This window comes from Calonectris borealis, chromosome 27, assembly GCF_964195595.1.
Source record: "Calonectris borealis chromosome 27, bCalBor7.hap1.2, whole genome shotgun sequence".
Lineage (NCBI taxonomy): Eukaryota > Metazoa > Chordata > Aves > Procellariiformes > Procellariidae > Calonectris > Calonectris borealis.
In genome coordinates, this window is record NC_134338.1 from 4190881 (window position 1) to 4460404 (window position 269524).

Here is a 269524-nt window from a genome sequence, read left to right on the forward strand (position 1 = left end):
GAAGATTTAATACGTTTTCGCCTGGCCCGTCACTTTTCCCGTTACTGCCCCTCCGTCTGCCCAAGCAAGGGCCGAACGGGGAACGGGGGGCTCCGCCGCGGCGGGGAGCGGGCGGCGGCGGAGCGGGGCCGTGCCCGGGCCCACGGGGCCGTGGGAGGCCTGTGACGGCTCCCACGCGCGACCCAGAGTCCAGCGCAGGGGAGGCCCTTCCGTGGGTGCCTCCCGGGGCGCAAGGCCGCCGCGGGGCCGGGCGGAGCCCCCCTCCCGCTCTCCCCCCGTCCTTGGAGCGAGGACCCGGCCCTGCGGGGCGAGGGGCGCCGGCGCGGGCGGGTCTCGAACCCGCGGACCCGCGGCTCCCGCGCCTCCACCGCCCCCTGGCGGGGCGCCGCCGCGGCGGAGGGGCGGTCGCGCTGTGATGACGTCAGGGCGGCGCCGGGCCGGGGCGGCTTGAGCGGGCCGCGCCGTCCGGGAGAGCCGCCGCTGCCGAGCGCCGGGCATGGCCCAGCTGGGCGCCATCGCGGCGCTCTCCCTCAGCTTCCTCGCCGCCGCCTTCCTCTCGGCCATCCACAAGATCGAGGAGGGGCACATCGGCGTCTACTACCGGTGAGGCGGGCCCCGCGGCCTCCCCCCGCCCGGGCGGGCCGGGCCCTGAGCGGGCCGGGCCCTGAGCGGGCCGCCTCTCACGGCCCTCTGTTTCCTTCCTTCCGCAGCGGCGGGGCGTTGCTAACCTCCACCAGCGGGCCCGGCTTCCACCTCATGCTGCCCTTCATCACGTCCTACAAGTCAGTGCAGGTGCTGCTGGGCCGCTGCCCGCCCGCCGGGAACGGGGCCCTGCCGCGGGGGTGGGTCGGGCTCCGCGGGCCTCCTGCCGCCCCCGGCCCTGCGGACGCGCGGGGTGGCGAGTTGAGAGCCGCTGTGGTAAACGCCGGGGCTGGGTCGTGGTGTCGGGCTGGCGGGGGGGTCGTGGCGGCGTGTGCTTGTGCCCGGTACCGGGGGAGAAGCAGCTGTCGGGACCGTCCCGCTGAGCTTTGCACGAGGGACCGAGTGAGGCAGCTTCGGCTCTTGCTTCTGGTGGTTTCCCCGAGGGGTGCAAGGGGGAGATGGGGGCGGAAACCTGCGGCTATTCTATATGCTTATGAGCCAGTAGGATTTGTGCAGGGAAAAGCCTGTCTCTTAAGACTCTCTTCTTAAATCTCTCTTCAGACCACGCTGCAGACGGATGAGGTGAAGAATGTTCCTTGTGGTACCAGGTGAGATGTTCAGCTGTTACCCCCCACAATCCTTCATTTTTGCTGGAAACCTTTCGATCCTTTCCCTTTTCTCCCCACTGCTTGCTCCAGCGTGCTTTAAAATGCATAGATTTGTTTTCATGGACTGGATTTCCCACCACCACCCCAACTGAAATCGGCAGAAGGCTCGGAAATGTGTTGCCCAAGCTGGTGAGCTCTGCTGGGGTGGTTTATGCGCAGCCATGCTCAGGGTCTGCACTGACTTTTCCAAGCCTGGGCTCACATTTCACGATCCAATTTCTGGAGACACATGTAATTGAAACCAGGAGCCTGGTGGAAGGAGTGGGGCGTTGGGGGTTTGCAGGAGTGCAGCAGCAGTGCTGCACCTCCGGGTGTGGATGCGGCGCTCAGCCCGCTAGAGGGGAGTGTCCTCCGCTCAGAGCTGCCCGGCTGCACAGACAGAGCACTTGGCCTCCAGCAAACTTCATTTTTTTTCCTTTTTCTTTCTTTTGCAGTGGAGGAGTGATGATTTATTTTGACAGAATTGAGGTGGTGAATTTCCTCATCCAGAGTGCAGGTGAGTTCTTCCCCTGTGACCCTGCAAATCCTGAGCTGTTCGTGCTCCTGCTAGTATGAGATGAGCTGGAGAGGTTGTGCGTCGTTGTGCTTTGATTTGGAGCTGGGATGTACCATGGGTGTTCCCCTGTGTATCTTGTAAAGCCCCGTACTTCCTGGGTGGAAACTTTAAACCAGCTCTCCCAGACATTTTGTGTGTTTATTATTTCTCGCATGTACCTGCTCTATGGTGCTAGTTCCTTCACTAATACCTGAATACCATCCCTTGCTTTTATTATTTATATTATTATGGCCCCGCTGGGCTTTATGCTTCAGTGAAGAACTTCTGATTTGAATAACGAGGTGTGCAAGAGGTAGGGGAGACAAGGTATCTGTGAGCAGAAGGCTGCCTCTGAAGCCCAAGGAGAATGGCCCGTGCAGCCTTTTTTTCAAATTCTTTGATTTTTAACCTCCTGTTGGTTACAAGTGCGGTGTAACTGCCTGGCTCATCAGTGGCCTGCTTTGAGACCTCTGTTTTACACCAGCTGCAGGATGCCCTTCTCCTCATTGTGCGTAGACCACAGAGTCTCTGTATTCTGCAGCTCAGACACAAGCCATGCGTGTTTGCAGATAGTGTAGAGAGGGCTGTTATTAGTTAGACGTCCTTCTGTTTACAAAGCATGTGACAGAATATTGGTTAGGGTGTTATGAAACATTAGCAATAAATAAAACTCCCCTGAACAAAGTATGTGTTTGTGGTGCAGGCTTCTCTTGTGGGTGGATTCCTCATTTCAGATTGGCATGCGACTCTTGCTGCTGTGACTGAGCCATAAGGTTTTCACTGCGAGTGCTCAGCCCAACCCGAGACATCCCGCCATCCCAGCGGCTAACGCTGGTTTCTTCTTTTGTAGTATATGACATAGTGAAGAACTACACCGCTGACTACGACAAAGCTCTCATCTTCAACAAGATTCACCATGAGCTGAACCAGTTCTGCAGTGTCCACACACTGCAGGAGGTCTACATTGAGCTGTTCGGTGAGCTGCCCCTCTGACCTTTCGCTGTTGGATTGATGGCTCCTTCAGTGATGTTTCTGATGGCTATTTGCATGGTCTGTTGGTGCAGAAGTCGCCATCCCCAACTGATGGGCTTTTTCCCTATTAATCCAGTGTCTGCTGTGTTTGGAATCAGGATTGTGAACCAGCTACCGTCATTTACTCCTTGTTATCTTTTGGTGCCGAGTGCTTCAGTATGTTGTAACAAAAAAAATCCAAACCCAAACCTGCCAGTAGGAGCGGAGGGCTTTAGGGACGAAGGGAGCGCTAATTCTGCAGTGTTCTTTGTGTGTTCAGCAAATGTGACTTGTTGAATCAGTCGCAGGGTTTGCCAAGCCTGATGGAAAAGCCAGTCCCCTGCTCTTTGCTGTTACAAAAAGTATGAGCAAGCACTCCCTGGCCTGTGGGTTTGATTAGCTTTGTGTCATGCACGTTGCCGCAATGCCTGGGCACTGCGAGTGAGTGCTGGAAAACAGGACTGCTTGGCAAGGCCCCGCTGACCTTCCCTCCCTCGCCTCAGGCCACTGGGAAATCAGGCAGCACAGACACTGGGAGAACAAGAGAGAGTCTGAAGAAAAGTTGTGGTTTCTTGGTAGAAATAGACCACTCGCTGCCAGTGCTGAGTGTTTTCTTTATGGCTTTGGATTGACAAGAAATCCCTTCCAGTGTTTCAGCACTACAGCAGTGCTGACTGCGGGCAAAGTGTTGCTGTGAGTGGTTTTGGACCCCAAATGGACAGAATTTGTGCCTGAAAGAACACAGGGTGTTTGCAAACTCCTGTTCTCTGTTCAAACTGGGCTTTCCAAGAAGCCTGGCTATCCGCTTTCCGACAGGCCTCCGCACAAGATGCGGAACTGGGGCTCGGTTCCCCTCCAGTTCCTTTACGGGGCTGCTGGCGGGTGTACTGGTTCTTTGCTGATGGAGTCTCCAGATGTCGGCAGCTGCTGACGACAACTGCTTGAAATGGACTCAAAGCCACTGATTTGCACAGAAGGAACTTGTATAAACTCCCGTGTAACTCTTTGTTTGAGCTGAATGTTTTCTGGCTCAGGAGTTCTGAAATGGGGCACAGCCCATTTCGAGCAGACTTATGTCATTCTCTGCCCCCACATCTGCAAGCAGGTGCAGGAAACTGATAACAGCTGTTTCCTAAACTCCTGGCTGAACTTCATTATGAGTGTGAGTTCCAGATAGCTAAACTGGGACCAAAGCAAATAATCAAGGAGTGCGATGTGATCGCTTTCAAGGCCATTACATTTTTATTTTCCCTTTGCGCTTCTCAGCAGGCCCCAACTGGAAACACTGCTATCCTTAGAGCTTTTCATTGAAGCAGGGTTTTGGTTTGTATTTCCTTTTGAAATTTCTTAGCTACGCTGGAGTTAACTGTTATCCATTGAGCCAAACAGACGTTACCGATGATTTTTTTGCAGCCTATTAAAATGACTAGTGCAGCCATTTCACATTTCTGCCTTTCCATTTTCTTTGTCTCCTGCTGGCACAGATGCAGTTCCTAATCAGTCACGGTTTAGCTGGACCACTTTACTTCAGGCCCTAGTTGGGAAGACATCAATGGGGGAGTGGGTTAGAGCACAGCTTCTTTATCGTAAAGATGCTACTTCTGGCTTGGAAAGATTCCAAACTGCAGGTTATGGGAGACTGGAAAGAGTTTCATTTTATGCCTGCCATGTCCCTATAGTCTGTCCCAAGTGTTTGGTGCTGGTCAGTGCCGCCTGACGCGTTGAGGGAGATGGGAACCTGCCGTGGGGTCAGGGATGGCTTTTCTCAGCCCAGCACTTCTACATCAAATTTACATTTGTACTTACTTTCCAGGAATAAGAAATCTGCGCCATTCCAGCTAATTCTGTACGTGTTGACAGCAAGCTGCCTTGCGGGGTTTTTAGTTACCTTTGTTTTTTTCCCCAATCAGATCAGATTGATGAAAACCTTAAACTGGCCTTGCAGCAAGACCTAACTACAATGGCCCCTGGATTAATTATACAGGTAATCAGGATTCCACTTTGAGATGTCTAAGGTGCAGAACATAAGGAGGGGTAAGGGCTAAAAGGAAATAGGAAGCTGTGAAACTTTTTTAGAAAATTGCTTTATAATACAGACTTTGTTTAACTTGAGGAATGAGAACAGTATCCTTTCCATCCCCTCTTAGGTTTGATGTGTTGGCTTTCTTTGGGTGTTATTCTGGGTACTGGTTTACCCAGGTTATAATCTCCTGTCATGTCAGGGGATCATTCAGTCCTACGTTTGCTCTGTGGAGTTTGGACCTGGTCACAATTTCTGCAGCATGTGAAAGCTTTGTGTGGCAGAGCATGCCCTAAGCGTTACCTCCCCCATCCTCTGCAGCCTCAGGGGCCATTTGGCTTTTGATTGTTGGCTGCTTGCCTATGTTTTCTTCGGTCTCTCTTTCCAGGCAGTTCGAGTTACAAAGCCAAACATCCCTGAAACAATCCGGAGGAATTATGAGCTCATGTAAGTGCCTGAGAGTTACACCTTTGTGTTACCAAAAAGAATCGGTCATCCAGATTAATGTGTTTTCACAGCATGCAGTGATCGGAGTGCCCTCTGCCAGGCCTGCTCTCGTGCTGCCGCTCAGAAAGGGTCTGGTGAGGCTGCAGCAGATGAGCACGTGTCTGTCACTGTAAGTGGCTGGCAGGTCACTGCTGAGTTAGAAGGTATCTCTCCATTTTGAACACTTGAGTACAGAAATTGTTTGCCCAGGGGCTCCTTCCTCTTGACACTGGCCCTGTTTTAAAGAGGCCTCCCAGAGCGTGTGAGTGGCAGGTGGATAGATTCCACCACTAATCCTGTTGTTTGAGTAGGATGGAGAAACTGTTGATTCAACAGGCTGAACACTTGCAAAGCTTTGAAATAACTTTCTTTAATAGCACTTGACATACTGATCCCTTTTCAATGCTCTGAGCCAGCTGCCTTCTCTTGCACTTGATCATTCAGAAATGCTTATGTTCTCTAAGCGCTCTGCCAACAGAGTCTCTGTAGGCCAGAATAAGATCCCTCTCGTCCATTTTGCTTCCCTAGCATTTCATATGACCTTTTGGTATCGTGGCAAGTCACGTGCAGTATGGCCATGCTAGGCAGAATCCCAAATCAACCTGTTATCTGTTGCCATAAATACAGCAGGATATGTATTGACAGAGACTTGTTCTTGACTCTAATCTCTCTTCCCTAATTGGGAGCAGGAGCAGAGTATTTTATTTATATACACACTTTTAAAACTTCTTAGTGTATGTACAAAACAGTAAGATAGAAAAGGCTTTAGCAGGTAAAATGCACAGAGACATTTGATTGAATGAAGGGTGATTTCAAAGCTGTATACTTCCAAATGAAGAAAAATAACCGTCTGTGAGGGCAAGGCTTTTACAGGATTTTCATTTCTTACTTTGTTTAAATAATTTCCTCATTAACAGTAGCCCAAAAGACTTACAAATGCGTATGGTCTGTGACCTGCCTCTTGTAGAAGGCAGTATGGCAGAGAGTAGCAGGGAGTGTTTCACACTCGCTTGACTGAAAGGTCTTCCTGCTGTGGAGGGGAGGAAAAGACGCTTTGGTTTAGGAAGAAAGCTCTGCGTGTGCAGGTACCTGCACTCACTTTCCTGATTGCTGCCTGCCCTAAACAGTGCTCGAAGGAGGACCGAGCCAACAGCTCATCCTGGAGATGTGGTAGGCCACACCACTTCAGTAAGCTCACGTTTTGTAACTGGCTTCTTCTGGCTCACTAGGGAGAGTGAGAAGACAAAGCTGCTGATTGCAGCACAGAAGCAGAAGGTGGTGGAGAAGGAAGCGGAGACAGAAAGGAAGAAAGCCCTCATCGGTCTGTATGTCTTTGCTTGAAGGCAGTAACTATAGGGGGCTGTGGTGGGGTAGACAGTAAAAAGAACACAGACATTGGGGAGGGATGCAGCTGGTTCACTGTTGGGTGATCTCTCTGCTGCATCTGTTTGCTGCTGATCTGAAACTCTTCCAGAGGAACTCGGAGTTTTTCAGGTGGGTTCCAGCTTTGCCCACAAATGTGGACTGATGCCTTCTGAGGGCTGAAAATTCTTCCCACAATTTATTTCCACCAGAAGGAGGTGGTGAGGACTTCCATGGGCGAAGTTGCTTCTGGCATTAGGAACACTGCATGACAACAATGTGGATACGTTCTTTTTCATTTCAGAGGCAGAAAAAATTGCACAAGTTGCCGAAATAACTTACGGACAGAAAGTGATGGAAAAGGAAACGGAGAAGCGAATTTCAGAGATTGAAGGTGAGTGGTGAGCTTTCCAATAAGTAAATGTTCTGTGGTGAATTTTATCTAAAGATCCTGAAGCAGTTTACCATGGAGTTAAGTAGTTCTTGAAGTGTGTGTATTGACTCTGTTCTTCAATCCAAGCTGACACTCACAGGGGTGAAGTTTCTGGTCTGAAGTCTTTTGTTTTAGCCCAGGTATGTGGTACCTTATGTAATGCATTGCAGTTCTGAATAAATGTGTCTGAATACTCAGATTTTCCCAACATTTTCCCAGCCTACTTTGCAGTGGAGTTTTCAGGGGGGCAGATCAGTCAGGATAGTAGAAGGCATTCAGGATGCTTGGGCAATGACAAAGTTAGTGAAGCTTGACTCCAGATTCTTAGGTGATTCTTCATATAACATAAGTGCAGGAAGTATAGTTGTCACAATTACCAAGGAAGGGAATGGCAGGCTGGTGTCTTCCTAAAAGAAGTCGTGCCAGGTTTTGGACAATGGCTGCAGACTCTCACAGAAGTGGAAGCATCCTAAAATACTACTGTGCGATCTTGTGGGGGCAACCACATCTCTTGATTATCACAGTAGGGTGGGGTTGTGGAAGCTTTCTATCCTTTTCTTGCTTAGGATTCTTCCAGAACCTGTCTCTTACTTGGAGGGAAGAGGAGGTACACAAATTTAGCTTTAGTTGTTTGTGTAGTGTGAAATATTTAGAAAACAAAGCCGGCTATTACACACTGCAACAGCAGGGCTCTGTTATGTAGCTTCCAACTCCTAAACGTTGAGAGAAGGGAAGGGGGAGCTGCTTCCTTTGAAAATGTAGTATTTTGCTTTAACCAATAAATCTGTAATATCTCTGTTTAGTTTGCATTTTTGCTTTTTCATCCTCCTTTAGTTTTGCAGGTAGCTACTTTTAGGAACCAGGGCTGACCAGAGGCAGGAATAGGAATGTTTCTTTGCAGACTGTGCTTCCTGAAACTCTCTTTTTCAAGGTGATCTTTCTAGTAGGTTAAGTTAAGAAGATGTCCCCCCCCCACTTCTGATACAATGCTTTGTCAAGCAAATTCCAGAACATGAAAAGGGGTCTGCATTTCCAGCTCAGAGTGGCAAGGCCTTGTTTTCAATCACATTCATTATAGGCCCTGCCAAGCTTTGCAGAAGGCCACTGAGGAGCCAATTAAGAGTTTTACAGATCGGCAGCTTCTCATGAAGAAGTTCTTCGCGGAAATACAATGGTGTTTATTTCTTATAAATGTGTGTCACCGGGTGTCAGGCCTTCAGTTCAACTCTGGGCTGGCAGAGGATTCCTGTCTCCCTCATTCTTTCTAGTGTCTCTGACTGGGACCACTCTTTTTAGCCAAAACAGAGGAAGTCGCGGGCCAAACCATCCAATTGCTCACAGGATTCCCTGCTAGTATAGGTAAACAAATGGTTTATCCAGCTGTGCAACTCTCAAATCCAGACCAGCATGTATTAACAATCGTGTGGCTCTCTGTCATAGAAGGAATGTCAAGAGATCACATCGAACCAGCCAGATGACACTCATCTTAGCCTTTACATGGTAGCCTGATACCACATCATTGTCATTGGATAGATAAAAAGTCAGAAGGAAAAAAAGGAATGCTATACAGAAAGGGGAAGTGTTTCTTTCCCTAAATGTCTTCGTTAGGAGTCAGGGAATTTCATTATCCTGCAGGATCAGACCCCTTACGCAATTGTTGGTATTGCAGAGAAACAGCTCTCCAACATCTGCCCAAGGGGCAGAGCCTGTAAAGGTTAAAATCGCCTGCCTCTACGTGCCAGAATCTTAACCTCAATATCCCAGGCAAAATCCCATCTGGGGAATTGCATTCACAGTCACAGACTTCATCTGTAGAGCAGTCTGCTGTGCTGTTCTTGGAGTCCTGTGCAAATGTCGTGGGTAAATACCACTTTTGCAGTGGAACAGTTGCTGCGTTTTCAGCATGAGAGTTAGTGGCTGGCTAGAGAAGAAAGAGTGTTCTCAGCCCGCGTGACAGGGGTAGTAATAAAAACCTTATGTTTATAAAATGCTTTGAGGTCTTCAGTTGCAGATGCAATTTACTTATTTAATGCTATCATCCTGCAGCGTTTTAGATGTAAATTGAGATCCCATTTCTGGGTTTCCCATTTTGTTCCCTCTTCCCCTTGTTGTATCCCATACAGTTTAGATGTGGTACTGGCCACTTTAAAAAGTTTCCAGCTGCAAATGGTGCTAACATGGCTGGAAATAAAAATCTGAATATGAAAGCATGTGTTTTCTTCCAGATGCTGCGTTTCTTGCAAGAGAGAAGGCAAGAGCTGATGCTGAATGCTACACTGCTATGAAAGTAGCCGAGGCTAACAAGGTATTGTTATTTCCTTATGCTGTGCCTGGAAGCGGGGCTCCTTACATTAGGCTGTATAGAAGCATTCAGCAAAAGAGCAGTCTGTGTTTATTGTTTGCTTGTTGTGTCTCATTGTTTAAGTCAAAAAGCAAAACAAAGCCATCTCCTCTCAGAAAAGTTTTCACTGAGACTGAAACAATTAGATCCTTATTTGCAAATTCATTTTCTTCTCTGGACAGATAAATTTATGTCAGGATACATGAAATATCTGGTCATCTCTGGAGACAGCTCCGCCAGATGCTAATGGGGCCATGGCTCCCTCTGTAGATAGAATATCAGTTTCAGTGTTGCCCTTTCACGCTGTTGTAATCAGAAATGTCGATTCATCCCAATCTGCAAGCTCGCAAGCAATCAAAGCAGGGAGATCTCTAGAGTGACAGGCAGGCTTAGAGTAAACAAGCGTTCAGGTAAAAAACAAATGGAGCTGATCTTATACACCAAACTAACTAGCCTGGCAAAGCCTTGGTCCTGCAAAAGAAAAAGAAAAAAAAAATCAAAACTGGAAACAGAGAAATTATATGGATAGGACTGCCAGGCTTGTTATTGCCTCCAGCAAGTTCCCAGGACATCCCCGCAGGAAGGCGTTCTGTTTTGTAAGGGTCAGTGAGAATGGACAGAGGTCTGGGATGTTTGTGCACAAGTTTTGTCCCAGTTATTCTATCCTCTCTGTTATAATGTCATTATCTTGAACGAATGAGCTCTGCTCTCCGAAACAGACTCGTCGATCTACTCTTTGGAAAAAAGCCAGTTGTATTTTTCTTTCCAGTAGCTTGCATTGCAAGGGCTTTCAGTGAGTTATGGGCTTTCGAGCACCTCCATCTCTGGTATGTTTGGATTGAACGTTTCCCCAACTGCTTTCATTACTTTCTCATTTTGCCATTTAGTCACTGGGATTTAGAGCTTCACTTAGACATACTGAAAGAGAGCCTTCTTCTGGGCACGCCGTCTTTTCAGCTGAAGAGAGGATGAGCATGCCTGATAGTGTTGTGGAAAAGTGGATGCCTCGTATGCTCATGACAGAAATTTGCTTTTGACTGAATCAGAGCTGTTGGTGATCTGTTTTCTCTTTGTGCAGCTGAAGTTAACTCCTGAGTACTTGCAGCTGATGAAATACAAGGCCATCGCAGCAAACAGCAAGATATATTTTGGCAAAGATATTCCCAACATGTTCATGGACTATGCGGGAAGCCAGACTAAATTTGCAGAGGGACTGGCAGAAGGAATCCAAGAAGAGGATGGGGCAGGAACCAGTGAGGACACAAAACTACTTCATAACGTCAATTGAAAAGAAAGATTTCTATTTGTTTTATATCAAAAGAAACATGAACTGGGAAGTTCCTTTTTGTTTTCCCCCTTTCCTGTACTGGAAGAGATGAATCAGACTTAATCCTTTCAATCTTTTGTATGACAATTAGACACAAAGACTTTGATATTGATGGGGTGTTTTTTCTGGTAACTTCTAAGCAGCCAGCTCCAAGTATGTCCTCTAGATGCACCTCTCCCTGCTCTTGGACATACAGACCAAATTATTCTGAAGAGGCTAGCTAGACTATCTGTTCTGCAGCCAGCTTAGGTGGGTACTTAATTTTGAATTGAGGTGGTTTGTAGCAGTTGGAAGTAAAGAAATTTTGAGGTTTTGGAGGGAGGGGAATTGCTGCTACAACTTCTTGTTTTGTTTTTTTTTCTTGTTGGAAATTTCGAGTACTTTATTTCAATCCCCTTTTAAAAAAAGGTGCTAGACTTTTGTACACTACGCGTGTCTGCTTGAAGACCCAGACCTTGTCCAAACGGCAGGTTACTGCCTGTTTTATGGGGCGCTGGGACGATCTAACAGCCTGTGTCTATGCTCCAGGTCTGTCCTGAGTGCAGGGTTGTAGCAAATGCACAAAAACACCTTTTACTGAGGTCTGAGCCGACGTGTTTTGCCTTGGTAGGGCAGCCGAGACCACGTGCACAGCGAGTTACAGAAGCTCAGCTGCAATTCTGCAGGTTACCTAGTTACTGTGGGGGGATCTAAGCCTTAGACCATGTGTCACGCAGGTAGTGGCCCAAACTGTTCGTTTTCTGCATCTGAACACTGGTTTGTTTTCCATTTGTCGTATTTGGGGAGGGCAAAGGGGAGTCTGTGTTTTGAGGCTTTGGCCAGCCGTTCAGCTGCTAGGTGAGGGGCGTAGGCATGCTGACAGAGGCAGTGTCCTGCCAGTGGATAATTGGACTTGATTTGCAGTGAAACCAGACTGCAAGCACGGTACTTGTCACAGTCGTCATAGTTAGAAAAACTAGGGAGAGAAGAATTTTTGTCTCAGGGACCCTGACTTTGCAAAAAGCCTTGCTGGCAAGTAACTGCTTGAATGACTCGTCCCACGGTCATTACAGCACGTTATCTGCCTCTGCAAGACCCAACTGGATTTCAGTGTTTACAGTGTCTTATTGGAAAGAGGACATTCAGGTAAACTGAAGTGAATGGAACCGAGTTACTGTTGGTTTTGGGGTTTTTTTCTGAAGAGGCCTTGTGAAAGGAAGATTTACTAGTAGCAAAGGACACAAAACATCATACTGAAAAGTCACAGGGCAAAGAAAATAACCTCTTGTCTCTGAACTGTCCAAAGATAATTTTTCCTTTTTCACTCAGAACAATGCTATATAACGTACCTTTCACTTCAGAAAACTGATTAATTCTTCACATACCAGATGCAAAGAGGTAATAGGGTTTTGTTTTACACACATGCAAAACTTGGGGGGTGTTAAAGACAAAAGTTCAGGCCTAGAGAGAACTTTTTTTTTTCCTCTCCCTAATCCATCTGCCACTTGGCAGGAGAGCCTGTTTATTAATTGCTGTTATAATTTGCAGCCAACATGCTAATATGAGATGATGGAAGTGTAAGTGCTAACTTAGTTGTCAGAGACCAGCCTATTGCATTTGCAATCTTGTGCCCCAAACACTTGCTACCTACTACACTTGGTTTCACTCTTCAGTGTTTTAAATATGCATTAGTATTTTTAATAAGGCAATCACACTAAGATAGAAATCTGATTAATTTCAGCTGCTGGTTCCAGTATTTTTACTTCAGTTTTCTTTTCCCTGTTAGGAGAGTGACTATTGATACTTGAAAATGCAAGATAAAAGATAAGGATCAGTTTCTGCTGGAGAAAAGTCCCATCTCCTATGTGTCGTATCTGTTGGAAAATACGAGCTAAGGCAAGTTCCATCTCCAGACCTATGTACTACGTTAGAGAACACAGCAGTCAAAAAATTGCATCAATAGGTAGGCTGTAATATTACTGATTCTTATAAATAGGTCTCTGCAGGAAGATTATGAACAGGGAATAGCAGAAACTTAGGAATGAGGTAATAGTACCTAAACCTTTGAGGATGATCTCATTGGGGATTGTTCTATGTTCATGTTAGAGATTTCCACTAGTAACTAAAACCTACTTTTTACGCGAGTATTTTTCACTAATGAAAAGATCCAAATAAGCCAAAGCGGTATTATAAAGTATGTTTTTGTATGACTTCATGGTAAGACAATAGTTTGCAATAAATAGGTCTTAATGATTTTTTTAATTGAGAACATTACTGCTAAAGTATTCCTGTAATTTAGTTAAATTGTAATAAGGGTAAAAAAAGCAAAAACAAAGTTGAAATCATACCGTCTTCACATGCCAAAATCCATTGTTGCATTTTCATTCAGGTTTCTTCATTATACGTATAATTTCCTTAATTTTCCAGAGTAGATCTGTCACTACATGTAAATCTTTATTCCATCTATCTCTTTAACTGACATTTTGTCCTAATTTCCATAATCTGAAATCTTGAAATGAAGATCTGAATTTTAAAACCACTCTGTATAACAAAGAAAATACAGGTTTGTGGCACTGCTGATACCTGAGAATTGCTGGCGGGAGCATGGTAATGCTTTACCAGTAGAGTCTTTGATCTTCTTATGTATTGAATTAAAAGCCTTTTTATTTTGGTATTTGCTATGACAATAAAATGGCCTTCAATTTTAATAACGGTCTTTTTTTTTTTTTTTTTTCCCCCCATGGATAACCTTTAACACAATGTGTAGATATATTTGCAGGGGAAAAGTTACCAGGGATAACATCAAGGCTGCTGCTGCTCTAGCGGGAGAGCGTGGAGCCGTGGGGTGCTGCGGCTCGGTGCTGTGCTGGCAGACACACGCCTGTGCCGCTGCACGGTGCCAGTTCTCCCTTTCCAGTGAGCAGGAGAGAGGAAAGCGGAGCTCCGGCAGAAGAGGGGCAGAGGTGTCCGTGTCGGCTCAGCAGCCAGCCGAGGAATGCCGCAAGCGTCTTTTGGCCCCGCTTTGCTAACCAGTCTGGTAAAAAATACAGTAACAAGACTTCAGTGGCAAATACCTAGGATTTGGTAAAGTTTGCAGAAAATCATTGTCATGTTTTACCAGACAAAGGGCAGGAACCTTCTGGGTATTTTTAAACAGCTGTGTAAATACTGTCATTGCTCAGAATATGGGGAGGGAGAGTAAGTTCTGCACATTAAGGCAAATATTTTAGTTAATGGGTTCCAGCTGGCAGTTTCCCATTCTTTCCATCTGACTTGCCGCGATAAAGGCTGGCATTGTCCGCGGCCCCGCGGCGCTGGGGCCTCCCGCACCCCGTGGCTTCTCCGGCTGCGTGGCGGCCACGGGTGGCTGCGGAGCTTTGTGGCTGCGCTCCAAGCGCTCCCCACTGCCTGTCCCAGCCTTCGCAGCTCAAACGGGGCGTGCAGAACAAGCGGTGTCGCCTGCCCTGTTTTTATGATGATTTTTTCTGAAATAATTGAAATTTGCACCCTAGGGAGACTGCTCCTCGTGCAGGTGGGAAGAACATAATTTTTGGAGGGTGGGTTGTGGACTTTTTTGTTTTCGGGGTGTTTTTTCTTGTAGTATGCAAGGTATTGCGGGTCAAAGTCAGTTCCGCAGTATCGTCGCGATGGGCAGCTCTCGCCCACTGAACAAACAAGGCTGTTGGCTGCCAGATTTTCTTTCCAGTCGTGAGGGCCAAGGGTTTCTGCAGATGCCCTTCTCCTCGCCGAGGGAAGGCTCTTGCCCAGACCTCTCAAGCTGCAGCTGGTGGAAGGCGGCTCCTCTCCCCGCTGGCCTGCAGAGGGGAGGTCGGGGTGCGGCGGGGTGCCGGGGCAGCGCTGCGCCGTGCCCACACCGCTCTCGCCTGGTGCAGCCGGGACCCCCGGCTCCCCTCGCTGCCCCTGGGAGCGGCGTCGGGCCTGCGCCTCCATCCCAGCCGCGGCACGGGCAGGTAGGTGGGTCTGGGCAGCGCCGGGCGGGAGGGGCGCGGCGAGCCGCTCCCGTTACCCGCCGCACGGGTGGGTGCCTCGATTTGTCACCAATTTGGGGCAAAATCCGTGAAAGGCGTGAGGGGAGGGAGGGCGCGGCAGCGTGCGCACCGCAGGCAGGCCCGGCGGCCCAGCCTTCCCCCTCAGGAGCCCGTGGAGGCTGGCGGCCGGCCCCAAGCGGCTCGGGGAGCGGGGGCCGCCCCGGGCTGGCCCCGAGAACCGCGGCCGGGGCCTTGGCGCTGCCCTCCGCGCTGACCGCCACGGCGCTCGCCGACCTTCCCAAGATGGCGCCACCGCCCTCGGCCCCGCCCCGCTGCTGCCCATTGGTCGGCAGTGCGCGGCGGAGCGATCCCATTGGACGCGGGGCGGGGGGGAGGAGCTGCGCGCGCGCGTGTGTGTGGCGGAAGGCGGCGGGGCCGGCCGGGGATGTGGAGAGCGGGCATGGCCGCCGGGGACGGGCTGGGCCCGGCGCTGCGGGCTGTCACCGAGCAGGTGCAGCAGGCGGCAGCGCGGAGGCCGCAGGTGAGGGGCGGCGGGGCCGCCCGCCCGCCCGCCCGGGCGCGGAAGGGGCCGGGGTCGCGGCGGGCAGCCCTTACTCCGCTGGGGTAGGCCCGCTCGCCATGGCGGCAGGTCCTCCGTCACCATGGAGACGGGCCCACCATGGAGGCGGCGGTCTATTCCCCCCAGCAAAGGAGACAGGAGCCCGTCATCGTCCTTAGAGATAGGCCTCCCCCCACTAGAGCCAGGCCCACCACCCTACAGAGGGACGGGTCCCCCATCACTGTGGCGGCCGCCCTGACCCCCTCCCATGGCGGCCACAGGCTGTGGGGTGATCTGAGCTGGGGCCGGGCGGCCTGGCTGGGCGCTGCAGGACACTGGAGAGAGCATGGGGCAGGTTGGAGTCTCCCCCGCGCGTCCCCTTCACTCTCGGGTGCTTCTGCAGGGGCTCCCGGCTGTGCAGCCGCGGCTGGTGGCCGTCAGCAAGACGAAGCCGGCAGAGATGGTGATCGACGCCTACAGCCATGGGCAGCGCAGCTTCGGGGAGAACTACGTGAGTTGGCTGGACCCCACGCGTGGGGAGCTAGGCTTGGTTATAGCGTCAGGCCCCTGGCCTTGTATTTATGAGGTGCACGTTGGTGCCAGGAACACCCGTTCCAGACAGACCGTTCTTACGGTGCAGGCATGTCTGGTGTGGTTTTAACAAGAGATTTTCTTGAATTCTCCTAGGTTCAAGAGTTGCTAGAAAAGGCATCAGACTCCAGAGTAAGTATGCAGTTCCTTATATATTCTCTCTCCTTGTATAGCTGTGTCCTGAGAGCTGTTCCGCAAAAGTCTTGTTTTTTGTTAGGGAATTGGTGACGGAGGCTGTTTGATCCTTGTCTTTTCAGATAAATGGTGGGGTTATTCTTAGCTCTTTGCTTCTGCCCCGTTCCCCCTCCTTGCCTCACTGGCTCCAGAGGATTCTGTGAATACGTGCACCTTAGTCATAAAGTACTTGATTGAACAGTACTTCACCTTTTGTGCTTTCTGCTGTAGGAGGTGCGCAGCCCTCCTTTAAAAAAAAAAACGGTAACACTCAGTTTGGAGAAAACACATCATTTTATGATTGTTACAATTTTATGATTTTAGATTTTTATGATTGTTACAAAAGAGCTTTGCCTTCCCCATTCACCTTGTAAGCTCTGCAGCCACAGCCCTGTTCCTCTCCAGACTTTGAAGCAATCTCAGTATACACCACAAGCACTGCCTGAGCTGTGTCCTTCAGGGTAAACAAAAGAAGATCGGGTGTCTGGTATTTTGTTTGTGGGCAAACTAAGCCTTAAGTACTGTGTGGGGAAGAGGGAATTGTCATTCAAACCTAACTGTTCCTCTGCTTTCAGATTCTGTCATCTTGTCCGGAGATTAAGTGGCATTTTATTGGCCATCTGCAGAAACATAATGTCAACAAGTTGATCGGTAAACTCTCTTTAATTTTATGTGCAGTGACCCTGTGGTCAGTAGTCTTTCCAATGTTCAAACAGTAACAACCTCATGTGCATTAACTCACCAATGCCTGTCTCTGTGAGTGACCTGAGTTGTAGGTACAAAAATTTCCGTGCCAGCAGAATTGCCCTCAGCCTGTGTTTTCTCCCCAGCTGTCCCTAACCTGTTCATGTTGGAAACGGTAGATTCTGTGAAACTGGCAGACAGAGTCAACAGCTCATGGCAGAAAAAAGGGTTGTCTCAGAAGCTGAAGGTCATGGTGCAAGTTAACACGAGTGGAGAAGACAGTAAGTGGCTTTTTCTGATGATATGCAGGTTTGTCCTGCTGACTTGGCAGAAGCAACCTGAATGGGGTGGGTTGGTTTGCGCTCCTAAAGCGTTTCTCTAAGCTAAGATGAAACTTGATTGTCTGTTGGCTTCTGCCTGGCTGCGGGGAGGGGAGGTCTCTGGCAGAGCTTGGTGCAAATCTCCCGGCTTTTTGCCAGGTAAGCATGGCCTTCCTCCCGGAGACACCACGGCTGCTGTGGAGCATGTCATCAACAAGTGTCCAAGCCTGGAATTTGTGGGGCTGATGACGATCGGCAGCGTCGGGCATGACCTTAGTAAGGGGCCAAATCCTGACTTCCAGGTAAGATTTTCTAGAAGAAAATGTCAACTGTTGGCTGGCCTCCCGTTACAGTCTGTTGTCTGTCCCAGCCAAACCAGTACGCAGTCAAGCTGTAAGTCTGACTGTAGATTGTCAGTAGAAACACCTTGTTCAGAGTAGTACAGCCCTCTGAAGTGTCAGGTGTTAGGCTCACTTCTGCAGAGGCCAGGTACCCATATGTACGCGGTCCCATCCCTTCTCTGAAGCTGTAGCCAGGATATTGGTAGGGGCACCTTGTGCAGAAATTGCTGTCCTGGATCCTCTGGTCCTGCTTTCAGACGAGGTTTCAGCAGTGCACTGTGTGCATCAGGCAGAGGAACCGGGTCTGCGTTCCTCATCTGTCATGCTGGTGTGGTAATTGGATGTCTTCAGAAGATGTGTAGACTTGTAAGTACGTGTGTTGTCAGTAACGTAGCCTGTAACGGGAGATCTCCAGGTGCTGTTAGGATGCTGCAGAGCAAGCTTCAGTGGGAAGTGTGGGAATTTCACGTTCTGTGTGAAGGAGACTTCAAAGAAAGGCAGAAGTTGTGATCTGTGAAACTGATGAGCTGGCGTGGCTGCCAAGTGCATGACCCTCTCTAATCCTCCTCCCTTCTAGATGCTGCTATCTTTGCGGCAGGAAGTGTGTGAAAAGCTGAATCTCCCCGTTGAGAAGGTGGAGCTGAGCATGGGCATGTCCACAGACTTCCAGCACGCAGTAAGTCTGGTTTCCTTCTGCCACCCCTTCTCTCGGGAGCCCAGCGTACCAGCACCAGCAGCAGGCACCCCAAAGTCCAGCCCGGGCGTCATCCAAACGGGCCTCTTAGGCCCCCCCTTGGATGGAGATACTGATGGTGCTGTTCCATGAAAAGCAGCTCTCCTGGTCCTTGGGGTAGAGTTCTGGGGATCAAAACAGACCCTAGCTGTAGCTGCGGATGGCGAGTACGTGGGGAACCGTCCTTCTGTGGCATGGCGAGCGTCGAGGTTGGTTACGGACTGTGTTGGCAGGTGTGGGTGGCAGCCCTGCCCTGAACTCCCCCTTTCTGTCTCTTCGTAGATAGAGGTTGGATCCACAAACGTCAGGATTGGAAGCACTATTTTTGGAGAGCGAGATTATTCCAACAAAGCAGTTGGTGGCAAGGCCCCTGCTGAAACTAAAGGCAAAACGGAGACCTTGACAGCGCAGGGTCATTAGATGGAAAAAAAAGTGGCCTCGACAGAGGACAGATGATGGGAGACCTCACTATGCATTCTTACCTCCCTCCGTGTTGGCACCCTGTCATGATGGTGAGAGGGAATTCCTCCTAACAGAACAGAGGCCAGAAATGCCTCATAATTTATTGTGATTATAGAGTACCCTAGAAACTGGAAATTTTTATAACCAACAAATGATAAGAAAATTTATGGTAAAGTGACTGTGGTATCTTGGCTCCTTCAGGGTCATTAAGAACAGTGACTTTCGGATGACTAAGTTTAACAAACGAAATATTTGTCAGGATGGAGTTGCTAATGAGCAAGATGTGTCTGCAGCAGTGTCAGTGATTATGTTTTCACTGAGGACTAAATTCTTCATTAAACAGGTTATAATCTTGCCAGAGACCTATAAATGTTTCCCCAAATAAAAGTTTTGCACGTCATCACTATTGAGGGATGCTTCATAGAAACTGTGATAGAGACATACTGTGACACTGGAGAGACTATATCCATTTAAACAACGATGAGTAACAAGCACACAAGGATAAGGAACACAGTTGCCAGCATGAGTTCATGGCGTAATGTTTTGGATGCAAATTGCGAGTGTGGGAGTGTCTTTTCGGCTGAAGTTTATGTTTGTCCTTTTCAGGCTGACACTGCTAACTTTTCCTATTGGTTCCATGTCTGCTGAGATCTTCTGGGATGCTTTCAACCTTCCCCTTCCCCTCTTGTGAAGTGGTGTTGGGAGTTATTTTCATCCTGGGTAGTAGTTTTTGACGCTGTAAGTTCTTTTTGGTCAGAATGGGGCTTTTCTGCAAGGTCCCTGGTCTGCCATCAGCTTGCTGTTGCTTTCCAAGGCAAGTCACTTCCCATTTGGTGGCCTCCACCATCCCGTCTACATCTGTATGAGGATAATAATGCTTGCTTGTCTCACAGCAGGCTAGGGGTTTGCTAGAGGCCCTTCGGGAAAAGTACTTCAGAAAGTACGGTATTATTCCACTGTGTTCTAGGTTCTGGAAAAAAAATCCAGTCGCCCCTAACAGAGCTTCTAGGTGATGTCTTAATATCTTAAGCGCTGGTCTAGCCTTCGCTTCTCCTCGAAGAGGGAAACGACTCTTTCACTGCAGTAACTCTCTCATTCAGATACGAGCAGAAGCTCCTGCGTTGTCACGTGCTATTTGGCCAACGGTAGCCACAGCAAGTCTCTCTCGTAACCTGTGTTACAACTACATTTGGGGGCTCTTGTGTGCTGCTAAGAGGAGGGAGACATGGGTTGCCAGCAGAAGCATCCTTCCCAGGCTTTTCTCTGTGTGCGTGTGGTTAAATCTAGCTGTTGGTTTTACTCTCTGACTATAAATGCTGAATGTAAATGAAAAGAGTCAGCTCTAACACCAACCTGTCATAGCTACATGGTTTAGAAGCAACATGCAGTCTGAGCTGCCCTCCTCGGCACTGCGCCGTGTGTTGTTTCATAGTCTCCTAATAAAAAGTGGTGAATTTTAATACCATCTGTGCCAACTATAAAGCTATTAAAGATGTTATTTTTATGTTCCAGCGTTGTGAATAAATGCCCTGAGTTGTCGTTGAAGCTATTTCCCTAACCTGGAGCTGCTGTTGAGCAAGACTTGCTTGTCTCGGGATGGAGGGAGGAGGGTGGTTTGAAAGACAGCTGAAACAGAGCTGGCAAAGAAAGCGAAGCTTTCTTTGATCAGAAGGGAGGAAAAATAGCTGCGGAGTTGGGCGAGGTGTCAGCTGGCGTGAGCTGTTTCTGGAGAAGGCCTCTGGGTGGCACTGCTCCCCAGGTGCGGGGCAGGCCTCGGGTCCGCCGCAGGAGGGACGACGGAGGGACGGATCCATAAGGAGTCTCAAAAATAACGGTTTTTCCATCTGATGGTAGAAGCGAATCCCTTCCTCCTCCACCTCTTTCTTCCCACAATTTCAGCACCACGCACTGACGGCAGATCCCCGTGTTGGCAAGCTTCACAACATCGAAAGCCTTTCGTGTATTTTACAGAACCAAGTCAGGACACCCGTTCTCTGCCTGAATTTGGTTGAGATGTGCCAGGACTGCCGGTGTCCCTGCCGTGTGTGTGCGCTACTTGGACAACGTCGGCTAGAGCTCTCCGTAGCAAACGGGGAACAAAAGGGATCTGCTACCTGAGCTTACAGAGCTAGCCCAGCCCCGGAGCCGGCGGTTCTGAGCCTGAGGGGGAGATTGGGGACCCCCTGCTCCGCTCACCCCTCGCCGACGGCCCGATGGCCCTTTCCCACCAGCCTGCGGCTCCCAAACCAGCTGCGCTGCCCCAGTTCTTTCTGTTCAAGCACAGAACAGCAGGGTGGGTTTACGTTGAGAATTGTCTTGCGCTGTGGCTCAGGTACCCTCTCGCTTTTCCTCTCTCGGGCATTTTGTGCTTATTTCCCAAGTTGAAACTGGACGCTAGCCAAGCTTAATGAAGTAGTAAATGGTGTAAACTGGGAGGTGCCCGCGGGTGGCTGTGGGGCAGGGCAAGGCTTGTCCTGGCTTCTGTGCCCTGGAGCTCTGACTCCACAGCGGTGTTTAAGGAGCAGACCGGCTCACGAAAGCGTGTGGTCGTCTGGTTTTCTGATTTGCCTGCGTACTGCCTGCTAAAACGTTTAGGGCTCCATCAGCTTCGGTGGTGGCCTCCTGCCTGAGACCGTGGCAGAGCTGCGCGCGTCTCGGCGGTTCTGGAGAGCCGTGCCGCGTGGCGCTGGGGATGCTCTCAGCTGTGGGACGCCTCTCTCCCGTCCGCCCGGGTTGTGTCCGGGCCGCGCAGGTGGCCTGCGGGGAGCAGCTTGTGCCTGAACAGCAGCACCGGCTGCAGCTGCGGTGGCCGGTGTTGGGCTGCGGCAAGGCGCTGGAGAGGAGAGAAGAGCAGCGTGAGCTTCTGCTCCCTTCCTCTGCAGCTGTTTCTCTCACCCGTCCTGCATCCCACAGGCTTTTTTCTTCCGACTGCGTCGTGCCCGAGAGCTTTGCTGTGCTCCTGTGGCCGAGCGTCCCCGAAGCCAGTGCAGCGGGCAGTGCCTGCCGGCGCCTTCTGTTCCTCCTCGAGGCACCCAGCTCGAGCCCGAGCCCGGAGGGTGCGGAGCTGCGGTGTCGGTGATGCCGGACACCTGTCCGGGGGGAGCGGGGTGCAGACCACCCACTCCTTCCGCGGAGGTCACCCGGCAGATGGTAACTGTTGGTCACTGGAGTGGAGCCAACAAGCTGGAGATGAAAGGCTCCCTGGCCTCTTAATGAACCACTCCCCGCTCAGGCACCTCGGCCCCCTGCAACACAAGCTTTATTTACATCTATAAAAGCACTTGGCCGGTTTATTGAAGCAGCAGTGCTCTCGCTCCCCGCTCCTCGGGGCAATGTCACTGTCAATATTTGCCTTGGAGGAATGCGTCCAGCAGACGAAGGCTTGTTTTGCGGCCAGAGGGACTCCTCCTCCCCCGTGACTTGCAGCCCTTGCTGCTGGCCGATGGCGCGGGCGCCGTCACCTCCCGGAGCAAAGGCACGGCCCCGGGTTTCCCAGCAGTCCCCTGAGGTGACACTCATTTCCACGGTCCCTTGGATGGGGGGCTGGCTAGGCTGACCCCCCCAGAGCTGTGCCGGTGTGTGGAGCAGGACTTCACATGCGCTATGGGGCAAAACTCTTCCCGGGGGCTTGGGGAGCAACTTGGAGAGACTTGGCTGCCTCTAAAAGGAATAAAACTGTCGATTATGCTGGACGGGGTGATGTGCTGCTGCTTCTCCTTTCCTGGCTCCTGGGGAGGTGGGCTGGCCGCCTGAGGCCATCCTCATCCTCAGGGAAGCGCCGGTGCCGGAGCAGCAGCCTCTCCGCTTAGAGGCACTCTCTGCAGTCACTGAGCTCCGCAGGCTCCAGTTACCCGTTAGGTGAGAGTCCAGGCATCCTTCACTCCCCTTCCTCCACAAAGCCAGGCTTGATTTATTTTTTATCAGATAATATCCTTTGTGTTGCAAAGTGTCTGGAGCCGAGCTTGGCCTCCCTGCCAAATCGCAGCGCAAGCTGGGTGTGCGATGCATGCAGCAGATGTGCAGGGAGGCGGCGGGTGCCGAGCCCAGCTCTGCAAGCAGGGGGGCTCGGGGGGACACGGAAGCATCTGCTCCCCGATGCGTGGCACTCGGTGCCATAGCCAGGCTTGGTCCTGGTACCCGGCACCCCGCCGTCTGCAGGCAGGCGCAGGGTGCTCGGCTTCCATGAGAAAATCAAGAGATTTGGGTCAGTTCCCTGCTCTGCCTCAGGCTCCTGCTGCGGCCGGGGATGCTGCGGGCAGGTGAGAGCCCGGGGGCGGCCGGGAGCAGCTCGGCCCCAGGCAGAGCCCGCTGCAGCCCTTCAAAGTGGAAAGCGTGTTTATTTCTGGGATATCTGGTTTCCGGCAGGAAGGCCGGCAACTGCCAAGGTTTTTATTGGATCCCAGTGAAAGGAATTTAGAGAGTCCTGTGCTTGTTGTCTTTCCCTGTGCCTGCCGTGGTTAAGGAGCATTTTTACCTTTGAATGGGAGCAAGGGGCACGGGGATTTGGCATCCGGCACCGGCACGTCCGTGGTGATGGAGTTTCAAACAGGTTGCCTTGTTGTCTCCCGGGCAGGAGGCATCAGGAGGGATCGGGGCTGGGAAAGCACAGAGAGGGGCTTGGAAGTAGTTGAAAGAACCTGAAGCATGTGGGAAGTGTTGCTTGAGCTCCTCTCCTCGTAGCAGGGCTGGGGCCGGGTATTTCACATTTGTTACTAGTTTGGCCAAGGTTTTGACTATTCTTGGAGGTAATTTTATAGGAGATTGAAATTCTGAAGACCACGTACAGTGGCTTGATTGCTTCAACGTGTCGTGGAGACAACTCCAGAGCTCTGATTGCCCTTGGATGCTGCCAGCACTGACCAACGTCCTCCAGGGCCTGAGATCCGTGCCAGGTCCCGTTCCTGCCCACGCACGGGGAGCTCTTGGCTTAATGCTGGGGTTTCCCAGGGCCCCTTCTAGCCCAGCTGAAGAGCCGCTGCCCTGAGGAAGGGGAAGAAGAGGGGCAGCGGCTGTGGTTTGGGTCGGGGTCAGAGCTGCACTCGGTAGGAACACGAGTGCGAGCAGCTCCCTGGCTCTCCCTGCGGAGGAGAAATTAAACGGGCCATTAAGGCAACGCAGAATAACCCGGGGGTGAGACGCTCTGGGGCAGCAGGGCCACCCGCGGCGAGGAGCGAGCCCGGGCTCCGCTCGAGTTCCCTCCAGCCGCTCGGCGCCGAAGTGTTGGGCCGTTCCCTCGGGGACGAGGCGCTGAAATCTTGTGTCTTGCTCCCAACTCTTGCACTGATGGGCACAGAGGTGAGCGGTTCTGCACGGTGGCTCCGAGGGTCCTTGCAAGTGCTGGAGTTCTTGGAGACAAGGATTTCTTAATTTAGGGTTTGATCCAGCGAAAGAAGGTGGCTGAGCCCTGTGCACTGCGGCGTTTTGGGATTTCCCTGTTTGGTGCTGGGTAGGGTGTGCTGTGAGTGCCTGTCATCTAAATCAGACGTCAGGCAAGCAGTCTCTTCTCTCCCTTGCTGGGGACGCCAGGGGAGAGCGGTGGGCTCCAGCCTGCAGGCTCATCTTCTCCAGAAGAAGGAAGGAAAACCACTCTTGCTTTCTGCAGTGTTTAAAGTGGGAGGCACAGCTCACCATTTTGGTTTTTGGGAGGGGTTTCATACTGTGCAGATGCCCGCAGGATCTCTGAGCGGATACTGGACACAAGCGGTTTCCTGTTGCTCTTCCAGCTTCAGCTGCAGGATCTGGGACCAGCATCCTGCAGCGCTGAGCACGGGAGGGTAATTTCTGCAGTGGAAATTTTGCTCAGTGGAAAAAAGGAAAAAAAAAAGAAAAAGAAAAAGAAAGAGGGAAAGGTATGGGTCCACTGTTGATTGTCGTTTTTTTACTAACAAGATGATGCTGGTCTCCAGGGCTCTGGGGTCCTACAGCTGACGCCCCGGGGCCAGGGGGTGGGAGGTCTGCGGGGGTGTGACTGGCCCTTGGGGCCGCGGTCCTTGTCCCTGCCTGGGGGAGGCAGCGAGTGCCCGGGGAAGGCCTGAGTGCGGGTAGGGAAGAGCTGGAGAAATGAGGCAACCGCTGGGTAAGTGGCTAACGAGCTGTGCGGGACCCCGGGCTGCTTACGCTCCCAAACAAAAGCGCATGTGGAAACAGCTTGGGAGTGTGTGCTGATGAGTATCTCCTCTTTCCAACGCCCACCGCCGCAGCAAGATGTATTTATTTGGAGAAAGGAGTAAATTTCTTTTCCCCTCCAGGAACTATTGGTCCTGGAGAGAAACCGCATTCCCAGCGCTGTCTCTTGTCGTCCTTCCATGACCCTCTTCCTCCGCTCCCTGGCACGGGGTCCCGGAGACTTCATTGCCTTCTTTTGATCCCTTTCGATTTGAAGCTGCAGTGAGCCGTGGCCTCGGAGAAGCCAAGCCCTGGGGGGAGAGAGGGCCGAGGGCAGCGCAAGAGGCAGCGGGGACGTGGGAGGGGGGAGCGGGAAGGAAAATATTGAACTTAGCGTGAAAACCAGTGAAGCAAACAGGGAAGGCAAGAAGGGAAGAGTGTTAACTGCGGAGCAGAGGCCAGGAGGGAATGGACCAGTGCGACCATGAAGTGAACTGCATGGGTTTGTGCAAGGGGTTCCTCCATGGCACGGGGTGGGAGGCCACAGAGCCCCCACGTGCAGGAGGGCCGGTGGGGCCATGTGCACGCCACCACCCTGGACACAGCACCCTGTACTTGCTGCAGCTGGGATGCTACGGCGAGGCATCGCATCATGGCCTGTATGGACCACGTGCGCTCTGGACCACGCAGCGCTCCAGCCCTCCCTGCTGATGCCCAGGGCTCCAGCCCAGGACCAGGCAGGGCTGGAGCTTCTCGCCCTCCGGGAGGATGCTCTGGCCCACAGGGGCTGTAGCTCTTGGTCCTGTGGGACCCCACGGAGCTCCAGCCCTGTCCACGGGGCTCCAGCTCTGCGCCGTGTGGGACTCCATCTCCCTCCCACGCAGGCTCCGGCTTTCCAGGACCGCTCCGAGCTCCAGCCCCGGCCCAGGGGGGTCTCCATCTCCCTCCCACACAGGCTGCGGCTTTCCAGGACCGCTCCGAGCTCCAGCCCCGGCCCACGGGGGTCTCCATCTCCCTCCCACGCAGGCTCCGGCTTTCCAGGACTGCTCCGAGCTCCCGCCCCGGCCCACGGGGGTCTCCATCTCTCTCCCACGCAGGCTCCCGCCCGGGGAGGGGGGCGAGCCGCTGCCCTCGGCGGGGCCGTGGCCGGGGCGGGGCGGGGCGGGGCGGGCCGGGGGAGGCGCCAGGGCCGGCGGCGGAGCGCGGCGAGCGGGGGAGGCGGCGCCGCCGGAGCCGCCCCGGGGAGCGGGGCGGCGGCGGGCGCGGAGCCGAAGCCTGGACCCCGGAGCCCGTCGCCCGGGGCCGGGGCCATGCGGCGGGCGGCGGCGCTGGTGCTGCTGGCGGCGGCGCTGAGCGGCGGGGGGGCGGCGCGGAGCTGCCCCGCGCAGAGCCTGGGCTGCAAGTGCTCGGCCGAGCGGCCCAAGGCGCCCGGCGGCCCCGCCGCGCCCCGACGGCGGGTGGTCTGCAGCGGCGGGGGGCTCCCGGCGCCGCCCGAGCCGCGCCTGCTGCCCGACGGCACCGCCACGCTGTGAGTACCGCGCCCCGGGCATCGCCCCCCGCCTCCGGGCATCGCCCCCGGGCTGCTCCGGCCGGGCAGCCGCTGCGCCGAGGCGCCTTGAGAGGGACGGGAGCCCACGCGTGGGTCGCGCTGAGCCCGCTCCGTGCCGCCCGGCCGCCCCGGGGGGGGATGGAGCAGCGTGCAGTGGGGAGACCCCCGCATCGCGTCGCCCCGCGCCGGTGGGTACCGCGGGTCCTCCGCCGGAGCCACCCGCGCTGCGCTCCCGCGGGTGGGCAGGTGCTGGCGGGGACAAGGGAGCCGGCGGGCAAAGTCCCACGGTGTCGGGGAGCGCAGCGCAAACAGTTACTTTTTTCACTTATTTTTTCACTTAATAAGTGAATCAGCACCGAGAAAAGATTGCTCAGCTCTGCATAACTTTGTTGAGATTGCGTTAAAGCGGGGTGTTGCGGCTGTAGAATAACGGAAAGGACCCCGCTGTCCCCACGGCGCGGCGGCAGCACGAGTTTAAAGTGTGGACGTGAGCTGGAAATCCAGGAAACGGGCTCCTTCTCCACGCTTCCCTCCGCAGCGTTTGCTGTCTGAGTGCTGGGGGAGGATGTTTTTGTTTGAAAGTGACTGTTCTCACTGGAAATATTTGCTGAAAAGAGATCGGGAGCAGTAAGTGGGTTTTGGGTTTGTGCAAAGGGTCTGAAGCTTGCTTCCTAAAAGCTTCCTCCTGCCCTCGGTGCCGGGGAGGGTTGGGGTTTCGGCCGGCGCTGGCAGCCGGCGCGCCTGCTCGCTGCAGCAGCGGATTGCAGGGTTTATTTATAACTCTGGAGGAGACGTTTGAATTAAAATCTGGTTTGGAGGGCAGGGCCGGCAGTGCGTTGCTGGAGGGAACATCGCTTTCGCCCGCAGTGTTGTCCCACGAGGGTGGCCATGCCTGCCTGCCTGCCTGCCCACGGCCGCGGCTCTCCACCTTCTGCTCCTCGGGCGGGTTTTGTTGGACACTGCGGAGGATTGGGGCTGCGCGGGGCTGGGCTGGGGGCTGCCGCACTCCTGGTCCCGTCTGCTCTCATGTGCTTGAACCCGCTTGGCCGCCTGTCTCTCGCGCGCTGGAGTTGCTGCTATTTCTAAATCATCTCTCGGTTCCCGTGTGCCGTGCCGCTGGCTGCAAAGGCGCTTCGTTTTTGGGTGGTGATGTCCGCTTTGTGAAAATGGGGTGGCTGCGAAGGGGACCCAGCCGATGCCACCGTCCTGCCCGGCCATCGTGCACGCGGAGCACGTCGTGACACGGGCCTGTGCTGGGTGGGTGCCACAAGCAGGGTCTGAGGGCAGCGGTCGTAATAAAAGTGTAAATCATCCCGGAGCAACCACACTGAGTTTGTCCCGAGCTTCCCCTTGGTGGGGGACGCTGGGAGGCTGCAGGGCAGGTGGAGGCTGGGCTCTCCGGTCGTGCTCTCCCTCGGGTGGGCTTTGCTCTTCATTTCTTTCCTCCTACGGGCCTTTCTTATATGTCAGCCCCTTGCAAATACCCGCGGGGACGTTTGAGTCCTTTGTCAATTTGTATTGGGAAAAGGATCCGATAAGGTGCCTGTTCTGGTGCTTTCTCCAGAGCGAGCGAGTGTAACCGCAGTGTTGAGCACAAGTCGAGCCCCACTGCAGCCCCACGCTGGCGGAGTGGCCAAGGTGGGCTGTGCCCAGTGGGACAGGGGGGTTTGGAGCCGTCCGTGCCGGGGCCGGCTCCCTCGGAGGGGCCGGGATGACCGTGCAGAAGCATTAGGGCATTACACGATCCCACTAAAACGTGACATGAAACCTACAGGCGTAGGCAGAAACCTACAAATATGCGGTGACCCTGGGCTCTGCTCTCACGCAGTAAACATGATTTATTCTAAACCCTTTCCAGATGGAACAATCAAAACCAGAGGCTCCGGCTTCGGGAGCGTCTCCTGGAGCCACTGGGGTGCGGGCAGGGAGCAGAGGAGGCAGCAGGGCCCGGGCACGTGGCAAGGGCTGCACGTGCCTCGGGGGACACCCTGCTGGGGACAGCCAAGTTTTGGGCCCCGCGGGTGAGCGGGGTCCGAGCAGGGCTCCTACGCGTGCCCCAGGGGTGCTCAGGTCCCGTCTGTGCCCCAGGGGTGCTCAGCATCAGTGTTGCCCCAGTCGCAGGAAGCGCATGGTGTGTTTTGTGCAGAATAACGCTTAAAAGCAGAGCCCTGTTCCAGCCTTCGTCCGGTCTGGCCTGGAAGCAGGCGTGCGTTAGCGCTAACGAGCAGCGCTGATGCTGCGCACGGGGGGAGGCTGCCGGCACGGGATTGCGGCTGTCCCGGCCGCAGCTCCGGCTGCCCGGGCGATGGCTGGGGACGTGTGGCCGGCTGGAGGAGGTCAGGCAGCCGGAGGAGGTCTGCCACCCTGCGGGTCCCTCACCCCGGCGCTTGTTTGGCTTTTTCCCACACTCTCGGTTTACTTCTTTATTTATCTTTAATTATTAGGCCTGCGCTGAGGAATCCAAGGCTGCCTCCGTGGCAGCTGCTGCTTATTTACCCCCCACGCCTGAGAAACGCTTGCTGGCATCGCAGCCTGCGGATGGGCAGAGCAGGGGACAAGGGATGCCTGGGGACCTGCCCTGCAGCCAGCGCTGGGCTCGGCCGTGGTGGCCTGGCGTCCCGGGGGACGCGGTGGTTTCTCACGGGGAGCCGTCTGCGGAGCGGAGCCGTGGCTCCATTTCTCTTCCCTCGGCCCCTCGCAGGGATCGCTGCTTCGGGAGAGAGCAAACCAGAGCCGAGGCAGTGCCCGCAGATGTGGAGCTGCAGAAATTAACTCCGTGTGGGGAAGGGGCGGTGGCAGGGAACAGACCCGGTGCGGCCGGGGGTGCTGGTGGCCCTGCTCCATCCTGGTGGCGGGTGCGGCGCCCGGGGCCATGGCGCTGGAGCTCCTGGAGCTGTGGGATGGCGGCGGGACAGGGAAATGGGGCGCTTCGGTTCTTGCTTAAATATCCACAGCCGTCCCGGCTGTGTCCCGCCGGTCTTCGGTCCTGCCTGAGAAACTCGTGCCGTGGGGAGACCCGCGGCCGGCGGGTACGGAGCAGCCTGCCGGGAGCGGTGCAGGCAGAAGCGCTGCCTTCATCAGCTGGCAGGGGGACATGTGTGGGGTCCGGCGAGCAAGATGATGCTCACAGGGGTGTGATACCCCCGTGCAACGCCAGCAGACATTACAAGACGTGCTCTCTGATACCCGCCCCGTTTTATACCTAGAGGTTAATTCTCGCCCCCAGCTCATCGCGGGGAGGAAGGAAGGATGCCAACCTTAACAGATTGGCTCGTCACCCCTTTTTGACTCGTAGCCCTGCAGAGCTCGCCCGGCTGCGGCTGTCTCAGCAGAGCTTGCGCCGACGCAGCGTGGGGCACAGCGCTTCCCCCAGCCCCTCCGTCGTGGTCCAGCCTCCCGGGACTGTGGTCTCCCCGGGGTTGAGGATTTGGCACCTCTCGGGGACGTCCCTCCGGCACAGCCGCGAGGTGCCGGGGCTCTGCAGACGTGTATTAACAAGGCTTTAATTCCCTCCCCCTCCAGCTGACCCCTGTGCTAATCGCCTAATGGAAAAAGCACTGTATCCCTAACGAGACCCAGATAGCCGCGCCGGCCGTGGCCAGCCCTGCTGTCACCCAGGCGGGAGCCCAAACCTCTTCCAGATGTGGAATCCCAGCACAGGCCTCATTTATGTGCACAGCTTGATTGCACTGAAATTACAGATTGTCTGCAGGGAATAGAGGGCTTTGACTTATGACCAATTTCCAGTTCTACTTGAACTCCCCTCTCCGAGGCCGGTTTATCCTGGGCCCTGCAGATGGTTTCTTTCTCAAACCTTTTTCAGCTTTTTATTTGTTATTTATTGGGCTGCAGCGCCGGCAGGTTTGGTTTTTCTGGGTGCTATGGGTCGCGGTGCTGCCCGGTGCGTCGGAGCATCCCGGCCCTGCCGCCCCGCGCCGGCTCTGGAGGTTTCGCCCTCTCTCCGGGGCTTATTTTTCCTGTGCTAACAAAAGCTGAGGGTTGGAACAATAATTTTCACCATCCGAAATAGCCCGGCGTGACGTGAGGCTGGAGGCAACGCCCCGGGCATGTCGCGGGGAGGGGAAGAGCCCCCGAGCGCCCAAACAAAGTGGGGAGGGGGCAGCCCCGGCCATGTTGAGGGGCCTCTGGCCCCGTTGGACTGGGAGCTGCGGGGTCCCCCCGGGGTGCTGCTGCCTCCAGAGCCCTGCCCGGTGCCGGAGCCCTCGGCACCTCTCGCCAGCCCCGGGGCCCCTCTTTTCTCTTCCTAAAATCCCTCTGCAAACCAGCGAGCTCTGCTCGGGGCGCAGCCTGCGCCGTATCTGCTGCGAGCATATGCTTTGAATTAATGCACTTGGAGAGCAAAGCAGAGCCGGGCTCCCCGCCCCCACCGCGGCCCCCCCTTATTAACCTCCGTGCCGCTGCCTCTGCCTTTCCCCTGCCCGCCCGGGCCGGGGAGCCACCGTCTCCCCACGTCCTTTTTTGGTTGGGTCCAGAGGAAGTTTATTGTTTCAGCAGCCCAGTTTCTGGAGCCGTTATTTATCCAAGTGGATTCCAGCACGCTTGAAAAAACAATCTTGTTTTTTTCGCTTTTGGCTCCTCTTTTTGAGATGAAAAAAAGAAGAAGGAGGGATCTCTCTATCTCCCTGCCTGCAGCCTCGCGGGGTCCTGAGCGCGGGCGGGTGGGAGCGAGGATGCTGAACCCCTTCCAAGGCTGAATCCCCCCAGGACAGGAGGATGCTCCTCGGGGGGCTCCCTCCCGCCGCCCGGCCGCCCCCCTCCCTGCCTGCCGCCGCGCATCCCCCCATCGCTTCCGTTTGACTCGACGCTCCGGTCCTTAATCCCCGCATTGTCCGCAGAGACTTTTCCAGCCGTAGCTCAATTAGCCGATTATTGTCCCGGTGGCGGGGCCGTCCCCAGCGGGCGGCGGGAGCCCACCCGCCCACGCATCGCGATGCCGGAGGGTCTCGGGGCAGCCGGGTGGGCTGCAGGCACCGTGTTGGGCGGGAGGATGCGGGAGCGGCGTGAGGGCGGTCGGCCGTCGAGGGCTGGGGGATGTGCGGGGTCCCCAGCCCTTCCCGCCGCGCTGCGCCAGGGGCATCACTCCGAGCCCGGCTTGGGGGTCCCTCTTGCCGCAGCGTTGGCGGCGCTGCCGAGGTGAGGAGTCCCAGCCTGGGGCAGAGCCAAGGCGCAGCCGAGGGACGGCTCCTGGGGAGCGCGGCTGGGCTTTCGTGGCCTGCCAAGCCCGCCGACGGCTGGGACGTGGGGCACCGCGTCCCCTCTGCACCCCCGGCCCCGCGCGGACCTCGGTGAGCATCCGTGAGCCACCTTGGCCACGGCAAGCCGGGGGTACCGGGGGGCAACGGGGGCCCCCCATCCACTTCCCTCCCCAGCCGGATCGGGCGCGAGAGCGGGGGCAGCTCTTAGGGTTTGAAATCCGGCCGAGGGGCTCGGGTCCGGCCCCGGTCCCGCGTGCCGAGGGCTGGCTGCAGGCGGGGGGTCCCGCTGCGGCTCAGGGGTTGCTCGCCCGTGACCCCCATGTGCCAGGTGGGGGTGGCCTCGTGGGCACACTTATTCCATCGTATTTTGGGGTTTCTCGGGTAATCTCCTGTAAGGGGATAGTGCCGGGGACGCGCATGCGGCTCTGCCGCGTGGGGCCGGAAAGTCCTGTGGAGCCTGATGGGAACTTCCTGGGAAAAAAAAGGAAAACATTTTGGAACACAATATCCATAAAAACAGCAAAACCAAAATAAAACCGTGTTTGAGGATATGAGTTGTAATGGGGGGCCGCGACCCGGCTGGCTTCTACAGGACGGGGAAAAGAAGAGCCAGGGTCGCCACCCGGAAGAAGTTTATCTCGGGAAGAGAACTTTCAGTCAAGTCGTTACTGTGAGCGCAGTTTCTGTGTGCCAAACACTCATTTTGGTCAAGGACCTCTTTTCCTTGAGGAAGGGCAGAGCAGGCGCCGAGCAGCGGGGGCGTTGCACGGGCAGGCAGTGCTGCGGCTCGGGGTGCCCCCGCGCTCCCCGACGGCCGCTCCCGAGGGGCCGGGGGCTCCGGGGGTGGCTTCGCCCTCGGCCGAAGCGCGCCACGGGGAAGGCGTCCTGCGGCTGCTCTCCCGAGCATCGGCGGGCGGGTTGCTGGCCCGGCCGCCTGGCTGCAGATCACAGCGGAGGCCGATCCCATCGGGGCCGCCGGAGCGTTGCCTTTTAAGGCGGGGAGTTCTGGTTTTATGGCAGAGGCGCGGATGGTCCCAGGGGTCCGCGAACAAGGCGAGCATCCCCGGCGCCGGGGCTCAGCCCTGGGGGCGGCTGCGCCCCAGCTGGGCGCCGCTCTCCGGTGCACTGGCCCCCCGGCGCAGGCAGCCGGCTGCCTGTGCTCTGCCCGCCGCGCTGGCGGCACGTCCGTGCTTGTAACCCCCGGCAAAGCCCACGCCCTGGCAGCCTCTGGCACAGCCGGGTCCAGCTTGCCCGGGGTGCCCGGCTCCCCCCTGCCCAAAGGCTCCACGTGTCCTTGGCCATGCTGGGGACCCGCCAGCTGCCCCGGGCCAGGACGCGGGACCAAACACGGGAGGTCTGAGACCGGGGCCTCGTGCGCTCGTCTGGTTTCTGCATTTGCAGCTCACTCGGCCCCAAAGGGCTGTTTCAGGAGGGTCCAGCGTGCACCCCAGCTCAGCCCCCGAGAGGGGTTTCTGCTAACCCCTGCTTTAGCGGGGAGCCCCTGAGGACCCCCATGCGCACGCAGCCTGCCGAGGCTTTGCTGGGTTGTGAAATCTGCTGCTGCTGGAATTAAAACCTTCTGGAGCCGTTGGGGCCGGCACGGCCTTGAGCAACAGCCCCCGCCGACGCCGTGATGGGGAGTCGAGGCGTGCCATGGGGCTGCTGTGCCCCGGAGCCGGGGCTGCTCCGGGAGCGATGCTGCCCCGGGAACATCCCTGCTGCCCTCCGCTCCGGGCAGGGTCCCGGGGCTGAGCCTGCCGCCGGCCGGCACCGGTGCTCGCTGCTGCTGTGCTGGGGCAAGCTGAGCCCCGCGAAAGCGGGGTCCCCGTAGGGAGGAAAGGGCGAGACGTGGCCCTGGCCGCAGCGGCTCTGGCCGCCAGCGTGTGGAAGCAATTTGCCGTCCGCTTCCGCTCCCCGCCGCTGGCCGGGTCGCGGGGCCCCGCGGACACGGTGGTGCCCAGCGGTGGCTCCTCATTAGCACAGGATGCGGCCCAGGGCGGGGGGCTGCGCCGCCTGCCCCCAACCCTTCCCTCCCCACCACCCTTCGGAGGTTTGGCAGCCGCCCCTGCTGCAACGCAGCCCCCCGAGCCGGGTCCTGGTCCTGCCCTCTCCCCGGGCAGCCCCGGCACGGGAGCCCGGCCAGGGAGAGGCGAGTGCGGCCGGCGGCGGCTGCCGCAGGCTGGGTGTCCGGAGGGGCCGGAGCTCTGCAGCACACAGCCGCCATTCAGCCCGGCTGCAGAGCCTGCCCGTGTGTAAACAGCCCCGGCTCCGGCCCTCAATGAGCCCTTTTTTCCCCTCGCCTCCCCCCAGCCGGGGCTCCAGGGTGCCCTCCCGGCCCCCGCTGGCGGCTGCCCCCGCTCTGGTTGTGGATCACGTTTGCCGGCGGGAGCATCGCCGCTGCCCGGGAGCGCTGGGGAAACACCTCTGGTCCCCGAGAGCCGGCTCCCGTCCCCAGGCCGGGGACTGGCTCTGCTAATTGCCACTGATGCACTTTAATGAGCTCCTGGCTGAATTGTTGGGTGCTTGTGCCCTCCCTCCCTCTCCTGTCACCCCGCAAGGGCCCCTTTGGCCAGCAAAGCTGTTTACTTTGGGATAAAATCTCAGCGCTGGGAGGTTCCTGGGATGGCCGTGAAGCTGTGACCGGAGGGTGGTCAGGCTGGAGGGGGGCAAGAGCTGGGGGTGCTGTGGGGTCCCCTCCTGGCTGCAGGTCCTCGGGGTGCCCTCTTGGTGCAGGTGCTGGGGTGGGGATCTCGTCGCCCGCACGTGCAGCTCCTTGCACCCAGGCCCAGGTACAGGAGCGATGCCCTAAGAGCTGGCACGGCCCCGGGCACCTCCAGCCCACTGCTGCCATGCATGTGGACCACGGCACGCCATCCCGACACGGCGTTGCATCCCTTGTCCCCACCGGGCCGAGCAAGCCTGTCCCTGAGACTTCACCATCGCCGCCACCCCGGCGGCACAGCCAGGGCGGCTGCTTCTCGCGGCGGGTCTGGCCGTCCCCGCTCCCCCCCAGCCCCGCGGGTCGCCGGGGCAGGACGGGGCTGCCCGGCAGGTCGAGTAACGGGGCTGCCCCTCTCCCTCTGCTCTTCCCACAGGCTGCTGAGTAACAACAAGATCACGGTGCTGGAGAACGGCTCCTTCTTCGGGCTGCGGGCTCTGGAGAAGCTGTGAGTGCCCGATGGGCGGCTGGGGGGCCAGGGCAGGAGGGGTGGGCAGCAGCGGGCAATGGGGTGCAGGCAGGGCTGCCATGGGGTCTGAGCGGGGCGGGTGTCAGCAGCACCGTGCAGGTCCTGCTCCCAACGTTGCTCCTGCGGCGGGGCCGGCACTGGGGCGCAGGGTTTGCCGCTGACACCCACGGGCATCCCAGGGACCCCAGGAGCCACGCCGGGGTGGGAGGCACCAGGGGGGCCGCGCTCCGTGGGGCCGGTATGAAAAGCGACATTGTCCCCCCGAACAAAGTCAACTTTCTTATCTCTCCATGAAAGGCATCTCTATGGAGGGAGCTGTAATAAGGGGAGATTTATGGCCCCCATATGGGTTTGATCTGTAGGTATGCAGGAGCAGGGACCGGCGCACTGAGGGCGTTTTGTTCCCCGCCGCGGCCCCGCGAGGGTCTCGCACATTCCTGCGCCGAGCGGGGCCCGGCGGGCTCCCGCTGCGGGACGCTCACCCGGTGTGACAGTGGCCTGGCTGCCGGCGTCCGCGGGCGCTGTGCACCGCAGCGAGCCTCTGCCCTGGGCATCCTCTGCAGCACGTGGTGTCGGGGGGCTGGGGCTGCGGTTGTGGGGTCCCCTTCCGTTGGGTGGCGGGTCTCTGCCCCGCAGCGCCTGGCCCGGCGCTTTTTTGCTCTGGGTGCTGGTGGGCAGGGCGGGTGGCTGGGGCAGCAGGGCGGTGAGGGCAGCGGAGAGCGCAGGCAGGGGCAGGCAGCGTGCCCGGGGCTCGGGGACCCACCGGGCCAGGCGCTGCCTGTGCCGCTCTGCAGCCGCACCGGTGCGCTCGGCCGCCGGCGGGTTTGGGGAGGGTTACAGCCCTGCCGAGGGTTTGGCACAGCCCCGGCACGCCGGCCCTGCCAGCTGGGGCACTCGTGGGGGGAGAGGGGACTCCCCAGGGGCAGCGGGACCCGCACCGCCTGCGTTTCATTAGCCCGAACAAGGAAGCGTTTATTAACGCGGATCTTGTTCGAGTTACAGGGCGTGCACCTGCCCCGGCCCGCAGCGGAGCCCAGCTGCTCCGGCGGGCACGGGGGCTGCGGGGCCGCGCCGCGGGGCCTGGCGTGCACAGTGCCCGCTGGTGGCATTGCGCTGGGGCGTGCAGCCTCCAGTGGGTGCCAGCCCCTGGGCAGCACCCGGGGCGCAGCGCTGTGCGTGGGGTGCGCAGCGTCGGGCGGGGTGCAGGCACCCCGTGGTGCACGGTGCCTGGTGCCCGGCACTGGGGTTGGGGTGCGTAGTGCTGGGATGGGGAGCAGGCGTGACAGAGCACGCAGTACCTGGTGCACAGCCTTGGGGCTGGTTTGGGGTTTTAAAGCCGTGGAAATCCCCGCGGGACTGTTTTAGGGGTGAGCGGGCAGCAGTGACCTTGGGGACCCTGTGTCCCTGCAGCCCCATGTGGCCAAGTTCTCCCCAGCGCGGTTCCAGGCGTGGGGTCACCTCCTCCTGCCTCCTGGCACCGAGCTCTCATTAGCGGGAGGGATTAATGAGCGTGCCGGCAGGGAGCAGCCGGGGCCGCTGCGGGCGCTGCGCTCGCCAGGAAGGGCCGTGGCGGAGCTGGGGGGCAGCACCCCGGGGGGACTGTGGCTCTGCAGCCCCTGGGGTGCCTGGGGTCCCCCTAAAAGTCTCTGTGCTCTGGGAGAGCAGCCGCCCCACGTCACCTCCCGCTCACCTCTGCTGTGCCGAAACCCCGCACGGGTCGGAGCGGGAGCGCCAGCGCGGCCGGGGGGCCTGTGGGCAGCGCTCCCCCGCCCCAGGCCGGCCAGCATCGCGCCGCACCGCGCCTGATTGCTCTCGACAGGAGCCGTAATTGTTTTCATCGGGTTGGTTCGGGGCTGCGGTGCAGATGTGCCCCGTGGAGGGACCGTGCTGGCGTGGTGGGGACGTGGCGGGGGCTCCGGGGGCCCCTCACTTTGCGTACTGGGGCTCGGGGGCCCCCGCCCACCCTGGCTGCCCACCGTGGGTGCTTCGGTGTCCCAGCATGATGGGGGGAACCCGTTCCCGGGGTCTCAGCAGTGTGCAGGGTGCCCCCACGGACCACCGCCCCTCCGGACTTGCAGCTTGGCATCTCTGGTGATTTGTAGCAGCGTAATGAGATTAATGAGTCTGAGCGGGGCCGGAATGCAGCCGGGGCGGCCGCGCTCATTAGCGCAGCCCCGCTTGGGAACGTCCTGCCCTCCGCCGGGGCCAGTGCTTCCCGCTCGGGGCTTCGGGCTGCGAGGGGGCTTGGCCGGGTGACAGCAGTGACGGGGATGGAGTCCGTCCATCTGTCCATCTACGCTGGGCTGCGGCGGGTGCTGCTGCAGACAGGGAGCTGCTCGTGTGGCTGCGGGCTCAGCGCCGGGGTGCTGGGCTCCTTGCAGCTGCACCAGGCTGGATCAGGCCCTCTGTGCCAGGGTTTGCTGCGTGCATCGAGGCTCGCTGCCTCGGGGCAGGAGGCAGTTGCTTGGCAGGGTCCCCATGCATGGTGGCAGGGGGGTCCCCGTGTACACGTAGCAATGGGGGTCCTGTGCACACGTGGCACCGTGCCCTGCCGGCTCTGGTGCCTGCAGCACGTCACCCCGCGGGGGCAGGGGGAGGAGGGGGCTCGGGACCGGCGGAAACGCGAAGGCAAACAACCGCGGTGCGGAGAGAAGAGCCTTATCGTAAATCAGCAGCAGCAGCCCCGGGCCCCCAGCCAGCGGGGAGGAAGTGACTGAGCGAGGAAGGCTCCCCGCCGGGCCCTGCGCCGGGCTGGCCGTGAGCCCCCGGGGCCCAGCATGGTCCCCAGTGGGTCCCATCCCTGGCCACTGGTGCCCTGCAGCCCCCAGCCCCCGGCTGCACACCAGCCAGGGCCAGGGGCGCTGAGTTTTGGCAGCGGTTGTGTTTTGGCTGCTGCATCCCCCACCGCTGCGGGCCGTGCTGGCGGTGTGTGCTGGGTGGGTGTCCGGGGTGTGGGGGTCCCTGGGGACCTCCGGCTGGCCCCCGGCGGGGAGCGGGGCTGGCGCGGATGGTCTCCCTTGGCGTGTATGGGCGGGTGTTTGCAGGGCGGGTGTTTGCAGGGCGGGTGTTTGCAGGGCGGGTGTTGGTGCAGCGGGTGTTGGCGGTGTTGGTGCAGGTGAGCGGAGCTGTTCCTTCAGCACCGCCACTCACCTGGGCCCTGTGCACGCCTGCCTGCACGCCTGCCTGCACGCCTGCCTGCACACCCGGCCGGGCACCCGGCCGTCGGAGCTGCCAGGACTTGCTTTTGCCCGTCGGGGGAGGCCAGGGAAGGCAGGCGTGGGCAGAGTTCTTGTGTCGGCCGAGCAGGGCCGGGACGATGCCAGCCGGGAAGGCGTCACACCCCATTTCCCTTCCCCGGGGTCTGACTGCGGGGCCGTGCACCCCTGCACCGAGCCCTGCCCGTCTGGGGTCGGCTGGGGACCCGCAGAAGCCGCGTGGGTGCGTTTTCGCCTGGAAGGAAAGCGTGTCCCTGTGTTCACGGTGTGCAGGCAGCGTTGCCCGTGTCCCCTCTCCCTGCGTGGCCCCTCATGTCTTGCCGGTGGGACCCCCGCGCCCACCTGCACCCCCAGGTCTGCTGGGAGGGTTTGCACCGCTCCCCCATCCCGGGCTCCAGCTTGTGGCCTTGAAACAGGGGTGGTTCACGGGGTGCCCCCAGGGCTGCAGTTCACGGGGTGCCCCCAGGGCCACACGCGGCACAGCGGGCGACCCAGCGATGAGCACCGGGGAGCCTGCTATAAACAAACACGGCATTGCCATGTGGTTCCCATTCCCTCTCCCGGCCAGTGCCGGTGCTCGGCAGGAGCCGCCTTGCCGGTCCCCGGGGCTGGACGGAGCAGCCAAAGCCACCGGTGCTCCCCAGCTCCCCGCCGGGCCAGCAGCCCCCCCGCGCCAGCACACGCCTGGCGTGCCTCTGATTAGATATGTGCCTCCAATCAGGCTAATAAACCAAACGAGCTTCCTCCGGGCCACAAAGCCCTTTTGGCAATTGCAGCCTGCTCTTATCCCGCGTGCGGGAGGTGATAACCCACCGGGATACGGCTGCTCCGGAAGCAACGGTGCAGGAGGGGATGGCGGGCACCGCCGGCGTGCGCGTGGCCTGCGATGCTCCGCCGTGCGCGCTCGGAGCGTGCAGTGGGGCTGGCGTCCCCCCTGTGAGCGGCGGGGAGCCTCGCGCCTTCCCTGCGCCCTTTGGAGGGATAACGAGAGGGAAATGGGATGGAAAGCTGCTAATGAGGCTCCTGCGCGGGGTTTGGCAGCGCCTGGGGCTGCCGAGGAACCCGCGCGTGGGAGGCGGGGGCTAGGGGGGATCGGGGTGCGCTCATGCCCCTGTCCCCGCTGCGCTGGGTCTCCCGTGGATGGGGCAGAGGATGCGTCCCGGGCTCCCTGCTGCACGCCCTGAGGTCTGTGTCTGTCTCCCCGCAGGGACCTGAAGAACAACCTGATCAGCACGGTCCAGCCGGGCGCCTTCCTCGGCCTCCCCGAGCTGAAGCGTCTGTAAGTGGCGGCGCAGCCCCCCGGGAGCCGGCCCGGGGGGAGCGGGGACAGCGGGGCGTCCCCAGCCCTGACGGCCCCTCCGCTTGCCTTGCAGGGACCTCTCCAACAACCGCATCGGCTGCCTGAGCGCCAGCGTCTTCCAGGGGCTCCCCAACCTCCTCAGGCTGTAAGTAACTCCCTGGGGACCCCCTGGCAGCCCTGTCCCTTGGCTGCCGAGAGGAGCCCCCGGGGCTGTCCCGTGCCCCGGGGCATCGCTGGTGGTTTTGCACCCTGGGGCTGTCCCCGTGCCGCATCCCGAGGCTGGCTCCTACCCTTTGCCTCCGGCTGGCGTGGAGGCTCGTTAGGCTGCGGCCACCCCGTGCCCACCCTCGTCAGGTGCCGTGGTGGGGTGTGCGGGCCCAGCGAGGGGCTGGGAGGTGTCCCCTCTCCCGGCAGGTCCCCTCCACGCCGCCTTTCTCTCCTGTCCCGCAGGAACATGTCCGGGAACATTTTCTCCAGCCTCCCGCCCAGCGTCTTCGACGAGCTCCCCTCCCTGAAAGTCGTGTGAGTTTGAGCCCCGGGGTTTCGGCACCCAGGGGGGTCCCTGCCGGAGGGTCTCGGGGCTGGTGGCTGTCCCGGCCCCGTGGCCGCCCCGTGACACCGGCCCTTGCAGGGACTTCGCCACCGAGTACCTGACGTGCGACTGCAACCTGCGCTGGGTGCTGCCCTGGGCTCGCAACCGCTCGGCGCAGATCTCGGAGCGGACGGTGTGCGCCTACCCCCGGCACCTCCACGCCTTCCCCCTGCGCAGCGCGCGGGAGAGCCAGCTCCGCTGCGGTGAGCCGGGGCCGGGGCGGGGGCGGCGGCGGCGGGCGGGGGCGCGGGCTCACCCGGCCGGCTGTGTCCCCCGCAGCGGGCGCCCCGGAGCTGCACACCCACCACCTCATCCCGTCGCTGCGCCAGGTGGTTTTCCAGGGCGACCGGCTGCCCTTCCAGTGCACGGCCACCTACCTGGACAACAGCACCCAGATCCGGTGGTACCACAACCACGAGCCGGTGGAGGAGGACGAGCGGACGGGCGTCATCGTGGAGGAGAGCCTCATCCATGACTGCACCTTCATCACCAGGTCAGCGACGGGGACGGGGATGGGAACAGTGAGGGAGATGGGATGGAGATGGGGATGGAGGTGGGATGGAGATGGGGATGGAGATGGGATGGGGACAGGGATAGAGATGGAGACGCAGACAGTGGTGGAGATGGGACGGGGATGGGGACGGGGATGGAGATGGGGATGGAGATGGGATGGAGATGGGATGGGGACAGTGATGGAAATAGGATGGGGATGGCGATGAAGACGAGATGGGGATGGGCACAGGGATGGGGATGGGGATGGAAATGGGGATGGGGACAGGGACAGACACACGTGGCCACAGGGCTTGCTGGTTTGTGGGTACCAAGTGCCGTGGGTGGGATGCCAAGTGTGGGCACCTCCTGTGCTTCATGGTGTGTGTCCCCATGCCCCCAAGCTCGGGGGACCACTGCTGCGGGCTCACTGTGGGGCAGACCCGCCGTGCCAGCCTGTCCCCTCTGCCGCAGTGAGCTCATCCTCTCCAACATCCACGTCTCTGCCAACGGCGAGTGGGAGTGCGCCGTCTCCACCTCCCAGGGCAACGTCAGCAAGAAGGTGGAGATCGTGGTGCTGGAGACCTCCGCGTCCTACTGCCCTGCCGAGCGGGTCACCAACAACCGCGGGGACTTCAGGTAGGGACCAGCGGTGGCATGGCCGTAGGATGGGTGCCGCGGCGAGACGGGGGATGCGCGTGGTGCATGCCACATACAGCATGAGCGGTGCGTGCCGGGGCAGGGGGCTCACCGCAGGTGACCGAGCGTCTGGTAGCAATTAGCGGCCGCGGGGAACGCGAGCGCCTTTGAAGCGCTTCCCGTGCCGGCGGCGCAGCCCGGCTCCAGCAGCAGAGGTGTTGGAATTTCTCTGGCACGAGACGAAAGGCTCCGGGCACCCGCCGTAACCCCGGTGGGGCCGTTACGGAATATAAATTACTGGTACAGTCAATGTGGCTTAAATTAGCGGTGCCCCCCCTTTCGCCCGCTGCTTCCCTCTGTGCTGTGCTGAGCCGAGCGGGATACGGGACTGGGGGGGGGGGTGCAGCTTTCTGGGGAGCATCACCCTCACCCCCCCCGGAGCCAAGGGGAGGCAGGGGCTTGTTGGGGGAATTTGGGGGCTGTGGTGCCCGCAGGCCGTGGCGTGGTGCTGGGCAGGGTCCGCACGGGGGGAGCAGGCTGGGGGGAGGGCAGCAGGAGGGGGCTGTTGGTGGCGAGTGCCCCGCGGTCACCGTGTGTCTGCGCCCGCAGGTGGCCCCGCACCCTGGCAGGCATCACCGCCTACCAGCCCTGCCTGCAGTACCCCTTCGCCGCGGGGCCGGCCGGCGGGGGCTCGGCGGCGGAGAAGCAGGCGTGGCGGCGCTGCGACCGCGCCGGGCGCTGGGAGGAGGGCGACTACTCCCACTGCCTCTACACCAACGACATCACCCGCGTCCTCTACACCTTCGTGCTGGTGAGCCGGGGGCCGGGGGGGCTCGGCCGTGCCGGGGGGGCCGGGCGCAGCCGGTGACCGTGCCCCCGCGGCCGTGCCGCTCTGCAGATGCCCATCAACGCCTCCAACGCCCTGACCCTGGCTCACCAGCTCCGCGTCTACACGGCCGAGGCGGCCAACTTCTCAGACATGGTTGATGTCCTCTACGTGGCCCAGATGATAGAGAAGTTTATCGGCTACGTGGACCAGATCAAGCAGGTAACGAGCGCTTCTCCTGTCCCCTGCTTGTCCCAGCCCTGCCAATTGTTTTTGGGGTGGAAAAGCATGAATTGGGGTGTTTGCCGCTGGGGGTGGCAGTAGCTCTTTGCAGAGCCGCTTGCTGTCCTCGCAGCTGACGGACGTGATCGTGGAGATGGCCAGCAACATCATGCTGGTGGACGACCACATCCTGTGGATGTCGCAGAAGGAGGAGAAGGCTTGCACCAGCATCGTCCGCTCCCTGGAGAAGATCGCCGCCCACACGCTCAGCAGCAACTCCCAGCACATGGCGGTGGTGAGTGGGGGGCAAAGGGGGGGCTGCCTGGAGACGGGGGGCTGAGGGGGGAGGAGGAGGTGGTTGGGCTGCTGGTGCAGGGTCTCTGCCTGTGCCAGGGGGTCTCAGCCCATGCTGGGTCTCTCTGCTCGTGCCAGGGGTCTCTCTGGCTGTGCCGAGGGTCTCTGGCCGAACCGGAGGGGACTGGCCATGCTGGGGGGGTCTCTGGCCATGCTGGGGGGGTCTCTGGCCGCGCTGGAGGGGGTCTCTGGCCGTGCCGGGGCTGATGGCCACCCTGCGGTGCTGTGCCTGGCAGAACTCACGCAACATCGCCTTCGAGGCGTACGTGGTGAAGCCCGAGAGCTACGTGGGGCTGAGCTGCGTGGCGTTCCAGCGGCGGGACGGGGGTCCGGCTGGGCGTCCCCCCCCGGCCGAGCGGGGGGCCGAGCCCACGCCCGACCAGCAGCTGAGGCTGCGCTGCACCACGGGGCGTCCCAACGTCTCCCTGACCAGCTTCCACATCAAGGTACGGGTAAGCGGGGGGACGGGGGGGTGCCGGGCTGGGGGCGGCCCCTCTCACCGGCGACCCTGCGCCCGCAGAACAGCATCGCCCTGGCTTCCATCCAGCTGCCGCCCAGCCTCTTCGCCAGCCCCGTCCCGGCCACGCCGCTGGCCGACTGCAAGCTCCAGCTGCTGGTCTTCCGCAACGGCAAGCTCTTCTGCAGCACGGGCAACTCCTCCCGCCTGGCTGACGACGGCAAGCGCCGCAGCGTGGCCACGCCGGTCATCTACGCCGGGACCTGTAAGGACTGCCTGTTGGCGGGGGACTTGGGGTGCCCTAGGTGGGGCTTTTCTTGGGGGATGGAGCTCCATGGGGCTCCTTGGGGTGTGCCCTGGTGCCCCTGCAGAGCAAAGCCATCCCTGGGGTCCTCGCGGGGAGGTGGCAACGTTCCGATGGGATGCAGTGGGGCGTCCCCCATGCACAGCCTCCTTTGGGGGTGCAGGCAGCGGGGTGTCTCTTGCCCTGCTCACCGCCTTTCTCTGTTGCTGCAGATGGCTGCGGAGTGGGAAACCTCTCGGAGCCGGTGGCCGTGTCGCTGCGGCACCCCGGGGAGGGCGCGGACCCGGTGGCCGCGTACTGGAACTTCGAGGTGCTGGGGGGCATGGGGGGCTGGAGCGCCGAGGGCTGCCAGCTGGCCGCGCGGGAGCCCAACGTCACCTCCCTGCACTGCCGGCACCTCAGCAACGTGGCTGTGCTCATGGTAGGTGGGGGGTGAGCGATGGGGTTGGGAGCCTTGCTCGGGGGGTGCGGAGCCTGGGGGCTGCAGGAGGGCGGTGGGGTGGGATGGGGCATGGGGACGGGTGGCGGGGGGTCTGACGGGCTGTGCTGCGCTGCGCAGGAGCTGAGCGGTTTCCCCAGCGAGACGCGAGGCGCCGTGGAGGTGCTGCACCCCGCCATGTACACCTGCACGGCCGTGCTGCTGCTCTGCCTCTTCACCACCATCATCACCTACATCGTCAACCACGGGTGAGTGAGCGTCTTGGCACCCGCCTTGGCCGAGGCGATGGCTGGGGGGGCTCTGCGTGGGTGGAGGTCTCTGTGGGCAGCTGGAGGAGCTCCCAGGCACTGCCAACGGCCGGGAGGAAGGTGCGCGGGGATGGCCGTCCTGGAGATGACCATCCAGGAGAAGACCGTCCAGGGGATGGCCCTTCAGGAGGTGGCCCTCCAGGAGATGGGCTCTCAGGAGATGGCCCTCTAGGACATGGTACTTTAGAACGTGGGCTTTCAGGAGGTAGCCCTCCAGGAAAGTGCTGCCGGGCAAGCGGTGCTGCCGCAGGAGCCCGTCTTGGGGCGATGGCTGGATGAGTGGCCTTTATGGTGATGGGGGCCTTGGGCTGGGGGGCTATGTCTTGTCCTGCAACGCGAGGCATGGAGGAGGTGAGTGGGACTTTGAGGGTGGGTGTGAAGACCCCCTGGACCTCGTTGGGTCAGAAATGGTGAGCAGCTGGGGCTCAGGGAGGGGGTCCCCCCATACGTGGGGCCAACGAGCCCCCAGGCGAGGGGACAGTGGCTGGACAGGAGCGGGAGGGCCTGCCCTCTACAAAAGCAGCGACCCCAGGAGTGAAGAGGGCACTTAGCGAAGGGCGGAGCGGGGCCAGCCGCGCTGCCAGAGCCTCGTCCCCGGCTGGTGCTGGGCTCCTCCGGGCTCCTCCATCACCCCTGCAAGGCAGCAGCGAGCAACGCTCGGCAGCGGGTCCTGCTGAGGGCCCCGGGGCAGCAGGAGCCCTCCCTGCCCGCAGGGACACCGAGCCCCCCCGAGCCCCCCCGCGTGCGGAGGGTCCAGGGCAACAGTCGCTGCGCGAGCCGGAGTGAGACCGCCGCAGCAGGCCACTTAGCGACAAGCTGCCTTCTGTAAAGCAAAAAGAACCCAGAAATAGTTACACCTAGCACTTAACGAGTCCTTAATGAGGTGCACGGAAGGCCACAGTAAGGGCCTCCTGCTGTACGTGGAACAAACACTAACGAAGCCGAGCAACGCTCTCGGCCCACATCTGTTACCCCGTTGGAAGAACCCAACAAGAACGATTATATCTAACTCTTAACAAGCACTTAATGAGATGCACGTAAGGCCAAAACATTCCTTTTACTGTAAGTGAAACAAACACTAATAAAGTCAAGCAGCATTGTTAGCTAAATCTATTATCTGTTTCTCAGGAAGAACCCAACAATAAGTATTATATCTAACAAGCACTTAATGAGATAAACGTAAGGCCAAACCATTCCCCTTACTATAAGTGAAACAAACACTAATAAAGTCAAGCAGCATTATTAGCCCACATCTATTACCTATTTCTCAGAAATAATCCAATAACAAGTGTTACATTTAACACTTGACGAGATGCACATAGGGCCAAACCGTTCCCCTTACTGGGAGTGAAACACGCACTAACAAAAAGTCAAGCAACACTAGCCGTCCACGTGTAGCTGTAACCTGTTTGGAAGAACCCAGCAGTAATTATTATATCCAATACTTAACAGTACTTAATGAGATACATACAAGGCCAAGCCATTCAATTTACGATAAGTGAAACCAGTATTAACAGTTAAAGCCAAGCAACACTATCAGGCCACATCTAACTACTACCCACTTGGAAGAAACCAGTAATAATTATTGTATCTAACACCGAACAGGTACTTATTTAGATAAATAGGGGCCAAGCCACTCCTGTTGCTATACGCGAAGCAAACGCCAGCGGAGCGGGGCAGCGCTGTCAGCCCGCACCTCGCGATGGAAACACGACTGCCGCCCGCCAAAGCCGGGAACAGCCCGGGCCGGGGGCTCTGGAGGAGCGTCCTCGCCCCAGCCCCGCTCCTGCCTCCCCTTCTCCGCGTCCCAGCTCCGGGGGCTCCCTGCCGACAGCCTGTGGTGGAGACGTTGCCAGCAGCCCCGAGAAGTCCTTCGCACGCATGCATGCACGTCTGCGCACGGCTGCTTCATCAGCCACGCTCCATGGCGGGGCCGGGGCCCGGCGGTGCGGAGCATCCCTCCGGAGCGGCGGAGGCAGGATTTGTGCAGGCAGGAGCTGCGGTGCAGGAAAGGGCTGTCGCACACGCTGCAGATAACTGTCCTGCTGGAGGCCGGGCAGGAGCTCACGGGCGCCCGTTGTGCCTCTCTTCCAGCACCATTCTCATCCCGCGGAAGGGCTGGCACATGCTGCTTAACCTCTGCTTCCACATCGCCATGACGGCCGCCGTCTTCGCGGGAGGCATCACCCTCACCGGCTACCTGATCGTCTGCCAAGCGGTAGGTACCAGCGAGGGGACGGCCACCGCGCCGGGGCTGCTCTGCAATTTGCAGAGACCGGCAGGACAGTGACCGGCGGGGACGCAGCCACGTCTGCAGCACCCCTGCTTCCCGACCCCCGCCTCTCTCCCGCAGGTCGGCATCATCTTGCACTACTCCTCCCTCTCCACCCTGCTGTGGATGGCGGTGAAAGCCAGAGTGCTCTACAAGGAGGCGACCTGGAAGGCGCCGCGGCAGCCGGACGGGGACGCATCCCAGCCGGCCCCCAGACCCATGCTACGGTACGAACACCCCCTCCCCTCGCCCCGGCCCCGCGGGGGAGCGGAGAGCCGCCGGAGCTTCCCCTCCCCACATCCAGAGGCTGGGGCAGGGCTTGCTCTGCCGTACAAGCCCGTCCCGCCCGCAGCCGTGCCGTGCTCTCCCGAGGGCTCGCTCCGGCTGTGCGGTGACACCGTCCCCCCCGTGCAGGTTCTACCTGATCGCCGGCGGCATCCCCCTCATCATCTGCGGGATCACGGCAGCCGTCAACATCCACAACTACCACGACAACAACCCCTAGTAAGTGTCCCTGCTCGACCATGCCTTCCTCCCCAAACGGGTGGCCTCCCTCCGCCGGGGCGGGGGAACTGGCAGCACCGGGAATCCGGGCAAGCTTGGGAAAGGCCGGTGAGATTTTTCCCAAGAGCTATCCATATACTGGGAAAAAATCAGCCAGGCAGCCAGCACGCCTCCGCAGAGCCTGGGGCAGGGGTGCTGAGCGTCACAGTACCACGACACGTGGCTGCCGGCTGTGCAGGCACCCAGCTCCGCTCTCCTCCCGTACAGCTGCTGGCTGGTGTGGCGGCCCAGCCTGGGGGCTTTCTACGTCCCCGTGGCTTTCATCTTGCTCGTCACCTGGATTTACTTCCTCTGCGCCGGGCTCAGCCTCCAGTGCCGACCGTCACGCCGGAAAGACGTCCCCGAGCCGCTGGAGCCGCCGCCGCGGCTGGGGGGTGCCGGCGACCTCCTGACGGACTCCGGGTCCATCTCGGTCACGCTGAACTCGGGGCCACCCTGCCCCGAGGCGGACGGTGTCTACTCTCTGCAGGTGCAATTCTGGGCGCTGGTGACCACCCACGCCTTGTACGTCGCCCTGTGGACATTCGGTGCCATGGCCGTGTCCCAGCGCTGGTACCTGAACATCGTCTTCAGCTGCCTCTACGGCATCACCGCCGTGGCGCTGGGACTCTTCATCTTCATCCACCACTGCGTCCGGCGCTGGGACGTCCTCAACTCCTGGTTCTCCTGCTGCCCCTCCTACAGGAACGTGCTGCCCATGCAGGCGTACGTCCACCCCGGGCTGGCGCCGGAGGACGGCTCGCAGGTCTTCATCGGCTGCGACCCGGAGGCGGCTCGCTCTGGCGCCTCCTCCTCCTCCTCGCCCAGCAGCGCCGGCTCGGCCGGGGGCCGCTGCAAGCTCACCAACCTGCAGGTAGCCCAGAGCCAGGCGGACGCCCGCCCGGCCGCCTGCCTGGAGCCGGACCCCGCCGATGGCAAGACCGCCGGCGCCGGCAGGCACGCCAGCAACCTCCACGGCCGCAGGAACCACCGGGGCAGAACTAAGCAGTGCCGGGACGGGAAGCACCACCGCTTGAAAATGCTGCGGGGCCCCTCCTCGGAGCATCCCTCCAGCGAGAGCGGGAGCCTCCACAACAGCCACTCCGAGAGCTACCACAGCGGCAGGAACAGCCCCGTCAGCGGCGGCCGCGCGGGGCCGCGGGCCCCCCAGGACGGGGAGACGGCGCCCAGCCACTCGGAAGGCAGCGACGGCGGGCGGCGGGCGCCCGACTTTGCCGAGGCTCGCCGGAGGAGCGCCAGCAGGGACAACCTGCGGCAAGCCAACGCCGCCGAGAAGGAGGCGAAGCGCCGGTCCTACCCACTCAACGTGGCCAGCCACAACGGTGGCCTCAAGGGCAGCAAGTACGACATCAACCTGGCCAGCGCCGACAGCGTGGCTGGGATGAAGACCGGCCTCTGGAAGAGCGAAACCACCGTGTAAAGGTGGGGAAGGACCGGATGGCCGCAGCGCCGCAGGATTTTCCTCTGGGAGCCGCAGCCGGAGCCGCTCGGGGCGACTGTGAGGAAGCGACGCTGCGGGAATCGCCACGTGCACTAGTGGGGACGGGTGGCACGGCCGGGGGCTCCGGCGGTGCTGAGCCTGACCCGTCCCCCCCGTGAGGAGGCTCAAAGCTTCCCGCGGCGGCACCGGGGTCTCGAGGTGAAAGGCAATCCTTGCTCTTCAGCAGCCTGAATTGCAGCCGTACTTTAATCACTCCTGCATGTCACTTAAGACTGATCCTAAATGCTATTTTATAATATACAGAGGAAACAAATGTCTATTTTTCAAAGCTATATTATTGAATGTATATAATGTATAGACAGATCAGTAAGTGATGCGAGTGCCTCGTTACCGACCAGTGTTCTCCGGGAGCGGGCAAGCCCCCGGGCGCTTTGGCAATAGCCCGCTCGTGCCGCGACTGCAATATTCCTGCCAAGGGGACCACACCGGGTGCCCTTTCTGTACAGGCACCGTAGCGCCGATGCCTGTGCGACCCCAGCCTGAGCAAGCTGCTTTTGAGAGTCAGAGAGCAGCTTCTCCGTCTGAAATGTTTTTACATGCCGAAGTTTTTAATCCACGTTAGACGCCAGCGTTTAGCCCTGTGGGTTACGCAGCTGCCAAAGTAAAAGCCATATTGCCAAGCAAGCACAAGGTAAGAGGAGCCTCAGCTCCAAGGCGAGGCGATTGTCTGCACTGTTTTAATGCCAGACACTAAAATCACGGCCAAAAAGGCTCCCAAGCCCTCAGAGGCGTAAGCTATGCAATGGGGTGGGCTGGCGGAGCTGCGCTTGCTGCCAGAGCCGAGACTGACCCTCTCCGCCAGAGCACCAAAGAGCCGAGCTGTGGGCAGAGACCCAACGCAGGTCCTCAGCCTTAACCCAGGGGTGCACGCTCAGAAAATACTTGGGTTTGCTCTTAGGAAGGCAGAGGAACCCCCCCAGCTACCGGCCTCGCACTCACGTAAGGCGAGAGGAAAGTGCGGGGCAGCAGGGGCCATTCCTGGGAGAGTGGGAGAATGATGCCAACTAATGAGGGCCCTTCCTTGGACAGCGCACATGATGCATTCAAAGGGGTGGAACTTGGATAAGCACTTATTTTTCCCCATTTAAAGACAAGTTCCCCCTTTTTTCTAGCGTGCAGATAAAGAAGCCACACTGCAGGCAGCAGCAGGCTCTGGGAGCCTGCCCCTGCCAGGTCTTGAAGGTTTCCTAAAACGAGAGGAGGTTGCTCACCCCGCAGCCGGGCAGGGAGCACCCCATCCCTGTGCTGGCACGGTCCAGTGCTGCCTGCCCCTGCCCACGCTGGACCGGGGCTGTATTTCACCCCTCGTCCGGCACTGAGCCCGGCTGACGCCGACCGCAGCTGTACGAGTGATGCAGAGGAGGTGGGACGGGAGCCTGGTGCCTTCTCTGCCCCTTCCAGCCTCCCCCCGCCTCAGTTCTCTCGTGCGGACAAATGGGTTTCGTTATTTAGCTACCTCCCAAGGGGTCGCGAGGACCAGGCAGGGGCCGGCGGGGAGGGGGAGCCACGAGGCAGTGGAGGAAAAAGCACTTCGTGGAGGATTTGTCTCGCCTTCAGAAACCCTCGGGGAACCCTCACCCCCAAGGCGGGGGCACCCCGGGCTTAAGGCGGTTCTGCTGCCCCCCCCGCCTCGACTTCTCCGCCCAACCGATGGCTTAAACCACATTTCATTGGTATTTAATACAATTTAAATCCTTATTGTCGATACCGCAGCCTGCACGGTCTTGCTGATGCTGAGTTGTTATATATGCTTGCTGCACTGTGACAGTATTATATAAAAAGCTTTGTATTATTAATTACACTTTTTTTTTGTCTGTTTACATTACAAGCAAATGACATATCAACAGAGAGCTTCTTGCAATATACTGGGGGAGGGAGGGGAAAGTATGCCAAAGAAATGTCTTTAAAGGGGTCTTTTTGCATTTTTATATGAATAGAATGTTTCTAGCAGATATGTTTTGTTTAATATATTAAAGATTTGCCAATCTGCCAACATCTACTGTTGTTTCTCACAGACTTTGTGTTCAAACACAACAGGCCCCCAGGCTCGGCGAGGGCCCTGTTGTAGCGAGCGAGCAGCCAGCAGCACTATGCACACACAGTCCAACGCTGCGCCTTTGCCACAGCTTTCCAGCAGCTTCACGTCCCTTATTTAACCAAGGCTGGGGTGGTTTTCTCTCAGCAAGTTAAGGTGTCTCCTTGACCCTCACAAACCCGTTCTGCCAAAGGAGGTGAAGCACGAGAAGGTGAAACCTTCCACAGAGAAGCCGGAGCGGCGCTACGGAAAACCAGCACCAGTGAAGGTGCTGGAGACCTTCGCCGTTGTAAGTCCACGGGCTCATCAGAGTCGCTTGTGACGCCGCCCCGCAGGACTGGGACTCACAAAACACCTTTTACCAGAGGCTGCAAAGAGAGAGAATCCAGAAACCAGCCCTGGCACCTGCGCTTTTATTTACTTCTAACAGAAATGAAACAGAACCCAAAGCAGTCACTCTATAAAAAGCCCCATTTTGGCCCAGAACACGAAGAGGACATAGCCCACTCCCTCCGGCGACTGTCCCTGCAGCGTGCGGTGGCTCTGTCACTCTCGGGTGTCACGCTTTTGGCCCCAGAGTCCCTACTGCCCCGGCGTCTCTGGCAGCACCGTCCTCTGGACCACGCCGGAGACGACCATCTTCACAGCCAGGCCTTGGCCTTCCTGAAGGCCCGGATCTCCTCCGGGCCCCGCAGGTACTGCTCGATTTCGCTGTCGGAGATGGGCTCGTCGCCGGTGATGGCAGAGTCCGAAGCGCTCGGGGCTGCCGTCCGCAGTCTCTTCCTCGGATTGAGAAGGCAGGGCGGCAGCAAGGGCCTCGGGCCGCCCTCACGCTGGCGTTTCCCTTCCGAGGGACAGCCCTCCTCCTGCGCTGCCCCTCCTGCCGCCGGAGAGCCAGGGGAGCCCTCGCCCGCGGCCACGGCACGCGGCTCCTCCTCATCCTCCAGGCAGAAGGCATTTTTCAGCAGGAAAATTCGGTGTTGCAGCAGGTCCCCAATGTGCTTGATCACAGTTTTCTTGTCCATGTTAAACACCCTCAGCCAAGCGAGCTGGGAGGCCATTCTCAGGAGGATCTCGAGAAGCTCCTTCAGCCTCAGGTGCGCCGGCGCCGGCAGATCAACCCCCGCCAGCTTGCAGAACCGCGCGAAAGTGCAGGTGAGGCGGGCGGCGGGCTGCAGCGACTGCCACGACAGGAAGGCCGCAGCCGTGACGATGGGAACGGGGTGCCGGCCGGTGACCAGCCACGTCTCGCTGGCCAGCTCCACGATCTGCATCGTTCGGGCGACCATCTTCTCCTTGTCCTCCACAAAGGAGGCAGGGATGTCGGCCGCGTGCTGGAATAGCCGAAAACTGCAAGAGTACAGAGCCCATCGTTGGCACCAGGGCAGCGGGAAGCCTCACCACGCAGCGCCTCAGTAATCCAGCGCACTGGGGAGCTGGCTGCAGTAAGGTCCCTTAGGACAAACACACCCTGCTCCTGCGATGGGCTTCTGCTCATGTTAGCTAGCGAAGTGCTGCACTGCCCGCTCTCCAAACTGAGGAGAAAGGGGCAGGAAGAGAAGAATCACAGCCCAGACTGACAAGGGAGGCCGAAAAGCCATCACAGTCTGCAAAAACCCCAGCACATACATGGGCCATCGCCCCCAGCCCACCAGCAAACACCAATCCTGCTCCTTCGGCTGCTCACGTCCACCTCCGGGCTACTCTGTTGTGCTACAATCGCTGGATGGAACAACAACTCGATGAAGTTTGTCATTCCAGGGACAGCAAAGTGCACTCCCAGATCACAAATTTTAGAGGCTGCTGCACCAGTACCGCCACCCAGCCTAACGGGCTCTCGGTAAATACGCCCCCCCTTAGCACGCAGGGCTGCAAAGGGAATACTTTTCCAGATGATGTGGTTTTGCCTTAGAGCACTCAGCAACAAGGTCACCCTGTGCATGCTTGTGGGCCCCTGCCCTGGCCACGGCTGCGTTTCAGAAGCTTCTCCACCCATGGTGTCAAACGCAGGACTCTGAAATGGCTGAAAGGGGCCCCGTTACCTGTTCAGGTGCGTCTTCACCAGATCCCCCAGGCTCAGGGCCGGCACAGAGAGCCCGAGCTCTTTCTGAAGGCTCAGGTACACGCCGGCAAACAGCTCCTGCTTTGCGTAAAGGAGGGAGCAGATCGTCCCCATCGTCAGGGGCCAGTTGTGCTGTCGACAAGTCACGAAGACGCAGCAGCCCCCCAGCAGCTCCTTCTTCTCCAGACTGACCAGGTGGAAGGAGGGGTGCTGCAGAGCTCTCTGGAAGTAGGACACTGCCGTTTCCTCAAACACCGTCGGGAGGTGGAGGACTTTACAGAGATCCTGGACCCGCCTGATCCCTGTGAGAAGACACCGCCCTTAAAGATCAGCTCCAGCAGCTTCTGATACACACCTCTCCTCAATATTACACTGCAGCCAGCAATCACCCAGCCCCAGACAAAGGCGCGAGGGTTCCTGCAGCCCTGCAGACAGCATGAAAAGATCTCCCAAGTCCCTCAGTGCAGGAGAGGCAGTTTGCTGAAGGCAGGCACTGGCTGGACGCAGAACTAACTGCCGCCTTCATACTTTGCTGCCAGCTTTTGCCATGTCAAAGAGCATTAGGAACATGTTAAACAAACTACAGTAGCATGAAGAGAGAACTGGGGTGTGAAGGAAACCGAACTGCACGCTCTTACCTCGCTGCAGGCAGCGGCTCAGCTGCTCTTTCTGGCCAGTGCTCTGGGAATACGCCACCTCTGAAAAACAGTCAGTGTTAGGCCAGATAGTCTCGCAGTGACTCTGGGGGACAGTGTCATTTAGATTTTGGGCAACCAGATGCCCATGGTACTGGATTTCAACCACCAGAATTGACAGGTCTTTGAGGCCACTAAACTAGAGCTGGCAGCACAGGTTAAATAATAGTGAGGAGCAGGACCCCTTAAAGCCATCGTTTCTCTACAAACAGAACCAGCAAATGGCCTCGGGCCTACTCCAGTACACTTACAAAGGATTAAAATGCCAAAAAGCAGCACACCAGCAGTTCCAAGCCTAAAACCTGCCACAGAAGTGCTGTCGGTCTGACCCTATCATGGAAAAACCATGCTGGGCTTTTGCTTAGGGAGGGAGGGGGAAAGCGGCTGGTCTCATCCTGGCAGCACCCAGCGCTGCCCTCCACACAGAGCCCTTTCGGACACCAAGAAACCTGCAGACGCGCAGAGCGTGCAAGGACAACGGCCCCTTGCCTGACTAAAATGGCTGCTTGGGGAGAGCTTCGTTCCTCAGACCGGCTCAGAATGGTCAAAACAAGCTCTTCGCAGACAGTTTTGCACTAGGCCGAAGGCCAGCGCTCCCGGGATGCTCGCCCCGCGCCCCCCGCGGCAACCAGCAGCCCCAGAGCCGGGGCCGGCGCTGAGCTGCCGGTGGCCGGGCCCGGCCGCACCTCGCAGGTGCTCCTCCTCGGCGTAGGTGGTGGTGAGCAGCCCCTCGGCGAGGACGCAGCCGCAGGCGGCGCAGACCAGCTGCTGCTGCGCGTAGTGCGCGTCCTCCACCAGCGCCGCGGACCCGCAGCCGGGGCAGCTGCCCCGCGCCGCCATCGCCGCCGCCGCCGCGCAGGGGGAGCGCTGGGGCGGGCGCACCGCCGCCCACCAATAGCGGCGCCGCCCGCGGTCCGTCCCACCGTCCGCCCGGCCGAGGCGCCGCCCCCGCACGCCGCGTTCCGCGCACCGCGTGTTCCGCCGGGGCCGTCCCACCGTCCCCGGTCAGGAGGCGGCGGCGGCTCCCGGGCACCCGCGGAGGGGAGAGGGACCGAGGGGACAACGCGCTCCCTCGCTCAGCGGGGAACGGCGAAATCATAAAAACCTTCCCCTTGGGAGACTCATCAGCCACAGCTCATCGTCCCCGTCCTCGTCGCTGCCTGGAGCCCCGAGGTGCTGGGGGGCTCTGGGTGCCCCCCCCATTCGCCTTTCATTACCAGCAGTGGATGAGGGCGATGACAGCACTCAGGGCTCCTGCAGCGCAGACAGGTTTGGGACTAAATGGCCACAAGACAGCGGGAGGCTGATTTCCTCTCTTTTCATCCACTGCCCGCGATTTGAGGGCCATTACAATCAAAGGCTGGGGGACCAGAGCTGTGACCGGGGTGATTTAACTGGGTTCTGGCCAAGAACCTTTCAGACGTTTTTTTTTTTTTTGCTTCACAGAAACTCTCGATTCTCACAGTGCAGATGAGCTCGTCCATCAGGTTTCCCCACCCTGCGAGGTGTTTACCATGAACTTCCTGCGCAGATAGCTTGCAGGGATGGAACTAGCCCGAAAATACCTTGAGGATCAGGAGTTTCGGGCAGCAGAGCTGGTCACGAGGAGGGCATGAGGCCCTTTTGAAACTGGTGTTTCAGAAAAAAGACAAAGTGATCAGAGCACTGGATTTAACGTATTTTTATTTTAGTGTTCCATGAAACCAAAAGGCATTTAAAAACCCAGGCTAAAAGCAGACAGTATAAACAGGGAAAAATACATTCAGATCCTTCAATAATAAAACAATACATTTGATTCTTAAGGCCCTTAAAGTCAAGGTGTAGCACCTTGCTGGACATAAAATGCCAGTCCCCTTACGCCGAAGAAAGGCTTTAACTAGTATTGCCAATAAAAGACTGAGGTACAAGGTTTGTGCGATGCTTTCATGGCCACGGAAGTTGAAGTGTGGCTGGTGCAGAACCGTGACCCCGCAGCAGCACCCGTGCTGCTCTGGCAGGAGGCTCGACCCCTGCAACCCCAGGGGCAAAAGCCAGACACAACCCGGGGTCCACCTCAACGGACACGGCTGTAACTGGCACAAAAGGCTGCCAGGAGAGGATATTACAAGTTTTAAGGCATAGTACCGCTCTGTTTCTGTGCATGTAACTTCAAGATGTATGTTCGTGCCAACAGGAATGCACATGATCCAAACTTCATAAAATCCGTGCTACAAGAGCATCGCACACAGCACCGTGGTGCCTTCAGCAGCCAGCGACTCAGTAGTACCCATATTGTTTTCAAATGAGGCCAGTAAAAAGCAAGAGTCCAGTCTTGCTTCCCATGTGTCCAGTTATGACTACCGGTAATACCATTTTTGAGTTTTGAACCGTTAAGTCACCGTTCAAAGGCACAACCGGTTTTTCTGACTCTCTGACCTAGAACATCAGAAAGCTGTGGAATAAAGTCTAGAAGACAAGTTTATTAGTGAGGTATAGGCAACCGCTTCTTTCCAGAGATCCACTGAGGCACAAGGAGGAAACAAATTAATCCTTCATCTTTCTCACTATTTCAAGGCAGGAGAAGCAGCAGCAGTTTTCAGTAAGGCCAACCAGTACCACTCAAAATCAAAACCACCAGCCAAGAGCTGAAGATGCCACTAAGACCCTCTGCGTTTCAGACCCTTCGTTCACAGAAGAGGGTACAGTAGAAAAGAAAGAACCCCTTCACTGAAGACATCTGCTCACATAAAAATAAAATCAGAAAAAAGTACCCGAAGTCTTAGAAGACTCTTAACGCTTAAGGCTTGTTTCAACTCAAGCTTCCCGTGAAGGAGAGCTCTGTCAGAAAAGCTCCAGACTTTGGTAGTTAGTCAGTTTACAGTAATAAAAATGTAATTAACAGCATTTTTTGAATTTTCCAATAAATGTATACATCTCTAGGCAAATATATTAAACTACTCTTCACTACAAAAATACAGTATTTGAGAAGTCTCCAGTAGTTTTCAGTGTTTTATGAAAATAGTAAGCAGACTACTAACAGGTTGATAGTCGATCCAGCTAGTCTAGTCCCTCAATAAAGTGCTTTGCTGTAGAAAAATTGAGTTAGAAACTCGCCCCTTTCAAGCTAAGCCAGGAGCGACCCGATAGACCCTTCCAACTTCCGAAGGTAAGAGTGTTTGCTTTGGTCCTCTGCTACCCACTCTTTTGGTATTTCAACTGTCTTCTAAGCCTTTTGTGGACTCTCGCAACCCTGATAAATCCCAGAGATGCAAAGAGGCATCTGATTGTTTTTGTTCTTTTACAAGGGCTCGCCAAAAAAAAGCCACATTTAGTTTTTCAGCGGAGGAAGCCTGTTGTGGCGGCTGCTCGTAGCGCTATGCTGTTAGTTGCTGTCCGATGAGACGGGGAGGAGAACGTACCTGTCCCTACCGAGCTGCAAAGCAGCCACACATTAAGGAAGCAGACTGAGAGGTATCGATTGTCCAGCAAAACCAGCACTCTCTCTCAGCTACATAAAATTTTCATTCCATTCTGAGCAGCAAGTCACAAAGAAAACCAAATCAGATTTGAGCACTAGCGTTGCGACTGCTCCGTCCCCAGGGGAGGGCGATTTCGTTCCTCTCTTGGCTGTATAAGGAATGCATGAAAGAAAGCGTTGTAAGACTGATCACCTTTGAAAGTCGTTCCAAGGTAAGCCTCAGCTCCAAAATCCAAGGTATTTAAATTTAATAAACTGCAATGGTATAAAAGAAAAATCGTCACAGAGCTCCCACACAGCAAGAGACATGGGCCACGCACGTGTACTGTGAAATCCACACCTATTTAAAGCTATAGAACAGAAACCGGGCATACCTTTGCCTCCCTTGTTTGAACGATCTTCGAATCTGGAATTTGAAGTCTGTAAGAGAACAGCTTCTGATTTAAAATGCACCTTTGGCCCAAATTCATTACTACCATTCCTATGGTAGAAAAACGTGCCATGACATCTCAATGTTTCCTATACCAAAAAAACCTGTAAACCTTTCCCTTGGAGAACGGCATTGAAACAATATGTACTTTATGAGATTAACTAAGCTTTGCTTCTTCCTTTCCAATCTAAGATTTAACTTGCATTCAACTTTTAGGGCATTAATTACTTTTAAAATACAGCCCACACAGCCCTGGTCTGAAGCACACATCTTTGGACTTCTCCAGTGTAGTTATTAATGATTTTTTTTTAAAAGAATCAAATCCTCAAGCTCTACTGTAGAAGATTTTATATTGCACTACAACTTAAGATATGGAAAGAAGAGTAATTGATCTATCAAAGCTGCTACAGAACAAAACCATTTAAAAAAATCTTCATAAAGGATCATCAGTGCCTTGCTGGCAAACAAAACACATCAAAAACCCTTCATCCTTCCTATTGCAATCAGCCTTTGGATTAGATGCCTGAACAAGTCTTCCCAAATAATGGAAAGAAACAAAAAAATAAATATGATAAGTTGACTCCGCTCTGGTCTCCATACACAAGAGCTGATGTAACCACTAATCAAACAGAGTTGCTCAAGACAGAAACAGGAAAGAGGTCATTTTCTGTGGGCAGCACAACCGGTACCACCTACTTCACATCGTCTCCTTATTAATCAAACTCCGCTGGCGGGAATTCAGTCCTTTGTTCAACCAACGTCCCAAGAGCTTTTACATCTTGCCAGCTTTTTTGTTTCCAGACGTTGAAACACGAAGAATGTTTGGGGTTTCTTCCATGACTCTGACAAGCAAGTTATCGATGTAGTCTTCAAGCTCACGCACCTGGAGATCTTTCCTGGTAATTGTATCCTTCTGTTTCAAGACCAGCTGGATCAGCTCGTCGTGTGTAAGCTGAGCATAGGCATAGGCAGGATCTGAAGGATCGTATTTCTTCGAGAGAGAAGAAAGGCAGGGTCATTACAGACATACGGGCATTTCAGAATAGCAACAGAATGGTATCTGGTAGCTGGCTTGTGGGATTTAAAGCACACGCTTTACACTCGGCGTTTGGAGAACCACAGCCGCTCTTCAAAAGTCTTACTGTGCTTTCTATCTTTTTAAAAATAAGTTCCATCCAAACGGCATTTCGGAACATCAGTCATTAGCACTTTATGATCAAGAAAAGCAGGCTGCCCAGGGCCAAGCTGCGGAACGGCCAAGGCACTGACGACGACAGGGAGAGGCTGGCAGGCCAGGCAAGCTTTCTGCTACAAAGCACCTTTTGGGCCATTAGCAAACCCAGCCTGAAAAAATTCATACAAAACACTATCTACTCATGCACTTCCAGAATGCAGAATAGCTTTTTGGAAGTATTTGGAAGAAAAAAGAGCAACCGCCTCAGAGTAAGTGCGTGCTACTTATGGCACAGCGACACGATTTATAGAGCTTAGGCAGTCTTCTCCAGAAGAGAAGGCAGGCTCAGAGCGCGAGAGACGTTATGGACGCTAACCAGGCCATCGGTTTTAGCACAAAATCTTTGCGTAACATCAGTTCTGTAATTCAACTCTTCTCTAGTTTACGCGGAAAGAATGTCATGCTGACTCCAGGCAGCAGCCCGTCCAGCCTAGCGAAGACGCATGGAAGTTACAGCCACGCACCATCAACTACCATCGTTTATAGAAGTGCACTAGGATGGCTATTGTTTAAAAGATACCATAGACTAGGAAAGCCAAATTCAGGTTAAACAGCAAGAAACACCCACCTCGGCCTCTGGCACTTCCCTCTTATTGTAGTTATGACTGTGAAAACACATCACAACACAGCTTCTCCGAAAAGTCTGCTTTTAACCCTTAAGCAAACTTGACAGCTACTTAGCAGCTTCTGTCAATTCCTCCCACTACCTTCCCAGACGCTAAACCAGAACTCCAGAACGCCAGCCCAGGCTTTTCTTTCACAGGGAGCATGCATACAACAGGCTCGCCTGACTACATCAAGCATAACTTCTTATGTGGAATCAGAGCACCACACCAGAATACTAATTACAAGGTTTCAACTCATTCAAAATAGCAACGTGTCACTTTGAATCACTTAACTCGCATTTTCTTTTTTCCCCACTTACACCAGAAGGAGGCACTACAGTTATTGTGGTACTAACTTTTCATTTTCCCTAAAAAACCCTTAGAGACAGTAACAGTACCCAGGATTTTTCCTTGCCGACCCAGAGACGCTTCTAGCCATTCTGATCAACATGACTTTTAAGCTACGCCTCAAGCCTGGAGGTCTCTTTTGAGGCCAAGATTATGCAAAAAGCTCCTTTAAATCTGCGTGATTATGCAAGCTGCACAGCTACGCTTTTAGGAAGCAGCTGTGCTTTAAAGGCAGGCGCCTGGTCTCTCAATCTGCACAGGATGTTAATGCAATACATTACAAGGCAACAGCCACCCTGAGGTTACTTTTCCCACCTTCTCGGCTTTAAGAGCCACATACTTCTTTCGGGCGAAAATGAGCTTTGGGGACTAATCACATCGGACAATAAACAGTGACTAATTTGTCCGATCTCCGGTGCAGATCCAAGTTAGGCAGCTCCCACACGTCACCAACGGGACTATCTTCCAGGGGTAGCACCGCCCGTGAGTCACCCGCCGTTCCTGTCAGCACCACCTCATGGCTCTCACACATCCCGCTCACCTCTGGGGAGTCAGACAGCACCCCGCACTCCTCTCCACTGAGAATCCCCTCCGCAAACAAGAGGCACCAATTCTGTTATAGATCAGTTTGCAAGAAAAAAAATATTTGAAGACTGTCCCCACCTTCGGGGACTGACAAAAAAAAGTTCATGCCCCCCATGGTCTAATAACCACTGCTCTTTTTCTGCTCAGGATATATGAGATATGAGCCTAGGCAAACTATCTCGAATACACGAACTCTGTTCAATTTACTGCTTAAGCTTCGGTTTAAAGTGCCACTTTCCTCCATACCTTCACGTTCATCTCAAGCAGCTTTTCATTCATAGTGCTGATGACATTCAGGTTTTTACTTTGAGACTTGTTTGCTGTGGCATTCATTGGCTTCACAGGATGGAGCCTGCAACATTAAAAAAGGTTTATGTTATTTAGGCAGTACATATAACATCAGCACTACACAGTTTTTCAGACTAAAACCAAATATAGCAAGAAATTGGGAAAATTCCTACCCTTCTCTATCTCCAGAGAGATAAGAGATTCAGCTTCGGGAAGACAAGGCATTTCTGTCTCAGCTATAGGCTTTTTTTAAGTATACTCCAGTTCTCTTTCTACTGTCTTTATTGACTTAAGGCATTGGAGGTAAAGAAGCAGTAACAAGGGAAACACATCGTGAATGGTAGTCACAAAAGAAAAGCCAGGTCAGTCTACACGAGAAGGCAGTACACAGCGGCAGTTACTCTGATCTCTCACGCTGGTATTTGAGCCTGACTTTCCTAACGAGAACGTATTTCTGGTTCTTGCAAGATATCAAATACTTCCGCTATCCTGGGACAAGCACGTATTATGCCTTTTCCAAACTGAACTTACGCCATAAGCTGCCAAAAAGTGCTATCTTCATTTGCTCGAACAGGATTTATATTGCCAATTTTAATACAGGAAGAAAATTTTACTTGTATCTCAGCAAATGCCGGCCCAGAAGCGTCCTAGACCCCAGACGGGTTCTGCAGATAAAGTACTGAGGGCTGACAGGTCAGCGGCACTGTTCCTCGGACACCAGTACCCCAGCAGGCAGAAGCTGCAGACAGCTCCAGAAAGCAGCCACGCGTTCTTGGGAGAGAGAGGCTTTAGCTGCATCGCTTGCTGCGATTCACTTTGAGGCTCAGGAGCCCAGCTCAGCCAGGAAAGGAAGCATCCCAGTTTACCAGGCTTCCTGTGACCATTCTCCCATCTCTGAAAAATGGATGAATTGCAGTCCATTTCCCCAATTTGACGAAATGACCTATTTCTTAAACCGTGACCAAGTTTCCCTAACATTTCTCCTAAGAGGTAGCACTGTGGTGAATGGCAGGTCCCCTCGAGTGCTCTGGGCATCCTTAATAGCTATACAGATTCATCCGGAGCCAGCAATGATCCTACGCTGGCATGACAGGACCCAGGCCCAAGCAAATCCACGGCCGGAGGAAGTTAAGGCTGTACGATGCCACGTCACTGCAAAGCACAGTAAATTCCTGCAGCTGGAGAGACAGATCTGCGCTCACAGGAAGAAAAAGCAAGGCTCACATCAGCACTGAGATACTTTCTGTGTATTTCCCACGTTCTCTCACCTGTGCTTAGGAGACACGGTTTCACCACTCTGCTGAGTTTGGTTAGGATATGTTTCAGAGGGTGAAACCCATGCCTGAAGAAGCTTCTTCTTGCCAGAATTTCCTGCTTTATCTGCGAAGCCCTCGGCTGTTGGCTTTTTCGGAGACTCTGCTCTACGACTTGGGGTAACAGAGGAGAGAGAATGAGAGGAAGAGTAGGGCTGGGAAGGACTTGACAGGGAGGAAGAGGAAACAGAAGGCTCAAAGAAGTCACACTCTGCACGCTCCTCAACACCTGCACTTATTTTCAGTTCTTGTTTCTCAAAATGACTATTATGCTCCCTGGAATGAGACGTCATACCTAAGCCTGAGTCAGCTACCTGGTTATCGACACTGTGAACATCTACTCCGGCAGGCAGCACGGGTGGTTTGCTTGGCTTACAAGCACCAGGAGCACTCCCTCCTCCTCCTGGAGCGGCCGGGGTTACTTGGGCTGCAGCAGAGCTATCAGAGTGCTCTTCCAGTTCTTCACGCAAAGGCATTAAATCTAAGGACTGCTTTCCAGTCTCTGAGATGTTTTTATCACCTGCAGTGACACCACGGTTCTCCTGACAGTCACCCAGCAGCTCGTCATCGGAGCCTCCCTCCGGAATAACTGGAAGACTGGCCAGTTTCGAACCACGGTCTCCAGTAATGGGAATGGCAGACTTGAAATTTGTAAGACAGTCAAATAAATCGTTGTCACCTTCATTTTTTAAATGCCTATTACTGCCATCATCTCTGAGCGTCACTGGTGGAGTGATAGTCTCTAATGAGCCACTTTGGGGGAGGCAGCCATGAGCATCTGAGGTTTTTTCATTAGGTAATGCGAGCCCAGGCGCAGATTTTACACCATCGCCTGAAGAAGGCACATCACCACTTAACTCATCAGCCTGAGAAACCGGTGGGCACTTTTTCAGCGTTAAAGACAGCCGAGGTGCTGGCTTTGGAGTGACTAACACCTCACTGCCAGCCCTCCCTACATTGGCTTCCCACGAGGACAGTGTGCAAGCTCCCAAGGTTGGTCTGGCAGATCCTACTTGAGAAAATGAGTCATTTTTATCAAGTGGAGTTGCTTGGGCCTCTAACGTGGGTGCACATTTTTCTCGTCTCTTTTCACCGAAGATCTCATTCAGCTCGCTCTCGCGGGAAGGTGGCTGTTCAGCACCGATCTCTGGCAAGAGGCTATTACTACACTTCGAGAGAGATGCAAAGTGCTTGCCGTCCTTTGTGCACGGTTCAGTATTTACACCACCTACTTCCACACCACCCCGAACAGCAGCCTCGCTGTTTCGGATGGGACCTATGCTGTCACTAGAGAGTTCCGACGTTGGATTGCACCCTGCTTCCAGTTCGCCAGCAAACCCTGCTCGCTCTCCTGTTGCATCGGAACCTGTCAATAACATTTCACTGAAATCAGACTTTTCACATCCCTGCCCACCCAAATCCTCATCACCTGATGTAACACCCTGCAATCCATCAAGGAGAAAGGACACAGATTTCGGGTTGCCTCGCTTAGTTCTTTTCAAAGAAGTCTCAACCTGAAGCTGGGGAGAATCGCACTGCTTCTTTGGAGCCAGGCCAGGGCTGGCACAAAGGGTGCCGAGAGGGTTTGACACAGCTTTGACATTACTAGTTAAAGCCACATCCGAAGAGCTCCCTAAAGCATCGCGACCAGAGCGTTTCAGCTCAGCAGGGTGTTCTGCTGAGGAACAGTCTTCATCACAAGGAAGGCAGGAAGGGGAAGAACTAGCAACAGCTTTGAAACCTGGCGCATCTGGTTCCCACCCAAGCTTGGATACAAAGGGATTATTGTCATTAAAATGACAATCCGAGGGGAGAGAAGGTGCGGGTGGGCGAGAGAGACCCCGGGAGGCCCGAGTATCAGAGCTTTCAGGACCGTGGCCCCGTGAGCTCTGCCCCCATTCAGAAGCAAAAGGATTATTACCACTACCAGAGACCTGCACAGGAAGAGGCGTTTTGGGAACAGAGGCTGCAAGATAATGGGACGAAGGGAAACGGGCAATGCCTTCAGGATCCAGGGCTGCGGATGCCCTGCCCCACTCGGGAGTAAAGGGGTTCTTGCCATTCAAAAGCTCTGCAGCAAAAGGAGGAGGAGAAGTAATAGATGCAGGAGAACTAGTAATGTTTTCAGAGTCTGGCACTTTGACTTTTTGTCCTGTTTTAGAAGTAAAAGGATTATTGTCACTACTGATACGGTGTACAGAAAGAAAAGCAGGAAGGGAATCAGGTGCAAGAGTAGGAAGTGTGGCTTTGGTTTCCTCCTCTGAAGACACGCCCAGTCTGCAAAAAGGGACAAAAAACTCGCATGTCACTTGCAGATGCAACACGAGGCCGGAACAGACAAGCTTTAGCACCAGACTCCATCAACTCCTAACACTGGAGATGACTTGTACTTGCAAGAGACCTCAGAGCCTATCTGATAGGCTTTACGTACTTAAACGTGTCTTTACAAAGCACTCAGTTTATGTCAGAACACCTCTGCTGTAGAGTTTGCACAGGTTACTGCGCTGGCTGCTTTTAAGCACTATCTCATCTTTTGCACCCCAAGCAATTTTATTAGTATGTAAGACACTTCATATGCAAGATGTTTAAACATGAGAAGCACTGAAAATAAGGAGTTAGAGAAAGACACAAAACATAGCCTTATTAGTAGGACACACCCATATATATATATCAAAACACACACATAGAGGGTTTTTTTTTATTTTTTTATATATATATATATATGAGAAGGATAAAGGAGCAGAATTTCCGAAAAAGCCTTGTGTACCAATTCGCACAAATGTCCTTCATGTTGCTGTGAACAATGCCAAAAGCAGAAGGGCTCCAAGATTAACACTTTTAAAGACCACAGCCAAATACAGAAGAGAAAAGTAGAGATGTTAGAACTGGTATTTCAGCCCCTGCGTATGTTCAAGCCACACAGCTCAGCAGAATGTTAGTTTTTGCAAAAGATCCAGCACGAAAAATCACCCCTACAGTACGTGCAAAGATGCCTGCACTCAGAGAACCACTGTTTCGGCATCACTTATAAGGAATACCCCTATATCAATACCTTTTCATACCGAGAAAGAACTGAGAATTATTATTTGTTATCAAAGGGCCCAATGGCCAGCTTAAAACCACCAGGTACCCTCCAGAGCAACAGGCTTCTGCCGCGCGCAGGATGCCAAGTTGAGAAGCGCTGCTCTGTGGCAGGAAGCAGCCTAGTTAAAACCCACCACCTCCGCTGCACATCGCTATTTATGTCACCCTCCGAGGCAAACACGACTGACCTGGGCTTGACAGCTTTGGTCTTCGCCGGCACAGCAGCTTTTTCAGGTTTCCTTTCTTCCTCGAAAGGGTTCAGCGGCTGCTTATTTGCAAAGACGTCTTCTGCGCGGTGACTGTCTTCTGAAGGATTCCCTCTGCTTAAATCTGCTGGAAGTTCAAGACGTTTGGCCTCTTGTTCGCTCTTCTCTTCTGGCTCTTTGTTTTCCTCATCCTGCAGGGTCCTGTCGGGAATATTCTCAGCATCAATGGTCTTCACTGTTTCCTTCTTCCCTGTGACCAGAGAGAGCAAGGCAGACTTTTTGTGGTCCGTTTTTTTGGTCTCTTTAATAACCTCGACAGTTGGAGCAATGCTGGTTTCCGGGTATTCTTCACTGCTAAGCAATTTGTATGACGGCAAAGTCATAGATTTAAAGGTCTCCAAGGATGCAGACCCAGAGAAAGCATGACTAGGAGATGTTCTTCCCGTCTCTTCAGGTCCTTTAGTAGATCTGGAAGACAGGTTCTCTTCTGAAGCAAAGAGCTGCTTCCTCCTGAAGTTGAGAGGAGAGGGGGAAGAGGCTGGAGTGTTGTCCCTCATCATGCTCTCTTCCATATAAACATGACTGCCATTGATACACAGGCTAGACTTGGAAACAGGATCGCTTTTGGATTTAAGGCCACTGAATAAAGAGAGCCCTTCTTTCTTGGTGTGGCTAGTGGTTACTTGGTTTAGTTGCCTGCTGTCCAAAGTTGCTGTTTTACGAGATTTAAATACGGGAGAAGGAGAGGACTTCTCTTCCAGGGCATTTCCAAAGGCTTCTGGAAAAAATAAACGGGGAGAAATTCAAGATGCAAGAACATCCTTTCCTCTGACACTAGCTACTGACAACCTCAGTGGTTCGCAGCAACAGAAACATCGCAAGTGTGACTATACGAGCCACTTCCAAACCTTCTGGGTGCCCTACCAGCGCCAGCCCTCGCACATGCCGTCCAATGACCGAAAACCACCACAGACCACTTACTGTGAAGCTGCACCACCAACACGTGCAGACATTGCTCGCACAGCCCCACAGTTTCTATGCTATCCCAAGGTAAGCTTAGCCGTGAGTGTCTAACGTCCTACGTGCATACCCACCACCACGGACAGAAGTGACTTTCTATGGATTCGTTCAGTAAGAAGAATTTAACTAGTACTCTAAAAAGCAAGCAAAGTGCAAGCAAACCTTTGGAGAAAGGCTTTGTGCTTCATCAGTGCAGAGAGTGCCAATACTCACTTTCTGAGGTTGGAGAGGTCTCCGACTCCTCGTCGTCCCATTGCGACTGGAAGTCGCTGGGCCGAAGCCGAACCTTCTCGGTGACGGGCTGTTGCGTCGGTAGGACTGACATGGACTGGGAGAGGGAAGTCTTCTGCAGGCCAGGTTTGGAAAACAGGGTTTTGAACTTTGATTTCTTCTTTTCCTTCTCGACCGACTCGTCTTCGCTGTCAGCAGGGGAGTGAGTCGTGCTGGGAATGATCGCCGACGCCGTGTCGGAAAGGCCACTGCTCCTCTTCCCCTTGAGCTTGTCTTTGAGCTTGCCAAAGGGAGAGCGAGACTTGTCTTTCACGGACAGATCAAACATACTGGCTGTCAGGTTGCTCCTCATAAACTGGATATCCACTTCAATCTCCCCTCTCTCCTTTTCCTTCTTCCCAGGTTTGGAGCGAAGCTTGTACCACCTGCAGAAACAAGGACATTTCTTCTACAAATAAGTTCTTGAGAGGCAGAGATAATTTGGAACAACAGAGGGTGTTTATGTTTTAAAAACCAAATAAGCCTACAGTGTAGGAAAAAAAAAAGAAAACCTTTTATCTTACAACTACGTCATAATCATATGGCCCCAGGTGCCAAGAAAAACATTTCTTATCGTAAATAGAAAGTTATTAGTAAAATTTGTTTTAAAACCCAGACCAGGAAGGGTTAAAAAAAAGAAGAAAAAAAAAAAAGAAACACAACATGGAATTCCTGTATATCGGCTCAGCCGCTCTCTTCTGTGCTTTTATCTGGCTTCCCGAAAGAAATTCGCAGAGGTTAGGACTTTGAAGTGGGTGCGAAAGAAGCAGCCTCAGAGAGCTGAAACTGGTACCAGAGAGCTTGCACACACGCCCCACGCCCTCATACCTTTCATTCCAGCTTCTTTTCAGTTGCTATCTTAATGCCTCTTAAGCTAAGGAACCCCTAATCAACAGAACGGGAGCCAAACCAAGCCTTACGCACCGTCTGGGGACTTCCACTCACCTCCACGAGCGCGTGACTGGAGTGCACCAGGAAGGACATTCATGACAGACAGAACCTTATCCCTTTCTGAAATGCAGCTCCAGAATGTTATGCGCTGCATATTAAATAAGTGCTCAAGGTATCCTAAACTGCAGAAACACCATCTGCATGCCGCTATCGCACGTGCTCAATTACCACTCAACGACATTCAAACCACATTAGGGCCAGCAAAGAAAATTATCAGCACTGTGCACCAATACTTTTTTGTCTACTGCTGGAGCCACAGACTTCCCGACTCCGCAGAACCGATAGGAAAGGCCGCCTGGAAAACGCCGGCTTCTTCCTCCTCACCAGCTGGTACGTGAAAATAAAGGAAGTGAAGAGAGCATGCAAATCTGCCTCTCCATCAAATTTGCACTTCATTCCTTTGAAGGTGCACTGGAAGCAATGGAAGAGAATGGGAGAAGGCAATTTGCTTCACAGAAAATTCAAAACTAATGAGCATGAACTGAGGGAGATTAATTCAGAAATCGGCTACAGAGAAACACATTAGAGGGAAATGAATGCTCAAGCACCACGCTACAGTTAGGTGTTCAGTCCTGAAGTTACAAGACACCAGCACCAGGGAAGGGATTGTATAAGGAGATGCCAGGTTTTGTCAGGTCCCTAAAGCTGCAGTCCCCAGCGGCAGCAGCATGGGAAGCACAAATCCTTTGCCTTTAACGCAAGCCAGCACTGGGCACTTTTGTTCTAAACCGCGTGATTTCTAGGAGCATCCTGCACTTGTACAGTGCCACAACAATTCACTCGGCGCGCTCCCTGCCCCGGGGAAAGAACAGGCCTTGTTCGAACACACCCAAAATACAAACTGTGTGTTCAGCGAAAGGCAGCTTAGCACTGGAACACGGCCGTCGCTTTGAGCGGCACAGCGCTACGTCCACCCCAGAGTGGCTGGAAGTAAATAACGTACTGACAACCTCCCCCCCAAACTAAAAAATATAAAATCTTATTAATTTCATTGATTATGTTAGTGTGCACCTGTCAATCAACATGCATTTATTTTGCAAATAAAACCAGCCCTTTACAGGTATACGTCACCACAGCAGCTATGACAAAAGAAACAGGCTTCAGACAGAAAATTGAGGGCTGGGGGGACAACACTAACAATTGGAAATATCTGAAGTTTTCTCAGAAGCATCGAAGTCGGGGTTTTTTCCCTCCCCTCTATTTTCCTTTGGCCCAGACACGGCGCTCGCCTCGCCGCGCTGACTCCCTGAACTCTGCTGACTGAAGGCACATCTCGCTCCGCAGCGTAAACACATTAGAGCTTGACACAACCCTAATGACAGCCACGTTATAATTAAGGCTTTACAAGCGGCGACGGCTTTGTCAAGAAACACGACGCAGATCTCAGCTTTGGCCAAGCCGGTGTTAATACCTGGATCTGCTCAGGTGAGCGAGAAGAGGAAGGTGACTCACCGGCCACCTCAAGCCACATTACAAGGCTGCTGACTCCCAGTAAAACCCTCCCAGTAACCACCCCCGGGATTTCAGCGCGCCGTCCCAGTGTTTACGTTCAAAGGAGCAAGTATGACACAGAGCTGGCACTCGGCATTAAAGGAAAAGTCTCCCAGCTCGGTGTCCTGCTGACAACAGTGAAGCCAGCCCATATAACACTGAATTATCTACTCTTACACATGCTTAGGCTCTGCTAAGTATTTATTAAGAAAAATATATAAACAGCTGGCTGTAGCCTGCTTCATTCTCTGTCGGAAGGAGAAGGCAATTCAAATACATTAAGTTTCTCGGGTCAACCTGGCTGTTCCCAGCGTACACTGTTAGCACTCACATGTAAATATTTAAAAATCAAAGCCAAGCACGAGGCAAGACTAGCTGAACAAGCACCGGCCGCATCTCCCCTGGCAGCCGCAGGTGCCAGGACCCACAGCCCCGGAGCTATGGGGGACTCACCCACATCAGAGGGACCCTGCCCCAAGGGGTCACCCCATGGGCCCTCACCGGGGTCCCCCACCAGATCCCCACATTGAGGCTCCCCATCCCCATGGGGCACAGAGCCCCCCCACCCCTCTCCCCGGCCCCCCTGGGGCACAGAGCCCCCTTCCATCCCTCTCCCCGGCACCCCTGGGGCACAGAGCTCCCCCCCACCCCTCTCCCCGACCCCCCTGGGGCACAGAGGCCCCCTCCATCCCTCTCCCCGGCACCCCTGGGGCACAGAGCCCCCCCCCCCCCTCTCCCCGGACCCCCTGGGGCACAGAGCCCCCCCCACCCCTCTCCCCGGCACCCCTGGGGCACAGCGCTCCCCCCAACCCCTCTCCCTGGCCACCCTGGGGCACAGAGCCCCCCTCCATCCCTCTCCCCGGCCCCCCGTGGGGCACAGAGCCCCCCCCACCCCTCTCCCCGGCCCCCCTGGGGCACAGAGCCCCCCCCACCCCTCTCCCCGGCACCCCTGGGGCACAGCGCTCCCCCCAACCCCTCTCCCTGGCCACCCTGGGGCACAGAGCCCCCTCCACCCCTCTCCTCGCCCCCCCGTGGGGCACAGAGCCCCCTCCTACCCCTCTCCTCGCCCCCCCTGGGGCACAGAGCTCCCCCCCACCCCTCTCCTCGCCCCCCCTGGGGCACAGAGCCCCCTCCTACCCCTCTCCCCGGCCACCCTGGGGCACAGCGCTCCGCCCCCCGCCCCGTGTCCCCAGAGGTCCCCTCACAGCCCCCGGCCCCGGAGGCCCCCGGCCGCCCCGGGCCCACCTGCTGTGCCGCCGGCCGCCGTCGGCCCGCAGCGCCGCCAGGTCGACTTCGGCGCGTCCCAGGAACTTGTCGAGGCCGACGAGGGCGCGGTGCAGCACGGTGAGGCGGAGGGCGGCGGGCCGCGGCGGCGGCGGCAGCTCGAAGGTGGCCTCCTCCCGCCAGAGCGGCTGCCCCTGGCACCGCTCCGCCACCGAGGTGGAGAACTTCTCGCGACCCAGCGCCATCACGGTGTAGGCGTCGCTGCCGCCGCCGCCCGCCGCCGCCTTGGCCCGCAGCCCCCGCGCCCGCAGCACCGTCACCTGTACGTGGGTGGGCGCCCAGGCCGGGGCCGGGCCCGGGCCTGACATGGCGGCGGGAGCGGAGCGCGAGCCGAGCGGAGCGGAGCGGAGCGGAGCGGCCCGGTGCGCTGCCCGGTACGCGCCCGCCCCGCCCGATCGCCCCGCCCCTCTCGCGAGAGCACGGGGCGGGGCCGGGGCGCGGGGGGCGGGGCCTGGGGTGGGAGGGCCTGGGGTGGGCGGGGCCGGGGTCATATAGGTGTGTACGTGTGTGCAGGTGTGTGCAGGGGTGCGTGTACAGGTGTGTGCATGTACAGGTGTGTGTGTGTACAGGTGTGTGCATGTACAGGTGTGTGCATGTACAGGTGTGTGCGTGTACAGGTGTGTGCGTGTACAGGTGTGTGCATGTACAGGTGTGTGCGTGTACAGGTGTGTGCGTGTACAGGTGTGTGCATGTACAGGTGTGTACAGGTGTGTGCGTGTACAGGTGTGTGCGTGTACAGGTGTGTGCAGGGGTGTGTACATGTACAGGTGTGTGCGTGTACAGGTGTGTGCGTGTACAGGTGTGTGCAGGGGTGTGTGCATGTACAGGTGTGTGTGTGTACAGGTGTGTGCATGTACAGGTGTGTACAGGTGTGTGCGTGTACAGGTGTGTGCATGTACAGGTGTGTGCAGGGGTGTGTGCATGTACAGGTGTGTGCGTGTACAGGTGTGTGCATGTACAGGTGTGTGCAGGGGTGTGTGCATGTACAGGTGTGTGCGTGTACAGGTGTGTGCATGTACAGGTGTGTACAGGTGTGTGCGTGTACAGGTGTGTGCATGTACAGGTGTGTGCATGTACAGGTGTGTGCAGGGGTGTGTGCATGTACAGGTGTGTGTGTGTACAGGTGTGTGCATGTACAGGTGTGTACAGGTGTGTGCGTGTACAGGTGTGTGCATGTACAGGTGTGTGCAGGGGTGTGTGCATGTACAGGTGTGTGCGTGTACAGGTGTGTGCATGTACAGGTGTGTGCAGGGCTGTGTGCATGTACAGGTGTGTGCGTGTACAGGTGTGTGCATGTACAGGTGTGTACAGGTGTGTGCGTGTACAGGTGTGTGCATGTACAGGTGTGTGCAGGGGTGTGTGCATGTACAGGTGTGTGTGTGTACAGGTGTGTGCATGTACAGGTGTGTACAGGTGTGTGCATGTACAGGTGTGTGCGTGTACAGGTGTGTGCATGTACAGGTGTGTGCAGGGGTGTGTGTACAGGTGTGTGCATGTACAGGTGTGTGCGTGTACAGGTGTGTGCATGTACAGGTGTGTGCAGGGGTGTGTGTACAGGTGTGTGCATGTACAGGGGTGCAGGTGTGTGCAGGGGGTGTGCATGTATGTATGGGGTGTGCAAATGGGTGGGTGGGTGTGTACAGGTGTGTATGTGTGTACAGGTGTGTGTGTGTACAGGTGCGTGCATATGTACAGGGGGTATGTACAGGGGTGTGTGGTTTTGTGCACGTGTAGGGCTGTGCATGTCTGCACAGGGCAGCGCGTGCGGGTGTTTCGGGGGTATACAGGTGCCTGTGCGACAGGCGGGTGCGTGTCCAGGGGTACAGGTGTGGGGGGTGCGTGCAGTCCGGGGGGCTGTAAGGTGACCGGTGGGGTGGGGGGGGCAGGACCAAGCCGGCTGACCTGTCCTCTTATCCATCCCCTCGCCTGCTCTGAGGCTGCAGGAAAAGTACCGGTGCGTCTCCGAAAACAATCTCGCAGGAGAAATGCCATTTCCAACACCCGATGTGATGAGAGCCGTGTGACTCATTTAATGAATGCCGTCACTCCAGCAAAATGCTTTTCACCCCTTCCTCGCGCTCCCGCAGGCCCATTTCCTTCATTAATTTAGAATAATGACACCGCAAGGTCCCGAAGTGAAGCACGCAGCCTGCCGCCCCTCCCGCGGGGCTGGGTTCACATCCTCCGGGAGCTTTGCTCCCCCATCCCATCCCACCTCCTGCTCCCCGGGAGCATCCGCCCTGCACCCAGCTCTGGTCCCCCCTCGCCTCCTCCGAAGCCTGGCAGCCTCGGCCACACCAGCCCTTTGGACCGCAGCATCTCGGGGTGACCCGCCGAGCAGCACATGCCGGGGAGCAGTCAGCCCCGGGGCCACACGCGCTGCCCTGGGGGGCTGCCCGCAGCCAGGAGGGGAGAAGGCAGCCCGGGGTGGGTGCAGCCCGTGCCCCCCGGGGAGGTGCAGGTTTGCCTCCGGGACCCTCGCGGGAGGGACGGGTTTTGCTGGGGCTGGCGGGGCTGTGGGTGCGCAGCCAGTGACTTTGCAGGGAAAAGCTGTAGCAAATGCATTTTTGCTCATGCCAGCTGCTGTCCTGGAGGCCAAGGGAGCTCAGGGCACACCGGGAGGGGAGCCGAGCACCCCGACACTGGGCAGGCATAGGGAAGGATGCTGCAGCGAGTGCTGCAAACCCCCGGGCAGGCAGGAGGACCCCGTTCGCCTCTGGTCCCACGGGCAGGACGGGCATCCCTGACCCCCCGGCAGTGGGGAAAGCTCTGCCGTGCACGGGACGAAGCGCACGGCCGTGGAGGCTCCGGAGAGCGGGACCCCAGCCTCAGAGCACGCTGCCGGCAGCCCCGCAGTTCTTGGCGGGGATGATCTTCCTCTTGCAGGTGAACATCTTCCGGAGCTCCCCGCGGAAGCGGTCGTGCAGCCAGGCGTAGAGGAAGGGGTTGCAGCAGGAGGAGCTCATGGCGAACCAGTGGCAGAGCAGCTGGATGAGGAGGAAGTAGTGCTTGTTGATGAGGTTGATGTCGATGTCCCGGATGATGTTGAAGACGTGGATGGGGAGCCAGCAGACCCCAAAAGCCGCCACCAGCAGCACAATGAGGCGGAAGATCTTCCTCTTCCTCAGGCGGTCGAACTCGGCTTGGCTCTGCGTGGGGTGGCCGGGCACCACGCGGTTCCTCAGCTTCACCGAGATGCAGATGTAGGAGAGGGAGACGGCAGAGAGGGGCAGGATGTAGGTGACAATCAGGGTGCCGTAGGCGTAGGCCAGGCGCTGCGTCTCCTTCTCCATCCAGAACTCCTCGCAGATGGCGAAGCCCTCCTGCCGAAACTCCACGTGGTACGTGTGGGCGATGGCGGGGGCCACCAGCCCGCAGGAGAGCAGCCAGATGCCCCCCACCACGGAGATGCAGCTGGTGACCGAGATGCGCTGCTTCAGGGGGTGCACGGTGGCGTAGTACCTGCGGGGAGAGAAACGGGGGAGCCCGAGCCCCAGAGCATTCCCCCGGCAGCCCGGGAAACCCACGGCCACCCTGGCCACCCCCGCGGCACTTCCCAGACACTTAATGAAGGCAGAAGGGCCGGCGCGAGGGGCTGCAGGAGGCAGAGCCCCACCGGCTGCAGGAGGTGCTGGGAAAGGGCTGGCTGGGGACAGGGGGGACGACCATTGCCCTGCCATGGGGCCCACGGACGCACCAGGTCGCTTCTGCTTTTTTGGGAAGCGGGGCGCCCGGCGGGGCCGGGCACGGAGCACCCCTCCGGCAGCCTGCCTCTGAACCTGCCTCCAGCGCCGCAGGCAGCACTGCGTGAGAAACAACAAAAGGCGGCAATTCCTCTCTTACTTCCTCCTCCCCTGAGCATCTTCCACTCCTCTCCGCGCTGCCTCACCTTCTGATCAAGGGCTTGCCCTAGGTGGGCTCCCAGCGAGGGATCTTCAGTGACCGTCATTTGATTTTATGCAGCTCCTTCACATATTAAATGCTCTGCCCCCCGCGGCAGCCCGCGCTGCCTGCTGCTTGTATTGCAGCGTTTGCTATTGCAACGATCCGTACCGCAACGTTTGATATTGCAATGTTTGTAAGTGCAACGCGCAGCCCCGCTGCCCGCGCGGAGGAAAGCACCGACAGCCCTTCGGCGCGTGCTTTGCTCGAGGGCTCGTGCTGAAGTCCGAGACCAGCAGAGCCCCGGCGCGGCCGCGTGCTCCCCCCCATCGGAGCTGGAAGGTTTGGCCTGAAATCATCCGTTTGGGATAAATCCCAATGACGTTTTATGAACACGCTGAGGACAGTATAACTTGGTGGCTGCCTCTTTAGCAGGAGAAACATAAGCAAATCATTTTCGCCCAAAAAAAAAGGGCTTTGTAGAAGAGCAAAGGAACAACGCCAGCACTCCTGGGGACATCTCAAGCCCCCGGCGAGGGGGGCCCGGCTCTGCCAGCAGTCCGGGCTTCCTCAGCTATTCCGCTCAAATCTTCCCTTTTTTTTTTGCCCTGCTCTCCCTCGGGGGCAGAGGCAAACCAGCACAAGAGGTACAAGGGGCACTCCCGGTGCTGCCGTAGGCGCTGCCGGCGTCGCACTCATCCCCGCAGGGCTTGCAGCATCTTTTATGAGAGGAGATCTCTATGGAAACACGGTTTTTATAAACCACCCACCGTCAGCCCCTGCCCGCATGCCCTCGGGGAGGCACAAGAGCTCTCCACTGGAGGCCAGAGCACAGCGTGATTTGCGTGCAAATTTATCCAGCAAAGTATGACGAACTGGGTGCAAACTCCAACAACCTTTGTGCGAGAGCCACACCTGCCCGGAGCACAGACCTGGCCGCGGGCGGTCTGGATTTTGGTAGAGATGGCTTCATACAGGCAAGCATGAAACTGCACAACATCACTTCCCGATGCAAAAGAGCAGCCAGCCAAACACCCCCACTATGCTTCCTCCACCCGAGGCCAAGTCCTGATGCTGAAGAAAAGGCTGCAGAGAGACTACAAAGATTCCCTGGATTTTTTCTTTTCCAATTTTGAGGGTTCGGCACGTAACACCCTGAGCCGAGCGAGCAGCAGCCTTGGGGGGACTGGGGAGACACCCCCCACCCCACCAGCGCTTACCTGTCAACCGCGATGGCCGTGAGCGTGAAGACGGAGACGTAGACCGTCATGGGCTGCATCAGGAAGACGAAGTAGCACAAAAACTTCCCAAAAACCCAGCCCTGGGGGTTGAAGGCGTAGGCCAGGGTGAAGGGCACGCACGTGGCGCACATCAGCATGTCGGAGAAAGCCAGGTTCCCGATGAAGAAGTTGGTGACGTTGTGCATCTTCTTGGTCTTGCAGATGACGTAGAGGAGCAGGTAGTTGCCGAAGATGCCGACGAGGACGACCAGGGCATAGCAGGGGATGATGAGGGGTTTGAAGGACTGGATGAGCTGCACCCCGGTGAACTGTGCGCTGGCGTTGGAGCGGTTCTGCAGGGCGAGCTCGTAGACGGTGGCATTGGTCACGTCCCTGTCCCCATCGGGCTCCATGGCTGTGGCTGAGACCTGAGAAACCCCTCGTTTCAACCAGCCTCAGCACCCCAAAATCCGTCGGTCGCAGGTTTCAGGTGTCCGTGGGGCACATCCTGCTCCTCGTCACAGCTTTGCCGTGGCTGTCGTCCCCCGCAGCTGCGCAGGACCCTGCCCCGCACCCAGCAAGGCTCCTCGGGACGGCGGCTTCGTCCTGCAGGCTCCTGGGGAGGGAGATGGAAAATCAGGCTCAGAAAAGGGGTGATGCCGGCGAGCAGCCCTGCGTCGGGAGGGAGAGACAGCCCCGGGCTCAGCAGCAGTCACGGCTCGGGGGGGAAGAGGAGAAGGAGAAAAGCAGCGGGGCTGACCATGGGCTCAGGGGAAGCACTTACCGAAATCTGGCCTCATCAACACCCCCTTAAACGAAGCGTTTGCAGCAGTCCTGCCTCTGCCCCAGCCCAGCCGGCGCGGAGGGGCAGCTGCCGGCAGAAGGAAAAGGGAAGCGGCAGCTGAGCCAGAAAATAGCTCCTAATGTTTCTGGAAATAACAAGGGACATTAATGGATAAACGAATAAAGATGCTCTCCTACTTTTGCACTGCCTCAAAGCCCCGTGTGCCTGCACCCTGCTCATCCATCCCCCTAACGAGATTAACCAGGCTCTCCTCAAACGCTGCGTCTGGCAGCAGCCAGCCTGGGGTTCGTTGCTGCTCCAATTCGGGGGGGCTCAGCCGAGGCACGGTCCTGCCAAAAGCAATGTTTTCATGTAATCAGCTGCGAAGGGAACGGGACGGGGGGGCAAGGAGGAAATTCAGGGGCAAAAATTACATCGGTCCCGGCAGACAGGTCCCTGCCTGCCCCGGCTGCCTCCCGCGGGTGGCTGGGTCCTGCCAGGAGCCCCTCGCCGGCAGCCGGCCTCGGGGCAGCGCGGGCAGCACCTCTCCCATCCCCGGCACACAGTGCTCGCTGCCGGGTCCCCGGGACCCCCTGCCCGGTGCAGCCCTCTCTCCCGGGCTGCGCCCGCATCCCCTGCCTCCCTCCTGCCCACTGAATCATCTCACCACCCGCTGCAGTCCAACTTTAATTTCCTGGGCTATTTCCATATATTATCTCCCACTCTTCCCCGGCACAGGACTTGCCACCCTGTTTATTTCTCTCTGTACCAGTCATTATTGCACCCTTAAGCCTTCACATACCTCATCTAGTAAGACCAAAACCCACCCGGCAGATTTTGGAAGTCCCCAGGGGAACCCAATGAAGAGCTGCACCCAGCCGCAGTTTTGTAACGCACCTCAGCAGCCCCCCAAAAGCTCCACAGTCCGAATTTGCACTAATTGGGTTTTTAGATCGACTTCCATGCACCCTGCCTGCTTCACCCCACGCGTTTGCAAGGCACCCCACCTCAGAGCACGCACTTGGAGACAGAAGAGGCGTTTCAGAATAAAGTCCCTCTTATCAAACATTTGCCGCTGAATCCAAAGCCATGAAACCGCCTCCCCCCACAGCCAGCCCCGCGCTGCTCTTTGTTCTGCTCGGGGAGGGATTTTGCCAGCCGACCATCAGCAGGTAAAAATCTCCCTGTAAATAAATTACTGTCTGCAGAAGCCTCCTCCTGAGGTACATCCTCAGCCCCGCACACGTCCCCAAACCAAGGGCCACTTTTCCAAAGGAAGCACCTGCAGCAAAGAATTAAGTTGTGCCGCCCAGCAGCGTTTAAAGGCAGCCGCCTTTCCGCGGGCTGGGCAGGCTCCTGCTCGGGGGCTGCCCTGGGGGTGCAGAGGGGAGCGGACCCCCCGGTGCCCCCCTCCCACCAGCCGCCGGGGCACGGTTTCGGTCCAGCTCTGCCCGGGCGGGCGGCTCGGCCGTGCACCCCGTCTGCCTGCTGCGGCCAGCCCTGCTCCTGGAGCGTGGCCGGATCCGGCCCTTCGGACGAGGAGGGGGACTGGGGCAAAACAATCTCAACCGGGGGAAGCTTGACTTATTTTAATTTATTGCAATTAACACAAGCTTCTCATCCTTGGTATGGGTATTGAGACAGCAGAAAATGTAAATAATTACAAGGTATTTGGGGAAATGCCTCCCCCGTCCCCAGGCTCAGGTCTCCTCCTGCCCTTTCTGCCCAGCACTGGGCTCCTGAGATAACGGGGGGTCGTACCAGAGCTAGCCGGGCACGCACCCACACCAGCCGAAGGACATTAATGGGGTGCTCATGTGTGCACTCACTGGGTGTTCAGATTTGCACTATTTAACCCCTCATGCAGTGAGTTGGGTACTCCGGTGAACTGATGGGGTGCTCATGCCTCAAATAATTGGCCACTTATGCACAAAATAAACGGGCATTCCTGCATTTATTAATCAGGTGCTCGTGCAAAAAGGCAGGAGAAGCTGTGACTTGTGCCCGCTGGAGGTGTGGGACCACCCTGAGCAGGGGAAGGCACAAATGTTTCTGCACATGCAAAGCCCGGGGTGAGCCCCGGCTCCCTGGGGGGTCTCGTACAGCTCCCCTGGGCTTTAGGGTGTGAGCGTGAACATCTGGAGGACACGCACACAGCTGGAGCTGCACAGCACTGGGTACTCAGCAAAGCGGTCCCAAAAGGGCTCCCAGCCTGCGAGCGCTCGGGGCTGTGAGCGCTCGGGGCTGTCGTATTGCTGAGCCCGGACTGTCGTGCCCATGGCCCTGGGCAAAGCCCACAAAATCCCGCAAACTCCCAGGGAACAAGTTAGCCTGAAAGAAATCTCTGAAGCAGCTTTTAGCAGCATCTTCTGCACTAAAACGTCATTCTCACATCCCCCTTCTCTGCCAAAACTCCTCTCGGTTATTCCCCAAAGAAAGCCTTTAAGCCACCAGGCACTCAACTGACAGTCCTGCTTCTGGGTCGCATCCATCCCGCGTACAAGCGCTGTGAGGAGCTCGGGGCTGCCTCTTCGTGCCCGGCGCGTGCAGAGCCCTGTCCTGCCCGGGGGACGCTGGCTGCCACGTGCCACCTCGCAGCGGGGTGACGAGGGGACGTCCTTGCCATGGCGGGAACGGAGCCCATTTCAGTGCCAGCTGGGTGGGCACAGCACCAGCTGCACACAGTGTGCCCAGGGGCCGCATCCTGCACCAGGGCCCTCCAGGCCGGGCTGGGCAGGCGTGCAGCCCCGCGCCCAGCACACTCTGTTTGTGCCTGTTTTGTCTCCATGACATTGAGACTTGTCTATTAATTACCTGGTGGTTGCCATGGTTATGCCAAAGCCCTCCAGGAGATGCTGCTGTGCAGGATGCAGGACGGGGCTGCGGGAAGGGGGACAGAGCATCTCCCCAAGCACCCACCCTTCCCGCTGCTGGCTCCAGCCACGGGCCGTGGCTCTCCGGGGTCCCATGCTGCAGTCGGGGCTGTGCGTGCTGTCCTGCAGACCAGGCTCCAGCAAGGGGCTTGTGGCTCGCGTGGGGTGACAGCTCTGTCCCCACCGGCAAGCACCTGGCAGTGAGTCCTCGCACTCAGGGGGCAGCCAGGGGGGCCTCACTGCCGGGCTCCCGCCGCTCTCGGGGAGGCACCGGTAAGTCGGGCGGCACCACGGCAGCCGCTTGTGCACTTCGCTGCCGGGCGCTCCCCTGACACGCACGGGGAGTTGAAGAGGCCACTGTGCAAATTCACTGGCGCTGACCTGAATCCGCTCTGTGTTTCGTTTCTTCCTGCATTTCTTTATAGGGCTTAATCTGCACTCAGCGAGGTGTCTTAATGCAGCTGGTGGATCACGCCGAGCGGCCGGCATTCAGCAAGTTTTCCAATTAACAGCACGTTTCATTCCCGCCTGAGGAATTAGGAGCAATTTATTCCTTTATGCCTGCTCCTCCAGCCTGCGCCCAGCACCTGCAGAACACCTCTGGGACGGGGGGGCTGCACCGGCCCCAGGCTCGCGCAGGACGCTCTGGCCCCCACAAGGCGCCTTCAACCCGAGCAGCCCTGGCAGCAGGGTGCGAGGGAGAGCCCGCACCTCCCGGGCAATGCACCGTCACACTGACCGGCTCCCCCCGGAGACAGGTCCCGGAGCTGATCCGGGTGGGGAAAATAAGCCAGAGTCGCCTGTTTCAACGAGAAACGCAATGATGGCGGCTCTGATCCTCCCTCCAGAAGTAGCACACGCAGTCTTGTGTGCTGGGAGCGAGGCAAGGGCAAAGAAAAGCCAGATGAGTTAACTGCTCATTACAGTTCTGCTCTTCCCCTCCTCTCCCCCCTCTCACCTCGGGAGCTCGGGGCTGTGCACAACCGTGGCTTTCTGCTCCCCGTCCCAGGGCGTCTCGCGGTCACGCGCGGGGAAGGGGCTCGGGGCGCACACTTGCCTTGCGGGAGGCGATGCCCGAGAAACCCCCTCCCAGGGTGAAGGCTGCGTGCGATCACCCCGCGGTCCTGTCCCCGAGCCCGGGCACAGCCCACGGCAGGGGCTGACGCGCTGCCAGGCTGCAGCCCGTCAGGGCTGGCAGCTGGTTTCCCCCAGGCCCATCTCCGGCTCCTCCCAAGCCATTACAGCGTGATGGCAGCAATCTTCCCCCCACGCGTCAATCGGCTCATCACTGTGGCTTTTTCTATTATAAGTGGGGAAAATAAAAAAAAAAGACCTGTGTTCCCCCTTCCCAGCCCACCCCGCCTGCAGGTTCAGGGCTCCTCTTTAAAGTCAACCTCGCTGCCAGCTAATATCATGCATATAATGGATTTGGGCAATTTTCTCAATTAGGAGTTTTAATTATATTATTTCAGTGGCTGCTTGTTCTGGGCGGCTTTTGGCTGCGTTTCCTGTGCTGCCATGAAGACGGCAACACAACTTTGTCCTGCTGATCCAAACAGGCGATGGTCAGAGCGATTCCTACCGGAACACAAGGACCATTAGAAGGGAGTGCACAGGATAATTGGTGCCAGGGCTGGGCAGGGAGGGCACGAGCACCTTGGCCTCACAGCATCGCGTCCTCCCCCAGAAGGGGTGGCTGAGCTTATGTGGACATGCAAGCCCCGAGCCAGAGCACGGTGCAGCTGGGAGAGCCCCTGAGCCCCTGTCCAGGCAGCAGGCAGGGGAGCCGGCAGCTCCCCAGGATCCCCAGCCCCCCATGGGGTAGCAGCACAACCCGCAGCATCACGGTAATCGCACACAGGGAATAGGTCTTCCCTGAGAGGAGGCAGGGAGCCGCCGGGACGGGACAGCAGGCGAGAGCAGGCTGGCGCGGGAGCACCAGGGCACAGTCCAGACTAACTCCAGGGGATTTGCACTTTCCCGTTGTAATTGCAATAAAAGAGGGAAAAAGAGCATTTCTGGGAGCACGGTAGGAATGGAGAGGGCAGGGAGAGGAGACAAGGGATGATATCTGAAGCCCAGACAGTCTGTGTCCCCTTGCCAGCATCCGTCCCATTCAAGGATCATCCCACTGCAGGGTGTCCCCACCATCACCATCACGCCAGCTCCACTCCCAGAGCCATGAAGTCTTCTCCGAGCTGCAGCTATTCTATGATGTTCTAGCATCATCCTCATCACCTATGTCTTCCTCCGAGAGCTCTTCCTTGTGGGCTTCGTACTTGGCATCATCTTCCACTGAGAAGAGGAGATGCAGGGCTCCAGCGGGAGGGGGCAGCCCTGACCCGCTGCGGGGAGGTGAAGCCCCCCAGTTGCAAACACAGCCAGCAATCCCACCCCACACTGGGAGTGGGAACACGGACACCATCCCACCCCGCGGCAGCAGAGGCAGAGCGGAGCGCCAGCACAGACCACCCTGTCAAGCCCACAAATGCAAACAAGCACTAATCCCCGCCGCAGACCGGCAATCCCTCCATCCCCAGGGTGAAGCAGCGCTGCCGAGGACACCAGTGCCACTAAAGCCACCGCGGGACCCAGCAGCATCCCCAGTGCAGCCCCCAGCCCACGCGCTGGCCCCAGCCCTGCAGCCCGGCACACTCACGGGTGAGGTGCTGCCCGCTGAGATAGACCGGTCCAGCTCCACACTTGAGCACGAAGGTGACAGGAGGGACCAGCTCCAGACCTTTGAGGCTGATCTGCAAGGAGTCGGAGCTCAGAGCCCCCCGAGCCCAGCCCGGGTGGGCAGCAGCCCACGTTAATCCCTGTGGCATCGACACAGGGCGAGCAACTCCTCTGCGCCAGGGAGGGGTTTGCAGGCAGTCGGATGGACACGGCCAGAGCGGGAAGGAGCCCCCAGCGTTTCCCAGAGCCTCGACCATGGCTCGGTGGAGTCCAGGCTCCCGGGGTGAAGTTATCGCCCCACGGCCAGGGCTGCACGCCAAGCGTTTGGCTGCCCTTACCATGGGGAGCACCAAGGTCCGCAGCGCCGCAATGGGCACCGGCTTGTGGTCTCCATAGGTGTTTTTTGAATCAACGGCCACCACGTGCAGCTCGTCCCTGGCCTCAGCCCCCAGGCAGATCTGCAGAGCCAAGCAGAGACCCCGTGGCAGGGAGCCCGGCCGTCAGCCGGCCCCGCTGCTGGGGCACAGGCTCGCTCCGACGGGCTCTTCAGCAAGCCTCGGATCTCACCGTTCTCAGCAGGACCAGGTGCTCCAAGAAGTCATCGTCCTCCTTCACCATGCAGCTCCGGGTGCCCGTGTTCAGCTGGCACCCTGCGGGGCACGGCACCGTCTGTGCACACACGTGCTGCTCCCCCTGTGCAAGCCTCGGGCGAGCCAACAGCGAAGGGGGGGCTTTCCTGGGTGCACCCACCACGAGAAAGGGGGAAACACACCCCGTGCACACCCACCCCAGGTGCCCGCAGGTCACGGCCACTGTCCCCCCACTCACTCCTGCCACCAGGTCCCAGCAGGGCAGCCCGGGGCGTGCAGCTCCGTACCCCACAGGGCAGCAACGGGCCTCTCCTCTGGCAGCGACCTGGAGAAGGGAGAAGAGCTGCTCATCCTCCGCAGCGGATCCAACACTGGCAGCAGGAACCAGCTCCTGTGGAACGAACACCAGAGAAAATAGCATTTGGCTGCTCTGCAGAAGAAACATGACTTAGGAGCACTGAGAGCAAACTCTCCAGTCCCAAAAGCCCAGAGCCGGGACAGCAGCATGCAGGCAGCTCACAGCAGGACAGCAGCTGGACCAGCCTCCCCTGGGCAGGATGGCACTGCTAAGTGAAGAATAAAGCCACCTAGCGACTTACGCATCCCCTGGGGAAAGGAAAAGCCAGGTAAATGCATTTACAAACAAAACCAGCTCTAAGGGGACGAGCAGCCTCCCTGCAGCAGGGGAGCACCGTAAGCAAAGGTGGCACAGGACACTCGGTGCACCCTCCCAGCACGGAGCGGTTCTGGCTAACCAGAGCAGCTAAAGCCTCGGGGAAGCATTTAGTACAGAGAGAGCGCCTGGAGGCCTCCATGTGCCACACAAGCATCAAGCACTTTGCCAGCATTGGTGTTTGATCCAGCAGCACAACCCAGCACAGGAACTGGGGTGTCGGAGGCAGCTGTGGGGGTTCCCAGCCCCAGGGAACCGCAGGACACATCCCTCCCCACACGCTGCCCAGCAGCTCATAGCCAGCCAGGGAGAGCAGCACCAAGAGGGGAAGGAACACCAGCCCCTGGCGCCTGCTGCTAATAAAGAAAAGGGGAACCCTGAGGGAGGTGCAGTTTGGGGAACGCAGTACAGGTGCTTCGGGAGGGCAGGTGGCTCCCCCCAGCTGGCACCAATGCACCCACCACCCCCTCATCACCGCACACACCCCAGGAGGACCTACAGCAAACAATTACGCTTGAAGGCAGAAGCAGCTCCACTTGAGCAAACTTTATCTCGATTGGAGACAGGGACACCAGCCCTGTGAGCGGGACGTGCAGAGACCTGGGGCCCCCCGTTCCCTGGGACAGCCCCCTTTCGCCCCCTGCCCTGTGGTTTGGGAAGTTATTCATTAACACGGTGGCTCTTGGGGGGCTAAAGAGCAGCTCCTGTGCTGGTGTTGGACTGTGTCCCCTCAGTGGGTCACTGTGGATACCCTGGGGACAATGAGGCCATGGGGGGCTGGGGGACACCCAGAACCTGCTTGTGCTTGGGGTCAGCTGCAGGGATCAGAGACCAGCCCCCCCAAGAGCCATCAGAGCCACCAAACCGATATTTGAAGCTCTAAAATTGAAACAGTCACTGAGAGCTGCATTTTTCTCTTTATTTAGTGATTTCATCCTTGCTGGGTAGTAAAAGCAACATGCGCCAAAGGAGGATCCCAGCAGGGGCGACCCCCGGCACCCCGGTCCCTGGGGCTGCAGCCGGACCCCGCAGGCTCCGTGTGGGAGCTGGGACTTCCCCAGCAGCAGGAGGTGGCACTGGGCGCCTCTGCACGGGCTCTCAGGGAGGGACGGGGTGGCCGGGGCAGGTCGGGGGGCTGCAGGTGCGTGGGGTGCCCCGGAGCTCCGGGCATCATCCCGGCACAGGGCTCTCTGCCCCTCCCAAGCAAATGTTCACACGGGTGAAAAACTCCTGGTTTATGGTGGGATGGAGGTGCCTACTTTCTGGTGCATTCCTGGGCTGGCAAACCCCGGGGGGGCACAAAGCTCCCCCGCGGGGCAGAGGGCTGGCCCTGGGGAGGGACACCCCTGCCTGCCAGGGAGCCCCGGCAGCGCCAGGCTCTGCCTGCCCTTTTGGGGTGCGGGGAGATGTGGCAGGGCTGGGGGCTGGCACGGTGGCACACCCAGAGCACAGCTTTCCCCTGCCTGCCCGCTCAGTCCCTGCCGGCCACAGCCCCGGGAGGGGGACGCACCCCCGAGCCTGGGGCAGCCCCTCGGGAAGGGCGCGTGGAAGGAACATCCCTCTGCTCGGCACAGATTCGAAGGCATCGCAGAGTTTTGAAGGTTTATTTCACGCAGTGGGTGGGGGGAGACAAAACAGGACAAAAACTTTACAGTCACCGTGACATATTTACAACCAACATCATCCCCAAAAGTCGCCGTGCGGCAGCGTGGCGTGGGCACACCCCGAGCTCTGCTCGCACCGCAGCGTGCACGGAGGAGCTGGACTGGCCCTGTTGCCGCTTCCCACCACGCTGGCAGCACAAATTGGTTTTAAAGCTGAAGCGAATCACCTCCCTGCCCTCACCCCACTGCCCCACGAACCCCGACCAGCGTGCAGGGGCCTCGGGATGAAAACCGCCCTCCTACAACGCTCTCCCTGCCTGACCCTGCTTCTGCTCCTCCAGCTTCATCTAAACAACCCCCCCATCCCTGAACGGCACGGAAATATGGACATCTGCCCCAAACGGAGAGGGAGAAACAGGAGGAGGTTTGACAAGAGCATAATTCACATTTTTTGCCCCGTCCCCTCTGCTCGGAGCTCCCCTCGCTCCCCTGTGCTTTTCCTTTGCTAAAGGTATCACTGCAGCTCCTGGGATCACACCCTGCCCTGGGGATGCAGCGGCTGGGGCAGGGATGGAGTGGAGATCCTGGGAAGGGCTCGTGCCTGCAGGAGGCTCTTCTCCCCTTCCTGACGGGCTGTCCGAAGCCCAGCTGACGCCAGGACAACAGGGTCCTTTGGGAGAGCAGAGCCGCTGGCCACTGCATCCCGATGCCAGCCACGCCAGGAAGCACCCCCGGGGTGGGAGCTCGTCCCCCGTCTGCACGGGGAGCACGGACACATCTCCGAGGCTGCGCTGCCTCTTGGCAAGCGGCTCGGGAGCTTTTTCCCAGCTGGCTCCAGCTCTCCAGCACCAACAGCACGGAGGAGCCGGCTCCTCGGGTCCTGCTGTGACCGCGAGCGCTCCCAAGGGAGAGCCCCTCTCGTCTCCGGGTCGGTGCCTGCACTGGAGGGTCCTTCCAGCGCCGTCGCCCCCAGCGCCGTTCCTCCGTCCCCCTCGCAACGCCCGGCCCTGCAAGAAGAGGGTGGGATGTGATGCAGCATCACACCGGGCTCAACCCTCGCAGCTGCATGGTGCCAGGGACGGGGATCCAAAGCAACTGCCCCGGGAGCAAGGGGAGCGGCGTGCGCCGAGCGGGATCCAGGGCTGGAGCTGGGCAAAAAGCAGCACGCGTAAGGTCTGGAGCTCCCGCAGCCCGTAAGCCGACGCGGCAGAGGCAGCCGCCCCGACGGGGGTTAAAGCATCCCGGGGCAGGCGGGGAGGTGTCAGCAGATGCCGGGTTGACGCCAGGCTCACGTGCCCGAAAGCGGGCAGCTGCCTGCGGGCTGGCCAAAGGCTGCGCTCCCCCAGGGAAGGCAGCGGCCAAAGCGGGCAGAGGAGACGCTGCGAGGGACGATCGCCCCGGCCCCGCCGCAGCACCGGCCGAGGGGCAAGCAGACTCACTCTCTTCCCAGCTCTCGGCTGCTCCCAGTCAGACGGAAGGACCCACTGGCGTCTCTCTGCCGGCAAACCTTAAACAGGAGAGCACAGTGCGTGAAGAGCCCAGACCTTTCCCACGATTTACTGTCCCGTGTTCCTAGGATGGATAAATCCTTCCTCAAAACACGCGACTTCAGCAAACACTTTCTGGCACCTCTTTCTGCACATCTCTGCCAACAGCAGCTCTGCCTGGCAGGAGCCTCTCCTGCCTTCGGGCGTCAGGAGGGGTCTCGGACCAGAGAAAGCCGGTTAAAATCCACAGAAATCACAATAATTCAAATTTTGTCATACTAATAAAAAACTCAGGGGGGAAAAACCCACCCTAATTTGCAGAAGGAGGTGTAAATCCACGTAAGGGTGCAGGCAGCGGGGGGCAGGGCAGAGCCACACCAGAGGCGTCCCTGCCAGCCCTCCGCCCTGGCACGGGGCTGCGGGCTCCGGGAAGCCCTTCTCCGTCCGCAGGCTGACGGCAGCGAGGGACAGAGAGTGATGAAGTAAATTCCCGTCCCAGAATTACACTCTGTCAGAGGACAAAGCGACCCGCAGAGCCCAGACTGGCGACAGCGGCCCCCGGCTGCCTCACCGCGGAGGGGCTCCCCGCATTTTCCTTCTTTAACAGCAGAAAGTGGAGCGAGGGGGGAAGGGGGGAATCCCAGGCTTTGGGACACGTTCGTGTTCGGCTGGTTTGCTTCCCTATTTACCACCAGCATTTTCTTTACCGAGGAACAGCAGACCCCGTCCTGGCGGGCTGGGGTGTTCCCCAGGAAGGGACAAGGTGGGACTGGGCTGGGACCCCAGTTCTGCAGCCCAGGGGAGGGGCCGGGGTTTTAGGGGAACCTAAAGGCAGAGGGCAGGGGTTCCCAGCCCCGCACCCCCGTGCCTCTCCCACGCACCCTGGGCACTGCCTGCCCTCTGGCTCCGGGGTCTGCCTGCCCTCCGGCTCCGCGCTGTGCCGTCAGACCACAGCCCCGCCATCGACAGCCCCCCCGGTCGCACCCCAAGGGCTGGTCCCCTGGAGCCCCCCGAGCGAGCGCCTGCGGTACCTACTCATCGAGCTGCGAGCACAGTGTTGTCTGGGTGCCCTGCGGCCGGGACTCGCCCAGGGGCTGCTGCCGGTGGCCGCTGCCCTGGGACAGGCTGGTCTCCTCCGTCCGGCTGCTGCAGCGGCTGCTGCTGCCACTGCCCCGAGCCTCGCCGTCCTCCCCAGGGTGCCCGGGGGCCACCCCCTTGCTGTCCTCCGAGGGGCCCCCCCGGGGGCTGAAGGCACAGGGGCAGCGCTGCAGGTCCTGCGAGACAGCGTGGAGCCGGCGGTCGGCACGGCGTGGGCAGCACAGCAGCTTGCGGAAGGCGCTCCTGAAGTCGGGGCTGCGGCAGTAGATGATGGGGTTGAAGGCTGAGTTGACATAGCCCAGCCAGTTGAGGAAGAGGAAGAGCTGATCCGGCACCAGCGGCCGGCAGAAGACCTTGATGATGTTGGCCACGAAGAAGGGCAGCCAGCAGAGCGTGAAGGTGCCCATGATGATGCCCAGGGTCTTGAGCGCCTTGTGTTCCTTGATGGCCAGCAATCGGGAGGGCCGTCTCCGCCGGCCGCTCCTGGAGCTGGGGCTGGGGGGCTCCTGCAGGAACCTCACCTTGTCCTTGCCGATGAGCTGGACGTGCCGCGTAGCCACAGCGAAGACGCGGACGTAGACGAAGATCATGACGAGCAGGGGCACGTAGAAGGAGATGGTGGAGGAGATGATGGCGTAGGTCACGTTGGTGACAAAGTCGCAGCAGCGTGGGTCATTGTAGCAGCGCACCGCCTGCTCGTCGGCCCTGTCCCGCCACCAGTGATTCATGATGGGCAGGAAGGAGATGAAGGCAGAGATGGCCCACACCAGGCACACCACGGCCCGCGCCCTGCCCTTGGTCACCAGCGCCTCGTACTGCAGCGGCGACGTGATGGCGAGGTAGCGATCCACGGCGATGGCGCACAGCGTCTCGATGCTGGCCGTGACGCACAGCACGTCCAGCGAGGTCCAGAGCTCGCACACCATCGTCCCGTAGGGCCAGTGGCCGCTCAGCAGGATGGTGGCCCCTGGCGGCACCACCAGCAAGCCCATGATGAGGTCGGCGCAAGCCAGCGAGGTGATGAAGACATTGGTCATGGTCTGCAGCCGCGGCGTCTTGGCGATGGCCACGATCACCAGCAAGTTGCCGCCCACGATGACCAGCACGGTGAGGCTCAAGGCGGCCCCCACAGCCCACTGCCGGCCCAGGCTGGTGGCCCCGCTGCAGTTGCTGCCGCTGCCCAGCGCCGCCGCCCCCCAGGCGCTGCCGTTGCCCGCGGGCAGGGCGGCCATCTCGGCCGGGCGGGGGGGCTCGGGTCCCGCACCCCCGACGTGCGCACCCCGCTCCCTCCCCCAGCACCCCGCTGCCCGCAGCAGCCCTCGGGGCGGACCGGCGGGGCTGCGGCGGGGCCGGGCTCCCCTCCGCGGCGCTCCCCGGGCCGCTGCTGGGAGGAGGAGCCTTTAAAGGCGCGGGGCGGCCCCGGGCTGCCCCGCTCCGGAGATCAATGAACGAAGAGCGGGCTGCGGCACCGCCTCCCCCCCGGCCGGGCACCCCCCGGCCCGCCCCGCTCCCCCTGGCATCCCCACGGGACACCCCGGCCCCTCGCCGGGCACCCTTGCCCCTGCCTCCCAGCCCCTCACCGTGCGCTCCAGCCCCTCTCCGTGCGCCCCTCACCGTGCACTCAAGCCTCTCGCCGTGCGCCCCCGACCGTGCGCCCCCGACCGTGCGCTCCAGCCCCTCGCCGTGCGCCCCTCACCGTGCGCCCCTCACTGTGCGCTCCAGCCCCTCTCCGTGTGTTCCTCACCGTGTGCCCCAGCCATTCTCCGTGTACCCCTCACCGTGCGCTCCAGCCCCTCGCCGTGCGCTCCAGCCCCTCGCCATGCGCTGCTCACTGTGCGCCCTGGTCCCACACCATCTATCCTTGTTGTTCTCCGCGCACCCTGCGCCATGCCATGCACACACCAGTCCCTCGCCATGTGCCCTGGTCCTTGTCTGTGCACCCCTCCCCCTGCACCCCTCATTCGCTCTGTGCACCCCTCACCGTGTGCTCCAGTCCTTCTCTACACACCTCAGCATCTCGTCCTGCACCCCTTGCTCTAAAGCCCTCACCATGCACCCCAGGACTTTGCTACGTGCCCCTCACCACGTGCCCCTCACCGTGCTCAGGCCCTCCCTGGGCAGGACAGGCTGTCCCTGGTGGGGACAACGACACCCCTGTCGCCCCAACATCAACAGAGGGATGGCAAGATGACAGCCCCACTCCAAAAGAAGACATCCAGGGCATCTCACAGTCACTATTTCACTTCCACATTTATTGCCCAAATCCCCTTCCCAGCTGACGGAGGAGAGTGGGCAGACCTTTGCTGCTCCCCCTCCTGCTTTCGGGTGGGTGCTGGTGGTTCGGAGACCCCCACCCACACTTCCTTCTCCACTCACGCAGGGCGGCAGGGAGCCACCTCAGACTGGAAGGCACTGGGCTGCTCCAGAGCCCCAGCAGCCTCAGCCCCACCGCTGCCCCCAGCTCCGCTCCTCCTGAAGGCCCCTGGGCAGACTCCAGAGCGGGTAATTTTTTCACTATCAGCTATTTATACAAATACTGGAACTTCTAAGACAGGCGCTCTCCAAATATGGCATTTTGAAGTTTCAGCCAAATGGGGGAATGTTGACAAAGAGGAAAAAAATATGTGTAAAAAATTATCCAGTTGGCATTTCTTCCCATTCATGAGCTAGCAAAACAGAGCCCCATTTTTACAAGCTTGATCTTTACAAGGCTGTTTTGGTTTTTCAAAGTAGTCAGACGAGGTCTTGATGCAACCCCTTTTAGCTCCCAGCCTGGCATTAATCGCTGGCTTGGACTGAGCCCTGGTCTTGCTATTTACAGGGTGATCTGTCCCTCCACATGGCACAAACGAGATGTGTGCAGGAAAAGTCGTCGTCTTTTCAGTGTGGCTGCACGTGCAATTCCAGCGTGCATCGGCACACGGAGCCGCGCTGGATTTTGTGTCTGAAAAACAAAGCAAGAGCATCTGTGGGAATGTCCATGGATAACAAGGGCATTGGGCTTGGCTCCCCGGAGCTGGCAGAGGCTGGGCATGGGGCAGGATGCTCAGCTCTGTTCTCAGCTCTGCCATCACCCTGCTGGGTGACCAGGGGCTGGTGGCTTCCCATCCTTGCCTCCGCTTCCCATCCTCGCCTCTGCTTCCCATCCTCACCTCCGCTTCCGATCCTCGCCCCCGCTTCCCCAGCAGCCCTGGTCGCCCGGTGTGCGCCCACCCGGCAGAGCTGGGCAGTGCGCTGGCTCCTGGGCACCGAAAGGGCTGCAGGACACAGCCCCGGGGGTTTCACAGTGTATGCTCCCGCAGATGGTCCTTCACGGCATGTTCAGACCATCTCCACACCACCGTACCCGGGAGGGGAGCGCTCCCACCACGTTCAAAGCGAGCAACAGGCAGACACCGCTGCCCATGGCAGGACAAAGAGCCAGGCTTTCTCCAGGCGCTGAAGGCACCCAGAACACCACTTCTGATGTCTTCTCTCCAGCACTTAAAGGAGACTTTTCCTCCCACTCCCAGACAGGATTGCTCGGCGCCCTCCCTTCCCAGGGAGCCGATTCGACTGGGGAGAGGAAGGGAGAGTCCCGGGCATTTCATCAAGGCAGGGGAAGTAACGTGGCTCGGTATCTTTGTCCCAGTTTTACAGCTGGAAAAGCTGAAGCGCAGAGGTGCTGGGTCCGCACAGCCCTGACCCACGTGCCCGCTGCTCTAGAGCCTCGACCCAGGCCCCCGCGGTGCTGGAGACCCTACCTGCACCCTCCAGCCCAGGGCTGAGGCACCAGGGAGAGCATCCTCTCCCCTCGCCCATCCCTGCCACGGGCCAGAAACGCTGGCCCGGCTCCCTACCTGCCATGGGCAGGGGGAGGCAGAGCCGGCCCCGGAGAGACCCCACGGGGAAGTGCTGGCCAGCGGGTCAAGTGGCTGTTTAGAAGACTCTGGGAAAATATGTTTATGCCATGGATCAGAGCAGCTCCTTTGGCTGTTGCTACAGAATAAACAATGGATATTTAAAAATACTTCTTTATACATAGAGAGAGAGTCAAGATGGATTAGGAAAGATCCCTGCTTGGGGATAGATGGGATGCAGGGAATGAGCAGCACAACTCTCCTTGCACATGGAGCTTCTGGTGCCCGTGGATGTGTTTGGAGAGAGGAAGCAGATGCCCGAGCTGGTCCCAGACACATCCGAGGGGGCACAGGGTCTGCCTGGCCATGGCGTTAGGGGGGTGAGACGGCTCACGTAGCAGCTATGGAGCCCTTTGCAGAGGGTGTTTAGCAGCTCCTGGAGGACGCCTCGTCATGGGGCAATTTCACCTGCATACAGATCCTAGCACCAGAGCAAGGTCCTGGATTCCTCTGAAGGTGGTGCTGAGGGCAAGGGGCTGCATACCAGCCTGCAGCATCAGGCTCCCCCATGCCCGCTGATGCCCAGCACTGCCCTGGCAGCGAGCAGGAGCCATCCTTTAGACCAGGGGAGGATGGAGCAGGGGCTTCCTCCATGCCAGTGTTTCTCCTGCAAGGAGCTCAAATACCCTTTTGTAGATTCCTGGGGAAACAACCTGCGATCATTCAGAGACAGCTGGACACAAGCCCACCTTTCTCCAGCTGCTGCACCAGCGCAGCCCCCACACAGGGCCAGGGGAACCTGCTTTGAGCAGCCCTGGCATCCTGAGCCTGTGTCGGGTGTAAATGACCCTCGCGATCTTAAACGAAGTTTTCACACGCTGGCATTCCTGCTTAAGTGGATATAAAGTCCCTGCACTGTTTAATCCCTGTCCCACAGCCTTATCCACCCCAGCCAGGCTGCATGCACACAACATCCTAATCAAGTGTTTCAGGTTCACACGTACGGCTCTGGTTCTACTAATCCCCCTCACCGAGGGTGTAGGTGAGGCATGATCCCAGACATGTAAAGCAGATAAATCAGCGCCTGGCATTTAGCAGATAGAGGGGAGCTTGTGACGGCTGCAGGAGCTTGGCAGACACAAGCTCTGGCTCTAGCCCGCTTAGGGGAAGGGCAATGCACCCCGCGGGGTGACAAGCTGGTGTTGGTCGCAGTGTCAGCGCTGCAGCCTGCCTCGGCGCTGCAAAGTGAGCCAGAGACGTGGCGGGGCTGAACCTGTCACCTGCAAACTGGAGAGCCAGACCTTGTCCAAACCAGAGGTACCCCAGCGTGCCTGTGCGGATATGCACCGGGATGAGGCTGGCCAAGGCAGGACGGATCATTTCCATCTGCCCAAGAGATAAATCTAGCCCGGGCAAGTGGTGCTTGAGCCTGTGCACAGGCAGCTGGCAGGGAGAAGGGTACCAGCTATCAGATCCCTGCCCAAGCTCCCATGACCTGCCCCCCCAGGTATTAAGCACAATTTTAATCCTCTATCCCTCATGTTCCATTCGTAATTGCATCTGTGAGCTCCCTAAAGCTGGCTGGGTCCAGAGGGGACAGGCAGGCACTGAGGAGGGGCTGAGGCTCGATGGGAGGAGAGGAGAGACTGGGCAGCAACAGGCAAGCACCAGCTTTGCCTCCCAGCATCATTAAACGCAGCACATTCAGACTCTGCCGAGGCTGAGCCGGGCTGATGCCACACTAGGATAAAACAAAAGCTTTTTATAGCTGGGAACCCTTGCTCGCTCTCTCCCCTGGCACGCTGTTTGCATACTCGCCATTACAGAACAAGTGATAAAAAAACCCAGCACATGGCAGGAGTCACAGCAGCATTGCTGCTCGCTGCCTTCGCCGCCGCAGGCGCACCGACGGCCAGGACGGGGGCATCCCCCTCTGCCTGGGCCCTCCTGCTCTCCCTTTGGCTCAGCCTTCCTCAGCTTCCCCATCGCAGCAGAGGGTCAGAAGCAAACCCAGTGCAGCAAGTGATTGCCCTGGCACTGCCGACAGAGCCTTTGGGGGTTTTTGCCTGTCCATCCCCAGCCCTTCCCTGGAGCAGGGGTGCAGGGAGCAGCACAGGGGAGAGGCACTTCTGCACCCAGAGAGACGCAGTTCAGCTTTGCACCAGTAAAAGACTGTGCCAGAGCCCCTCTTGAGCCAGGCTTGTGTTGCAAAGCGTTGCCCATCCATGGAATTCAGATCCAGAGCCATGCTGGCACAAGTCCCCAGCCCAGAGCAAAGGGCATGGGCAGCTGGAGAAGTTCACCACCACAGCCCTGGGAGAGCTGTGAGGCCCAGCACCTCTGGGGTGGGCACCGCACCCCTACAGCCTCATCAGCACTCATTCCCCCACCATGCTTCCAAAGACGTTTTCCAAGAAACCACATATACTCTATGCCCCAGCCCCTAGCCAGGGCAACCTGAGCGGCCACTAAAGCTCAGACTCTGCAGGCAGGACTATCACTGCTGAGAGCTGCCACTCCACATCATGTCAACCCTGCCAGCCCAGGACCCCACAGCATCCCCATCTGCACAAGGGCTCTGCCCAGAGACCCCGCGGACCCACGCCACCCTGCAATGCTACGTGGGGCTGACGAGACATCCCCTCTGCAGCAAACCCACCCGGGCTCGGAGCCGCCCGCAGCACAAAGCCACGCACCATGTCCCTACCTGCACTGGAGCAAGCCGCCAGCCCCTGCAAGGCTGCCTGCCATAGTGCTGGCTGCCACCAGGGTCCCACCACCCCCCCAGCCTCTTTCATTCCTCCCTCCCTAATCCCTAAATGCCTCCCAGGTGGAGGGGGCTGCATCCCACTTCAGCATGAACCCCCTCTTGCCGGGCGGGCTGGCGTAGCAGCGGGGTGAGATGGGGCTGTCCTGGCTGCGGGGAAGACCCTGCCCACCCACCCAGGGCCACGGGGGACGCCTGGGGACAGCGCAGGAGGTCGGTGGGGACCGTGTGATGCTCTAAGCAAGAGTTGCTTAAGGAGCATCATTTTACCCCAAATCCCCTTGGCTGCCTGGTGCGGCACGGGGAGGGAGCCCGGGGTTCGGCGGGGTGGGCACGGGGCCAGGCCAGGCACTGGGCTTTTGGCAATGGGTCCTGCTCTGCCTTTAATGTCCGCAGCGGTAATTAGTCTGGGGCTCTCCGCACTGAGACTTCAGGAATAGTTTCCATATCGGATTCACGAATCTTGCTTTGAAGTTGTTTGGGATTATCTGTCATCATGTTTCCTTGTCAGCACATAAACACGCTGTGATGAAGCTTTAACCCGCTGGGTACTGCCTGTCCCAGGAAGGCTGGAGGAAGCTGTACATAAACTCTCGGCTCTATATAAACTCTCCTCCCCCGGTAAATGCAAGCACAGCTCTGGGAGCCGTAGCATCGTGTCAGCTGGGCTCAAGCACCGGCAGCGGCAGGAAGGGAAAAATTCTCTGTGTCAGAATAATAAAAAATAATAAAAGTGTTGCTGTTTCACTGACTCTCATGCAAGCTCCTGGTTTCAGAGCTTGGGTTAGCCAAGACGTGCTCAGTACCCCACCGTACCTGCGAAGGGAAACACGTTCCCTTTTGCAGGGCAGCATATATATCACTTTTATGAGGGTTTAAGCAGAGTTTGTGCTTTGCATCCCGGGCAGCTTATAACCCATCACACGTCTCGTAGCTCCTTTGGCCTGGCTGCCGCCCCGGCGCAGCCGCCCCGGCAGCCCGCGGCAGAGCACGGGGGTAATCCCGGTGCCACCCCGGTGCTGCCGTCCCGGCTCGGGGCAAGCCCTGCTTCCCGCCGCGGCGGGGACGGGAGCGTCCCGGCAGGCTCCGAGCTCCCACGCATTTGGAGGGCGAGCGGCCATCTCACACGCTCACATCCTGTTTTCCAAGCGAAGCTCCTGGGAGCAAATGCATCGATAATGATGAAAGAGGCAGCGTACCCTGGGTACCGAGGAGGTCAAAGCCTGCTGCTGGCTGCCTGCGCAGCAGGGCTGAGGTCACTCGCTTCGCTGTTTATTAGCCCGTTCCCACAGTGTTTTGCCCTACGGACACGCAGCTTCGGTGGAGGGAGCCGTGGTGCCCTCGGGGCGAAGGACGGGGCCGGGCAGGGCTGGTGGGATCCCTTCTCCTCGCCTGCAGGGCCCCAGGGTGGCTTTGGGGGGACAGACAGGGCTGGAGGGGTGGGAAACCTGGCACGGCGAATGCAGCTTGTTACCCCCCTCGGCGGTGAGCGGCATCGCTTCCACCGGAGAGGAGAGGGAGGCTTGGATCGCGCTGCTGGGGCCGATCCTGCCCTGCCCGGAGCAGGCAGCCCCGAGGCCGCTCGCCATCCTGGGGCTGCGGCTCTTCCCGAGGCTACGGCAGCGTTGTGAGAATTAGGGAAAGGGGCATGGAGATCCTGAAACCCAGCCAATGTCAAAGGCTACACTAAAGCAATCTCAGGTCCTTCTCCTGCCCCCCAAATCCCTGTGCAATTATGTTTTGAGATAAAAAAAAATCATAATAAAGCTGTTTTCTTTCCCATGTTGCTGCAGGGAGAGCCTGCGGCAGCAGCAAGAGCAATGCCTGCGGGCAGTTATTCCCCATTTCTGACATTTTTAACACACCTCACAGCAGGGTTTCGTTTCCGACATGTCCCATCTCCCCCCGGCCGCAGGTACCCAGAGAAGCGAGAGCCCTTGTGCTGCTGCCGGGACCTGCAAAGGTTTTACAGATGTTTTCACAAGTCCTTCTCCATTGTTTCTGGTTTTCCTGTGGCTATTGCTAAAGAAAAATGGGGGGTGGGGGCAGGAGGGAGAAGTTTGCAATAACATTGGTATGAATTTCACAAAAAGTGTGGAAACTGTCATGAAAATATGTCAGCAACAAAAATAACATCTGAGAGTAGCTGTGCTTTCAGGCAGAGGTTTCCGAGGAAGAGAGGAGTATCCCGACAGTGGTCTTCCCCGGCTCTGCCCCTGGCCGCAGGGCAGGAGGGTGAGGGTCCGGCCCCGCTCTGGGGAGATAAGGCTGCTTCGGGCGACGCCGGGCAGGGACGGGGCGTCCTGCGGGGAGCGAGCACCAGCAGCGCTGAGCGCAGCCGCCTGCCAGCCCGGCCACGGCCGCGGGACACCGGCCGAACCCCACGTGCCGCCTCGGTGTCAGACCCCCGGTGCTGCCCATGGCTGCCTCCCGCAGCGCACCCCCTGCCCCTCCTCTGCCCCCTTCCCTGCCCCGGGCACCATCCGCTGAAGCTCCCAGCTGGACCCCCACCGCCCACCAGCATCCCCGCTCCCCGGCACTCCGGTCCCCTCCTCGGCCTGACCCTGCACCCATCGCGCCCGGGCAAGGGCTGTGTTTGCTTCCAGTCCACGACGTTTGCAGGGTGGAAAAACAACAACAACAACAACAACAACAACAACGACAACAACAAGGAGGAGGAGGAGGCTGGGCACTTCCCCTCCGGCTCTGGCTGTGGCCGCCGTGGTGGGTCCCATGCCATGGCGGCTATTTTTAACCCGTGCATTCCTCCTGCCTCCCCGGCATTTCTCAGAAACCTCCTTCTTGAGGGAAGCAAATGGGGAAAAGGTTCCTCCCCGCAGACCGCATCCCGGCGCTCGGGTCGGGCGCTGGGAGAAGCGGCTGCCCCGGCACCCTGTCCCCTCACCCAGCCCACCGGCTCCGGCACCCACAGCACCTTCAGCCCAGTGGTTTCTCTCGGCAGGCGGGTGTTTCCATCGGTACACCGGTCACATCACACTCAGAGCTCAGCTTTTACGCTTACGCAATAAGCACTGCGAGCAGCTCGTTGTTCGGTGACTCCCGCGTGCCTTAGACGGGGAGAGACGAGAATATGAATGAGGAGGTCCTGCGGCTGCAGCGAAAGCACGGGGGGATGCGGTGGGAGCCAGGAGGAGGAGGAGGAGGAGGAGGCAGAAGCTAAGCCAGTTCCCAAACCCCGAAGACAGAACTGGCAGCTCAGCCTCACCTCCTGCAGCAGACCTGCCGGAGCATCCCGGTTCACACGGGATCCGGCACACGGGGCAGCCGGGCTGCCGAGGGCAGGTTACTCTCGGTGCAGGCAGGGAATGAAAACCTTTCCCTGTCTGGGCACTTCTGTGGTTGCGAAGGGCAGCGGTGGCGTGCCCGGGCAGGGCAGGGTGTTGTAAGAGTGGGGACCCTGCCAGCACGAGCTGCCGGGCTGGCAGAGGGACTGAGCCCCTCCGAGGTCAGGAAAGGTCCGATGAATATTTTTTTTCCTAACTGGCACATGGGCCTTTTGCCTCCCAGAAGTGACTTGAAGCGTGAACGAGGGCAGCGAGGGGACTCCGGTGCTGGGACCCCTCGGCCGAGGTGGCTGCGCGGGGAGCTGCATCTTCTCCGCAGTCTGCCCAACCGCGCTGCCTCTTGCCTGCTTCTGCCCCGGGGAAGAGCGCGGGATGCATACCAAAGGGCAGGCGGACTGCTCACGAATGCTTTCCATCTCCAGGCCAGCTTCCAGTCCCACCTACGGAGCCGGCTGGAGCCGGCCAGCACGTGCGGGAAGGGGCGAACGCAGCCACCGGCACACGGCAGGGGGATGCCGTGCAAAGGACGCAGATGTGAGCCTGCGGCCGACGGCCAAAGGCCTCCCTCCCGATCCAGAGATGCATCCCAGCTCCCGGGAGCCTGACTCGGTGACATTTGCTCTCCCTGCTCCGTTTTCCCTCCCTGCAGTCATTTCTGCCAGGCTTTTCCCCCCGCAAGCCCTGGGTGCGGGAGAGCCGCCACGGCCCCTCAGTCCGGGGCAGGGCTTGCTGCGGGCGCGAGCCGAGCCGTGGCGTGTGCGAGACGCTGGTGCCAGGCGTGTGCCCGTCCTGTGCCAGCCCGCAGGGACATCCCTGCCTCTGTCGAATTTCCTTTGCAAGAGCGTGAACCAAGCGGCATGTGCCGGGGGCGCATTTTGGGGTGCTGAGCACCCCCAGCAAGTGCCAGCCCTGACCCGTGCCCAGGGGACAGGGACACTGGGGACCACGCTCCCGCCGAGCCCTGGCGAGGGGTTTTCCTGCCCGAGGGCTGCGGGCAGGGCGGGGGTGCGCTTCCCACGGGCAGGATGGGCTTGTTTACCGGGGGCAACTTTTATCTGCACAAACAGCCCTTGGGCGGGCAAAGTGGATATGGGTTTGTCGTTATCTCCGCCGGCGATCGGAGGGGAATGTAAACACGGATGGGGTGGAAATGCCGCGGCACAGGGACATCCTTGCCGGGGGGTCGTTGCGATGGGCAGCAGCACCCGGGGACCCACCACACCCTGTCCTGCGTGGGGCTGGAGCTGGGTTTCCCAGCCACGGGAGAGCCGGGGTGCGGCGTTGGGCTGGAGAGGAGCCCTCCCACCAGGGATCCACGCAGATGGGGAGATGATGGATGGATGGGGTGAGACGAAAGCCGCCAGTCCCCGCTGCCCACCATGCAGAAGTTTATCCTCCCCGCGGTTTATTTTCTTCCTGTCTGCAGCAAACCCTCCTGTAATCAGCAGCCCAGTTAGTATTGGTGGAAGTGCCGCCGGCAATAGCCCGGGGATGGGCAGGAACTGCCCCAGGAACTGCCCCTCGCTGCCCGTCCCCGGAGGCTGCTCTCACGCCAGGGGCCGCAGGGCAGCGGAGAAGGGGGCTGTTCCCCACAACAGCCCCCGCCGTCATGCATGCAATGCAAACTTCAGTATTTCATGACTTATAAGACATGTTTTCCAAGAGCCATGAGATAGATTCCCCTCCCTGGGAGCCTGCTAGAGGAGCAAGTGTTTTACAAAAAGCCAACTCTGCTCAGCTAAAAGTGATTTAAACCAGGTCAGTAGCAAAGATGCTGCAACTGCTGGTGAGCGGGCGAAGAGACAGACACCCCTGAGAAGCACTTCTGCTCCCGATCTAGAAGGCAATAAGGCAATAACCCGGTATCACATGAGGATGACGAAGGGCTTTCCAGCCCTGTTAGCTGCCGAGGGAAAAGGCAGGTAAAATGCCCTAGAGATGAACATACTGAAACCAGCGGGTGCTGGTGGCGTGGGCAGGCGAACTCGGGGGCCCGATGCCTCCTCCCTGCCTGCTGGCACAGGGCGGGCAGCACCAGCAGGAGGGCTGGCAGAGAGGGGCATCTCACAAATCCCCCGGCCAGGAGCATCTCTGGTCCCTCGTGTGCTGCCGGGAGCACTGAGCTCTGCCAGGCGCAGAGATGGTGATGCCGTGGCGGGGCTGGGGTCCCCACGTCCCCCTTCATCCCTTTTCTCGGTGGTTGTCGGTGCCATCCCCCTGCACAGAACCGCAGAGAAATGCCGGACGTCCCAGCGACAGGCGGCACAGGGGTCCAGTGAGACATCACTGATTTATTGCCCGGGGCTGGTGGTTTCCCCTTTCTTTCTTCTTGTTTTTTTTTTTTTTGATCTCCAGCCTGTGTGGGAAACGGGAGACAGAGACAGATGAGGAGGAAAGGCTATTGTTAGGGCTCTGGGCTGTGCATCCCTGACCCGCTCGCTCAGTGCCAGCTGGTTTCTGGGGAGGTCTCTCCAGCGGTGGAGATTGTATCAGCAGAGTCCAGGAAGGACGTCGCTGCCAGCCCGGGAGAGCAGCGTGTTCTCCACGGTGGGCTGGAGCTCTGCAGAGCTCAGTGAAAGCAGCGAGAGCTGAGCATCCTCATCCTCGGTCCAGGACAGGGACTGGCTGTCTTGTGCTGCCCGGCTCTGCTGCAGTCTTTTGGGGTCTCCTGGGTACCCCAAGTGCCGTGTGGGAGCCTCCCAGATGGGGATGTGCCTGCAGGTCTCACAGCGTGGAGAAGCTGTCTCTGCAGGACAGAAAGCGTCTGCTCCCCTGAAGGGGCATCTCCAGAATCCCATTTCGTGGGATTTTGAGCGTCCTGGAGTGTTTCCCCCCACACTGACTGTTGCAGCCAGTCCTTGCCCACACCCTGACCCGGGGGTCCCCAGGCGCCGAGGGCAGATGCCCCGATGAAGCAGGGGCTCGTGGCCCCCTGCTCCGCCCCGGCCAGGATGTGCCCTTAAACCCTGACCTCCCCCCGGCTCCTTGACCCCATAATGGTCCATTCTCTGGGAGGAGGAGGAGGAAACAGCAGTGAGCCTTGTTATTCGGTGGCGGGACGCCTCGCTGGGTTGGGGGTCACTGCTGATGTCATTCGGCACAGCCGGATATGTTATTTTCCTGCCCCAGCGCTCCGTAATCGATTCAGCAGCCGGCACGGGGCGAGGGCTGCCTGCCCAGCACGGCAGCCTGCCCAGGGTCCCGGGAGTCCTTGGGGGGCACCGCAGCCTGCCCGGAGTCCTGGGCATCCTTGGGGGGCACTGCAGCCTGCCAGGGGTTCCGGGGGTCCTTGGGGGGGCACCACAGCCTGCCCGGGGTCCTGGGCATTCTTGGGGGGCAGCGCAGCCTGCCTGGAGTCCCAGGCGTCCTTGGGGGGCACCGCAGCCTGCCTGGGATCCCAGGGGTCCTTGGGGGGCAACATAGCCTGCCCAGGGTCCCGGGGGTTCTTGGGGGGCAGAGCCCTCAAAGCACCCCTCTCCATCCCCCAGCCTGCCAGGAGACCCCCGCCCTGGCCACACAGATGCTGCCCTGGAGAAAGGGCTCGGAGCCCCCCGGGGACCCACAGCGCCCAGGGCTGGACCACGGCTCCACAGGGATGAGGTTTCATCCCCCAGGGATGGGGCAGTGGTCGGGGAGCTGCGGGAGCTGGCTCAGCCCTGGCCGGCCGGGGTTGCCCGAGCCAAGCGGGGGTGGAAGCAGGCAGGGAAGGAGGGAGGGCAGCGAGGTGCTGCCGCTCTGCCCGTGCCCGGCTGCAGGCCCTGGGCCAGGGTCCGGCGCGGCGTGCGGCAGCCGAGCTCCACCTGTTGGAGCCGGGGTGGTGGCGGGGTTGGGGCAGGGGCCGGCTGCGTCCCGGGAGAGCAGCCCGAGCCCCTTCCCGGGGACCGTCATTGCTGCAGCCCCGGCCACCACCACGGTTTTCCACCGCAGGCGAAACGCTGCCGAAGTGGCGCTCGCCTCCATGCCGGCTCCCGGTTCCCCCGCCATCGGCAGGTGTCAGCACCGGGCCGGTGTCCCGGTGCGGGTCGGCAGAGCCCTGCGTTCACTGCCGGGAGAGCAAGGAAGAGCTGAAGGGCTTTTTCCAGCGAGTACCGCAGCTTGCGGTAGGAGAACACGGAGCAGAGGCAGGATCAGGCGGGGTAAACGGTGCAAAGCACCGGGCTGGGGTAGCGGGGGCACTGGTGGGGGTCTGCCCCCTTCCCACCCTCCTGGCAAGCTCGGCGAGCCCCTCTCCCCCCGTCCGGCAGGCAGGGCTGAGCTGCCGGCACTCGTCACACCCGTGAGCAGGGTGGTCGGGGGGGGGGGAGCGGGCTCTGCCCTGCCCGAGGGGGCTCGGAGAGGCTTTGTGCCAGGGCTTCATCCCCGGGCGCCCCGGCTCTGGCCCCCGCCCAGCCAGTCCAACCCCCCCGCTGTCCTCCCCCTGCGCGTCAGCTTCCCTTTAAATGGCTTATTTAATAAAGTTTTAAGAAAAAAACCTATTTTTTCTCACTGGCCCGGGCAGCCCCGAGCGGAGCGGTCCTGCTCAGGGTGCGCCCCAGCACCCCGCGGGGGCACGGCGTGGGGGTGCCGTGGGGGGTGTCGTGGGGGTCCCGGACACGTGTGCAGACGCTGGGTGGCCCCCAGCTCCTCCCGCGTTTGCCCGCCCGGAGATGGCAGAGCCATTTGGGATGGGGGTCTGCCACCCAGGCGGGCTGACATCTGTCCCCGCAGGGTTCACACCGGGACCACCCGGGACCTCCCAGAGCGGCCACCCCGGCTGCACGTCCCGCGTGGGGCAGGTGGGGTCACTAAGCGGCGGGGGGGCCACTCCGGGGGGGCGGGGGGCTGGGACCCCCGTCGGGAGGAGGCAGGGGGCAGCGCTGTCAGCATCCCCCTGCTCACCCTGAGGGGTCACTGCATGGCGCTGGGTGCACGGCACGGGGGGGGTCGAGGGGCAAAGGGGGGCACAGGCGCTGGGAGGACCGGGGGGCACAGGGACCCGCCGTGCGCCCGGGCGCGCCCCGCCCCCTGCCCCGCCTCCGCCCAGTCCCCGCCCCTGCTCGGCCTAATCCCCGCCCCGTCCCCGCCCCTGCCCCGCCCCACTCTATTTCCCGTCGCGCCCCGCGGCGGAAGGGGCGTGTCCGGGGGCGGAAGCGGCGGCAGGGCGGGCAGGGCGGCAGCAGCAGCAGCAGCAGCAGCAGCAGCGCCCCGGTCCCGGCCGCGGCGCCATGTCGGGCCGCTGCTGCCAGGGGCAGACGCCGAGTCGCGACATCCCAGGCCCCGGCAAGCGCCTCGCCCTGCCCGACGGCGCCCCGCTGCCGCCCGGCGACTACAGCACCACGCCGGGGGGCACCCTCTTCGGGACCACGCCGGGCGGTGAGCGGCGGGCCGGGGCCGGGCCTCTCCCTGCGGGGGGATGCTCGAGCGGGAGGTCCTCGGGCGCGGGGGGCGGTTTTGCGATGGGAACCGGACGGGCCCTTGCTGGGGGGGCGCTCTTACCCTGGCGCGGGGTTACGGGGGGAGGCCCTTGGCTTGGCATGGCGGCGTGTGGGGGGCTGAGGGGCTGCTGCGGCGGTGGGGGGGCTGAGGGGCTGCTGCGGCGGTGGGGGGGCTGAGGGGCTGCTGCGGCGGTGGGGGGGCTGGGGGGCTGCTGCGGCGGGGGGGGGGCTGAGGGGCTGCTGCGGCGGTGGGGGGGGCTGAGGGGCTGCTGCGGCGGTGGGGGGGGCTGAGGGGCTGCTGCGGCGGTGGGGGGGCTGAGGGGCTGCTGCGGCGGTGGGGGGGTGCTGAGGGGCTGCTGCGGCGGTGGGGGGGCTGAGGGGCTGCTGCGGCGGGTGGGAGGGCTGGGGGGCTGCTGCGGCGGTGGGGGGGTGCTGAGGGGCTGCTGCGGCGGTGGGGGGGCTGAGGGGCTGCTGCGGCGGGTGGGAGGGCTGGGGGGCTGCTGCGGCGGTGGGGGGGGCTGAGGGGCTCCTGTTGCCGTGGGGGGACTGGGGGGCTGCTGTGGCAGGGGGATCTGGGGGGGCTCCTGTTGAAGGGGGGGGCTCTCGCTTTGACCAGGGGTGCGTGCAGGGAAGGGGGAGCTCTCCTTTTGTCCGGGGGTGGGCGGGGAGCGGTGGGGGGAGCCCTTGCTTTGCCCGGGCGCTGTATGGGACCTAGGGGGCTCTTACTCAAATCGGAATATAGGGGGGTGGCTCCTACTTTGACTGGGGGTTTGGCTGGGGGGCTCTTGCTTTGACTGGGGGGCTCTCGTTCCGCAGGTGGGGTGTGGGCGTTCTCACTTCAGGGCTGACTTGGCGCTGGGGGCTCTCGTCTTGCGGGGGTGACCTGGGAGCCCTGTGTGCTGGGTGGGGTGGGTCCCCCCTCCCCGGGCCGGCGTCTGGCTTGGCAGGGCCAGGCTTCTCCCTGGGAGCTTGGCCACTGCTGTGCTGTGAGGTAGATCAAGGGAGCCAGGGGGCTTCCACCTTCCCAAGAGTGTCCCAGGGCCAGTGCAGCGAAACAGCATCCGCCTGGGTGTCCATGCTGAAAAATAAGGCTGCTGTTTGTGCTCCTGGGTAGCCTTGCAGGGAGCAAACCCATCCTCCAATTTGGGTTACTTATTAATTCTAATCTCTAATATTTGCTGTTTTCTCTGGCAGTAAGTAAACCCTGGGCCTTTCTTTTTTTTTTCCTCGTCCCAAGTTGCTCTAACTTCTAAAAGTGCGGTGCTCCTCTACCGCGAAATGACAGTGGGTTGGTTCCCTCTTTCTTTGCTGCAAGTCTCATTGTGCAGCCCCGATAGCTGTGCTGCATAAAACTACCAAGAGTGGTATCTTTTAGGGATTTGATCTTCAGATAAGAATAAACTGATTGTGAGCGTTAGCTGTGCTCACTGCCTGCTTAGAGTGGAGGCAGCTGCAAGTACACAGCCTGTAAGCTTAGTGTTTAGCTTAGCTAGGCCCAAAGTGTCTTCTGTCCCTGCATACTACAGCAGGGACATAATGTGCAAAGCTCCTTAAAGGGCTCGTCCATCTGAAAGGTTTTGCGTCCGCACTGCTTTGCTTGAGTGTCTGTTTATTTTGAGTAGTTTGGCTTTCGAGACAAGCGGCTGCTGTTCCGGATGATGACACCGGGCGCCAGATCAATTGTGTGTATTTCCAGCTACGGCAGCTGCCTGCACTCCTGCTGATCAGTGGTTTGAGATCACTTTTTCCATATCTTTAAGGATTGTTCCCTCATGCTGCTGCATAAAAGATCAATGTGAGCAGCAGGAATGATGAAACTGTACTTGAAGTTCAGCCAAAAGAACAAACTAAATGGGAGGCGGTGGATGATGTTTTGTTTGTCCCTCAGACCTACCGGTCTCTTTACAGCACAAGATTGCAGGGGTTAAAATTCAGAGAGAAGGGGAAGTCAGCATTGCTGACTCACTTGGTTTTTTTGTGTTTGTGCAGAAAAGCTTGGTTGGGGAACTGTAGTTCTTGTGTTATTTTTGCCATATGTTCTCTCTTCTCTGAAAGCGGCAAATAACTGAAGTACTTAAATAGCACTTGCAGTAATTATGCCATGGAAGACAGGAGAATGAGAATTACTTTCTCAGCGATATTCATGTGCTCTGAGTAACAGAATAGAAATGAACAATTAACAGTGCTGTGCAGCGTAATGAGCCTTCCAGGATTATCATCTCTGTTTGTCTCTGTCGGAGAGTTAATGAATGTCTAGAGTGTGGAGGAGAAACACAAATGTTGTTTATTGTTAGGGTGTGCGCACCTGGCAAAATCCACAGTGCTCTCGTGACTGCGTGGTGCTTTAGTCTGTCCCCAGCCTGTTTGAGGACAGCTCGTGCTGCCGGGGCCTGGCTGCGGGCACCGGCTGTTTGCCTTCAGGTGTTGGATTCGGGTGCTAAAAGGAGGAGTGATTTAAACTCCTGAAGGACTTGGGGGCTGTTAGCCTTGGGTTGTTGGTCTGCCTTCGTGGTCACTATTGCAAAGAATTCCTTGTCCTGTACAGTCTGGAAGAGCTCTCATGAAAACATTATCGATACATTTCACAGCAAACTCCCCAGATTAATGCACTAAAGTCACTTTAAAGAGTGCCGGGGCCAGGTCAGCTTGGACTCGGAGAGCCGCTGCTTCCTGGGCCGTGCTCTCTTCATCTGTTTTCTGCTAACCCATGTATCCACTGATTCAGGCAGAATACTTTGCATTACACCTTTGCATGTAAGCCCTGGCTGCTGTAAAAATAAATAATCTTGTGTTTCAGAAGCATTTGGTTTAGGTCCTTTTGTTGAAAATGTTCAACATATGTAGCCCACTGAAGAAAGGCTGAGATTTCCTGCAAAACAGTAGGTTAAGTCTGAAGAATCAGAAGAAAGAAGCAAATCAAGTTTGTCATGCAAAACCTCTGACTAATTTCAGAGAATAATTGAGGACTGTAATCTCTGAAGTCATCCCTTTGGCTGTAGGCAGCGCTGGGGATGTGAGTGGCGGAAAAAGGGCTCGGTGCCAGAGCTAGAAACCCGCAGCAGCAGTGCTGGGTGACTGGAGGCTTTTGAAAAGGTCGTACTCCCAGCTACAGTATGCTGAGTTATGTGCATCTAACAGCCGAGTTCATTGACTTGGAAAGAGTAGGGGAACGCTTGCTTGTCCACTCGTCAGGCACTTGTAGATAAGCTTTTTCGTTAACACCTTTACTCTGGTCTGGCTTTGCTGCTTGTGGTCAAATACACAAGCTTTTCGTCCTAAGATTTTTCACCATGCACAACTGAGATGAAGTTCTTAGGCAGGTTGCTTTTGAGTCTCCAGAAGTGTTGAAGTGACGTCCTAAAATACAGCTTGGATAAAAGGGGCCCATCCGAGGAGGACAGACAGTCATGTCTTACTGCGCTCTAAAGTGTCCTCCCTCTAATCCCAGTAGCAGGGAAGCCGCACAGCCCACTGTGGGACTGATGTGAGCGAGCAGAGTTTCGCCGTGGCTTCTGGACCTTGGTTTGGTGCCAGCAGTCAAAGAAAAGGACTTGATTTTCCTTTTTCAGCTACCTTCACAGGTCTCTCTGGGCTCTGTGATCCCCTCTGGAAGGGATGGTGGAACGCAGAAATTCCCTGTCCTCTGCCAGCAGGCAGTAGCTGTTTTTCTTACAGCAGTCAGCAGGGGTTAAAAAAAAAAAAAGCAGTATGAAGAAGCACAGAGGAGCGTGTAAGAGGTGATGTGTGACCTTTAAGCATAGTGCGTTCTCAGTATTCCCTTTGTGCCTGTCCTGGCTCCTCGCCCGCTTGCCGAGGGCACACGCACACATTGTCTTTAGTTAAAGCCCACATGCAGTCGTATCGGGGGAGTCCCAGCCGATCTCTCACGAGCCGAGATGCGCGGCGAGCTGCAGTGGTTGTGGTGCTTGCCGTGAGCAATGCCGAGCGGGTGGCGATCCACTGGTGCTCGCAGTGCCTTTTGCAGGGGGAGCTGCCTCCGGCGCTGCTGGCTCGGCCACGGAGGTGTCGGCTCTTTCAGTGGGGATGGGACGGCTCTCAGAGTGCCTGTGCTCGCAGCTCACAGCGCCTGTGCTCCATCAGGGAGCAGGAAAGGAACGAGGTGTTGTACTGGACACCTCTTCAAACCTAGTGTTTCATCCTGATGAAAATTCTCAAAGTGAGCCAAATTCTCATCTGGACTTTCCAAGTGGCACAGTGAGGCGCTGGGTGTTGAAGCCGTGGTATAACCAGGGCTTCCAGGGAGCAGAGCGGTTCCCGTGGGGTGTAGTCTTTCATACTAAATACTCTGCCTTCCAACAGGAGGAGAACTGCTGTTAGCTCAGCTTTACGTGTTGGAAGGAGCCCATTTATGGCCGCGGGCTGTGCCTGTTGACAGCCGTGGCTGGGTGTCCTCTTTGGTGTTTGCTTTCATAAGCTCTGGGCATGTGACTGTCAGAGGAACGTGAACCAGGCGTGGAAGTTCTTGTCCGCCTGAACTGTGCTCCTAATACTCGGTACATGAGCTGCGGTTCTAGGAAACCCCGTCCTCGCCTCCGTGAACCTCACGGGAATTTAACACTCAACTCGCAGATTAGTTGCCTGTCTTCTCAAATCCAGCTAACTGCTAGAGCACAGTTCTGAATTGGGTTTGATCTCCCCTTGGATCTAGTGAAGCAACTCAAATTCAAAATCTTCTAGTGAAAGGGTTTCATTAGCAGAACTTTCTTGAAACGTGATATCCAGCTACATTATTTTACAGCCATGCTTCAAAATAAAGTGAGTTTGATGTTCCCGGACAGATGTTAATGGGAGCTTGTTTCCCTGCACGTGTGTATTTTTAGTTAAAGTTTTTCAGGGAGTACACAAGGAGAAGTTGCCTTTCCCTCTTGCTGCAACAGGAGCAGAGCAATAAGGGCCTGATCTGGACAGGAGGTTTGCAGGCCTTCTCTTGGGAGGAGAAAAAACTGATTTTCAGTACTTTCTGGGTTAAGGCTGCGGTCTGTTTGGAGGGATCCCTTTTCTGTGTGTGGTTTTTGAGCTTTTTCCAATGCAATTCCTTTATAAGGCACGGGCTGTTCAGTCCAGTGGTATTCCTAGAAATCCGTGCTGCTCCCGCGGAGGCTCGCTGTACTGCGCTGGAGCTGGCTTGTTCCATGTAGGGCAGGGAGAGTAGGATGTGGTCTGGTTAACCATTAAAACAGACGGCATTAACAACTCCCTGTATTCAAGCCTTTTGAAAGGTGCATGTAACCGTGCTGGACAGCCAGCACCTGGGACGCAAAAGCAAACGCCTGTGCAGGAATTTCTGCTGGGCAATGTTCAGAGTGACATCAGGAGGCAGTGCCACGTCCTATCCCCTGGTGCGTGCACTTGTGTCTCCCACCGGTCTCAGCCCGGACAACTCAGGAAGCCTGTTATGTTTATGAGCGGAAATGAAATTCAGTTTACTGTTTCTTTGGGTTTTGCTGTGACCTTGAGTTAGATCCAGCCCCTTCTACCTATCGCACGCAGCATCAGTCTGGGCTTCGGAGTCTTGTTCTCTCTGTGCACCAGACCAGTAGCATTAGCTATTACTTGGGTACCTGACTCTTTCACACCTGTTTTTTTTTCTTTTTAGCAGATACAGTGTTGATTGTATCTGGCTTTCTTGTAAGGTAGCACAGAATGAACAGAGTGCTAAATAATAGGTATAATTTTAAACGACTCCCGTTTTACACACCTAGCTGTGAAGATGGCCCAGCTGTGTGCTAAAAACCGACAGTGTTGTTCTCTCCCTCCAGGTACCAGGATTATTTATGATCGTAAATTTTTGATGGAGTGCCGCAATTCTCCGATTGCCAAAACACCACCTTCTGACCTTCCGGACATTCCAGGTGTTACAAGCCCAAATGTGGAGGAGTTGAAGATTGAGAACAACCATGTCCAAAACTGTGATGAGAAAGTGAGCACAGGTGAGTGCACGCAAAAAACAAGTGAAGTGCACTGCTGGTTCCTAGAAATACCAAAGTTTGCACATGGGCTGGAGCCAGGAGATCCCTTTACACTATGGTCAATACTCTGATAACTTCTTGCAAAATCAAAGTGTGCTTGATGTTATGGGGTAATTAGGTTCTCATGGTTATTAGGTTCTGCTCTTGTCCCTGGTAATGTGATGTTTTTTCAATTAGTTAAATGTAATTTGTTATAATCACTTTATTCTCACTAATTTAGCACTTGGGAAACTCCTACTGGATTAATAGTCCTGTGGTGAGAGAATGGGTGCAGCTGTTGCTGCCTCTCTCTCTCCTGGACCGTTTTGCAGCTGCTTTGCATTTTTGAAAAAGATCAGATTACAGTTCGGAGTAGGATTTGTTTGGGGGTTTTAATATCAGCCTGAGTTGTAAATTCTTTCTGCCTTTTTTTGACACCGAGGCTTCTGGCGTAAAAGTGAGCTCAATTTATGTAGCTGGGATGTAATACCTGATTTGTAGATATCAATTATCCGGTGTCTATTGCTGTCTTTACTGGGTTCAGCGGAAGCTTGCAGGTGTGCATGAGGTAGCAGGGCAGAGTTAGTCCACAGGAGAACAGAGGTCCTTGGCCACTTTGTGCGCATCAACTTAGCTAAAGGCACTGTGGTAGCAAAATGAGCAAGTATTGCTCTTGAACAGGTTTTTTTTAAATTATGTGAGTTCTTGAAGCAACCTGAAACTACGAAGTATGATTATTTATCTTCTCTCTAAAAATAAAGATCTGAATGCTCATTAGCTGGCTCCCATGCTCACTCTAAGCAAAATCTTTCCAGAGTCAATATTGCTTAGTATTTTTTATTACACACTGCTATGACCTTTAGTGGCTCACTGGATTCTCTGGCAAACTGAAATGCAGGCTGCATGCTGGATGCCAGCTTGGTTGTGACTCTTCCAAAGAAGCCCCGTCCTCAGGAATAGATCATCGCTGCTCGCGTTGGCATCCTGTCAAATTGCGTGAGCTGTGGTAACAGCGGTACAGATAATAAGTTGTGAAATGTGCGTTTGTGTCTTCGGTAACAGAAGTTTATACCAGTGATTGTCATCAATGTTATTCTTTGCATTCCTTTTTACAAGGAAATCCAGGGGTAGAAATAAATGATTTAAAGGGCATCTCCTCTACCTCTGCTCTTGTCTGTCTGCAAGTAAGAGCCCCTCTATGGACAGAGCTTATGTTTTGCTTGTACAAGGTGGTTTTCGTATCAAACTTGATGCCTGAATGCAGAGTTTAAGTCCAAACTGCCACATTTGTGAAGCACAGCTGACAGTTTTCTTCAATAAAATATTTGGTATTTAATGTGAAACTTTGAGGGCTCATCTGTGGTTTTTGTCCCTCTCGACAGGTGAGGAAGAGCAGTTTGACATGGACATCTAAAGCACGTGCCCTGAGAGTGCTTATCCAGTGAAGAACCAGGACCTTGTCTTGAGGATTCCCACCAGCCAGGCTTAAAAGTAGCCCATGCCTTGAGTGCCTTCCTGCTTCCTGGGAAAGGCAGTTTCTTCCTTCCGAGCAGAGTGCGTCCTGTTACAAGGACTGAGTCTCAGCCTCTCCGTGTGGGTGCGCGTACACAAGCGCAGCCCCTGCTGATGATGGGCCTTGGAGTGCCGGAGGAGACACTCTCAATGATTGTTTTTGTTTCCAGTTTTATGCTTTTGTTAATCATTTTAATACTGTAAAAGTTACAGAAATGCAATATAAGGGAGAAATAAAAATCATTTTGAGTCTCCTGGTATGGAGAGTAATGCAATAAATATGGCTTCTGTCCTTTATTGAGTCCAGCAAGAGACTACCAACTTGTTGCAGAAAAATCGCTCAGGTGGTCCTGTGTATAGCCTCGAGATAAACACTGTGCTTTTGGGTTTCCCCTGAAAGACAAAGGCTGGGAGGCCTTAAGCCCTTTTGGCAAAACATCTGTGCGTGTCCCACATGCAACACCTGGTCACTGCAGGAGGTTTCAGCGTGCTCTGAGTCTGCTTCCAGAAATAGCAAAAGCTGTCCACTGTGTGTTTCCAGATGGTTCTTTTGCAAGGTCACGGTGCAGGTGTCTGTGAGCTCCTTTTCTCGCCTGATGAGGGGCAGGGCTGGGTCAGGCTGCAGGTGGAAGCAGCTGAAATTAGCTGGAGGAGCCACCATGGCTGAGCACTGCAGAGCGTCCCTGGCTCTGAGCTGCCTTCTGCCCTGCCGGGGAAAAACCTGAGCCTCCAGCTTCTGTGCTGCAATTCCTGCTTCCCAAAACAGCGGATCTCTGCCAGCATGCAAGTGAGTACTTTACTATGTTTTCTGCTGTTTTTTTGATCCATGCTGGAAATTTCATGCTTCTTTACGCTTGTTTCTCCTTTTCATAACTTGGTGGGCAGGGATTAAGACTTCACATTGACCTTTGGAAAAGGGAGGCATTAACTGGTAGGTTAGAAATAAGTCTGTTTGGTTTTTGAGAGGGAAATTGTCATTTGAGAAAGTAATTTTACTGTGGGAGTGTTCAACTTGAGCCCCCAGAGGAAGTATCTGTACTTCTAGTCTCCGTGCAGTTTAACAAGTATGTATTAGAGCAGTCTCAGCACACTGCTGCGTTACTGCTTCAGAGGTGCTGCTGATGGTGGCATCTTCTGGTGTTGGTGGCTGAGGCGTCTCAAAGGAGGAGAATGCATATTAGGACACGGCCTGAACCTCAGACTTCCTAAAAGACAATGAGTGTCTGTTCAAATCAGTCTTGGTAGATAGCATTTAAATATCTGCTAATTAAGCTAAATTGTGACATTATGATATGCAAGCCTTTAATAATGAGTAACAGAAGAAACAGAGACAAAGCAATTGCTGCAGATAAACTTGCATTTTTTTAAGATAAGACTTAAGTGTTTCTCTGAAACCTTAATGGGAACAAATTCAAATTTATTGCCCTCAGGTGTCACTTTATCAGTATTGCAACTCCATACCAGTTGCTGGGGTTTGTTATGATGTGCATTTAGAGAGGAGCTGCTATCGCTGCTGGAATATGTGCTGTGACCTGCAGCTGCCGCTGACTTGTCTGTCTTGCTGAATTAGTATTTTCAGATAGAAATGGCACTACAAGGTTGTTGTGTTGCTGACAGCATCGTGCAGCAGTTCAGATCCACGTGTCCTCAGAGCCCTCCTGCTCTGGTCACCGCACATCACAGCAGCCTCCAGCTTTGATTTTTGGGGGAGGCAGCAGAAGACTTGGTTTTAAGAAAGCTTACCGTGTTGATGTTAATTTGTCCAAAGCTGGTTACTCTAGGGTAGACTAAAAAAGCCTTGACAGACTTGTGGGGTGTTTGCAATAATGAATTCCATGCACTCAGCGCTGAAGCTTGTTTTCCTGCTCTGTCCTAACCAAAAAGTTTGTAATTATTGCTTGAGCATGGGTTTACAACTGAAACCTTGGCAAATAGGTTTCATTGGAAAAGGAGCTCTATGCGCAGGATGGGGTTTTACCCCTCTTGCTCTCCTGAAACACTCTTCCCCAACTCTAACACTCTTTAAAGGCAGCTTTAGCTTTAGTACTGAAAATGGTGGGGCTTTCCGTGCAGCTTCCCGGGCCCTGCGTGTGCTCGTCCTTCTGGCAGGCTGCCTGCGTGGCTTGGAGGTAGCAGCCGCGGCGCTGGGCTGGCACAGGACCGCGGGCAGGGGCCGAGGGCTGCTGTTCGCAAGGCAGCCGTGAGATCTGGCACTCGCTCTGCGCCCACTCCCTTTACCAGGCAGCGTCCCGCTGCGTGACCCGGGGGTGAGGTTTCGGTGGGGACGTGGTGCCGGTGACCCCAGCTGACCCGGGCGGCAGCGCCGTCCTGGGCCCCTCTCGGCGGTGCCCCCCCCGCGGTGCCATCCCCAGCTAAGGGCTGCAATCCAGGCAGCTCTCTGGGGAGAAACAAGCTGATTTCAGCCTTTCTGCTTTTTTTGCTGTGAGTTTCTGACCCGCCGTGGCCCAGACGTGAACGGGAGCCTCGTGGTGTTGGGTTTTATGTTGGTACGAAAGTGACTGTGTGGTTTTTTCGGAGTGAGTGTCAGCTATTGCGAGCAATGCTTTTAAATTCTGTTCCCTCCCACCCCCATACTAGAGGGTAACAAGTGTTCAAGTGTTAAGTATTTTGTCCGTGCCCGTGACAGCTTTGCATCGGTATCTGCGTGCTTATGTAGATCTGGGGAGAGCATCAAAGCGCCAGGTGCCTCCGACAGCGATTCATAGCCGATAATTCGGAGAGAGGGAGAGCACCCTGCGAAGCACCCGGCCAGGTGCGAGGGGGGGTCCGGGAGGGTCAGGGCTCCCGCTGGCTTCCCGGTGCGGGGCCCCGGGGCCATGGGCACATCAGTGCAGTCGCTGGGGGCAGAGCGAGTCGCTACCAAAGCTGTGAACGTGTGATGCAGTGACGTGGCACTTGTGTGCATCTGCTCTGGTGCAATTTGTCCCAACCGTGGGACCGTGCACTCTCAGCATCCCCTGCTGCGGTCCTTCGCAGTCCACCTCCCTCCCTCACACCCCCAGCCGGTGCTGCATCCTTCAGCTGGATTTTGGGATCTGTGTCCTGCATGCATTCGTGTTTCTGGCGCTCCAAGCTTGCTTAAGCCATGTAAGGAGCAGCTCAGCGTTTCCAGGGCAGATCCCTGCTTGACCGGGGTTTGTTCCTCGCCCAGCACTGGCACTAACAGGCGGAGGGGCTGCTTTTGCCGCGGGCTGAGCCCCCCCGGTGAGCGCGGGCTGCTGCGTGGCTGCACGGTGGGAAGGGAGGCAGCCGTGGGTGGCTGCCTCGCACAGCTGGGGTGCTCCGGGGAGGTCCGAGGGACAAGTGTTGGCTTTGTCGTTGCATTTTCTGTCCCTGCCCCTTTTCGTCTCGAGCAGAGCAGAGTGCCCACCATGCCTGCGTCCTGCTCCGTGTCCCCGTCACGGGACGAACAATACTTGCCTGACCCAGCTAATGCCTTAATCCACCGTTTGTACAAATATTACCCCGGGCCTTTGATAAGCCCTTCGGTCTGTTTGCTCTCCTCACTCACTCTTTCCTCGCGCGTCCAAAGTAAACCGTGCCTATCTTCCCTCCCTGACCGCCTGTGCTCCTCCCGAGGCGCGGGCAGCAGCTCACACGCAGGCAGGTGGTGGCTGCGACTCGCCTGCAGCCCCTGCACGTACAGCGCGGTGCAGCAGACACTGCTCTTGCTTGCGTTCGGGAGGAACCATGCAGGCTGCAGGGTCTGGCCCCGCACACGGTGGAGGAAGCGGGGAGGCAGGCAGGGTCGCAGGTCCCCGTCCCGATCCCAGCTGGACTGCGGCCGCCCCATGCTCCAGTGCTCCCTGAGTGGTCGCTGCTTGCATCCAAGCCTTGCAGCATCGGTAGGCAGCGCTCCCATTACAGCCAGGGCGCTTTTCCTGCCAGAAAACCTTCCCTGCATCAGGAAGGCTCCATCCTTCCCATGCCAATGTGTAAAGATGCTTGGCTTAAGCCAGTCCGTCCAAAAGCAGGGACCCTGCCAGCTCCCCGACACCCTCGGGAGGGTAACGAGCTGCTCCGCTGCCTCAGCACTCGCTGTAGGGTTTCTGCCCTGCAGCAAAACTCCCACTGACAAAGTGGTGCAAAAACCGGTCCCTTCTGCCCAGGTGGGGCTCACAAGAGCATCTCTGAGTGGGGAGACGAGAGCGGGGGCTGGCCGCGCGTGCCAGCCGGGCCATTCCCTGTCCGTGCAGCGGGAGTGGGGTGAAAGCCCCTGTGTCCCGTTCCTGCTCTCCCACCGCCCGAGCAGCGTCCCAGCAGCTCTGGCCCCGGGGTGCTGAAGGGTCGTGCCGGACGCTGGAAAGGTGCCGGGCGCGGGGCCTGGCGATGCCCGCAGGACCCCCGTGGCAGGGCTGGAGCTGTCCCCCCGCTTTATTGTCCTGCGTGTCTGGGCTCCCTCTGCCACGCAGCTGATGTGTATTGGGGCAGGAGAGGGGCCAGGCGGCAGAGCGCTCTCTGCTCAGAGATCAGGTCTCCGCTCACAGCCCAAGCCTTGCAAAGCCGGGCTCGCTAGCAGATACCTTGCCTAAGCGCGGCGGTGCAGCTTTATTGTCGCCGTCCGCACTTTGATGTTTTCATTACAGCCCTGGAATCTCAGCCTTTATTTTTTCACCCAGCTTTTCCCAGGGAACGGCTGCCTGCCTCTCCCTGCCCCACGACAACTTTTGAACCCGCTGCTCGATTTCAAACAGGCTTGATGGAGGGGCAGAGATCGCAAAGATACAGCTTCCAGCAAGGCTGGTGGACGCAGGGGGCCTGGGAGGGCGAGGAGCTGGTGAGCAGCGTGGGAGAGTGAAACCTCTGGCTTCGGTGCTGGTGTGACAACAGTTTTTGAGAGGGAGTAGCAAACCTGCAGAGGAAGAGGCAAAAAACCTGAATTTTATTTCATCAGGAGCCCAGATCGCCAGATTTCTGTGTGCGTCTGCCTCCTGCCAGGGGTTAGCCCCACGCCTCCCTCGCCCACCCTCGCCGGCTCCTGCAAATGACCCTCTAATGACGGGATGGTCCCAGTGTGAAACGCTGTCGGAATATGTAAGCGGCCCAGGGGAGGGTCTGCGCGGGGGAATCCAGACACGCTTTGTTTATCCGCCGGCTGGGATGTGGATTGGGGATAATCAGGCTGGGCCAGGGATGTGGAGTCGGGGCTGCTGGTCCCAGGAGGGGAGGGAAAGGGATGGCCGCACCCGCTGCCACCCCCAGCGCTTGTGGTCCCACTCGTCCCCTCTGCCGTGCTGGCCGTAGCCGGGGGCCAGCAGTGGGTCCCCATGCGTGTGCCGTGTCCCCATCCACGGCCATGGGAGGGGGCAGCCGTGAGCCCGGGGGAGCCCAGACCCACGGCCGGGGCTGCAACGGGGTGAGTTTGGCCAAACCTGGGGACCCGGCCTCCCTCGCTGCCCCAGGAGGAGCGTCCCCCCCAGCGCTGGCACGTAGGGGGGCATGGGCATCCCCGGGGGCACTTGAGACCCCAGGCATCGTCTGCGGCTGGACCTCTCCTTCCCCATCACCCCTTCAGGTGGGTGCCCCAAAGGAGAGCTGCCTGCACCGACCGCTAAAATTCATCGCTATTAGAGAATATGGCTCTTCCCCTTATCTCCGAGGGGTAAATAAAGGTGGAAAATCCCCTCAGCCCTCCTCTTCAACGCCTGCAGGTGCTTCCTCGCTTGCTCCCCATCAGGGAGGGAACAGCTTCTTCATTATCTCACGCCAACTTTCCCATTCACGGAGCTGTTGAGCATCTTTTGCACCATTCGAGGGGACCCCCTTGCTCTAGCAAGTTTCGGTAGCAGCCCACTCACTCTGAGTGTTACCGCCTGGCGTTGCCGGTTTTGCCGGGCGGTAAAGGAGCAGGCTGCAGCCGGAGACGATCCTGGGGCAGGGAGAGCCTCTGGGTGCAGCAGATCCACAGAGAGCTGGAGGGAATTGCACACTGAAAGACCGTTTGACAGCAAAAATGGGCTGTGGAAATCAGCAGAATCTACTAGGCATTTTAAAAATATATAATTTATTGATGAATTATACAACCACAACCCTTTCACTACCGCCCCACCCAGCGAGTGGTGGAAAAGCTTTGAGCAAAGCCGTGGTTTTACAGAGGAAAGCAGCACGAGCCGAGATGTTCAGGGCAGGCAGGAGGGCTGGGGGGGGCTCAGACCCACTGAGACCCACCTCGGGGCTGCCTTATTTCCAGGGGCACCTCACTTGCCCCGTGCAAACCCCCTCTGGCCCTCGGTCAGCGAATGATGCTTTGGAGAGGGATGCGGGAGCCCCAGGTCTTTTGCATCATTCCCCGCGTAGTCCTGGGCGAGGAATGTGTATGATGGAGGTCGCTGCCCCCCTGCCTGCTGCCAGCCGCCTCCTCCCGGGGCCGTCCCTCGCGGGGCCCTGCTCAGCCCCGCGGCTCGGGGCAGGAGCAGGCTGAGATGAAGCCCTGCGGCGCTGCCGGGTGGGGACTCTAAAGCTAACGCATTAACTTGGCTTAATTGGAATAGAAATCTGATAGAGGTTTAATAGAAATATAATAGAAGTCTTAAGAGAAATGCCTAAACCCTGGGGGAGATTGAAAATCCCGATGGTGCAGATGCTCAGTGTGGGCGGACACCGGTGCTGCAGCGTCCCGCCGATACCTACTGTGGGCACAAGGAGCATCGCGTGGGCAGCGTGTCGTGGCAGGGAGCGATGCTGCTGCGGCTCCAGCCCTGCGCCCCGGCTCCTGCCTCTTTGGAGCTGCACCAGCCCGCGGCTGCCCCGGCACATACCGGCTGCCAGCACCGCGGCTCCTGGCTAAATGGAGCTGTCGGGCACCCACCACCTCGGTGCTGCAGCGAGGCGTCTGATGGCCTTCCCCGCGCGTAGCCTGGATCCGTCCATGCACTGCGGCCATGCAGTGCTGCAGAGCCGCTAGCACCCTGGCACCCACTCCTTCTCCCCTGGTACAGCCGGAGCTTTGCCAACCCAGGGGCACGCAGGATTGGGAGGTGGAGGGGGCTCAGTGATGCCCCGGTCTGCGCGTTGGTCGTGGGTTGGGTGGCCAGTCCTCGGGGCCACTTTCTGGGCAGAGATGTGTCCCTTCCCAGCAGGGATCGAGCTGGCCTCAGTTGCAGCCGCACTCCTCGATGATCATGTCCTCGTGGTGGCGGACGACGATTTCACCCTTCTCGTAGTAGAGCATGGAGAGGGGACTCATCCTGACCGGGGAGCAGGCGGGGCAGGGCACCTGGTTGGGCTTGTAGAGCTGAAGCAAACTCTGTGGGGACACACGGGAAGGGCAAAGCATCACCCCCTGCTGCGGGGCTAGGGGTGCATGGGGGGAGCGGAGGCAGCAACCCCCTCTTACCTGTATGTAGGCGTGGTTGGTGGGCTTGAAGGTCTCGTCCACAGGCGACGGACACTGCCCTTCGCAGCGGTAGGCGTTGTACTTTTTGGGGTAGACGATCCAGCTGCCCCAGCCGGTCTGCTCGAAATCCACCATCATGTCCACCCTCCTGCACAAGGACCTGCCCTCCTCCCCCGGGACGGCAGCGGCAGCGTCGCTTACTTTGATTCTTTGCTTCTCCTTCCTGTTCCTGCGATGCCGGCGGGTCCCCGTGCCCTGGGAGCCACTGTCACGCATGACGTGCTTGGAGGTCTCTGCTGTCCTGATGAGGCTGTGGTCTCCTGGAGACTTGTCTCTGGAGAAGACGAGCAGCAGGACTCTGTCTGTCACGTCCTGAGGCAGGGCTGGCTCCCCATGGCCAGTGTCGCTCGAGGTGGGCAAGTGCATCGCGGTGGTGGCCAGAGCGGCTGACCCACTCACCTCCCACCGCTCCCTTCTCGTGGGACTGCGGTGCCCAGGGGCCACGGCTTGGTGGAGCCAGGACCGGAGCAGGCTGGTGACCTCAAAGACTTTCCAAGAGGCCTGGGTGGAAGAGGGGCTGCCAGCCACGGTGCCCAGGAGGAGCTGGTGGGCGCAGGTCCCGCTGCCCCGGCACCTTGTCCGCCGGCTGTGGTAGATGTCCAGGGAGACGCTGTGGGCTGGGGAGAGGCCGGGCAGGCGGACACGGAGCTCGGCCAGATTCACCTCCTGGCTGCTGGAGAGGGAGGACATGTCGAAGGAGAGCGCCCAGCGGGAGCCGTTCTGCAGGGAGCCTGAAACCCAAGGGGCATGGTGAGGGGACCGCCGGCTGTGCCAGCGCCGGAGGGGACGGTGCCCTCGCGTGCTGCAGGGGCACGGTCCCTCCGCAGGAGCCCGAGGGTCAGGGGAAAGCAGCCAGATCCACCCCGAGCCCCGAGAGGCAGCAAGAGCACCGGACAGTGCCAGCCCCGGGGAGAAGGATGCTCGGGGACCGTCTGAGTCCCTGGACAGGGATGCTTGGGGACAGTCCCGGTCCCAGGACAGGGATGCGTGGGGATGGTGCGGGTCCCGGGGACAGTGCGGGTCCTGGGAACAGGGATGCTCGGGGCCAGTGCCGGTCCCAGGACAGGCATGCCCGGGGCCGCGGCCCCACTCACCATGCGGGGAGAGGCTGAGGGCAGCGGCGGCGGAGGCGCGGAGCGGGGCGGGAGGGGAGCGGAGCAGCTGCAGCATCAGCGGGGGGCAGCGCGGCGGGGCGCGGGGCGCGGCGCGGGTCGGTGCGTGGGTCGGTGCGCGGGTGGGTGCGCAGCCCAGGCGGAGCAGGGCGAGGGCGCAGAGCGCCAGCGCGGGCGCGGAGCGGAGCGGGGCCCGCATGGCTGCAGGGGCCGCCCGCAGCCGCCCTATTTGTACAGCAGCCCCGAGCACCGCCCCGGGCGGCCCCGGCCCCCTCCCCGCGGCCCCGGCAGCCCCCTCCCGCCCGCCCTCCCCTCTTCTCCCCGTCCCTCTTTCCATCCCTCCGTCCCCGGCTCCATCCCTCCCTCCCTCCGTCCCTGTCTCCATCCTCCCTCCCCTCCACGGCCCATCTGCCCCCGACCATTCCTCCCCATTTCCATCTCCTCCGTTCCTCCCTTTCGTCCTACCTCCTTCTCCCCATCCTTCCCTCCCTGCCTCCAGCCCTATCCATCCCTGCCCCATCCCTCCATCTCTTCTTCTCCTCCTCCCCGTCCCTCCATCCCTCCTGGGCTCGTCCCCACCTCCAGCTCTCTCCGGCGCTGCCCTGCCGGGGGTGCGGCCGCCCTCTCGCTGTGTGGGGACACTGCTGTCCCCAGCACCCTGCACTGCCTGGGACCCGTGGGGACGGGTGGCCCCAGCACCTCCCACAGCAATCCTGTCCTGCTCCTTGGAGAAGGGACCAGGACCGGGGGTACCCGTGGGCATCGTCCCCGTCACTCCCCCAGCCCCGTCCAGGAGCCATCCGGAGCAGGACCAGGGCAGAGGGTGCTGAGCACCCGCCGCCCCTCCCCGCTGAGGGCTCAGGGTGCAGGACGGGATAGTGGGGATCGTCCCGCTGGGTGCGGGGCGGGGTGGGGGATGCCAGCCGGGCAGCGCAGGGGGAACGGCGCCCTGCTTGGGTGGGCTTTGCCCGAGGACCAGCCTCGGGGGGACCCGATGGGTGCTGCTGGGCCAAGCAGAGGGATGCGACGGGTGGACCCTTCTGCCTTTAACGCTGCAGAGCGAGCGGGAGCGGCAGAGCGACACTGGGCTGCGCCTCGCCCCCGGCCCCGCCGCGCCCGGCCCCCGAGGCGTGAGGAGCCGAGCGGGGGGTCCCCGCCTCCGCCGGCCCACCCAGCGAGAGGGTTTCGCTCCTCCTTTCCGGGGGGAAACGCGCTAAATCTTCACGCGGGACCCCGCGGCGTGGGGCCGGTGGCAGAGAGGAGCCCACGGGCGCTGCTGGCGGCATCCCCTCACCCTGCGGGGCACCGGGGGCCTGGCACCGGCTCCCAGCGGGGACGTGTGCTGACGTGGGCTTTACTACCCCCGAGTCAGCTCCGCACCTAGCTCCCAGGCTTTGGCTGGGTGACGTCACGGCGGAGCAGGGTGACGCCACGGCTGCCCCCTCCCCGCCGTGTCCTTCCCGGCGGCCGCCGCCAGGTGGCGCCACGGCGCCGCCCGACCGCGATGGGCCCCACCGGGGACCATTGCCCTTTAAAGCGGGGAGTCTCGCGAGAGCGACGCGCGGCGCCTTCTCGCGAGAGCGGGGCGGTGGGGGAAAATGGCGGCGGCGCCAGCGGCGGCCGTGGCCGGGATTGTTGCTCCTGCGCCCGAGGGCGCGGAGCCCGCCCCGGACCCTCCCGCCGCCGAGCCTCCGGCCCCGCCCGAACCGGGCGCTACCGACGCCGAGACCGGGTATGCGCCTCCCTGCCCGCGGGCCCGGCCCGCCGGCGCAGGCCCAAGCCCCCCCCCCCCAGCCCTGGAAACCGCGAGGGCTAAGGGGAGGCCTCTCCCCGTTACCCTGGAAACGGTGGGGTACCGGGGGGTCCCCTCCCCCGGGAAGCCACGGGGTGCCGGGTGGTCCTTCTGCCCCAGCGACTCCGGGGGGGCCCAGGGGCCGCGGCCCGTGCTGCCCAGTCCGCGGCGGGCCCCGGGGCCAGGCTGCGCTCCACCAGGGTTACGGCAGGGCCGGGGTGGGGGCCCGGCTCAGGGACTCATTTCTGCTCTCGCAGGGGGGATGCCGCCCTGGTCGATGTCAGCGCAGCTCTGGAGACAGAGTCCGCCAACGGAAAGGACCCCCTGGTAGGTGGCTGCGGGCAGCCGGGGCTGGCTGGGAGAAGCCCAGTCCACGGGGGTGAGCTCTGCGGACGGGGAGAGAACGTGGGAGCGCCCCAAGCTGAACGTGCGGCCTCCTGGTGAGGGTGCTGCCTGGCCGCCGGGCGCCACAATTTGCAGAGCAGCCCTGATGGTGGAGTCTGTGCGGGCCTGGGAGAGCTGGGGGTCCTGGACTTGGAAGTTGTCCTTCCCTCTTGTGGGTCGTTGCAGGCTGAGGTCCTTGGGATAGCCGTTCACCAGACTGCTAATCCTCTCCCTTCTCCCATTCGTGGGTTGTCTTCCCCCGCCGCCCCAGCACATTTTCCCAAAGGATTCTTATTTGGTAGTGATCTTTGCGCAGATGACAGGGGAGATGCAAAGGCATAAGATAGCCATGGGTTGTACGTGGCGCAGGAAAAGAATTTTTTTTTTTCAGAAGATAAAATATTTGTATTTAACAAATAGATGTCTGGCAATGCCTGACGTGTTAGGACTAATAAGTATCCTCAGTTTTCCAAGATTACTGAGGCAGGGGTAAGATGAAGACATAGAAGGTGAGAAGGTAGTTATTAAAAAAAAACCTGAACACATTCCTGTGGTTCAGTTGAGAAGGACTTTCCATCCTGCTAGCTTCAGTTTTAGTTCTTTAAAGAATTGTTTTGGAAATTAAATCCTTACACATCTGACAAGTTCTAACTCACTGAATCTACAAAATTCACAGCTCACTCACAGCATGGCTGTGTATTAGGGGAAGAAAAAATTTATTCCCTCTGAATTGTCCTGTCTTGACAGGTTATTGCACAAAACTTCTTTCCTGTCTGATTCAGTCAATCTTTAAGCCAGTCCAAGTTTGCCGATCTGCTCTGGTTCTAGGAAGCTGCTGGGGACAACTCCGAAGTCTTGGATGCTCAGGCAGGCTCAGTGGATGAAGAGAACGGGCGGCAGCTTGGAGAGATAGAGCTGCAGTGTGGAATTTGTACAAAGTGGTTCACAGCAGACACGTTTGGCATTGATACCACGTACGTAAGCTCTGCTTAATGCTGGGCATGAAACTTGGGTTAGCAAAAATGGAAGTATTTAGAGTGTAAATTCCCAAGGACCAGGACCCTGTCTGGGTCCTTGGACGCTTGGAAACCAGTATGTTATGTAAATAACAAAAGCTTTGCCCAACACAGCAGGAAGTGTTTATGTTCATTCATTTCAACTTTAAACAATATTTGTCCAGACCTCGGGACTGTCGGAGCCACCCTTGGACCTAGTGCCTTAGAGGCCTGTAAACGTTATTTGAAAAGCAGAGGCGGCTTCAACAGACGTTTTCAATTGGCGTGAACAAAAAGTAAAATCTTCCTGTAAGTTAAAAGTAAATTCAGCTTTCTTTCTAGAACCTGTGTGGGACTGACCTTAGACTTGTTAAAAACTTAACTTTTTTGGTTGTATTTTGTCCCTAAAAAGTACTCTAGACTTCCAATTAAAATTAATTGACTCAGATGGAGCTCCTTGTCCAGAGCTTCTGGGTTGTTGTCTTTTATTTTACTGAATGAATTTCAGGACTTCTCTAAAACAAGAAGATGACACATACCTTGCTTACATTTTTCTCAAAAGCTTTATGGCTTTTCTTGATGCCCATGATAAACCTAACTTGATGAAAATACCATTGAACCTCTAAGGTGTTTCTAGTTTTGGAGAGAGAGAGAGAAATTAATTTGTTAACTTGGAATAATTAATTTCTTAATCCGATGTAGTAAAGAATAATTGATTTCTTAACCTGCTGTAGTAAGTAAGGCGTACACCAGAACTTACAAATCAGCGTGCTCTTTTCCAGATCATGTCTGCCTTTCATGACCAACTACAGTTTCCATTGCAATGTTTGCCATCACAGTGGGAACACATACTTCTTAAGAAAACAAGCAAGTAAGTGTAAAAGCACACTCATTGAAATTTTGTGCAAGATAATCCTGGAGGCTTCCTTTTATCTAAAGTTGGTGGGAGGGTTCTGCTGAAACTTTTCAAAAATGACCAAAAGATCCCGTATTACCAACCAGCATGTGCAGCTTTTCCTAAAAATGTTTTGCCATTTTGCTACTAACTTATTAAGATGGTGAAAATCTTCTGTTTAGTGAGGGCTGCTGAGTTAGGACAGAACTTGTGAGGGTTTTACTGTTTTTCAAGATAGCATGGATGTTGTGTGGTTAGTAATCGTCGTGTACATGGGTGTATGTTTCATCTTCCCCATGAAGTGTAATTCTAGCTCTGGTGTACTTTTGTTTTTAAGATCTCAAGGAAATGTGCCTTAGTGCTCTGGCCAACTTAACGTGGCAGTCAAGGACACAAGATGAGCACCCGAAAACTATGTTCTCAAAAGATAAGGTATGGCTGTTATAAAAATCATCACGGGTTTACGTAAGCTATGATTTCAGTGAAGAGCAAGTTCAACCAAATACTGGCAGCGAGACTTTCAGACCCACACTGTTAAGACTCAATTTTTTTTTTTTTTTTTTTTTTACAGGATATTATCCCATTTATTGATAAATACTGGGAGTGCATGACAACTCGACAGAGACCTGGGAAAATGACTTGGCCTAATAATATTGTCAAAACTATGGTAAGTGTTCAGAGTTAAATTCGTGGAGGATTTTCTGCAAATGGTACAGTTGTCTGCTGTCGCGTTTGCTGAGGTCTGGACTTAGAGCTAAATGGTGAAGATTCTAAGGCTTTTTATGTAGTTGATATACATACTACATACTAATAGTAAATACTATGATTTAAACACTCCTTAATGAACTGGATATGATCTTACCCTGTGTAACTTAAACTCCTCCTCTATTTTAGTGTAAAGAAAGAGATGTATTCTTGGTGAAAGAGCACCCGGACCCAGGGAGTAAAGACCCAGAAGAAGACTACCCCAAGTTTGGACTTCTAGACCAAGTACGTAATTAGAGATGGAAGGAAAGTGTGCCGTGGGGAGTTGGGAGGAAGGGGCGGGGGTTCTTTTTGCTGAGTCAAATGAGCAAAACTTAGCCAAGTCACGCTGTGAGCCTGTGTTGTGCCAAGCACCTGGAAGAGCCGTGTTCAGGCTCTGAGTGGTAAGTTTGACCGAGTCTATACATCAGGGTTTTTTTTTTCTCTTTCAGGATCTTGCCAATATTGGTCCTGCGTATGATAACCAGAAACAGAACAATGCTGTATCCACAAGCGGAAGCTTAAATGGCAAGTTCTTTAATCAGTCGGTTTTTGAATATTTAGGACTAAGCTGTATTTTCCCAGTCCTATAGCTGGGCGCCTGTGCAGTTACATCAGTTGAGATGCTGGAGTTAAACCTGTCATGTGAACTGAGGTTACGCTTATTATGTTCAAAACGTGTTCAGCCAGTCTTACCGTGCCTTTCTGTAGAGATGGATTAATTTTACCTTCTCGTGAAGGCTCAACTTTTTTCTTCATGGCGGCCAGCTAAATCAAGATGCTTGCAAGAAAGCTGAGCTTGTCAGTTTTCTTCCATAATGATTTTAATTTACCTACTTGTATTATTCAGATTTCCTGTTTCCCTCACTCTGAGATTTGAAAGTAGTTGAGGAAAGAATGTGTTATTCCTTACAGTCACCGCTTGCATTTTACTGTTGTTCCTTTTTGCGGAATGACAGTTGTACTAACAACTTTGCCTAGCTTGCTGAGATTACTTATAGTAATCTTACTGGAGAAATATTAACTGCCGATGAGATTTCTTTGTGTGCGAGGCTACACCGTTCTATGTTAAACACATTCAAATAGTACCTAACAGGAGGTGTTTGGGGCTTTTTAAAACAGGGTTGTAGATATCTAAGGCTGCCTTGTCTCCATTTCATGCACTGGTTGTTTTTTATTTAATTTCTGGAGGATTGACAAATATGTGGTGCCACTTCTGTTCTTACAGGTGGAGCCTCTTTGGGAGGTGAATATTTACCTTTCAGCTTCTAAAACTTAAGTATTATTGTTTGCAAAGCTTTTTTGCTCAATTATCTTAGAAGCTAAAGTCAATTAAAAATCAAAAGCGTGCCCTGATGTGCTTGCAATACTTTAATACAAAACAATTTCACTTTTTAATCTTCAGCAGTTAGAAGCTTTTAATTATCATATTCTGCCCCACTTGACTGGTTTAAAGTTTTATTTTCACTTTTATATTTATTTTTACTTTGTATGATTTGACTTGATACTGTTGTAGTTTTAAATCCTAATGCTAAATAAGTGGTCTGAATCTGTGAGCTGGTATGATATTGTGATTGTTTAGGCAAATAAGTGATGACAAACTGGAGAGCCTAAATGTTTATCTGCACTAAAACTAGCAAGTGCAGTTGAGATCATGTCATGTTTGTGCAGAATATGGTATTTCTTCAATGGTTTGAATCCCTGACACCGTAAGGGGAATGCTGATAATTTAAAAGCTGACTATATTTTTAGTGACGACACAGTATGCGTTTCATAAAGGTGTTTATCTACAGTACGTAAAAATCTGTAGTTTTCCTTGTAAATCAACAGTGATCTTTTTCAAAATAGTCTAATGATAAAATGCCGATACAATTTAATGTATTAAAACGTTATGCTGTTATTAGTTTGATTACATTTGACATGTAGCTTTTCCTATACTATAGTTTTATTTATGAGTAAAAATTGGGTGCCATAATACGAAATGATACACTGTTCAATCGAGGTACTAATTTTGGTAATACTGAAGAGAAACACCTCTATTGCTTTTCATTTTTCCTCAGCTTAGGTGTATTTTATTTTATAGATGGAAATTTAATGTTAAGTGCTTATTGGTGTCAGAGTGTTCCTCCAGCATAGTGTGTCGCTGGGATGATGACTTTACTTAAAATCAGATAGTGTGTGCTGTAGGTTGGGTTTTCTGCTGCTTTTGTGGAAATAAATTTGAGCTGTGGCTGGAATCTCCATGAAAGGAAATAATAACGCTTTTGAAGTGGATCCTGATGCTGCTGTCTGTAGATCTCTTGATGACAGAAAGATTCTTAATTCTCACGTTAAAAGCTTGAGTTGAGCTCATTTTGTTAATAAATCTCACTTTGCTTCTACTCTAAATTTAGACATTTCAAAAGTTGACTAGAAGCTACATAAAAGTTACGGATTTTGCTGTGCTCATTTCCAACAAAGTCTGTTTCACATACAACTGTGGAAGAAGGTACCTGAGCTCATGAACCGATTTTGATTTGGCTGCTTCTGCCCCTTTCTGTTTGTGGAGATTCCATGCTCACGGGCTCTCTCTGATATCACCAGCTGTTTAATATGCCGCTGTTTTATGTGTTAAGGGGGAATTGCTGCCGGAGGCAGTGGGAAGGGACGGGGAGCGAAGCGCAAGCAGCAAGATGGAGGGACCACGGGAACAGCCAAGAAAACCAGAAGGTAAGAGGAAAGACGACGCGGTGGCACAGTAATGAGCATCTATAGCGAGGTGTTGTACAGAGGGACAGCTTTACTTTTGATGCCTTAAGCTGCCTCCCGCCTGTCTCTGCCCTTGGTAGATTTATGGGGAATCATGCCATAACCCTGTGATGTTATTGATAGAAACTATTTGAAATAGATGGGTATACGCTCATTTTGTAGATGAGCGTACGCTCATTTCACACAGACTCTTGGAAGCAAAGTGGCGTGCAGGCCGTGAGCACTGCAGGTGCAGCTCTGTAAGAGGTTGTCCTGGGTTGACTTGTGACTGAACCATAGCCACCGTGAGATGCCAACCTGTAGTTTTTGTGTTTCACAGTGACCCGTTGTTTTCTGCTCAGCGCTTACCACCCCACGGTTATCCTTTGGAACACCCCTTTAATAAAGATGGATATCGTTACATCTTGGCTGAGCCTGACCCCCACGCACCTGACCCAGAAAAATTGGAGCTAGACTGTTGGGCAGGAAAGCCTATTCCTGGGGACCTCTACAGAGCCTGCCTGTATGAACGAGTCCTCCTAGCACTGCACGACCGAGGTACAAAGCTTGCTAATCATATGCAAGTTGTATAGCCAGCTCCTCTTATGAGGGGCCATCTTCTGTAACCTCACGTTACCGGTTATTGACGTTCAGACGTAATTGCTTTAAGAGGTGCAAACGTTGAATCCACTTCTGTATGTTCACTTGCCTTTTGACATCGCCGCACATTAGAAATCACAAATGAACCGCTCGTATCTTCTCTCATCTACCGCAGCTCCTCAGTTAAAGATTTCTGATGACAGACTGACTGTTATCGGCGAGAAGGGCTATTCAATGGTACGAGCCTCACATGGGGTGCGGAAAGGAGCGTGGTACTTTGAAATATCCATGGATGAGATGCCTCCAGACACAGCTGCCAGATTAGGCTGGTCACAGCCATTAGGTAAATAATTTTACCAGGTATTTTTTAGCAGTGGATTCCAACCGGTTCCTCTATTTCTTTCCCCAGTAGTTTAGACCTAAGGAGGGTAAGTCATGTTCAGCTTGCCCGCTTCTTCACTACTTTTCTTAAGGGGAAACTCTTTCTGCACGTGATCTAAACTGTGGAGAACTGCAGTAGGGGTGGATCCTTTATGCTATTGCATGCTTGGCCTTGCCTAACACTCTAGTCAATGCATTTGTACTAACGGCAGTCGTATTTGTTAACAGAATGTAATTACTGTTCCAAAACTTGAGGTGGGACACACAGAGGTGCTCCTGCTACACTGCGTATGTTCATGAAGAAACGTTGGTTTCCGCAGGGAACCTCCAGGCGCCTCTGGGATATGACAAGTTCAGTTACTCCTGGCGCAGCAAAAAGGGAACAAAGTTTCACCAGTCGATAGGGAAACACTATTCATCTGGCTATGGACAGGGTGATATACTGGGATTTTACATCAGTCTTCCAGAAGATACTGAGACTGCCAAATCACTGCCTGACACTTACAAAGATAAGGTGAGGTGTGGAGTTCACTATTGGATTAAGTGTTCGCTAGGTGGACAAGTGGAAAACACGTTGCTCTAGCCTCACTTTTGCCCCCTCTGAGTGCATCCTTTCCATCCTACCTCTGGGTACCACTGTGGCTCGCAGCAGAGAGGTCCAAAGCGTTGATCGCAAGAAAACAAAATACCCAGAGCCACCCAGAGGTTCTGCAAGGGAAGGCTCTGCATGGACTCCTGAACGAGATTGCCCACATCTCGTTTTGTCTTCTCTTCCCCTCCTGGTTCTCAAATATTTGAGATGTGTGAATCACTCTTCACGGGTACTCGACACAACAGGCACGCCTATCCCAGAGCAGGGCTCCTGTAGGACTGCTGTTCTTTAATATGTCACTAAAGGTAACAGTTTTCCTGGCTTACTTATGAAGTGGTTGTTTTCTAATATTTCAGGCTTTGATCAAATTCAAAAGCTACTTGTACTTTGAAGAGAAGGACTTTGTGGACAAAGCAGAGAAGAGCCTAAAGCAAGCATCCGGAAGCCAGGTAAGTGAAGCGTTGGTAGGTGGAGGATGCAGAACTTCAGGAAGAGTGGAGAGCCTGCTGAGACTGGCTTATTGTGTGTATTAATCGCTTGCATTTAATGAGCACGAAGGGAGGCCAATCATTAGTTCTTCATCAAAAACAAGAATGCTTTTATTAAAGCAACAATAAACGTGAACTAGCAAACCAGCTGCGCCCCTTGCTTGTAATGTTATTGCTGTCACTTAAGTAATTGTCTGGCATCAGGTAAAGGGGAACAGAGCGTAGGTTAAGCTGCATCTTGAGGATTGCTTTGTAGTTCACAAGTAAGGTCATGAAAGTTAGTATCAATGGAAAAAAAACTCTTAATTTTTCTTTTCAGATAATATTCTTCAAGAATGGTGCCAGCCAAGGAGTTGCCTTTAAAGACATCTTTGAAGGAGTGTATTTTCCTGCTATTTCTTTGTACAAAGGCTGCACGGTAAGTAACATATCTTTTGAAAGATAATTCCTAAGTCCATCATAGTTTTAGTAATGCATAAGAGTGTAGGCACTCTGGGAGCATGTCAAGCAAGTGAAGAGGAAAGATGGGAAATGTTTTACTGAAGCAACTCTGGAACAATGCTGCTGTTCACTCATGTGATGTAACTTTATCAAACTGCTGAACGAACGCTCTCATGCCAAGGATGTTTGTTCATGTGGTCTTGCACAGGGTGCAGGTAGGCTCGGGAGTAGGAGGGGATGAGGACTGAAGACTAAAGAAATTTGCCTGGCTCTTTTTTGATCTAATGTGTCTTCCGCAGGTTTCTATAAACTTTGGGCCATATTTCAAGTATCCACCTAGAGATATCACTTACCGCCCGGTAAGCAATAACTGAAGCTTTTTACCCTCCACTTTGTGATAGCCTCACGGTATTTAAACAAAAGGTGTTTGAGATTTTGTTGTGGTGGTGGGAGTTGATTTATCGGAAGCCTGTATCTGTCCTCTTCAGTCTTTGTACTTGGATAGGGTAGCCAAAAGGATTGTATTTAAAAATATTTAAGGACAGATAGCCTAACAAATAACTTAGCTAAATTTTAACTAAATAGTAGATGCTGTCTTGTTGCTCTTGACAGATTATGAAGTCCCTGTTCTTGCCCGTGTTAGCCTCTTTCATCAGTAAGAGGGCTGAATTCTTGTTCAAGGAAGCACTTGGGAACTCTGTTTTCAGGAGGGAAACAGTCCTGGAACGTTGCTGTCACGCTTTGTCCCGAGCCTGTACCTCATGACTCGAGCGAACTGTCTTTCGTTCCCTTTGCAGATGAGTGACATGGGCTGGGGTGCTGTTGTAGAGCACACGCTGGCAGATGTGCTGTATCACGTCGAGACAGAAGTTGATGGAAGACGAAGTCCACCCTGGGAGCCATAAACAAAGTAGGCGGTGTGGTGTTAACAAAAATCACACAGTGGGTATCCAGTCAAGTGGTTTTATTATAGAGGAACATGCATCACTCCGAGCGATCAGCCAACGAGCAAACAAGCTGAAGCCAACGCAGCTCTTGATGGCAGGCGTTATGTATATTTGTTACCTGCTGAAGATTCACGCTCTACCACTATGCTGGAGTCTAAGTGAATGCAGTTCTGGTATGTATTGTGCTATTTGTGGGCATCTCTTGGAGTCTTCAGTAACTTTCACAGTGTAGCTAGCTGAAGAAGCAAGTCTTGTGTTGGGGTAACTTCTCATGTGATGTACCTGGGTTGTAACAGTCCCTTGTTCAATGAGAGCAGGCTGTAGCGGGACCTACCTGCTGTGTGTACACTTGCAGAAGCAACACTGACACTCCTGCTCAGCTGGGTTTGGCTAGTTGTAAACAACAGCTTCCAGCCGGGAGGATTGTGTTGTAACAAGACTACTGCATGTAAGACTGAAATTTGGGCTTCTGTCCAAACTGTATTTTTTTTTTCCCCACAAACTGGAAACCAGTTTAAAAATAAAGGCTTTAACTCTTACTTTTGCTGGTTTCTTTTTTTGTCTTGTGACTTGTTATGAATGAGATTTAAACTCAAAGTAGCTACACTTTAGAGATGTCTCAAGCTGAAGATCTGCTCACTGCATTGACAAGTTTGGCAGGAGGCCCTGTATATGATCATCATTGCAGAGCTTTGAATGAATAAATAATTTGATACTCTGTGTGTGTCTGTACAGGAAAAATAAATTAGCTGCTTCACTGGGGAGAGAGGGGAATAAAATTTTTAGGTAAGTGCGTGCTGTGTTTGTGTTTTGGGGGAAAGAGGGGAGTAAAATTTGAGGTTAAGTCCATCCTGCATTTGCCCCACAGAGCATGTGCTGGTCCTTTGCCTTTCCAGTCAGGTGTCTGGGACCTCCCTAGTAACTAATTAGCCAAGGCCTTTAATAGTAGACACCACTAATTAAAGCTTTATTTATTTATTGAAACTAACTAGTTAGGGGCCTGACTGGGCTAGCACATGCTCAGTGGAGCAAATGCAGGACTTTTTAACTCAAATTTTTGGTCCTGCATTTGCACAATGACTATGCGCTGGCCCAGTCAGGCCCCTGCGACCTCCCTAACTAATTAGTTTCAATAATAAAGCTTTATTTATTTATTAAACTGTATTAATTAGTGGCACCTCCTGTTAAAGGCCTTGGCTTATTAGCACAGGCTGCAATTAAATTGTGTCTGGCTTGCGCCATCAGAAGATTCCCTGCTCTCCCCCTGAACAAAGCACTACACCAGCAGGCTGTGCGGTCAGCAGCTGACGGCCGCCGTCCGGGCCAGGCGCTCCCGAAGGTGGTTGGCAAAGTCGACCTGCGTTTGGGACAGAACCTGGTTGATGATGGTCTTCGGCAGCCAGCCCTGGAGAGGAGCAGATACAGCCCGTGAGCGGAACGTGCCTCAAATGCAAATCCTGCTTCTCCGTCGAAATGCTTGCCGCAAAACTTACCTTCAGGTCAATGCTGAGAAGCCACGTTAGCTTGGTTTGCGAAGGACTGCCGGGCAGCGGGCGCAGGATCATACATGTGGGACCGTTCTCGGCTCTGTAAGAGGACGGGAGCGCACGTGTTGGAAAGCAACGCCTGACTTGGCCTCAAAATTACAGCTGTGCTGAAGCACTGAAGTGCAGTGCCTCTACCGAGACAAACCTAGTGACGCTGAGCCCATACTCAGTGAATCTGACTCATTAAACACCCCGTAAGTGAACGCAAAAGGCGATTACCTTATAAATCCTTCCTGTTCTGGCATAGCTCCGTATTTTGTGGACATGCCGGCCAGGACGCAGGTGGAGCCACGTCTCTTAGAGCACCGGACGCTCACGAAGTCCCGTGGTCCGACAATGTTACCAGGGGTAGTGGCTGCCTTCTCGTGGGTGATCACTGTGTCCTTTCCAATCTTCTGGAGAATCTGGACAGTTTAGAATTAAAATGTTAATGTGAGGTATTTACTGCAAACATAGTTAAAAGCTAGCTTTGATTACTGAGTGCTTATAGTGAGAAAAATTGCAAATATGTGCTTTATCCCAGAATACAGAACATTAGTTTTCAACACCTGAAAAGGGAAGGTGTTTCTCTTACTCCAGACAAGCTGTGGAATAGCTATCACGTTGGAGTACAGTGCTATTTCTCCTCTGGTAACAGTACAAATTTAACAACGGAGCTGGCCTTGCAAAGCGCATTCCCTACCGAATAAGTAACAGACAACCCTCCATCCGCTGACAAGCTGTTACAGACTCACTTCTGCTGCAGCAGCAATGTGACGACTGCAGAACGAGCTCCACCTCTGCAGTAGGAAGCGGACAAGACAAAGTCTGGCTTCTCATTTCCCGAAGAACGGGTGGAGAAATCCCCGTGCTCCTGCTGGGACGGGCAAAGTGACCCTTTGGCCCTTCCGACACCAGACAAGCAGCACGTGTGCGTGAGCCCCTGGCTGAGACAGGTCTGACATGCGCTTCCTACCTTGACTTCTCCGACGTTGGGATTCCAGTCTCCCATCTGCTCCATGTTGTCCACCAGCTCACTGTACACGGCGTCCAGGGGCTGGTCCACCACCACCTCGAGTCGGAACACCTTGCCCACGTCCGGGAGCACCTTGCTCAGCACTTTGTCTCCATTGTCCTGGGAGGGGGTAGGCAGAATTAACATCACAAATATTTACAGGAGGGCCGTGTCATTTTGCTGCAAAGCAGAGCACCTACCACCACCGTCTCTGTCTTCCAGCCGTCCTGGTCCCCGAGGATGCTGAGTGATTTCTGGAGGGCTTCCTCTCCTTGCTTGATGTAGGACATTTCCATCTCGCTGAAGGGCTTCTCCTCCAGCCTCGAGCCTGCATGGGATCAGACAAAAGCAGGAGTGACTGTAAGAACATCGCACAGTTGACTAACACATCGTAATACCAGACAAGCTTTATCTACATCAAATACACTTCTCTGTGCCCAGGGGCTGGGGAAGTAAACTCAATTCCCACTGCTTGCCTGCCTTTGCCGTTTGTTTAGCAAAAGCACAGGCGACCCCTGAGCAGGTTTTCCTCCAACCACCCTCCCGAGCCCTGACGGTGACGGTCACCACCCGGCAGAAAGGGCCAGACCCCCCCATCTGCTGGTCACTTACTGAGCAAGGAGCTTCTCCTGCGAACCTGGTTAATCCATGTGCTGGGTCCCGTGCCGCGGCAGGCGAGCTTGCTCAGCTCCTGGCTGATGGCGACAGCGGCTTGTCTTCTCAGGCCTGAGAGCAGAGAGCGCGTCACTCACCAGCTGGGCTTTGCTCTTTTTTTTTGCAATTTAAACATACAACATTGAAGAAGTCCCTGCTTGCTTCCTTTTACCTGCTACCTTCGCTGAAGTCCCTACAGGCACAGAGAGCAGCTGACTGCCATTGCACTGCTCGGGGACAGAAGCTCTCCTACACCACCCGGGCTTTGCTCCAGATCCGAGCCGCGCAGCACGCGAGGAGCAGACGGCAGTCATAAAAATACCGAGGAGCAATCATGCGGGTGCCCAGGAAAGGCCGTAGGAAATGGAGTACGAGTACAAAATCCTCGCAGCAGTGGGAATGGTACCTACAGCTACCTTCCTCGTTCAGCAATAGCGCACAGCCGTCCCCCTCGGACCCCAGAAATAGGTCTGGGGGCACAATGGGTCATGGAGGACAGTAAAACACGAAACCCAGAAAGCAACAGGGTGTGGGGTGGCGAGAGCATCCCCGGAGGCTCCAGCCTCCTCCCGCCCTGTGAGCCCTGCCAGCGCTGCCCACCGCAGGCTCCCCCAGCCCCGCGTCCCGGCCCCCCGGCCCCTCACCCGTCATGTTGCGCAGGTGCCGGTAGGAGATGGCGGCGCAGAGCTTGAACGTCGCGGGCAGCATCTCCCTGGTCGGGCAGGAGCCGTGGGCTGCGGGTGGGCGTCTCTGTGGCAAGCGCTCCTCTGCCCCGGCCCTCCGGGCGCTCGGCCTTAAATACGCCCGCCGAAGGATGCTGGCTTGTCAGCAGAGAGATAAGAGCCATCACTTACGGCAGGGCCCGCGGGGCCAAGGCCAGACCCAGCTCCTCGCGCATCTGCCGGGGGCCGCGGGTCGCCGCTGGGGCGTCCGGCGAGCAGATGCACGCACATGGGCGGGCGCGTGCTCAGACACCGCGCTGGCACGATGCTGCCCGGCCAGCCCCCCGCCGCGGTCCAGCCATGGGGGGCACAGGCAGCTCCCGAAACAAGGTGAGGGCAGGAGACCGAGGCACAGCCTCCCCGCTCGGCTGTAGGGTGCTTTGCGGGCGATCCCTGTGCCAGGGACAAACCCCGCTGCGCATGGACCTGGGGTCCATGGCACGGCTGCCCCCGCACGGATCATCGGCCATGGCTAACAACGACAACAGTCAATTATGACAGGTAACAACGGATAAAGGCGGATAACAACGGATAATAACAGATCACGATGGATAACAATGGATAACACCAGCTCACAGCACAACCATCCCGGAACACCCGGAGCCAACCTCAGCTAACGCTGGACACAAGAACCGGGGAGCCTGTCCCTGCCCCGGGGAACCGGACCCCACCGCAGACCCGCGCTGCGGCGGCACGTTAAAGCCCCAGTGCACGAGACCAAACCCGCAGGCAGAGCGGGACCTCCCGGCACCGCCGGCACCCACAAACGTGCGTGGGACCGGCGGGCGCCCGGGATGGCTGTGCACGGCAGGGCAGCACCGGGGACGCTTTATGCACGTCGCAAGGACGAGAGTGTTTCGGACGGCGCAGAGCCCTCCTTTTGCCCCACAGAGCCCTGCGCTAACACAGCCCGTCTTTCAGCCTCCATAAAGCTGAATATTAAGGATATTAAGCTGCTGAGCCTGGGGCTGGGAGCGAGGGGCAGCCCCCGCACCCTCCCCAGAGGCCGGTTTATCTGCCACAGGGCTGGGAGCGGTGGGCAACGGCCGAGCAGCGATAACACTCAAGGATGAAATGACATTTCTGGGATGAGTTACGGCCCCGGAGACCAGCGCTCCCCAGACCCCGTGAATCACCAGCTGCTTCCTTTGACGTCAGCCCCTGCACCCTCCGCGGGGAACCTGACCTTCCCCCCCGCTGTTGCAACAACTTGGCCAAGGGGGAGGTCAGCCTCTCGCTGCGCCGGCGGCCCGGCCCCGGGGAGCCCCTCGCCTCCCCCAGCCCACCCGCCGAGCCCCCGAGGGGTGATCTGGGTCCTACCTGCCATCCGGGAACGGCCCCGCTGCTCCCGGGACGGCTCCTCTCCACTGCCGGCGCTGCTGTTCTCCATCACGTGCAAGAGAAGACACCTCGTTCACATCGGCGATGCGCGGTTAGATGGAGGTGCTGGGGCCAGGAGGAAGCCAGAAGCTGCACCATCCCCTTCCCAAATGTTTACTAGGAAATCGCCGCTGCAGCCACACTCCTGCTCGCCGACCAGCGCTGCAGCCCCGCGCAGGCGTGATTCCCGGGTCCCTGCTGCAGCTCGCCCCCCGGCTGGGCTTTGTCCACCCGGTCCCCACATGCCTGCACGTGGGGGGAGGAAAAATCAGGAGGGTTTGAAATCCCTGAGCCGCTGCCGGGAGCTCCCAACCCCGCACGCCAAACGCATGCCGAGCACTGAGGGGTCTGCGGTGCCCGGGGGGAGCAGGCGAGACCCTCCGGCAAGGCGCGCAGCCCCCGGCCCCCCGCAGCTGGAGCGCCCTGGCCGGGGGACGCAGCACCGGGGAGCAGGGTGGCAGGGAGACCCCCCGGCTGCGAACCGGCCGGGACCGCTGTTATCCCAGACGGAGCAGCCGCTCCCGGGCACAAGGCCTCGGCACAAGGACGCGCTGTTGTTTGTGAGAAGAACCAAAACAGAGCCCGGGCAGAGCCACCCCTCCGGCTCCGGGCCGGGGGGGCTGCACGAGCCCCTGGGCGCCCCTCGCGAGGGGACACGCGGGGACAGGCACGCTGCGCCACGGCACACACGGCAAATGCTCCGGGCGGCCAGTCCCCAGGGCGGCACGCAGAGGGCCGCAACCTGCCGGGAAGCTGTGCCGAAAAGGCAGCCGGGACCCTCAGGGAGGTCTGGTTAACTGGGACCCCCCCGAACCTCACCGGCTCCCAACGCCACTTCAGCATCTCCTCTGGATGTCCCGTGGGGGTCCCACGCCGTCGCCGTGCTGGGCTGCCCGCTGAGCCTGCGAGGAGAAGGGACGGCAGCCCTCCCGCGGCACCGGGGAGGGCACCGCGGCACCGGGGAGGGCACCGCGGCACCGGGGAGGGCACCGCGGAGGACACCGCGGCGGGCACGGGGAGCAGCAGCACCGCGTGGTGCCACAGGCATCGGGGACGGGATTTGGGTCCCAGCACCTACCTCGGGCACCGGGAAGGTGCCTCTCCGTCGGGGCAGGCGGGAGCACGGCTGGCCTGGCTGGCTGAGTTCACACGTGCTGCGGCACCGCTCGCCTGCTCGGGGCAGGATGAGGCCCCGGCCACAGCTCGGACCTGCCCGGACCCACCTGGATCCTCGGCTGGTGATGCTGAGCCGAGCCGAGCTGAGCCAAGCTCTGCCGAGCTGAGGGTGCTGGAGGCAAGGGGGGAGCATGGCCGCATCCTGCACGCCAGCAAGGGGACGCCCGGGAAGACAGCACAGCCCCACTCCAGGACGGGCACCCAGCACCCTCCCACACATGTCCCGTGGGGACAGGAGAGAGAAAATACCGGGGGAGGCAAAACAGCCACAAAAGCGCCCGCAGCACCCGCTGAGCCCCCGTCCCCCATGAAACGTCCCCCACAAAACACCCCCCCCGCCCCCACGCAAAGTCACCACATGGCTCTGTTTGCAGCTTTTAGCTTAAAAATGTACATCCAGGCGCTCAACGTACAAATATTTACAACTGTTTACAAATGTACAAAACCGGATCGAATGTAAACCAAAGGCGCCGGAGGCAGAGATTCAGCGGGGCCCAAAGGCACAGGGGGCCCGGGCGCCCGCAGCACGGCCCCCCCAGCCCCGTGCGCTGCCCCTCGCACACCCAGGCACCGAGCCTGCCCTTCGCACGTCCGCAGGCGCCGTCCCTCGCACACCCTACCCCGCGTGCACTGCCCGCCCCTCGCACGCCCCCGCCTGCTCGCTGCCCCTTGCCCACTCAGCCCCGCGGGCGCTGTGCCCCTGTGCACCCCACCAGCGACAGGGCAAGGCTGGGGCACCCCGAGGCTGCCCTGAGCTGTCCCGTGAGGACAGAGGGAGCCCCCACCCCACGCCCACCCATGTTCGAGAAAATTCCCTTTTCTGAGCCCAATTCACATTGTGGTGGCCGAAGCAAGAGGGGGTAGGCTGTGGCCTCCCAGGGAGGGGGCTCTGTTGGGGTGACCCCATCCCTCCCACTGCGGGGACCCCGCGGCATGGCCGGGAGGAGCCAGGGGCACCCCCAGCTCCAAGGCTGCCTTTGTTTCTATTTGGAGAGCGCAGATAAACCCGCAGCCCCCCCGCGCCCGCAGAGGTCACGCATCGAGCCGGCGATAAGATAACGGGCTCAAACGCAGCAAAAATAGGTCCCTGCCCTGGCGCCTTCCCCTGCAGCGGCCGGGGGGCGGGTGGGGGTGGTCCTGCAGCAGGAGACCCCAAGAACAGGCTGGAGACGGCGTGGGGCTGGGCGAAAGGGGGCTGGGGAGCTGCCAGGGTTGGGGTCGGGCAGCCTCTGCTCCTGCCCCAGTGCCCCTCCATCACCCCCTGCCCACGCAGGGCAGCCCGCATCCACCTGCGCCAGCACCCTGCCTCGCCTCCGCGAGCTCCCCCGGAGACCCCGGCCCCAGCGCCGGTCCAAGATAACCCTGAGAGGGCACAGGGGGGCTGGGGGCTGCCCGGCCCCGGCGGCTCCCCCGGGACGGCGAGCGGGGTCAGGACGGTGCCGGTGCCGTGGCCGGGGCTCGGCAGGCGGAGTTGGCCGCGGGAGGGTGCGAGTTCACGGCGGCCGGGTTGGGGGGGTGGATGCTGGTGCCGATGGTGTAGTCGGCCGGCTGCGAGGGACAGACAGACAGACGGCAGGCAGTGAGCCAGGGGGGTCTCGGGGAGACCCCAGGGCACCCCCCCAAAAATACCCGCCCTGTCTCTTACGTGGCGTCGGAAGAGCCTCTGCAGAAGGCTCCGCTTGGGGGGCTCGGGCAGCTGCCTCCAGTCCAGGTCGGGGGAGCGGGTCCCGCTGGGTCCGAACACGTTGAGGTCCTTGAAGCACTCAGTCTCGATCATCTGGGGGGGTCGGGTCACCGGGGGGACAGGCGTGGGCAGCCCCGGCGGCGCTGCAGCAGGGCAGGACCCCCCCGCCGCCCCGTGCCCCCGTACCTCGTTCTGCCAGGGAATGGAGACGCTGCCGGTGGCGAACTTGGCGTAGAAATCGTTGTCGGTTTGGTCCAGGTTGACGCCCTTCACCGTCGAGAACTGCTCGATGTCCAGCACATCCTTGCAATAAACCGCCCGGGGCTGCGGGAGCCAGAGCGCCGTCAGCGGGGGGAGCGGGGCTCGCCCCCCCAGCGGGTGCCCACCCCTGCCCTGCCCCTTACGTCCGGCACAAAGGAGGGCGTCATGATGCCGGCCTCCAGGCGCTTGAAGTTGATGCTCCTGAAGAAGGCATGGCGCTTCACCTCGGCCGCCCCGTCAGCCCCGCAGCCCAGCCGCTGCTTGGGGTCCTTGGCCAGGAGCTGGGAGGGGGACGGGCGGTCACGGCGGGGGGATGGAGCCCGCCCCGGCCTCCGCGGGGACCAGCCGCTCCCCAGCTCACCATCTTGCAGATGGCCCGAGCATCCTCGCTGAACTTGTCCGAGTAGAGCTCCTGGTCCTCCCGCACCCGCTTCTCCACCTCCTCCCGCTTCACCCGCTCCTTGCGGGCGCGGAATGGCGACTGCCCCTCAATCATCTCGTACACCAGGCAGCCCAGACCCCACCAGTCGGGGCTGAAGGCGTAGCGCTCGTTGTTGATCACCTCCGGGGCTGCGAGGCACGGCCCCAAACCCGTCAGCGGCCAGGCACACCGCGGCACGGGGACCCCCGGGCCAGCCCCGCCGGCGCAGCCCCCCACACTCACCCATGTAGCCGACGGTGCCCACGCGGCCACGGATGGTCTCGCCCTCGGGGATCTTGATAGCCAGCCCCAGGTCGGAGATCCTGATGTGGCCTGGGGCAGGGAGGGGGTTGAGGGCAGCATCCCAGGGAAGGGCCACCCCCCATCGCTGCACGTCCTCCCCGAAACACAGCCAGAGACCCCCAGGAGGCACACGGAGACCCATCCCCAAAGCCAAGAGCATGGGCAGAGCCAGACCCAGTAGCTCCCTCCTCACCATCATCATCCAGCAGGATGTTCTCCGGCTTCAGGTCCCTGCAGGGACAGACGGATGGACGGCTCAGCACGGGGCGGTCCCACCAGCCGCCCCGCCGGCCCCGTGCCCAGGCCCCGCTCACCGGTAGACGATGCCCTCCTGGTGCAGGTGCTGGAGCCCGCAGCAGATCTCCGCCGCGTAGAAGACCACGCGCTCGTCCTCGAAGCCGGGGTTGCCCATGTTGTAGATGTGGAACTTGAGGTCGCCGCCGTTCATGATGGTCAGCACCAGGCAGAGCGCGTCCTTCGTCTCGTAGGCATACGCCAGGCTCACCTGCGCGCCCGCCCCGGCCGTCAGCACCGGCCCCGGCCCCCCCAGCTCCCCGGCCCCCCAGGAGAGCACCCCACGCACCACGAACCGGCTGTTGACCTTCTCCAGGATCTGCTTCTCGTTCAGGGCCATCGCCTCCCCTTTCCGCTTCTTGATCCGCTTCTTCTCCAGCTTCTTGCAGGCGTACATCTTCCCCGTGGCCCGCACCTGGCAGGCGCACACCTTGGGGGGAAGGTGATGGGGTGAGCCCCCGCCAGCCCGCCATCACCCCCTGCTTCTCCACCCATGGCCGTACCTCTCCGAATCCGCCCTTGCCCAGGATCCGGTACTGCCGAAACGTGTCCTTGGTGACGGACTGCCTGAAACGCACAGCCCCGGGCGCGTCAGCCCCGCCGCCCCCCAGACCCCCCCAAGACCCCCCGGGCCCCCCGCTCACCTCTCCAGGTACTTCCACTGCAGGAACCGGTCGAAATACATGCTGTCCCGGTAGTCGGCGAAGGGGTCCCCGCTCAGGTACTCGTGCAGGGGGCTGCGGGGGGAGAGGGGACGGTCGGTGTCGCCCGCAGCCCCCCCGGACGCCCGTCCCCGGGCAGGGCGCTCACCGCAGGCAGCTGCTGAAGAGGTCCTTGCAGGGGCTCTTCTGCAGGTCCTGCAGGCACCGGCTGGCGTGGGGCTGGCCGACCTCGGGCAGGAAATCCGGGGACTGCGAGGGAGCAGACGGATGCACACCCACGCCCCAGGGGCATCGCTGCCGCATCCCACCCACGATCCCGGCTGGGCAACGGGTGCCGCCGGGATGCCCGGAGAGCCGGGACGTGGCTCTGTGGCCAGCAAGGGAACCCCCGCGCTCCCCCTGCTCCCATCCCAACCTCACCCCGTCCTGCTCCGGCTGCCTGGTGGGGGGAAAGCCCCCCGGGACTCACCTCCTGCTTCAGGAACTGGCGGATGATCTCCTCCCCCATCTCCTTCCGCTTCTCATCCGGGGAGAGCTCGTAATCCGCCTGGGATGCCCGGGGAGAGGAGGGTGCTGCAGACAGCGGCACCGGGCACGGCTCTGCCCTGTGCCCCCCGCCGAGCCCCCGGCCCCCCAAAGGAGGCACATCTGCCCCGGCCGTGGGGCGAGGGAACCTGCTCACGGCAGCCCGGGGGTCCCCCCCACTGCTCCCCGCAGCAGGCAGGGGAGGGGGCCAGGGGAGCGGGCTGCCAGACCCAGGCCCGCCGCAGCCCGGGCAGCTCTAGTTGTTCAAAAGGGGGGAAAAAAATGTCCCGCAAGAGCTCCAAGAGCCGGCACAAGCAGGGGCCGTTTCACAGGCACGTGTTTCCCATTACAGCCCCCACGGCTGTCGGGTCTCTGCACGCCCGAGAGGCTCCGGCTGCTCCCCCCACGGCCCCCGGCTCCCCGGGCAGCCCTGGAAAGCCGACCCCGCTGCGCGGGGCACGCACCGCTGCTGCCACAGACCGAGCAGTAACGGGAAACACGGATCATTTTATGAGGCTCGTGCTTCCCATTCGCCAGCATCTGAAATCTCCTGGCACCGGGGTAAACCTCGCAGCAGGCGTGGATGGGTCCTCCAGCAGCGTTTTGAGCTTGCTGGGACGGAGAGCCCCTTCCTCCGGCACAACCCAGAGAGAAACCCGCAGCGCACGGGGATGGGGTGGTCTTGGCTCCCCTGCAGCCCCCCGGGTGCTGCTCCACAGCCACTGCCCTGGGGCTCACGCTGCAAACCTGCCACGGGACTCGGCAAAACCCCGACCAGCCCCATCCCGGGAAAATGCCTCTGCATGTCACCGTCCCCGAGCAGAGCCGGCGCGGTGGCATCCCGCGGGGTCCCTCACCACGGCGTCCAGGAAGCGGATGCAGCGCAGGAGCTCCGGCCGCGTCTCGCAGAACTGCCGGAAGAGCAGCCGGCCGATGGGCTGCTTCTGGCACAGGCTGCCGTAGTCCTGCTCTGCAAGGGAAGGCGGGACGTGCCACGCACCGTGCCGAGCACATGCCGCGGCCCCGTGCCTGCCGTGCCCCCAGCGCGGCCGCGACCCGGCGCCGTGCCGGGACCCGTGAGCCGGTTCTGCCGGTTCCCGGCGCCCTCCCCGGCTCACCCAGGCCCTTCCGCAGCTCATCGCACTGGCTGATGTGTGGGAACCGGAGGATCTCCTTCCACTTCTTGCTCCTGCCCTTCCGCTTGCCGCCACCTCCTGCAGCCGGGGGGAGAGGGAGAAGGGGTCACGCTGCCAGGATGGGCATCGCTGCCCCGGCCCAGCCGGCGACGGGGGGAACGGGGCGGCAGAGCCCCTGCCCAGTCCTGCAGAGCAGCCCGGTTTGGGGTTTCCCCCCATTCCACCACTGCTGGTCCCCAAAACCCATCGCTCACACACCTCTGACCCCCGAGGGGACCCTCGCCCCAAACAGCTGAGGGGGATCCCCACCCGGTCATGGCTCCCAGCCCCGCTCCAGGGCAGGAACGGGATCCCCCTCGGCATCGCTGGGGGAGGCCGAGCTCGGCGGGTGCAGGCTTCCACCCCGAACAACGCCGCAGCCCCGCGTCGCTCCCTCCCGCAAACATCTGGTTTCCGTATCTCCCCACCGAGCGCTCGTCCTGCACGCGGGGCGGCAGCAGCCCGGCCTCTGCCCCCTCGGGGACGGGGACTCTCCGGGGACGAGGAGGGGGCAGAGGCATGGCCCCACAGCAGCAGCCGCTCCTCCCGGGCTCGCGGGTGGATGCTTGGCGCGTGAAGTCATCCCTGCAGGGACCTGACATCAGCGCGGCTCTGAGCTGGTGGCCGGCCAGCACCACCCGCCGCCAGCCCCGGTGACGCCGAGGCGAGCCCGCGGGACGCCACGGTGCTGGGCTCCGGTGGGGCCAGCGTTTCGGCCGGGCAGAGCTTCCTGCCGTCATCGGCTCGCTTCCTCCGGCAGGAATAGCCCCGCGCCAGCCAGCGGAGCAGCCTCGGCGGCGAGAGGGCGCAGGCACCGGCGGCAGAGGGTCCTGAGTACCCGGTGCCCGAGGAAGAGGAGCAGCTGCTCCCCTCGCCCCGTGGTGCCCAGGGTGGAGCCCCCCGGGTGGCTGGCAAAGGGGTGATGCCCAGGCAAGGACCCTCCGCCCGCCCCAGGAGCCCTCCGACACGGGCGGCCCAAGCAGGGATGCTCGGAGGCCGCGGCTTCGTGGCCGGGCTCAGCGGCACGCTGCCCACGCAATTCCCTCCCTGCCTCTTCCACGGACTCTGCAGGTATCAGCCCCCGGCACCCCGCACCGCCCGACGCTTTACGGTGCTCCTTCCAAATTTCAACTTGTTTGCTGCAACAATAAAATCAACGCTCGTCACCCGCGTCCCAACGCATGTCCCCCGGCTGAGCCCCGGGGACGTGCTCTCGGCCGGGCTCTGCCAGACCTTGCTGCGGGCTGGGACGGTGCCGCTGGGGAAAGGCTGGGGGCCGGGCGGGAGGAGGGGAGCTGAGCGCACAGGGAGCTTCAAGTCAGAAGCGTTTTGCCTCCACACAGGCTCCTGCTGCAGCACCCTCCTTCCCGGCCCGGTCCCCCCTGCAGCGTGCCAGGCACGGCACAGCCAGGGCGAGCGGGGGAGAGCACCACGTCCCCCGCGCATGTCCTGTCCCCCGCGCGTGTCCCGGGTGAAACTGCACCAAAACCGAGCCGTGGCAGAGCCACCCCAGCTCCCACCGAGGCCCCAGGGCAAAGGGGGAGCGGGGCTCGGCGTGGGACCCACTCCTCCACCCACAGTGTGCTCGGGCAAAGCAAAACCCGCCCCGTTCCCTCCCCAGAGCCCCCAGCCACCGTCGCCTATCCCACCCCCAGCCGCGAGGGAAGCCAAGACGTGTGTCCCACCAGGACACGGAGCTAGAGCCTGTGTGAGACCCAAAGACCTCAAAGTAAAGGGGGAAAAAAAATATACACAATCCTTGTGCCGAGCCGGCACAAACCCCGCGGGCAGGCGGGAGCCCCGGCCAGTGCTCGGTCTGCTCCTGCCGCACACGGCTGCTCCCGGGGGGTTCAGCTCCCCCTTCTCATCCCAGAGCATCAGGCTGCATCCCTCGGCCCTGGTCCTGCGAAGCGGGGCCCCCCGTGCCACGGCAGCCCAGCGACTTTCCACGCCGGCCGGAAAAGGAGACATCGCTGCCATCTCTGCTGCAGGCAGCGCACGCACGGCGCAGGCAGCGCGTCTGTCTCCGCGGGCCGGGCAGCGCAGGCACTGAGCCCCAACCCCGGCCCCCGTGGGGCAGGACCACCCCAGCCCACGTCCCCCACCGCCGCCCGCACCCCCCCTGCGGAAGCGACCCTGCCCTCGCCTCGGCTTCCCAGGGTGGAGCCGGATCCCGGCAGCCGGCGGAGCCGCACCAAGGGCCGGCAGCCCTTCGCCCTTCCTGGCCCGGCGTGGGGCTGCAGACAGGGCAGGGGGCCCGGGCACAGCCACCCCCCACCAGCATGGACCCCTTGGTGCTGGGCAGCAGAGCACCGACGGGACATCCCGGAGGCGTTCAGCCCCTCTCCCGCAGCATCCTCCGCAGGTCAGGGCAGCCGGGAGAGAGGACACGCAGGGACATCCCACCGCTGCCTGCTCCCTGCCTGTACAAACGAGGGCCGTCGCCTGCCGGGCAGCAGGACGCAGCAGGGAGGATAAAATGAGAAATCGGCGCTCGCCTCGACCCTGCTCGCCCCAAGTGAACCGCACCGGGAAACTCCGCGAGGACGCTGCCGAGCCGACCGCGGCAACCAGAAAAGCTGCTGAAAGCAAAATAAAACGGTTCCTCAGCGGAAAGGAGCCCACGTACCAAACGGCACGGCACACGCAGGGAGGTGCGTTACACCAACACAGCTGCCGGCAGCGAAAGCCCCGCGGCAGGAGCGCGTCCCCCCAGGTCCCCCATCACCACCGGTGTGCGGTGAGACGGCGCAGATGCCCCGCGAGGTGCAGACCCAGCTGCCCCCACCCCGGCGAGCCATAAAGCCTTACTCACCGCCTGTTATCTCCTTTGCACCCGCACGCTCCTTTTTACCCCGGGCACTTCCGCGGGCGGACAAGCCCTTTGGGCTGCCCGAGCTTTAGGAACCCTTGGGGACATCGGCTCCCCCTCGGCAGCTCCAGCGGCCCCAGCAGAGAGCAGGGCACGAAGCTCAGGGAGTCCGGCCAGAGACCCCTGCAGCCCTTGTGGGGCCAGGCGGGGGGAGCAGCCCCCCCAGACCACCTTTTGGGGGGCACAGCCCCCGGGTGCGCAGCAGGAAGGGCCACGAGGCCAAAGCGAGGGGCCCTGAAGCACAGCAAGGCCCTTTTGAGGGGCGCAGTGGGTGGCAGCAGCTTGGGGAGCCCCTCAAACCACAGAGACCCCAAACCCTCAGCCCAGCCCGGTGCTGGCACCCACCCACACCGCATCCGAACACTGGGTGTGACACTGCCTGCGGTACGGGACCGCTGCAGCCAGCACCCCGAAAAGCACCGGGGGTGCGGGGCTGCCTGCCCAGGGCAAGCCCCCCAGCACGCCCCGAGGACGGAGGAATTTGGCCAAACGCAACTACAGGCGGAGGCGCCGGCTGTTCCGGGGTGCCGGGGCTGGACCTCACTGAGCCCCCCACACCTTCCAATGCAAGGCCGGCCCGCGACCCCCAAGTGTGGGGACGCCCCAGCCATGGCCGGAGGGGTCTCAGCTTTCCACTGAGGTGGCTCCGGTCCTCCCCATGCCACTGGGAAGGGAAGCGGCCGCGCGGCCGGGACCCAGCCCTCGTCCCGCTCCGCTTCCCGGCTTCCGGCGCCTCTCGCAGCCGTCGCACACCGACATTAACCCATTTGGCGCCCGCGGCGGCAGAGCCCCCCTTGCTCCCGAGGCCAAAACCCCCTTCTCCAGCTCCGGCTTGGACAAGGCTCCAGCTCTCGTGGGCGACCACTGTGCATCCCATGGGACAGGAGCAGGGTCCACCCCGAGCAGGGAGCATCGGTGCAAACGCCTGGCCAGCCACTCCAAGCTCCCGACGCCAAACCTCTCCCTCCCCGGTGAGGGCACCGGCACCTCTCCGGCCCCTCCACGAGCCGTCCACGCGTGTCTCCAGTGCTGCTGGAAGCGACCGCGATGGGGGCAAGGAAACCTTTAGAAGACAGGGATTTAAAAAAAAATGGGATCACCTCCGAGCTGCCCTGTCCCCCGCAGGGCTGCGCCAGCACCGCTGGCTCTTGGGGCCGTTTGCTTTTCGGTCACGAAGGTTTAGCGACGAGGGCGCCGGTTTTCCAAAGGAAACCAAAAGCAAACAAAGGCGCCCGCGCTCCCCCGGGAGCCCGTGCCAAGTCCCGCTTCTGGCGGGGCGCGGACGCCCGCAGCCTTTCACCCCCCAGGCCTCGCCCCAGCTGCCAGCAGGGCTCAAACCGGGGCGGCGGTGCCAGCACCACCCCGGCTCCGCCGGCACACCGGCAAGGCCGTGTTTTTCCTGGCAGCACCCGTTTTGCTCAGGCCTGCACCGAGCCGTCCTGGCACCAGCAAAGTTTCGCTCACGTGAGCCCCGTCCACGCCAGACACGTCCTGCTGGCACGGACAGACAGATGGACGGACAGAGCGGCTCTCGGCCGACCCGTGTCCTAAGCCTGGGGCGTCTCGGCACACGCACCGCTTGGGGAAACGGCACCTAAATTGCTTTTTAAATTCTCTGCCCCGCGTCCCAGGATCTGCAGGGTGGGTGGGACAGACGGACGGACGCGTCCCACAGCACCGGGTACGGCGGCAGGGCAGCCATCCCCTCCCGGGGGCTTGGCGATGGCCAACCGGGATAAGCCCACCCGGCCACCCACCGCCCCAGACTGAGGGGTCCCGGGGTGCCCACGGGGGGTGCGTGGGGTGACCCGGGCCGAGGGTGCCCGTTGGGAGGGGGATGTAGGGAGGGTGCGTGGGGAGGGGAGCCGGGATGCAGCGTGGGAACGGGGACCGGGATGGGACTGGGGACCAGGATGCAGCCCGGGACGGGGGGGACGCGGTACCTTCGCGGGCCTTCAGCAGGACGGTGTTGGCCACGATGTTCTCCAGCTCCATGGCGCGGCGGGGGGGGGCAGCGGGCGGCGGAGCAGCCCCCCCGCCCGCACACCATGCCCGGCGCGGCGCTGCCCCGGCCCGGCGGCGCGGGGCGGTCCGGGCGCCTCCCGCCGCAACCGGCCGCCTCCGGGGGTGCGTCACCGCCGTGACGTCACGGGCCGCCCCCTGGCGTCACGGGCTTATGTAAGGGGCAGCGCCGCGCCCCGCCGCACGGGAGCGCCCACCCCACTTTGGGGACCCCCCTTCCTCCCGGTTTGGGGGTCGGGCAGCACCAGCTCCTTGCACCCCCCACGGGGGTGGGGGCACCGACCCCTGAACCCCCGGGCAGCAGGCTGCAGCAGAGCGGCCTTCCTCCTCCTCCTCCTCCCCCCGCCCGGTCCCCCAGAAACGAGACCCCAGGCCGGCAGGGAGGGCAGCCCCGTCCCACCCGCACGGCGGGGCTGAGCCCGGGGCCGGGGCTGAGCCCGGGGCCGGGGCAGCCTCGCCTTCAGCCACCGCAGCATCGCCACCCCGATCCCCCCCTCATCCCAGAACACGCCGCTGCCCCCCCCAAAGCAACAGGGGCAGCAGAACAACGAAACCGAAAAAGCCGTTTCCTCCCGGCGGAGATTTTCCAGCTGCAGGAGCCACCCCCGGCTCTATAAAGCTTTTTTTTTTTGTTAAAGCAAGAAATTGCATTTCCTTGTTTACACCTTTTCTACCACCAAACTCACAATATCCCACTCCAGCCTACACGAGTGAACACAACAGGGAAGACGTGTTTTCTCCCCAAAAGCAAGAAGCCCACACCGCAGGGTGCAGGGAGACGCAATTCTGGGCTGCCCAGCCGGGGAGCGGGGTCCAGCCCCAACAGCGTTGGCTGTTTGCTTTCCAGGAGGGCTGCAGTCAGACCTGTTTGTACTCGCTGCGTGCACCGGCAAGCGGAGCCGGGCTCGTCCTGCAAAGAAATGAGCCACTTCGGAAAAGAAAACCCACTCGCGGGGACCCCCTTTGCCCCCCCCAGCACAGGCGCTCCCCCAAGAGAGCGTTTCACTTCGTGGGGAAATGAACCGAAAGGGGTTTCGCAGGGAGAGCCGCTCGGCTCGCCGCCCAGGTTTGCTCTTTCCTGCCTGCGCGCAGGAGGCTCCCACAGCCTGGCAGCTGCCCAAAGCCAACCCAAAACCAACCGCTGCCACCGCCGCGGCGCAGTAAAGCTCCCGCCCGCCGCCGTCACCGAACGCCCCGACAAGCATCGGCACAAGCTCAGCACGAAGGACTCTCCTACCTGCCGCAGCCGCACCAGCTCCTCCGAAGCACCGAGGCAAGGAGCCGCTGCCGGAGGGGCTGCCGGTGCCCCGGGTGCAGCCAGTGGCCCGGGTGCGGCAGGGCCAGCCCAGCTGCGGCAGCTCTTCATCAGCAGGTAATTAGTGGGCTCAGCTGCAGGGGAGCAGCCACAGCCTGGCTGGGGGGAGCCGGCGGCCCTTGTCCGGGTGCGGGGGGTACCCAGGTCCTGCTCCCCATGCCAGAGGGAGGGATCTCACTACATCCTCAAGCTTTTCCTCGGGGCAAGCCCACCCCATGGCAGGACCACGGGTCCCGTTTCCCCCCTGTGCAGCACCTGGCGGGGACAAGAGTTGGTATGACGGTGGTCATCCCGAGAGAGGGGAAAGCATCAGGACCCAAACACAGGCCAAAACCATCGTTGTTGAGATCAAGGATTTATTTACACGTCAAGGAAAACTCTCACCCAGAGTCACGTGAGGAGGAAAAGCAAACAAACCCAAAGGACCAAGCGATTTGCCTCCTGAACACAAACGCTCGCGCTCCCCAGCGCGCCTGGCCACCTCGAAGGGCAGCCGAACGCCTTCTCTCCTCCTCTGCAAGGAGAAACTAAAGGCATGACTTTTTTTTATCATCTGCACCACAGAAAACACAATCTGAAAATAAAAACCGCCTTTCCAAAGAGATCTGCCCACGCGCGGGTGGATCACGGAGCACCCCTCGCTCTGCGGCGGAGGAAAGGTCCGAGGGGCAGCACATCTAGTACTCGTCCAGGGTGTCCGCCCGCGGCACGGAGAGGCCCCGCTCCTTCAGCGCCTGCACTTTCAGCTTCTCCGACTCCTGCTTGGCCTGCTGCTCCACCCGCTGCTCCTCCAGGATCTCCTCGATGGAGACCTGCTGCAGGGGTGTGTCGCTCTCCTTCTCCAGGTCCTGCAAGAGAAACAGCCCGTTTAGCACCGCAAGGCAGCCGCCGCGGCCGAGACATGCAGCTCTGCTCATGGGATGCGCCGGGGGCAGCTCGGGGCTGGGCCGACGCCGCCTCCGCCGAGCACATCTCACCGGCCAGGGCAGCGCCCGTCTGGAGGGGCCAAAAGCCAGCGGGGACGGCAAAGGTCTGGGGCGGATCTGCACTCGCGTGTCCGCTGGGACACTGACACGCACCGCTCCCGCGTGCTCGGGCTTCGGTGACGTCCGGGCGCTTCCTACAAGCGCCTGGCCAGGCTCCGTGCTCCCGGGGAGAGCGGGCGTCGCTGCGCCACGGACGACGTGCTCCATCGCTCTTGCCAAAGTTGCTGGAGCAGGACGGTTCCCGAGGCGAGCGGCCGAGCCGCGGCAGGGTCTGCCGCCCAAGCTCCGGGCTTACCAGCTCGAAGGCAGCCCGGGGATTTGGTCTGGTGAACACTCGGGTTCCCCCGGGTCACGGTCACAGATTTGCACGTGCAGGGCAGACTCCTCCAGATGAGGGCCCCTGGACCGCGGTGCCCACGCATCTTCCAGGAGTCCCGTCAAAAGGCAGAGGCGATGCAAAACAGAGGGGTGGGGATGCGGGCAGGGACCCCCAGGACAGCTGTCCATGGGAGGGGGCTCCCGGGGAGCAGCCGGGCTGAGCTCAGCCCACAGGGCCGAAGAAAACAGCGAGCGAGACGGCATTCGACTCCTCCCGAGCCCATCCTGGATGGTGTCCCCTGGTGCCAAGCCAGCAGGGAGGTGACAGCCCCACAGGCAGCCACTGATGGCACCCTCCAGCAATGCCACACACAGGCCAGGGCTTCCCCACATCTCCCTCCGCTTGCCAGCCCGCACGTCGCTCATGTCGTCCCGGAGGAGCTGCAGCTGCGGGACGGCTCCTCTGCCCCCCTCAGATACACGGGGGCATTTTCACGATGGTTCAGCTTGAACTGGCCCCAGGAGGGGGCTCAAATTTCAGCCCCCCCAACGGGACAGCGACTGTATTTCACAGCAGACAGACAGACAGACACCCAGCTCTGGCATCTGCCTCAGCAGTGCTGCTTGGAGCCACAGCACCACAACCACCACCAGCCCAGTCCTAGACCGCAGCGGAGCCGCTGCCCTGGGCCAGCAGCAGGCAGCGAGCAGGCAGAAGGAGCCGCTTACTTACTATTTCCCCCAGCAGCACAACGTTCTCGCCTCTCACAACAAAGATGCCTCGAGGGATGTCCCCATACTTCTTTCCCACGTGGATGCGCTCCACAGTCTGGTGCAACACCAAGTTTGCTGCAGCAATCAAAAGAGAGAGAAAATAATCCATATTTTGCTGTGTTTTCTAGCTATAAAGAGTGTCTCATCCCAGCAGCGGTGCTTCCACACCTCTCGGCAGGTCCTCTGAGCCAGATCACCGAAGGCACCGACCGTCTCCCCGGCTGAAATGCAGCGGCCGCAGCGACGGCCGCAGCAGCTCGGGCGCAGCGGGGCAGCTCCCGCGCTGTGAGGCAGCCTCTGCCCTCCAGCTCCCGCAGCCGGCGCAGGCAGGACAGCGAGCTCAGACCACCGGGGCCCGAGCCCACCCAAGTACCACGCGCCAACGACAGCAAAGAAGACAACAGCGTTGTTGGTGCTGCAGGTTCTGGGCAAGGACCAAGGCACTCGGTTGTGAGCACAAACATCACCCGCACGTGTCTCAGGCTATTTCTGCCCAAAAAGGGGTGCCAGAGCATCAATGCTGGACGCAATCAGGACTGGGGGAAGTACCCAGTCTGGTAGAAGTCTCCGTGAAGCACCAAGTCCGGGGGGACAGGCAGGCGGGTGTTTAATGCACAACACAAACATGCTCTAGAAAGGCAACCAGCAATCATGTCGCTCTATGCACAACTAAACTGATTTCTTTTAAAATTCATGTTGTTTCTAGCCAAGGAAATGCGCACTCCTGCTCAGGACCGGCACGCGGTGGCGTCGTTACCGCAGGCGCTACAGCTGCTGCACTAAGCGGGGACCACGAAACGGGGAACGCTCACCAAATCCAAACTCCCTCTTTACTGTTAAGCCACCGTTTGGGAAGGGAGCTGCTCCGGTAAGCGCAGGAGCATCGCCCAGCTCATGTGAACGGGCACCGGGGGGCTCTCCTCCTCCTCCTCCTCCTCGTCCTCCTCCACACCAGCCCCTGCTCACGGCTGGCACCGGAGCGCGTCCAAAGCCCAGCCTAAGCCCTCTGCAGCCCCCCGGCGGCTTCGCCCCCGGCCGCCCGGTGCAAACGTACCGAACTGGTCGATGCTGCGCAGGTACCCGATGAGCGTCCGGCCGTCCCGCAGCAGGACCAGGTGCTTCTCTGCGGGAGAGGGAGAGTGGGAGGGTCAGCCACGGCCACGCGTGGGCATGAACACCCCCACACCCTCCCAACACACAGCGTGGGAAAACCAAGGATGTGCGGTTAACCGCCCCAGCAGCACGAAGGAGAGCGAGGACGCCTTCTGCAGCATCCCCACGCGGGACCGGTGCCCACGGGGGGCAGCTCCCCTACGGAAAGACGGGGTCCGACCGCCCCACGGGGGGCAGCACCCACGGAGAACGGGAGGTCCACCCGCCCCACGGGGGGCAGGTCCCTGGGGAGAGCAGGGAGTCCAGCCCCCCACGGGGGGCAGCACCCACGGGAACAGAGGGGCCCAGCCGCCCTACGGGGGACGGTGCCCCCGGGGAAGGGGGCCCCGGCCGCACTCACTGTCGATGTCCTGGATGAGGCTGGCCGTGCCGGGCATGTAGTTCATGGTGCCGCCGCGCCGCCCCCAGCGGAAGCGCCGCCATGCGCCGGTGCCGCCGCCGCCGCCCCGGAACCGCCCCGCCGCCGGGCGGGGCCCACCGTGGTTCTGCCCTTTTAAGCCGCGCCGGCCGTGCGCGCGGGGCGGCCACTGATTGGTCGGCGCCGGCGGAGCCTGACCGCCGATTGGCGGCGAGGCTGGCGGCGGCCATTGGCGGCGGGACGGGGCGGGGCGGCGGCCATGGAGCCCCGCGACCGCGCCGCCGAGCCGGGCCCGCCGTGGCCCCCCGGGTCCCCCCGCCCGCCGGCGGCGCAGGTAACGACGGGGGCGGCGGGGGGAAGGCGGCCGCCCCGATCGCGGCCCTTGAGCCGAGCCCACCGGGGCTGGAGTCCGCCCGCTGCTCGGTCCCGGGGTGGCCGGGCCGGGGCCGGGGCGGGGGCAGCCGCGGTCTCCGTCCCCTCGGCCCGCAGCGGGGCCGGGGCAGCGCCCCGCGGGGCGTGGGCCCTTGCCGGGCGGGCTGCCCGCCGGGGCCGTCCCGCGGAGGAGGCAGGGCAGCGCAGGGCAGGGCAGGGCGGGCAGCGCCGCAGCCCGTGTCTCTGCTCCCGCCGCTCACGGGCACCGGGTTTCCAGCCCGGGCGAGCAGCGGTGGGGGCCGGGGCGCGGTGTGCGGGTCCGGCCGTTACCTGCTCCCCCGAAACACACCCCAGCCAACCGCGGGGAGACGTCGCGAGCCGTGGCGCGCGGTCCGGATCGTCAGGCTCCTCTCCCCCCTCCTGGAGCCTGATCGATTTCTTTTTCTCGGCTCTCGTAGCTTGATTGCCAAACGGATCCGTCTGCATGAGAAATCCGCTCGCCGTCCCGCGGGGTTCGGGCAGGTGTTTAACTGGAGAAAAACACATAAAATGACGAACGTGGTAAAGCTTTACCTTCATATCCAGTTCAAGGTGACATTTCTAGGGCAGGTATTTTAACGAAGAGATCACCGGGGGAATGCCGCCGGCCTTGGCTGGTTTGCTGCCGAGGTGACTGGCGAGGGCTGGGCATCGCCGGCCGGCACGTGTCCCGGTGCCGGCAATCCAGCCCTTCGCCGACAGACGGAACTGCCTCTTCCCCGGCGGGAGTGTGGGGCTTGAGGATCCCACCCCTGCCGCGTCCCCCTCTGTCACGCACGGCAGACGTGGTGCCAGCCGCGTGAGCGGTGGCATTCGTACGACAGACCCCACCGGGGAAAGGAGCCGGCAGCGCCTGGGCGGCAGCTCGGGGCAGAGCGGGGAAAAAAGCATCACCGGTCCCGCTGTGCCCCACTCCCATGATTTGCTCTTCCCGGGATCTATTATTTATTGTTCTTATTGCAGCAATAGCTTTTTTTAGGGGCCATTGCACAAATACTGTGTGAAGGGGAAGGCTTTACTCTTTCCAAAGAGGTTGTCTGCTGTCCAGACAGAACTGTGGTTTGTTTTAATCCTATGGGACGTGTAGGTTTGATCCGGCTCTTTCATAAATCCTGGCACGCAGGTGATACAATCTCTCGTCCATGAAACAGCTCACGAGCAAAAAACTGCTTTGCCCAAAGCTACAGGGAGTCATCCGTGAGCTCCTGAAATCCTAACGCTTAATTGTCGCCTCTCTGTGGCTCACGTTGAATAGACATTGATTACTTGAATGTATTCAGCTAAATTCTCACAAATGTTCTGGACGTACAGACCTTTCGTACGACAAGTTCTCAAACCCGACTGCTCCCACGGCTGCAGCACGACCTGCGGCTCCGTGATCTGAACACCCTGCTCCTCGGGCCCCAGAACTGGTAGATCTCGTCCGCTTGCATCATTTGCAGACTGAAAGAGGAAACGAACTTTCCTGGAGTGTTTGTCATCCACCAGTCGGTGACTACATTGACATGGTTGAACCTCCTGGGAGCTGCCTGCTGTGAGGAATTGTAGGCGTATTTCTGAGCAAAGCTTAGCTAAGTGAAGCATGGATAAGCTTAGTGTGTCCCCTCTCCTCCCACCCTCCAGACAAATCTAACCCTGTAAAGCCCCCAACACCGCCTGCGAGGGCAGAGGGACCAAAGCGTGAGGCAGAGAGGCGTTTATTGACAGTGGCCAACATACAGCCACGTTAGAGCAGGAAAACCTAAAACTGGGGCAAATCAGCGTGGGGACGAGGAACCCCCTAGTTAAATGCTGCAGGAAGGGTCAGTCCTCTTTTCCCCGGCTGCTGCTGGGCCGGACCGGAGCCCCTCTGCCCCGTGTCCATGCCCATCACCTCTCCTCTGCTCTTCCCTCCTCCCCAGGCAATGGATTCTCCCTACGCAAACGGAGCCTACAGCCCCCCGTACCCTCCGGCTCCCGGCGCTGCCCCGCACTACACCAGCCTGCCACAGACACGGGGGTACTACTGCTCCGGGCCCCCACGGACCCCCTACCCTGCGGAGTCCACGGGCATGTACCGGCCCCCGTCGCCCGCTCCCCCCTGGAGCTACGCCCCGCCGGACTGCCCCCCCGAAGGGCCCTCTCTCAGGAGGCAGCAGGTTCCTGGCTACTCCCCACCGCAGGTAAGAGGCCGGGCACCGGCCACAGCAGTTTCCAGCCCCGGCAGCCCCCGGTGTCGGTGCAGCTGCTGGGCTTGCAGTTCCCGGGACACGAGAAGTTGTTTTACGGGGCCGCAGCAGAGGGAAAGCCCGCGGTGCCTCCTCTGATGGATCCGTGGGTCCTAATGGCTGTTGTGCCTTGAGCAGCTTGCCCTGCCTGGTTTTATTCTCATAAAAACTGGTGGTCACCCCACTCTGCAGAGACTCCAAGCTTGTGGGCTAGGAAAGCAGGAATCGGGCAGCAAGCCTGATGCTGCGGCTGTTCTGGAGGGAGCAGTGCTTGGAGTGACTCCAGGGGTAACGACTGTCCCCCCCTCTTCTTGCAGACCCCGGGAATGCCCATCCCACAGTATCCGTACGGAGACAACAATCCAGCGGTCACGCCGCAGGGGCCTCCGCCACAGCCCAGACCCCCGGAGGACACGTGGGCTCCCCCCACCATCTATGGGGTGCAGCCGCGTTACGCGTGGCCCGCTGCTTCGGCGCACGGGAACCCGTTTGTCTCCGAATCGCACCCATCCTGGACTGGCAGCGGAGCTCCTTCCCACCCTCCTGCCTGGGACTCAAAGGTACAGCTGATGCTTCTACAGCGCGTGCCTGTGCTGCGTCCCGGCTGCCGTCAGACCTCCTAGATTATACAGCTTTCCTCAAAGCCTGCCTCTGTCTCCTGGGAAAGCCCGTTTCTCCAAGCACAGTTAGTTTAGGTAGAAACAAAGCAGCAGGTATCCAGAGTACTGCCAGCAAAATCTCCTGTTTGCATACAGAAAACCAAAATCCATGGCTGTAATTCCAGAAAGGTACTGGAGATACCAGACGTCCCAGGGCAGGTCTTGAAATGGGTGAGACCTTGTCTCGCTTGTCCAGCTCTTTTCTCTCAAGCAGCTAACGCTGTCAGAAATCCTCCCGTAGAGTGTGGGACTAACCTGCGGGTCAGTTTGCAGACTCTGGTATTCCTCTACAAGTGCTTGGTTTGGGCACAGTGATCCTCTGATGAGGAATGTTTTAAGCAAAAAATCTAAGGAAATGATGCATTTGGTGGGGTCTGTTCATCTCAGCTTCCTCTGGGTTTGATCAAGAGTCAAATGACGCTCCAGAGGTTCGGTCCCCAGGCAGCAGCGCTGGCATGTGCAGCAGCCGCCCCGATGGGGGGATGTGTGGATTCGGGGGTGGGGGCTGCTGTTATTTGGGAACGGTTCAAAGTGTGCTACCTGCAGAGAAGTGTCTTCTCCAGAATATCCAAGTGGGACTGTGTTGAAATCTATTTAGCATCTCCCCTATTCATGGGTAACAAGGATTCAGTGGCTCACGCTGTTTCTTCTAGACGCGTGCCTCTTGCCAGGGATCTGCTCTTTAACAGCCCGGGACTGGAGCGGGGGTCCCGTGTCCCTCTTTGGGACTTCTCGCAGAAACCAGCCCGCTTGGCAAGACACAGGGTGCCAGCCCGCAGGGACGTGATGTGTTATGACATCACGGTGTGTGACAGTCTCGAAAATGCTGCCCGGATCCCTGGTAACGTCATGCCTAACCCGGGCTGCCCTGTCCTCCCAGGCATGCACACCTCAAAGCAGTCACGGTGTCACCTGCTGCCCAATTCCCTCAGCCCTGCTTGCCTGCCTTTTCAGTGCAAGATTAAAAACCTGGCTTTAAGGGAAATGCACTTAAAGGTTTTTTTTTTTTCCCTTCTGACTGTAGGATACTGCTTACGACAAACCTGAGCAAAGTGCAAACCGGCACAACTACTATTCCGATGTCAATCACCAGCACTCTGGGACAATGAATGACCACAAGCCAGCCACTCCGCTCAACGCCAGGCCACCCCCCTCAAACCCCAAGGTGCAGTACAGCGCACAGCCCCAAATGTATGACAGTGCATCTCGGAAGCTTTTGGCTGGGAACCGGGAGACTGGCTTTAAACCTGGTGGCCAGCCTTCAACAAATTCTGCAGCCATCCAGCCAGAGATTCAGAGAATCCTCCACGTTATGGGGGAGGCTGAACAGCTGGAGCAAGAGGTGGATGAATTTGTAGGAAAAAAGACAGATAAATCCTACCGGCTTCTGGAGGAGATGTTGACCAAGCTGCTGTTGGAACTGGATTCCATCGAGACTGGTGGCCAGGACGGTGTTCGGCAGGCCAGGAAAGAGTCCGTCCACAGAATTCAGGCCATACTGGAAAAACTGGAAAGAAAGGGATTGTGAAAGCACATCAGCCACAACACACAGCCTGCTGTTGAGGTTCCAAAGAGTTTTAGTTCTGTTAAATCTCAGCTCTTTCTGCTACGCACTATTGACAATGGAATAGCAATAAGCCCCGTGTTAAAGAAACAAACAAAACAAAACCACCAAAAAAAAACCCAACCCCGAAGTCCAGCCCCAACAAATAACTTGGCAATGGACACATTAAGAGAGGTCTGAAGCAGCAAACTGAATTGTTTGTTTGTTCTGGGCTTTGGAAAAGCAGAGTCATCCGAGGCACGCACTTACACTGTAGAGGTCTCCGTGGGGATCCGCAGGAATCAGCAGGAAGAAAATCACTGTACAAAGTTCCCCAAGCCAGGCCCAATCTATAGGTGCCTCCTGCAGCCACAGCAGTTCTTGAAACAGCTGGAACACTTGTCAGATGTGGTCACAACGGTACTGCAACGTGCAGCCACAAACCAAGACCCTGGGCTTGTCAGTCACTGCGTGTATTTTGAGCTTCAGCTTCCTCGCCATAAAAACCTGTGCGTCGTCGTGGGGTTTTGTTTGGTTTTAGTGCACTCAAGTAGCTACACTGAAGTGCTGCAGAAAGGGACCACGCTGGCAGCCCAGTCAGTGCAAGCGGATGTCACGTCGTGCTGTTCCTCCTCTGTCGTGAAGAGCCAGTCCGTGGTGTCCCCTGTGGACACGAGAGCACAGCCTGGAAATCTCAGTTCTCCCACTGAAAAGGGTACAAGCAGAGGAACGATGTCAGAGCCGAGCACCCCGAAATGGCAGAGTGCTTGGAAATGCTTTCCAGGTCATTTGGGTAAAAATCCACTTTTTAATTGTAACGTCCTTCCATATACTGCAAGTTTTGTATTCCACTGCCACGCCATACTCGTGGCACTGTACAATACGGAGGGGAAGGGAACGGCTCAGCCTACTGTTAACCTTCTGGTTACAACATGTTAAGTGAATCATTACTCTGTGTGACAAGATAATAAACCCTGACAACTTTTAAATGTTATTTTGTAATTAAGACATCTCAAAGTCTCTTTTCTTTAAAAAGAAGTTGTGGGCAAGGTTCTGTAATTTAGACCTGCCTGTAACCAAAACACCAGCCAGGCTGTCTCAGCAGCCGAGGTTAGGGATAAATGCAGCAAGTTACCACCGAGAATGCTTGTTTGGGGGGTGCCTGGGGTACAGTGGCCGCCATCACCTCCCAAGTGGTGCAGATGCTCCAGGAGCCTTTAGCTGTGGCTCTAGGGCCGGTGGCCGTGTTTTGGAAGGGGTCTTGGTGCACCCGAGGCTGGGAGTGCCCTGACTGTGCACTCTGCGGGCTGACAGCCAGCTGATGTCCTGAAGGCACCCGGCAGATCCCACATCATTCCCAGACGGGGCTGCATGCACGGGACTGACCTTTGCAGCTCGTTGGATGTGTCCGTGATCATGTGTGGCGGTCAGCCTGCAAAAATGACCCCGTCCAAGGTGAGCCAGGAGACAGCTGAATGTCCTGGGACGTGTAAATGCTTGGTTGCTGTTTTATTTCGTTCTCTTGTCAGGCAGAGAGAGCAGCCAGGCCAAGCTATCCGTGCTTCGGATACAGCATGAAATCTGACTTCTGAGGATGGGTGGCTACACTAGGAGACAAAGCAGATCACAATAAACAGACTGATGCCCTGTTACTATACTGCATACAGAAAGCAATGGCCCAACCCCAGTGAATGCCACTTTTCTTTCTCTGATAAAGGCAGCAGTGTCAGCAGCATCTCCGGGAATTAATCCATGCTTTCGGTTTGTTTCTTTTTGTGAAAATACTCGTGGTAGGAATGGTTTCCACACAACCAGCCTTGCTACCAGTGGCTCTTTATGGAATGAAGAGCAGCACTTGGTGTCTCTACCCTTTTCGGTTTATCTTATGGTTGAAAAGTCATGTTAAATGCTGCCTCTAATGTCCCAAAATCTTTCTCCAGAGAATGCTGCGGGTTCACTGAATTAGCTTGATACAGCAATAACTTTATTTAGTTTTTTTGAAAGGGAATATGGGCAAGAAAACCCATCAATCACTCTGAAGAAATGCTTGGTGCAGGGGCAGAAAGCTGAGTCCTTGTGCTACAGGATTGCTAGCAGACTCAAGTCCAGATTTATTGAACCCTATTCTGATCCTTTAGCATTTCCCACAAGGTTTGTCTATAAAAGGCTATGAAGGAGATGAAAAAGTAAAGAAGGAATGTAAGCACCCAAAGAGATCTAACCTGTCACTTTCTAGAAAAGTCAAGAAGTGACTTTTTCTGCCAGCCAGCAGAGCGGGACGAGGCACTGGGCTCGCAGTACACGGGTGGCAGCCCGAACCATGCTTTGCAATAGGCAAAGGCTGCAGAGGAGCCTGTACTCTCCTGAGGCAAAGGGAAGCTTGGAAGGAGAGTACTGGTGATGCAGAAGGGTAGAACAGCCTCTGCTGTGTTTCTCCTTGGTGCTCAGGGCGCTACTGAGCTCTGAAACCACCAGTACCTGGCTTGAAGGCGCTCCTTTCTGCTGGAGCCAGCCCTGATGTATGACCACCCTACTCTGCTGCTTCGCTCTCCAGCCATTTCAGGTTTGGCACCAAGTCCAGGCGACAGTCTCACCGCATTTGTGCTCTCTAAGGAATTACCAAAGAGCTCATTTCTTCCTCTGTTACCACATTTGGTTTTTTATTTGGTTGGCACGGCTGTTGAAATAAAGGTTTGCATTCCCTTCATGCAGCATCTAGCCAAAGTCTGAAACTTACTGTTGCAAGAGATGGTGTAAGTCATACTTCAGCAGAGAATGTGAAATCATTCAGCTCATCAATCAGTGCATATTGACTTCTACAGCACAGAGAGCTGCTACAGCTGTAAAGGACAGCTCGCGGTGCAGGCAGTCCTCCTTCACACCCCTCCCAATAGCAGGGTCTCCCCCTGCTTTGCTGAATCAACCCCTTTATAAAACCACACCAAGAACGGGCAGAACTGCAGCCTGGCTTTAACCCTGCACACCCCACCGAGAGCTGCCACACGAGCACAACGGCCATCAGCCCTAGGGCAGGTCTCCCTCCCCGCTGCCGATGGCTTCACAGCTCTTCCTGCTACTGTCACTTCGGTAAGGTGGCAATAGACAAACAGGGCACTGATGCGTCAGCCCTGCTGCCTTTCTGAGGACGTGGTGTTATCAGCAGAAGTGCTGCAGCAAGTCACTGCTTACAGGTACGTGAAAAGGAGCAGCCAGCAGCCAGCTTCAGTTCGTCTGGAATCCGTGGAGCTGGCTGCAACTTTACTTTCTGTATTTGTTTCAGCAGCAAGAACTGCACCAGGAACAAACCGGTATTGTTTATTGCATCCTGTTTGTTCTAACGCTCATTTCCCTCCCCTGTCAGCTGCCAGGGAAAAGGGGTAAGTAGGTTCTAGCTGTGCAGGGAGGAGTGTGGAGCAATCCTGGTACCCTGTGAACTCAGTAGCACTGCAATGCAGTCAGCTAGGAGAGAAGAGAAAACCGTAGACTCAGCTGCTGTATCACCAGTGCTCTGTGGACTGGGACAAAGGTTTCCTGCCGTGGAGACGTGGTAAGAATGATACCTTTATCTGTTCATAAGAAAAACTGCAAGTATGTGTGTGGCATACGAGCCAGACAAAATCTGGGAGGAAGGAGGGAGGTGGGTTTCTTCTTTGGTGTTTTGGTGCTGAACCTATCAAGTTAACATATTCCTTTACAATATTTCCTCTTCCGGAGTTTAAGTCCCCGCGTGTGGGAAGGACTTGGCAGAGGGTTATGTAAACCTCCAGTTAAAAGCACATGAAAGAACATTAAGAAGTGGGCTGTAATGGCAGGTTACCATTTCAGCGGGGCTGGTTATTTGAACAGCTCTGTGAGAACACGTGGCTGCGTACGACGTTTCTGAGTCCCTCGGGCAGATGGTGGGTTTTACATGTTTCCCCCAAAGCTGAGCCGAACTGCGAGCAGGGATCAGGGCATACCTTCCACACCGCAGCCTGCAGAAAACTCCTGCTGACGTAACCGCATCCATCCCCGCTGCGTCCCCGCCGCCTTCCGTCTCCTTCAAAGCAGGACCAAAGTGGGTCACGGCTCGGACGGCGATCTGAAAGGAGAAAGATGCTGCAGCAGAGGCGCGGGCAGGGGCTGTGTCAGCACTGAGCTGGCGCGGGCCCCACGCAGGCAAGGCTGCACGGACAAGGTTTGCAGCCGTTTGCTCTACAGATGCAAAACTGAGGATTTTAGCACTTCTGGCCATTCAATCTTCTTAGCCAGTAACTGCCATGGCGGAGGTGAGCACTGGGATGACAGTTCCTGGCAACTGGTTTATCTTACAGCATCCGCCCACATCACAAAACCCCAAATTAGAAAGCGTGTCTCTGTATTTATCATGAGGCTCGTCTCTACAGAAACCAAGCTCTCATTCCGGGGTTGCCTGTCGCTTCCGCAAGCAGCACCCACCATCAGAGGAGGGTTTCTCAATCTCCACTAAGACGAAAGGGGCAGGGAAGAATTAAAAAACAAACATTAAATCAGTGTCTCATGGTTTCCGCTGCAGAGCACTCTGTGCCCAAGTGTTTGTCCACGCCGCACGTGGGAGGCAACTGGCACGAAGGCACGTGCTTCTCGGCGGTGCTGCGCCGACACCACGCACCCCTGCCCGCCCGCATCCGGCTTAGGGGTGTAATGACCAGCCTGAAGTCAAGACTTAGGCCAGAGAGTCCTAATTAGCGCTGGCATCGCCTGCCTGCGATGGTGTTTGGACATGGATCCACCCGGGCTGCTGCCAGCCGCGAGGGCTGCGCAACCCTCCTGAGAGCTGCAGCTGCAGGCAGGGGCTGCAGGCAGGGGCTTTGTGCCCCAGCGGCAGCGGGCAGGGCTGCGGGCAGGGGCTGCAGGCAGGGGCTTTGTGCCCCGAAGGCAGCGGGCAGGGCTGCAAGCAGGGGTTGCAGGCAGGGGTTGCAGGCAGGGGCTTTGTGGACCGGGGGCAGCGGGCAGGGATAGTGGGCAGGGGCTTTGTGCACGGGGGCAGTGGGCAGGGCTGCAAGCAGGGGTTGCAGGCAGGGGTGGCAGGCAGGGGCTTTGTGCCCCGAGGGCAGCGGGCAGGGCTGCAGGCAGGGTAGCAGGCACGGTTGCAGGCAGGGGCTTTGTGCACGGGGGGCAGCGGGCAGGGGCTGCGGGCAGGGGTAGCAGGCAGGGCTGCGGGCAGGCGTTGCGGCCGAGGGCCCGCTCCTTTCCCGCCCGCCCCCACTCGTGACGGCAGCCGCGGCGGGGCCGGGCCGGGCGGGGAGCACCGCCCCGGGCTGGGCGGTCGCCGGGGCCGGGAGCGGGGCCTGCGCTGCGGCCCGGGCCGCGCCGCCGGAGGAGCCGCCTCGGGAGCGGGGGCCGCGCCGGCAGACAGCCGGGTTGCGGGGGGGGTTGCACGCCCACGGACACGCGTGTGCGCGAGGGGCAGCGGGGGGGCCGCCCGCCGGGTCCGCGCCCCCGCGACCCCCGGGCCCGGGCGGGCGCACCCGCCGCGGCAGGCGGTGATTTTGGGGAAGCTTTTTCCATTTGGGACGGAATAAGCATTTCTGAGGCTCTTTAAATTCACCCACTCGCGTCTCCCGTGGGCTGTGCAGGAGCATCATGTCCGCTCAGGAGCAGCAACAGGCGCAGCCCCCCGTGCCCGCCGCGGCCGCCTCCTCGGAGGCTGCGGAGCTGGACGCCGCAAACGGATACGAAGCGGTTGTTCCCCACTGGTTCTACTGCAAGGTCACGGACTCCAGAGAGCGATGGATCCCTTTCAGCACGCAGGACTCGGAGAGGCTGGAGGAGGCTCACGGCTCAGGTAGGGTGAAAACACGCTTGGGCAGGGGCTGCCCCGTCAGGAAGCGCAGATAAAACTCCATCCACCTCCACGGGTTGGGGGATTTCACAGCACTGCTTGCCTTCGGCTCCTATCATTTCTATTTTTAAATTGCCCTTTGATTTTAAATACCTAGTCCCCGCTCTTAAAATCGCTGTAAGGAACTGGCCTGATAAGGTCAACGGCAGAGCATCAGGTGTGTGCTTAACACTGTCTGGGTATCAGAGGGAAATTCCCTGAACACATACATGGCTTCCACCTGGGATGCAAAATTTTCCCTTGGGAGTTTTAAATTGGGATCCCTTTTGGCAATGTGCCTACCTCTAGAGCTGTAAATGCATGAAAAACGAAGCTGTTTGGAGGCATTGAATGGTCTGACCTCATTCATTTGATATATGCTCTAAATTATATATAATCATACTGCAAAGCACGCTTCTGGTGTGGATGGAAGAGCACTAGCAGGATGGCAGAAATTCCGCTGGGGAGGTTTCTCCCGCGCGGACGCGTGGTGCTCTGCCTGCCTGCTCCGGGAGGGTCTCCAGCGGGGAGACCCCTCCAGTGGGGTCTGCTCCGAGCAGCACCACTTGCGACAAGGCCCTCGCGCTGCCGAATATCGCCCGTCTGTGGAGCCCGCTGCCAGGACTGCTGCCAACGGCCACGGGCAGAGCACCGATTGCCCAAGGGTTGCTCCCGTCCTCCCTCTCCCAGGAAGCTTTGGATTAGAGGCCGTGCCCCGGTCCTCAGCGCCGCAGCCGAGCTGAGCACAGCCTGGCACGGGGCGCTCTGCCGGCAGCCTGGCCAGCGGGCAGACCAAAAAGGCGGCACAACGAACAGAATTTGAAGTCCTTATTGGGATCTATGCAGAGTTCTCCATTTCAGAGGGGAATGGCTTAGAGACTTGGAGACCCGCACCTCCACGGTTAAGCAATGCACTTCCCAGGGCCACAAATTCACTTTTTACCATCTAAGTGAGGCAGGAAGAGTCCATGTAAGCCTGTGCCTGAACTAGAGAGGAAGATAGTTGTAGCTTAATGCCTTCCTCTTACCTTCTGCCTCTAGGGGAGGTTTGACCTGGGGCACCTCTCCTAGGATGCCCGCCAACGCTGATCTCTGTGCTCGGGTACGGAGAACGTTGGTGTCTACTGCCGTTGCTCATACATGCTCGTGTGTGCTGCCCGCAGAAGATGCTCCAGTCTCATCACTCTGTTCTGGCGTGGTATCTTTCTGGTAGCTTGCCTTTCTGGTCCTCTCGCGATTAATTTCAGGCCTTGGTTCCTGCAGGGAGAGACAAAGAAGATCTGGTTGTCCCAACATCCGGGGGGAGGTACGATGTGCATCTGAAGAAGAGGCAGCGTGTTGCAGTGTACTGGGAGGAGGAGGTATCTGAAGTGCGTCGCTGCACCTGGTTTTACAAGGGAGACAAGGACAATAAGTATATTCCCTACTCGGAGACCTTCAGCGAAGAACTGGAGGTAAACACACCTTTCTATCTTGCCAAGCAGCATCTTGGCTTCTCATTGTCAAATACTGGCCCTGATGTCCCAAACTCCATACTGGCACCACAGTCACGCCTGAGGACATGAACTCGAAAGAGGCTTTGGCATGGCGTTTTCGCAGCTGATTAACAGAACTGTAAGCACCGCCACCGTCTCCCTCCCAGCCTGCTGTAGCTGGGCGGCCTCCCCTTCCTCCTGCCCTCGTCCAGCCGCGTCAGCACCCTTCTGCTACACATCTAAGTGCCCGGGTGCTCTCGGCATGCCGTGCGGCTCTGGCCTTGCTTGCAGCCTCGCTCTAGCAGCTTTGCTCTGGTTTCTTCTGACCCTGTCTATTCTAACTTCAGTTTGACTCTCCTTGGGAGAATCATCCTCACTACGCTCATAGTTTCACCAAAGTCAAGGAGTTGTGAATGCAAGAAAGAGAAATCATCGTTACAGGGACCCACTGAACGCTATGTAGTGTTAGAGACTTCAGTGGTCCGTACTGTTAATGGCTGGAGACTCTTCTTTGGAAAGATATATATGAAGAGATATATAGATACATGTATAAAAATATACACCTTTAGAATAATCTGTATTCTGATGTACCAAAAAATACAGTTCTAAATTGATGGGGATGTCTGCTGCTGCGATTAAAGTGGGGGCTTCTTGGAAACTCTCTAGCAGGTGATACTCAAATGATCCTGTTGCTCCTCCAGCTTGACCTGGCTGATTTCTCTGCCTCTTTCGCAAAGTGTGTTGATAAGAGATGCCGTAAAATGGGTGGGGAATGTCCCAAGTGGTTGAATATTCACAGGAATACCTTCAGCTGACTGATGGAGGGTGTTCTTTTCCTCAGGAAGCTTACATGATTGCTGTGACCCTGGATGAGTGGAAGAAGAAACTGGAGTCCCCTAGCAGGGAAATCATTATCTTGCACAACCCAAAGGTGAGGAGGGCCTGGTGTGTTGACCAGCAAGGACATCTCTTCAGTTCTCTTGAGGGCCTGTCTTTATACTGTTTCTTTTAATCATTTCTGCTGAGAAATCAATTCTGTCCAAACGGTATTCCCCTCGCCTACCTGTGCCAGAGTACAGGGCAATGCCAGCAGAGAGTCTGCTTCACACCTTGACCTTTCTTTTCAACACACCTTTCACGCTCTTTGTGCAAAGGGCTCGTACCAGCGCAGTTAAGCATCGTGGTCTGGTACCACCCCGTACCACCTACCAGCTGCTGCAGCAAAATTTCTCCTCTGCTTAACCACGGGATGCAGCGCAGCTTAATGACAGGCTCTTCTTGTTTACAAGCTGATGGTGCACTACCATCCGGTTGCCACCTCCGATGATTGGGGCTCAACTCCTACGGAACAAGGTCGACCTCGGACTGTGAAGAGAGGAGTAGAAAACATCGCTGCTGAGATCCCCAACGGTGAGCTCACTTCTCCCTCCATTCCACCCATCCAAAGCTATCTGGTCTGTTTTCCAACCTGTTTTCTCAAAAAGACTGACAGAAGCTTCCATGATCCTTTAAATGAAGGGCACATCTAAAAATTTTGTGCCAAAAGGAACGGAATGGCTTTCAGAAACCTTCCTAGCAGCAGAGAGCCCACAGCGTACACGGATGCGCAGAGGAGGCAGGCACATGGGGAGAATGCGGTGCACTTCCAGCTCCTGCGCTGAGACCAGAGCTGTTGAAAGCACTGCCGTGCCTGAAATCACCCCTGAGGTTTTGGCGTGTATGTTCGTGTCACCTACCTACATGCAGGTGACTTTCTGGCGCACGTGCTCTCCCTGTCTCTGAAGCTGTGCGTCAGCTCTGCCCCCTCCCAGCCGTCCCTGAGCTCCCGGTCAGGCCTCAGGAATTGTCCCCGTGGTGAGGACAGGCAGTTACTCCCATCTAACCCCTTCATTTTCCATGCGTGCATGCCTTCAGGAAAGTACGTATACAAACTGAAGCGTGTGGGAAGTAGAGAACAAGACGTAACCCCACCTGCTGCCTACCTGAGATGCAGTTACCCCGGGCACAGGGCAGCTGGACCGAGTCCTCCTGGTCCTGCCCTCTCCCCTGCTGAACGTGCCCCACGGCCGGGTGGGTGCGAACTGCGAGGACCATCCACTCCCGCTGAAGTGAGGATGGTGACAAAAGGGGGGACGAGCCGCCTCGCCTTTCTCTACTGTCCTGTCGATCCGGATCCATCCCAGGGTGGGCAGCTGAATTTAGCAGGACACACAGTTCAGAAACGTGAGAAATCTTACTCCCCTTTAGGCATAAAATCCAGGCGCTAAGTCAAGGCTTTTTTCCCTGGCTGAGGTGAGGATGGGAGGCTCCACTCTCCTGCAGAGCAGGAGGTTTCAGCGGGTCAGTTCCCCATTAAGTGATGTCTCCCCCAGGGCCTGTGCTCTGAACTCTTCTTTCCTCCCTAGGAGAGCCGCTGCAGATCGATCACCTGGTTTTCGTGGTGCACGGGATCGGCCCAGCGTGCGACATTCGGTTCAGGAGCATCATCCAGTGCGGTAGGTGGGGAGCCCGGCCGGGGTGCTCTTTCCATACGCTGCTTTTAGCGGAGCCAGTAAACCCTCATCTGCACGGACAATGTTAAACACTGTCAGAGTGCATTCAAACCATCCCGACACTCAGGCTGGCAAGCTGCACGGTTGAATTTGCTGACTGCAGCGGGGAGCCTGAACGCAACACTCACTAACCCATTAAGTCCTACCATCTGGAAAGGTTTGGGCAACCACTTTTCATCACTGTGTTCTGCTGCTGCTCAAAATAGTGAGTTTCCCAAATTGGATACAGATTTTCCAAGTATTTGTCTAAACCTGCTAAACTAATTAGTCACCTGCTCAGTCTATTGCTACGGGTTAATCTCACTGGGTGAAATCTAAGAGGCAACACCCCATCCAGCAGCCTCTGGAGTGATTTTGGACCAAAACCAGGGACGCTGCTTCTGACTCAGGAAATCCCCAAGCTGCAAATGCCTGGAGGTTAGGAGAGCGTGCAAGAAGTATCGCTGGTCTTACACACTCTAAGCATCTACTGTTGATCAATATTGGAGACAGGGTACTAAACCAAGTAGCTCTGGTCTGACCTGTTCATTATTATTTGCTCAGAGTGCTTCAGTTCTGTAGCAGAGGTGATCACTGACACTGCCTGGAAGCCCGACATGATTTAACTTGTAGAAATCAAGGGAGCTAAGATTTTTCACAGCAGGCTGTCTTTAGTTCCTATAAAATACACCTTTGCTTTAATGCAGTCTATTCTTCTATATGTTCATCTGATGAAACTATTTTCAAGGCTGCTGACCATTAGAAATTAAGGAAATCAGCCTTTCTCCCTCAGAACTGAGTAATGTGAAGTTCATCTCCTCCCTTAGGATTCCCTTTCTAACACGTGCATCTTTGCAACAGATTTTTTTTTTAAATTCTTGAAAGTATCCTTCTTATCCTGACTGCTGTGTTAGAGCCCTGCCCATGTGGAAAGGAGGCTTGTTACAGATGGGACAGTGAAATCCAGTAACCACACATGTAAGGACATGGAGCCTTTCCCTGATCTTGTAGTTAAAGATTCAAGGTCTTAGGGTAGCAGCAGCAGATTAAAGACCCTGGTGGGATTTCCCCTGGTAATGATCTTTTCTTTTATCTTATTAAGTGTTGTTGATGCAGCAGGCTGGCCCTGTAGCCCAGTGGATCTCGGTAAGAGTTCATGCTCTTTTCCAGTGAATGACTTCAGGAACGTTTCCCTGAGCATGCTGCAAGCGCACTTCAAGAAAGCCCAGGAGCAGCAGCAGATCGGCCGGGTGGAGTTCCTACCTGTCAACTGGCACAGCTCCCTCCACTCCACTGGGGTGGACGTGTAAGTGTCCCGGACAGCCATCGCCTCCGGTGCCGGTGTCCGTGGGAATGGCAAAGCACACAGCCAGCCTCCTCCCGCACAAACTCTGCTTTTTCTGGTGGCCGCTGCAGGCAAAGGGAAAGCTGTGAGTGTTTAGGGCTGTGAGCATGCAGGGGTAAGCAGGACAGATGGGGTCCCGTAGAGCACCTCTGTGCCAGACCCCGTCCCCACCATCCTTTTGCAGCCCTGTTTTGCAGAGCACAGCAGGTGCCTGCTCCGATCAGCATCCAGCCGGAGAGGAGAGGCTTCCGCCTCTCGCTGGCTAGTATCAGGAGGGACTGTGGGCATCCACGCCTTGCTGAAAGCCTCTGGAAACTGAGTACCCAGTGCTCTGCAGCGCCCGAGGAAGGGGAGAGAGCAGGTTAGGCTCCTGGGGATGAAAGGCCAGGCTCCTTACGCCTGCCTGGAGTGTAAGAGCCTTTCGGTCTCTACCTTCGGTCTTGGCACGAGCGGAGAGTCTGGGTTACATTACATCCTTTGAGTCGGTGGCAATCCTTCTCTGAACTTACATTTTGCTTTAGAAACGTGGTGGGGTTCACTGGCACCCCTAACTGCAATTCCCTCTCTCCTCTTTTCCCCCCATAGTGACCTGGAGCGAATCACTTTGCCGAGCATCAATCGCCTGCGTCACTTCATCAACGACACCATCCTGGACGTTTTCTTTTACAACAGCTCCACCTATTGCCAGACCATCGTGGACACGGTGGCATCGGAAATGAACCGCCTGTACCAGCTCTTCCTGCAGAGGAACCCGCTCTTCAAAGGGGGGGTCTCCATTGCGGGGCACAGCTTGGGTAAGGGGTTTCACCCGCGGGTCCCGGGAGCATCACCGTACCGTGGGAGCAGGGAGGGTGCTGGTCTTTCGTCCCAGAAAGGAGATGGCTCAGGGCTTTTCCCCGATGAGATGCTGATGCTCTGTCTGCCTGTGCCTGGCTTCTAGGGTCGCTCATTTTGTTTGATCTCCTGACGAACCAGAAGGCTGCTCCCGAGGAGGACGAGCACAGAGAAGAGGTACGCGCTCCCCGGCGGTGCACGGACGCGTGGGGTGCTCCTGCAGCCCTCGCACGGGTAGCTGTGCCGCTGCAGCGTCACACCGACCTCCTGCTTCTGCGGCTGCTTGGGGAAGGGGGGAGAGACTCCAAAACGCACAGAAGAGAATAAGTGAGCAAAAAGCATGATCCCTGGTGGCTCTATTCACAGGGGTCCAGGACAACCTCAAGCAACAGGGGTACTGAGGAAGTAAAAGAAATCCTGAAGAAGCTGGAGCTGTCTGAATATTGCGATGTTTTTGAGAAGGAGAAAATGGACAGGCAAGCACTGGTAAGGAGCTCTCCTGTTTTGCTGTCTCTTGTGTTTCTTCTTTGCTTTTCTTCCCAGTCCTCCCACCCTGCGCACATCTTCCTGGTACTGAGTCACTTGCACATGAAAAGTCTCTGAGGAGTGCAGCAGGAACAGAATTACAGAGAACAGAAATACCTCACCGCACACACCTCCCTGCTCCTGTACTAATATCTGGGTTGCTTATTTTCCAGTTCTTGTGCACAGAGAAAAACCTTAAAGAAATGGGAATTCCCTTAGGACCAAGAATGAAGATACTTCATTACATTAGCTCCAAGATGGAGATGCAGGTTTGTCTTCTGCACGGCTTGTGTTCATCCAGATCACATCCCATCGCTCTCAGACAAGGACCAGCCTTAACCACTTACGATCAGCCTGGTACCCGGGATGCGAGGCCTCAGTCCCCGAGCATTCCGACCGCCTCGTTCCTGGCCATCCTTGCTCAGGCAGCTGTCACGGGCTTGTGTTTGGCTGTGGCAACAGAGCTGCTTGCTGCTCCCGCGTGTTACGCTGGTGTTACAGGTGTTATCCTACTGCAGGATCACTTTATCCTGTAGCTTGTAAGGGCACAGAGCAGGGGGACGCGTTAATGGTGGTAGAGACTGAAGTTAGTGATGCCAGCTAGAGAGGTGGTCGGCTGGGGAAGGATGGTGCTGCCAAGAGTGCCCTGGTTCTGGAGGATACGGGATGCCGGGCAGTTCGCTGCCTCGCGTACTTGCTCACGGGTGGGTAGGACGGGCCGTGGCGTGGGCTCGCTGCAGGAGCCATGCTAGCGGGGTTTCCCGGTTGATGTTGCTGCAGGACCAGAGTGCAGGAGCTCCCGGGCAGAGTGGGGAGCGCGGAGCAGAGCCTGGGTCCCCACTGCAGCGCGACCCGGACAGCACAGAGGATGGCAGGAATTGCCAATACCGGGACATTGGCTTAGGACAGGTAACTACCGAGCTCGGCACCGTGCTCTAACTGCAACAATGAGGTGTTCGTAACACCAGCATGGAGTTTGTCTCATGAAACAAAACCGAATCTCCCTCTCTTCTAGGTCTCGGCAAACTATCCTCAGCTAAACTACAAGCCCACCATCTTCTTTGCTTTTGGATCTCCCATCGGGATGTTTCTCACGGTGCGAGGAGTGAAGCGGATCAACCCAAACTACAGCCTACCCACCTGCAAAGGCTTCTTCAACATCTTCCACCCTGTAGGTATAAGAACCAGAGCCTTCCTGCATGACAGGCGTGGAACACGAGCCCTGGCTCACTGTCCCCCTCCTCTGTACAGTTTGACCCGGTGGCGTACAGGATAGAGCCCATGATCGTCCCAGATCTGGAGTTTGAGCCCATGCTGCTGCCTCACCACAAGGGCAGGAAGAGAATGCACCTAGGTAAGGCAAAGAGCAGCCCCTCTCCCCCTGCCCCGAGCAGCTGCTGCAGCCCCCAGCCCGACACCGACCCCTCCTGCCTTTCAGAGCTGAAAGAAGGGCTGACTCGCATGAGCGTGGACCTGAAGAACAACTTGCTGGGGTCCCTGCGGGTAGCCTGGCAGTCCTTCACTCGAGCCCCGCTGCCGGCCGTGGAGGCGGCGAGTACCGACGCCGAAGCGGAGGCAGAGACCGGCGTGGAGAAGCAGCCAGGTCGGTGGTGGGGAGCTGGGGATGCAGCATTGCGACCTGCCCACGGAGCAGCGCGCTCGGGCTCCCTGCAGCCAGCGAGGTGCCCATCCTGGCGTCAAAGCCAGGCGCTGCTGCCCTCTTCTGTGCTCGGCAAAGAGATTGCTCTTGAGCTGCGGATGCAGTTGGCTCTCCAAATGCTGCGGCCTTCCCCTGTTATTGCCTGATGAAGGGGGAGAAGAGGCAACCTGCCTGGTCAGGAACGGCCTCCTGGGGGTCTCAGCACACCACATCACTTTGTAAGCCTGCCAAGCCCGTCACCCTTCTCTAGCTGTCTCTTGCAGTACTGTTTTCCAAGAAAGAGCCCTGGGTGGGGAAGAACCGAGCACTTAAGCTGCCTCTCCTCTGCAAGAGCCCACAGTGGGGCGAAGGGAGGGCACAGTGATGCTGTTGTGCTTTCATGGCTGCTGATGCCCCTTCGCTGAACCGCATTGCTCTTCTTCATTCCTTCAGACACAAAGCCAGACGAGACCCCCGCAGCAGTGAAGGAAGAGGCCTCCCTCATTAACGTGGGGAGGCTGAACGGAGGGAATCGCATAGACTACGTGCTGCAGGAGAAGCCAATAGAGAGCTTTAACGAGTATTTATTTGCACTACAAGGGCATCTCTGCTATTGGTAAGCTTCTGCATAACTGTCAAAGCTTCAAATTCATGTCTGATGTAAGCAGCATGCCATCATTTTAAAGCCAACGAAGTAAGAAAAGCCTTAACAGTAAACAAGATATGCTCCTGCCTGTAATGCAGGCACAGTGGGTGGGTAGGGACAGAGGAAGGAGACCACTGTAGTTCTGCTTGTCTAGTACTGCCTGCATTTGCTGAGCACTGCATCTATCCCACAACCATTACGGATGTCCTGACAGAGTGGAGGGAAGCATCCCCCCCTAATTCCCATGTCTTCCTCCTCCAGGGAGTCAGAAGACACCGTTCTGCTGGTTCTGAAGGAGATCTACCAGACACAAGGTATTACACTGGATCAACCTTTGCCAGGAAGCCAATGACCAACCTGTGCTGTTCTGGCCTCTTGATGTAAGTCATCTTGCCTACACCTTCCTTCTGAATTTCCTAGGACATCTCAGAGGACTTCTGGTCCATTTGAGGGAATAATATTCCTTATGTACAGCTCTGTGTCTAAGGCAGGAGTTTGTGCTGGGTTTTTCCTTTGGCCTGTCAGCATGTTTGGCTTCTTTCCTCTTACCCTGCATGTAAGCACTATCAGACATGAGGAGAGTTAATAAACTGCTGCTGCTGACGATAAGGGCAGCAGCAACTGCGCACGGTTACGATCAGTTCAATCCGCCAACGACTGGGTGCATGGCCCGTCCTCCAAGCCTCCCAGGTTAAATGTTTCTTACAGACAGGTAGCGAACCAGAGCGTGGACCCTGCGGTTCTTGCGGGGGTGCTTCCCCCCTGCTGCTAATTGCTGGCCGCGGGTAGACTAGGGGTAAGGCGCATCCTTATGTTTTCTTGCCCTCAAAGCCTAACGCTGGTAATTGCTGGGTACAGGAGGCGGGGCTGGGTGGATTTTGGTCTGCCCTAATGCAGCTATTTCTATGTTCTACTTTTGCTTTCTTAGATCCAATTCAACCGAGTACTCACCAGGAAAGTCCAGATTTCTTCGCTGCCTTCCTCTCTCCTCTGCTGCTGTGTCCCCCGCATGCTGCTTCCCCAGTACTTGCTGCTACCTGGAGATAAGGATGATTTTCCTCCATTTTGGGTAGGGGCAGGGGGGAAAGATCAAGGGAAAACACTTCTGCTCAAACACACACAGCACTTGCACTGTGACTCCCTGTGGCAACATGTACTTTTAACCCTCCACCTTGTAAGTGATCACACTGGCTCCTCTAGCACCAAAGCAGACTAGCTGTCCGGGCTAGGAACTGACATCGAGGGCCTGACTCTGCTCCTGGCATAGTGAGGGAACTCGCAGCTTGTGACCTTGAGGAATAAAAGCCTTAAACGCGCAGCGTGGAGAGAGCTATAGCAGCCTTGTCGAGCGAAGGAGATTGCTGACTTCTCCCTGCCATTACACAGAGCATCGGGCGCAAGGACTGCGGTCTTTGGGAGGCGAAGCCCACGGCACAGGTGTCTGCTGTTAAGCGAGCAGGAATGTGTCTACCAGCCATTCTCATCTCCTTGAATTGCTGCTGCATGGTTTGTGCGCCTGTGGGCCGTGCCAGACAGGACTACCCCGTAAAAGAACTCTTGAGAATGGCATGTTTGTGCATGCTTGACCCAGACGCTCCTGCCTGCTGTAGTGACTTCTCAGCATCCTCACCCAGCCCACGGCAGCCAACAAACCAAGGGCCTCCCTGAGGCGCTGCCCGCATCTTGCGTAGGACCAAGCTAGTGGCCAGGTGTAACTATAGGGGAGGAAAGCTTCACCTCCAGATCAAACTGCAGCTATACCGGGGGAAAGCAGCTGCTCCTCAGCAGCGTCCAGGCAATTCGGAGGCTTTGCAGGGGCACAGAGCCACGCTACCATCCTCCTGCAGTGTGGCTTTCAGGGCGGCTACAGGGATCTCATGCCAGCCAGGCTCCAGTCATTGTTTTTGGTTTTAAATACACAAAATGCAGCCAGCGAAGTGGGAGCCCAGATCCGCAGGGTCTGGACGCTGTGTCCCAATGACCCCACTGAAGAAACGACACCAGCTCTGCAGGCAGTTCAGTCTGCAGGTGCCTGTGGCGTGCCAGCTCTGCTCCAAGGGTACGGGGCCAGAGAGCCCCCGGTGATCCCCCTTGAGACCAAAACCACCCAGGCTGACTCACTGGCTGGGCTGAGGCTGGAGCCTCGGGCAAGGCAGAGGCAGACGCTTCAATGATGTGTAAGGTCGTTGCTGTGACAGCCTTTGGAAAGAGCCAAACCACTTTCCCTCCCACTGACTTTTGCCCTGCATGGGGTAAGGAGCCTTTTTTCCACAGCCTGTTTGTTTGTCCTCCCTTGTACTACATTATTTGCACTATTTGAAAGGTTTTGTTTGCAGCCTACAGCCCTCCTCCCATCCCAAAGGAACTGAAGCTGTTCTTTTACCTGACAGCAGAAACAGACATGCTGCTCAGTCGGCGCCTGAACTACTGATTGCTAAAGCGTCTCCTACAAGAGTAGGAAAAGGAACAGTCTTAACACGGGACACTCTCATGATCAGCTTTTGAAGTTATGCACTTTGTTAAAGTTAAATACATTTTAAATGTTATTTAATGTCTTTTCCAGTAAAAGTCAAAATAAATAAGTAGACGACTGTGGCGTGTGCATGTTTGGGGGGAGAGGGAAGGGAGGGGGTTGAAGAATTCACATGTGCACAATTTTAGGGGAAAGTAAAGCTATTTCTATAACTTCTACTGAAGTTGCAGGGTCATAGAGGGCTTATGTAGCCCAAACTGAAGATGATGGGGTGGTGTTTTCATTACTGTCATGTCCTGAGCTTGGCAGAGGGACATGTGCCTCGCTCTGCTACAGCCTCACCTTTGCTGTTCGCACGTACATACACTTGATCAAGAACACGCGTATCTGTGGAGGAGACTAGTGACAAACAACTACTTACAACAGTCCTGCCATACAGCTGTGCCTTGGATGTCTCAGCAGCACTCTACCCTTCCATTGTCTGAGAAAACAAACCACGGTGTAGAGAAACAAGCACCTCCGAAGGGATGCTTTCAGACACCATTTCATTTTCTGCCGATTGTCATCTCTTTACAACCATATTAAAGCTGCAAGGAAAGAGATACAAAATAAACACCCACCTAGAAACCCCTGCAGACACACCAAAGGAAATGGTTTATACAGCAATAAACCCAGTCCTTGAAGTAAAGTCTTTAGTACCACAGCTCATTAAAAAAATTAAACTCCTTTATTTGGCAAATTAGAAAAAATCAGGGCTAGCACAACAATACAAGTAATGATCATGTTAGTTTCATCGTCCCTCTCCCCCACTTAATCCATGGTTAAAGACTGCAACCTCATGCTAATTACTCCAAATTAGCTCAGCTGTGATTGAAAAGACGGACTTAAACCCGGCGCCAGGAGCAGGTCCTGCACTTCATTTCAGCGTACGCTTCCCATGAGAAGGGATGGGACAGCTCGGCTGGACTGAAGGGAGATGACTGATGGTGCTTTCTGGACGGGACACAGGGACACCCACCGGACGGGGCACACCAGAGTGTCACATTTTTCCAGTTCTTGCTTCAGGACCTTTCGTACCCGGGCTGTCCTGCAGGTTTGGACGCCGAGTGCCTCGCTTGCTTCGCAGTGGGCCCGAAGGGAGGGATGGCTACAAAATTCAGTTGACGAAGCAACACAGGCCCCTGAGCAGGACAACTTACCGGCACCGCAGAGAACGCCTGCTTGGGTTTCAGGTTCATCCTCATTTGAGCCACTTCTCGCAGACCAACCTCCCCAAAGCCTCCCTCTGCCCTAGCGCTCAAGGAGCAGCAGGAAAGGTGCCGGCAGGACAGAGCCCACCACTATATATCTAGGTGAAAGCTGGAAGCTGCAGGCTTTTCTTGGTGTGCTGGCCGTTGTTTGGATTTGTACAGAAATGGTTTGTGGCACATGGAGTCCATCAGAGGAGGGTAATACTGCCTGTAGCAGAGGTACGCAAGCACGAAGCCGATGGCTGAGCCAACCAACACATCTGCAGCCAAGACCAGAGGAGAGTTAACTTCCCTTTACCCTCACAATCCTTGTCAGTGAATTCTCCAGCAGGCAGCTTTTCAGCCTGCTCAGGGCTGAGCTGGATCAGCGCCTTGACCCTTAGCTATAAAACTAAGCTTGGCATATATTTCAAAAACAAAGAGAAAGGTGTCATCACCTTGCAGGCAGCAAACAAATTACCACCGGAGGAGTAATCAAAAAACCCAAGCTGCCATCATGGGCTCTGAACTCCTCTGCAGCAACACGGACCCTCCCTGCTCTCAGAGTACCCAGTCATGCCCCCCGTCCACGTCCGCAGGCAGACGCCGACCCACCTTGCCAGTGGTGCTTGTAGTCGCAGGTACGGGACACAGCGATGAGGGTGGCGAGGAACAGCGGGAGGAGGAAGGCGCAGAGCCGCAGAGCCCTGCCTCCCCGGCCGGGAGCGAAGCAGCGCAGCTTCCCGGCTATGTAGAAGGCAGAGAAGGCGAGACCAGCGAAGGCGACTGAAAGAGAAGCGTGTCGCTTCAGAAACAGCTCCGGGCTCTGCCGTGGGCCCTCAGCCAGAGCTTCACCTTCTCCCCTGCTGCAGCGGAGGGGCTGAAAGAGGACGTCTGTCTTGACCACATGAGCCAAGGGAAGCACCAGCTCGTGAGTGATGGAGGAGCCGTAGAAGCTGGTACTTGGCAAGCACCCCTCCTCCAGGAGTTACAGACAGCTTCAGATTACATTTGTCACCCCATCGCTTTGCAGAGGGAAAGCTGAGGGCCCCAAACAGGCCAACGAATGTAGCCAAAGCTGCAGGGTGCATGAAAGCAAACCCAAGCTGCCCTCCCCACAGGCTTCTGCTCACCACGGTTCACTGTCTCCGGCTGCAGCGGGTAGGGGACACGGAAAACTCACAAGAAGCGTGTCCGCTGGGGAAGCTTTTGCGTCCCTCAGTCACTATGCCAGGATCGCCTGTGCACACCAGCTCCGTGTTAGCTCGTCCGTCTGGGAAACATCGATAGAAGAAGTCTGGCCGTGGCCTAGGGCAGAAAACAAAGCACATAGCCCTCGGGCATGCAGCACTCCCAGCACGGTGCGCAGGAGACATCTGAGCACCCAGCCCTCACACGGAGCACGACGTTCGAATGCAGTCACCAGCCACCTCGCACCGCTCCCTCCGTTGTGCAAAGGGAAGGCGGCGCAACCCAGGCTACGAGAAATGCAAAACTGAGCATCGCACCCAGCTCCACTCCTGCCTGGGCAGGCAGGGCTCGGCAGACGAGAGCCAGGCTGCAGCAGCACACCCTCACCGGCCCACCGCTGCTCGGGCAGGACTCGGTTTAGCCCCTGAGGATGAGCACTGTGCTAATCCTCCCCGTCTAGCCCAGTGGAGCAAATGCCTTACAAGAACCGAATTCCCAGGCAGCCTCACGCGCCCTGGTTGCACACCCTGCAGGCACACCGGAGCAAACCCCTCGGGCTGCGGCTCGGCACAGGTAACTTTTTGCCACCCTGATCATGTGGCCCAGGGAGATGAAACCATCCCATCCGCTCCCCGTACGCGTGCCAAGGCGTTCCTCCCTGGCGCAGGCCTGAACGAGCCCATCTAAATGATGCCCAGAGACAGCAGGTCCTCACCAGTGTTTGTTCTAATATTTAATTGTCTTTACAGCTAGAAAAAACACATTCTTTCCAGGCTGAGTATGTCCAACTTCAGCTTCTGGCCCTTGCTCCTGCTATTGTAGCTCTACCACTGCGCACATGCCTCCCCTCCCCACATGGCGCAGCCAGGAATAACCCAGTTTCTCACCTCCCCACAATGAGCTTCAGGGCATTTGTGAAAACCCCGTTCAGGGCGAGAGCAAGGCTGGCAGCTAGGAGAGAGCAGAGAGGTCACATCAGCATCTGACGTCCCCACCTGAACGTGCAGCTTCGAGGCACATTCAGGCACAGGCAGTGCTCAGAATTCAGCTGGAACGACACAGCTCGGCTTTGATACCCCCGGCACAACACTTGTGCCCCAGCAAGAGCAAAGGACTCATCTGTGAGACCCCACAGCCACAGCATCAGGGCAGACCCCTCGGGGGGCTGCAGCTCCCTGGGGTAAGAAGGAGCTCACCTAGGCAGGCTTCCCGCGTGTCTTCTCGGTCAGCATTCATGAACACCCTTGCCAGGACAATGAGCAATAAGGGAGACAGAAACGCGATGAACTGCCACAAAATGAGAAGTTTGTTAGGCGTCTGTTAGCGAAGCAGATTTAAGCAGTCTCCCCAGAGCACAACAGCAATTGCTTGCAGAGACTATACACCTTCCTTCCCCAAAGCCAAGCAGCAACCTGTCCTTTCCACAGGCAATTATATTTCCATCAGAAAGCAAAAGCAACCCCGGCTGTATTTGCAGCAAACCCTGACTTAACCCTGTGCTCCCCAAAGCACGGCTATTCCTCCCGTTTGTCATCCAACGGCAGCGCCTCATGTACGAAAGCAAGCCCATGGGTCGCTGGATGTTGCCTGTACCGAAGCATGAGAAAAAAAAACCCAGGTAGTATAAATAACGCAGTGCACTAAAAAGCCCCTCTCTGCATCCCACTTTACCCACTGAGTGCACACACTCAGCAGAGCAGCGGAGCCTTCCCTCCTCTGAGAAAAGCCCAGCACGTCCTCAGGCTCTCAAATAGCACCTCCGGGACGAGTGCGCTGCTTTGGCTGGCTTCATGTCTCTCCTGCCCGCAGCTCCCCGCTCTCCTGCTTGCGGGTGTCCCTCCACAGTATCAGCCACAGCACCTCAACTCTCCCCATCCCTGCAAGCACAAGGATTAGCTCTTTGCCAGCAGCACCCATGCTGCTTGTCAGCACAAAATACAGGAGCCGCTGATTCAGAGGAAACCAGTTATCATTCACATCTCAGCGGAAACTGCTGCTGCGGGATTTCACCCTGGGGACGTCCACGGTGTGTCCGACAGGCTCCCAAGGAGTCTGCCACCACCTGAAGTCTGGCATGCGTCATGCTTTACACCGCCAAATCCAAACGCTACGCCAAGGTTTTGTCCTTTAATGTTTAGTGCCCACCTCCTGCAGAAAATCCAAAGTGCTATTTGCTAAGAAAGTGGATGTTTGCCCAGCCCAGGAGCCGCAGCATCTCACCAAATCACCCCTGCTTCAGGGGAAGGGACAAGCCCTTTAATAGACTACTGTCTACTTGAAATCCAATACTTAGTTTTATATTAAACCCTTTTAACAGAGCCTAGAGACCTAGGGAAAACATTTTCACAATAAAATTATAATAAAACTTTGCTGAAAATAGCTGCTTTCAAGCAAAACGTTCCCTGTCCTCCGTGGCCCTAGTAATCTGGACGTGAAATTGATTATGAACAACAGTGAAAAGGCCCCACTAGTTTTTATGAACTTCGTTAAAATCCCAAAGACGACCCTGGATGGTAAAGCCTAGAAAGATGACAAAAATAACTAAACGTTGTCTAGTTTGCATTAATATATTGCGCTTTCAGTAACGTGCATTAAGAACTACAGGTATTTACAAGTCTTTTAGCTAGTAGCTTTGCTTTAAAAGGATAGTTCATAATGAGAGAAAAAACTAAGTAAATGCAGGAAACCGCTGAACTCACAAACATGGGTACCGTGGGTACGTGATCCACCTCTACGTACGGGTTTTTATAAAGCCACATCTCCTCAGGCTGTACCACCCGCCGAAAGGGAGGCAAAAACTCCATGATCCTGGAGAGGAAGAAGAACAACAACAGATTTTGGGCAGGCTGCACCGCACCCTGCAACGCCGAGAGGCCGGGCGAGCACCGCGGGGACGCGGACCCGGGGAGGAGACGGGGGCAGGGGAGGGCTGAGACGCCGCGGGGTGCCGCCGCGCCGCCCCGGGCCCCGGCGAGCTCCGGCGGGGGGAGCGGGGGGAGCGGGAGGGCCGGGCCGCCCGGCCGGGCCCCGGAGCCGGCGCTGCGCGGACAAGGCCGCCCCCCGCCCGCACTCACGCGAAGGCGGCCAGCAGCAGGGCCCGCACCGCCGCCTCCGCCGCCAGCTCCGCCGCGCCGCCCGCCCGCCGCATGGCCGCCCCGCCGACGTGGCGCCGCCGCCGCCCTCCCCGGGGCGGAGCGGCCCGGCCCGGCCCTTCCCCACCGCGGGAGCGGGGAGTCCCCTCGCCCCCGCAAAGGGCCCGGCCCCCTCAGGAGCGGCCCCGGCGGCGGGAAGGGCGGCCCGCAGCCGCCACAGGCCCGGCCCCGTCTCCCCGGCCAGCGGGGTCCCGCCGCCGCCGCCCCGCGGCCCCGCGCCCCCCGCAGCGGGACCCCGGCTCGGCCGGCGAGACGGAGGGAAAGGCGCTTCGTCGTTGGAACATTCAGAACGATTTATTGAAGTCAACCTCAAGCAAAAGTTCAAATCAGTGGAATGTCATTAAAAACCTTTCCAAATTAATCCTCACGGAAGCAAAAACACATCTGAATTCCAAAGTATTTGTAAAATAAAAAAGGCAACATCTCAGTAAATATAATGTACAAAAATTATATGTTCCTACCATCACACACATTCAGTAAGAAGCTAAAATATTACAGGCAATTCTAGATACACTATAACTAGTTGACAGTAAGCTATCTATATACAGGTTAACCAAGCTTTACAGGTTTCACACTATGCAAGAGAACATAGGCCGAACAACAAAACCCCCAAAATATCGTATATCTCAAAGTCTATGCGGCAACATCAAGTCATAATACAGTAATGCCCCAGTGGAACATCGCCAGGGAAATTTAACACTACTTCGTTAGTGTCAAGAGCTTCTAGCCAACTTCCAAAAACTCTTAAGATATCGACTTCAGTGAATATTGATGCTTTGCTATTAAAGACTCGAGTGATTTCGTTAAAAGAACATTTCACAGAATCTACAAAGTTTGTTACAGATAAACAAAGTCTACAGAAATAACGACTCTACAAAGGTCATCCTTACAGATAAAGAGTACATGGGAATGGAAACGGAATCTGCAGGTATCTGTGTTGTGCAACATCACTCGCGTGGAAACAAACGGGTTTCGTTTCTCACAGCAACCCCAGGTATGTGCACACCCCTCCGCGGAACAAAACCCCTTACTACCAGACAGCCGAAACGGCAAGTTATCACCTTCTGTTCTGTGGCAACGCGATCGGTTTCTTTGAAAAGGAAAAATGACACCAGAAATGAGATACAGCTCGACCAGTGAAGAGGAAACGTTTTTTTCATCCAGCCTGTTTATAACCCAAAGGCGAGCAAGAACTGCTGGGCAGGGTCCGGCGCCCGGCTGAGCTGGGTGTCTGGGGAGGACGCCGCGCCGCCGCCGTCCCCCCTGCGCTGGGAGAGGCACTCGCTTCCCCCCGGCAGCTGGTACCTTGGGAAACAGTGAGTGAGCGAATGGCTTTGGCAAATTCATACGCATTTTCCCTTTTTGATTTCACATTAATTACGGAAGTCGTCTATGCAAAGCACAGAGAGTTTCAGCTTAACAACTCCCCTCTCTCCAGAGCAGTGAGACAGCCCCTCACAGGGGTAATAAGGACCTGAGCTTGTCACTCAGGAACAGAATATAACAGGAAACAGCTTTTTTTTTTTTTTCTTTTTTGCCCTTTTTTTTTTCTTTTTTCCTCAGAACAACATTGTGAATACATCCAAAGTGTAGGAGTGTATCGTAAGTGCAAATGTTTTTGCTACACAAAGATAAATGGTAGGGAAAGTTGATGGAAAACTGAAAGCAAAGGGACAGCATTACTCCTAGGTTGCCGTCTCTCATGCAACACACTTCTTGAACACACACAAGTCTGAGACAGCTGCTTTGAAAAACTCTCCCATTTGCCATAGATTCACTGTACAGTGGGAGCAGAAAGTAACTTCAGGGAAGTCAAAGACATTTTCAATGCAGTATACAAAAAAAGTTATGTATAAATAAAAAAGCTGTATAAGGAACCGCAGAGCTTCAAGTACATTAAACCCTGAATTCAATGAGGCAGAGGTTTCAATGTTAAAGTGACTACTTCGTACCAGCGTTGGACATCCCCCCTCCCTCCCTCCTCCCCCACCCCACCCACATATTTCTGTAAAGTTTCAATATATACAGATTTTATGCTCATTGTTAATTACGTCTAGTAATTGTGTCTTTCCCATTCTATCCTGAAATTAAGATACAAGAATTTTTTTAGAAGAAAGGCCAAAATTAAACATTCCAGCCCTATTACTCCATTTTAACAGATTCTCTAAGACCATGGTGGTGACCAGAGAAGGTAATTTGCCCACAAAATTGCCTTTAACGTTATCCTTCCTGAGCTGCAAATGCCTTCAACAGTCTATTGACAGGACAAGTCTATACTAATAATCTGAAAGCTACAATAACTAATGCTTGCACCATGTATTTAGAAAATGGTAGTAACCAGCCATTGCACCATTTGGCCATGGTCTGCAGGACATCTGCGCTGTGCTAAGGTGCAAACTGTAGAGTAAACGCTCCAGTAAACAACAAAATCCCGTTAACTTTGCAGAGCACCTGAGACACTGCATGCTATAGAGAGCGCACCGGCGACAGAGCTGGAGTCAGGTGTTCACCAGAAGCGTGCTGCTATCTCAAAGATTTAAAACAAAAGTAAGGGAAAAGTGTGATGGTGCATTCCAGTTAAGGAACAACTGACAGTCTTAAACAGCAGATTTAAGTTCTCAACTGAAATCACCAGAGTTCTGTGGATTTCTTCCAGGCCTCAGCACGAAACGACCAAACTACCCAATATTACTTATCTAATTTTAGAGACCACACAAATTTAATTCAGCAGCTGACTCCCCCTCTGCTGATGCCAATTATCAAAACACAGCTGTGAAATCTTTTCCATACAAAGGAATTGCATTATTGTTCTATTCAGTTTGCAAAAGTGTGGTTAAAACGCGTATTTTAACATTTTCTGTGGGGCATATAGAACAAACCCCCTACAATTACCAAGATACCTTGAATTAGGTATTTTCTTATCTCAGAATGTTAAAGTTTTTTGAAAGATTCACCTTCTCTCCAACAGCATGAAATCCAGTTCAGGCTTTTTGTTCATAAGTATGTACTAGCTTATAAACCAATCTCCTATTTTCCCTTCTAAGTCCAAGCCCAGCTGTTGGCTATTATTAATTTTTTTTTGGTGGAAAAAAGGAGCACCTGTAAGAAGTTTGAAAACAAAGTTAACCAAGACATCAAGTGGCATGGCACAGGAGTAGCAGCAGGCCTCAATTCACAGTATTTTACAAGTTTTTAAGCCTCCTGTGAACCTTCACATGTTCTGCGATACTTAGCACACCGGCAAGTCACAGCAGTACCTCTCACGTGGTGACTGATGGTCCACGGCTCTTGTCTGCTCCCTGCCACGCCAAATGCTCGTGAGGGCGTTCTGGTGCTACCACACCATTTCCCTCCGGTCAGGAAGTCACCATGGACACAGAATGAAAAAAGCGTGTAGGTGCACTCTCACAATAACGTATTTGCAATATTCAGAATGCTCTGACCAAGAGAAAATCATTTGAACATCACCAAGCCTAATAAATAATATAAAGTAAACACATCGGGCCTTACAGACACTGTAGCAACAGCTATGTTTGGAATTTCTGAAAAGGTTAAACACCCCCAGTAAGAGCTTAAAAAGAGACATTTATCACACAAAATGTTAAGAAAAATAAAATCCTTTTTGTAAATTTTTTTTTGTAAAAAATACCAAAATATAGCACTGCTTTCAAGCAAGAGTAGTGTTTCAGACATTCACTCTAGTACGGACCACAAGATGAAGTGCTTTATATCCATTAGCCCTCTGTACCATAAACTGACCCACGAGATATCTGCACAGTTATGCCACCCAAGACACCCACAAGTTTGTAGGGAAGGCATCTGCAGACCGTTCAGAAGACGAACTGCCAGATCAGTTAAATGGCACAGCAGCTGCTTAAAGAGATCGTAGTGTATTTTGTAATTATAATTGCACACAAAAAAATTTCCCCCCTGTACATAAATTTGAGGACGAGAAGGACATCAGCCAGAGGCAAGACATGTTCCAAAATCCCACATGTACTTTTTCAGCCTACTACTTTCTTAAACTGAGAAGTCACCATGTTCCTGTAGGTTTATGTAAGCAGTTTTCCAGAGACAAGGTTCTTAATTCTTAATTCAAAGGCTTAGTTTAGCCAGATGCCAGCAACACTTGATATCAATTCTTTTCATTCAGGATTGTTTTCAATACCCATTGGCAAAAAGCTAGCACAAAGTTAGCTAATATCAGTATACAAGTCAAAAGTACACTAACTATACCAGGGCAGGGAGAGATGCACAGTGCTTTGTAAGCCTGGGGGCTAGGGGAGAAGATTCACCACAGACTAACTTCAGCCTGGGGGAACTACTCCCCCTAGGCTCCTTGCACAAGAAATGGAGGAGGATAGGTTTTCAAAAGAAAATCTGGAGCAGGAGCCCACCTAAGCCACTTCAAAAGCCTCACTGAAGGGGCCTGTCTCTCCTCTGGTTAACAGAGGAAATCCAAGAGAGAACTGCCTCACGAGGCTAAAGTTGGCTGCTGTGAATACGGCCCGTTACTCAGACAGAAAATACCCTGTTCATTGAAGAAGAGCTGAGATTCTTCTTAGCTCCATTAACAATGAAGATTAAGTTAGAAGATCTCTCTCAGCAAAAAAATCTGAACATTCAGTCAAAAGAAACATGCACATGGGTCAGATTCCTTAGGCGCTCAAATTTCCTTTGAAGCTAATGGAAGTCTGAGAAGGCGGCAATAAAGAATCACACTAATATAATTGCCATAAAACAAGAGCAGACTTGGCAGATGACAAATACACACGCACAGAACAATCCTCCATCTACAGAAGTCAGTGGCAGAGCTCCCACTGGCAGGATTAAGACTTCAGTTCTGAGTGTGCTGCAGCATGTGACCAAGGCCGGGAGGCTCTCCTAACTACAAAGGTTTTCCAAATTAGGCGGAATAAAGAAATTACCATTGTGCAATTAAGCTCTTTCTGAATTTCCACCCGTCTGCAAACACTGGTTATAGCTCTCAAGCAAGGAACCATGATTTCTTCCCTCCTTAAACAATGCTAGATCTCGTGTTACAAGCACTTCCAAGAAGTCATACACCTGATTTCTCATAGGAAAAGCTTTACAGTAATATTCATAAGTTAACATGATATATAACCTACCTTCTCAAAATGCCCTTAAAAATAAGTACTGGAATGGAGGCATTTCAGGGTCACCTGGTCTGAAACCCACATCTGTCTTTATGGCATCTCAATGTTACACAGAGTGGGGAGGCTTTATTCTTTTCATAAACTAGACATAAAAGTTAAGTTGGCTTTGCTATTTTGTTTTTAAAGACACGTTGACTGATCAAAACCAGATCTTCAACACCCTTTAAAAATTAAATAAATAAATATGTTGCTATGCTTTGCTTTCTACACTCAAAGAACATATTTCAAACAGAACATTCTTTTCACTGTCAAAAGGTCTACTTTTTTCTTTGAAGGCCAAGACGTTTCTGGTTTCCAACAGTTAAGAGCTGCTGTAGCACATTCAAGGGTAAAAGAAAGACCAAACAATAAAAAACAAACACCACTGCCTGCTTCTGCTTGCTAAGGTTAAATGGTCCCGTTCCCAGTTCACACACGATGGCTCCGATGACAAAGACTGAATGTGTCGTAGCAGTCTCTTCAAGTTCATCGCCTGTTTGCCCCTCTTCTCCCCTCCCTTGTTTGTTTTTAACCAAATTCACTCCTTTGCTTCTTCTACAGGATTCTGTGATTCCAATTTGCACTTTATCTTGCTCCAGTACTCAGGTGCCACAGGAGATTTGGGGTCATGTGCGGAGCAGCAGAGACGGCCATCCAACGCTGATGCCACCAGGGCTCCCTTCTCGTGATCTTTACAGAACGAATGAGGGCAAAACTCACAGAATGAAACTGCAGGATTGCTACAGACGTCGCACTGATGCCACGGACATTCCCACTTTCCTGAGGATGGGAGGGGAAGGGAGAAGAGAGAGACAGGAAGCTGAAATTAGTGCATTTTGGGGACAGCACTGGCCTTTAACCCTTACTCATGTTGTAATTGTTCAGATGAATGCAAAGAAAGCAGAAAAATCAGCTCTTACTGTAGTTGCTACTTCTGCTTCTCATTTACAAGAATCTGACTGGAAACAGTTCTTAGTCATTTTGCATTTTTAAGGCCTCATTTGGCTCAAAACATTGCTGCATGCATAACCAGAGCTTAAAATAGTTAGATCAACCTCCTTTGGCATCAAGACACCCAATGTCCTTGCAAGATGGGAGGGTTTGTTTTGTACATTTTTCTGATTTGTGAGCATCTCTTATTGATCTGAACGCAGTACTCACTCAGACGGGTACCTCCAAATTAAGTTTTAGTTCAACTGCAGTGTACTTTAATGTAGAAGACTGAATGCATTAGTTTTGAAAAATAAGCGAAAAATGGCTCAGCGAAGAGTAAGTTGTGTAAAAATATGTTTGAGCATAAAAAACCCCAGATTGCCCAAACCATTCAGACATGTATTTGTGTGACCATGTGCTGAACTCTCAGACTGCAAAGGTATACTGAACATAGCAAAAAAGGAAAATCAAAAGCTTCTTGCTGCTGTGCCCAAGCCTCGCTGAAGTCCCTTTTGGCTGGGTTACTGTTGAGAAACGGAGAGCACTCTCCTTCACAGGCACGTGACCACCGCACTGACAGCGTGTGGAGACCTGTGTCCCAAAGTGTGAGAATAGCACCAAGACGGGACTCCAGACCTCCAATGACGTTGTAACTAGCCTGTCTGGGCCAGGCTAACCCCCCTCCCCTGAACTTCAAAGAAAAACAAAGCCAAACAAAAAAACCTAACTCAAGTTGCTCTTGGTGCTAAGATGCTATTGTTTCTTTCTGCAGCAAATCAGCTATTTTGAGGATAGCTTCCACGCTTCTAATATGCCGAAAAGGCATGTGAGATTCAACTTCACTCATGGCAGTCTTTTGGTTAATTTAATCATAGACTAATGTGGACTTCCAATTATTTTCACCGAAATCTTTGGAATCGGGAAGATTAAAGAGATAAGGACTTTTACAAAATCCTGCAATCGGATTAAGATGATGTATTGCTGAATAATTTGAGCCCTGGCTACAAAAACAAATGCCTTAACATGGAAAAAGTCAAATGGAAGATACGTGCCATCAGAATACAGTAGATAATTTAAACACATTTACTGATTAATCGAGCCCTACACATCATAAGCGCTGTGTCAGTGGCTTGAACTGTCATTTGAGTTGCGCTTGGTGACCTTGGGACATCAAGATGATGCTTGTATTTCAATCAAAACAAGCAGAGGAAATTTGATCCAAGGAAGAGATGCAACAAGAACAACATTAAAAAGTATTACTATTACTCTGTCCATCAGTTCTCATTTAGGAACACTGCCATCTGATGCATTTCTAAAAATGAGTGGTATTGCAAAAGCAAATACGCTGCATTTAATGTAAATGAATACTGCATTTCAGCTCAAACATTGCCTGGCTGCAGGAAGGAAAAGATGAATAGGAAGCCATACGATTGCTCTTACCAAAAGGTGGTTGAGTCAGGTTAAGGCATAGGAGGTGGTATGCTTTGGGACAGTCCTTTTTATCACACATGACTAGTTCTCCCCCATCTCCACACTGGAAACAGTTGTCTTCATGCATCTGCTTCTGTTCTGTCTTTATTTTCCGTTTCTTCTGCTTTAATTTTGCATTCTTCACCTTCTCTTCATTTGCTGTTGCAAATGCTGTCTAGCAATTACAAAGATCACAGCATACCATCACTTTATAAACCCCTTGCATTAAAATTAATTTAATCAACTTTGGGTTATTATTTGCATGAACTATGCTTAAATTAAATCCACTCAAAAAAGTTTTCAAGCGATAAAAGCCAGAAATGCCCATCCACAGGTATCTGAATTAACGCAATTTGGTAAATTAACTTCACCCTAGACACAATAGCACTACTGCACGTAACCGTAAAATCTTTAGAGACTTTCAAGGGTGGAAAGTATTACATAGACTGAAGTAAAAAGTTAAATAAACCAAAAACCTCTCTTTGCCCTACTCTCAGTAGATCTCTGAATTTGGGAAGAGAACCTTCAATTTTCATCCATGTACCTTTGGACGCACTCCTAGGAAACCACTGCAGTTTTCTGCTCCACAGTGACATTCGGTTCTACCATTGCCCAGGCAATCCAAATTGTAATTAAATGTTAACTCCATTCCTAAAATTTAAAGAAAAACAATTCACCCATACAGACACCGAGGAAAGACAGGCTCGTGACAATGACATTTCAGTAGCATTTATCTCTTCATAGTCTCTGACTTCTAGCAGCAATATGTTTTGAAACGGCAAGCTTGAAATAGCGCATTGATTTCATAAACTTTGAAAGTAGCAAATTCTGCCTAGATCAGACATAAGTAGCAGCTACACTATCATACAGACCCAGTTAAAATGACAGATCAGGTAAAACACTTAACATGGAAAGATAATACCACAGCAGACAAATATCGGTGAAAGCATCAATGCTATGGTAAGCGTTTACATGACACAGAGTTAACACTGTACTTAGCAGCAAACCCTGGAGTTAGCTTTAACAGTAGCTTTCAGCTTCAAACTATTTCTAACTGTAAGATCCCTGCTAAAACTAGAACTCAAATATTTGTCTCCACTCCAATGAATGACAAAGTTCCTATAAATGTCACTGGTATTAAGTAACTTCAGAGAAAAAAAACATGGCCAAGTTAGGAATTTAGCCATTTCAAGACAAAAGTATACATGCAAAATAGTGCCATCTTTTTACCTGCAGGAATATCACAAAGAGCAAATAGTCCAACTCTAATGTCACCATTCACTGTCCATTTCTGTGTTTCACAGTTTGGATTACAACTATGGTTCATAAAACGAGAATAATTCCCCTTTGGGCCAGCATCTATTATCCGGTCCTTCAAATAAAAAAAGACAAAGACATATTTAGTACTTACAAAGAAAAAAAGGTTTCCTGCTGACAAGTGGCTACTAATGGCTAAGGCAGCAAAAAATACGCTTATTTTAAATTAGTTAAAAGTGGTAAGTTTTCCCTGCAGAGTTAGTTTTATGAAAAAGCGTCTGAATATTTGTGCTTACAGAAGTGAAATAAGCACAGAGTGCATAACCTAAGATACAGGCTTTCTGTTTCATCTCTTCACCCATTCCATTAAAGAGAAACACCGGAGTGTCGGTAGGAGGATAACATCAAATATGGAATGATGCTTCTGCCAGCATTTTGCCCCTAGTTTCAACCCTAAACAATTTATATTGAACAAGACATAATATTTACCTTTGTTACAGTTAACATATAAAAATTGGTTACACTGTTTTCATGTGCACGTTTGATCCGCAATCTGCACTCTTCTTCATCAATTAGCTCGCCAACATATTCATTTACAAATTCACCCTGAAAAGTAAAGGAAAACAAAAATAAGAAATCCATGCTTACTACTTCTTACGATGATAAAGGGAAGCAGCACAGAAAAAAGCACTTCCTATAAAAATATACTCTAATCATCACAAAAAGCATTAAACTTTAACCACCTAGTAGGCAAGATGTGAATATATGCACCAGGTATTTGTTGCCTAAGCAATAAGCCCACTCAAAATAAAAAGGCAGCAGAGCCAAGCACTGTTTCTGTATTCACTACACAAGCCATAATTCTAGGCAAGTTCTCTAGAATCCTTTGAAGTTTCATGCTTTCTTTTAAAAAGGACAATGAGTCAATATTCATAGACCCCTAAGGAAACACGAACTATTACAATGGCAAGTATTTTCACTACATACTTCACTTTTATTATGACTTTTAAGAGTCAATAAACTCAGAACATTTGCAGTAACAAAGTTTTAAGGAAACACAGATTATACAAAAATTGTAAATTTAAAAAAATTAATCGCTAAAAACCATGTTTAAAAGTAGCCCTCCAGGCCAACAGAATGTTCCCAACTTTTACCTAAGGGAATTCCGAAGAGCTGGGATGTGATTGATACCTTGATGCAAGGGAGTCAATATGCAGCACGCTGAGCATCACTTGGTATCAAGACAGCCAGTTGCTGATGGTTTAAAACACTGTTAAAAAATAGCTATTTGAAATACTCAAATTCAAGTGTCCAACAAGCACCTGGTACTTCAAGAAAAACTCTTGTAACGTACAGGACCAACATGTTAACAAGCACATGCTCAGGGCAGACGCCTGGGCCAGTGACTCCTGAGATGCCCTGAAGGATGCGACGGGGCTCCAGGCAGCAACGCCTGTCCCTGCGTGCCCTCGCCCGCGGCTGTCACAACCCAAACATGAATGAAGAAAGTGGTAAATGAAAGGGGTAAGAGTGGAAATCAGGCAATTGGGTCACGTTTCTGAGAGGCAAGTCACCTAAGTGACTCAGAAGCCTGGCACTCATTAAGACTGATTTACAGTTTGGAATAGTCTGATTTTATCTAACCCACACATTCATTAGATAAAAATCACTTAGGTGCTTCTGAAAATTTTAGTCGAAATCAAAGGGAAAAAACCGAAGTCTCTTCACTGCCAAGTTGCTTTCAGTTCAGCCTGTGTGTTTGGGAACACCTGGACAACTCAACAGAACCACCAACAGTTTTCAGTAAAGCTCTTACAGGACTCAAATGCATTTATAAATTTTGCATATTAAATTCACAGGAACTCTACAATAAATAAACCCAAAACCTGCTATAAAAATTCACCAGGTACTTGGGACAGGAATAACTGTAGTGTATTGAAAGGTTTTTAAACACAGCTTTTCCCCCCACTATTCCTCTAGCTACTTGTTGTCAAATCAGTCAGGTGTACACAGGTTGAAAAAAGTCCCAAAGACAGTCAAGTTTCCACCTATAACCGATGGAGTGGTTAACGGCATCCTCACTAAAACCTGTCAGTTAAAACACCTCCAATACCACCTTTACATGCATGTCTGTCACAAACCGCTACATAATATTTCTTTATCTCAGGTTTCTAGAGACTGAAAACTACATTTTAAAAAGCCAAGGAGGTAGATGTCTAGTAAAAATGGAAAAGGCAAAGAATTCACAGTTGAAATTACTATACGTAAGCCCAAGGCTTTCATCTTGACATTGCAGGACCTCTTCCTGCAATTATCCTACACACTACCTGCGCATAAAGTTAAACGCCACATTGCTTAATGGTAAGAGAATCAACTCAGGATCTCTTTGCTTTTTCTATACTTTCTGATTACACTGGAAGCTAAACACATCATCCCACAGTGATCATCCAATCCAGCAGAATTTCCAGTCTGGAGCACAGCCACCTTTTCACTACACAGCAGAGCGGTGTAATCCTCACATCAAGTTCCAGCCCACCAAAACTATGGCCTGTTTCCTCGTGATGAGAAGCTCCAGGATATTGTTGTTGTTAAGATGAGGACAAATTCAAACTGAAGAAAATATGAAGGCAACCAAGAGCAAAAGAGTTCTCTAGAGCAGAGTCTTGAGACAAAAACAACTTGTCCTGAAGTCTTAAAGTGTCCAATTCCATCCATGGCCATAACTGCATCTTCTACTCTTCAGGTATGCTCAGCCATCTCCTTGTTCAGAAACAACGAAGCCTGCATGAGTAAGAGCAAAACACACATCCGTCCATCAGATCCATTCCTCTGCCTGGCAAGTTAAAGCAGAGGTGAAATCCAGGCCAATCATCCTCATGCTTCGCTCGAAGTACAGCAAGACTGCAATCCAGCTAGACGAGGATTCTCACACTTAGATATGCAGAGTAAGATTGTGTTTTTCCGCATCAACTGTTGCGTATCCCACCTGAATCCCAGACAATGCTGTATCCCCAGCAATACAGTGCGTGGCGATACAGCGTAAAGGAAAACCAAAGTGATCCACATCCAATGGCTTTCTGACAGTCAGGGAAGAATATTCCCATTCCCCCACCTCACTGACTGCACCCACCGATACTCCAAAAGACGCCAGCCATTCTAGTATTTAAGCGAAAGTCCGTAACATTTCCTGAGGCTACTCGGTCCTTGCTGCTTTTTGTTACAATAGCAGCATCGCTTCCATCAACAGAAATCTCTGTATCTTCATTATTCTTCTCTGCCTTCTGGAACTTCTAAGAATCTTTAAAGTTTGTTGTCCAATGCAGCCTGATCACCTCAAGCATTTCATTAATCCCCTGAGAATTCTTCTGAAACAAATCCAGGCTGAAGAGTTGAACGCCAGGAGGGTGAGAAAGCTGACTCGTTACCAGACGTCTGCAAGAGCAATACCGCAAACTCCCCCACTTGAAGCAACCCGCTAACGGGAAAATGCCGTCAGCATGTTGCTGTGTAACAGTGTAAAAAGATAAGGCAAAAGGAAAGACTTAAGAATAACCCCCTAGAAAAGGGGCTCACAATTCAAGCCGACTCCGCCCACCCTTCGAGCTTCTCTCATATTTTGTGATTGTCATTTGCTGGCTTATGATAAGGACGAGGGGAAGAAAAGAAAAAAAAGAGAAAAACCAGGAGACTTATTTTGCCAGCCCTCTAAGATTTCATCACCTTCAGTGGCCTTATTTAGGGAAAGAAACCAGTATTCAGACTACTTTTCCCCAGACCGCTCTCTCCCTTTTTGCCCAGCAGACAGTGAGAAAACACACACATGCTCTTTCCCTCCACCAACAGAATTCACAAAATCACAAGCACCTGGAACTAGCTTTTCTTCTGTAAGTATCAAGGTTAAGACGCTTCTGTCAAAACAGCCAAGTAGATTTCACCATTACTGCTTCACCTACAGAAGTTTCATGCCTTTTTAACACAAAGCATTTACTTGCAAGCGCTGACATTTTTGTATGCATTTGCTTAAGGTACTCAGAGTTGCAGTGTTTTCACATAAAACCACACTGACAGCTATCACAACCTTTGTCCTTTGTAATTCTACCTTTTTAATGCTCCTTTTTGTCCTGAGACCCCATCCACGTCGATCAGTTTTTATGATTTCAGCATCAGGGTAGAGTCTTTTGGTGAAACACTGGTTCTGACATCGCTCTCCCGCTGGGCACACCTGGGGATGGCACTCGTACTGCAGCATCCTGTTCAGACACTCTGACTCCAGGCCACAGGGGTTCTCGTCCGATGGCTTGCAGTTACAGCGAGGGATTTCTGACAGATCAGCTACCTGAATCTGAACCTTCCCTATCACCTTGTTGGACTGTGGAACAAAGGAAAAAAAAGAGTAAGTGAAGATGACAACGAACACAAACTTTTGTGTTCTTTTGTGAGGAACACAAACTCAACAGCTTTATTGGAGGCCAATCACCAACTGACACGAGAAGGCAAGAAAATAATGATTACGTCATTATTTTTCTTCTAGACCCTTTTGAAGGATAGCGTGTCACAACAAGTATTCTTCCTGCAATTCAGAAGCAGACGCATGCACTTTTACAGATGGCTTCTGTTGCCACTCAGTTGCCAACTTCACTGGGGACATACACGGTTCACAGAAGCCAGCAGTAAGCAATTTAAGTGAAGAACATTTAAAGTCATGACTTCAGACAGTACAGCATGAGTCTCTCCCCAGTAAAATTATTGGTTCAGGAACTCAAAGCACACAAAGTTTATCAAGTCCACTTGATAAACACTGGGCTTTCTTCCAACTAAAACTAAAAACATTAAAGAAACAACACCAAGCCCTATGTGTCCAAAATTGCTGGCAAGAGTTAGACTCTGCAGTCTGCAGTAGGCTGAGCAGTCGGTATTCCTACTAATACTGAGTTCAGTGTTAACAAAGTTTAGTAAGTTGTAATAGCCAGCATGTATCTAAGACACATGACATGAGCTTGCAGCCAGCAAAATTCTACCTTAGGTAAAACTGTTCTTCAACTGTTAACTGTCTTTCACAAATACTCTGCTACAAGAATGTTTTATGGTACTGTAAGACAGAACAAAAGATTCTTGAAAAGAACAGCAAAATGATTTATTTAAATTTCCTTAAGCTTGAATTGTTGCAAATATTGGTTTAAATACATAGCTCACCAATGCACAGAATAAAAATAGGAAAAGAAAGACAGCAACTCACTTTAATGTGTTTATAAGGTGGAGGTTTCCTTGAATTCCTTTCAATTTCTAATGCCTCTTTGCTTTCTCTTTGTGCTTTCAGCTCCTGGAAGCGCTTTGCAGCTTCTTCAAGTGCTGTGCAAGGGAGTTCAAAATAGAAAGCAATTAGCACCAGCTGCTGTTAAGCAAATATACACATGTATGTATTTAGGTTTTTTATCTCTTTTTAAAAGCTAGGAATATAAACAAAAAAACAAGCTAAAAATGAGTTATTGCAGTATATCATGAATCTATCGTCAGGTACTTTTCAGTAGGTACGGAGATACTGAACAATGATCCCATGCAGCAGAGCCCAAGCTCCATCTTAACACTTCCCAGTTTGTGGAAGAATTGAACTTGCCCACAACAATACACAATGAGTAGGCACTTAAAGAAACATATTTTTATCTGTAGTCAAGGGATCTACATAATGTTTGCAATTTTACGTGAACACAGAACACTAGTCACATAATATTCCCATGCAGCTTAAGTGGTGATGGAGACACAAACACGTGGAATTTTTGTCATAAACCACTATAAACTTTGTTTGATTTTACCTTTCTTGAAGGTCTTGTTAATACTAGTTTGCCCCTCAGCAAAGCTTTTATCTCCTTCAACATAAGGGAAAACTCTGCCCTGGTGTACCCAATAGTAGTCATGTGAACCAAAGAAAAATACTGGGAAGTCCCCGATATCATGTTTGAGGCCCTGTATGTTGAGAGGCACAGACCTGGGATTGCAGATCTCTGCTGGCCACCACCTGAAAAGTAGGGGGGGGAAAAAAAAAAAAGAATAATATAAGTTCCTTGACCTATAGCCTTAGCTTCTGAGTTTGCCTAACTGGACTGAGAAATAAAAGCCAGTTTTCCTTTCTTAAAGAAATGAATTCCTTCCTTATGCAATCAAGTCTCCCTTTAGCAACACTTGGGAAGCACCATGCAAAACACAAGAAAAGTTCTTATTCCAGATTTCTTCTAAGATCAAAGACTTCTAAGATCGCCTATAAATGTTTGTATTCCTGCAGGTGACTAACAGCAAACACAAGCTAGGACATCTATAGGACAGCCCCTGGATTTCCATATTGCTATTACACTCTACAGAGCAAATGTAAGCACAATCAAGTATCCAAAAAGCAGGAGAATTTAATTTAAAGGGCAACATCAACAACTGGCACAAAGTAGATAAATTATTGTATTTCTAGTTCTTGTTTACGAAGACTGAGCTGCTTTGAGTTATCTTCCTGTAATTCTATAATACATTAAAAACACCCAAAGCATTAAAAACCAAAAATAGCAAACTTGCCTGTAATTTCCAAGCTTGACCCAAACGATCTGCTTGTAACGTAGCTTCTTGCCAGCTTTACAGTCATTGCAATTCCAGCATCCTTCAGGCATTTCTATGTTGAGACACTCAGGGTGAAAGGAAGCTGGGCAGGATTCACAGCATAACAGTTTTCCACCTTTAAACAAAGAAACCCTGCTTGGTTTATAGAAGTAAGGATTTGATTCCTCCTGTGCATAGCAATTGATGTTCATTTTAAATCATCCATTCTACAATCTTGTTTGCCTCACAGAAAAAAAAATGGCAAAAGAAAGGGATCAAGTCAAACTTAACAACGTTGGTTAAAAAAGACTGTGCAGTGCAATCAGCTAATGTGCAAGTTGTGACTCTTAACTGCATCAAAGATTCACAAAAAGCAGCTGAGTATTTTTCAAACATGAGGTAAGTTGGCAGGAGAGGCAACATTCCCAAAGAAAGCACTGCATCTGAAAGTAGTGCCCTTAGCTTTTATTTCTTTGGTGATGGCCAAAACTTTGGTTTATTTCTTTGGTGATGGCCAAAACAATGATAAATAACCAAATTTTTAAGAAACACTTTTTCAATCAACATTGTTATGACTAAATCCCTCAGCAACCAGTTAGTGTGCATTAAAAAAACCCACAGCCTATAGGTTGATCAATGCTTTTCTGTACCAAGGACATTATAAAAGAATTGTAATAACTCTGTTTATTCCACAAAAATAAGTGTTTACCAGTATGAGCACAGTACATAATGCAGAATGAGACACCACACAAGTTGTCCCCATCCCAAAAGTTCCTTTTGCGCACAAAAGAAATCTTAGTGCAGTGGTTAACATTAATTTCTGAAGTTTATACTTATTTGGACAAAAGTTGTTTTGGCTGGCTTGTATTTTGGCAGATGTATTAAATGTGGAGAGCCACAGCACATATCTGAGCCACCCTCGGCAAACAAAGCAGCTCGTACAATAAGACTTGATACATTACACATATTGTAATATTTTATATATGTACGTATATAAAATATATATACACATTTTTATAGATATAGAAATTTTTAAAAAATTAACAAGTTTTTGTGTCCCAGATGGAAAATCTGGGAGAGACTTGAGAGTATTTAAAGTAATTTTCAAGGACAATATCCAAAGAAGTGTGAATAGTAACTTTCAAACATTTATCAGAAAATCTTGTCCACCTATAGACTTTCAAAAGTGTCATTGCATTAATTGATTGTTGCATGTCACAATAAGCATTCCTTAAACAAATCAGTTGCATGATCAATACTGTATTTCCTCTGATAAAAACAGTAAAAATCCAACCATATGGATTTTCCAGAGCTCCCCAAACCCATAATAGAATTTTAACTTTTAAAATATTTTTTTGCAAATGTTATTTCAGAGGAAATACAGACCCAGTGTAAATTACTGAAACATTATCCAACATGGTAAAATGCCAAGAGATGCAAAAATCAAACAAAATCAAACACAAAACTTTCAGTGCTAAGCAAGAAAAAAAAACCAACACTTTGCTCTCAGGATGCATTAGTAAGATATTGCTCAAGCTAAGCAGAGGGCTCAAAATAATTTTTGTTTTCAGGAATTACAGGAACTACTGAAAGCCATCAATCTAGCAACGTTCAAAATAACCTAACTTTAGAATGGTTAATTGGGCACCGTTTCTGAACACTCTCGGGAAATCAAATTTCTGTGGGGAATAAAATATTACATCTGAATATTTTATACAGACAACAGTGATCTCCCCGTAAGGTATTCTGAGATGCTACAGCACCACCCACACCAGAATAAAACGCTCGCTCTCTCCCGGAGCTGCAGGTTTTCTGCAGAGGACAGAAAGCATCTCCTGCCACTCCTTCAGGCAGCACTGCTTCAGAAAGCGAGCACCCGTCCCGCGAGGAGGGGAAGGAGCACTGGCTGTCCCACGCTGGCGGAGGTGGAACACGAGGCCCAAGGACTAGTGGACACATACGCAGGCAAAACCTCGCTGCCTTCCCCCTTTGGACATCCTCTGGATGGCAACAGGACCCACCCACGTTCAACCTGACACATCCTTTCTTCTTGCAGGCTCTGCATAAGCTACCTAAAAGATCTGAAACAGAACATCCCCCCTCTTCTTCCATATATAAAATCAATTTAAGAAGCTGTTTTACATCATCCTGGTAAGCACTGAACTGCAACAATATCAAGCTCTATTTGCCACCTCTTCACATTACTGTGTAAATAGCTTCCCTGAAGCTGGAATAGCCTAGGCCAGATAAAAAGTGATTTAACCTCTTTCAAGGAGAATTTAGTGACAGTAATTATTTTAAGCCCTTTTGTAATAAAAAAATTGCCAACAACATGAACACACGCTCACAATAATCAATGAGTGAAGTTTACTGAAAAGCAATAAGTGGTGCTTGACAAGCAGACATTTCTTGTTTGATTTAAAGAGAGAGAAATAATAGAAAAAGCGAAAGTAAATTAAAGAGAAAGAAACTATTTTGGTTACCTTTCTCACATTTCTTTTTGGAAGCTGACGAAGGAGGAGGAATCATAGGTAATTTCATCAACTCAGCACGATTTGATTCATTCAGTAGGTAGTGGGACTTATAGGCATATGAACTGAACAGGGGGTCTGAATGATCCTGCACTACCAACCCTATACGAAACAAACAGAAAGAGATGAGTTGCAATGAAACTACCCATGATTCCATAAAGGAGAAAATAAAATAAATTGAATGAACACCTCTAATGCATTTATGCGTGAATGAAAAAAAGATAAAATGAAGAAAAGGAAAAGTCTGACAGAAGGTTTCTTCACTAAGAAAGAGGTTATGTGTTTGAGAGACTAAATTAAAATGTAACTGGAAAAATCTATGATGAATAAGCTGCTTCTAAGTGGAATTTCAATTGTGCTTTTACCCTTAATTTGTGCATTTATAGAAAAGCACAAGAAAAGCAACCAATTTTATACCTGTGTGAACCACCCTCCCTCCCAAATGAAGAAAGCAAGCTAATGTGAAGAGCGGGGGGATGATGGTCACTGCATCAAAGGTCATGCTGTTAGTTGGGGCTACAAACTGAAAAAGCAGACGTTGTACATAAGAACTCACCATCCCACTTACTACAAATCTATCTCTAAGATCTTATCTATGAAAGTGTTTTGCCTTTATAATTGTATTGGATAAAAACAACAAGGGGGGTCATTGATTCTGCAAGGTACCAGAGGGGAAAGAACGGATGAAAGTTCTGCCCTATGCCATCTGTTTTTAAGTAAAGCTCCACCAACCCTGCCCTCCCACAGCTACCAAATTAAACACTTTGGAGCAGTCAAGCACTCTGTTCTCCTATATGTGTTTATTTCAAACAATGTGTTTGCATTTCTCTGACTTTCTCCACCAAGATGAGTTTTTCCTCACTGCTCCAAAGAGCCAGGCAGCCCAGGTGAGAGCCCCATAGCTACAGATCAGAAGCATGTGGCCAGTAATTCACGGGAGGAGCAGAGCAACCAAGACCCAAAGAAGCAGGAAAGATGAGCTACCAAGATAGCCCCCAATTCTTTCCTTTGTGGGACACACGCAGAGCTGACTGCTGTAGAGAAGCTTTTGAACCGGGGTGCCTAAAAAACTGGCGTAAGGAGAACGGCGTCAGCCTACCTGGAAAGCATGTCCTCAGGAGGATTCATAAAACAAGTATGACCTATGCATGCAATTATGTGAACTATAATGTGCTTAATGAAGGATATTTCAGGAAGGTGAATAAGAAGTCTTAAAATACACCATATTTCAAATACCTCATGATAAGCAAGTTTGTATATTTTATAGATTGTCTGGTATCTACTTTTTCTCACTTCAGTAATGTTTTGCACCTAAATACAAAGTTTCTCCTTCTGATATCAACTAAAACTAATTAAGTAACCATTCTCACATACAGATGCCCAAGTATTTCTAAAGCATTCAGTTCCCCATTTCTTTCTGAGCAGGTACTCTCAGTGCTCCTGCCACAGATGCTGTCCTCACCTTATGTCCCTCATGCTGACCACATATGACTAGACAGGACTCAATTCAACCCATCCGGGGGAGTTTGCTAAATGTAAACCTCGCACAATCTTTCTTCGGTGAAGCACACTGGCTCCTGATTCCAGCTACGCCTAGTAGAAACAAACCCCACAAAAATTTTCTAGAAGAACAAGTACATAGTTGCTGTTAAATACAGAGGATTCAGTCAGTGGTAGCGGTTTGTAACTTTTCAAGTTCTCATAACTAAGACTCAGTGAATATACAGGACAGGAAATTCCATCTGCTGGGGTTCAGAGGTTACTTATATTGCCAGAAGAAAATACAGACTTCTGTAGTTTCATCTCTGATGAAGCTAGATTCAGGTATAAACAGAATTACTAAAACAATGTCAAATGGGGGGGAAAGAAGGTAAAAAAAAAAGAAAAAAAAAGCATGAAAATTTTCTTCTGCACTTAATTTATTTTTTAGAAATAAATGCAGGTCTGCATCTTCAGCAAGCGTAAGACTCCCTTACTGTAATTCCATTTTGGAATCCTACTCCTAAATTCCGATTTCTGTGCCATATACATAACATGGATGCCAAATAGCAGGTATTCCTTTTCATAGAGCTTTTAAATAGGTTCAACCCAAGAGAAGTAGGCGGCCTCTATTTTACAGCTTTGTGTCACAGAGTAAGTAGCCAAAACTTGGAGAAAAAATTCCCAAGGAGATTCACCTTCATATGTATCTGTAACAAACTACTGCAGATTTATAATCTGGAGTAGGTTCTTCTATGATATTTGGACCTTAAGTCAGCTTCAAGCATCTGTAGTAGCTGACCACAGGGTTAATAAAGTACAACTTCAAACTCAGATGTTTTGTATCATGCAATGTATTTTGATACTATAGTTTAATAGTGTTTTGAAATTGGCAGAAAACAAAATATTTAGGATAAATCCAATGGCAGAAGCCTGCCGTTGCTTTCCATTCACACCTCAGGACAAACACAGCTTTCATAATCGAGATCAGCAACATTCGCATCAGTCCGGTTCTCTAATGGCTAAGATCCTATGACCTACCTCATCTAGGAGCAGAACAGCAGGACAAGACATCATCCTACCATACAAAATTCTTCACGTTAATACTTACAGGGGCAGACTAAAGCCACCGTTGGACCTTGCCAAGAGACGTTTCTAATCTGACATTCAAACCAGGGAAGATCCATAGAAACTCTCCCGTCATAAACCTATATCTGATCCTGGTACCAGACTGACCCCGGAGAACTGAGATAAAAAACATAAAACCAAAGTGCTGAAAATATTATGGAACTGCTCTATCTACCACAAAAATCGTTTTTAATGATTCTACTCTAGCTCTAGAAAAAAATTCTTTCCGCTTATTTATGTTGGGCTTTTGGATGTAACTGTTGGTTAAGTTAATAATGTTGAAGGACAGGTATTCGTTTTTCTCAGAGTTAGCATCTGATGCAGAATGCCCCAAAGCGTCTATCTGCTAACAGAATGCTACGTCACACATTTTCAGCTAGCTCTATTTCAAAGACACAGCAACTGTTTGGTTTCGTTGTTCAGACTGTGCATCTGGATGTGTAATAATACTATCAACCAAAATTAAAACACAAAACAAATATAAGGCTACCTAAAAACCTAAAATAAAAGAGTATAAAGACACATACAATGTCAAATTTGCATGTGTCCATTTATGCAATGCTGCTGTGATTTACACCACGCATATCCTGTTTTGGGGTGGCCCCAAAATGTTTAAACAAGCCTACAAAAGGAGAAACACTGACCCATGTTGTAAACATCTTTTTACACATTTGGAGGACCTTTTCTAAGGCTCATTCTAAAACTTACTGTTTCTCTCTGAGCTTCTGGATTTTTTTTTTTATTTTATTTTAAACTTGATTCTTTGTGATGGCTCCTAAATTACTTGGAAATGAGGAAAGGGGAAGAAAGGAGAGAAATAGAAAGGAAATTATTCTGGCACCATCTTTCCCTTCCTATTCAAAGGTCTTTAATTACTACTCTGCTCTTCCAAATTCAAGGCAATCTTTCCCATTCTAAACCTCCAACTGAATGAACACAAGTGAAAACAAGTAACTTCAGGATTCATCTCATTTCATTTCCTTACTAGTGACTTTCAAAGCTGCTGAAAAGAATACATCCAACATAAACTTTTGAAATACTGTATAAGATACATATTATTCTTCAAACACCTAACTGTGTCACTTTGATTAATCCGAGAGAATAATGGTATTTTTGCATTGTGCGACTAAAGCAACTGATGCACCAAAACTTTTCAACCTGCTATCTGGCAGAACACTAGTGACTTAAGAACCATAAAAGTAACAAGTGGAAAAAAAAAGAAAAAAAGGAAAAAGAGAAAAAAAAGAGAACTTTGGCATATGGAAAATCCCAGCATGAAACTTGTTTATACGGTATTGTAAATGTTTTTCTTTCAAAGTTCTCAAATGTGATGGTAGTTATAAATTAAAATGAATTTTTCTAGTTCATGAGTAAATCCTACCTTTTAGCCTTAAAAATTTAAACAGTTTTAAGTTTGTGAGTGGTGAAAGAATCCCCTTCTGCTTAACAGACAGTGAATAATAACACAGCATCCATTCTCAGCTTGCAATGGCTGGAATTGGGGGCTCGGCATCCACTTTTTCCTACTGGCAACACAAGTAGGCCTTCTGAGTACCTATCGCTGTTTCTGAGTATCAAATATTACGGACCAAAATAGCAAGTGGAAGTCTCATGAGAACTGTTGACCAAAAAAAAAAAAAAAAAAAATCACAGGCAGCATTTAAATCCCAGAGAGCCCTAAGGGAGTTTTTCTTTACGAAATACATTACTTTTATCACTAAACTGCACAAGTGACCACAGAAGAACTATAAAACAGGGGAAAAAACAAGTGTGCTCACCTCTTGCACAAACGAAACAAAAGCCTACATTTACAGCTGATGAGGAGTGATTCCTTTTGGAATGGTTACTACAGATGAGAATGTGGGATGACACAAACAAGCTTCCTGCAGCAATACAGCCATCTCCTGAGTGATAGGCAATGGGACATCTGAAACATCTCACCATGCGACCTGTTTAATATAAATGCAGAAAAATGCACCGTGTCACCCTGGAGTCAGGATATGGTAGAAGACACCACAGACAGATGCAAGGCTGATTTTTATCCCAATCAGAGTACTAAATTTAAAAGAAACATTTACATCTTTAAAAACGAAGTTTCACAAAAGTTAAGAGTTAACTTTCACTGTAAAACTGTTAAGAAAAAATACATGGTTTCAATCATTCTAGAGTCTACTTGTTTTGTTTAAATATTTTGGTTAATTTCTAAAAGGATTCTTTTTGTCTTGAAAAATAATTATTCTAAAGGCTACTACCAACTGTCTTTTAAAAAACCCCTTCCTCGGCCTTGCACTACTAACCCTTGGCTCCCATTAAACCCAGCAACAAAAGATGACTTTAGTGTTGCGGATCCAGGTATGCTTAGACAGCGGTCTCAGGCTGCTAGCTGTTTTCCCACCCACGACAGATTTAAGTTAATGACCTCATTGAGGAGGAACCCGTGTTCCTTGCTGCACACTGCATTACAGAGGGTAGAGTTATATTCGTTGTTATTGCGATGAACCCATTTGAGTTTCCTCCTGCTGTTCAAAGCCAGCTCTATTCTCACCTTTGCTTGCTTTATGAATATCCTTATCCATCGAGCAGGCAGTACAGCAATGCTGTGGGCAACGAAATCCTCGTGACTCGAACAGAGCAGTGGCAAACTTGCGAACACAGGCCTCATGATAAAATTTACCGCACGTGTTGACGGAACAGCGCTTCACGTCTTTGCCAGGAAGTTTGCATGAAAAGCACGTATGTTCTCCTTGTAAAAGAAGGAATAAGGAAGCCCAACTGTAACAGCCAATACTTTGAGATACAAGTGTTGTTAAAAAAAATTCTGAAGCAAACAGGGTTACACTGGTTTGAGCAATAAGGCTCCTTCCCTTCCAACAGGTAAACTGGTTACTATAATCCACAATAACTACGTAATTGCTGTTAACATAAAAGTCCCTTATGCTGAGTAAAACCCTAAACAGTTTATTACTTTTTCTTACCAGGTACTTGCTAAGTGGAAAATGAGAATCTGGCCTCAGAGGTTAAAAAAGTAATAGAATAACCCAAACACACTCCCAAAATCTGGAAACTTACCACCTCAGCTTATTCTGACCAGAACATAGCTCCTCAGCAAAGTGGGAAATCCCTCCCCATTTTTCAGACAGAGGAACACACTCACCGTTTTTACACTCAGTGCAGAGGAACTTCTCATCGGGCATTGACTTCAGGCCAAGACACTCCACATGAAAGACGCTGCAACACTCGCCCTCGCAGGACACCAGAGACTCGCCAGAGCTCTCGCAGATCTTAAACAAACAGACAGCTAGTCAGAGAACAAAGGGTACCTGACATACTTAAATGCAAATGACTCCCAGATGTTAACGAAGAATAGAAACTGGCTGAAATCTCTTCACAGCTAAGATAAGGCAGGAGAACTGGCCTGCATCCCACGGCAGACCTGGTAAGTCTCTGGGCTGAAGACAATCCCAGCACTTTCTGCATCTTGCTCTCGTAACAGCGCCAGCCTGGACAGAGATAGGAGAGGCACTACAGGGTCCGTCTGGACTCCTCATTTTCTCATGCACCTGAAGAGCACGAGCAGCTTGTTCCCTTACTATCGACCAGGAAAGCAGCCAGAGAATCTTCTCTCCAAAATACTGGAAAATTCTCATTCTACCCTATCCTGAAAGGCCATCTGAACTCCTTGAATGGAGCAGAAAATGGCATCTACTTTTTCTACTTATGCTAGCAGGTATGGATTGGATACCACTTTCTACCTTTTGAGCTTTCTAGCATGCAGGAGGGCTTAGGAATCATTTCCAGAGCATAAAAACTCCTAAAAGCCTTGGTATTCTATCTGAGATGTCGAATTATGAGACACAGTTAAAACAAAGTAGTGTAAGTTGGAAAGCCTGTCAGCTCAAACTAACAGAAATGGATGATACATCTTTAGTATTCATTTCTTTACAGTACAATCATTTACCTGACAAACAGTGTCTTTTTTATTTGTTCCAGTTCCTCTCCTGGATAAGCTAGAGTCTACTGACTGCACATCAGAAGCATCAGCATCGGCAGTAGCTGATGGGCTGTCTGAACGTTTTCCAAAACTACCCTACAAAGAAGAAAAATCCAAGGCACTCAAACAAGACACTTGCAAAGGACAACCACATTCTGAAAAAAATAGTTAAGTCACCACTGATTAAAAGATCATTCAATATGTCAAGAGATACAAAGGTCCTTGAAAGTTGTTGAACTTCATTAAAATGATACAAGGAGTGCTGCCTTCTTGACATATCTTTTACCCGTACAAGCAAAAAACCATAAAGATACCTATTTTACTTTTTCCAGACACCTCTCAATTTTACACCAACACACGGCGGCATTTCCCAATTCCCAAAGAATCTAACAACCTTCCAAAACCCAAACCGAGTCAGTGATCTAAACCAATGTTTTGTCAAAGAAGTAGGAAAATTTGTAAAGAAAGACTGTATCTTTTTTTAAACCAATACAATGGAGGGGATTAGAAAGAAAAAGACTAGGCTTTATTTTTTAGACAATAAAAGACATGAAGTTTGTAGAAAACACAGTGTTCACATATTTAGCAATATGCAACTGAAAAGCCTATTAGACTGACAGATTAAACGAACAAGTCCCTGTGAGAAACAATATGCCTTTACCTGTAAATCATTAAGTCCTCTTGAATCAGAGTCAGATGTATCTCTGTAAGCTGAGCTAGTCAGTTCTACATCAGTTGAGGCACGACTCCTTTTCTTTAAAGGTTTACAAGAATCTGAAATCTCGCTGGCACCTTAACACAACATACTAAAATTAGTTCTAATATATGTTCTCAACTTTTTTGCTTAAAATTATTAAAGGGAAAAAAAAAAGATGAGAGACAGCCTGAAACTGTACTTTATTTGCTAGCCTTAATTTTCAGTTGGCAACTTTAATACTAGTTTAATTCTTCCCAAAAAGCTAATTAACTGAAAACCACCTTAGGAAGACCTTTTGACAAACTTCTGAACATGCTGACATAGTGGAGGAAGCTACTAAATTGTCTATAACAGAGGACAAACCCTTAGGAAATTATCTCTTCATCATTCATCTTAAAATATGGCTAAGCAAAGACTTTTTTAATTAAGAAATGTCCAGAAGAAGGACTTATATTATGTGCTTACAGCACATTAACACTATCCTTCCAACTAGCAATGCACAAACAAACAAACAACAAAAAAAAAACCAGAAAACCCTCACAAGAGAAATTAAGATCAGCATCTGTCATGTTCATCACCAGAAAGCGTTAAGACCTCTGCAGTTACAGAACGAAAACCATTGCCGAAGTGTGACGAGTCAGGAACTTTTAATAAAGCTTATTTTCGTGTGTAACTCACCTTTCTGCAATCCTGTCTTCACTGCTGTCAATGGAACCATTTCAACCTGTTTGAATAGGAAAATCCATAGTTAAAACCAGAGGAATCTTTCTCCCTAGTATTAAAAAGAAAACATTTAAGTTTAAGCGATTAGCATCTCTGAACTCAGATGTAGTCTGTCATCCCCTTCTTAGTGCGAGCCTTCTTGTCCTGTTGGATTTAATCCTAGCTGCCTACGCTGAGTACCAGGAGACACGGCAGCCACACGTTCGCTAGCAAGGTCCTTTCCAATCACTCCCTTTGGGCATGAAGATGACAGGAAAGCGTTATCCGTGTCCAGCAGGCAGGAGCGGGGTTCGTTTTGGCAGCCAGCCCTGATGCTTTTGTAAAACCCCACACCTGTGTAAGCACAAGCTCCCCTTAACAGGTATGACACTCGGGTTAGTGAGACACTTAATGCATTGCCATTTAAGGCACTTCCACCAAGCATGCACTCTCGAGCTCCTGGGAACAGACTTTCTCTCTGTATAGAGTGCTGCAAGGCGCCCAGCGATGGCGAGACGGACTTCGCACACAGCATTGCAGAGCTCTATACAGCTGGAAACTCAATGTCAGTATACACTTAAGCAGACAAGTTTACAATCTTGCAAAAGCAGTTCAAGTTCTCCATCCTATATCAGAAGGGCAAGTTTAGAAACTGTTCTGCCAATGTACATGTAACACGTGAGAATTTGGCGACTGTATAATAATTATAGAAGAAAGTTGTTGCTAAAATCCTGTTTTTAAGGTTAAGAATTACAAGTTATTTCTTTACAATGTAGTTACATATGCATGTAGAAACACATTTAGTAAATATTTAAGGATTATTCTATAATTTTTTTAAAAAATATTTTATTTTGTTGTACAATAGGTAAAAACATACAATAGAAGGATTTGTATAGGATACATTTCGTAATACAAATATAAAATCTAAACAATCACTTTTATTTCTCCACTAGTCACTGTAACAGTAGCATTAACATTTTGTTTTTCCCATTAATTGTACTCGTTCCAGTTATAATTTTATACCAAGTTGTTGCAGACTAATTTGGGAATCAGTTGCAAGAAAACTTGACTTTGGGTAACAAATATTGTTGCATAATTGTAAGAAGTTAGTAAGTTTTTCTTTTTAATATAACTTAATACATTCAAGGTTATGCGCATTACAGTGCATCTGTGTTTAATTTTTAGTCATATACTTTTCCTGAGAAAAGCACTTTAATGTTCATAGTCTTAGTTAGCTAGATAATATAAGCAAGCAAAGCTAACTGGGATCCATGAAGTTCATATTGTTGGTTCTTATACCTTTGATAAATTAAGGAACATTTACAAACATAAAATAACTCATTTGAAAATAGGGAGGCTGCAACACCTCACGACAAGAGGCTTAAGGGACTACATCAGGTATCTTATGCCCAACATTTAAGTTGCTTTAAAGTTTCAGCAATAAACTTTCTAGAGTTAGAGCATTCGTCTGCTCAACACAGATGTAAATGCTATGGCATCAAAAGAAAAATGGGAAAAAAAACCCCAACTGGGTCCACTTTCTATCTCTGAAGTGAACGAAGTGCAAAACAAAGCGTAAAGGGCAAAGAATAAATTAAAATAAAAGAGATAAAAACAATTTTTCCCCTTCCCATATAAATCTTTAGCCTGACTGTCCCTTTTAAAAAATTCTCACTGGTAAAAGCTATCTATGAAACATTTTATATAAAATTCTCAGGTTTCAAGTGGAGAGGCCCTTGAAGAGGGAAAATCAACCATGTAAGGAAAAGAACCAACAACTTTTACAGACTTGTTAAAAAAGTGTATTCAGTTTTTAATATTAATGTCCATCCACTGAACTTTCCTACTCATTTACACACAGAATTTTTAATATTTTTTTTTTAAAGCAACAACATTTGTCTGCCTGACATCCAGATTAAAGGAATGCCCTGTACATGTTAGATCTACTTAAGGAAAAAAAAACGTATATCCCAGAAGATCTGTTTTGTTGATGTCTGCCAACATAAAAGTCTGACTATTCATCTTTAAGTTAAATCATTCTTAAAGTCCATTTTCAAAAGTGGTCAGATTAATCAGTCTAACTTCATTTGAAAAACAAAACCTCAATACAAACCAGCAGCTAAATCAAGAGCAAAAGGAAGGAACCTGGTGGCAATTCCATCAAATAGAAATTACTGAAACAAGATCATTTTGCTCATAACAGAAATCTCAAAGTAAACATGGCAGGTTCATTAGGAGTCTTGCATCATTGAGTTCCCATTTTCCATAGCCTGACTGATACTGTGAAGATGCCAGTAGCAGAGTCACAGCAATGGTATTGACAAGGGGATTTCATGAAGGATAGTCCAAAACGAAACCCGATGGGGAAAAATGGAGAAAAATAAAAAGGCACCAATATAAGCCACAACATTTATGAATACAATATATTTTAACTCTCTACATGGAGGAAGCCAACCTGCTCCTTTTTGATCTTCTTCTTTGGCACAACTTCAGTGGATTTCTCAGACTCTGAGCGGGTTCGAATCGATCTTCTCTGTTGCTTCTTTTCTACAGAACCTGAAGAAGGAAAAAGGTTTCCATTATATGATTCCCTGTATTTCTGAGGTACAGCAAGATGTTCAACACCAAATCAACAGATAAAGTAACGAAACCAAGACTCTTTCCTCTTTTGAATGTTTTATTTTTAAATTCAGTTCCAAGCTATTTGCCAACTGGTGCTGTGGTTGCAGACAACACGTTCTGATTCCATAGACACAGAGATCAGCTTCAGAAAAAGATACTAGTAACAAAGCGAAACAAAAAGCTGGAATCCAGTTTAGGGCAAACAGATTTTCATAACACACCTCCCACGCAAAGTCTTCACTTTGGTTAATTTTTAAGCAAACAGTCCATCATTGGTGTTTATGGGAAGGTATCCACAATCAACTTCTTGAACTAAAACAAGCTAGAAATTTAAGACGCAAAACACAGCTTCCAAGTTTTCACTCAAAACACCAGTTCTGTGCCCCTGCTCTGCAGGGGGATAGCCTTCTCTCAGAACTGGCTAACACAAAAACTTAAAGCAAGAACCACGCTATAACACGTGCCATCAATACAAAATCTGAACGCTCAACTAAAGATTTCGAGAGGTGGAGAAAAACTCAGCACAAACAGAAGCAGTGATCATGATGTGTTATTATAATTAAAGTGAAAAACAAGTTTTTGAAAATATTACCATGGAAAACAAACTCAGATTAATGATGGTTATTATGACATTTCAAGAGATGAAGTAGGAGCTGCTGCTTTTTTGACAACTAAGGTTGGCAAAATCAGAAGACCCTTCTATGCTGCAGTACCTCCAAAAAGGACACATTGAGAAATATGTACACAACACTTAACATCATGCGCAGCTTTTGAAACAAAGTACACACTTAAAGCTGTACTGACAGAAAACTGAAATCTGAAGATTTACAATTATCTGTTGAGAAGCGTTATTCTTGTTTTTCAGTTTTGGGTGTTTCACCTAAAGAAGACATGAATGTGAAATACTTCATATTCTTCCAAGCAAAAAGACAAACTCTTGGGACCAGGAATTAGCTTACTGTGCCAGACAGATATATTGTTAGAAGGTGTAAACCTGCGTCTTCTTGTTAGGAGATAAAATAGCTAGAGAGGTAGGCAGGCTTTCATCAGACACTGAAAGAAAGCCTTTCAAAAGGACTCCAGAAAAAAAATAAAGATTCATCTTGAGTAATTGGATGAGCATTTTTATCAAAGTTGCGTGGCTCAGGAATATCTCAGTTGAAAAAGTTGCCATTTTACAGTAATTGTGTTTCTGAGGGAAAAAAAATTAACTGTTTTTCTTCAAGGGAAAAAAGTTTTACAGCATATTAACTAATTAATAATAGCAATGAGTTATTAATAATTCAGAAATTAATAACTCAGCTCCACATCCTTCATGTTAGCACACATGTAACTTTTGGTTCCAATGAGCCGCATCCTTTGAGAGACACACACAACTATAATGGATGTCAACTAAAGCTAGGGGCCATCTTTTGTCACCTTTGTGTTCAGCCGAAATTCTCTGAAGCAGCTTAAAGTAATTTTGAGCAAGTGTGACCAAACAGTTCATTTAATCAATAATGTATTTTCTCCCTGTGCTGCCCCACTGTAGTAAGGGAAATAAGATGCAAGCCCTGTATCAGAGGAGAAACTCCAGCATCAGTGTATCTAGTATTGGCTGAAAGCAATATTGATCAATGCAACAGGCACTTTTTCCTCTTCCCGCTCTCCAAGGATCCAGTGCATCACCTCCACAATGCTCCTATTCCGTCTTCGTGCATATTTTGATCCAGAGTTTCAGGACAGATTTCAGACCAGCAATCTACCTCACTACTGGCCAGGTCAGGTCAGGTTAATCCTGTTTCAGCTGTATGTGGAGACCAGAGGCACTATGAATTCTCATAGTTGTTCTCTTATTATCAGATTTCAAGTTACAGAATTATTTTCCCGGCATTATGGAATTCTGTATATCTAACTGCAGGTTATTAATAAGGACTCCCAGAGTCATTCTGTAAAATACTTTACCGTAAAGGTATTCTGAAGTTCCGGTGACCTTAAATTTGAAAAAAGGACTTCGCAGTTATGTTCCGTGAGAGGGGACCAATAACTGTCTGGACTTTGGAAATGGCTTTGAAAGTGATTGTTTGGAGTGTATACTGAAGTAAAGCTCATGCACTCTATAGGGTGTTATCAGGTGGAGTTTTACGTATCCAAAAAACCTAAGAAAATGAAAAAAGAGAGGCTCAGAATTCTCACCCCCCCTACGTCTGAAGAGCCATTGTGAAGGTGAAGCCTTTAGTTCCCAGGTGGGAGAAACAAAACAGCGATCACCTCTCCTGCTCCAAGGCAATTAAAGTAGCAACTGTTTGAAAAAACTGAAGTAGCTACAGCAACTAAAACTGGAAAGAAGAACCACTGTCGACCACACCAGAGGAAACCCCACTCTCACCAGAATATCCGGGGTACTCAGCCTGTATTGTAAAGTCCCCAAATACAGTCCATAAAACAACGTATATAAAAAAAAGTCTACCTAAAAACTATACAAGTACTGAAACTGAAGCGTGTTTGCAGAGGACAGTGATCCCATGTATGTTGACCACTGAGGTTTTTGACCTGGAATCTCATTTTTTTTACATTTGGAAAGGGAGAAATAACCAAACAGACGGATAGTTAAAGCAGAAGTGACACGTGGCAACATTATGAGATTTTTTTCTCAAGAAGAAAAGAGGGGGTTTTAACACGTGTACTGTAATAAGTCTTCCATCTTTTTTTGCTTCCATACCATGAGCATTTGTGCACCCTACTGTGAGAGAAAAATCAAGGTGTTCTGCTGTAACCTAAAATTTACTTTTACATACCCAATGTAAAACTAAGTATGTTTGAGACTATACCAAGGATATGATTACAAGCACAGTAACAAACATGCAATAGTTAATGGATTTTACATGGTCTGTAAAAATCTGTGATTGAAAAACCGAAGTCACGGACTAGAGGAACTTGAAAAGCTCTTGGTTTAGGATGACTCAAAACTGTCTCTTTTCAGGAACCTCCATCCTTTCACCAACAGGTATCTGTCTCCTCTTGAGGATGATGAGAGGACATACTGCAGACAAATTTCTGCTGGTGGGGAAAAGCTCAATCCCTTTGGAAGAATTCCCATTAGCTATTTCTCAAAAATCAAAACATGAAAAAAATGTTTTTCTGTTCCAAGTCTAGAAAGCACTCATCCAGTTTATCTTTCTCATTCTTCTCTACTACTGTACTACAAATTAAACTTCAAATAGCTTGTTCCAGGCTTTCCCTTTTCAGTCTCAAGCTCCATTATTTGCTTTAGTGGTTCTTCTCCCTCAGACATAATACTTCAAAACTTAGGGCTTTATGATGGGGCCCCTAAAATGCCTTCAGAAAGCAAGCATTATCTCATTTTGCTGATGGAGTTAGTTGAAGCAGTTTAAAAAAATCACTATCCTTTACAAAGGTCATGCAGGAACTCAACAATAAAGTCTAGGAAAGCATCCATCCTGATTCAGAGCCACTCCTTACTGATCTATGCCACTTCCAGATTCTCTTCCTTTGATCCCAGCTGTTGCATTTTCCATTTGGTGCCAAAAGCCATTACAATACTCTGCTAAACACACATCCACTATGTTGTCTTCTAAAACAACTTGCCATCTGCTCTCCACAAGGCATCCATCCTTCTAATACGTTGAGTTAGATACTGCAAGTCGCAGACACTAAAAGTTCAGAGGCCAAACCAGCTAATCCCATCACAAAGACATCCTGTGTTTCCCAAGCATCTGGGCTCATCATGTGTTATAATAGCCATGCTTGTTACAACTATTATGTAAACAGAAAGATGTTAATAATTTTTAACTAATGAGAAAATGTCAGGTTTGATATTTGAATTTAAATGCTAGAATGCTAAAGTTCAGACAAGGATTCTGCAATTTTGCCTACCTGTTGACCCAGAAGTTGTTTCAGGAGAGGACACATTTTGCACCACTGCTTTTTCATTTCTCTGATTTGATGAAGAATTAAGTTTCTCTTGTCCTTTGACGCTTATTTCTGTTTTGTTACCAACTCCCTTAAAAAGAAAAAGAAGAAAAGATTCTCTTAACCTATTTATGCATGTGTTGTTGCTAACAGGCATATTGATCTACTCCTAAGTCTCATAACAGAAACATTCAACGCTCTTCAATGCAACGCATACACATGATGATATTTACTACTGAGCTGCTTCCTTGCAGACTTCCCATCCCTCTCAATCTCCCCTTACACACAAGGAAAAAAAAAATATTCCAGTGACTTTTCTAAACATTACCTTCTCTCTAATGCTTAGGATGAAATAAATACTCTCCAGGTAGAGAGGCAGAAGAAGGAGGCAGAGAAATAGTCCTAAACCTTTTCCTTACACTGACTGTGAGAAGCTGCTGTGCACCTGAAGGAAGCTAGGAGGCAGAACTCATTTTAAAAGTCTGTTATACAAAATGTAGTTATTACTTTTTAATACATTAACAACAGTCTTGTCATCTCATCTGTTTCCCACAAATCCATTGTTTTTAAGATTTACAGAGAATTTCTGGATTATTTCAACTAGGAAGCTGGCATTAAACAGCTTTAATATTTTGAATGTGTCATGAGCAAAAATGCGACCATCTGTAGGGAGCTCCTCTGCCACCAGTCAAAATGGTTACTGCCAGAGACACTTGGATGCACTGAAATTAAGAGTTCAGTGCACTGAAAGATTCTGTTGTCACATCTGTCTTTTGTTAGATTTAATCTCTCCAATGAAAGCAACATGTATTGTGAAAGCTTGGTGGACACAAGTTTAAGCTCCACAGTAAGACAGACTTGGGATAACTTACGAACAGGAGTCACTACACAAAGTACATACCTTAGTGGAATAAACAAACTGATCGATGAGTTTTCCATCCCCAGCAGCATTCTGAAGGGCAAAAACCTGTTCAATTTTAACAACTGGAGACATGTTACATTTTTGAAGATCCAAGTTGTGCATGGTTATTGAAGCTGGTAAGGATTTTCTAGCTGCAGCTGTTTTCCATGCGATTTTCACAGGAGGTGGCTCCTCTTCTTCCACACTTGACTGCCTCCGTTGGCTTTGTCTTCGCATCTCAGCATTTGAAGGTGATGCTGCTACCACATTGGCATGTTCTGGCTGGGTGTTCAATGCTGGCTTCGGTCGTCGGTTCTTCTTGATCTCCGATTTAGAAGCAGCAGTCTTTTTGGCTTTTGACAAAACCTCCTCTGGCTCTTTGTCTATATAAATGAAGGTGTATTGTTCTATCCTTTCTTCCCGAGTCATTTTCAATGCTTTCTCAGCATGGGCAATACCAATATCCCACTGAGCACGCTCTCTTTGTGGCCTTGGTTTGCGAATCTTAAGGAACAAAGACAAGCAGCTAATTACACTGAAGATTTTGCCATGTATAGCACTTAAAATGCAATCCTGAGGTTCTTTAAATCTCTCAGGCAGCAGATTTAAGTTTGCTCTCCATTTACAGGGTATTTTTGAAAGGTGGATAGTGAATCCCCTGCTCAGAGTACAAGCAGACACTCAAGCTGGATCATACGACTCTCACAATTAAAAGTGTCTGCCCTGAGTTACAACTTCACTAAAGACAGTAACAGGCAGTATTCAAGCCTGTAATTGTTACGAGACACAGTATTAATCCTAATTTATCTACTTTTAAAATCCTCCTTATTTCTCTATAAACACTCTTTTCCTTCCACATCAATATTTTGATTAGCATAAATACTGTGTAGATGGACTACTTCAATCAATAAGTGATTCCCGTAGCTAACAGTTCTTTTCCAATAAAGGAATGGAAAATAACGTATCCACTAGTATCAGGGGCTGGAAGAGTGTCCTTTAAAAACTGTATTTTCCAAACAACAGGTTAACAGTGAACACACAGGCACTGTTGGTATTTAATATTCTAATACAGATGTAAAATTATCTCCAATGCCCAGGATGACTACCATCATGAGGAACCGAGAAAGTAGGTTCAGCTATCAGCCTTTTCACACAGAGGTCATAAGAGTATGGAAACATTTTCGGTATCTTTGCGAAAAACACTTTTGCCAGTGAAATGCGGACAACCCTTTACAGGGTAAAGTACTACAGCATTTCAGAACTGCCTCACGAGAGTTTCACTTACACAGGCACTGCAGATAACCCTCTACACAGTTAGTGTTCATCATACCTTCTGTTTCTCGGAGTGGTTGCTGGCTTGCTTAGCAGCCTCAGCCAGCAATTGCTCATACTGTTTGTGTCCTTTGTACTCTCGAACCCGCTTCTCGTGCACCCACGCCCTCTCTGGCTGGTTGCTAAAAAACTGAACATGGTATTCACGGGCACCTGAAAATGAAAAATTCTAGTCAGCAGTTTCATTAACATCACTTTGCTGGTTTAGTTTATGCTCTCCTCCTCCACATCACTCAATTCCTGCAGGTGGAAGTACCTAGCTAAAGTTTAGAAATAACACGGGCCTAGATTTAGAACAGTTTAAGATGGGAACACTCTCACACTTGTTAGTGTCTTCTCATAAATACTTTGACTTGAGAAAAGTGGGAGCATCTGTGCACAAGCCTAGTTTGCACAGGTTCATCTGTAGAGGTAATTTAATACATAATAGTTTTATACATTTCAGGAATAGTCCTGTTTAGCATACACACAAGCAGAATTCATCCTGCAAAGGGAATGCAAAGGTAAGATTTTTAATAAAGGAACAACTACAGACACTTGATACAGTCTGGCAAAGACCTTCCTCCCTTACCTCTTGTGTTAATTTTGGTATGAACATCCAGCTGTGGATCACATGAAACCATGCAAGGCCACCACGGGTATGTTCCCACCTTGGACCAAACCAGATCGCCAACCTGAAACTTGATGTCATGGGTGACTTGTGTCGGAAGAGAAGGCAAGAACTGTTGGACCTACAAAGAAAATGCAAGCTTAAAGCCACAGAAGACAATTTAGCGCACTTAGAGATGCACACGCTATCCACAGGGACTTGTTATTTTTCTCTCAGGTATCCCTGACGTTTGATAATATAACATGAGATAAATATTTCTTAGAAACGTGACAGGAAGGAGTTACATACAGCTAGTATTTACACAAGATAGCCACTGACAAACCAAGATACACAACAGCAACCTCCACCACCACCCCAAAAAAGTTTCTGCTTCATAAGTCAATTAAGAATGTTGCTTTTGGGATAAAATAAAGCAATAAATACAGTACAACGAGAGATGTTTTGATGCAGTACTGATTAGTAAGAGTTTCAAAGAAATGGCAACTGATCTATCTGACAAATTAAAGGATCCATGTAATAATCAGTCCAAAAATAGTAACACACTAGAAGTTCAAAAAGTGTTAATTAGTATATGTACTAACCGGGGTTTCCTCCAACACTGTATCTTCTCTTGGTCTTTCTGATAGCATGCTAAGCCTCTCATTTGGTCTCTAGGAAATGGGTAACAATGAAAGAAAAAAGGAAAACAAACACAAACAAGGTAAGGGGACAGTAAAACAAAAAAAAAAAAGCATAATAATGAAACCAGGCAGAAAAAATAATTCACAGAGAGAAAGGCAACCATGAACCCAGAAAATATGAGTATGATGACTTCTTATGCCCAATTCAAAACATAGTAGCATCACAATCAAAAAATACCCTTTTTCCCTACACTATTTACATTACCATCACACCTACATACAACAATGTTCTCCTGTAACAGGTGATAGAAGAACATACACTCAGGGACAGTAAACCCAAATAACTTTTCACTAAATTAATATACAACTTCAAAGAAACAGAGAAGAACATATGAAGGATATCCATAATAATGTGATGAGTCTCACTGTATACCAGTTATTTGCAAAAACTACATTAGAAAAATCACATTAAATATACAATATGAAAATTGTAAAATTGATGTTAAATTGCATATAGTTGACAAATATATTTGGAGGATCAAAAGTCAACAACATAAAGCCTACGGTGCATTTATAAGCCAGGCTGAGGCACACATAGTCTATTCTGGCAGAGTAGGAGAGGAAAAGGTTTTGACAGAAGCGGGATCACCACTGAACAGAAGCTAACATCATTGGTGGCGTGGCCATGATAGGGAGTGTGATGACACAGCAGCTGAGAAGATAAGAGGTGGGCCGTGAGCTATCTAATGAGACAGAGACCAGACATTTTCTTTTACTACAGCAGAGGAGAAGTCATTAGTCAAAGGACTCAGAAAGCAGCACACATGCAGTGAGAAACTAATAATGCTGTTAACCCAAACTATACCTAGTCCATTTAAAACGCAGACCCCATGTTAGTCCATGCTGCATGCTTCAGCTCAAAGAAACTAGGAAACACACAAGGAAACACCATCTAGAACAATTAAGGTCAGTTTTGGCATCGGTCAGTATCTCATTTAGAGCTGTCTGTAGAAAACGATCATTTAAGACTGACCATGTTAATATTTGCTGGGCAGAAATCATTCCTCCCTGGTACAGCAGAAAGCATGGCAATGAGTCCTGCCTTTCTTTTGCTACAGTGAGTTACTGGAAACTTCACCTCTGCCAGAAGAGCCAAGCTGATTATGCAGATTGCAAACTTCCGGCTCCTCGCAGAATACAACGAGCGGAGTAACTTAGTCTTAAAACAAGTAGTCAGAGCTTAAAGTTCAACAATGTTTTCATAACATTTTCATTTCAAATCAGCCTTTCAAGTATGAACATCCCCCCACAGTCAGTGGGTTTCCACAGAGATTACAGTGTCAGAATGAGGAAACAACTGCAGATCACCCTACTTTCGAATAGCCATGCTGAGTATAAAAGTGTAAAACAACTGTTGCATCAGAAGTTTTGTTTGTTCCTGTTAAGGTGATCCTAAGTTACAAGTCTCATACCATTAATACCAAATATGACGAACGTGTACATAATGAACGCACATGAAGATGAAACCGTGTAGTGGAAAGCCAAACGGTGGGAGGATGAAACCGAGACTGCACTGGATAATTCATAACGAAAACCACTAGCACAAAATCCTGTTCATGTCAGAGTGATCTGCTGTCTGAAACAAGGGTAAATAACATGGAAGATTTTATTGCAACAACACCTTTTGAAAGGGAAATGGAAGCTACAAGGAGGACAAAAGCAAGACCAAGATTTCTGGTGAATTCTGAATGACACATAAGACTCGGAACTTGGAATTTGAGAGGCAAGGTTTTAGTTCAATCTGGATAAGACAGCGTGCTGGGAAAGACAGAAGATTATGTTCTTGTGATAACCAAGTAACACCAGCCAAACAGAGAGACAGGCACAACTGAAGCTTCAAGAGTAGAATCAGAGTCCCTAGTAAGAGGGAGGACAAAATGATAAGGCAAAACTGACAGCCTGATGTGGGGGTATGGACATCTGGAGAAGAGGCCAGAAGGCCTGGATAGAAGACCGTGTCTTTAGCTGAACTCTGAAAGAACCAAACTCACTGAGATTTAAGTGAAACTTGGGGGATAAATGCACGATTACAGCAGCAAACAAAGGACAGGTGGACAAACAACATACGAGCAGCAGAGGCATTCAGCAGAAAGCTGACTGTGAGAACAGACCCCTCTTCCTACCTCCATACGCGAGTATAATGCAGGCGCGAGGGAGATGCCGTTCGGGGCATTGCCTTCCCATTATAACTGCCTCCTGGTAGCAGTTGCCAGCTGGACACGTCAGTTGCTTCAGCCACTTGGAAGTGGCTTGAAACAGCATTTCTGACATCAAGAAAATTACGTACACATGCAGTCACGGATGGCTCATATTTTAATCGGCTAGTTCATTTCAAGTTTGGATTACAACGTTTATTAAGATCCTACTGAGCTTCATTAGAGTCAACTATGGTAATCAAATACAGTAGAAGCTCAAAATCTTGATATATCACCAACTTGACTTCTAGAAAAGGTCCGCTTACCAGAAGGGAGATATAACAGTTATAAAACTTGTAAATATTCCTGGTAAGGGGTGTGTGAAATCAGCGTGTCTTCCATTAAAAATAACAACAACAACAACACAACATCAAGCATATGAACCTGCTATACTAGATCAGCGTCCTGATCCCTACAGGACAGGATCTTCTCCCAAACCTACCAAAAGCAGCAAGTACCAAGGGGTTTCACAGGAACTTACAAGAAACTCAGCTATATACTGTAACAGCCCAGCCTGGGCTGGGCAATTTCTGTCCTGGCCTGATATGGCAACTTCCCCATTCCTGACACTCGCCACCCCTCTCTGCTACCCATTCCCTTCAAACTGGGAAATACAGAAACCACTATCTCACAGTTGGCAGGAATAAGCAAGAGAAAAGGAAACAGAAGCAATGAAGTGGCTTATAAAACTGAAGACTAAAGAACGGCTGAGAGTACCGAAGACCAGCAATTTGTGTTTCTACTTCCTGGAAGCTAAGTTAAAACACCACATATATATACACACCCTGTATACGTACAACCATATTACAAAACTCGACAGAAACGGTCATAGACATCAGTATTGAATTTTCCCGAAGTTTGCAGAGTCAACTGGTACTTCTAATTTGCCTGCTGTTTCAGAATACTAATTTCTGCTGGCTCCTACATATGCTACATAGCCCTTGGGTTTTGTATGTCATCACGATATTTAGAGTATCTTTCAAAAAAGAAATAAAAGCTGCAGTGCTGAATACTCCACGTAATCCGACCTTCCACTGAATAACCCAGCGTTATTTTGAGAGGCAACTTCAGGAATGTGTATGCTTGTATGCTTTTAGCCAAAAGCTCCACTTTCAACACTGTCCGAAGTGTAGCAAACTCTGAACATGCTAAAACACTAAATAATATTAAAAAATATTATATAACCTTTTCTAACATTTATTTTTTATATGCAGTCTTTTCACCAAAACTGTGTTGTCCTAGAAATAGAGTTCCTAGCAACCCAATATATAGTATCTGACCAGTAAATAAAGCCTCATGACTTTAAGTATGTATACAACTAAAAGTAAGGAAAAACATGGCCAAAGACGGACACTCCATCAACAATATCAGGTATACAGATGGCTGAAACTATTATTCCACTTACATTTTGCTCCTCTGGTTCTAATTTTGGAATTTTGTGTGACTTGCGCTCTTCCGATCGGGAAGAGTCATGCTTGCTACTTTTTTTCCTTTTCTCTTTTCTCCCTTCATGTTTCGCCTTAGCATACTCACTCGCTTGTACTTCATTTAAAAGGTCCCCACACAGAGAGGACTCAAACAATTCCCTGCCGTTCTGGATAGTTTTGGTTATTTTTAATTTGATCTCTGGTGAGCCAGTCTTCTTTGGAATCACCGTTTGTGAAACTGAAGGTGGTGGTGGAGGCGGCGGCTGTGGAGGGGAAGGTTTTTCCAGAACTTCGTGTGGCCTTGCGTTAGAGTTTTCCATTTGGTAATACTCTGGGGGACTAAAGTTTCTGACTGTACCAAAACCATTGGCTGAACCATTGGGATATTGACTGTACGTCTGGTATTTGGCTTGAGGTTCGTACATGTTGATTGTTGGTGGGTAGCCATTAGTGATGGGTGGAAGGTCCTCCGTCGTGGGCGTAGGGTATTGAAAGCCTTGCTGCAGAGCAGTTTCGTATGGCGTTTGTCCACCATCTTCAGCAATGTCACTGCTGGCATCAAAGGCATCCTCTTGGCGGATGTTGGCTGAGTCAATGAGTTGAGGTGGTTGCTGAATTGTGTTTCCCATGATCCCTTGCATGAAAGAGAAAGAGAAATCCATTGTTCTGCTCCAGCATCCTTAGCTTTCCCTTTTTCTCATAGGGCCTAGAGGCGGGGGAAGGGAAATAAGAAGTCAGTGTAAATCAAAAGATAGTAATTAAGCAAATTAAATTGTTGAGAGGGGGGAAAAAAAAAAAACAAAAGAGATCTAAAGACCAATTTCCCCCTCTCCATTCAGTAGCCACCCTCTCATGGATTTAGAGAGGACTGGTATTACTGAATCTTTAAAAAAGGCTTTTTACACATTTCTGCAGACCAGTTTTTTTACATGACCACTTTCTTCTTTTCCAAGACACTTAAAGAAATGTTATAAGCACCTACAAGTGCTTAAACACTATGAGCCCAAGTGTTACAAAGTCAGAATAATGGTGCTAAAATTCCAACCACTCTCTATAGCCCTTCTAGTTTGGTGCTAGGAAGTGTTATTCTAACACAAAGCAATAAGACAGCAGACTTTGACCCTCAAGCATACAGAAGATACCAGTGGTCTCTTGACACCAGAGTCACTGCAAACTGAACAAGCCAGAGAAACCACAGGATGACCACTCAAACAAGAGAGAAATCTCTTCTCTTCCTCCTCGCTAAAATTCAAGACAGATGAGCAGCCCTTAGGCCAGCAGGAGACCTAAGCCATGGGCTTTTCTGAACAATGGCACAATTAAAGGGAATAGGTCATTCCACCTCACTGCTGGGAAAACCAGTTGAGACGGTGTGACAGCCTCAGATGGGGTTTCCCAACCTCTTCCCTCACCAGAAAAGCAGAGCAGAGTTTGCACCCATTGCCTCTCAGCAGCTAGTGAGGAGGGTTATTCTCCTCACTCCTGCCCCTCCGCCTTATTTTAACATTAAGCATTTAGGGCTTAAACACTACGTGATTTTGAGGGAGAGAAAAATAGCCTCAGCACCAAAAGATCTCCAAAACCTGAGGTTATTCACAGAATCAGATTACAGCTGAGAAAGCTGTCATACACACTTTCAATTTTCCATTGCATATTAAAACACCAAAATCAGACTACATCACAGTTAGATTTCCAAAACTCAACTACTGGCTCAGAGAAGGCTTTTGCATTCACCTAATCTCGATGTTCAACAAGAAGAAATATACAGTGACCTAAACTTCAGGTAAGAAATACAAGTTTGCTTCCAAGCAAGGTCAATTTAGCCCTTCCAAAGTAAACATAGCTCTGTATTATTTATTCTGTCTCTGTGTAGGCATAAAGGAGGGTTACTGTGCCCTTTTGGTCAGGGTTTGAAATGACATTAACACATCCCACAGATACTTCTCATAATAAGAATCTACATATAACCCTGCCCACATTAAATTCTCACCCTCCCAATGCAATGCATCTCAATACCTTATCTATAGTTTTCAAAACACTAAGAACACTTCCCTCCGCCGAGACTGCAAAAAGAAACTGAAGTTATAACAGTAACAAGTAAGAACTCGACCAGAATTTTGCTCTATGTTTTGTGGACTTCATACTCAGATTATATTGATGTTTGTATTCATCTTTACTGCCCCGTGCAATCAACTAGGGGCACATTTGTCACTGTAATTAAGCGACTTAGGGAAACAACTTAATAGCACAATACTATGCAGCAAAATTCACTAATTGCAGTAACTTTTAAATCCCATGGCTGTAAAACCATCTCTTCTCTCCAGCAGCTCTCTGCACATCAGCCACAAAACCAACACAAAAATGTTACTGTCGAGGGGACGGCGTATCTGGGGGACAGCACATGGAGCAAGCAGGATTGCGTATCAAGGTCAAAAACACAAAACCACCACCCATTCTAGGAAGAGGAAGTGGGACTGTTTGTACTATTTACCAATTCATTGTTACTTTAATCTGCCAAACTGAAGAGCAAACAACAAATTTTGCACACTAGTAAGAAATTGCACCCTAGGATGCTTTTATTTGTTACTAAAGCCAGGTTCAATCTTTTCTTTCTTCTGAATACTTAAAAAAACAAATTATCTTGAGGAGCTGCAACAGTGCTTCAGTCATCCTGGCACATCCATTGCTGGATGGACAAAGTCAAGGCAGAAATAGTTTAAGAAATTTTAGAATTACTCTCGACTTCCCAGATTTTTATTGTCGCTGTTTTCTTTGAATAGTAATTAAATCACTTTCTTTTACCCAAATACTCTGAAAGTAAGACCATCCATTTAGTTTAGTAGAACTAAGCACTAGAACGTTAAATAAGGGATGTGTTAAAGTATATCACGCCAGGACCCAAACTTTGGTGTGGCCACACCAGAACTATAAAAAGCAAAAATCAACCTGCAGAAAGCAAAATTCTGTAAAACAAAAAACTACACGGCATTCTGTGCTTCGTTAAGAATATAACTTTGCTAACATAACATGGCATTTGAATAATTATGCTTTATGTTTTCCTGCTTGTAAGTCTGACTAAGAGTGGAAACTTTGTAAGTTTTGTGTCCTGCTGGAGGATGCTAATCTGATGTAGTAAGATAATTTTAACGCTTTTCACTTCTCTCTTGAGAGGGAAGAGAAAGGATGATAATTTGTTTAAAAGATATTTCTTCCCTAGGTGCAGGTTCTTTGGCCTTACTTACAATGTCAGATATCGAGGCAGACTACTCATTTCACTAGACAGTACAGCTCCTCTAACAAACAAGTATCTCATGGTGTAAGAGGGAAAAAACCTCACTGCCACTACGAGAACAACTAATCCTCCTCCAGCCAACACCATCAGACTTAGAGCCTCCACAAACCCTGGTTTTCAAATCAGCAATGGATATTAACATTGAGAAAACTGCCTTGAAACTGTATATTTGTATAACCATCTTCTAGTCTACAGCTCAGCAAGTACAGACTGAGAACTTGTGCCTCAACTGTTGCATCAGGGAGAAAAAAAAAACAAAACAACTCTCTCCTACTACTGTGACCTGTGGGTTACATGATTTAGTTTCCAGTTCATTCCTCTGGCAGCAGTTTAATGGCATGTCGCTGTGGACAACGTTACCGAAATTCTGATCTGTTGCCAGGCTGGTATGTTGAATTCACTTAAATCTTCCTTAAAGACTTCTCTAAAATTGACCCACAACATCAGGTGAGGCTGCATATAGAGCGCTAGAAAGCTGTTCATACAATCCACAGCCAAACATTTCAGTTTGAGAAGCACTGGAATTGTACAGCAGCCTAAGCAAAAGGTTTCTGCCCTAAAAAGCATTACCCTATCCCACCTCTTTGAAATAAGAACAGACCTTTTTCTATTACACTGGCAACTTCCAGTCTTTCCTTAGTCTATCCTTCTTCCTTAGTCTTCCCTTCCCTTCCCTTCTTTCCTTAGTCTTTCCTTCAGTCTATCCTTCAACCTTTAAAAAGTTGGGATATAAACCAAATTACTTTGTGCAGCATTTCACTAGGACGCTAAGGTTTATTTATTCTCTGGGATGTTACATGCATATATCTGGCCGGTTACAATGTACTGTATTAGGTTATTCATATTCACCCATTCTAAGTCCATTTATAAACATCATTCAAAAGTTGATGATCTACAGACTGCTGAGTGATTTAACAAAGACTGTTTATGAGCCTCAGCCCTGTTCCTAATAGGAAGAACTCCCTGTCACAAGGCTAGAGCACTAAGCCGTGACAACACTACAGGCTTCTCGTCACGGTCACGTCCGTCTGGGTCTACAGTAAGATGCGATACTTGATCAACACAGCCAGCAAAAGTCCTTACCCATACACAACAAAGAATGCTCTTGCCAGGACAGCTTGTTTTTCTCAGAAGGGCTGAAATAAGGTATCGCAGCAAAAATGCAGTTTTGCTGGCGTTGAGAAGCCGAAGCTCCCGGCTAATATCTTGGTATAACTATCCCACCGAAGTGGTATTATTGAGATCCAGACACGGTATTAACCGAATTCAAAAGCTGCATGACTGTGTCTGGTCCCTCTTATCTCCTCCACATCAGCCCTCCAGGTCAAAGTCTGCCCACGCTGTATCACTCTTCACAGCAGCCAGTGCCCAGCTGTGACAGTTCCCAAAGCTGTCAATGCACTCGCTTCCACAGCCACCAACTGAAGAGTCATTAGTGTACTTCATTTTGTTACGTGACAAAAGTTGTGGATTAGCGAACTTCAAAATACTCTACTTACATTGGATTTAGGAGTTACCAGTAAAAGAAAATAGTTTTGATTTTTTTTTTTTTTAAAGTAATTCCTTTGTAGAGCTCACCTGTGTAGAATAGATCTCGATGCTAGCCCATGCGTCATAGTCGGGACAATTTGTACACCGGCCGCATTATCTTCCTATACAGGCTGCAGAAGCAAGGATTATTGCTTCACTGAATTGCTACTCTCAACAGTCTTACAATACAAGAAGTTGTTCTCCTCCCACAGAGCATCATCGAGAGCTTCTTCCTCCTGAGTCTTTTGCTGTCATCGTGGTTAACACACCCAGATTTTCCCACCTTCCTTTCCAAACCTCTGGATCAGTTTGTTCATTTCTCAGTTGTTACCCAGTGAAGCGGCATCAGGGCTGCATGGTGAAAGGACAGCCCCTGGAGCTACCGAAAAAATCAAACAAAACGATGAATCCTGAATGTATAGGAATCTCAGCGTTTAAATCTAAGGAAGGGTTACTTTGTAAAAGTCACTCCCAAGTTCTAACGCAAAGAACCCCATTGCCGTTGAAATATCAACAACAGGCTCAAGAGAGTCATACACATCCTTCCTCAGCAGAGGAATGCTACCTAAAACCACAAGTGAATGTGATTTTTAGTGATACATGTCGATCTTGCAGAAAAGTGCTTCAGAATAAATTCTTCTCACTACAACAGTGATTACTCTATGACATTACAGTATCAGCCTCCTGCAAGCTGTAGAATTTAGCTTCTATATGACCTGTAACAGATACTGCACCGATACGACATTGGAACTCAACCAACAGATAAAGAAACAATTTATTATTTCAAGGTCTATAGGAAATGGATACTTTACAGCAGTTGGGAAACAACTTGAAATCAACGATACCTTCAAAACCGCAACTGAATTTCCTAATGAGAGAAAAAGAGTTTGTCCTCTAAAACTGGGTAGCCAGCATTCTGTACTTGTCCTTTCCCACGGTTGTAGGATCTTCTGACCGAGCATGAAAACAGGACTGTTTACAGACTCTGATACTCTATCCATGGACACTGTTTGAGCAAATATTTTCATGTTGCCCATGGGAGAGTCACAATTCAAAGTATCAGAGGAAAAAGTAAATGAAATAAAAATTATAAGCACTACAAGATAAGGTGGGTCAACCTAGTGGAGCTCTTACAGTGCTCTTTCTTACATTAGCACTAAGTTTGTTTCACTTCCCGTCCCAAGCCTTTTAGCTTGACCGAGTGTAACTCGAAAAAATCAGTTACACCTTCAACAGTCAGTGCCCAGTCATGGGAAAGTTTCAAAGAGATAAGGAATCCTCTGAGTTCACATTTTTCACCAACAATTGTACTTATTTAAAGCCATTTTTAGCATGAGTATTTTGCAACTTCATTCTCAGAAAACAAGACACTTACGAAGTTCTCAAATATCGCTTTCATGCTGCAGTACACTAAGTAACAACTGACCTCTCAGATTATCAAACAATTCTGAACACTGCTGATCCCATTTATTATTGATGAAAGTTTTCCCTCCTCCCAAAGAGGGAGTTTTGTAGGTTTGCACAAAATACAGCAACACAGTAGGACTTACCTATAAAAACATGCATCTATCCACTGTGTTATTGCTCAGTCAGGAAGAACTCAAAAAAGTGAGAAAAGATAAGGTAACTATGCAATGCGTAACAAAAGTTTCCTAAATGTCAGAAGCACGCACCACTATTCACCACCGAACAGGCGCCCAAGGTAAAAACTCCCAAGCACGAGGAGGGAGGACTGTCTCCAAAGCCTGCTGGATGCAGAACTCGGAGAAACTGCCCGTAGCCAGCCAGAGGCAGCCAGGAGCCAGTGCAAAACCACACGCTTTCCCCGAACGACTGAGACCCGTGGGGTTCTGTGCACCTTCTGCCACCAGCTGACGCACCCTGCTTGGACCAGCGCAGACGCCTGTTAATCTGAGGCTGGCTACCACCACAGCGATGAGCTGACACAACACCTACTGACAAAAAGGGTAGAATGCACATATTTTAAACCAACTTTCCACAAAACCTTTTTGAATTAATTTTACCCTTTTCTGCTGACAACCACCATGTGGGTGGCCCTGCCTAAAGCAGTTGGGTTAGCACTTGTCAGAGGCAAGGCATTTTACATAGATGGAAAGTATCGGCCATGAGAACAGAAACTGTCCTACTGGCTCACTGACTGAGTTGAAAAAGCAATAATTTGAGTCAGTCTTACATGTTCAGTGAACGGTGTCACTGCCTCGTCACCCTGAGGCAGACTTTCTATCAACAGTCTTGAAAGCAGAAGTTCTAGGCCATCTTTATGCAGGCCAACCCAGCTCCTGTCCACATAGACCTAAATCAGAGAGATTCAAAGATCTGTTCACATCCTACCACCCCTTCATTACCTGAGTCACCACACATACGTTTACTGCCATTTTCTGCGCGGTTTCATTCCAATGCATACCTGTATCTAACTTGCGCTGGTACTGCTCACCTCAAGGGTCTAATCCACACAGCAACTATTCTCAATAGATGTTCACTGCTACACACGTTTTACAAGCAGACAGCTGTTTGGCTGGAACAGGCTAGGCTGGTCGGGATTTTCAAGTGATGCAATCGACTTCTGTTGTGTTTCCATTCCTCCCCTCAAAACCTTAAGACTGCCCAGCTGGAACCACGTAAAACGTACAACGTGTTTTTTGTTGAAGTTCAGCATACACACCGGCCACCGAACTCCTCACCAGAACTGAACATACTCACGCTTTTTCTATAGTCATGTCAAAATCACCTGGAGGGCTGCCTTTATCAACTGTAACAGCATCCTGTTGTGTTCAAATTATATGAAATGTAGACAGAAATAAAATAATTATTGATTCCTGCATTCGGTATTTGCAGCCTGCTTTTTTCCATTTTGTTCTGGATGTCCTGAGGAAATCATGCATGGAAAGTTTTATTTACATACGTTAAGACAACGCCAAGTTTTTCAACAGCACGTAGATTCATTAGCAGGAAAACTGTAGCCTGTGGATTTCTACTGACTTCAGCCTGACTGAGCAGTCTATTCTGGCAGACACTGATGGTGAATCAGACGCCTCTTGACAAACTTTAAAGCATGTGGTAAGGCTGACTACTTCCCTGTATACCTTTTTAAAGGTGGTTTTGTTTTTTGTTTTGTTTTTGTTTTTTTTTTAAATGCCAGATAAAATAGTCATGTCTGTAATATGGTTTTGATAAGGCCACTTTTAACAAGTTTCCCATGATGACATGGAAAGAAACAGCTCGGACAGCAGCAAAGAAAATACTATGCAATAAAAAGAAAAAAAAAAGAAAAGAGAAAAGTGGTTTGTCTTGAAAATGAGCTTAGAGTACTCATTTGTTTTTCAAGCCTCAGGATTCAAACAGGAAACGTGGAGAAAAATCTTTTTTCTTCAGGGAGAGTCATGGATTGATATTCACTTAAAACCAAAAGTCAGATCTTTGGCAATACCAAATATTGTAAGAGTCATGACATGCTTTCACATATCAAAACCAGTGTAATAACTGCAACATAACTCACGTGTATCACCTCAAACCCAGGCAAACTTGCCAAACTGAAAAACGCAAAACATGGTTGTATTAAAGCAAAACATACAGTCTTTGATCACTATCCCTACTCTTAGTCTGTAACTTCATAAAGCATGTGCTCACTTTTTGGAGCAAAATCTTTTCAAGCAGTTCATTAATTTTTTTTTTTTAAACATAACTGCCAAAACATTCTCTGTGTGTCTCTACAATAAGCCACTGGAAGACTTAAACAGTCATCAAAACAGGCTACAACTTTTTCTTCAACTATGATTTCAGGCTACTTCACATTATCTTTTGGGTTGGTTGGTATATAGAGAGCTATCTTATCATTAAGATTTTCTTTTTTAAGAACAAATGGAAAGTCTTAAACCTGTATTAAAACTGTCGAGTGTATTGACAGTCAAAAGAGAGCAGAGTAAGACACAGAACAAAACAGAGTACAATGCAACAGTACCGCAAAAAAAAAAAAAAAAAAAAAATCTAAGAAACAACAAATCCTTCACTTATACGCAGTTCTTACGAGCACGCACTGAAAACCTTTTTATCTGAGAAGTTGACAAGTACGCGGTTCGGCCACGAAGACAGCTTTGCATCGGTTCAGAAGAGCGCAGTGCAGGCTCTCACCCCAAGTTTCTCCCCATCAGAAGGTTTGAGGCTCGCCCGAGACCGGCTCCCTCCGCTGGCCCCCTCCGCCACCCGGGCGCTCTCCCCAGTTACCTGCCGCGGAACCGCCCGTCGGCCGGAGCGGGGAATAAGGAGGCACAGGGGGCCGCCGCTTGCCCGCAATCCAACCGGCTGGGACAAGGAGCGGGTCCCGCTGCGTGTCACGGAGCCCTGCCCGCTCCGGCCCTCTGCGGCCCGGCTCCGCGCCTCACGGAGACGGCGGGCCGCCGCCGCCCGGCCCGGCCCGGCCCTGCCCTGCCCGCAGGACCGGCTCGGCTCGGCTCGGCTCAGGACGGCCCGGGGCCCACCGCCCCCTCCCTCCCGCCCGCCCTCCCGCCCTCCGCGGGGGCGGCCCTGGGGGCCGCGCCGCCGCCGCAGCGCCGGCAGCAAACATGGCGGCCGCGGCCCCTTTAAGCCCGGGCGGGCCGGCGCCGCCGCAGCCGCCCCCGCCGCCCGCCAGCGCGGCCGCCCGCCGCCCTCACCTTCAGTCTGTTCCATTCTAACTGCCCCCGCCGCGTCCACCCAGCCCAGCGGAGACAAAGGCCGGCGGCGGGGGCGGCGGCGGGCCTCCCCGCTCCTCCCGCAGCAGCAGGCCGCGACGGAGCCCCGGCCTCGATTTCCGCGCCCCCGCCGCTGGCGCCGGGCTCCGCCCCGGGAGGCCGCCCGCCCCCCCACCGCCCGCTCCCGGCCGGTGCGGCCAAGGGGAGGCGCTCGGCGGGGTGCGGGCGGGCGCGGGCGACCGCTGGCGGCGGGGGAAGGCGGCGCTCCGTGCCGCTCTGCCCGGGTCCCGGCCCCGCTCCCGCGCCCTCCGCCTCCGCCCCCCCGCCGCCGCCGCCGCGCACCGCGCACGCGCGCGCGCAGGCGCCGCCACCGCCCCCCGCGCCCCATTGGCAGCCCGGGCGGCGCCCGCCGCAAGGCACGACGGGGGATGTAGTCCGGCGGGCCGGGCCCGGGGCGCCGGCGGAGGCTGGGGCGGGCGGGCGCCGCCGCGGCAGCGACCCGCTCCGAGTAAACACGCGTTTAAATTCAACGTCTCGTGGGGCGCACGGCGTGCCCCGGGTACGACAAAACCCGTGCCGGGTGCCCCGGTGCCACGGAAATGCAGCCGCTGGGATGGGGACGGCGCGCTCCCGGGCTGTCCTCTGCGTCCCCCGGCCTCACGGCCGCACCTCCAAAAGAGGAGCAGCCACCGGCCAACCGGACACACGACGCGTCAACCCTCGGCGTGAACGTGGCGAGAGGACGGTGGTCCCGGCTGCGCTCAGCGCCACAACGATGGCTGCGGGTCGAGCAACGAAGGGCACTGTGCGCCGGGCACGGGCAGGCGTTGCTGCGAAGCCCGGCGCATGCCGAGGCGTTACTGGCCCCGCTGCACAGCTGAACCGCCCCACCAAACCGCGCCGTGCGTTTGCACCGCTGTTAGGAGACAAGGGCGGCACAGCCGGGACGTACCGCGCACATTTAATTACGGCCGGGCGGCACGAGGCCTGGGAAAAAACAAAATTCTGCTGGAGAGATGGTAACGTGCCTTGCAGAGTCGAGGTCTGGCTCCTGAGGTTTGGCGTCTGGGTTGGATCGAGAAAGAAAATGCTGTCATCCTCAGTAGTTTCTAATCCTATTTTGGCTGAAAAATTACGCATTGAGATGTTTGCAATTAATTCCCCTCCTCCACAACCCTCAAGTCTTTCTTTTACGGAAGAAAACACAACCAAAGTGCACACAATAAATCTTTCCTGCAGCAAGAACATTAACATGCAAGAAAAAAGAAGGAAAATGGAAAGCAAGAGAAGCACAAGAGAATGGAAAGTATACAAGATGGGAAGATAAGATGATGTCTGTTACCAGGAAAAAAAAGAAGTCGGATAATAAAAAGAGAAGAATTAGGCAGAAAGAGAGACGTGACCCAACATGAAAGAGGAAGCTGAAGAGATACGAGCTTTACGAGTCACTGAGCAAAGACTGAGCAATGATTTCCAAATTCACAGCATCTCCCACTGCCCAGAAACCAGAGCTCAGAGCCCACAACGAGGAGGTGTTTTTCTTGTTGGGGGGGGGGGGGGGGGGCAGAATTGCTGTAATAAAGTTAATTTAAAAAGCGATTCTCCTCCTCCTTAAACCCAGTAAGACACCAAAAATGGAGGTGACCTAGAAAAGGCTTTCTTTCTCTTCTCCTCCCTTTTGTAACTTCTAAATGCTTAATATTAAGCATTAATATTAAGGTTAATATTAATATATGGGGGGTCCTGATGTTCCTGCAGCTGAAGTAGTCAAGGGATGAGAACATATTTTCTTTCTGATTCCTTTTGACAACTAATGAATGTTCTCACAGGAATTACAGTTTTTCCTCCATTTTCCTCCTGTTCAGTTTTCTTCGCGTTACTTTTTCCTGCTCCTGATAGATTTTACTGGAAATGATCTGTTGGATCGGAAACTACACGCAAAGTTAAAGCTGAAGGCAGACGAGGGAAGCGCCGCGACGGCAGCTTCACCTTTTTCAGCCCCCGAGGAAGGCTGGATGATCCGTGCAGGGAAACATAAAACGCCATTTTGCTAGCCCTGTGCAGGGACTACAAGATACAACCAGCTACTCCCAGCAGAACCTTGCCAGGATCGCCACTCGCCTGCGCTGGTGAACTTGCGGGTACCTGACCCCAGCCCTCGGACAGGCACCTCGGTGGCTCTGCAGGCACTCGGGGCCTCACCGCCGGGCTCCGTGTTTGCAGCTCCAGGAGATCATCACATGCCGTTCAAGCCAGCAAGCGACCGCAGCTCCATCAGTAACAGACCCCAGCATTCCTCATACGCCACACGCTTGAGTGCTTTACAATAACCCCGAAGACATATGCAAGAGAAAACAATATTCTTGAACAATCAAAGAGGTGCTGTGTTCTCCCTGAAGAATGTTCCCCTTTAAATGCAGCATGCTAATTGCTTCCAGAAGCTGTGCCCCAAATCCTGCTGCCTGCGTGTTTCAGAACAGCTCAGAACCGATGCCTGCTCCTGGACAAACGATCTGTGCCCGGTGCTGTTCCCAGAAGGAAGGGGTGGGGTGGCTAAGGGCGCTCTGAACAGCAGGGCAGAAGCTGCAGCTCTCTAACGGGGCTTTAAGCGGGCAGTGTCGAGGAGGGGCTCTGACCCCTCACCGCTTCAGCGACCTTCCTCAAGGCCCAGCGCTTAACACAGCGAAGGAGCATCCGTATACCAGTCTCCTTTGAAACAGGAGCGTCTAGCCCTCGTTCATGCAGGAAGAACTCTTGCAGACATAGCCTAAATATGTTTAAATCACCGTTTTGAACACCATGAAAACTAGAAGGTAAAAAAGCACATCCAACAGACTCTGGTCTGCGTTGTCTTAGAAGCCATCACATGAATTCACATTGAAATACATCTCTGAGGAGACAAAACTGGCGTCTCCAAGTTCTTGAGACTGGAGCGCTAGTACAGCAACGCAGATCTCTCACTCTGGCGTGATGAACAAAGGACGTGAGCTGGGTTCAGAGGACAGGAGTTTGTGTTTGCCTACTCATCTAGTTTTAATTTCCTATTCTGTCACTTCCTCAAGCAAGAGCCTCTCCCAGGGGAAAGAAAAACAAAACAAAACCCTCTTCTGCGATCCCAGGGGCCGTGGCTTAGCAGAAACAACTCTGGCAGAATAAAGCACACAGGAACTAAATTGTACTATTACATGGTCTGCATTAACAGTGCAGGAATGTTTTTGACAGTAAAAAAGTATTTGGATTAATGGTGGGTGGGTTTTTTTCCAGAATTTAAAGGACTTGGAGACCAGCCCTTTATGGGAAACGTGCTTTCCAACCGAAGGAAAACACAGCAACGCGCCGAGAGCTCTGGTGCCAGGCCTCGGCAGCTTTCTGTCCCATTTCTTACCCATTTTTCCCAATTTTATTTTCTACTTTTTTAGATATCGTTCATCTGTTTAGGCACCCATTAGTGAAGTTGCCAAACAGTTACAAACCTTTTTCATTCTGGGCAATAAATTGTTTTTTCCCCACTAGTCTCTCAAACACAGAAAACATTTCAAGAGACCAAGCCTCCTGTCACCTACCGAGAACATTTCTCCAGCTGCCTACGTGTTTCATCAGATCCGCAGACCCACAGTATTTGTCTCAAACACGTCAGGGCTTGAAACTTCCTTCTGACACCTAATTCCATGCAAAGCTGTTCTCAGGCGATAACACACAAAAGCAGACTCTACTCTTACATGCCCCGTCGTACACGCAGCTGCTCAGAATATGTTCTGCTCTATATATAGATACAAACTGCAATCACTTAAACGGGAACCTTTCACATAAAAGGAAAGTTTTGTTCCATACAAAAAAATAAAGGGATAATATCAACGTTTTGCGGGATGGTGTGTGCTGCTGAACTACTGATGGCGTTTTCCGTTTTGAAAACCCTATAAATACACCACGTGGTGCATCCATCGTGGCCGCCGATGAAAGGACGTTGGTATGCGAGTAAACTGCTTAACAAGCTCTCCTACCTTTCGCCAGGACTCGAGACGAGGCTTCGCGGGACGCAGCAGGCGCGCGGAGCAGAACCAGAGAGTCCCTTCCGGCCAGGAGCCCGTCTTCGTGCATGGCTCCCGGTTTCTCCCCCGCTCTCCAGGCGCTACATAAATAACAATGACAAGGCGCAGGTGAAGATACGCCACCAGCAGAGCTCCTCCGGCCTCACTGCTGGGGCAGGCGCGCCCTGGACTCCCGAGAGCGCGCTGGGGCAGCCCGCAGCGAAACTAATGGGAGGCGACACAAAGGGCGGGAGAAAGAAGGGGACCCCGGGACCTGCCCCTGCCCCGAGCACTGGGCGGGGAGCAGGCCTCGCTGCAGGCCTCACCCCAGGCCTACCCCAGGCCTCACGGCTCAGGCCCCGGGGCCGCCCCGGTCGCTGTCACGGGGCTCCCGTCTCCCCAGGCCGATCCCGAGCCCGCCCACTCCTCACTCTCCCTTACGTCACGCCCAGCCCCACCGCCTCGGGATGGCGTCACGCACCGGCCCATGACATCATCCTTCAAGGCCCGCCCTCTCGCACGTCGCCGCCGCCGCCCTCGCTGCCAATGAGCGGCCCTTCCTAAGGGCACCTCGGGTCAAGCCCCGCCCCGCCCTGCTCCCATTGGGTGGCCTCCGGCAGGGCCGCAGTCCTGCCTTCTGATTGGCTCCCGCCGACGGGGCTGTGACGCAACGCGATGGCGTGATGGAGAGGGAACCATAGAGCGCCGCTCGCCGAGCTAGAGCGCCCCGGGCAGGGCGCGATGGGACAGCGCGGGAGGACTGGGGCCGCGGCGGGCGGTGAGCGGGGGGACCGGGGCCGGGGCCGGCCCTGGGGAGGGGCGGCGGGGCCGGGACGGCCCAGCCGCGGGGCGGGGAGGGAGGGACGAGGGCGCCGGGGTCCGGGCCGGCCGGGGACACGCGGGGACCCCCAGGTGCTGCCCCGCTGCGGCCCCTGCGCCCCCGCTCACGTCTCCCCTCGCACCCACGGCAGCGGCGCGGGCGGGAAGGTGATGTCCCAGAGGCCTGGCGGGGCCCCCAGGGCCCGGCCCCGCCGCACGGAGGGCCGCAGCGCTCCCCGAGGCTCCCCGGCCGCTCGCCTTCGCTGTTGGAGATGAGGGTCCCTCCGCTGCCCGCGTCCGGCCGATGACTCCGTGGCACCATGGCCTTCCGCAGCTGTAACAGGCTCCTTGCGAGAGCCAGGTCGAGGTAAGGCGTGGGGTGATTTTCCTAGGCGTGTGCAGGCGTCCCTGCTGCTCTCGGGCTGGGCCGGAGATGAAACAGGCTGGGGATGGTCGCACCTCAGGGAGCAAGGGGGCTCCCTGGCACGATAACACTTTGCTTTAGCGATTATTTACGGCGACTGGTGCTGTTCCGATGTTTGCTAGCGTACACGTTCAGTGTAATATCAATACTCTAAACTAGAATACTTCTACAAACTTCTACAAAAGATTACCTGGCTAAACATGAGAAGTACAGAGTTTGATTTATCTAAAACTAAGGGATTTTGGCAGTTGTCATAATGCATAGCAGTTTGCGAGCTCTGAGCTCTTTTATAAATAACAGATCAAGCTATCTAACCGCTTGCCTCTCTTCAGTGTGCAGCCTGGCTTTTCCAGCGGACGTTGCTGGGGGAGGGAGGGGGCAGGAAATACAGAGAACTCTGTTCTAAACGCTTGGTGAGAGGAGAAGGTTTTTCTTTGTTTGCAACTGGCAAATTGTAGCCAATGCAATTGGTAGAAGGGCTTCCGAGACGCAGTCTGAAGTCTTGAGTTATTCTCCCCCAAGAGAAAAGTTGTTAGCATGGAAAAAATTCTCAATATTTTATCCATTGCTGAAGGATCGGAATCTCAGATACTGAGGCAGCCACAAGATCAATTTCACAGGATTAATTTGGCACTAAGAACGGTAATTTGTGTGTGACGCCGAGGTACCGTAGCCACAATGTGCTATTACTTGCTTAAATACCTCTCCAGTTTCAGCGGCTCCCATCTTCTTGTGCACTCCAATTCTCCATGCTCTCCAGCAGCTGTTTTTGTCCAACTAGTGGATTCTCATTTAAACCGGACTCGCATAAGAGGCTCTGAAAACCAGCTGCACTGCGCACGGTTGGGCACTGGCCTACCTCACTCACCAGCTAAAGTTGTGCGAACGTTTCACACGTCCGCCTGCTTGCATCAGGAGCTCCGAGGTGAACCCGCGCCCCACCGAAGTACTGTAAACCAGGGTACTAAGCCTGCTAAAACTCCAACAAAACAAGTCATAGAGACTCCCGTGGGAAAAAAGTCTTTACGCCAAAAAATTGTGGATGAACTGAAACACTATTACAACGGATTCCACTTGCTTTGGATTGACACTAAGGTGGCTGCCAGGATGGTGTGGAGGCTGTTACATGGTCAGGTTCTCACTAGGAGGGAGAGACGAAGGGTAAGTGCCAGACATACAAACACCTTGCTAAAATGATGCATTAATAGGCTTGCTTAATGAAAGAAGTTTAACCACTCAGTTTCCACACTTCTTTGGAACACATATTTTTTTGTCTGGTTGAATAATAATTTCTGCTGTGCTCTTCTCTGTACAGTTGCTGAGAACTTGCGCAGATCTCTTCCGGCTGGTTCCCTTCCTGGTGTTTGTCATTGTCCCCTTCATGGAATTTCTGTTACCTGTTTTCTTGAAACTCTTTCCTGAAATGCTGCCCTCGACGTTTGAGACTGAGTCAAAAAAGGTTTGTGTCCTTTCTGAAGATGCAGACTGTGTACTCCAGCTCGTTAGAACACCTGTACAACTGCATAAAGAGCTGTTGTTTCCTGCGTGCTGCTGTAAGTGAGTGTCGGCCTCACACACACATCTCGGTCAGACATTCCTAGCTTGTTCCTAGACAGGACAGCAGAATTTGAAGATTGTACTGTAAACAGTTGATCAATAGGAAAGTGCACAGCAATTTCATTTTCTACAGTAACCAAAGCCTATTTGCTTTCAGTACCGAAGTTTTATTTTCTCTCTTTCCCAAAATCCCCTCCCTTCTGATTTTCAAGTGGGATTTCTAATTATGTTTTATTTCCTAAATGAAGGAAGAAAAGCAGAAAAAGAAATTAAATGCAAAGCTGGAGTTAGCAAAGTTCTTGCAGGAGACCATTGCAGAGATGGCCAAAAGGAACAAAGCAGATACAGGACAAGGGAAACAATTCTCTTCGTATGTACACCAGGTAAAGGTCTGTGCTGGGGATGACAGCAATAGTACTTATACCAGCTTTAGTGCTGCTGTTTTGGGCAGAGAGTATGGGTTTTCTACAAAGATTACAGAGAGATTTGGCAGCACAGAGCTGTGCTGTCAGGTGTTACCGTTAACTGGGTACCCTCTTGCCGCTAATACCCTACAGACACTAGCTTTTACCCCATCTGTCAGAGCTATCTGTACAGACAAGCATTTCCATCCTGGAACAACAGTGGAAGTTTTACTCTGTGAAATCCTTTAAGCTGCCACCCAAAAACACTCTTTCACTTTGGCCTTTTAACGATATCATTCTGTTTCCATCAAGAGATGGGAACACCAGTGTGAGAAACAGGAGGGGCTTCTTCCTTAGAGGGGGGAAGAGGATTCACAAACTGTGATTCTGTTTAGGTTTGGCTTTTGGCCCTGATGCCTCTGCTTTGTTTAGATTCGTCACACCGGCCATCAGCCCAGTACCCAGGAGATCGTACGCTTCTCCAAGCTGTTTGAGGATGAGCTGACCCTGGAACACTTGGAACGGCCGCAGTTGGTAGCTCTCTGCAAATTGCTTGAGCTGCAGCCCATTGGCACCAACAACCTGCTCCGCTTTCAACTTCTGCTGAGACTCAGAACTATCAAGGCAGATGATGAAGTAAGTTTAAAATAGCACAGATGTACTGCTTTGGTGGAATGCACGCTTTTCGCAATCTCAAGTTCTGCCCTCTGAATCACAGAGTGCCTGCTTTACATAAGGCGTGCGTCACTGCCCACACTCCACCCTCAGATGTGAGGTTTAATACTGATTCTCCCCATGATAGAGTCTGGAAAAAAACAGAATGGGAGTTCAGCTCCCTGTGCCCTTGCTGCCTTTGGTGAACCCTAACGAGTGTGGCACTGCAGATATTGTCACTGTTTAGAACACCCTTATATTTTTATTCTGGAGTCATACTAACTTGTAAAAAAGGGAGGTTCCAATTCTGGAATAAATATTGTATGGAAGTACCAGATTTTAACCAACTGAATTCAGTATGAGTTTATATTAGTTTATGAAGTGGCTGGATTTATTTAGCCTGGAAAAGGCCAAGGGAGAATCTGCTTTCTGTTTTCAGCTGCTTCATGGGGTTATTTAGAAAATGGAACCAGACTTACAGGTGCATAGTGAAAGGACAACAGGTAATGGTTATAAGTTGCAGCAAGGGAAATTCCAACTTGATAAGAAAAAAAAAATAATCAGTGAGTGGGTAAACAGTGGAACAGGTTGTCTAGAGGTTGTGAAATCCCCATCCCTAGAGAGGCTCAAAGTGTAAATGGAAAAGGCTGAGCTATGTAAAGAAACTTTTAAGTTAGCCCTCTTTTGAACAGGAGGTTGGACGGGGGACCTCCAGCAGTCCCTTCCAGCCTACATTTTATGATTGTGTTGGAACTGTAATTTGAAATGGTGTTAAGAATCTTATTACGACACAGAGGAAAGACCGGAAAACTTGCTAGTAAGAGGTGACCAGTTCTGAAAGGCATGTGCAACTAACCACAGGTTCAGCTTTAAAGCCTGCAATCTTGACAATTCTCAGGGTTACCTGTCTTTGAGTGAATTCTTCAAACCTATAGGATCACATGGAAAAGTGAAAGCCTCAGTACTTGGGGGAAAAACAAAATAATCAGGATCAAAGTTTTTCATCCTCTATAGCTGAAGACTGTCAGCTTTCAAGGACAGAATGAATTATCTACAAAGTCAGTTCTGTCTCATCTTTGTGTTGGTATGACTTCATGCACATTTACCTAAACAGACATCTCTTTGGGCTCAAGCTCATCAAGTACATCGGGGTTTTGGCTTGCTCTGTGCCTAGGTAGGAACATTCCTTTCCATTTCAGATGATTGCCAAGGAAGGAGTCAATGGCCTAAGTGTGTCTGAACTGCAGAGCGCATGCAGAGCCAGAGGAATGCGATCACTGGGTCTCTCAGAGGAGCAACTAAAGGAACAGCTCAGACAGGCAAGTACACTCTGCTCTGGTCTTGTTTGACAAGGTTTCTCCTAGGACAGAATGGCGTGCAGCGTTCAGATAGAGCAGGCACAGTTTCACTAAGGATTCGTGCAAGTGTTTCGAGATGGATCCTCACCTGCATAGCTGAGCTTTAAGGCATGAAGTATCCAGATTATGTCTTAGACTAAAGAGAAAACCAAGTAGCATCAGGGCCAGCTAGAAGCAAGATGAAACGGGGCGGGGGGGAGGCGGAATACGTTTTAAGCTTCTAAAGTAGCCAAGACTTGTAGTAGAGCCAACACCAGTCTTTTATAAGCATTCAAACAGATTACAGATCCTGCTGTAGGTGCTGTATAGATAAGCTGTAGATAATTCAAAGTACTTAGCTTTCACTGTTGGCTGTTTGTTGGTAGTGATGTTGGCACCTCACTAGTACCTGGAAACTTCTCTCTAGTGTGTATTCCATATGGTATTCTTAACTCTTCAAAACTATTTCTTCTCATTGTGGTAACTTAAAACCAAACTTAAGATAGCTTTAAGATCTTTAAGGACAAAGAGTGCTATATAAATAAGTACTGATGTAGAGCCAATATGAAATAACTTTTCCTTCTGTTTTCTTCTAACAGTGGCTGGATCTGCATTTAAAAGAGAATGTTCCACCTTCTCTGCTCCTGCTTTCCCGTGCCTTGTACTTAATAGATGTAAAGCCACAACCTGTTGCGGTTCCACAAAATAAGGTGAGTTGTTTGAATAAAACTTTCAGGTTAATAGTTTAACCATTACGCATTATAAAAATGAAACACTGTGACATGAATCTTGTTCTTTGATCCTCCAAGTGGACTGAAGTTATAACTGTACTGAACTATATGTTCTTCCGTAGACAGGTGAAACTGCTGAAATCATGACACCCGTTCCTGAAGGTCAAGAGTCCCTAGTGGATCCTGCCCCCATTGTACAGGAAAGAAAGGTTAGAAAACAGCAGTCTACAAGTAGGAAAATGAGTGTGTAGTGCTGTGATCTTTGGGAAAGAGCATGTGAACAAACTTTTCCCAAGCTAGATGAAAACCAATGTTTGACACCATTGCACAGAGCACATAAGCAATGTATATTCTTGCATTGTATACATGTTTTTGCCTGAGAGCCCCACAGTTACGGACTCTGACTTAAGAGACAATGAAAGGGTAGAGAGATCTGCTGTGGCACGTCTTGTCCAGTTGCTGGAAACAGCTGGTTATTCAATACCACGTTACTGGCTTCCAGCAGAGGAGCACTCACAAGCTTCCAAGTTGCTGTATTCACATAGAATCAGAAACGTCAATCCAGGTACATTTAGCTCAGAGAAGCCAGTTAAAGGTGACTTGTTTTCAGCTCTCCTAGTGAACTGGGGCTGAGTTGTCCAGGACAAAAAGACCCAAAACGTCTAGAGTAAGAAAGCCAGAGCATATGATTCTCAGCGTGAGGCTGAAGTGAATTCCTTAGATTAGTCCAAGCTGATAAAAGCAGCAACAGAAAGGAGAATATTGTGTCAACTGCTAGACATATTTCCAAATAGCTCTTACATTGCGTAGGGGAAATGATGGAAATGCCGACATACAGCTTTCACAAACATGCATTGCTGGGAACAGCCTTATTGAGAAAGGAGAAGGGACTGTGTGGGGTCTAGCTAGAGCTTTGTTTTCTGAGAGGGTTCTGTGACTTAAAGCTGCTTTTTCCTTAAAGAATGAAGAATTTGTATCTCAGCTAACAGAGAAATTGCCAGTCTCAGAAGTGTCAGTTAAGCCTCCCCCACAAGAGGTAAGCTTTTCAAAATTCTTGGACTTGCCAAAGGAGATTGTACTTCACACAACTTACAGACAAACTGTGGAAATTTGTGGTACAAAACGTTGTGAATGTTAAGCTCAAGGAGCGACTAGAGACATTGTGGACGAGAACTGCATTGAGGGCTGTTAAATACAAAAATACCACATGTGACTGAGAGACTGCAGTCAGACTGGGGAAGGTAGCAGAGCACTGTGGGGAATTACCAGTATGTCCTTCCCTTGTACTCTTCCTTTGGACCACTAGGATAGACCAGCCTTCCGTCAGAACCACCATAGCGTTAAGTGCCATTTTGTATCTGTAAAAATATTTCTACAGTGATTTGCCTTTCTTTTGCCCATTTTCTTTCTGTGAATATCTGATCTCAATTTAGCTGCTTATGTATACATCTAGGACACCTGCTTAAGGCAAGTTTGGGAGTCCAGGCTGACTTTTATCAGGAGAATGCTCCTTTACCCTGAAGAACTTTATTCTTAGGCAACTGTTGTTCTCCAGAGCAGCTTCCGGTATTAAATGGGAAGATACCTTCTTCAGAAAAGGTTTTGAATTTTAAGAAGCATGTGTATTGGTACTGCCTATAATCTGCACCTTTCTCTTACACCTAGACTAAAATGGAAGCATCTCAGGGCAGCAAGGCCGGCGCCAATGGAGTCTAGCCTGAAGCCAGCAAGGCCCGTCCAACACGGGGAGAGAAGAGCTTTCATCTCTGCACCTCCTTAAAAGGGAGGAGTGATTCTCCAGGAGGCTGCTTTACAGAAAAAGGTGTCAGCAGCCCTCAGGGGCCTCTCCGTCTATTCCAAGCTTATTAGCAGCTAGGCCATGCTAAGGCTATCTGGATGGCACCGGCTTTTCATTTGCACTGGATCCCCTACCCACCATTTTAACTTATGTTGTAAATATGTTAATAATGATGCTACTGCCTGTGCTGTTACTGAACAGGTGTTGTGCTCTTAAACCTTAGGAAAGGCAGCTTTTCATTGTCATAAAGGCCTGGGCACAGAATGAGCTAGGCTGGAAGTCCAGTAAAGCCTGTTCTACAGTTTGAAGTCTTCTGCAGGAACATACCCACGTATCCAGGGCTTGCAGCTTGCCCTGCTGCCGCAGCTTTACAAGCTCAAGCTCTTGATCCTTGTTAGCATAGTTTAACCAATAACTAGTGCACAGAATGACCCGTGTAGCCATTGTATTTAACTGTCACATTTGTACCAAGGAGAATAACCACAGCAAAGGGAGGACCAGCACTCTCCTCAATGGCATGGTTGAACTTAACTGTTCAGGAAGACTTAAGAACTTGCTGGACAAAAGCAGAGCAGTGAAGAGGACAGCTTCCGCTGTGTGAGCGTTTGCATTCATCAGTAAGGGCTGCAGCAGGTGCCAGACGCTCTTACAGAAGGCAGTGACTTGTGTTTTTAGGATTCCACTGGGTCATGTGAGGTAGCAACCTGGGGACCCACACACATTTCCCGAGTCCGATGTAAGACTTGGTTAAACCTTATCAGGCTCAGAACTACACATCAGCAAGTGCTCTCAGACCTACTATACTTTGCAAAATAATTCTTCACACACTCCAGTGTTGACTGTTTTTTTTGGTAGACTCAATAGGAGGATACTGAAAAGCTGTTTTTAGCATTTGTTAATTTTTTTACTTTGTCCTATGTAAATGCTCAGAAATTACGCACATTATGGATTTTAAATATGTGTATTTATACTTACTGTAAAATTAAAGTTAGACTTGGTGCTAAGTAGAACGGAATGTCTTTTCTAGAGGTCAGACAGCCTTTAGAACAATCAGACTCAAAAAAAGCCAGTCATCTCAAGGTCAGGTGTTATCAGCACTTTAAACATGTGACTCCAGGCTCTTACTAGCAATGCAGAAACAGCTTGCAGAAGACAGCTACCGTTGTACTGTGTTCTTAGTTCTGTACCTGCACCCCTGCCTTGTTAGTACACCCAGTATGCAATACTGAATATTTGTATTTAATTGGTGGTTAGTAAATGAGAACAAATGTTATTTCAATAAAATAACCCCATTGCTCAAGTGTCACTCCTACCTCTGTGTAGCACGGATGAGATGTTGCTGGTAGCCATTACATTGCTGACTGAGACAGAATGCCTTTGGCTACTTGTCTATTAACAGAAGCTTTGTCTTCTTGATAACACTGACAGTTGCTGTTATTTGAGCAGAACTGTGACCTAACATCTGCAGAGCCCGCTTCGGCTGGAAAAGCATTTCACCCCCTGAAGAGCTGAGTATGAATGTTGTTCAATGCAAGATTTCACTGGTGTTGAGCACTGAGATTGCAGAAGCAAAAGAATGCAAGTAATTTCTGTATTATGGCTAAAGCATGTAAATAGTGAGATGGAGTTCCTGAATTCAAGGTAAGTGGGAAGAGCTATGCAAGGGAAAAGTCTCCCTGTTTTAAAGCACACAAACTGGGCTTGCAGAGCCAGCCTAGTTCACTAAACCACATCAAAGCAAGAATATCGCAGACAGGAGGGAAGTTAGTCTTTTTGTAAGGTAAACAAGCTCAGCGTAACTGTGGATAGGACTTCTTGAAGTGCAAAAGAAAAGAAGTGGCAGTGAAATAAGCTTGAATAAGTTGTTGCTGTGGGGACTGAGACAACTCCAGCCCAGCAGGGCATTCAGGAGCTCCGTTACTGTCTGTCACTTACTGGAGCTGCTGTGTCCGTTCAGAAGCCAGAGTAAGTTGGTGTGCTTTCACGGAGCTACACGTGTAGCTTCAAGAGAAGTAGAAAAGCAGGTACCATCAACCAAAGGGTCGCTGCCACAGCGCCAGGGTTGGAAACCTGCTCTGATCTGTTTGCAAACGGCGTTAGATAACCGCAGCTCGAGAGCCGTCTCTGTAGGACGATCGCTTAGCTAATACTAATGCAGTCGGAGGGAATTGATCCCTGTTCCACACTAGCAGATACATACAACAATTCCATTACTATCGACATTCTTCCAGCCCTGCCTCACTGCCCCAAGCCCCCGTTCTTTGCCAGCGGTCAATAGTTTACATCACTATTACCAAGGGACGAGTTTTTCTAGTACAACGTGAAGTAATCAGTCTGTGCACGAGCCGCACAAGCAAACCTCAGCCGGTGCCTTCCCGAAGCTGGAAACCATCGCAGGTATCGGAGCAGAGGCCGCGCTGCGCCTGGCTCCTCTGGGCTCTGCCAGCTCCACATCGAGCGCTGCGGCCGGGGGCTGCACGGCCACCACAACCCCCGGCCGAGCACGCGTGGGGAGGGCTGGTCCCGCACAGCCACGGGCTGCCGGCGCGGCCAGTGCCGCTTCCCACCGGTAGATAGCAGCACCATCCAATCCTTCTACCGAAAAGGCCCAAAATGGGCTGCCCGGAGTTAAACCGCCCTGTTTGGGACCCCCCCACGCTGCTCCTAGGCCCCGTGGAGCACCCCGCTCCACCCCGGTGCCCGATGCACCCTTCCCTCCCGCTCCCGCGGGCAGCGCTGCCACCCACGGCTGCAGAGCCCAGGCCGGGCACCGGCAGCGCGTGCCGAACGTAAACCTGCAAAGCCTTTGAAAACAGATGCAAAACCTCGCACGCCCTGGGCGCTCGCACTGCTGCCTGCGAAGCCCTTTGGATTTAAGCCAGGAGCCTGCCTCCAGATACCAGTGACATTCAGCAACCAGTGTTAACAGCACTCAGGTCCTGTGGACGGGTCATATCCCAATTGCACCGAGACCTCGCCTGCTGTTCCTGCTGCCCCCCGGTATCTGGGGGTACCTGGGCCAGCTGGGAGGGGGGACAGCCCTGACTGCAGCTCTCCTCCAGCTCACGCCCAGCCAACAGCCCTGGGGGGTTCAAGCTCCAGCTCCCCAAGCAACACATAAAAGCCACATGTACAAGACGCATTGCGAGCCCTTTCTCATTTTAAAGAGCTGGCTGCAGCCCTGTAACAACAGAGCAGCACATGGAGAGTCTGGTCCTTGCACGCAACCCTACAATAACAAGCCAACGGCTGTGTCAGGGAAGGCAAAGTTTGGTTGAGAAATTGTTTTTATTTCCAGGGGCAATTAAGAGGCACAGGAGGGAGCGTTACCCAGAAATGCCCTCCCGACAGAGCCCGTCTGAAGGCACCCATCACGGCTGAGGAATTTCAAATTCCCAGAATCAGCCATTCATTAGCGCAGCGTAATGAAGTGTTTTCAGCACCAACCAGACTTCAAAGGTTTCTGTTTTCTCCGCGCCTGCAGCAGCAGCTGAGCTTCAAAGCTCAGACCCCAGCGTTGCGTCCAGACCCGCTCCAGCCAACAGAGGCAAAAAAGCCCTCTTGGACGGGCGCGCTGCAGGGCTGGCCCCACGCTTCGCAGTGCTGCCCGCGGGCAGGGCAAGGCAGTGGGGAGATGCTGCCTGCGGCCCAGCCTCCCCACCCGCTCCTGTCCCTTCCACCAAGGGCAGTGCGTCGGTGGGGCACAGGCGCCTCGGAGATGGGTTCACCAAGGCTCCCCACACGAGTGGGCATCACCGCCCGGTCGCTGCTCCTGCAGCCCCCCCCAGGAGCCGGTGCCGGAGCCGTGCCCTGCCCCAGGCCCCCCAGGTGAGCCCCTCTGCGAGCACCACTAGCACACAGACATGCTTCCTCCACTCCTAACAGCTCGCCAAGCTCGTCACTACTGTGCTTGCAGCCCGTGGAAGCAAGCCTGCCTGATGCAGCAAGGGAGCCTGGCAGGTACCCTCTACACAGCAGCAAGGGGCTTATCTTTCCCCTGCCTTAATGCTGCATCTGACACGGACCAGTATGCCAGCAACACTAACAGCTGAGCAGGATCAGGCCCTCAGCTTCTCGGGGTAAACAAATCAACAGGGAGAGGCTTGGAAAAGCTGATTTTGAACCAGCACAAACACTCTTCTTGCAAACCTGAGGAGGTCTGAGCCCACTTGGTCACAGATTGCAGGGAGGAATATTTACTGCTTCATTGCAGCAGCCTCATGGCTGCGTGCGGCCACGTGCCCGGGCAGGGTCAGCCACGCCGCCCTGACAAGGGCTGTTAGGGAGAGACCGGAGCACAGAGGAGGAGGTTTTCTGTCCTTGCTTCTGGAGCTGTAGAATCAACACTGTCCTGTTTTCTGACCTAGCTACAGGGAGGAGAGTCACTAAAGCAGAGTTCTCATCCGGGGTGTCTGAACACCTGATGCTGGGAACAAGGGTTTTGATTAATTGTACGTGCCCACAGCCCTCCAAAGAGGCAAGGGCCAAGCACTGAGTTTCTCAACAGCCAGGAATGGGAGTTAACAGCAGCAGCTCACCAGCAACATCGCCAGAGAAACCCCTGCTGCCAGCAGCGGAGCAGCTCGGGCAGAGGCAGGAGGGAGCGGCTTGGGGAGAAGACCCCTCTCGGCCCATTTCACAGCCTCGGTTATGCAACAAATAAGCCATTCCTAGAGAACAACAATAACAACCACAAGAGCCCAGCCCCAGCGCTGGGGAGCGCTTACCGGTGGTGCCCGGGATGCTCTGGCGGCTGCAGGCGCTAGGGCAGGAGCCCTTCCCCTGCTCCGGCTTTAAAGGGACCCACCGGCCCCCGCCCCAGCACAGGGCTCCCTGGGGGCGGGGGCTCCGCGGGGGTGGCCCTGCCTCCCCGGGGGCTTCTGGCAGAGCCGGGGGGCCCGGGGGTGGGCAGGGGAGCAGGGCTTTGCTTTTGGAACCGTTCCTGCTTTGCAGATGGCGGGTGAGCAGTGCCGTGCGGGGGGGCACGGCACCCTGGGGTGCTGGAGGAGACAACCCCCTTGCCAGGGGTCCTGCTCAGAGCACGGCGGTCCCGGGGGGCAGCGCGGGGCTGTGACAACGTGCAAATCACCGACAGCTCACGGGTCAGGTCACCCAGCAAAGGTGGGGGGGCTGCGCCCCGGTGCTCCTGTCCCCAGAGGAGAGGGAGAGGGGGAAATGGCTCCGTCCTGCCCACGCACACTCGGAGCGCGGGGGGGCTCGCTGGGGCAGCCCCGGGCTGATGCCCCAGTCCCTGGGGACGGGCTGCTGCAGACCTGCCCCTGCAGGTGTCTCGGGAGCGCTCCACAGGCATCCGGGGATGCTCCTTTCTGGGGATGCTGCAGCCCTCAGCCTGCTCTGCTGTGATCTGCCCCACGCAGCCGCTGGACCGGCACACCGGGAGAGCCACCCGTGGCCACTCAAAGGCTTTTCTCCCCCCTCCCGAGCGCTGCAGACCTCTCTGCCCCAGCTCCGGGCACCCAGGGAGGCTGTTTGCTCCTGCCCTGATCAGAACAAGCTCTGCCAGCGAGCCCTTTGGCTGCAGAGGGGCAAAGACATGTGCCCCCTCCCAGGGCTGCTTCGGCTCTGCCAGGCTCGTGGGAAGGGGATGCCAGCCCACATCGCCCCCGAGCCACTCTGCATCCCCGTCTCGGGCTGGGATGCTCTCCCACTGCCGGGCTCTGCGCTGCACGGCGCGATGGCAGGCCTGGCCGGGGGACAAGCACTGCGTTATTCTGGCAGCCTGGAAAGTTTTCAGGGTGTTTGGAGAATTCGGAATTGAATTTCAAATTGTCAGGGGCTTTTCCGGTCTCGGTGCAAGAGGTAGGCAGAAAATTACTGAGATAATACCCTTAATTTCCTGCAAATGGGTAATGTTCCCTTGAAAGACTGCCACTCCGATAGTCCTTAAATACATCTTAGGAGAACACCTTATACCACATAATACAGGATAATGAGGGAAGTCATCTTCTGCCGCCCGGTGTTCCAGGCCTGCGACTGCTCCAACTTCTGAACCCGACTGAACTCTTCCTGGCAGCGTTTAGCAACTGCCTAGGGAAGTTTGAGGTGAAATGATCAGATAATAGCTCCTTCGGCGGCTGCTTCGCCAGTTGGGCTCAACCAGCCCAAAGAGGAGCGGTAGCTTCGTCCAAAAGGTCCGGCAGCCCTTGAGCATCCTGCGCTGCAGGAGAGATGTCTTCTGGCCGGGGACGGGTCCGTCTGCCGGGGTCAGGCGTCCTCCCAGCCCTGCAGCCGTCTGAAACTCACGGTCCGCTGCCATCCTTAAGCAGAGGGCTTAAACACAACATATTTCCTCTGGGTAACGCAAGATCCAGGTGAGCTGCTCAGCTCGGCGGCCTTGGCAGCTCCACCGGGGTGTCAGGAGCTGCGAGTTACCCAGCCGAGGTGTAAGGAGGCCTGTTCTCTGCTGGTTTTATGGTCATTAACAGTCATTAACATGGGAAGCAGTGGTTGGCACCCAGGGCCATGGTGGGAACCCAGCCCTGGGGCTCGGCTCAGCCCCCTCCGAGCTCGCAGCAAGCGCCCTCGGGATGCTCCTGCCCCTGCTCGAGGCGGAGGGAGAGGAGGAGGCTGGCGGGGTGTCCTGGGCGGGACGAAGGCAGAGCCAGCCTGCGCCTGCCGCGGAGGGAGCAGCACATTCTTCTGCTGAGAGGTTTTGCAGATGGGGAGCGAAGAGGGGCTGGCGCGGAGCCTGCGCCATCACCTGGGCGCTGCGCTTTGGCTGCCCGGCCGTGGGCGAGCCTAGGGCGAGCGAAGGGGCTCCCCGCAGCCCTGTCCTCTCGGCTGCGCCCTGCCGTGACCACGCCACGCTGGCGTGTGTGCGAGGGATCGCTTCATGTCTGTTTTCCTCCTGTGTTTTTAATTTAGAAAGATCTGGAAGCTGGGGCTTGCTCTTCCGTGGTTTTCCGGCGGTGACCCCCAGCCGCGCGGCAGAGTCGCCAGCTTTGGTGTTTAGCCTGAAAGTGAGCACAAATTGTGAGCAAACCCACCCTTCTGCGGGGGGGGCCGGGCACCGGAGCCAGGCGGAGGTGGATGAACCCAGAGCAGTCTTGGGCCACTTACACATCTCTGAACAAACCCATTTTCAGACCAAAAATCTCCGCACCCCCCCCAGCTGCTTCCCCCCAGCCCTCACAGGTTGTTGGCTGCCGCAGGGCTTTCCGGGGGGACGGGGCTCGACCTCCTCCCCCCCGGCAGGCAGCCGGCCCCTGGGCTGGGAGAGGCAAGTCCTTCCCGGGTGGGTTTGTGCTGCAAAGCTGGGTCCCCTGTGCCCCTCGTCAGGCGCCTGCGGGCGCTGCGGGGCCGGCGGCACGTGCCCGAGTCTCGGCTCTGCCCAGCGTGCCGGGACCCCAGGCGCTTTCCTGGGACTCCCTTACCCCACAGGCACAAAAAGGGGAGAGTCGGCGGTTTTGCTACATGACCCCCCGAGCGAGCGGAGGAAACGAACCCAGCAGAGCCCCATAAATTACTGGATTCTGTTCTGCAACATCGGGCAAATTAAACGTCGCAGAGATCCAAGGCCGTGTGTGCTTTGGCGTGGGGAGAGCTTTTCCAGCCACACTGGTGCCAAACACCTTTCAGCCCTCCCCTCGGCTCGGAGAGCCGGCTCCTCCGCTGGTTTATCCTTCCCCCGGGCATCCCCGCGCTATCGCTGCTCCCGGCTCGGAGCCGGGCTTTATGGCACCCGTGTCTGCCGCCATCCTGCCAGCCGATGTCGTGCGGGCAGCGGCTTGCCCAGGAGACGAGGGATTTCTGCTGGATGCTGCTCGGAAACGTCTCCTGTGCCACAGCCAGCCCGGGTCCTTGCGTCAGCCTCTTCCGCAGAAAGCTGTTGTGGAAAGATGCACTGGTCAGCACTTTTATAGTAGATTAATATTCAGAGGGAAAAGCACTGATTTAGTGAGGCCCAAGCACAACAAAGGCTGAGATTTATAGCCTCCTGTATTCGAGCATTGCATTCCTAGCAGGCTTTCTGTCTCTGTTATAAATTTGTAACAAAGGAGACGGAGGCTTACACCAGCTTAAAGTAACGTAGAACAAGGGCTCCATGGCCAAACCTTGCGCGGAGCGTTACGGACCGCAGGCGGCAATGTCCTGGGTTGTCTGCCAGGGATGCTCCCGTCCTGCCCCTGCCCATCCTCACACGCCACGTGCCCCAGCTGCACCCGATGGAGCCCCGGCCGAGGCGCAGGGTGCTGGGGGGATGCTCGTCCCCTCCCCGTGCTGCAGGGCTTCCCCCCGCAGCCAGAGCTGAGCCGCGGTGCTGCTGCCCAGCGCAGGCGGTGCTCAGGATTTGGGAGCATCCCATCCCGGAGCCGTGCTGCGAGGCCAGCCGCGGAGCGAGGCAGCACGCAGGGGTGCGGAGGGTGCGGGATCCCTTCGGAGCCCGCCGCACAGTGGCGGGGCTTGGACAGGAGCGGGAATTGTCTGCAGCTGCCCCGGTTCATAACCGATGTTTTGTTTGGATGAAATGAAGCCGATCCGTGGTGTTTGACAGGGTCTGGTGCGCGAGCTGTCAGGGCGGTGATGTGCAGCAGGGGAGCCTCGCCGAGAGCCGTGCCAAGTTCCCGCCTCGGGAGGGCCTGAGCCGACGGTGCGACCGGACCGGGACGCGTGCCAGGACACCGACAGCCGCCGCACAGACCCCCGTCTGCGAGCGGCCCCTTCCAGACCTGCCCTCCTCTGCCCCTGCCTCGCAGCCCCCCATGCCCAGCATCCACCCCACGGCCACAGGGATGGGGCTGCCGGGGGGGGGGTGAAGGGGCATCCACTCCCGGACATCCCCGGGGTTTTGGGGAGCGCCGCCCCGAGCCCCGGGCAGATGACGGCGGCCGCAGGCTGCTGCCAGCCCTCCCCGGGGGCTGCGGCTGTGGCCCGGCTCCCGCTGAGCTTCCTGCGGTCTCCGCTCGGCAGCCCCCCGCCTCTCGGGGGGGCAGGGTTATTTCCTTGCAAGGAAGCAATTTACGGCTGGAAAGCTGCCCCGGCTTCGCCGCCTCGACCTCCCTCCCGCTCCGCTCGCCATCGGCTGCGCTGCAAGAGGGGCTGCGTGGGACCGGGCGGTGCCGGGGGCTGCCGGCACCCCTCTGCCCACCGCGCTCGCCTGCGCGGCTGGGGCTCTCCTTGCCCGTCCCGCTGCCCGCACTGCGCCGAGCAGGGTGCCACACGGCTGCTGCAGCTCCGAGGGTTTTGGGGGGAGCCCCGTGCCCCCCTTGCCCGTTGCCTCCGCCGCAGCTGCGCACATCTGGCTCCATCTCTGCTCAGCTGACACCGGCCCATCGCTGGGCTGTGGGTGGCCGGGGTGGGCTGGAGCCGGACCCCTGGGTTTTGCTGCCTCGCGGCAGCGCTGACCCCGCAGCTGGGTGGGACGTGCGGGGCAGGGGGTGGCCGGGGGGGTTTGCTCCCCACGCACCTGCTGAGCCGTGCTCCGGGAGCTGGACCGTGGGACCCCACCTCAAGGTGGAATCGCAAAGGTTTCCTGCCATGGCTGGCAGCCGGACAAAGCCCAGCTCAGCGCCGAGAGGAGCAGCCAGGTCCTGGGCCGGGGCCAAGAGATTGTCTCGGTCCTGCACAGCCGGAGGGCTTTAAAAGGAGAGAAAGAGGAAGGCGAGGAGTGGAAGAGACAAAGGATGCTGTGGGAGCCAAACATGCGGTCGTGGGCCGAGCGCTTGGCGGCCACCAACACCCAACGCCCCCGGCCACCCGTTCGGGGGCTCCCGCAGGCAGCGGCTCCACATCCCCCATTGTTTTGGGGTCATTCTGCGAGGGACCCCGTCCCACCCACCTCCTAAGTTCGATTGCAGCGGGGAGGGCTCAGTGCTGGGCTGCACTGGAGGGGCCACAGGCACCCCCCAGGCAGGGACCCAGCAGCGCTGCGCGATGGGGACGGCTTTGGTCCCGCAGGTCCCCGTGCAGCCCTGAGCGGGGCTTGCCAGGGCGTCCCGCATAGGGGTTGCAGGATGAGCTCCTGCAGCCTTGTCCTGGGCTTGCTGCCGCTCTTGGGGCTGATGGCTCAGGGTCCTGCTCTGTGCAGGGTGGGCGCTGGGTCCACCCGCGTGCTGGCTCTGCGAGTGAAGGGTGCTGACGCCAGCTTTGGGGTATCTCCATCTCCTGGAGTTGCCCACGTGAAGAGGATGCTGTACCGGGAAGAGCAGAGAGGAGCCAGATCTCCCTCTCCGGGGCCCGCGTCCAGGCAGCGCCGTCCCTGCAGCCCTCCAGGGCTCCGGCTGGATGAAAGGCAGCGCGGCGTCCCCAGGGCTCTGCGGGAGGGACCGTCCATGCCCGGGGCAAAGAGGGCACCTGGCTGTGCGTGCCCAGCCCTTCCCCAGCCCTGCAGTGTGCATTAGCAGCGCTGCTGGAGTCGCTCTGCTTATTATCATATTTAATTGCCCTCCTGGTAACCCCAGGAAATGAGCAGAAGATTGTGATAGCAGCAGTTTCTGATGATGTAAACACGAGCTCCATCTCTCCCCGCCGCCTTGCCAAGTCGGTCCCAGGGAGAGCGGTGATTTATGGAGACCCCCAGCCCGCTCCCCCCGCTCCCGGCTGCCTAGGCTGCGAGTTTAATCTAGGACTGTGAATTCAACATAAATCACTTGATTAAAAGCCCTACTTAATTTAGGAGGGGGGAGGGGGGAGGCAGAGCGCAGCTGATCGATTTAATTTACACAGGGAAATAGCAACAAGCAGATGCTTTTAAAAGGGCCAGTGAGGCTGGTGATCCTGCAGCCGTTTCATCTTAGCCATTTAAGTGCTCGGCAAAGGGGCTGGCAGCCTCTCGCCCCCCCGGTGAGCCACCACCCGGCACCCCTGCCCAGACCCCACATGCCCCAGCAGCTTGGGGGGCCATGGGGTGCAGGGCTCCCCCACGACTGAGGGTCCTCGGCAGCATCTTTAACCGCCCCGGGCTTCTTGGGCGATGAAACGCCTTTCCCAGGGCGAGCGGTTTCTGGAGGCAGCAGGTCAAGTTTAAATGCAAACAGGCTGGGGCTGGCACCGGCTCCATCCTGGGAGGAGAAAAGAAAGACAGGAAAAGTGGAGATGGAACCAGAGCCGCCAGCGGTTACGTCAGGAGGGCAGGGCTGCCCGGCCGGACCCCCACCGCCCCAGCCCCCCGGGGCTGCCTCACCCCGAGCCCGCGGGGACGGCGGCACCGTCTGCAGGTCCTCACCGGGGGGCCAGCGGGACCCGGTCCCTCGGCAGGCGCGTGGCTCGTCCCCGAGAAGGGACCCGCCAGGCAACACTTTCTGACACTGTCGCAGTCACGCACGCGGCGTTTTGGTAGCAAAAAGGAGGCGAATGGGTTTTGGTTGTTGAATGGGAGAGTATTTTTACAGGGAATTTTGAAGCTGTGAACAACAGAGCTCCCACGAAACCAGCCGCCATTCCTCGCTACTCTCTGAACGTCGCCTTCCCACACCGGTCCGATGAGCTTTAGTGCCTGGAGCCCTTACAGCCCCTTCCCCATCGCCCACCAGCCCAGAGCATCTCCCACCGCCCCCCAGGGATGGGGCCACGGCTGTAAAGTCTCGGTTAAAGTCTTTAATAATTACAAGAATTCCAGATTCATTACAGAAGAGTTTACAACAAATAATATTTCTCCATACAAAGGCAAAATAAACTTTCAAGTAATAGCATTCTGGCTCTGGAGTCTCAACGCCAGTGACGGGGAGGGATGGGGGCACGCGCAGCCCCTTCCCCGGCGAGGTGCTGCCCCCGGCCAGGGAAATGCCCCCTCCTCCCCGGCTCAGCAAACCGGCGCCCGCTCCGCGGAGCAGAGCTCGGGCAACCGGGCACCGCAACCGCCTCCGGGATGGAGACCGGCGGGCACGGACGGGCAGAGCCGGGGGGCTCGGTGCCCTGGACGAGGACGCTCCCCCGGGCGCCGGTAAGGCACTGGCGGGCATTGCCTGGGGAGCGGGGGCTGCGCGGGGCACGTGTCCCCCGGCCGGGGCACAGCGGGGCTGGGACCAGGCACGGAGCTGGGCTGGAGCCACGCAGTACCGCTCCGGTGTGCGGGGGCCGGCGGGGGACCGGCTTGACCCCAGGCCCCCTGCTCCTTCCCAAGGGAGCCAACCGCCGGGGTAGGGGCTGCAGCCCCCTCCCCAGGGCACCGTCCCGACCCCTCACCGGCACTGCCTAAAACGCAGGGCGCGCCCGCGCCCCGGCACCCCAGGCACCAATATGGTGCCGCGGGCGCTTGGCAGGCGGTGCCCGGCCCCAGCCCCGCCAGAGCCCGGAGGCGTGGGGGGGACGCGGGGGCCAGGGAAAGGCCAGGCACGTAATGACAACGTATTCCCAAAAGGCATCGACACATTATTATTATTGTTTAATACAACCCCATATAAAACTGAAGCAGCAGCAGCAATTCTTATTGAGGGACCTAAACTGAAATAGGTTTAGAACATAATTTAAAAAAATAAAAACAGCAAAAGTAGCAAAATAGATGAACTTTTTTTTTTTTATAGCAACTGATATCTACCAGCCACTAGTACCTTACTACCAAACTGGTATATCTCTGGTAACAACCCTTTTAAAAAGACATGTAAATATATATTCATATTTATACATATTTTTAGCTATGTACACAGGACGTTTGTTTTTAGCACTGGTGTGTTTGGCTGCCTCTACTATCAGTGCTGAGCAATGTATGCGCTGCGTCTCCCACTCCCGAGGTACCAGGGGTTTGGTCAGCAAAGCCCTCGGTGCTGGCGCTGCTGAGCTGCGGGACCGGCCCCAGAGCATCTCGGGCAGCGAGCGCCGCGCCGGCAGGGCTCCCGCGCCGGCCGGCCGTGCCAGCGCGGCTTCCGGCACGCCGATGCTCCCCGGCTCGCGTGGCCGCAGAAACCCAGCGCTGGCCTCAGCTTAGCGAGTTCTCCAAGTCGCAGATAAGCCCGGCTCTCCGTGCCCTGCCAGGACGTGCCGTCCCGGGAAGGGTGGCTGGCTCCCTGGCTGGGCGCTGCCCACCGGAGAGGATTTCGGCTTAACCAAGTGGAAATATTCAAGCACAGACTTCATGGAAAAGAGGTTTTAAAAAAAAAAAAGGAAACACCAAAAAGACACCGGAACAAAACCTTTGGGCTGCAGAGAGCTCACAACTAAGGCGGCAGGAGAAGCTGGCATGAGAGGTGGGTGGTTTTGGTTACGTGAGATGCTACGGTTGTGTCTCTGAACCCCTTCTGCAATAGCTCAGCACGACTGGGCTGCGCAGGCAGCGTCACCGGCAGCCCGCGGGCACGGGCACGGCATGGCAGTCCCTGCTGGCAGTGCCACCCTCAGTGTCGCTTCAGTCCGCCGTTGGTGTGCTGAGGGGGGAACTTGGGAAGGCACGGCTCGTCTGGAAGAGGGTCGTGAGAAAAAACAGAGTCCTCTCCCGAGGAGCAGGTGGAGCTGCGGGTGTCCGGGAAGCCGGGAGAATACTGATCCAGCGGCATGGAGAGGTCCAGGTACTCCTGGGAGGGACGAACCCCGAGGACGGGCTCAGGAGGGGACCGGGCACCCCGGCGGGAGCGCCCACCCCAGGCAGGGTGGGCGCAGGTGGGGGCTCGTCGGTGCTGCCTCTCCTACCTGGTTGGAGGTCATGGCCACGATCCTATCCAGGTCTTCCACCAGCTGCTTGAAGGTGGGTCTCTGGGAGGGGACGGCGTGCCAGCAATCCCGCATCATCATGTACCTGGGTGGGCAGAGGGGAGGCGAGGGCTGAGCCCGGAGCGAGCGGCTGGGGCGGGGGACCCCCCGCACGGGAGCAGAGCAGCACCCCGGGACGGCTGCCGGCACTCGGGCTGGGACCCGCGGGCAGCAAAGACGCTACTCTGGGGATTTAGGGTTAATCCCCTGCGTGGAGGGAAGGGATCTCCCTGCCCGCCCTCCCGGCCGCTGGGAAGGACGCGGGATGCACGGGGAGCTAAGCTAGTCCCTGCTCTGGGGTCATCCTGGGATTCACTCCTGCTGAGAAATAGCAAAGGGAGACGTTGATTATTGCAAACAGATTGAGCTGACGTTTTTGCAGGGCTGGGAACTGCTGGGAAAGTAACTCTGAACATCTGCCTGTCCCCCCCGTGCACCTGCCTGCGCCCCGGGCCGGGCGGTCGCACCCGGAGGCTCCCGACCCCGCGCTGCCGCTGCACCCCGGCTCCGGGGGCGCAGGGAGGGGAAGCGGTGCCGGTCCCCGGCCGGGCGGGGGGCGTTGGGGTGCCAGCGTCCCCGTCCCTCCCCGGCCCAGCGCCGCACTCACAGCTCGTTGGTGCAGTTGCTGGGCTTGTCCATCCTGTGACCTTCCTTCAGCAGCTTGAAGAGCTCCTCGACCGGCACGCCGGGGTAGGGCGAGCCGCCCAGCGTGAAGATCTCCCACAGCAGCACGCCGAAGGACCACCTGCCCGGGGCAAACACAGGGCAGACGCTGGGGCACCCGGCTCCGTGGAGCTGACACCCCCTTTTCAGAGCTTTGGGTACAGTTAGAAGTTCGTTTGCTGGCAGGGACAAGCACTAACAGCTTTGATTCGCTCTGCAAGACAAACGAGTCCCATCGCCAAATAAAATTTGGATTCAGAATATTTTGTCTGCTGACGCTAATTATATTTTCATTAAATTAAGACAAATCACATCTGGTGCACGTCGCCACGGTGCACATCGTGTTCACCAGCGGGCGCTGGGCGCTGCTACGTGAGATGCAGCAGGGCGGGACGGGACCTCAGCAAGATGCTGTGAGTTGCAGGCAGCAATGCAGGCAGCAAGAGCGTTGCTGGACGGGGTGGCCAAGAAGGGCCATGTCCCCCAGCTCACAGCAGAGCACCCGGCAGACAAGCGAGGGTTCCCCCTGTGCTGGCAGTTTTGGCTCCCCGTCTCCCCCTGACCCAGCCCATCCCTTGCGAAGCCGGGCAGGGAGCAGGCGTCCCGCGGCCGCTACTCACACGTCGCTCTGATGAGTGTATATTCGGTCGAAGAGAGCCTCTGGGGCCATCCACTTCACCGGCAGGCGACCCTGGGACACAAGAAAGCCCCACATGGGCTCCGTGCCACTGGGGAGCTGGCGGGGGGAGCGGGGGGGTATGGGGGGGACAGCCCTGCACGCCCGTGGCATCGCAGGACGGGTTGGGGCATCCCCGGCACGGAGAGCGCTGCTGCCCCTGCCCACCCCGGCGAAGGCCCTCGCCCACCACTCACGTTCGTCGTCTTCTTGTAGTAATCTATGTGGTGGATGTCACGGGCCAGACCGAAGTCAGCGATCTTCATCACGTTGTCCTCGGTCACCAGGACGTTCCTGGCCGCCAGGTCCCTGTGGATGCACTGACCGAGCGCGGGGCCGTCAGGCGGTCCCCGAAGCCCCCAGATGGTTCCCCACGATGAAACAGGCTGGGAGGGAAGGGTGCAGCTCCCCCGAGCCCAGCCGCCGGGCTCCCCATCCCACCACGGCCCCCCAGGAGCTCCTCACCTTCTTGGAGGCCAGGTACTCCATGCCGCGGGCCACCTGGTAGGCGCAGGAGACCAGGTCCTTGAAGGAGAGCTGCTCCTCGGGGACGCGGGTGGGGTTGTAGCAGTACTCCATGCCGGGGGGCCGCCGGGCTTGCAGGTACTCCCGCAGGTTGCCCTTGCTCGCGTACTCCACGATCACATAGAGGGGCCCTGTGGGGATGGCAGAATGAGCGGCCGGACCACGGAGCGGGGGTCCCGTCCCCGCGGGTGCAGGGTCAGCCCCCTCCCGGCGCGTGGACGGCAGCTGAGGGGCGGCAGAGGGGACGCCCCCTCCCCGCTCGCGCGCCCTCACCGTCCTGCGTGCAGGCCCCCAGCAGGTTGATGATGTTCTTGTGCTTGCCGATCATCTTCATCATCTCCATCTCGGAGATGAGGTCGGACAAGTCCTTCTCCGTGGCATCGGCTAAAGCGGCGGAGAAGGCAGCGGTTGGGGGGGGCCAGGCTGGGTCCCCCCGCGTTGCACACACCCAGCCCCAGCCAGGGCTGCGGCGTCGTGCCGGGACCCCCCTTCTCGCCGCCACTTACACTTGAGCATCTTCACCGCCACCTTGGTCACACGGTTTGGCTTGTCCTTGTCGAGGCCGATGGCTTCTGCCAGCACCACCTGCCCGAAGCACCCTTCTCCCAGGGGCTTGCCCAGGATCAGCCTGGCGGGAGGGGAGACCCTGACGCAGGGGCCAGCGGCCGCGGGGGGACGCAGGTCGGCTGCCGGCGTTGGCAAACGGCATCGGCGGTGCCGCCATCCTCACCCAGCTCCCACCCAGGCTGCTCCGGCAGCTCGTCCCGGGGGCAGAGCGCGCCCAGCGGGGGTGGGACCTCACCTGTCCCGGGGCAGCTCCCAGCGCGGGTCCTCGGGGAGCTCGTACTCGGAGACGCCGGCCAGCATGGGGGTGCCGCTGGAGGAGAGCCGCGAGGGCCGGACCAGCATCACGCCTGAGTTCATGGAGGAGCTGGAGTCGGCCGACACCTGCAGCGGGGACCGTGGGTTACCTTCACGCAGCGCCGGGTGCCGCGGCCGGCTGCCCCCCAGTGCTGCTTCCACGTTGGACCCGGACTCAATAATTTGTAATTGATTTCCAGCACGCTGATACCACAAAATACACAGCCTGGGAGTCCTCCTGCCTCCTCAGCGTGTAAAATACGCTCTTCTGCTCGAACATGTAAATCCTTCTGGTCCTCCTCATCACCCTCGCCGAGCCCCACCAAGCGGGGGACGAGGAGGGGCTATGCAGCCCCCTCACTCGCTGCGCTGCCGGTCCAGGGCAGAGCCCGGTGATGGTCCCCACCCTGTGCCACAGACGGGCACAAGGCTGGAGAGGGTGGCACGTGCAGCGGGACAAGATGGTCCCGGGTCTCCCCCCATCCATCCTCATCCAGAAAACTCCCCCCAAAAAGAACAGGTCCCCCAGGAGGGGCAGTAGGTGCAAACAAACCCCCTCTCTACTTTCTGTTACCTGTCTGCGCAGGGGGATGCTCTTGGCCAGCTTGTGCACGGCCAGCTGGCTGTTGAAGTCCGTCTTCTTGGTGGTGCTCTTCATCTTGTAGATGATGACGGTCACCACCATGCAGGAGATGAGGAAGGCCCCCGTGCAGTAAATGATGATCTCCAGGTAGAGGGGGGACGTCATCATGGCTGGGGTGTCTTCAATAGCTGGGTCGGTGTGAACAGGGCGTTAGCGCCCGCCAGCGCGCCCGGGGCCAAGGAGCAGAGCGGTGCTGGGGGGAGCCCCCCGGCTCCTCCCCGTGCTGGATGGGGACACGCTCTGCATCGGTGCAGCGTGTGGCAGGGACCAGGGGGGCTGCCCACCCACCCCGGCGGGGAAGGCGTGTGTGTACCCCCGGGCTCCTCACCCCCGCAGCCGGGCAACGCCTCTGCCGCATCCGCAGGGATGGGCCCTGGGCTGGGAAGGGGTCAACTGAGAAAGGCGTGAAGTGGGGGGGACAGTGCCCGTGTCCCCTCGCCAGGGCCGTGTGGGACAGCAGCGCCGGCTGCGCCGAGGCAGCGGAGCTCTCCCGTCAGGGCTGCGCTGGGGACGCTCCCCTGCATCACCCCGCAGGGATGGGGCACCGCGGGCACCCCCGGGGACGGGTCCCCTTCCCAGCTGCTGTGCTCTGCCCACACGCGGAGCTGCAAGTCCCTCGGGGTCCAGGGGTTACTCTGAGCTCGGTGGGATGGAGGGGGCCGTCCAGCAGCGCCCGGGGCTGTGGGAGTCCAGGTGTTACTGACAACGGCTGGGGAGAGCTCGGGGCAGAGCAGCCATAAGCACCTCCAGCAGCAGCGATCTGCCCTGGCACCCCCAGGTTGGTGGGGAGGAGGGTCCCATCCCCGCCGTGCCATGGGGCAGACCCCGCTTTGGTGGCCGCCCGTAGCAGAGGAGGTGGCAGTGCCAGGAACAGCTCAGAGCAGCTGCAGCCGTGTGGCACGGTCCAGTGCGGTCACAAACCGTGGTGAATCTGGCAGGGTGGAAGCTGCCATCGCACCCCCCCGCCCCCCTGCCCTGACCCCCCCAAAGAACAGAGCCTCAGAGAGAGGTGTAAGAGGGAGTCAAAGCTTTCTGTCCCACCTCCGAGCACACCCGGCTGACGAAGCAGCGGCTGATAACGGGGAAAGTTTTTGGCTGGAAAGCAACAACCATGCAGCACCCCAAAAACTTTCCCGGCTGCTGTTATCAGGCTTTGGTCCGTGCAGCATTGATGTCCGAGGAGCAGCATCAATGGGGACAGGGACAGCCGTCCCCGGCAGCGCAGCAGAAGCGACACGCGGGTCCTGTGCCGCAGGGCAAGGCCAGCTCCCCGGCAGGCAGGCGGGCAGCGCTGCCAGCGCCCCCCCGAGCCCCGCTGCCGCCCGGGCGCCCCGTGCCCCGCTGCGCGGGCAGCGCTGGCCTTGCCCCAGGGTGAGGGACCGTCCTGCTCCAGCAGAGCAGCCCCTGGTTAAGTCCCCCTGGTATGCATCGCCTGGGCCAGGGAGAGAGGGGGGGCAGACCCCAATCGGGGGGTGGGCGGGGGGCACACAGCGGGGGGACGCGTGCCCGTCTCGCTCCGGCTGCGGAGAGCAGCCCTGCAGCTCTGCTGCTGCACGCTAACCAGCACCGGGTGGGCAGGGGCCAGAAGCGCTCTCTCCCGGACCGCAATGCATACGTTGGAAAGGAGGGAGGAAAGGGAGAGGAAGAGGAGTATATACCTTCGAGAACTGTCAACCATGCAGAGTGATGGGAGATCCCAATAGAATTACCCGCCAAACATGTATACTCCCCAGCATCCTCAAATGAGACATTCCTTAAGTGAAGGACTTCCATTTCTTTGTCTGTTGTGTTAACGCCAGCCGTCTAGAAGGAAAAATGGAAGCAAAAAACGGAGAAGCAAACGACATGAGATCTTCTGGGAAGGAGGCCAGAGAGGAGGGAGAGCCCAGTCTCATTTGCCAGACCCCCGGGGAGCAGACAGAGACCACTGCAGACCTGCTAGAGAGACCCTCAGGATGACCACTCATCCAGGCGGACCTAAGGAGATGCTGGTTAAAAACCCTTCACCAAACTGAGTGTCCTGCCCATCTGAACATGCTGGCAATGGGCTACATGGAAAAATAAACCCAGGCAGAGCCGGCCGGCTGACTTGCACGACACAGGGAGGCACGAGGACGGAGACAGGAGGGCAGCACAGACGGGGGATGCAGCACCGTGTCGTCCCCAGCCACGCGCAGACAGGGCGCCCGGGCTGGGTGCGAAGGCGCGGGCGGGCCTGGTGGCAGCGCCCACGGGGACCCCGGCTCGGTGGTGCTGGACCCGGCAGGCACCGGGCAGTCCTGGCACACAGGGTCCGTGTGGCGGGGCGGGAAGCACACAGGAGAAACATCAGGACGTACACAGAGCACAAAACCTGGCCGGCCCCGCTGAGTATTTTTCCATGGCTTGTCGCACCAGAAACACAGCAGAAACAAGAGAGCCCAGAGTTTTGTGTTCCACCGCTGGGGACTGACGGTCCGAGGAAACACCCCGCCGGGCGTTCTTCCGATTACCTTTTGCCAGAGGTCTGGTGACAGTGAGCCACGCAGACTGGTTGGCCTCGCCAATATAATTGGAAACCTTACAAACATACTCCCCGCTCTCCGCCTCTGTCACATTATACAGGGTCAGCACCTCCGCATCAGAGCTATTAATCCCCGAGTGCTGGAACAGACCAACAACATGGAGTCACATTGACGCGGTCAGAAACTGCAGCGCCCGGAGCATCAGCACCGGCTCTGCTGCTCCCCCCGGTACCCGCTGCCGGGCGGGAGGGATGGGGATGCGCACGGGGGGTCACGGGAGGCAGGGGCAGTCACAGGGCTGTAATCCTGCTTCCCCCGGCAATCCGGCCACGGCTGGGGAGGGCTGTGCACCCCGGGGGCCAGGGCCACGGCTGGGGAGGGCTGTGCACCCCGGGGGCCAGGGCCACGGCTGGGGAGGGCTGTGCACCCCGGGGGCCAGGGCCACGGCTGGGGAGGGCTGTGCACTCCGGGGGTTTGCACAGCGGCTGGTTTGCTCGCTGTGAGCAGGACCACCGGCGCACAGAGGGAGCTGCTCTCGCTGGGACGGATCAGGGGCTGAGCTCCCCACCTCCAGCCCCGGGCTCGCGCCCCGGGCTAGCCCACCCAGCCCCACCACGTGTGCCTTTAGGGCTTCAAAAGGATTGCACTGCCTGTATGTGGCCAAGGAGCCGGGCAGCCGTCCCTCTCACCCCGTGCTCCACCCCGGCGTGGAGCGGGGCAGGCTGGTGACGGCTCCGGGGCTCCAGCTGCCCCGAGGCCGCTCGGTGGTCCCCAGCCCCAGGCGGCTCCTCTCGCCCCCCAGGCAGCGCGGCCGCCATCCCGCACGGCTGCCACTGCCCCCTCCTGCCCCGGGGACGGGCGAGCCTGCGGGGACGCGGGCTGGAGCAGCCCGGCGTGCGGCTTTACCTTCAGGATCTGCACGTAGGGCAGGTTGTCGGGGCCGATCTTGCTGCCATTCACCTCGATGTGCTTCAGCCACTGGATGTGGGGCTGGGGGTCGCTGTAGACCTTGCAGACAAACTCCACGTTGCTGCCCAGGGCCACCGTCTTGTTGGCAGGCAGCCCTGCCTGCAGGATGGGCCGGTGCGGGGACCGCTCTGCGGGACCGGGGAGACAGGGCACCTTACGACGGGGCTCGGGGTGCTCGGCCGCCCGCCCGTGGGGAAGCGCCTGCCTTGTGCAGGGGTGCACCCTGCAGCCCCCCCATGCACGTGGACCCCCGGCTGGGGTGGGCAGAGCCGTGGTGTCCCCTTCCCCGGGGGACTCCACAGTGGGGGGAGAGCAGCCAGGAGGGGCTGGGGACGGGGACAGGTGAAATCCCGGCGCAGGGACGGGGACCTCAGTACCTATTCGGGGGGGTCAGAGGTCAAACAAACCTAACGAGGGCCCCGGCCGTTAACAAAGCGGCTGCCACTGTGGTGAGTCAGCATTAACAAACCCCTTTGTTCACCTCGCTGACTGTTCCCTTCAGTTTGCTCAGTGTAATCAAATTAAATCACATTTTTAATGGTTCATTTACTGGCATTTAGAGCAGCTCCACATGTGGAACTGCTCAGACCAGCCTTCCCAGCTGGGAATTATGGCTAATAAGGCGATTAGAAAAAGTTTCTGTCTGGTCTATGAAATTATTTCCACCACAATTAAAAATCCCCAGAACGGGTTGAGGTGAACCTTCCGCCTCGCCTGCTCGCGGACCCGCTGTGCCGCAGAGATGCGCACCAGGGTGGGCGGCCACGGGGACGGCAAGCGCTCCCCATCCCCATCTTTGCAGGGTGCAGCACCCGTTTCTGCCTGGGGAGGGTGGGGGGGACGGGGACCCAGGCTAAGCCCTCCCAGCCCCGCGCTCCTCACCCACGACATCCAGCTGGTAGGTGTGGTTGATGCTCCCGTATTTGTTCTCCACGATGCAGGTGTAGTTGCCCTTGTCGGACGGCACCACCGAGTCCATGATGATGCTCCAGGTCGCGTAGCGGACCTGGGGGCACGGGGATGACGACAGAGCCGGTTAGGTGCAAAGCGCCGGTGGGCTGGAGCACGTGAGCCCTCGTTCCCGTTCACGTCAGAGCTGGCTCAGCCCCTCGGCCCCCGCCGTACAGGCAGGACATAAATCTCCCTTTGAGGTCACCTTTCCCCTTTCCTACAGAGGGACCGTAATTGCTCCCAGCTGTCCCAGGACAGCCTCGCCACGGAGCCAACTGCGCCGAGAAGCAGATGTTGTAAGTCGAGCGTGATGGGCTCGCCCAGCGCGCAGGGACACCCCTCTCCGGCGGCCCCAGCGTGCCGAGGGAACAGACCGGCATTGTTCCCCCGCTGCCACGGCCCGGGAAGAGCCGCTTCCCCCGGCTGGCCCCGGGGCTCGGACCCGCGCTGTTCCCCAGGGCCAGCCCTGCCAGCGAGAGGGCACCGTGCCGGTCAGCGGGCAGGGCGCAGCCTGGGCGTTTCACACCGTGCACCGGGACACCTCCGTGGGTGCTGCTCACCAGGCACGTTTCCTCTGGGACGGGTCCGGCGGCTCAGCTGGGCTCTGAGTGCTCCCCAGGTCCCTCCCGGCCTCGGGGCACGGGGACGGCTTTCCTACGCCCAGCCCTTGCTGGCTCTGGCCGCGGCTCCTCCTGGCGGGACCTCCCCAAGCCCCGCTCCCTGCCGGGGCAGCTGCATTCCTCCCTCCCAGCTGGAAACTGGTTATTTCCACAGTCCTGCATTTCAGCCCCATTAGCTATGCAGGGCACTGCGCTGTCACTGTCCGGGGAGCCGCAGCGCTGCCAGCAGCCCCTCTCCTCCCTGCCCGTGAGCCCGCGTCCCTCCCCGGGACGTGCTACACGGAGCCGAGAGCCGTGACGTGGCCGCGTTCCTGCTGCGCGTCCCTGGCACCTGGCTGGAGCCCGCGGCACGCAGGGCCACGGCCGGATCCCATTTGCACAACGCGGCGCATGACTCGGTGGCGAGCGAGCGACCGAAGCCGCAGACCCCCAGCACCCAGCCCGGCTGGCTCGGGGGTCCCGCCCCCGAGGGGCGCGAGCCCAGGACAGGCTGCAGCCCCGCTCCAGAAAACTATCTGAGAGAGATGAAAAAAGGGGACGGTGCTCCCTTGCAGGGTCACCCAGGGGGGTCCCTGGGCTGGAGCTGCCGCCAGCAGGATAGCAGCCCTGGATGCTGCAGAAGTGCAGTCCACCCTCTCCTTTGGGGAGGGGAGAAGGTCGGGGGGTCCTGGCATGCTGGTCCCACTGCTGGGGCTCCTCTGCAGCAGCAGCAACCCCACTGCGAGACTGGAGCCATGAGAAGGGGAAAGCCGAGCCCCTGTCCCACCCAGGGGGGGACCTGCAGCCTGGACCTGCTGCGGGTGCTGGGGAAGCAGAGCTGCAGCCACCCGCCCAGCTCAGGGAATGAATGTGGCCCCTGTACGCGGGCCAGGGCACCCTCCCTGCCAAGCTGGTACCCCTAGGCTGCTGGCACAGCTCCTGCCGACCACTGCTGGGCAACGGAGGGGTCTGTCCACCCCTGGAGCCCCAGGGCTGCCCAGCCACCCCCGGGGACGCCAAGACCCCCTCTCCCCGGTGGGGGGATTAGCGAAGCCGGCAAAGGCAGGCTGGCTTCGTCCTCCGCCCCCTCCCCCAGAGGTTGAGCTGGTGCAAACATGACCCAGAAGCAGGTCACTGCCGTAGGGCTATTTTGCAACAGGAATGTCAGAGGGGCCCATCTGCCCCCGCCGGGGGCTCTGCGGACAGGGGGCTCGGTGCCTCTTAAGCTGCAGAGTCCCTTCCCGATCCTCCCCTCCCCGCGCCGCCCCAGAGCCTCAGCCCCTTGAGGTGCGCAGAGCCTGCACCCGGCTGGATTGAGCCCAGAGCAGCTGCCCGCAGCATCCGCGCCGGCAGGACCAGGGGCTGCCACCCCCTTGCCTCCGCAGGGCGCTGCCCTGCACCACCCCGGCCCCCCGGCTCCAGTACCTTGTACCCCCCGATGCGGTGGTCGGGTTTGAACTCCTTGCCGTTCTTCAGCCAGCGCAGCGTGGGGTTGGGCGTCCCACTCGACGGACACTTGAATTTCACCGTTTTGGCGGCGGGGACGGCGTGGAGCTTCTTCTCCATCTTCTCGGGATAGGTCCAGTAGGGAGCGATGGCCTCTGGGGAGCAGAGCCGGGGGCTCAGCACGGCCAGCACAGGCACCCAGCGAAACCCACCAGCCAAACCAACCAGGGCTTCAGGGAGCTCCAGCATTCTGCTCCTGGTTTAACCCCGAGGATGCCCAGGGCAGGGCTGAGCCGGGAAGCCGCAGAGCTGCCGGCAGCTGAGCCTGGCTCTGGCAGGGAGGGGAGCTCCCGGACACGGGGTGTTATCCAGGAGTCACACAGTTCTGTGTGAGGTGAACACCCAGCAGCGTGGCTGCGGCAGCAGTTACCCCAATGTAGCCGTGCGGCACGTGCCCTAGCTCTGACCAGGCTGCTTCGCCCGGGTGCACCCAGACCTGCTCCCCCCACCGAGCCCTCGCCACCGCCGGCTGCCCTGGGCTGGAGCGGGAGCCCCTGCCCATCCTCGCCTGCCTTTCTCCGGCCCTGGGAGACGCCTGGAAGTGTGCCCAGCCTCCCCTCGCCCCCCCCGAAAGGCCAGGGCAGCACCAGGGGCAAACCCGTCTCGCACATACGATTTGGCTTGGTGTTATCCGCCTCCTTCTCCTCCGAAGAGGAATCATCTTCATCGTCATCATCCTCCGCGGAGGGGAGCGCGTCTGCAAGAGAAGAGGCAGCCCGGCTGAACATCCGTGCATGCACCCTCCCCGAGCGGGGCCAGGCGGGGACCGGAGCATGGTGGGCTGGTGGCGTGGGACTGTGCCCAGCGGGGCGGCCGGGGCAGGGCAGCGCTGAGGCACAGTGGGGAGGCGCGGGCGTCCCGGGTGAACGCTGTGCATGCCCACCAGCACAGCCAGGGCTGACAGTGCCTGCCGTCCCGGTGCTCACAGCCCATGGACATCGTGAAGCAATTTGCCCCCAGAAGTGATTTCCGAGCTCCACGCCATGTGTCCAAGCACGGCTCCTCGCTCCGTGCCTGGTGCCACCAGCCCCTTTGGGGCCGCAGCCGAGACCCTGCGGGCACAGAAACGCCCCAAGCCTTGGCGGACACCTCCCGACCTCAAGTGTTCATTCTTCTCCAGCCTCACGCTCCGTCAGCGCCAACCTGGACCTCGGCTCACGCCCGGGGCATGCCCACTCCTGCGGGCAGCCCGCAGCCCCCCCAGCCCCATGCAGACAAACAGGCGACAACCTCCAGCTGCTTCTCCCTGCACCGCAGCAGGCGGGAAGTCACTGCACCGCGCCGGTAACTCCTCCGGGCACCCCCAAATCGCGGGTCCGCCCCGAACTCACCGCGCAGCCAGACAGATCCGCGCGTGGCCGGTGCACGTGCCGGCGAGCATGCAAAGGCGTGCAGAGGCTGCCTGCTCCTTGCTCCGCAGCCTGGCCCCGGGGCTGCCCCTTCCCTGCGCGCCCGGGGCCACTACGAACCTGAGACATTCACGGAGAAGTAGGTGGTCTCGCTCCCCGAGGGGCTGTTGGTCATGCAGGCATAGAGCCCCGAGTCCTCGGGCACCGCGTCCCTGACCTCTACCTCCTCCCCGGTAATGCGCGTCCGGTTGTTCTCGGCCAGCTGGACGCCGTCGCGCACCCAGTTGATGCTCTGGACGTCATCCCTCAGCCGGCAGCGCAGCTGGAGGAGGTCACCGGGGTGGGCCGAGTAGGACTCCACTTCGATTTTTGCTTTGGGCAGAACTGGAGGAGTTAGGAGAGAGAAGAAGAAAAAAAAAAAAGGAGAAAAGAAATAGAGACCAAAGGAAACCATGCTGCTGCTGCCGCGGCCCTGTGTTAATGAGGCAACATGCGCTGCTGGGATGCTCCCGCGGCGGCACCGAGGACCGGCAGCCCCGGCGAGCCCAGGGGAGGGGAGCCGGCGGCGGGGGCGGCTGCAGAGCGGAGGGGAGGCAGAGGCAGAGGCTGCGAGCACCCCAAGCAGCACCAAGCACTTCACCCCCGCGGCAGGACCCGCTCGGTGGCTGGGGAGTTCAAAGGCACTCACGCACCTCTCGGTCTCTTGCTAAGCACTGCTCGGCCCAGAGGGAGCGTGCCGTGGCAGGGGCTTTGAAATGGGGGAGAAACGGGCAACTTGAGACGTCCCAGGCAGCGCCAGTTGCTTGGGCAGGATCCAGCCTCTCCCGGGAGCATCCCAAATCCCTGCTCAGCTCTGCCACTGCGCAGGGGTCCCCGGATCCCCACCACCACGAGCGGGCAGCCAGCGAAGCGGGCCAGGTCCCCATGCCTTGCCCCGGTTAGAGCTTTCGAGGCAGGGGCAGGAAGGCCGGGGGGATGAGGGGGCTGCGCCAGGACAGCAGCAGGGGAGCGAGGGTCTGCGAGAGCGGCATCGCTGGGAAAGGTCAGCCCAGGGGAGCTCCGGCAAAACAGGTGCCGGCCGCGGCGTTCCCGTTCGCAGCGACCCAGGGCAGGGAGAGCTGCAGCTGCTCCCCGATGCGACATTTGTGTGAGCAGCACAAAGATCCTTTCTCTCCATCCCGCTGCTACGTGATCTTGTCTCTCCTGGCCCTGGCAGTGCGGACACGGCTCCTCAAGCGCTGCCCTCCACCCTCCGTGGGGCGCGCGATGGCTCTCCCGGTCCTGGGCTTGGTGCGGACAACTGGGTTTCAAACCATCTCTTCAAATCTTGTGGCCTGAGGAAGGGTTCAGGCTGTTGCAGCTCCGCGGGCGCTGAGGCTCCCTGCGATGGTGCGAGGCAGATGCAGCGTGAGCATCATCCCAGGAACGAGCACCACGGGCTGGCGCGCACGGCTCCGGGTCCTGAGTGCTGCCAGGGGAGCCGCGCGAAGGGGCACACGGTGCTGCTGCAGATGCTCTCGGGGGCCAGAGCTGCTCGGCAGCATCCTGGAAGGAAGCACGGCATTCCCACTGCACCTCCGGGCCGGTGGCAGGCCAGCTGCGGGCAGGCTGAGGGCAAGAGCCGATGGTGCCGCGGGGGCACGGCCGAAGGTGCAACTGCTCTGTATCAGAGGGTCCAGAGCGGCGGCTGGAAAATCCCAACAAACCCTGCGCAGGCAGCCCAGCAGAAACGGTCTGGAAACGCTCAAACTTCAGCTGATCCGCGGCTCGAGGGCTGTCCCCACCAACGGCTCGGTGGGCACGCAGCCTGCAGGCACCGTACTCTGGCCACGGGGGCAAGACCAAAGCCACAGCTCTCCCCTGGGACTCACGCAGCCCCCAGCGAGGAGCGCGGCAATTTGCAAAATAGCAGCTAATTATGAACGCCCACAGCATGGGAGCGCACGTTGGAGGGGCTGCCTCACTGCAGAACTGACACACGATATCACCCTCACCTCCTGGTGCCCACCGAGCCAGGCAAGCGCAACCTCTTCCCCCCTCCTCTGCAGGCACCCCTGAACAGCCGGGGAGCAGCTCGTCCTGGGCCCAGCACCGCCGAAAGCCGGCACTGGGTCTCTGCCTGCACTGAACCCTCCTGGTCCAACATCCCCCCGAGCTGCGGCAGCGCAGGCAGGGAGCGCAGGCTGCGGCAGCGCGGGGCCGGGGCCGTCAGCAAGGCACCGCTCCTCCCAGGACCCACCAGCGGCTCCGTACTGCCCAAGATGAAAGCTCAGCTCTCCAGAAACTCATTTACCGCATCGTGATCTGCACTTTGCTTTCTGGCCACTTTTCTTCTCCTCGTACTGATGAGAAGCTTCAAGGGGAAAATCTCTGCGAGCAGCTCAAGAGTTTCTCCTTTTCTTTTTTTGCTCAGCACTTGAAGGAAAGCAGTGCGCTGGGGAAGAATTCACTTTCCTCAGCTGCTAGAAGACCAAAAGCCAGGGCTCCAGATTCGTCAGTAAGAGGTTACAAAGCGTTTTAACGTGGAAGGTGAAGACTGGTGGGAGTCCCTTAGGTGGTGGGGGAAGGGTCTGGCTTTTGCAATTCTGTTTTCTCCCCGGTTGTCTCTTGCAGCCTCGCAGGACGGGCACTTCTAGTAGCTCTGATTTGTGTTTCAAGTGATTAGTCACAGGCACCTTCCAACGCACACAATGCAGCAGCGATGTCCCGTCGCCGTCTGTCTGAACACCATGGGACTCGGTAACACAACATCCTCCTGTCCGTCCTGGCTCCCTTCTCAAACAGAGCAAGGTCAGCGAGCGATAAACAGCCACGAAAACCCAAACCAACATGAAACGCGGAGCTGCAGCCACAGCCGTATCTGCCCTTATCTCACTCCCTTCCCCCGCCCTGCGCTCAGGTCTGGCCCTCCCCACGCACCAGCAAACTTAATCCTTATCGAACAGAATAACCTGCAGAAGGTGGCTGGAGCTGCCGAGGACCCCCAGCGCCCACGAACGTCCCCAGCCACCCGCGCATGGTGGTGCTGAGGCGCGGTGGGAGCTGCTGGACCTGCGGGGTCCCACCACGCTGCAAACTGGTGCTGGGCCAGTGCAGGATCAGTTCTCGCCAGCAAAACCCCGCTGTGGTCCAAGAGCTCGTCCAGGTCACCTCCTCGCTGAGCTTGCCCCAGGGACCGCCACGGGCTCCGGCCCATCAGCTCGCCCAGAAAGCTCTGCAGGAAAACCTGCCCGTGCTGGCGCAGGGAGGGAAGCTCCTGCCAGCCCCACGCTCTGCAAACGCCTCCCAGCTGGACCTGCAGGCTGGGGAGGAGGTGGCCTGGGGTAGGAAATGTCTTCGGAGGGAGGGAGAACTTCGAGCCACCCCAGTCCGACGCTGGGGCTCGGGGAGGCAGCGTCCCAGGCTCAGGCAGGTCCCCTCCCACGGGCACAGCATCGCGCGGGTCCCTGGGCACCCCGGGCAAGTGCCACCGCTCCTTCAGGCCATCGAGCCGCGGGCTCTGCTGCGCCGAGGAGCCCGGGCAGGCGGGGGCCGGGGGTCCGCCGGCGTGTGGCCAGATCGCCTTTCAAAGGCAGCAGCCCCCTCCCCGAGCCCCTCTGAGTCAGAGGCTGGTTTGCATTAACAGCGTGACCGGGGAGGCGCGGAGGCGTCGAGGGTGATGGACGGGAGAGGGGAGGCAGAGGGCAAGGCAGGACCCTGCCCTCTGGTAACCCAAAGCACATCTCTGGCACTCAGGGATAAGGCGGAAAACGCGGCATGGTGGGAACGGCCTGAAAACGAATTCACAGGCTAATGAGCATGTCCAGGTTAGCTCACCCTCCGGGCGGGAGCGGGGCCGGGCAGCGCGCGCGCTTGGCCGATGCTGCTGCGGAGCGGCCCTGGCAGGCAGACAGTGCCGCGGCCGCCGGGACGGCCCCGCTGGCACCGGGGCAGCCCCGCTCGCACGGCAGCTGATGCACAGAAGTGCCCTTGGACAGGCAGCCTCTCTGTAAATCCAGGGATCACAGCCGGTGCACCAGGAGCAGTGCTGGGAGCTGCCGGCGGCGTGAGCCGTGTCACCGGCGTGCCCTCCACCTGTGTTAATTAGGGTGAGCCCGTTTGATCACTGGACTCCATCAGCCCGAAACGTCTCTTTCATAGGTTCTGCTTTTCTGTAACCTAAACCAAGGCACCAGGTGCAGCCCCTCCGCAGAGCCGCCAGCCCGGCCGGCTGCTCCCCTCGGGGCGCGAGCAAGCCCCGAGCAGGCCACGTTAGCAAAAGATTAATCAGCCAGACAAACGCTTGGCTCTCCTCCCCGGGCCCTTGCCTGCCCTCGCGCTGCACGGCGAGGCTCTGGATGCTCCCAGCATCGCACAAAGGTCGGCCGGCACTGGGCGATCCCCGGAGCGGGTGGAATTCCTCTCCCCAGCCAGGCTGCAGCAAAGCCAGGCTGCAGCAGCACCGGCCGGGAGCTGCACGGGTGCTTATAGCCCCCTTTGAGCAAAACAGGGCAATGGTGAGGAGGAGAGCAAACAAAACGCCAGCAGCGCCTGCTGCTCGCCTGCCTGGAGAAAGCAGAAAGACGCCCATTAGATCTGGCACATCTAAGCTATCTGTTGTTCCCTTTTTAACTTAAACTCTTCAGGCCGGGGAGGTAGCACCAGCTTCCCGGTGTGGATCCCGCAGGGCAGAGCCCCGTCCCGGTGCAGCCCGCAGGGAGCCCTGAGGCGAGGGGCAGCTCCAGCCCCGGGGGATTGCGCCTCCGCTTTCAAACGAGCCCGAAAAGTAGATGCACGCTCCAACGGCCAGAGCAGCCCGCGGTGGTTTTATTACTTTATTCCAGCTTTGAAATGGAACTGAAAGCAGAGCCGAGCCTGGCGAGCGCTGGCCAGATGGAGAGTGTCACCAAGTGCATATAACTGTCACCGGGTCCCCCAGGGCTGGCCCCCACCGGGGATGGCAAGGGACAGGGAAGAGGGCAGCAGCCCTGGGGAGAGGAGCGGCACAGATTAAGCTTCACCCCCCCATTCTCCGCGCATTCTCCCGGGCCGGTGCATGCACACAGCGGAGTAGCCCGGCGTGCAGCCCCCCAGAGCGGCGGGAGCCGCGGGCTGTGCCAGCGAGGGCGATGGCAATAAAGCGGCCAACAAAGCGGCGCAGGGACAATGCGGGCGGGGGGCGCGGGGCCGCGGCCGCCGGTTGCCCTGGAGACCCCAGCGGGGCTTTCCGAAGGTATTTCCTGAAGAAAAAGCACACACATGCCCGGCAGCCCCGCTAATCCCAACAGGAAGCGCTTACCGGGACGCAGGGATTGGCTTCTTTCTTATTGAAAAAGCTCCTCGCCCTGCCGCCCCCCCACAGCCCGGGCTGCGCCAGGGGGATGCCCTAAGGGGGGATGCTCCCAGCAGCATCCCTGCACCCGGCTGCTCCCGCGGCGATGCACATCCCTGGCTCCCCTTCCCCAGGGAAAGGCTGCAGCAGGGAGATGCCGGCAGGCAAGCAGCGGGGGCTCAAGGCACCCATGGGTCTCCCTGGGGGGGGCTCAAAGCACCGCTGGCTCTTCCTTGGGGGGCTCAGAGCACCACCGGCTCTTCCTGACCAAGCCAGCCCGGAGGTAGCGGGCTTCTCCCCACCCGCCGGTCCCCGGCTGCTCCCTCCATCAGGGAGAGCGGGATTTATGTACTGCTCCGGGCACTCCCGCTCTTCCTAGCC

General features: G+C 54.8%; 20 protein-coding genes across 58 annotated transcripts in view; 8 read left to right on the forward strand and 12 right to left on the reverse strand.

The window, feature by feature from the left end:
- The first annotated feature begins 417 nt into the window (after positions 1–417).
- On the forward strand, positions 418–13515 carry ERLIN2 (ER lipid raft associated 2). Of its 9 annotated transcripts, none has more exons than XM_075174711.1 (11): positions 418–603; positions 711–792; positions 1204–1250; positions 1745–1806; positions 2696–2821; positions 4767–4840; positions 5265–5323; positions 6592–6683; positions 7029–7118; positions 9383–9462; positions 10577–13515. In XM_075174711.1, the coding sequence occupies exons 1-11, from the start codon at positions 497–499 to the stop codon at positions 10784–10786; spliced, it is 1029 nt and encodes a 342-aa protein (XP_075030812.1). In that variant the 5' UTR covers positions 418–496; the 3' UTR covers positions 10787–13515. The 9 variants fall into 9 exon arrangements, 7 of the variants coding, with proteins under 7 accessions (XP_075030812.1, XP_075030814.1, XP_075030813.1 ...); XM_075174713.1 differs by having other exon boundaries at positions 426–603; positions 12591–13515; XR_012677441.1 differs by lacking the exon at positions 6592–6683 and having other exon boundaries at positions 426–603.
- Positions 13516–14375: 860 nt separating this feature from the next.
- Positions 14376–20161, forward strand: PLPBP (pyridoxal phosphate binding protein). Of its 3 annotated transcripts, none has more exons than XM_075174708.1 (8): positions 14376–14775; positions 15756–15863; positions 16040–16075; positions 16693–16768; positions 16948–17082; positions 17281–17423; positions 18040–18138; positions 18478–20161. In XM_075174708.1, exons 1-8 carry the CDS (start codon positions 14407–14409, stop codon positions 18613–18615), a joined length of 1104 nt encoding a protein of 367 aa, XP_075030809.1. In that variant the 5' UTR covers positions 14376–14406; the 3' UTR covers positions 18616–20161. The 3 variants fall into 3 exon arrangements, with proteins under 3 accessions (XP_075030809.1, XP_075030810.1, XP_075030811.1); XM_075174709.1 differs by lacking the exon at positions 14376–14775 and adding an exon at positions 15196–15334; XM_075174710.1 differs by lacking the exon at positions 14376–14775 and adding an exon at positions 15200–15334 and having other exon boundaries at positions 18040–19057.
- Positions 20162–32087: 11926 nt separating this feature from the next.
- ADGRA2 (adhesion G protein-coupled receptor A2) lies at positions 32088–50196 on the forward strand. Its single transcript, XM_075174631.1, has 19 exons — positions 32088–32197; positions 34623–34694; positions 39138–39209; positions 39304–39375; positions 39681–39752; positions 39862–40025; positions 40102–40315; positions 40786–40950; positions 41560–41761; positions 41849–41998; positions 42132–42293; positions 42589–42798; positions 42873–43074; positions 43326–43534; positions 43673–43800; positions 45955–46078; positions 46214–46359; positions 46547–46636; positions 46904–50196. Exons 1-19 carry the CDS (start codon positions 32088–32090, stop codon positions 48114–48116), a joined length of 3777 nt encoding a protein of 1258 aa, XP_075030732.1. The 3' UTR covers positions 48117–50196.
- A 420-nt stretch (positions 50197–50616) lies between these two features.
- Positions 50617–53836, reverse strand: BRF2 (BRF2 general transcription factor IIIB subunit). Its single transcript, XM_075174816.1, has 4 exons — positions 53676–53836; positions 52933–52992; positions 52275–52596; positions 50617–51582 (listed from the first exon to the last, which is right to left on the reverse strand). Exons 1-4 carry the CDS (start codon positions 53827–53829, stop codon positions 50874–50876), a joined length of 1245 nt encoding a protein of 414 aa, XP_075030917.1. The 5' UTR covers positions 53830–53836; the 3' UTR covers positions 50617–50873.
- An 819-nt stretch (positions 53837–54655) lies between these two features.
- On the reverse strand, positions 54656–69953 carry RAB11FIP1 (RAB11 family interacting protein 1). Of its 3 annotated transcripts, none has more exons than XM_075174813.1 (6): positions 69517–69953; positions 65773–66215; positions 64522–65317; positions 61205–63526; positions 59895–60000; positions 54656–57867 (listed from the first exon to the last, which is right to left on the reverse strand). In XM_075174813.1, the coding sequence occupies exons 1-6, from the start codon at positions 69861–69863 to the stop codon at positions 57649–57651; spliced, it is 4233 nt and encodes a 1410-aa protein (XP_075030914.1). In that variant the 5' UTR covers positions 69864–69953; the 3' UTR covers positions 54656–57648. The 3 variants fall into 3 exon arrangements, with proteins under 3 accessions (XP_075030914.1, XP_075030915.1, XP_075030916.1); XM_075174814.1 differs by having other exon boundaries at positions 61205–61363; positions 69517–69946; XM_075174815.1 differs by lacking the exon at positions 61205–63526 and having other exon boundaries at positions 69517–69944.
- Positions 69954–72383: 2430 nt separating this feature from the next.
- Positions 72384–75070, reverse strand: LOC142093647 (prolactin-releasing peptide receptor-like). Its single transcript, XM_075175035.1, has 2 exons — positions 74658–75070; positions 72384–73017 (listed from the first exon to the last, which is right to left on the reverse strand). Exons 1-2 carry the CDS (start codon positions 75068–75070, stop codon positions 72384–72386), a joined length of 1047 nt encoding a protein of 348 aa, XP_075031136.1.
- Positions 75071–80523: 5453 nt separating this feature from the next.
- On the reverse strand, positions 80524–81934 carry LOC142093518 (nucleoplasmin-like). The gene is made up of 5 exons (XM_075174737.1): positions 81871–81934; positions 81561–81643; positions 81332–81451; positions 80974–81067; positions 80524–80609 (listed from the first exon to the last, which is right to left on the reverse strand). Exons 1-5 carry the CDS (start codon positions 81932–81934, stop codon positions 80524–80526), a joined length of 447 nt encoding a protein of 148 aa, XP_075030838.1.
- Positions 81935–83833: 1899 nt separating this feature from the next.
- Positions 83834–87677, reverse strand: ADRB3 (adrenoceptor beta 3). The gene is made up of 3 exons (XM_075174704.1): positions 86383–87677; positions 85300–85367; positions 83834–84867 (listed from the first exon to the last, which is right to left on the reverse strand). Exons 1-2 carry the CDS (start codon positions 87675–87677, stop codon positions 85328–85330), a joined length of 1335 nt encoding a protein of 444 aa, XP_075030805.1. The 3' UTR covers positions 83834–84867; positions 85300–85327.
- Positions 87678–101474: 13797 nt separating this feature from the next.
- Positions 101475–109530, forward strand: EIF4EBP1 (eukaryotic translation initiation factor 4E binding protein 1). The gene is made up of 3 exons (XM_075175038.1): positions 101475–101708; positions 107551–107721; positions 109122–109530. Exons 1-3 carry the CDS (start codon positions 101561–101563, stop codon positions 109151–109153), a joined length of 351 nt encoding a protein of 116 aa, XP_075031139.1. The 5' UTR covers positions 101475–101560; the 3' UTR covers positions 109154–109530.
- A 6835-nt stretch (positions 109531–116365) lies between these two features.
- NODAL (nodal growth differentiation factor) lies at positions 116366–117979 on the reverse strand. The gene is made up of 3 exons (XM_075174707.1): positions 117763–117979; positions 116609–117399; positions 116366–116518 (listed from the first exon to the last, which is right to left on the reverse strand). The coding sequence occupies exons 1-3, from the start codon at positions 117977–117979 to the stop codon at positions 116366–116368; spliced, it is 1161 nt and encodes a 386-aa protein (XP_075030808.1).
- A 1362-nt stretch (positions 117980–119341) lies between these two features.
- On the forward strand, positions 119342–129305 carry ASH2L (ASH2 like, histone lysine methyltransferase complex subunit). Of its 3 annotated transcripts, XM_075174834.1 has the most exons (18): positions 119357–119512; positions 119830–119899; positions 120785–120930; positions 121137–121260; positions 121734–121822; positions 122184–122278; positions 122418–122513; positions 122741–122836; positions 123043–123118; positions 123819–123836; positions 125206–125299; positions 125658–125875; positions 126093–126260; positions 126619–126812; positions 127247–127339; positions 127698–127796; positions 128119–128178; positions 128617–129305. In XM_075174834.1, the coding sequence occupies exons 5-18, from the start codon at positions 121750–121752 to the stop codon at positions 128722–128724; spliced, it is 1488 nt and encodes a 495-aa protein (XP_075030935.1). In that variant the 5' UTR covers positions 119357–119512; positions 119830–119899; positions 120785–120930; positions 121137–121260; positions 121734–121749; the 3' UTR covers positions 128725–129305. The 3 variants fall into 3 exon arrangements, with proteins under 3 accessions (XP_075030933.1, XP_075030934.1, XP_075030935.1); XM_075174832.1 differs by lacking the exon at positions 121137–121260 and having other exon boundaries at positions 119342–119512; XM_075174833.1 differs by lacking the exons at positions 121137–121260; positions 123819–123836 and having other exon boundaries at positions 119343–119512.
- On the reverse strand, positions 128769–134240 carry STAR (steroidogenic acute regulatory protein). Its single transcript, XM_075174835.1, has 8 exons — positions 134004–134240; positions 132606–132782; positions 131920–132033; positions 131508–131635; positions 131269–131427; positions 130533–130717; positions 130260–130353; positions 128769–130171 (listed from the first exon to the last, which is right to left on the reverse strand). Exons 1-8 carry the CDS (start codon positions 134071–134073, stop codon positions 130064–130066), a joined length of 1035 nt encoding a protein of 344 aa, XP_075030936.1. The 5' UTR covers positions 134074–134240; the 3' UTR covers positions 128769–130063.
- A 1373-nt stretch (positions 134241–135613) lies between these two features.
- LOC142093566 (G protein-coupled receptor kinase 5-like) lies at positions 135614–145511 on the reverse strand. The gene is made up of 16 exons (XM_075174850.1): positions 145380–145511; positions 140508–140603; positions 140247–140359; positions 139334–139411; positions 139013–139113; positions 138847–138939; positions 138706–138769; positions 138492–138632; positions 138223–138413; positions 138102–138139; positions 137849–137938; positions 137546–137754; positions 137328–137465; positions 137110–137247; positions 136885–137016; positions 135614–136787 (listed from the first exon to the last, which is right to left on the reverse strand). Exons 1-16 carry the CDS (start codon positions 145429–145431, stop codon positions 136668–136670), a joined length of 1794 nt encoding a protein of 597 aa, XP_075030951.1. The 5' UTR covers positions 145432–145511; the 3' UTR covers positions 135614–136667.
- A 1601-nt stretch (positions 145512–147112) lies between these two features.
- LSM1 (LSM1 homolog, mRNA degradation associated) lies at positions 147113–150501 on the reverse strand. Its single transcript, XM_075174853.1, has 4 exons — positions 150365–150501; positions 149906–149974; positions 148811–148926; positions 147113–147621 (listed from the first exon to the last, which is right to left on the reverse strand). Exons 1-4 carry the CDS (start codon positions 150408–150410, stop codon positions 147451–147453), a joined length of 402 nt encoding a protein of 133 aa, XP_075030954.1. The 5' UTR covers positions 150411–150501; the 3' UTR covers positions 147113–147450.
- A 129-nt stretch (positions 150502–150630) lies between these two features.
- BAG4 (BAG cochaperone 4) lies at positions 150631–156204 on the forward strand. Its single transcript, XM_075174851.1, has 4 exons — positions 150631–150716; positions 152695–152955; positions 153318–153560; positions 154684–156204. The coding sequence occupies exons 1-4, from the start codon at positions 150642–150644 to the stop codon at positions 155185–155187; spliced, it is 1083 nt and encodes a 360-aa protein (XP_075030952.1). The 5' UTR covers positions 150631–150641; the 3' UTR covers positions 155188–156204.
- A 4602-nt stretch (positions 156205–160806) lies between these two features.
- DDHD2 (DDHD domain containing 2) lies at positions 160807–172612 on the forward strand. Of its 5 annotated transcripts, none has more exons than XR_012677466.1 (17): positions 160807–161008; positions 162308–162498; positions 163361–163450; positions 163809–163929; positions 164925–165014; positions 166221–166356; positions 166981–167189; positions 167336–167406; positions 167596–167715; positions 167928–168023; positions 168535–168663; positions 168770–168925; positions 169006–169108; positions 169193–169357; positions 169847–170009; positions 170301–170835; positions 170968–171055. XR_012677466.1 is itself a non-coding variant. In XM_075174846.1 (17 exons), exons 1-16 carry the CDS (start codon positions 160807–160809, stop codon positions 170389–170391), a joined length of 2133 nt encoding a protein of 710 aa, XP_075030947.1. In that variant the 3' UTR covers positions 170392–170419; positions 172376–172612. The 5 variants fall into 5 exon arrangements, 4 of the variants coding, with proteins under 4 accessions (XP_075030947.1, XP_075030948.1, XP_075030946.1 ...); XM_075174846.1 differs by lacking the exon at positions 170968–171055 and adding an exon at positions 172376–172612 and having other exon boundaries at positions 170301–170419; XM_075174847.1 differs by lacking the exon at positions 170968–171055 and adding an exon at positions 172430–172520 and having other exon boundaries at positions 170301–170419.
- PLPP5 (phospholipid phosphatase 5) lies at positions 170991–185790 on the reverse strand. 6 transcript variants are annotated; one of them, XR_012677468.1, is made up of 9 exons: positions 178007–178094; positions 177632–177740; positions 176129–176219; positions 175820–175883; positions 174925–175049; positions 174357–174527; positions 173712–174022; positions 172934–173099; positions 170991–171076 (listed from the first exon to the last, which is right to left on the reverse strand). XR_012677468.1 is itself a non-coding variant. In XM_075174852.1 (7 exons), the coding sequence occupies exons 1-7, from the start codon at positions 178078–178080 to the stop codon at positions 173853–173855; spliced, it is 804 nt and encodes a 267-aa protein (XP_075030953.1). In that variant the 5' UTR covers positions 178081–178094; the 3' UTR covers positions 173218–173852. The 6 variants fall into 6 exon arrangements, 1 of the variants encoding a protein (XP_075030953.1); XR_012677470.1 differs by lacking the exons at positions 170991–171076; positions 178007–178094 and adding exons at positions 172420–172485; positions 185614–185790; XR_012677469.1 differs by lacking the exon at positions 170991–171076 and adding an exon at positions 172420–172485 and having other exon boundaries at positions 177644–177740.
- NSD3 (nuclear receptor binding SET domain protein 3) lies at positions 178357–231811 on the reverse strand. Of its 11 annotated transcripts, XM_075174839.1 has the most exons (25): positions 231703–231811; positions 231195–231322; positions 217662–218389; positions 213963–214031; positions 213343–213502; positions 212770–212924; positions 211440–211943; positions 210503–210629; positions 206460–206560; positions 203981–204026; positions 203267–203397; positions 202573–202701; positions 201769–201895; positions 201160–201357; positions 200393–200563; positions 195960–196109; positions 193456–193612; positions 192711–192913; positions 192137–192249; positions 191000–191269; positions 187390–187506; positions 186874–187015; positions 186188–186294; positions 185614–185818; positions 178357–184020 (listed from the first exon to the last, which is right to left on the reverse strand). In XM_075174839.1, the coding sequence occupies exons 3-25, from the start codon at positions 218343–218345 to the stop codon at positions 183779–183781; spliced, it is 4308 nt and encodes a 1435-aa protein (XP_075030940.1). In that variant the 5' UTR covers positions 218346–218389; positions 231195–231322; positions 231703–231811; the 3' UTR covers positions 178357–183778. The 11 variants fall into 11 exon arrangements, 8 of the variants coding, with proteins under 8 accessions (XP_075030940.1, XP_075030938.1, XP_075030939.1 ...); XR_012677462.1 differs by lacking the exons at positions 231195–231322; positions 231703–231811 and adding an exon at positions 227176–227509 and having other exon boundaries at positions 185614–185814; XM_075174837.1 differs by lacking the exons at positions 231195–231322; positions 231703–231811 and adding an exon at positions 227176–227509.
- Positions 231812–231893: 82 nt separating this feature from the next.
- LETM2 (leucine zipper and EF-hand containing transmembrane protein 2) lies at positions 231894–240245 on the forward strand. Of its 5 annotated transcripts, XM_075174989.1 has the most exons (11): positions 231894–231999; positions 232193–232407; positions 233175–233625; positions 233780–233923; positions 234270–234404; positions 234858–235061; positions 236279–236398; positions 237016–237126; positions 237270–237356; positions 238109–238183; positions 238813–240245. In XM_075174989.1, exons 2-11 carry the CDS (start codon positions 232361–232363, stop codon positions 238861–238863), a joined length of 1425 nt encoding a protein of 474 aa, XP_075031090.1. In that variant the 5' UTR covers positions 231894–231999; positions 232193–232360; the 3' UTR covers positions 238864–240245. The 5 variants fall into 5 exon arrangements, with proteins under 5 accessions (XP_075031090.1, XP_075031091.1, XP_075031089.1 ...); XM_075174990.1 differs by lacking the exon at positions 238109–238183; XM_075174988.1 differs by lacking the exon at positions 238813–240245 and having other exon boundaries at positions 233039–233625; positions 238109–238806.
- A 10236-nt stretch (positions 240246–250481) lies between these two features.
- FGFR1 (fibroblast growth factor receptor 1) overlaps positions 250482–269524 on the reverse strand; it is a 23534-nt gene continuing 4491 nt past the window's right edge. The window contains exons 2-17 of one of the 2 annotated variants that reach the window (XM_075174956.1): positions 263953–264216; positions 263097–263180; positions 262403–262578; positions 260310–260433; positions 259365–259555; positions 257613–257757; positions 255865–256082; positions 255253–255398; positions 254957–255078; positions 254724–254834; positions 254391–254581; positions 254123–254245; positions 253870–253940; positions 253194–253331; positions 252527–252632; positions 250482–252411 (exon numbers count right to left, since the gene is read on the reverse strand). In XM_075174956.1, coding sequence (XP_075031057.1) covers positions 252235–252411; positions 252527–252632; positions 253194–253331; positions 253870–253940; positions 254123–254245; positions 254391–254581; positions 254724–254834; positions 254957–255078; positions 255253–255398; positions 255865–256082; positions 257613–257757; positions 259365–259555; positions 260310–260433; positions 262403–262578; positions 263097–263180; positions 263953–264216 — 2387 coding nt within the window. In that variant the 3' untranslated portion in view covers positions 250482–252234. The remainder of the gene's footprint in view (positions 252412–252526; positions 252633–253193; positions 253332–253869; positions 253941–254122; positions 254246–254390; positions 254582–254723; positions 254835–254956; positions 255079–255252; positions 255399–255864; positions 256083–257612; positions 257758–259364; positions 259556–260309; positions 260434–262402; positions 262579–263096; positions 263181–263952; positions 264217–269524) is intronic. The other variant, XM_075174957.1, reaches the window with a different exon arrangement.

What these genes read in the sequence shown, in the direction of transcription:
- ERLIN2 (XM_075174711.1), top strand. Translation starts at nt 497, where the DNA reads ATGGCCCAGCTGGGCGCCATCGCGGCGCTCTCCCTCAGCTTCCTCGCC. An exon ending in CGTCCTACAAGTCAGTGCAG is followed by an intron (nt 793 to 1,203) that starts GTGCTGCTGGGC and finishes ATCTCTCTTCAG; the next exon opens with ACCACGCTGCAGACGGATGA. An exon ending in AAGGAAGAAAGCCCTCATCG is followed by an intron (nt 6,684 to 7,028) that starts GTCTGTATGTCT and finishes TTTTCATTTCAG; the next exon opens with AGGCAGAAAAAATTGCACAA.
- BAG4 (XM_075174851.1), top strand. Translation starts at nt 150,642, where the DNA reads ATGGAGCCCCGCGACCGCGCCGCCGAGCCGGGCCCGCCGTGGCCCCCC. An exon ending in CCCGCCCGCCGGCGGCGCAG is followed by an intron (nt 150,717 to 152,694) that starts GTAACGACGGGG and finishes CCTCCTCCCCAG; the next exon opens with GCAATGGATTCTCCCTACGC. An exon ending in CTGGCTACTCCCCACCGCAG is followed by an intron (nt 152,956 to 153,317) that starts GTAAGAGGCCGG and finishes CTCTTCTTGCAG; the next exon opens with ACCCCGGGAATGCCCATCCC.
- EIF4EBP1 (XM_075175038.1), top strand. Translation starts at nt 101,561, where the DNA reads ATGTCGGGCCGCTGCTGCCAGGGGCAGACGCCGAGTCGCGACATCCCA. An exon ending in CTTCGGGACCACGCCGGGCG is followed by an intron (nt 101,709 to 107,550) that starts GTGAGCGGCGGG and finishes CTCTCCCTCCAG; the next exon opens with GTACCAGGATTATTTATGAT. An exon ending in TGATGAGAAAGTGAGCACAG is followed by an intron (nt 107,722 to 109,121) that starts GTGAGTGCACGC and finishes CCCTCTCGACAG; the next exon opens with GTGAGGAAGAGCAGTTTGAC.
- NSD3 (XM_075174839.1), bottom strand. Translation starts at nt 218,345, where the DNA reads ATGGATTTCTCTTTCTCTTTCATGCAAGGGATCATGGGAAACACAATT. An exon ending in TACCAAAATTAACACAAGAG is followed by an intron (nt 212,925 to 213,342) that starts GTAAGGGAGGAA and finishes TTTCATTTTCAG; the next exon opens with GTGCCCGTGAATACCATGTT. An exon ending in TTGTTTCGTTTGTGCAAGAG is followed by an intron (nt 196,110 to 200,392) that starts GTGAGCACACTT and finishes TGTTTCGTATAG; the next exon opens with GGTTGGTAGTGCAGGATCAT.
- PLPBP (XM_075174708.1), top strand. Translation starts at nt 14,407, where the DNA reads ATGCAAGGTATTGCGGGTCAAAGTCAGTTCCGCAGTATCGTCGCGATG. An exon ending in AAAAGGCATCAGACTCCAGA is followed by an intron (nt 16,076 to 16,692) that starts GTAAGTATGCAG and finishes CTCTGCTTTCAG; the next exon opens with ATTCTGTCATCTTGTCCGGA. An exon ending in TAACACGAGTGGAGAAGACA is followed by an intron (nt 17,083 to 17,280) that starts GTAAGTGGCTTT and finishes GCTTTTTGCCAG; the next exon opens with GTAAGCATGGCCTTCCTCCC.
- STAR (XM_075174835.1), bottom strand. Translation starts at nt 134,073, where the DNA reads ATGGAGAACAGCAGCGCCGGCAGTGGAGAGGAGCCGTCCCGGGAGCAG. An exon ending in GGGCCGTTCCCGGATGGCAG is followed by an intron (nt 132,783 to 134,003) that starts GTAGGACCCAGA and finishes TCTGCTGACAAG; the next exon opens with CCAGCATCCTTCGGCGGGCG. An exon ending in TTCTCAGCATTGACCTGAAG is followed by an intron (nt 130,172 to 130,259) that starts GTAAGTTTTGCG and finishes GCTCCTCTCCAG; the next exon opens with GGCTGGCTGCCGAAGACCAT.
- NODAL (XM_075174707.1), bottom strand. Translation starts at nt 117,979, where the DNA reads ATGCGGGCCCCGCTCCGCTCCGCGCCCGCGCTGGCGCTCTGCGCCCTC. An exon ending in CCTCAGCCTCTCCCCGCATG is followed by an intron (nt 117,400 to 117,762) that starts GTGAGTGGGGCC and finishes CTTGGGTTTCAG; the next exon opens with GCTCCCTGCAGAACGGCTCC. An exon ending in CCAACCACGCCTACATACAG is followed by an intron (nt 116,519 to 116,608) that starts GTAAGAGGGGGT and finishes GTGTCCCCACAG; the next exon opens with AGTTTGCTTCAGCTCTACAA.
- LETM2 (XM_075174987.1), top strand. Translation starts at nt 232,361, where the DNA reads ATGGCCTTCCGCAGCTGTAACAGGCTCCTTGCGAGAGCCAGGTCGAG. An exon ending in TTGAGACTGAGTCAAAAAAG is followed by an intron (nt 233,924 to 234,269) that starts GTTTGTGTCCTT and finishes TCCTAAATGAAG; the next exon opens with GAAGAAAAGCAGAAAAAGAA. An exon ending in TAAAGGAACAGCTCAGACAG is followed by an intron (nt 236,399 to 237,015) that starts GCAAGTACACTC and finishes TTCTTCTAACAG; the next exon opens with TGGCTGGATCTGCATTTAAA.
- RAB11FIP1 (XM_075174813.1), bottom strand. Translation starts at nt 69,863, where the DNA reads ATGTCAGGCCCGGGCCCGGCCCCGGCCTGGGCGCCCACCCACGTACAG. An exon ending in ACCAAAGCTGTCAAGCCCAG is followed by an intron (nt 63,527 to 64,521) that starts GTCAGTCGTGTT and finishes CCCTTTTTGCAG; the next exon opens with ACTGGGCGTGTCTTCAGAGG. An exon ending in ACCGTGTCTCCTAAGCACAG is followed by an intron (nt 60,001 to 61,204) that starts GTGAGAGAACGT and finishes TTAATGTTGCAG; the next exon opens with GCTCCATCCTGTGAAGCCAA.
- LSM1 (XM_075174853.1), bottom strand. Translation starts at nt 150,410, where the DNA reads ATGAACTACATGCCCGGCACGGCCAGCCTCATCCAGGACATCGACA. An exon ending in CCTCATCCAGGACATCGACA is followed by an intron (nt 149,975 to 150,364) that starts GTGAGTGCGGCC and finishes CCTCTCCCGCAG; the next exon opens with AGAAGCACCTGGTCCTGCTG. An exon ending in TTGTGCTGCTGGGGGAAATA is followed by an intron (nt 147,622 to 148,810) that starts GTAAGTAAGCGG and finishes TTTCTCTTGCAG; the next exon opens with GACCTGGAGAAGGAGAGCGA.
- LOC142093566 (XM_075174850.1), bottom strand. Translation starts at nt 145,431, where the DNA reads ATGGAGCTGGAGAACATCGTGGCCAACACCGTCCTGCTGAAGGCCCGC. An exon ending in CATCCTGCTGGATGATGATG is followed by an intron (nt 137,939 to 138,101) that starts GTGAGGAGGGAG and finishes TCCCTGCCCCAG; the next exon opens with GCCACATCAGGATCTCCGAC. An exon ending in AGAGGCTCTTCCGACGCCAC is followed by an intron (nt 136,788 to 136,884) that starts GTAAGAGACAGG and finishes TGTCCCTCGCAG; the next exon opens with CCGGCCGACTACACCATCGG.
- BRF2 (XM_075174816.1), bottom strand. Translation starts at nt 53,829, where the DNA reads ATGGCGGCGCGGGGCAGCTGCCCCGGCTGCGGGTCCGCGGCGCTGGTG. An exon ending in GAGCCGCTGCCTGCAGCGAG is followed by an intron (nt 52,597 to 52,932) that starts GTAAGAGCGTGC and finishes GTCTTCTCACAG; the next exon opens with GGATCAGGCGGGTCCAGGAT. An exon ending in GTGAAGACGCACCTGAACAG is followed by an intron (nt 51,583 to 52,274) that starts GTAACGGGGCCC and finishes GTACTCTTGCAG; the next exon opens with TTTTCGGCTATTCCAGCACG.
- ADRB3 (XM_075174704.1), bottom strand. Translation starts at nt 87,677, where the DNA reads ATGGCCGCCCTGCCCGCGGGCAACGGCAGCGCCTGGGGGGCGGCGGCG. An exon ending in CTGTGCTCGCAGCTCGATGA is followed by an intron (nt 85,368 to 86,382) that starts GTAGGTACCGCA and finishes CTCCTGTTTAAG; the next exon opens with GTTTGCCGGCAGAGAGACGC.
- LOC142093518 (XM_075174737.1), bottom strand. Translation starts at nt 81,934, where the DNA reads ATGAGCAGCTCTTCTCCCTTCTCCAGGTCGCTGCCAGAGGAGAGGCCC. An exon ending in ACCTGGTCCTGCTGAGAACG is followed by an intron (nt 81,452 to 81,560) that starts GTGAGATCCGAG and finishes TTGGCTCTGCAG; the next exon opens with ATCTGCCTGGGGGCTGAGGC. An exon ending in CAGCGGGCAGCACCTCACCC is followed by an intron (nt 80,610 to 80,973) that starts GTGAGTGTGCCG and finishes TCCTCTTCTCAG; the next exon opens with TGGAAGATGATGCCAAGTAC.
- ADGRA2 (XM_075174631.1), top strand. Translation starts at nt 32,088, where the DNA reads ATGGGGGGCCGCGACCCGGCTGGCTTCTACAGGACGGGGAAAAGAAGA. An exon ending in CTTTCAGTCAAGTCGTTACT is followed by an intron (nt 32,198 to 34,622) that starts GTGAGCGCAGTT and finishes CTCTTCCCACAG; the next exon opens with GCTGCTGAGTAACAACAAGA. An exon ending in CTGCGGGCTCTGGAGAAGCT is followed by an intron (nt 34,695 to 39,137) that starts GTGAGTGCCCGA and finishes GTCTCCCCGCAG; the next exon opens with GGACCTGAAGAACAACCTGA.
- ASH2L (XM_075174832.1), top strand. Translation starts at nt 119,379, where the DNA reads ATGGCGGCGGCGCCAGCGGCGGCCGTGGCCGGGATTGTTGCTCCTGCG. An exon ending in AGCAAGCATCCGGAAGCCAG is followed by an intron (nt 127,340 to 127,697) that starts GTAAGTGAAGCG and finishes TTTTCTTTTCAG; the next exon opens with ATAATATTCTTCAAGAATGG. An exon ending in CTTTGTACAAAGGCTGCACG is followed by an intron (nt 127,797 to 128,118) that starts GTAAGTAACATA and finishes TGTCTTCCGCAG; the next exon opens with GTTTCTATAAACTTTGGGCC.
- LOC142093647 (XM_075175035.1), bottom strand. Translation starts at nt 75,070, where the DNA reads ATGGAGCCCGATGGGGACAGGGACGTGACCAATGCCACCGTCTACGAG. An exon ending in ACGGCCATCGCGGTTGACAG is followed by an intron (nt 73,018 to 74,657) that starts GTAAGCGCTGGT and finishes CTCTCCCCGCAG; the next exon opens with GTACTACGCCACCGTGCACC.
- PLPP5 (XM_075174852.1), bottom strand. Translation starts at nt 178,080, where the DNA reads ATGCGGCGGGCGGGCGGCGCGGCGGAGCTGGCGGCGGAGGCGGCGGTG. An exon ending in TACCCACGGTACCCATGTTT is followed by an intron (nt 176,220 to 177,631) that starts GTGAGTTCAGCG and finishes ATTTTGTGGCAG; the next exon opens with TTCATCGCGTTTCTGTCTCC. An exon ending in CTGAAGCTCATTGTGGGGAG is followed by an intron (nt 175,050 to 175,819) that starts GTGAGAAACTGG and finishes TTTCTGCCCTAG; the next exon opens with GCCACGGCCAGACTTCTTCT.
- DDHD2 (XM_075174846.1), top strand. Translation starts at nt 160,807, where the DNA reads ATGTCCGCTCAGGAGCAGCAACAGGCGCAGCCCCCCGTGCCCGCCGCG. An exon ending in CGCTGCTGAGATCCCCAACG is followed by an intron (nt 163,930 to 164,924) that starts GTGAGCTCACTT and finishes TTTCCTCCCTAG; the next exon opens with GAGAGCCGCTGCAGATCGAT. An exon ending in CAAGGGCATCTCTGCTATTG is followed by an intron (nt 170,010 to 170,300) that starts GTAAGCTTCTGC and finishes TTCCTCCTCCAG; the next exon opens with GGAGTCAGAAGACACCGTTC.